The sequence below is a fragment of the Erigeron canadensis genome, chromosome 8 (assembly GCF_010389155.1).
Source record: "Erigeron canadensis isolate Cc75 chromosome 8, C_canadensis_v1, whole genome shotgun sequence".
NCBI lineage: Eukaryota > Viridiplantae > Streptophyta > Magnoliopsida > Asterales > Asteraceae > Erigeron > Erigeron canadensis.
In genome coordinates this window covers 41,214,655-41,489,176 of record NC_057768.1, presented here as the reverse complement: position 1 = coordinate 41,489,176, position 274,522 = coordinate 41,214,655, and the positions used below count along the sequence as shown (strand labels likewise).

Genomic DNA, 274,522 nt, shown 5'->3' with positions numbered 1-274,522 from the left:
TAGGGTAAATATAGAGTCTTCCAAAAACTTTTCTGCCAATGATTATAAAATCACCACAATCACATAACCAATGTTAAACCTAATAAATACAAAGTAACCTCATAGTTCATTTGAACCATCATGCATATATATATACAAAATATATCAAAAGCTTGTTCAAACAATATATTGATGAAATTAAGCGAACAAAATCCTCATAGCTAGAAAATGGTTTATTGTTTTTCTATTTAGCGGCATCTTTGTGACACTATTCCATATCATCGCTAGGAGTAGTAAATAAACAAAATAACAACATTATTGATGAAAACAATGTATTTACCATAAAGTTGACAAACAATATATTGAACGAGTCTAATACTTATACTACCATGCAAATATGGATTTATGGCGGAGCCAGGAATGTGGTTTAGGGGTGGCCAGAATTAATAATGGCTAACAGTTACTACCATAGATGGTAGACCACAAGCTAGACACTTTCCTATCGGTTGTAGTTATCTTATGAACCTTCTTACTCTTCTAAATTCTAATAACTATTTCACACATCTCCATAAAGGAAGGATATACGTATAGCAGAGTATGTTGGTTTAATCTTGATTAGTGGGTCCTTAATGAGTCAGTTTTTTTCCCGCTTAAAACGGTTAGTTTTATACTCATATAAATTAGTAATACACATATATAGCCATGAAAAATTAAGCTTTGGGGGGTGGGCCTTGGCCACCCCTACCCCCCACACAGCTCCGTCGTTAGATTTACCTTGATGTAATTAAGTTTCCCAACCGTCGATATAGTGGCATTCAAATTCTTTTTGAACTTTTGCTCAAGCTGAATTACATATCCCGATTTAAAGCCATTGTCGACTTTATATAATCCACTACTTACCATGTTAACCAAAATCTATACAAGCTTTGCTTCCGAGCTCATAAGTCATAAGACTGTAAGGAGTAGCCCATTAAGGGGCATTCTCCTGCCAAAAAATGATTGGGAACGCTTCCGGGAATGCCCCTCATCGGCCCTCGAGGGCGTTCCGGGGCGTTCCAAATGTAATTTTGCCCCTTGCCCGTTCGTTTATAGAAGGCTTACTCCTTGTACTATATTTGCAGGTCACGTGACATTTATTTGTTGGATGAGGGGCTTTCCCCCCTTTCACTACTCCTCATAGCCTAAGTGACCAACTGACCGGCCATCCCCAGTAGCTTCTAGCTATTTTGATTTGCCACTAAAGTTTCATACATGAAACCATGACTATATATATATATATATTTTATTTATTTATTTATATAGACTTTTCTTATTTTAAGAATTTTTTTTTGCAATAATAATGAAAACTCAAATTATTTATTGGATCACATGTTTTTTTTTCATTCACATGTGATATGATATAAAAGAGTATATTGTAGAAAAGGCTTTTTTTTAAAAACTTTCCAAGTAGCCTTATGTAAGTTTGTGAATGAATATGTTCACGTTTTCGTTCACATGTACACAGACGAATATATATAAGGTTTTGAAAAAAATTTAATATGTTTTTATAACGTTTCAAATGAATGAACAAAAAAAAACATGTGATTCAATACATAATTTAAGAGTTTATAAAAAAAAAATCTCAAAATAAGGGTCCCCTACACACATATTATATATATATATATATGGTGGCTATCAAATGAGAACGAAATTAAAATGAGAACACTTAAAAACTACATTTTGATGCATTAAAAGTCCATAAAACTGACATAGTGCATAACTAATTATTATTATTTAAGTGTTTAATAACACATCGATCCGTCAAAATTGAAAAAATTACGTTTTTTGTTGGATGCATCAATTTGATGAATATGGATCCAAGATGGATGCACATAAAAAAAAACGTGATTTTTTCGATTTTGACGGATCAATGTATTGTGAAACACTTAAATAATGATAATTAGTTAAGCACTATATTAGTTTTATGAACTTTTATTGAATTAAAATGATGTTTTTAAGTGTTGTCACCGAAGTGACCCTATATATATATATATATATCCGATCAATGCACCATTGACTGAATTACATGAGGCGTATAAATGAAACTATGTGGGAATAACTTTTTTTTATATATATAAAAACATATATATAAATTATATTAAATAAGAGAAAAATTAGTTAAGAAAGAAGCTGTAGCCTGTAGGGTATATTGAACATTTTCTACATATATAAAACTTAAGTACGAGTAATATAATACTTAAGTAATTTAATAAGCATTGACAATTTTCCTAAGAGAGTATAGATGTTTACTTAATTTGGATAATAATATAATAGTATTGTATAAAAAATAATGTGAATTTACTAAAACTAAGCTTGTAACAATATATATTATACTACTTACAAAGTAACTAATATAACAAAAATTCAAGACGGTCAAAGGATATTCGAAGTCTAACACATGACAAAATATTCATATCAATGGTACATTCTCTCTACAAATTTCACTATATAACCGCAATTAAATATATTACTTATCCTTGTACGGACTAAAATATGCAGCATGATTCTAAGAAATTTTTTATTTGCTTAGAAACTGTACGTTTGTCTAGTGTGTACTACGTACCTAGAATATTTAGTTATTGACGTACTTTGATTTCTTTGTACATTTCGCGTCATGGGATTTGTAGTTGGTAAGACACCTATATATACCATTATTATCGTCTTTTAGATTATATCTCAACTTCTTGTGCCCTTCTAACAGCTCTAAAGAAACCAACCGCTCTCTTACTACACGTAGTTCCAATTTTGAGGTTACTTTTTTAGTATATTTATGGGCTTACACAAGTTTCCGAGATTCAAGTCACAAAGGCAATGGATGCCGATATATGATTCATCCTTAACGCTTACGAATATACCAAAAGGATATTTCTCCGTGTATGTTGGTGAAAGCAAAAAAAAGAGATTTATGGTTCCATTAGCTTATCTAAAACATCCTTTGTTTCACACCTTGCTACATCTTTCTGAAGAGGAATTTGGTTATACCCATCCTATGGGAGGTTTAACATTCCCGTGCAAAGAAGAGACATTCATTGAAGTGACTCGTGAAATATATATAACATCAGCATCATCATCATGAGATGTTAATAGAAGATGATTTTCCTTAATTTGCATTGTCATCGTAGAAAACTTAGCTAGGAAATTTATCTTTTATTATTAGTAATTGTAAAAGCATCTTTTACAAATCATTATATATATCTCATAGAACAAATGGCTTTTGCCCTTTTGGATATACTAATTAAGAAGCTAGCTTTTTCATTCCATGTCACTATTTATTTTTAATTTTTTCGGTGCAACATATATAAGTAATTACATATGACCGGTGTATACATACACAAGATAATACATGTAAATGATAACGTTGTTGTTCAATGATTATTCAAGGTTACGAAGGACGTCGACCATAAGAGACTTTCATTTTATGTATAAGGTAACACGTACACCTATAAAGCTATGATACAACATCTTAATGCATATATATGATCCACATGCATAAAGTAGATCTGTGTGCAAATAAAATATACTATTGTAATAATGATCAATATTTAACTAAATAAGGAGATGCAAGAAACTACAAATTTAATGTACTTCTATAGTTAACGGATAATTGGGAAAGCCCGTCAAGTCATAATCGGGGTCCTAGAGGAAATGTTTTATGCTTGACAGAATGATAGTCGTTTGCTGTAACATCGCCTCATCCTAAGCTTTGTGTGGATGTGCATGTAGTGAACATGTGCAAATCTATATATATTGTGACCCATTAAATTCTAACCTTCATGAAAGTTAAAACATACAATACGTAAAAAAATATATTAGAAACTGACTTATAACTGACAGGACTGTTAACAAAATTTGCAAAAACAGGCCGGCTAGCAACTTGGCCAAAAATACCTGTTCTGTGGTCCAAACAAAAAAGTCATTTATTATAGGGATTAAAACCGGCTAAAACGTCTTTATTGGGCCCGTAACTTCTTGAAGCTGATGTGTTTCCGGTTATTGCCTACATGGCAGCCATGTGTATTAATTTGTACCTACTTTGACCCCTGTTTATCTATTATATTAAATATTAATATAGAATATAGATATAAATTCATGGAGATATACAAAAGTAAAAAAAATCATTTGGAGACTTGCAAACACATAAGGCTAGACGGAGTGGTTGAGGCACGGACCGGTACCGGGTCGGTACCGGAAGGAACACCGCTCCGACCCCCCGGTACCGGTGGGGAGGGGAGCAGCCTGGGCACAGTGGTGCCGGTTTAGGTACCCAGTTTTGTGACCGTTGCAAAAAAAAAAAAAAACGTGGGGCCCACCTTATTTTTTCTCTTTCTCTTCTCTTTTTCTCTTCTTTTTCTCTTTTCTTCCTCATTTTTCTTTTCTTCTTCTTTCTGGCCGAACATAGCCCCCTCCAACTTTCTTCTTTATTTTTTTTTTTCAACCAAATCATCCATCTAAACCCTCAAAAATGAATAGGGGGAAGAAACCAAAAGAACCCACTTACTCAAATCTACCCAAAAAACGTAGAAACGCGCCACCGCTAAACAATCGCGATATTATGCCACCTCCTCCTTCGCAAAAAAATACGGCCGAAGATGTGTATAGGACACAACGTGTTGAAGATTTCTTGAATAGTATGGATCCATTGTTTTTCGATTCTGTCCCGTCAAGTGTCCAACCGAATACCGGGTTTTCGGGTTTTGCGAATGAAACTCAATCCGGGTTTTCGGGTTTCGCGGGTGGTTCATCATCACACTTCGCGACTCAGCAGGTTCAAGATGAAGAAGAAGAGAAGAAGAAGACGTGGAGGAGGAAGAGGTGGAAGCAATACCCGAGACCCAAGTCTCGGTTAAAGGTAAAAGAGAGTGTCGAAATTGGGGGAAGGATGAAGAGGCGTGTTTGGCAAAAGCTTGGTTAAACGTTTCTGAGGATCCATACGTCGGAAACGCCCAAACGGCGGGTTCGTTTTGGAAGAAGGTGAAGTTTCAGTTGGACTCACACTTGAACCGTGAGTCGGGACGTACCCCTGAAATGTGTCGGTCGAAATGGAAGGATTTGAAGCATAAGGTGTCGGGTTTTTGTGGTATTTACAATGTGAAGAAAAGTAAGATGTCGAGTGGCCAAAGTGACGAGGATGTGTTTAAGGCGACCGTGGCATTGTCTATGCGGAAATACAATAACAAGTCCGGGTTTCCGCATGTAGAGGCGTGGCAGGTTTTGAGGAGAGGACCGAAATGGTCGGAGGTTCTTACTTTGGAGGGGATTTGTGAGGAGTCGGGTAGCAAAAGAGCAAGAACGGAAGGGTCTGTCCATGTACGTTCATCAGGGGAGCCGTCGGTCCATATTAACTTGAATGAGGACCACTTGGAGCAAGAAGAGGAGGGAGGGAACGACATAGATGATGCACCAGTACATCAGGCTAGACCCGTGCCACCCCTCCGTAAAGCTAAGGGTAAGCAGACTACTCCTTCCGCCTCTACTACATCTGAGGAGTTCTTGAAGATGGTCGCGGAGTTGAAATGCGACAATGAGGATAAAAAACGAGCTCGGGAGGAGAAGATGCAGATGCAGAAGGCGATGATGGATAGCTATATGGCGGCGGAGGAGGCTAGGAGGAAACGGGAGGAGGAGATGACACGGATGGTCCAGAGTCAGTAGCAACAGAATGATATGGACTTCGTGATCAGGCCACACGATCACCTCAGCGGGCCGATGTTGGAGATGGTTTTGGCGCAGAAACGCGCCCTTTGTGAGCAGTACGGATGGTCGGCGCCTTAGTTGTATGTTTATGTTGATTAAGTTTTATGATTTACTTGTTTTCGTATTTTTGAATAAGATTATGTGTTTTATTTGTGTTTTTAAGTTGTATTAGTTTTAGTTTATTAAATAAAATGTTTTAGTTTTAAAAATAAATAGAAATGAAATTAAATAGAAAATGGTGGGGAGGGGAGGGGAGAGGTGGTGAAGTGCTCCTAGGTTTCGGGGAGGGGAGGGGAGGAGAAGAAAAATCAGGGAGGGGAGGGGAGGAGCGGGGAAGCTCTCCCTCCACCCTAAATGTCGGATCGAAGATACATTCAAAGTTTCCAACCTAAACTAACATATCAATATTTCAATTCTTCTCTGATTGATAATTTTGTAGTGACAAAAGATCTAGTATTACCATTCTTAACCTTTATCTCTATTCTTCTCCCCCTTTTCTTATACCGGCCACCCTCACTGTCGGGCTGCCGCCCCTACCACGCCGGAAAAATGGAGATACACCTCAAAACGCTACAAAAATAAAGTCCATCATCATCCAAGCAACAAAGGGCAACCATCCAACCCCCAACACCACCGGATGCCACCTCTGCCGCCATCCCCACGTTGGGTCGTCGTCGCCACACCACTTTAAGGTAACCACCAGTCCACCACGCCGTGACAACCCCCAACACCACTCTTTGTTAGTTATTTTCGATTTCTGGAAAAAACCCACAAATATCCATCTTCCTTTTTCCCAACCACCCACATATAATCTTGATTAAAGATTGAATTTTTTATATTTGGTTTGTTGAGTCTTGGATTGATTTTAATGTTAGGTTCAAAAAAATAGAAATTGGTATATTGATAGTTTAATACAGATTTGTGTAATTGTGTTTGGTCCTTTTGTTTTTATGAGATGATATATAGATATAGATCTTGGTGGTGAAAGGTTTGTTCAAAAGAGAGGTGTGGCAGGATTCGTAATGTTGGCCAGAGATGAATTCAGACGAGACGAGGGTGTTGTTGGTTAGCTAACGTTGGCATACACCTAGCAACAATGATATATATCATATTATGTATCATATATATCAAAATCTACATACTGTAAACATAAGTAAAACAAAAAAGAGAAAAATGAGGTGGTAAATACAGATCATTCATTTAGTTAGTAAAAGAAATTCAAAATAAAAAATGACTGGCTACCTTATCACAGACCCAATAAAGACGCTTTAGCCGGTTTTGATCCTCACAATAGAGGACTTTTTTGTTTGAACCCCAAAACAGGTATTTGTGACAAGTTGAGTGCCTTTCTAAACAAATAGCCCATTTAATAATATCATATCCAACATTAACTGAACTACTTTATCATAACTAAGCTTGTTATATTTAGGGGGCTTAGGGGCAATGGTGTAGTCGGCTTGTTTTATCGGCAAAAACAATCGGCAAGTATCGGCTCATCGACTACATTATAGCACATGTATCGGCTAGTTTTGACAAGTTTAATCGGCTAGTTTTGGCTATATATATCGGCATGTTTTGGCCGATCCTTGTGAACGTTGGGAGCGTGTACTTGTGACCGTTTTTTTTTGTGTGTGCCAATCTTTTCGACTCTCGCCGGAAACCTAAATTATTTTTTTTGGGTTTTCGATTTTGAGGCTAAAACTATGTTTTTCTTGGCTTCTATTGTCGGAATACGTGCCAATTAAACTTGCCGAGCCTAACGTTATATCACCCTTTTTCGGTGAGATCTGAAACCCCTTTTGGGGTTTCCGGTCGTTTCCGGCCAAAAATGTTCACTTTTATTACGGCCAAAACTTTGTTTGGCTTGTGCAAGGGTGTAGTTGGCTATTGACTACTTGTTGGTTGGTTTTTCGGTGACCCCTTTTTTGGGGTTTCCGGTTTAATCGATATGGTTAACTGTTGCTTTGTTGGTTCGGTTTTCCGGCGGGCCCTTTCTTGGGTTTCCGGTGAACTGCTAGTGTTGTTGCATGTTGCATCCGTTTTCCGGCAAGCCCTATGTTGGGTTTTCCGGTGAGACTGCTGTTGCTGCTACGACGGTTGTGGTTTTCCAGCGAGCCCTTTCTTGGGTTTATGGTTAACTTTGGTTGTTGTTGCTGCTGCTTACGTCGGTTTGTTTTCCGGCGAACCTTTTCTTGGGTTTTCCGGTTACTGCTGCTTATATGTATATTTATCTTTTTACATTGTCGTTAATTGCATGTTTGTGATTAGCTTGGTAGTGTTAACTTAGCGGCAGTGTTGTCGGATTTTTCCTTGGTAGCGTTGCCGGATTTTGTTCCATTAAAACAATAGGTAGCCGAAAAAAGTAGTTTTTAGTTGATGATAATATCATTGAACAGTTTTAGGTTGCCGGTTAAATGAGCGATGATGATACAAATGTTCGTAAAAATGGGACTCGAATGATCTGAGGCATATCATGACGGGGTAAACCTTCGGGTTAGCAGCCATGACGTCTCCGATTTTCGAAATTTCCGATCCTCAAATTCTTAGCCCAAGTTTTATTTTATATAAAAAAAGTCACTTTTTTATTTTTCCGGCAACTAAGATTATAAATTATGGTTACCTTTTATTTAGTTTTCAAATTGGCAAGTTTTCTTTGCTACACCACTACTTTCTGCTAGTTTTTTGCAACGGCACGCGGCAATTTGTGATTCGTCGATAACTTGTCAAGTTAGCCAATTTGTCAAAATTTTGACACTACACCTTTGTCTCTTATATTGCATTAGTAATTAATATACGATAATTCAAGCCGGCTCAAAGGTATATCCATTATTCAAAGTCTAAGATATATGACAGAATATCCGTATTCATGGTACATTCTCGATCTCTACAATTATTATAATTATATAAGTGAAATTAAATGTAGAACTTATTCTTGTATCGTACCAAAAAATGTCCGATTCACAAATCTCTTGGATGAATATGCCTAAAAATTGTTTATCTCATGTGTAATACCCAAAAATCCAGAATATTTAGTTATTGACTATTTTGTTTCCCTTTGTACATTTCCCTTTATTTATGTAATATTAGTCTAAGTCACTTGATATATATTTGTTACTTTTGATGTCATCGGGAAAGGTTTCATTAATGGTTCACTTGTGACGTCTTTCACTTATATACAAACATAGTCGTAAGTTTGACTAAATAAGATAAATATTAATAAGATATGAGCTAATAGGTATATATTGAATATTTCACATTTATTTATAATACTCCATCCGTCTCATATTAAATGTCTAATTTTGACTTGTCAAGTTTTCTGCTTTAAATTTTGACCGTGAAAATATATGTCTATATTATATAACACTCCATATAATATATATGGATGGATTGGGTTTTCAATGTGCTTTTAATTGATATAACTTTAGTCAACTATTATATAACACAAAAAAATTCATGGTTAAAGTTACAAGCAGAAAATTTGACAAATTAAAATTAGACATTTAATATGGGACGGAGGAAGTACTATATAAGAATTTCCACGCATCATGTTAATAGTTAAAAAAATTTGATATGTAAAATGACCTTTCTACTTCGCATGCAGCTTAAATCTTAATTAGTACTCATAATACTTTATATATATTTAGTCAAACTTTTCATTTCTACAATTAACTCGTTTAATACATTTTACAACAAATACTTATATATTCTAACAACGAATTCTTTCATGACATATCCTCGTATATGTTAACATGATTAACAACGTAATAACCACTTCTTTCAAGACATTACGCGATTACTTCTCTAATAGAATTTAAGTAATTCAATAAGCCTTCGACGGTTTTTACGAGGGAGAATAGATATTTATTGTGCTAGCTAGCTATTTTTCTATTAGATTAGTATTATCATAAATAAAACAAAGTGAACTTTCTCAAACTAAGCTTGTTATACCGTATTAGTTATAGTTATTACAAGTCGGTCAAAGAATATTCGAAGTCGAACATATATGACAAAATATTCATATCAATGGTATATTCTCTCTACAATACGACTATACGAGTATTAACTATGGAAATGCAGTTACATATAAAACTTATTCTTGTACGGACCAAAATTAAATACTTATGATTCATAAATCGATCTCTTTGATAAACTTGCCAACAAATTGTTTGTCTTGTGTGTACAACCTAGAATACTTAGTTTTTGACGTATTTTGTTCCCTTGTACATTTCATTTCATAGGATTTGTAGTTGGTAAGATACCTATATATACCGTTATTGGTTTTTAATTAGATGATCTATCAATTCTCTTGTGTCTTTCTCCAACTACTACAAAGAAACTCATTATTCCTTACTATACATAATTCAAATTTTTAGACTACCTTTCCGCTACAATCATGGGATTACACAAGTTTACGAAAGTGATCAAGTCGCGAAAGCAGTGTTTGCCGACATATGATTCATCCTTAACGCTTATGGATATACCAAAAGGATATTTCTCCGTGTATGTTGGTGAAAGTAGAAAAAAGAGATATATGGTTCCATTGGCTTATCTAAAACACCCTTTGTTTCATGCTTTGCTGCATCAATCTGAAGAGGAGTTTGGCTATGTTCACCCTTTGGGAGGTTTAACATTTCCGTGCAAAGAAGAGACATTCATCAAAGTGGCTCATGAAATATATATATCATCATCAAATTAATGTTCATAGAAGATGAATTTTAGTTGCATTGTATATAAAAAATACAGTAACTAGTTTAAAGATTTCTCTTTTATTGTTAGTAATTCTCAAAGTGCACATCTTTCAAAAATCATTACAGTATATCTCATAGAACATATGGCCATTTAATTTCCCTATATATATAACACTAAAAAGCTTTTTCATTCCATGTCATTACTTTTTTTATTACTATTATATATTTTTGTGGTGCAACATAAGTAATAACATACAATCAGTGTATACTGATAATAGAAGCAAATGATAACGTACTTGTTCAATGATTATTCAGGGTTAAAAAGAATGATCTTACGATACATTTTATGTATACAGTACAACACCTAAAAAGCTACGACACAACATCTCAATAGATACATATATATAATGAACATATGTATAGCTTAACTCTGTGTGCAAATCAGCAAAATTAGTCGATATATGGCTATAATAATGGAGATGAAAACAATCAATAAACTCCAAAATAAATGTAATTTGGTTATCAAATGAGAAATAAGGAAAACCCGTCAAATCATAATCAAGGTCATATATGAAAGATTTTATACTTGATCATATATAGTGTTTTCGTGTACCATCTTGAGGTTTTCGTGGATGTTTTAGTGGTAAAGATGGGCAAATCTATATAGCGACCCACTAAGATCTAGCCTTCATGAAAGTAAATACATACCGTATGTACAAAATTTTAGAATCGAATCATGGCTTACATAAACGGGCGGGGTCACAAATGTTGTAGAAACCGGTTAATTGGTTGGCCAATTGGGCAATAAGCAGAAATGGTTTAGCTAGCTAGGTAGTGTTTGAGGGAGTGTAACTTTTGAGGTATATTATTTTGGTGTAAAAATTGATAATGGCTAATGCAAGTATGCTTGAAGGTCTTCCGGATCTTTCTTTGTCTGTCTCATTTTAGTTGTCCACTGTTGATTTTTCAAAGTTTTTTGCTTCAAATAATGACCATAAATATTTTTTCTTTGTATTATATAATACTTGATGAAAGTCATATCATTGAAAAGTTCGTTTAAAATTAAATTTGTTCATATATTTTATATCAAGTGTTATAAAATATAAACAAAAATATTTGAGGTCAAAGGTGAAACAAAAAGACTTTGAACGGACAACTAAAATGGAACGAAAGGAGTATAATATTTCAAAAAAATATGTGTCTAGGTAGGGGTGTTCAAATAGTTGGGTTTCGGTTTAATAAGGTTAGTCGGTTTCGTTTAATCGAGTCTTAAATAAAATTTTAACCAACCAATACCTAATCCAAAAATGTAAACACCCGATCCAAAACACCCAAAGAACATTCGGTTTAAATGGATTGGGGCCCAATCAATCCGAAAAGGTAAAATGATTCAAAAATTAAACTAACCATATATAACGACTTATCATGGATAGTAAATTAGAATTAAATTTATAACATATCGTAAGTAATTAATTAACTACATAACTTAGTGATGGTGTTGTCTTCATAATATCATACTACAATAATTCTAGAATACTTGCATTTTGTATAAACAGTAGTCAAATTAAGAGTGTAATTGACTACACGATATGATATGACCAAGTTTCATCAAATTTAACTTATCGGGTTTTGGTTTGGGCCCCAAATTTTATTTTTTGTACCCAGAACCAATCCAATACCCGATAATTTTATTCAGTTATAACCAATTAACCAACAAAATCCAAACAACCCAAACCTAATTTACCCAAATCCAGTTGGATTGGGCGGTTTTTCGGACGAAACCAAATAATGAACACTCCTATGTCTAGGTGGGTTTTTTTATATTTATTTTATGGGTCGCAAAGCAACCCATTGGAGCTATTTACTAAAAGTCCAACAACTAAAAATGGCTTTTGGTAATTTTTGAAGGGCCGTAATTGTTTGTATATATTCGTTTGGTAAAAACTGAAAATGTGAAATGAAAGTATAGTTAGATCTTTCAAATGACATAAATTTTGGTAAGAACGAGTGTGTCTTTGTGGTTAAAATGCGAGTCACAAAAAGTGCTCGTTGACGTTGTTTTTCGAAGTTTAAACACTCATAACTTTCAATCCATAACTCCCGTTTTTGATGAAGTTGTCCATGTTGGAATAATTATGATTCGTATCGTAAATATAATGAAAATATGATAATAATAATAATAATACCTGATCCAGTGGACCTTGGAAGAGCAAGAACTATTGCCATTGATGTCGGGTTCCCAAAACGAGATGATTGTTGTTAGATGGGAGAAAGAATTCGGGAGAGAAAATGCACACACAATATAGGTGAAAGATTAGGGTTTAGTATTCTTGTACATGTCTCTCTATTTATAGAGAGAACATTTACAACATTACCCCCTTGGTGTTTAGTATGTGCAATATAAGTCCCTGTAGTTTCAATCATCTAATGGGAAACCCTATAATATGTCTTTTAGAGTAAATACGCCCATCGTATAGTTACTAGACATAGAGATTTCAGTTATCGTCAATTATCATATCACGAATGATAAACGATCAGTGACGGTCACATTTAACGTGGTTCCAACGGTCCACGAAAAGGTGAAGGATCCACTGGTTGTGGTTTTGAAATCTAGATAGACCACTGATGCTATGTCCAGCTTGTCATTTATTGTATTTTGAATAATGAGACCATATCATGTGTATTCAAATAATTTTTTTAATACAAAAAGGTGGTATCAATCGTATACCTAGGTATTATTAGCATAAAGTGTATCACGTGTCGAGTTTGCGACTTAAACCCAAGAATGCACACATCATTATTTGTTTGTTGAGTGCCAGCTGCTCTCTTATGAACTCAAAGCCGCATTATTATATTGGTCACAACTGGGTTCAACCAATTCGGACCCGCTTGAATGTCTCGAAGGGTATCCGATTTGGAAGGATTGCTAAGCTATTTTGGAAACTAAAATCGTTATTATGTGTTAGTAATTAAATAATATTACAATAAGTCAAGCTTGTCAAAGAATATTCGAAGTCTAACATATATATATATGACAAAACCATTCGTATCCATGGTACATTCTGATCTCTACAATATTAGTTATGTAAGTGCAATTTGATATATAACTTATTCTTGTACGGATTAAAATATGTATAATTCGGAGATCTCTTGGATGAACTTTCCTAGAAATCATTTTGTCTGGTGGGTCGTACCCGGCCAGAATATTTAGTTCTTGACGTACTTTGTTTATTTTGTATTATTCGTGTCATGGAACTTGTAGTAGTTGGAAATTATGAGACCTATATATACGATAATCCGTTTTTACATGATCTCTCAACTTAATTAATTCTTGTGTCTTCGATCTCTAACAACTTAAAAATAAACGTACTCATCCTTCCTTACTACACATAGTTCTCTTTGAGGTTACCTTTTCACGATGATCATGGGCCTACACAATTTTCCAAGAATCAAGTCGCAAAAGAAGTGGATGCCGATATATGATTCATCTTCAACGCTTATGGATATACCAAAGGGATATTTCTCCGTGTATGTTGGTGAAAGCAGAAAGAAGAGATATGTAGTTCCATTGGCTTATCTAAAACATCCTTCATTTCATAACTTGTTACGTCTTTCTGAAGAAGAGTTTGGCTATGCTCATCCTATGGGAGGTTTAACTTTCTCGTGCAAAGAAGAGACCTTCATTGAAGTGACTCGTGAAATATATATAACAATCATCAACAAATGTTAATCGAAGATGATTTTCATTTGCAATGTCATTATTGTAGATAACTAGATATGAAAGTAATTAATGTTAGTATTTGTCAAAGCATCTTTTTAAAATCATTATTATATCTTATCCGACTACATATACATATATATTACGCACATGCATATATCAATTTCAGTGTGCAAATCAACAGTACTAATTTAATAGTAAGCGATACTTACCTAGTTACCTAAATAAGAACTTGAAAATGATTAAGAAACTTCAAACTTAATGTAAATTGTTTATCAGATGAGAAACGGGGAAAACCTGTCAAGACATATTCAAGGTCATAGATAAAAACGATAGTCGTTTGTGATAACATCGCATTATACCGATCGAGCTATTTATAGATGTGTAATTAAGTGGTGGACATATATGGGTAGATCGTCTATATATATGGCGACCCATATATATATACTAACATTCACGGAAATCAGGCGGTATCACAAAAAAATATTTAAATGGGACAAAATTAAAAAATCCAAGAAAAATAAATATAAAAGTGGTCAAAATATTTAAAACTTATAGGAAATTATTAAAAAACAATGAAAAAAATTAAAATAAATGAAAAAATCTAAATTTTGAGGGGGATATTTACCCCCTTTGCTCCCCATGTGGTACTGCTACTAACAGTAGTACGTCATAAATATTAGGAACTGACTTATATATTAAAAAAACTGCATCGTTTTAGAAAAATTTATATAACAGATGTCATAAGAACAAAAAATATAAGTACAAATGTATGCTTACTCATGGGGTATTTAATAGCTTAACTATAACAATTAGAGAAAATAGCCTAACTAACCAAAAACAATTTTCAATATACGAAAATACCCAACTTTTTTCGAATTTACTAAAAATACCCATAAAATCGCAAAACCGCAAGGAAGAGATGCGGATCGCAAGAACTCTTTGCGGATTGCAAGGACTCCTTGCGATCCGCAAGCAGTGCTTGCGATTTTGACTTTTTTTTAACTGATCCATAAGTAAAAAAGTCAAGAAAATCTCACAAAAAATCTTAGCCAAAAACCAAAAAAGTCAAAATCACAAGCATTGCTTGCGGATCACAAGGCTTGCTTGAGAATCACAAGGAGTCCTTGCGATCCACAAGCAGTGCTTGCGATCCGCAAGGAATTCTTGCGATCCGCATTTCCGCCTTACGATCTTGCGATTTTATGGGTATTTTTGGTGAATTGGAAAAAAGTTTGGTATTTTCGTATATTAAAAATGATTTTTGGTTATTTAGGCTATTTTCTCTAACAATTATGACTCAACGATTGGAAAAAAGTTGGGTATTTTCTTGGTTTTTGATTATTTAAGCTATTTTGTCTAACAATTTTCTCTAGAAATGGGCGCCACATAATGGAGGCCTTGTGTGGTTACATCACTTGCATACCTTCGAGTACGGCCCTGTAGCTAGCGGCTAGAGGCGTCCATGAATGTTAGTACAAAGACGACACGGCCCAATGGCCCATGTTAGGCTCACTAGTAGGAGCCTAGGAGGCTTTGTTACCCGAACTGAAAACAAAGTTATGGGCGTAATATAGCTCTATGGATTGTCTGTCTATCTGAATAGCTAGAAATTAAATTAAGTTTGTCATGGATGAAAGAAAATTATGGCACTAAGATCTAATATTCATCGAACACTTAATTTGTTATAATAACATGAGCACAAGCGTAAGTATAATTTTGGAAATATCATATGGATTTTGGATCACATACAAAATTTCGTTAAGAAGAATTGGACCATTTTACAGAGTATTATATCATGTATTCTCATATATGATACTAGAACTTAACTTCTTGTTGTAGTACTTAAGAAGGATATGTGAATACGGTAATATTGTACCCGCATAATTTAATAAAGTATCTTGTACTCTCAAACTAACAATAATGTCAAGAAGTTAATTGCTAAGAATTCCATTTGATTCAATGTCAGAGTTATGGGTGTGGCACTATCGTACTAATTATTTTACATGATACACTAAGAAATAGGAATAGTCATAGATAGCATCTATGAAAAAACAAACATTGAAGAATTCATATGATGTTATGTGCGTGGTACTTTTTGTTTGCTATCAAAACTGTACGTGATATCATAGAAAACTTATTCTTGGAACGACCAATATGTATAAGATTCTTGATCTCCTTGATGAGTTCGTTTATCACAACATCATGTTTGGATACCCTGGAAGTATTCGGAATCTATACAACCGGCCTCAAGTATCTTAGTTTCCTTGAAAATTTCACCTTACACATAGAGTATCAACTAGAAAGCTATTTATATCACTTTCCGGTTTTGAATAAGCACTCAACATCTTATAAAACTTACCTCCAAAGTCTCTTAGAACACTTATCTTAACTTTCCTTTACATAATTTCATTTTGAAACTAAGTAAACTTTTTTACTTTGATCATGGGCTTATATAAACTTTCAGTAATGAAGCATGCTATGCAAAAAATGATGAGACATCATTCATCCTCAACACCTATGGATATACCAAAAGGGTATTTAGCCGTATATATAGGTGAAAGTACAAAGAAGAGATTTGTAATCCCACTAGCTTATTTAGATCATCCTTCGTTTCATGAGTTATTGAACTTGTCTGAAGAGGAATTTGGCTATGCTCATCCTATGGGAGGTCTGACAATCCCATGCAAAGAAGAGACTTTCATTGAACTAACACGTAGGATATATCAAACTTCGAGTTTTTTGTAAAATTGGGTCAATTTTACATACGTTTTGCAAAAATGATTTACCTCTAGTATGTATTCTAGAAATAGGTACTTTTAGAATCAATGTATATACAAAATGGTGCACTAAATTTGGTGTAAGTGAGAATCTTTTTATATTAATTTGGTTTCTATTACCATGTATACACCCGATATATATATCACAATATAAGTTAATTTCAAATATTTTGCATAATTAAATATCTATGTTGTAACTTTTTAACATTTTTTCTATATGAATTTAACAATAGATAGCCAACATATAAACCAAAACCAAATATTTTGTTAAATGATTAAAGAATATTAAAATCAAGTGTAGTATTGGGTGTTGCACCAAAAATTTGGTGTAAACTAACAATGGTGATACACTAAAAATTATTGTACAACAAATTTAATGATTTGGTTGGTAATGGATTTTTTGGTTATTTTTTTGTGTTTTTGTGTTCATACATACATTATTGGATTTGGATATGCTCAGCTCTAAGGTCGTGTTTGTTTCACAGAATTTGATGGAATCTGATAGAATTGAAATTGAATTTCATTCCTTAGTACGTTTAGTTGTTCAAAGAAGGAGGAATCTCATTCCGTATGAATATAAACATTCCATCATTTGAGGAATTTCCATTCTTTGGGGATGGGGGAAGAAATTTCGTCACTTGAATTCTCAAAAAATCAAAAACATTCCGTCAAATTCCATTCCTTCATATTCTAATTCCTTCAAAGATTGCATTCCTTCCAAAAACATGTTGTGAACCAAACGCTAAGATGGATCCATACATGGCATAAGTCTAATAGTGCATGCTATTTGTTTTCAAATAATTCAGTTGAGTTTGAGCATTTATATGCTCTTGAGCTTGAGCATTTTCATTATTGAGATACGAGTTAATTACACTTTTGGTCCCTGTCGAGGATTAAAACTTACCGTTTTCATTCTTACCTTTAATATATTACTGTTTTAGTTCAAAAAACTTTGTTGCCTCAACACTTTTGGTCCAAATCGCAAACGAAAGTTAACTTGCTCATCACGTGACATGTACATGATGGGTATTTTAGTCCTTCCCTTAAAACAAGGACCAAAAGCGTAATTATCTAGGCAACAATAGACTTCTCTATTATACTAATAAAAGTTTATCACAATCACCATTATCATCGTCTGATCTTCAAAGGATTTCCAGAACTCATAAACATACAAAAGCTTCCATATTTACAATATATATAATCAAAAACTCTCAGATCAAAATCTTCCATACATATACATACAACAAAAAAACATGAACATATATATATATATATGCAAACAACTTCAATATCTAATAAAAATAGCTACTGGATCCGGCCGAATTCCAACCAATCGAGCCACTTGATCATTCGTAAATCTGGGTTTTGTTTTCTTTCAAATCTATGACACCAATATGTCCCATATATCGAGGATAATCTAAAGGAAAAGGATTCAAAAGTTTCGGCTAGATTCCGACAAGATTCAAAGGATACTCTCTGCCAAAACACAACTACAGCGTCGTATCTTTACTCTGCCGGAAAAATGCAACAAAAATTTGCGGTGATGGCGACGACTTTTTCCGGCGATGAAAAGTGGCGATAGTAGTTAACGGGAACTTGGTGGTTAGCCTCCAATTTTTTTTATTTTTCTTCTTGTTGTTTTCATTGATTTTGGATTTGGTTTTTGTATGACTTGTATATTAGTATATAGATCTTTGGTTATAAAAATGTTGATACATGATATTTTGAAGTTTGGGTTTTGTTCCTGTGAAAGTATGAGAGATATGTATATATATGTGATTATAAAATACAGATATAGATATATATGTAATATATGTATGTAAATTGTGTGTGTATGTTTGGTGATAATATAGATATACATATACATAAATATAAATGTATTAATAATTATATCAGATTTGAGTTATTTACGGGTTTGGTCCTTGTAGTGAAAAAAGACTAAAATACTCATCATGTGCATGTCATGTGATGAGGCGCAAGTTAACTTCCGTTTGCGATTTGGACCAAAAGCGTTGACATGACAAAGTTTTTTGGACCAAAACGGTAATATATGAAAAGTAGGAATGAAAACGGTAATTTTTAACCCTCGACAGGGAACAAAAATGTAATTAACTCTTGAGATAATTATGAGTTCCTTGAGTTATATCATTTCGTTACCTATAATTTAAAATAATATTATCTTCAATTTTATCACCTATCATTTTCTTCAGGTAGAAAATTTGAATTTTTTGTAGCTTGAACATTTTCAATGATATGAGAATTATGATCAGTACCTTCTACCATCATATCAAATTGGATAATGATAAATCTACAACAAATATATTATAGTTTACCGTATACAACGTGTATGGCTAAAATTGACTCGCCTATCAAATTTTTATCCGATTCTTGTATTTTTGTGTTAACCTCCCCGTCTACACCAACAAAAATAAACTTTAGACCTGCTCCCATAAACACGAACTTTTCTGAAAGTAGCACGTACAAATCCAAAGTTGTCTGACTGAGCCTCGCTACATCCAAACTTGATAGGCGTTTCAAAGAAAATTTCAAATAGGCTCCCAAACCACAAGAGAATTTAATTGGATACCAACTTTAATTACACAGCCTCCAACTTTAAGGATAAAATAGTAGTGACTCACCGTTGTACCAATTAATAGATCATTATCATTATAGGATTTATATAATCTACTAATTAAGTATTTACCAAAAGCTCCATAAGCTTTGCTTCCTCCAAGAGAGACCATCCCTGGTCGTTTCTATTTTGATTAGCCATATCTAAGTTTTAGTACAAGAAACAATGACAAAAAAACAATAACAAAAAACAAACGCACATAGTTAATGTTAGTCAAAAATAAAACAACCATACATTAATATAAAGCGTAAACAATACGAGGAGCGCTTGATTTATTCGAATCACTAGCATACTTGTTCCTAAAAAAGCCACTAAATACCATTCACTAAAAACATGAGGCATATATGACACTGAGATGGGGTGGAAACAATATATATCTAAACGGAAAGTTTCACTGTATTAAGATAAATATTAAGTTATATATGATATAAGTTGTAATATTGAATAGTATATTGATGATTTTGCATATAAGTGATTTAAGTAATCTAATAAACCTTAAACAGTTTTTATAAAAGTGTATTAAAATTTAATGTGTTACATTGCTATTAAAATAATAGTATCATATATATATCAAGTCCTTGAGCTTTAACTTAATGATTGTATGACCATTCCCCCTTGCATAAGGTCTTGATCGAGTTCAAGCTTTGGGGAAGATATAGAAATCAAGTCCCTTTATGAGGGCTTGACTTGGGTATACCCAGGTTCAAGTCTGAGAGTGCAGGGTTTACCCCTATTAATCGTCGTGCTTTCAGTTGGATTAGTAGGGGGTTTTCCCCAATCGGGTAGTTGAAATAGATATTTTTACTTCGAGTGAGTTCTCTAACGCGGACCCGGTTAAGACAACGTATGCTAGACCTCCCGCTGTCGAATCGCGACACAAAGTTTTTAACGAAATTCACCTTTCAAAAAACAAATTTGTTTAGTAGTTTATATTACAATAATTCAAGCTGCCCAAAAAGAATATTCGAAGACTAACATATATGAAAAAATATCCGTATCCATGATATATTCTCTCTATAATTTAACTATATAAATGCTATACCACATACAACTTATTCTTCGATGGACCAAAGATACGTATGATTCTAAAATCTCTTTGGATGACCTTGCCTAGAAACTGTTTGTCTAACGTGTCATACCGAGAATATTTAGTTTTTGACGTATTTTGGTTCCCAAGCTTGTACATTTTGCGTCATGGAATTTGTAGTTGGTAAGAGATCAATATATACCATTATTAGTTTATAATGATCTCTCAGGTTCTTGTGCCTTTCTCTAACGAATCTAAAGAAACTCATTGTTCCTTACGTACTACATCAGCTAGTTCCAATTTTAAGATTACCTTTTTCTCTATGATCATGGGCTTACACAAGTTTCCGAGAATTAAGTCGCAGAAGCAATGGATGCCGACATATGATTCATCCTCAACACTTATGGATATACCAAAAGGATATTTCTCTGTGTATGTTGGTGAAAGTAGAAAAAGGAGATTTATAGTTCCATTGGCTTATCTAAAACATCCTTCATTCCAGTCTTTGTTGCAACTTTCAGAAGAGGAGTTCGGCTATGCTCATCCTATGGGAGGCTTGACATTTCCGTGCAAAGAAGAGACTTTTATCGAAGTACCTCGTGAAATATATATAACATCATCATCAAATACTAATATATAAGAGATGATTTTCATTATATTGTAATCATAGATAAATAGCTAGGAAATCTCTCTTTTGCTGTTAGCAATTGCTGAAGCATGCATCTTTCAAAAATCCATATATCTCATAGAACATATATATAGCCTTTTGGTGTTTTTTCGTATCGTACGTGGAAAGCTTTTTGATTATAAGTCACGATTTTTATTTTCAATTGCATGCAACAAGTATTAATTAACATATGATGAGCGTATAGGTACACGATCGAGTTAATTAATATAGTTATATAGTATAATCTTATGATCGACATTTCTTTATTTCATGTATATATACTACCACACCTAGCTATAAAGCTATTATTATACAAATCTAAATGCATACATATCATGCACATGCATGTATTAACTCTGTGTGCAAATCAATGGTAGTACTATAACAGTAGTCCATACATGATCAATAAAGACATGAAAATAGTTAAGAAATGAACTTCATGAAGTATGTTTATCAAATGAGATACATGGAAATCCCATCAAGTCACAATCAGAGTCCTAGATGAAATATCTTACGCTTGTTAGATTGATATATAGTTATTTTAGCTGTAACATCGGCCGCACAGATCTATATTGCGACCCACTAAATTAAATTATTAATTAGGAACCGACTTATATATTGAACCGCAACATATTAGAAACAATTGAGAATAGCTTAGTAAGGCCTGAGTTTTTGGCTATGCCGATACAAAAACTATATAAAAGAGGCTCATAAAACATAGAAAAACAATATAAACGCATTCTTACTAGGGATTAGTTTCCTGGAATGTACTCTTTGACCGAATGTCTATAGTAGGAAAAAACTAAAGTTATGTGTATTGTATGTAAGCAACTTGAAAAAATGTTTATTTTATGTAAGAAAACATATGTGGCAACCATATACAGGTGCCACTTGTCAGATTGTAATTTGTTGAAACGAAATTCTTACATACAATAAACATTATTTCAAATTTGTTTACATATTATACACACAACTTTAGTTATTTCCTACTATAAACATTCGTTCAAAGTTTCTTACATTCGAGGGAACTAATCCCTTCTTACTAGTAGGGCATTTGTACAACCTAACTATCAGAATTGACTCGAAAATTGGAAACAAGGTATTTATATTACATTTAGACTAAGAGGAATAGCCCGTTACATTTTGTTTAATTTGCAAGGCCCGGCTGTTTTTGAACGCGTTACATTTGTTGCTTTTTGGTAAGCACTCTGACCGTTCAGCACTTGCAAGGAAGAAAACTAACCATTTAACCTTTATTTTATTCCCTAAAAACCTTTTATATATACACTTTGCCATATTTTATAATAAAATGAATGCACTTGTAGCATTTCTCCACCCCAAAAGAATGGGGAATGCCTTTTCTAATGATTGGAGGATACATGGCAAGCTTATATTAGATGGAGGGCATTCCCTTAACGGGCTAGACCCAAGAAAATAAAAGACTTGTGTGGTTGCACCACTTTACACACTTTCAAGAACGCCCTGTAATATATATTTTTTATGGCATTTTTTATTTTTGATGTTTGACTCTCCTGGTATAAAAGTTCACGTCATTGCCCTGTAGCTTAGTTGCCAAAGGCATCAAAGAATTATAGAGGTATAAAGACGTTGCCATGTTAATTTAAAGCATCTACAATGGTAGCTTTTTTGATCAATAGTATGTAAGAGTTTTTTTTTGAAAAAACCTTTACTCTCCGATAATAAAAAGTCTTTGAAAACTCAGTTAAATAAAATACATAAGTATAGCACAAAAATATATTTAAGATCAAACCTATAGCTTGATATATCAAGCTTTTTATCATCTCTCTTTTCTTTAAAACTATATTATATTTAATTTCAAGCTTTTAAAAGATTTTTATCATTGGATAAGAAGACTTTTTTGTAAGGAAATGGCATATCTGTTGTTAACAGCAGATCATTTCGACTGCTACATATGAAATTCGGAATATTTAATTACCTCTGGGCATTAGTTACAGTCATGTTACGGTGCATTTAATAAATTCAACGTTCCATTCAAGAGGACCACTGGACCAGCAACGTTCCATAGTGAATCGACCCATTTAAACAGTGGGGGCGTCGGCCATTAGACCACCTTAATTGGTGACCCAAACAAAGAGTTGAAAAACTTTATATAAAATGAAACTAGATTATGGAGTTTGTATATTTTTTTGGATTAAAAAACTTTTAATAGAAAAAAACTATTAGCATCTCAATAGATATTTCATATTTACATACTTTTGAATAACAATTATAATACGATATTTATTGTCAAGTGAAATTGTTAACAAATCATGTTACCAATCATAAAACTAAATTATATACATAAAATATTAAAGATATATTTTAGTTAACACTAAGTTGTAACTATACCCCTATCCTTATCAAGGGTATCATATGTGTTATTTTAATTCATCTATTTAAGTAATCACATCAAAAAACAATGTAATATCAAATTTTTAAAAAAATATTTATAGTGTCGTTGAAATAAAACGTTTTTAATGGAAAAAAATGTACTGCAATTTTTCATAACAATGTAATATTTTTAATGTTACATTGTAGTGAAGTACATCATATAGGTTATCAACAAATAAATAATCATATATTAAATTTATCAAACATTTTTAACAAAACTTATATATCATATTAAATTTATCAACTCATTTTAAATTGAAATTTTGTTAAATATTCAATTATACGACATTATAAATACAAATGTACATTATATAAACTTTTGTGTGCATGAAAATATATATATATATATATATATATATAGGGAAAAGTTAAATTATGGACTCCTTATTTTAGGGACTGTTAGGGACTCCTTCTACCTCCTTCTCCGGCCACCACCACCATCATCTCTAATCACCACCACCGCCACCATGATCATCTCCGACCACCACCATGATCCTCCGGCGACGGCGACCATCTCCGGCGAGACTTACACATACTTACACATGTTTTAATTGTATTTTTTTTAGGTAGATCACTCATCACTGGTCACCCCCTATGACCTATCACCCTCTATGACCTATCACACTATGACCTATCACCCTCAATGACCTATCACCCTCGCCAGCTTTGGTTTATGAATATCGTTAAGGGCGAAGCCCGCTCCGAATCATAATTTTTATTCAACTTACACATGTGTAAGTCTCGCCGGAGATGTCGCCGGAGATGAATATGGTCGGAGATGTCGCCGGAGATGATCAGTGGTGATTACATCTGATGAAAATGGACGGTCTAGATCGAGTCCCTAACATTCCCTAAAATAAGAAGTCCCTAATCTAACTCACCTATATATATATATATATATATATAGGGGAAAAGTGAATATAAGGTTGTCCGGCACCTAAGCTTATGTGTGGAACCCCTCACATACTAATATTTTATTATTTCTTATTTAATGAATAAATGCATGCGCCCCCGTGATTTTTATGGATTATAAAAACAATATGTGAGTGTTCCACACCTAAGTTTAGATGTCCGACAGCCTTATATTCTTATCCCTATATATATATATACACTATATAAATAAATGATTCTTTTATAAGTTATAACATTAAAGAATACATAAAAGTAAATTAGGTAATTTACTAAACTAAAATAAATAAAAGTAAATTGTAATAAGTAAAGTATGAGAACAAAAAATATTATTGACAAATTCTTGGGTCAATGATTATGTCATTAAAAAAATCTAATGATGGAAAATAAAAGATAAAATGTAATCAATAGCTAATACCTTTTCAAATTTAAATTAAGAGTTTTGTTTTAATATATATTAAAGATGATTAATTCCGCTAAATTAATAACTCAAAAAATACTCATTACCATAAAATAATGATAGATGTTAAAATCAAATGATAAGATTATGAAAGAAAATTAATGAAATTTATATTTCATCGTTTTATGATTTTAAAAGGATTTTTATACTTATTTTCAAAATGATTAATATTTTCCTTATAAAAAATCTCATACCTATGTTTAGCTAAAAAAACATTTTACTACTAAAATCATTATTATCATTAATTAAATATATATAGAATGAAGAATCACTCTCTACGTACTCAACACATTGAAAGTTGAAAACTAGTAAAAATACCTATATATTGATACGAGAAAAAGTACCCGCGCGTTGCGGTGGTGAGATGGTGGAGTGATAGGTCATAGAGTATGATAAGTCATATGAGGTGATAGGTTATAGAGTGTTATAGCCAAATGTCTTAGCCCTACAGGCTCCGCCCTCGGATTTAAAACTTTGTATAAAGTATACCGAATGACCTCTCTAATGAAAGAACATGAAATTCTAAGAACACTCATACAACTTTTATAATTTATCGACGTATGATTTTTTAGATAAAATAGTTTGAATGAATTGGAAAATTAAAATGATTTATGAAAAAGAGTACAAAAAAATGAATTGTTGAGATTTGAATGGAGAGAAAAAATGAGTAGTTGAAAAGTTAAAAGTTGAAAAAATTTGACAGAAACAAATAGTTTATAGTATAGTTTGATATATAGGGGTTGTATATTGTAAGACAAATATATTAAAGTAAAACAAATAGAATAAGATCTTAACTCTTATATCATTGTTAAATTGATATACAAAGATTCACGAAGCAATTGATGCACAATGATTTTTATGATGCACGGTGATCTTTAGTTAAAAAAAGTCTATTATTTTATTTGTTTTACTTTAATACTTGTTTTATTTTACTTAAAACTTGGTATATACAGACAAAGCTCCATGTGAAAACTCTAATCTTTTGGGGAAAAAAAAGTAAGAATTTTTAAATTATGCATAACACACAAGATAATAAGTTCATATATAAATTATACATGTGATAAAATCCGTTTATACATGTATAGTCAAATTATACATACATCTAATAATATCTTTATCTATGTTTAGTTTTTCTCTAATTGTTAATTGTTCCGTCATCTCGATTTCATTTTTCTTTTTTCTTCTTTTTTTTTTTTTATTTTTATCAATTGTTTGGATAGAAGGTTTTATCTTCAATTCCTTTTCTTTTAGTACAAATTTATTATGATTAAATGAAAGTAATACGAAGTATAATTTTTCCTGATAAATGATTAATCCTCCTAACAAAATAACTTAAAAATCCTCTTAACTATTGGATTATGACATGTGAAAAAATCGGGGGCAAGATTAGGAAAGAAAACTAGTGGATACCACATGTCATCCTCTTAAAGTGTTAGGAGGATTTTTAGATTATTTTGTTAGGAGTATTAGTTATTTTCTATTTTTCCCACTTATCTATACCACTATATAAAAATTATAACCCCTATTAAAAGTTTACACAAATGGGATATGCGAATTGACCATAATACCCTTAATGAGTTAAATCATCATCTAACTCTTAATATTAAATTACACCATTAGTCTATTATATTATAAAATATCTCTACTAACCCCTTTAAATCAAATACTTTTACGTTTTACCTACACCAATAGATATTGCCACCACTGTTATCACCGGCTCGCCGCCGCATTACGCGGGTACCATGCTCATTTAATTTTAGATACTCGTACTACTTAATGTTTTTTTAAAATAATAATGAAAAAAAAGTGGGAAAAAAAGAAGTTTGTTAATTACATTGAACTCAATAACCGAGTTGCTACATCACTTGACTATGACGCATGTCATGTTTGACTCAAAACTACTGGCTGCTGCCCGTTTTTCCAAACTAAGTACTGTTAATTGTATCAATACAATTATAAACACCTCCCCACGCAAAACACGTATAAACCCTTTTTCTTGTCACAACAGTCGGTCTCTTTCATTTTCATTCATTCCCCATTTACAAAATACAGTAATATAATTTTTATTATAAAAAAAGTGCAAATATTAAACCTCAAAAGATCTTCAAGACTGCTGCTTTATAGCTATGTGAGTGCCTTTTCGCTTCTGGGTCTTTTTCTTTTTACATGTTTATATGTCAAGTTTCAACCTTTTCAGCTTTAATTTTTGATATTGCTGTTTTTTTTATGGAATGAAGTGATATTTGATTTGTGGGTATTTGCTGGATCTACTTTCTAGTGACATGGTTGTGTATGTATTTAGTGTTTGGTTTTGTAAATTTTATCTACTTGTAACTTTGTAAGATGTAAATCTGAGAGATAAAAAAGTGATTTTTTTTTACCTTGATGGGTTTGTAGATAGTGTACAAGACTTTTGTGTTTTGTGAGACGGAATTCAAGAAGCTTTTGGTTTGGTAAAAATTTATCCTCAATTTTGTTTAGTTTGAACTGGAAAAAAATATTACGAGTAAAATTTAAACATAAATGACACACGTAAGAATAGTTTATTTGTGAGTTATATAGTCTTGTAATATTTATTATTAAATTACAACTTTTAATATTAGGTTTGGAAATGTGGTAGTTGGCCAGTTGGAAGAAGAGGGTTGTGTTTTTCTTCATAATTAGATCATCTGGAAAGGCTAATTAAATTTATATGAGAAACTAAAGGAATGCGGTGGATTGTGTCACATACGATGACTGAATTAGTAGATGCTGAAATCGAATTTGGATGTTTACGGTTTGAGTTATTGTGTTTCTGGCCCGGGTTCTGTTTTTGAACCATGGAACTGGAGTCCCAAGATTATCTGATTATGTAAATATAGTTCAAATTGTGTTATTATGTAGGTTTGTAATGATGTTTTTTAAGAGTAGGGCATCCAAAGTTTTTAATAGGATTTAAAGCTTTTTAGATCATTTCGAAATACTTACAGTCGTCTGATTATGTTATTGTGAATATTTGAACTTTGACAATTTTCTCTGCACCGTGTGCTACTAGTTGAAGTTTATACTAGTTGACCATTCATATTAAATTCCACATGCATACTTAACCATTTTGTGTCGGTAAAATTTGGGGTACAGATAATCTAAGTGATTAAGATGTCAAACATAGACATTGAGGGGATCTTGAAGGACCTTCCTAATGACGGGCGTATTCCAAAAACAAAGATTGTATGCACATTGGGCCCTGCTTCTCGCTCTGTGGAGATGTGTGAAAAGCTACTAAGAGCTGGAATGAATGTTGCCCGATTCAACTTTTCACATGGTACCCACGAGTATCATCAAGAGACATTGAATAATCTTCGCATTGCCATGCAAAATACTCAGATCTTGTGCGCGGTTATGCTTGATACAAAGGTGAAAGTTTAAAGTTGTCTTTTGCATATGCGATCAAGATTTTATTTAAATCAGGCCAATCACTTTGTGTGTTTGTTGTTGGACCAGAGTGAATTGTCCTTGTCAACTTGAGTATGAATTGATTACTTTTGCAATACTATAACTTCACTAAATAAGACTACTCCTTTTTGTAATATAGTCTATACCAAAGCTTTGTAAGTAATATGAAGATTTTTAAATTTTTACTCCAATTTGTTGAATAATTTATCTTTTACGAAAGATAGTTTTGTCCTTGATCCAAATCAGGTTTGTGACTAAGATTGGTTAGGACAGAGTTAGAATTGATTTTTGTTTTTTGTTTTCTTCATGCAGGGACCTGAGATTCGAACTGGATTTTTAAAGAATGAGAAACCCATCCAACTCAAGGAAGGGCATGAGATCACTATAAGCACGGATTACACCATTAAAGGGGATGAGGAGACTATATCTATGAGCTACAAGAAATTGCCAGTTGACTTAAAGCCCGGCAACACCATCTTGTGTGCTGATGGCACCATTACCCTAACTGTCCTGTCTTGTGATACGGCATCCGGGACAGTTAGATGCCGGTGTGAGAACACCGCCATGTTAGGTGAGCGGAAAAATGTGAATCTCCCTGGTGTAGTAGTTGATCTTCCAACACTTACGGAAAAGGATCAAGAAGATATTCTTCAATGGGGTGTCCCTAATAATATTGATATGATTGCACTCTCGTTTGTTCGTAAGGGATCTGATCTTGTAAATGTTCGCAAAGTTCTTGGCCCACATGCCAAAAATATTCAGTTGATGTCAAAGGTATCATTTATTTCCTGAGATCAAATTACTTTTAAATTTTTTTATTAATATGAATCAGATGATAAGATTTTAGATGTAAGAAAATAACTAATAAGAGATGGTATTTGAAGTTGTAAAATAGGATATTTGGCTATTTGAGTTTTGAAAATTTAAGAAAGTTATTCCTAGAACGACCGTAGAAAACATACTTGCAGTTACAACCTAACTTGATTATCCGGAACTGAGTAATTGACCCTAAATTTCAAATATTCTGAAGCATAATTTCAAATACCCGGTTTCAAAACAAATATTCAAACACCCCCTCTTAAGTGCACATTTATTTTGGTGGTTACGGATGCTTATCAACCATCAGATATCTTTGGGTTTAGGGGAATTAACTATTCTAAATGGGTATCAAATTTTTTTGCAGGTTGAGAACCAGGAAGGAGTTATAAACTTTGATGAGATTTTGCGCGAGACCGACTCATTCATGGTTGCACGTGGTGATTTAGGAATGGAAATTCCAGTAGAGAAGATCTTCTTGGCACAGAAAATGATGATCTACAAATGTAATCTTGCTGGCAAGCCTGTGGTGACTGCAACACAAATGCTCGAGTCTATGATCAAATCACCTCGACCCACCCGTGCTGAGGCCACCGACGTGGCAAACGCTGTTCTTGATGGCACCGATTGTGTCATGCTTAGTGGAGAAAGTGCAGCTGGTGCATACCCTGAGATTGCGGTCAAGACCATGGCCCGTATCTGCATTGAAGCAGAATCATCTCTTGACTATGGAATCATTTTTAAAGAGATGATAAGGTCAACCCCATTGCCAATGAGCCCGTTAGAGTCGCTTGCATCGTCGGCTGTTAGAACAGCTAACAAAGCTAGAGCCAAACTCATTGTGGTTCTGACCCGGGGTGGAACTACAGCTAAGCTAGTGGCGAAATATCGGCCAGCAGTCCCGATTCTGTCAGTGGTGGTTCCTGTTTTATCGACTGACTCGTTTGACTGGACCTGTAGTGACGAGACTCCAGCTAGACATAGTCTTGTTTACAGAGGATTGATTCCGCTCCTTGCTGAAGGATCTGCTAAGGCAACTGATGCTGAGTCCACTGAGGTGATTTTGGAAGCTGCTTTAAAATCAGCATCTGGGAAAGGGCTGTGCAAGAAAGGTGATGCTGTGGTCGCACTCCACCGTATTGGTGCTGCATCTGTCATCAAGATCTGCGTAGTCAAGTAAGACAATTAAAATTAAGTCAGGTTTCTATGTGTTGCCTAAACCCTGTTTTAAGTTAATTATTCGGATCATATGTGATCATGGACCAGTTAAAATAAGAACTTAATATCAAGTTTTGTAATCAAATGGTAAATTTGACTAACTAGAGTCTGGTATTGACAAGGGTTGTGACTGAACCTTAAATTAAATGCATGGACCTATATGGGCTCACCTTAAGTTAACAAGATTGCTTGAAGTATTGAACTTAAAAGCAGGTTGTTTGCAATGAACAATTTAGATTATTGTTGGTCTAGTGATTTAGGGTATGGCCCAAGCCAATTCAGGATGATTTATTGTCTTATTGTTGATAGAAAGGCTAGAACTATTCATATAGATTATTTATGTGTTTGATCATTTATGATTAGAATCAGTTCTGTAATTCTGTTATGTGTCTTTTAGGCAAGGACAGTCCAAAATGCATGGGTAGATGTTTAGGTCAACTGAGATATTTAAACCAATACGGAACAAAGCTAGCCCATTCAAGATATACCAAAACTGATACACCATATGAGTAAAACTTCCCTCACAATATAGCTGCAATCTACTTTGAAACCTTGTAGTACACCAGTTGGAGTGTTTAGCATTCGTAAATTAGTTTCTGATTTAAACCTAAGATCATGGTTCGGTGTGACGTAGTTAGTTGGGGCAGGCATGGTATAGTATTATTGGTGTTGGTGAGGACCAACGAAACAGCAACCTATAGATGACCTTGGGACATGGTTTTGGTTGAGCTATATATAAATCTTATTGAAGCCAAATACAATCATCTGTATAGTCTCTTTGAGGATGACATCTTTCATATGAGGGTTACCTTATCTAGAAAAACCTACCCAGTCTGTTTAGAAGAGTGCAATTATAAATTTTGTTATACAGAATATGTCTAATTCTTTCATTATATTAGATTTACTATAGTATTAATATAATAAATAATAAGTTATTGGCTGTATTTTTACACAATGTACTGTAACATTGGAAATAATAGCATCAATCATGGAGATGCCCGTAAACCCAATGTTTTGAAACCTGAACCAGCCATTCGGACCGAGAACCGCCAGGGTAACCGTGTCTTAAAGCTTGAATTGGTTCTTCCCGGTAAACACCAGGAGCTGGCCAATTTAAGATTATCGACTAAAACCTACACAAAAATTTCTGTTGAACTTTGAAACTCTTTATCAAACCCGCTGAGTTTACTTTATGTGTTTTCATTTTGTGTGCCACAAAAGAAACTCGTCAACAAGATCTAAAAACCTGCAATCTTTTCCAGCATGATGTGAAAATCCTCTGTTTTTCTGGTCAAAAGGTGGAGATGTCATCCAATTCAATGAATGGTCCAGGTTTCAAAACATCGCTTAAATTCGCTCCCACAGGGTATCTCCGAGGCAAGAAGGCTCAGAAATCTTTATTCACATTCACAACACACGTTAGGGAGATTTAGAGAGGAAAGGTTGTTTCTCCAAAGTAAAAAAAAAAAAAGAAGATTCTAAATATTATTGAATATGTGGACCTGTGGCCATCAACATACTTAAACTAAATCTGCTGAAAGGCAAGTGAAACATTACGTCGCTAAATTTAGTCTAATGACAATTATTGTGAAGATCCTATGGTGAGTCAATTTAATACATGTTACTGAAGCTCCAGACCTTCACAAAACTCTCGTAGTTTAACATACTGGGTAATCAAATGGCGCAAGCGAAACCAAAGTAATTTGGTAAATAGCAATGCTGTAAATACCAGCCTTAAGCCCTTAACCCCGATATATATGTGATATACCTGTTAACAGGGGTCCGCCGTTACGAGATATTCATGGCATTCTGTCAACGGTCTCCGGTTACCGACAGGCTATGCTTTCCCTTAAGCATATAACAACCGGCAAAATGAGTCACAATTCACAAATGGGCACCGTTTCTTCAGGATGTCAACGATTCCTACACTGAACCTGTTTAGAAAATATCCATCGTCTACAATAATCTTTTTCCTGAACGTTGCTTGTGTTCCTTCAACGAAAGGTGACTCGGCATCACTTGATCGTTGATCATTAGCCCACCATGAGTCCCGGTGTCCAGTGACCATTGGCAGTCTGATCAGAAATGATTCTATCAGGTTTCCTTATCATTATCGAATTTATGCAGATATTTGCACAGATAGAAAGTGAGCTTGAACTCCATCAGTAAACACTAAATCACAGCATCTTTATTGAACCATAAGGTCCACTCAGCTCTGTATTGCTTCCCGGATGGATGGGATTTTGCAACATGAGACATATTAGGATCTCTTAACAAATTGGCACATCCAGAAACCAAACCTATTAACCAAACAATGCATTTAGTAGATAGTCATTCTGTCATTCTTATTATCTTATACTCAGAGCATCTCCAACGGGAGAAAATCAAAAGCTTTTTTTTTTTTTTAATCAAAATAAGTCATTAAGTAGCTAAATGTGGTTGCAAACACTTTTTCTTTCCAAGTGCTATTCATACAATTTTCACTTTTACCTCTTAAGGCCGGTCCTTATAGGGTGTCTTCCCCCTGCGTCCGATGCCATCTGATACGTTGGAGAGGGAAGACGCTATTAGCACGGGGTGCGTCCAAGGCGGCGTCTGGTGTTTTTTTCTAAGTTTAGACGCGCATTTAACGTAATGTGAGAGGAAGAATAGAGGGTTATAAGGAGGTGATGTTCTTGGGGTGTTATAGGAAAGAGAAAAGCTGATAAATAATGGAACAAAAGGAATTTCCTTATAAGAGCATCTCCAATGGAACTTGATCAAAAGTTTTTTTGAAGGAAAAAAGTCTTTCAAAAACTTGATATCATTGGGTACAAAAGCTTTTTTTTTGTCAAAAGCTTAATATTGATCAAGCTATTGAGCAAAAGCTTTTTTTCAAATCAAGGTTATTTAATCAAAAAAAGCTTTAGAAAAAGCTATCATTGGAGTAAATGACTTTTTATAAAGCTTGAAGTTAATGGATTGATGAAGTGGCAACAAAAAAAGCTATTAAAAGCTTTTTATCATTGGAGATGTTCTAAGGAGTAGCTTAATAACTTTCATTTGTATTTTTGATTTGTTTTATTTTCATTTTTTACCCTCATTAAAATTGTCTAATTAGTCTACCTTATTAAATATCTAAACTTCTTTTAATTTTATTTTTTTTCCTTTTAAAATTAGATATATAATAATTGAAAAGGCCTCACCAACACGATAGCCTAAAAATATGTTTTTTACTTGAAGAGTCAACAAATGTTCATTTGGTAGTCCATGTAAAGGTACACCTTAGCATCTTATTTTTTTGACATTTTTTTCAACAAGAACTATGGTCAATCTGTAACTCGGGCTAATATTCAGGTTAGCTGGATTTGCTCGACATAATATAACTAGAGAACTGTAAAACGCTTCACCGGAGCTGCAAGATGTGCATAATTCTTGCCGGAAAATCTATCATAAAGAGGAGGTGAATTTTTGGATTAGAATATGTCAACGTCGATTCTTACATGGACTAACACATCACGAAAATTTGCTGACCCATTGATTGGCTCAGAGTTGAAATATAACTCCTTGATTGGCTCAAATTTGTCATGTAACACGTTTCTTTTTCACAATATTTGGTTTACTCTTTTAGAAAAGATAAACTACCTACCTTTTGTTCACAATTTGACTTTTAGATCATAATAAAATTGATGCATGGAATTCACAAAGAACAAGTATATGTATTGATGCACGATGATTTTTATGATGTATGGTGATTTTCAATATAGATAAATTTATTGTTTTGTTTTAATACTCATTTTATTTTACCGAGAACTACAGATGTTCTTCCATCCTTTTCAAGTAACAGAGACTACTAACGTATTGGTTTGGCTGAGAAACAGGACTAGTAAATGACATTGACTATCCACAAACGCTCTCAACTTGACATATATTTCTTTTTTTTAACAGTAGAAGACTCAACTTGACATTACATAACTAACAAGCTAGCTCAGAATAAAACAAGAGAACAATATATTCGAGTAGTATATGAAAATAAGATGAGATGTTGAGATCCAAGATGATGGCTTGGTTGTGGTCATATTATTAGATATATTGTCTGTCTCTTTTATGGACGGATCGAGTGTCATATTCGTGACTATATACAGTTGACATTTTTAATAGAATAAGGTATTGCAGGTTACATTACGTATTATTGTTAGCTTATAGTTTGATTAATTGTATAAGTAAAAAAAAAGAAGAAGTAAACGTGGTGTTTTCTCCAAAGAAACAAACATGATATAGATATGTCTCGCCATATGTTGGCATATTGTGATCGACGAAGAAAGAATTGCTAAAATGCTCGTACTTTGATATAGTTTTGTGAGGGGTTTCCTCATATTTCACCTTCTTCCTTTTCTTGGTACCAAGTACCAACCACCATTATCTTATCCGTTTTTGTGTACGTTAAATAGCACGGGTAACCAAATCATCAGCATAAGACCATTTTCAAGAGTTCATACCGATTACCGAACTCACTTGTTCAAAATGTTTATGTTTGTTGTAGAACATGTACAATAAAGGCCAAAGTTATAATATTCTAGAATTTTAGATCTTTAATTACTCATGTTTCTTAACTTAACAATATTATTACTCTAGATATTTATATAATTCTAGATCTTTAATTACTCATGTCTCTATATCAATGTATAGGAAGTTGCTCTAAATATTATATGTAACCAATCAAAAGACAATTTTGTAGATGTTTCGTATTTTCTTTCCATGAAATTTCATAGAGGATTGATCTATTTCTTATCTAATGTGATATGTCTGATATTGAAGGTGTTGACAAATCCTTACTATTGATAGAGGTTGGCCTAAAATGTCTGTTCCATGCATCCATGACTGCTAAATTTATATGATTATATATATTTTTTTAACTATAAAGACAATTTAATGTCACCATTGATCAACAGGAGAGCTTTTGTACAATTCATTTTGTCGACAAATATAAAATTTTATTTAAATGACTTGACTATTTTGGTTTATTCATTAAAAAATTTTCTTATTAATATAGTAATTTATTTAGAAAACTTTTCGATATTAACCATTGTGGTCTTACCTAGTGATTAGGAAGTTTTCCACTCATATTTTATTTTCGGATTGGTGAAAGTTCGAATCTTGTCAAATGTAAAGTTGATGAGAAGGCTTAGCTACACTATATTCACTAACACTGAGAGAACAAATCATTTATAATGTAATCAGAATTTGATTTTTGAGATGGCTAAAATTGGGGGTGAGCCACTGATCCCTTAGGGGGTGTTTAGTAGGGTGGAATGAAAATGGTAAAAATGGAATGAGAATCACTTCCCTTATTTGGTTACACAAGAGAATGGAAATGAAGAGGTAGAAAGGGGAATCATTTCCATTCTCATGATTCCTCCCAAAATAGTGAAGAATGGAATCAAAGTACCTTTTTTTTCTCATGTATTTAATTATTAATTTTAATTATTTATATTATGATATTATAATTAGTTTTTGTTAAAAAAAAAAATTTCATATTAATTTGTTTATTTTTTATATTTCTCTTATTATGATTCTCTGTTGTTACCTAACAATGTAATTATTCTCTTTCCAAATACTCATTTTCTTTCCTACTATTTTCATTCTTTATTACATTTTCATTCTCAATAATGCTCCTACTAAACGCCCCCTTATACTTTTTTTAAGAAATGATGATATGCTCCATGTCAGTTTATTACTTGGTTATCAAAATAATAATAATACGAGTAATATACATTTAATACCTGGCTACTACAATAATATGATAATAATATAGTCCATGTCCATTTATTACTGGTTGAGATCTTGTTTGGGACTTTGGATCGTGGGAAATGATTCAGATCTTCACGTGATTAAATCCATTGCGCTTCCTTTGAGGCTTCTTCTACCTTTGACTTTTCAGAAGATGCGTTCCTTGCTATATCAGTATGAGTATGAACCCCTGTCTGGCTGCCTGCTTAAAGTTGTTCTTTGGGTGGCATTTTTAGTCAAAAGATTGATGCTCATCCTCTTTAATTTGCTTCATTCTACTAATTTTTTGTGTCATAAACGGGTTAACTGGTGTTATAGATGGGCTAGAATCATTCTAATTTTAACTCATTCAGTTTCTCTTAACGGCCAAAATGAGACAATGTCTAGTCGTGGAGTAAAATGCGAAAAAAAAAAAAAAAATGTCTAACTTTATGAATAAAAATCTAAGTTTTCGACTTTGAAGTGATATCTTTATATATTGTGAGTTCTAGAGACCAAAAATATAAATTTTCAAATTAATATAGAAAAAATAAGGTTAACCCAATTGATAAAACTCTTACTTTTTGACAATACGCAGGACATAGATGATTTTAAAACGGATGGTGTATCTCAACCAAAATTTTTGGTATCTCGACCATATTGCTCCAAAATAGTGTGGGCCCCATGTCTGTAATGGCAAATCAGGTAGAATAAAAGCGGGCCCCCTGTCATTAATAGTCTGGTCGGGTTACCAAAAATATGGTCGAGATACCAGGCGCCTAAAACGGATTTAGAAATACTTTAATAGTGGAACAGATTTACCAAAAAGAAAAGAAAAGAAAAAGAAACAAGTAACATATTGATTTGTTTGATATTTTATTTTAGAAAAATGATAGAATATAGCTCTTAAGATTTTATTTAGAATGTTATACATTTTCATATTAAAAGCTCAGTCTTTAAATTTTATGACAAATATATAATTATTTAATGCTTCTTAATTAAAACCTGTAGAATTTCGTTTAACAATCTTGGTAATATCGACAAGATTCTTGTCGAATCCAAACTCAATCTTTTGTCTTGAAGGGTGAATCCTTAAATTGAGTATTTGAAATTTGAATTCTGCGTTTTCTGTTTCAAAGAATACAACATAAGGATGAACTCTAAGAAATGGCAACACGTGACGCTCGAAACCTACATCATATATACAAACCAAAATGTTATGTGTTTTTATACGTACTAAATTAACTCTACGATGCGTCCAAATATTACCCAGATATTGGGGATAACAACAAAGTTATATCAAATTCAAAGTTATATCGAATCCAAATTAAGACAACAAATGAAGCTTTTATTTCTATACTAAATCTAGCTCCAAAATATGTTCAAAAAAGGGAGAAAATAACACTAATACATCACAAATGATTAATTAAATTCTATACTAATCACGCAGGATAATCAAACGGTAAAGGCAAAACAACTGATGAATCCGACAAATTCCGATGAACGAACCCGTAATTTCGAAGAACTTGATTATCCGCGAAATTTAAAGCCTTGTTCATACCCTCCCTACAACTTTTGCTGGTAAACAACGGATTATGTTTCCCACTACACGGTTGACAACCCGCGAAATGAGTCACAAAAGGCCTTCTCCAGCTTCCAAACTCATTACCCGCGTCCTTTAACGATGGTTCTCGTAACACGCCATACCGTTCGCTCACTTTCTCGGCATGTCGCCTTCGTAACATTCCCGCTCTCGTCTCGATCTCCAGATACCTTTCGGTTATATTTTTTAACGTATCAACTATTAAAACCCAATACCCTTCTAAATAGTAACCGGTTTCGATAAGCATTTTTTTCCCAAAATATTTTTCGTGATCCTTTAATAACAAATAAGCAAGTGCGGTCTGGTCATCGGACTCGTGCTTGAAAACATTTAATAAAGTATCCGCCCATTTATCATAATTTGGTGATCGTGGGCCCATATCAGCCCATGACTCTAAAAAGTCCAAAGACCACTGACAATTCCGGATCAAAAATGATCCGGCGTTTAACCCTAACCAACTCTTTTTCTCATAAACTTCCTTCGGCCAACCATGAACAACAAAATTATAATCCTTATACTTATGAAACGGAATCTTGTATTCCATATCCGTAAATGCAGCATCCTCATCAAGCCACCAAATCCACTCGGCTTCTGGGTGGGCCACCATTGCGGCTCGCACAGTCGCAATCTTGGCCCAACATGAAGGCATTTCCGGGTCTAGTAACACATTGTTATAAAAAATATCGTAACCATGAATACGACAATAATCAACTTTGTTACGATAAAACCGTAACAAGTAATGGTCTCCTGTCGGGCTCCTGCATGGAGTCGACCGTGAGCCCGTTACTATAAATACCCTGTCCTTCGAACTGGGCTCAAAGGACGGGTGCAATTTGAGCCATGTTTTTCTTTTACTGTCCCAATTTTTTATCGGTTTGTTTACGGTGTAACCGAAAGATGGGTCGTCGTAAAAGGTTGTGACTGGTGGGTCGAACTGGAGGTTGGATGCCGGGTCGGGTTGTTTGTTACATTTGCAGGAAACGATTTTGGGGTCGAGAGTTGAGAAGAAGAAAAAGGCCCAAAGAAATATTAAGGCTGAAACAGCCCCGGCGAGAAAGATGGACGGACGGTCAAGTGTCCGAATATTTGGCTTACGCCAATTTGGGTGAGAGAATACAACCATTTTGATACTTTGATATTGATAATAATGATGGTGCACTTTTTTTTGTTTCCAAAGTAAAGGGTGCTTATATACCATGAGAATTTATTTTTATATATTTTATGTTATATACATAGATTATGTACACTAGAATGAACATTTGACATATTTTATTTCCATTTTGAAATTAAAAAAAAAAAATACCATGCTGAATAATTTATGTATTTAAAGTCAATGGTTAATTAGAAAATAATCAATGATGAGTTGGTGTAATGGTTTGAAGTTCTCATGGTAACCTATAGGTCTCATGTTTGAATCTTCATTCTAACAACTTTGAGATGTAGATAGTCCTTCTATGAGGGATTGGTTTGGGTATACCAAGTTCAACTCTGATGGGGCAAGGTTTATCCCTAATAATTGTCGTGCCTCCGGACGGATTAGTAAGGAATTTTTTCTCCATTGGGTATTTAAAATAAGCATTTCTACTTCGAGTGAGTTGAATTTCAAACGAAATTCACCTTTTAAAAAATAGGAAATAAATAAGTGGAGTAACTAACTATGCATCATATATTCATATGCTACTAATAAAATTAATTTTGCGAAGAAGTGTTGATAATGATACTGAACTACTAATTCGCAACCAAAATAAAAATTGGTGTTTCAACACCACGAATTAACAAATATAATTGAAAATTTATCTTTTTTAAAAGAATATATCTTGAGATATAAAAACATGTGTTCAGTGAATATTATCATTTTTTACCCATACTTTTAGACTTCATTTTCTTCTTTTGAAAAAACTTGAAAAAGATGTAGTAACTATGCTCAAGTTTTTCGATGCGAAAGACATTGAAGCATGTGTTGCTGGTAATATATTTAGTAGGATTAGTTTTGTTATAGTTTAAAGAGTGCTGGCCGAATGCTATCTCGAATTACTACTAATTTCTTGTAAATTCTATTAATTTCTAATAGAAGTGATGTTTTAAATACGTAAATAATTAAGTAATAATAACAACAACAATACTACTACTAATAATAATAATAATAACACAGTTTAGTATTAGAAAATAGATTGCTATATACCTCTTCCAGACGTTAATCTAAGGGGCAAGGGTGTAGTGACAATCTTGTGTCTCATTGGCAACTTTTTGCTCTTTTTTAACCAATTATATGCTGCCACATGTACTTGTTAAAAACTTGCCAATTTATACCAAAAGATAGACAAATGTGATGGTGCAATAGCCAAAGATTTGTCAATTTGCCAATTCATGTTCCCAAAGTTCTACCAACTTTTATATTGATTTTTATTATAAAAAAAGTACACTTTCTTTTGCCAAATTTTGCTCCCAACGTTTATTTTGATCGGCAATATTTGGCTGATAAAACTTGTTGATGCTTTTTGCTAAAAAGAGCCAATGGAGGGGTGTAGTAGAGCCGATATGCCGCTACTTGCCGATAAAACTAACCGACTACATCCTTGCCCCTAACAATTCAATTTAAAGAGGTAACGTGACTAGTTGAGCATAAATATTGAGAAGATAATATGGATGAATGACTAAAGAATATAATATTACCCTTATTTAATGGTTACACTCCATGTATATTTAAATTTTAGTCTTAAATGTCCATTTAATGTATGGATTCATTAGATAAACATATTATATGTTTATATTTATCTTTGTAAAATTTTTTCTTTTTTATATTTATACTATTCCATTAAGCAAACGAAATGTACCTTACGTTTTAACACAGTGAAAACTAAATTAACTAGCCGAACTCTCCGTTTTTCCCTAGCTCACGAGTTCGACTCTTCAAAGTAACACGTTACCGATTCATTGTTCAAAAATTTTTGTCACCATTATAAACCATATAGTAACTATTTGATAGTCGAATTTAAAGTTAAAAACTCTTTTTTTACTCATTATTCATCATTGAATTTCGACGAATTAAAACCGGATGTTATAGTCTTAATTTTTCCTGTTGAAATACTATAAATTCCACAAAATGCGTAGATACATTCGATCAACTTTGAGATATAGGTAGTCCTTCTTTGAGGGCTTAGCTTGGGTATACCAAAATTCAAGTCTGAGGGGACAGGGTTTATCCCTATTAATCGTTGTGCCTTCGGGCGGATTAGTAGGAAGTTTTCCCCTCATTGGGTATTTGAAATAGGCATTTCTACTTCGAGAGAGCTCTCTAGCACGGACTCGGTTAAAACAACGTATGCTAGACCTCTTGCTGTCGAATCGCGACATAAAGTTTCAAACGAAATTCACCTTTCAAAAAAACTCATTAGGTGTATCTAACCTTATGATGATAATTTTGTAATTATTGACATGTATCATATTAATCGAAATCGACTGTTAATTATGTTTACCAAGGAAAATGTTATTACCCAAAATTAATGACAGTGAAACATGACTTGTGCTATCTAATAATTTTAAAATTATTACAATTATGTGAGATGTAAGTATTAAAAGTCGTATTAGAAAATAAGTGATATGTGTCATGTAAAAAGCTTTTTACTCATTTTTCAAATGGTAGATTTAAACTTCAAAAATCACCATTATAAACTAGGGAGTAATTTTTTTGAATTCTTGTTACCATTTTCCATCAATGTAAATTTTGGGAAAAAGAAGCAACCTGTGAAACTGACTTGTGCTATCTAATAATTATAAAAGTATTACAATTATGTGAGATGTAAGTATTAAATGTCGTATTAGAAAATAAGTGATATGTGTCATGTAAAAAGCTTTTTACTCATTTTTCAAATGGTAGATTTAAACTTCAAAAATCACCATTATAAACTAGGGAGTAATTTTTTTGAATTCTTGTTACCATTTTCCATCAATGTAAATTTTGGGAAAAAGAAGCAACCTGTGAAACTGACTTGTGCTATCTAATAATTTTAAAAGTATTACAATTATGTGAGATGTAAGTATTAAAAGTCGTATTAGAAAATAAGTGATATGTGTCATGTAAAAAGCTTTTTACTCATTTTTCAAATGGTAGATTTAAACTTCAAAAATCACCATTATAAACTTGGGAGTATTTTTTTAAAATTTTTGTTACCATTTTCCATCAATGTAATTTTTGGGAAAAATATGCAACCTGTGAAACTGATAATTTTTAACGTAAACAACAAAAGAAGTTAAAGTATTGTGATTCTCAAATCACGTGATCCGTCTCTTTTATGATAGAAGATTTGTCTTCCCATATAACGTGTACATTCATATTTGAAAAACTTAAAATACATAATATATTATGATGATACAAAATAATTTAATATACAACATTGTAACGAATATGGTTTAAAAAATGAAAATTTAAATGCATTTTTCCCAAAATTTAGTTAACAATATCTAATGTATTTTTCAAAGTTCCAATTAACAATACTTACTAACTTTTAATTTTGTCGATCATTCAATCGAGATACAACATTAGAAAAATTCCATTGTATAAAGGTGAAGTATTGCATGTACCCTAAACAACAAAATGTTGACCATAAGCCATTACAAGTATCCTGAGAGAAAAACTTAAGGCTTGTCATCCTTAAAGATCGAACTCAAAATATTGGGTAAAATCAAGAGTGTCTCTGACCAGCTAGACTGACCATCACTAACAACTTTCTCATAAATTTGTAACCTTCCAATAATAGGATATTCATTATAATTGATATCGACTTGAAATTTGATTGGGACAGGTATAAAATACTAAGGCTCTGTTCCTTTTTTACTTAATCTACATAATAATTTATAACTTAATTCATTCAGTTAAATTTTATGTTTTTATTTTTTAACTTAATAAAGAAACTAACCGTCAATTATCTATTTTTTAATAACATACAAACATTATTTTTATACATTTAATTATTTAATACATTCAGTACCTAATGAATAAAAATACGCATGTTAAGTCTAAAATAAAGGTATCAAGATTAGTTAATTATTTACGGAGCGTGACTCCACGGCAAATATGGATTAAAGGTCTTGAAAGCAATTGTATACCTGAAAGACATAAAATATGCAAATAAGCCTCCACAATAGACATTAGAACAAAAAAAGATTTATCCTGATTTTGTAAAGCCGTGGAAAATTATGCCACAAATCAAGGAAACATATTTGACCAAAAAGCATGGTTTATTAAGTGTTTCACTTCTATCTTTTGGCCTCGAGTTGATAAAAAAGAACAAGTCGGTTATTGTAGGTGCCAAATTTTGTCGTCATTTTGCACAATTATAAGGAATATCTTTTCTTTAATCTAAGTCTTGCGAAAGAATGATAATTACCCCAAGGGCTATCAGGCTATGAATTACAACATTACCAACTAAATTACCCCCTTTCGATGCATGGTTGCGAAAAAAAAAATCAAACCTAATTATTGTGTAACATCTAATGACCTATATATTAGTATTATATGGGTAAATGTATATAGAAACGAATGGCCAGAAAATATAAAACATGAATAGGCTTAAACGTTTCAAAAGGAAACCGTAGTATAAAAGGTTGGTTATATAGTTGTTCTTAAACAAATGACATATATTTTTAAGAGAAAATATCACAAATGGTCCCTGTGGTTTGTCATATTCTCATTTTGTCCCTTTTGTTTTTTTTCGTTGCAAACGGTCCCTGTATTTTATTTTTTCATTGCTAGGAGTCCCTGACACTAACTTCTGTTAATTTAAACCGTTATCTATGGGCATTTTTGTCTTTTTATATATATAACACCTTACCCTTATTTATCTTCTTCTTCCTTCGTCTAACGACCATCAACAACAATTGAATAAACGTAATCAACCAAGCAATAATAGTAAAATTCTATTAATAAAAATTCTATAAATAATCATAAAATCAAAATCACCAACATGTTGTTAGTTGGGTTCATGCCCCCACCGAAGCAAAAGTAAAAATAAACTATTGGAGGTATATTTGTTTTTGGTGTTGCACAGCTCAAACGAAAATATAAAAGAAATAATGAATTGAAATGTTAAGTGAGGATGGTGGAGATGAGTCGCCGATCAAAAATGCTTCCTTCCTTCATAAGAATATGTACACACGCGCACATACCATTAAAACCACCACCAAGTTTATCACTCTTCACAAACAATCCATCGCCGCCATCATGTCTACCAACACTACCCACCACCACCACCACGACCTCTACCTCTTCATTCTCCTATCCTATTTTCCTTAGCCACAAGTGAGATCAAAAACCCCCAAAGTTTATTCACTATATACTATATATACTATAAGATCACATATTTGATTTCTTAATGTTTTGATTTAGATTTGAGTTTGTTGTTATTGTTGTTGAAAAATAATTCTTGATTTGATTTAATTTGAGTTTTATTTTTGGAGGATGTGAGGATAAATTTTGTGGGTTTTTTTAGATTGCAGGGATAGATTTGATTGGGTTTCTTTGATTTCAATTTCAATGAGTTTGTTGCCAGCTAGTGAATGATTGTGGGGATAGATTTGTATGCATGTATATAAGTGTGCATAGAGAGATATAGATACAGATGCTATATATATATTTATAAATTGATTATTGATTATTATTACAAATAGTCCCCACAGTTGTTAAATAGACGATTATGCCCTTAAGTTATATGCACGTGATGAATTTAAACGTTCAAAACTAACAGAAGTTAGTGTCAGGGACTGTTGACAATGAAAATAGAAAATACAGGGACCATTTGCAATGAAAAAAAAAACACAAGAGACAAAATGCGAATATTACAAACTACAGAGACTAATTGTGACATTTTCTCTATTTTTAATTATTTTTTGTATATAATGGATGTGAATTTGTGACATAAAACACCATGTGAAAAGATAATTTTAATTAAGTTTACAAATAGATAGTTTTAAAAGTAAAAAAAAAATCAACACCTGAAAATTAAAAGCATTAAAATTGAAAACCTAACAGAAAAACATATTTTTACTATTTGTTTTTGTTGAAAAGGTAGTGTAGATAAAAACAACATATAAATTCAGGGTCGTATAACAAATTTTATTAAAATATTCCATGATAACAATAGCTCGATTATATACGGTTTAAAATCCATTATTCAACTCTATTGATATATTTTCAAAATTAAAACATTAAACACCCTAAATTTATTAAACACCTAAAATATAAAAATTAAAACGTAAATTTAATTATTCACTCTTATAAAGTGAGGTTATTTGGATGTTATATTCTGACTAAATGTTCGGGAAAAAAAATCTGATAAAATAACAACTCAGCTATCACATAATATAATGCACCTATGACACATATTATCATTTAGTTATTGATAGAGATTATTATTTATATAAAAATAAGTTTAAAAAGAATGATAAATTTAGCTTCAAGGCTATATTTAAATACATAGATGGTCGTACATTATATTTTATTCCTTAAATATAGAATGCAGTTTAACATACAAATCATTTATTGATAACGTCAAACATAATTTTTATAAAACATATTTGAGTTAATTTAGGAGAATGAGAAAAATAAGTGATGTAATTGTAATAATAGCTGTTAAATTTTTACAAGTCATATTCCATTTTTACCAATCGTTTCAATTTACATAAAAAACGAGACGACTAGATAAGTGACTATTTTTGCTATCGACCTTTTACCAGGCGGAATGTGCGAACTTTAACATAATGCGGCTTGCAAATTTATAATTGTTGTAATTTTTATTTTATTTTTTAATAGTAAATTAGTAGTTAGCATTCGAAATACCACAGTGACATCTAATTAGGTAGTATACGGAGCTCGAATCACGTATACCTAGGAGTTGGTAGTTTGATATTTACGGTTATATATTACATATTATATTATATTGATTATACATTATTTTGTGTATTATATATGTATCGTTGATTATTTTTGTTTGTTTTTATTGATGTATTAAGATAATCAACTTATATTTTGTTTTAAAAATGTTATATATAGTGATTATATAATATTATGTCAGTAATTCCCATTATAGCTCAATGGTTAGGTACCAATTTTTTATGATGGAGGTCTCGAGTTCGAGACATGCAAAAAACATTCCAAAGATTTTTCACAATTAAAGTCCTCCAGTGAAGCTTGTTTGAGTATTGCAGAGGGGGCATCATGATATTACCCCAATTAAATGTCGTGACTCTGGACAGTTTAGTTGGGGGTTTTCCTTCCTACTAGGTATTGAAGGTGAGGGACTCTCTATCGCAGACATGGTTAAGACAATCTAAGTTAGATCTATTGTTGCGAGCAAATGATCCACACTTTTTAAAAAAATATAATATTATATATTTAAAAGTACTATTAAAAGTCAAGTCATGTTTGGGTGTGGAGTGGCTCGCCACCCCTTCCCTCCCCTTTCCGGTTTTTTTCCTCCTCCCCGCCCGCTTCCAAATGTTAGGACTCTTTCACCACCCCTCCCCTATTCACTATTTTATATTTAATTTAAACATATATAGAATAAGAAAGAAATAAAGAAAGAAAGAAGAAGGAAGAAAAGACAAAAGAAGATACGCAAAGAAATTGACAACAGTGTCCCCAAATCCCTCCCCACCCTATCGGTACCGAAGGGTCGGAACGATGTTTAATCCGGTACTGGATGGGTACCGGTTCGGTCTCTAGGGCGCTCGCCTAAATCATGAGTCAAAAATCATAATACGAGTCTCGAGTAAAAGTTACGAGTCACAAGTATTATTGTAATGTTTAGCAAAAAATAGAGATAGAAAAATGTTGGAGTGATAAGGGGCATAAAATCAGGAAGTCACATGTGGGAACCCATGCCCAAGCATTTAGACTCGAGAGTAAATCTCGGGGTGTTTCATTACCCTTTTTCCATTTCCAAGGTGTGCGTGCTTCTTTTCAACTGGTCGTACTTTCCCATCACAACGACTAAAGGACTACTAATTTCAGAATATCCTTTTATCAGTCTTTTTATTCAAAAGAGAAGTATGTATATTTATGTTTGTTATATTATAGTTATATAAATTTGTTTATAAGATTGCCAAATTAATTTGGTAGAATAATCTTTTTGTAAGTAATATTCATATAACAAACATTAATATATATATATATATATATATATATTTACCACACAATATAATTTTTAAAATATAATATATACAAACTAGTAAAACATATCTGTGCTAAAGAAAAATTCAATTATCTAAGGTATTTTAAGCTTATGATGCTCCTTGGGCCTGTACAGGCTCCCATGTAACCCATGAAAAATTTAAATAAATATAGAAAATACATACATCTATAGATATATGACAAAATGATACAATATGTACAATTGTACATGTCTAACCTTGGCTTGTGGAGCTGCCATACTTATTAGCCTAAGAGATGTACTAGGTTTCAAACTCACCTTGGTATATATTTCTTTTAATCAATAAAGTGATAAACTGAAAATCTCTTATTAAATGTTTAAACTTTGCCACTACGGCACTAAGGCACTAACATATGTTAAAATGTTCACCCATTTAGTCGATACTTTCGTTTTCGTATACATGATATCCACATGAAGACAAGAAGCTTCGACATCATCAAATACGTGGTCAGGTTTAATCGTATCCACTAAAAAAAACTGCATGCGTGTATCGTCTAGGATGAAGGCGCATGAGCCCATAAAAAAGGCCCAACTAATCAAATTTTCGAGTTCCAGCAACTGATCTGTTCTGGGCCCAGCTCTGAAGGCCATATCCAAGCCCAAAAATAATTCAATATCAGATTATCAACCCAGCTGAGGAAGTCCTCTCATAGAATTATAGAAATAGAACTTTGGCTAGAACTTTCTTTTCAAACGGACATGTCATCTTTTTTATCTTCTTCTTTTCAATAATATTAACAAAATTTACTACTCGTACATAATATACGTCACATTGTCACTTTATTTCTTTTCTCTTTGGTGTGTTCACAAATGACAAACCAACTATCGTTACACAAGAAGATTGCAATGTAGTGAATATACGATAACAAATCAGCTCCAGCTCTTCAGTTCGTTTAAAATTTTGTAGTCATAACTACTTATCCACAATGTATGTTTAATCTCTTATTTTGTTAACCGAAAATATATAGTAGTAATTTTAATAATGTGAGCAAGTTAATTACTAGAGGTCACATATTTGGAAATACGTATAATTTCTTACACAAACTATTGTACGTAAGCCATAGGATACGAGTTTTTTCAAAAATTTTTTTTTTGATAATCACCAATATAAAAAACATATTTTCAATGATTATAAGTTTCAACCACTCATATGTGTTTTTATGCTACGGTATCACATGGCATGTCACCTAACAAAAGCAAGTAGATTAATTTTAAAAGATATAATATAATAAAGATTAAAAGGAATTCTTGTTTGGCCTACCATGTTAAATGTTGATACACTGGAGGGGCATCCGGGCAATATATATCATCCAACTATCATGTCATGTAATGTCGTAATTAAGTAGCAAATGGATTTGTGGGTTTGGTGGAACAAGCTAGGAATTGACTATACACACCTGAGAAATTTATAGCGATATATATGATGTTGATAGATCATTACCACTGGTTGTTTCTTTTCGATGGAAATTTCTAGAATAACATGCAAATGTTCTAATTTTTTTTCTTTTTCTCCTTATATATGTTCCTAGCTGCCAGCAATCGCATATATATTCTTTAGGAACGTCTATACAGACCGACCAATTCATCATAAACACCGAATATAATATATGTGAATATGCTACTCTTAATTATACCAAAAGTATGCTCGCTTTGACCAGAAAACTCAAAGCAACGTACCATACGGCTATCAACGTATACAGCCCGTATGGGTGTTTAAACACCCATATGGACCTACACGTTGGCATAACCACATGGATTTTGACATCCGATAATTTAACTTGAAATCGATCAGTAATTCTTCTACTGCTTATTTGTAAAATTAATGTTAATTTTATGCTATAGGAAAAAAAATACAGATAAAAATAAATCCTAAAAAAGGAACCTGAATTCACGCCAAACATATTGGCTATCCACTAATTAATCAACTAGGTAGGAATTGATTGGCGAGACAGAGAATTCAGATCATTAGAACGACTAGCTTGACTAAATGCATTCATCTTGAAGATGATTAATTCCTCCTGGTTGGAAGGCCGGCCGGCCCCGGCTAACCAACTTTCATGTCATGTACTACATACATCAAGACTTTATGTCGATGTTGATATATCATTATTACAATTGTTGGTTTCAATATATACAAATATCTAGAGTACACTTGTTCGTATACGTTCATGTCAGGAAGGCAGGAACTTACATATAGTTTGATATATATCGCAAATATATCATTTATTTTTATTAATTGTGTCCGAGTCAAAGCCTTGATTAAAGCGTTTATACATACTTGCTGGGTAGCTACTATACGGGTTTTTGTTAATTTGACAACATGACATGGCAGAGACACAAGATCGAGCATGCATTATATTATACCTCGTAGTACGTTATCCATTAATTAATTAATTAAGCTTTCATGTTTTAATTTCTTGAAAGAACAATATAATCAAACCAAACAACCGATTTAAAGCTTTCATGTTTCACCAAATATAGCGCACCAATTTTCCCTGCCCGGCCATCTATATTTAGGGAACAAGCATATATATATGTGGTCCTAGCTTGACATCACGTACTGTTGGTAACACATATATACACGAATTAAATTCTTTATGGTAATAGATATGTAGACTGTGCATGCAGCAATATTATCACACACACACGAAAAAAAAAAAAAAACACTTTGAAGACATCAAGCCGAAATCTACCACATTTGAGTAAAATTAATGATTATATATATATATACGGTTGTATTTTGTACTACAAAATTCGCAAACGTAAGAATTGTGCAAATTAACCACCACATTACGTGTACTACTTTCATGTAATTTCATTAAGGGGAGTGGGACGGGGTGGACGGCAGCTTCAATTCCCTTCATTCTGCATGCTACACTACCCTCCCGGGCTTCTTCTTGGCAAAAAATCCTTCTAAAACGACTTGTAGTATGTGTTGGAATAAACATGATTCGATTCGAGTGATAAAACATCCCCAATCGTCCTGTGGAACCTGTAAGAGCATAAAGCATAATTGCTGGATTTCGGGTTCCTATAACAAGGTGATTGAGTAATAATGGGATGATAAATTTGGCTGGAACATGATGCACGAATTAGAGAGGAATACTCACACGAATTTTAGGGTTTATTATGTGTTGGGATTATGTGTGTGTGATTAACCTTAACTCAGGGTTAATTACCCATCTATTTATAATGAGAGTAATTACACATTCAACCCTTTAGTATTTACACATTCAACCCTTCTGGTGTTTAATGTGTTTACCATTAGTCCTCTTAGTTACAATCACCTAATGGGAAACCCTATACTACGTCTCTAAGAGTAAATACGTCCATCATATATTTACCTAGACATATGGATTTTAGTTATTGTCAATTATCATATCAGGAATGATACATGATCAGTGACGGTCACACTAACGTGGTTCCAACAGTATGTATATATATATATATAACGCCTTCTTCATCCCCCCGCCCCCTCTCTCTCTCTCCTTTTCTATGTTTTCAAGCAAAATGTCTGCAGATAGCATCTTGTGATGTGATATGACGCCACATGACACAAGTTCCGTCTCTCATCATAGCTCCAAGACGTACACTAAATATGAGTAGTTACTACGTACGAGTATAAAAGTCTAGAAGTTATGTCAATATTATTATACTTTTGTATCATATAGGATAAATTATTGTAGGGTACGTACAATGACTGATGACTCAATATATTCAAATGAGCCTATATATGTATAATGACTCATGACCAACTTATATATAGATACATTTATCTTTTATAGAATTCGATGAAAACCAAATGTACGTACAGCAGATCCCACCAGATCCTACTTTATAGATTGTTTTTTTACTTTAGTTTATTAGCTAGCTAGCTAGGCTGTCAGAGACAAGGGTCACATGAAATTAACTTTCCGGCAGCCCAGGTGTGCAATATGTGGTGTTAAGCTCACTAAGAACTGTAGCATGCAATGAGTTAAATCAAAAGCAAAAGAAAAAGACAAAGATATGGGCTTGGATAGATTTTATGAAAGAAAATTAATCACTTCTTTTTCTTTTCTTAATTACTTATATATGGATATATGGATTACGTATAGTACTTATGACTATCAAACAGTAATTTGATGCTAAAAAAGTTTGACCATCCATAAGCTTAATTAATTAATTTTGTTTAGAAAACTACTTTAGTTAGTTTGATTATATATTATGAAAAAGATCGATAAACCGGCCTTCAAATAGATCGATCAAAAGTAAAGACACCATATATAAGTGAATTAGTACGTGAAGACGCTGACAAAAATAATTAATAGTCAAATGATATTCCTTGATCACGATGTAAACATGCTAGCTAGCTAGCTTATATATATGTCCTATCAAGCCATCTTTAAATTGCACGCGCGCAAGAGTGTTCTGGTTTCATTCAGGGTACGTACGTACATCTAAATTAGAAAAGGCTGCCTAGCTTATTAATTAATTGTCGAATTGAATTATATTCAACAAGCAAAATTTATATCACTTCTCACTAGGCTTTTCAGGATGATATGATGCATGTAGACAGCGTGTAGGATGTTCTAATGCCATGAATACTCTGTCGTCCCAACAATCAAATCGATCGGGCTCGTGCCCAATATCTATTTTGGTGTGACTTCTAGTGTTTAATTAAGATTATTTTAGTCTAAAAGGGTAAACGGGTGGTACCTAGCTTCTGGTCCCATTACTATTTTATCCTTTGCATTATACGTAATTTTACATAAAATAAAATAAAAATGGTACCCGCGCAATGCAGCGGCAGTAGCGGGGAAGGCGGTCTAGTGGTGTCGGTGATATACTATTCGTGGTGGTGACAGTGTTAAGTGGTGTAGGTTGATGCATGTAAGTATTAATTATTAAAATAAAGGTTTAATTCATTAAGGGCTAAAAATAAAAAAGTCAAAGACAATTTTGATAAATCAAAGGTAGAATTACTTAAAATAAAAAAGAGGCTTTTCTCTTTATAAAAGAATATAAACGAGCACAATATATAATAGTATAATACTAAATCATTAAATCATCATAATCACTTCAAATAACCATAACCATTAATCTCCACCATTCATCTTCAAAAACTCCTTACGTATGTTCTATTTTAAAAAAAAAAAAAAATCATTTCACATTTAAAAAAAAAAAAAAAAACTAGATACTTTTAATCGGAATTGTTCCTTTCATCACTTAACAATTAATACTTTCAACCTTTTCACAAACCGATGTAAGTTTTACCGGCTGGTCACTAATTAAATAAAAACAAGATTGTTGGCAAAACAAGTCACGTCCATCATCAAAATTCGTTGTCAACCACGTGCTAATTAAGTTGGCGAAACAAGTCATTAATTTGCGCTAAAAAATATATGTATCAAAGGCTCAAAGCTAAAAAGGATCGACGTACTCTATCTCATGAGTCATGACGGGTTAATTACTAGCTAACAACTTAGCAACGACGTGCATTTTTAATTTCATATGTATAAGTTTTTACTGTAGCATAAAACTGTTGTCAATTCCTTGATCTCTTAACTTGTTTTGTTTGTTTCAAGTACGTTATAATTAACGATGGATGAGTTTCTACAAAGACATATGTGAATCGTGGATAGTAGTGGACTAAGGACAAAGGTGGCTAGATCATATCATAGCAGCATAGGGTAAATATATATATATATATATATATATATATATATATATATATATATATATATGCATGCGCAGCACTCATATACTTCCAAAACATCTACAAGAATTACTTAATTACCAATTTAAAGTGTTCGAATATATTTGACCAAATATATGTCCAACTAAGTTATTTTCTCACTAAAAACAACTACTTGCGTGCAAACTGCATCTAGTCTCGATTGGCAAACTCTTATTAGCAATAGTACGTGAAGGTGCTGGTCGACATTAGTTATGGTGCAAATCTTAAAATAAATATAAACTTGCTCGATCGATCGAACACAACGGACCGGCCACCAGTGTTTGGTTGTTCACTAAGATAAGGCTTTTAACTCAAACACCCGACAAAATCCCTATCTTTTTGACTAATTAAAGATTCCTACCCCATGCATAATACATATACACTTTAAATAATTAAGTTCAAAAATCCACTATATATTAGCTTTGGTTATGGAATAGAAACAGCCATAGTCAAAACAGTGTGCCATTGATATATATACCAAATATCTATTTCTCAAGGTGATGAGATAGATAAGCCTTGATAGTGGTAGGGCATCATATGCCTCTAAAAAGAAAGCCATGCCCATGTGCTTCATTTTGTCTACTCTTTCAATTCATTAGCTATGATTGATTTAATTTAAAATTTCTCATGTGATAAGTCCTAAGGAATTCTATGTCTTTAATTCTTGCTTGCTATTTGAAGAAACCTAGCTACCTAAGATCCCCTTGCTATATAAACCAACGTCTTATAGATTGCATGTTCAGAGTCACTCATCACCATAATAATTAGAAGTCAAATACATACAATTAATCTTCTATATATCCACATTAACTTGATCTCTCCAACATTCATATTTTGGTATACCAATATTATACTAATTATTATGGGTAAAACAATAACCAATATAGTCAATGGGAAACAAAAGCTCAGGCGATCAATTACTCCAAAGAAGAATGGATTCGCAGGTGCTACAGATTCCCCTAAGAAAGGCCATTTTGCTGTTTACGTCGGCGAATCACACAAGAGATATGTCATCCCAATATCTACGTTGGACCACCCTTTGTTCCGGGAGCTTTTACATTGGGTAGAAGAAGAATTTGGTTTTGACAATAACTCAGATGGAGGTCTTAGAATTCCATGCAATGAAGATTATTTTGAAGGTCTCATTTCCCTTATAAGTTCTACTTGATTACTTAATTAGGGTCCACTAGTAGCTAGTCAAAGTCAATTAGAGTTTCATTTTAACCATTTCGATTTCACTCATTCAACAATTTGAAGAGAGAGAGAGTCGAAAGTCCGGCTCATTGTCAAAAAGCTAGCTCAACCGGCCATTTTAGAAGATCATGGAAGCCACGTACGTACACATGCACATGCAGATGAATCAAACTTTCTATATTAACGTCCCTCTATCTATGGAAAATTAACCCGGCCATGATTAATCGTTGGGTGAGACATTTAATTACGAGATTTAAGTTCCTCATGTACGTCTACATTCCAATATTGAGCATTCTTTCAAACTATTCAAACATTTGTAACCAATTAATCATGTTTTCAAACTATTTCAAGTTACTGTGATCATATATTATCCTATATACTTTCTTTGTTACTCCATACAAACATACATGTTCAACAAATACGAGTATATCGATCGTTGTCACATGTTTCAGTTTTGTATATACTTTATGATATTGACTTATGAGTAATGAAGTTTACGTACTATCAGTCTATCACAAGTCAAATTGTACGTATCGACAATTCGTCCAAATCAAATCCCAAAAATTTAAAGAAATTCACAACAATGTTATCACCCAACACAATAGCACAATAACACTGTTGGTTATTTGCTACCCTTCTATCATCACCTTGTACTTATCGGTAGAACTCTGCATTAATATTAATCAAATTATTCAAATGGCGCATATGTTCATTTGTTGATAACTATCGAGTCATCTATACACATAAAACTTATCGAAGCCACATGCTTCTTCCTTTTAATTTGTGAGAAATATGATTTTTTTTTTTTTCTTCTCAAAGTTTGTATACGGATAATGAGTTCAATTCATTGTTAAAAATATGTACTCCGTAAATTATAAACTGATCATCCCTAGTATACAATCACATATAAAGCAGTGCAAAATTCGTATGAGCCTAAAAGATATGATCAGGTGAACCAAAAGTTATGATAAAAAGAAAGTCCAAAAAAACTGAAATGATGCAAAAAAAAGTCTAATAACTTATAAAAATGGTGTTTTTAGGCCCGGAGGTTGACCCGTAAGCAGTTTGTTAAAATATGTTTCGGCGTTTCAACGGTTGTTTTGACCGGTCATATTCTGAAAAAAGAGCACTGCAACTCAAGTTAGGCTTAATTTAGTGCAACCCCTTATTTGATTGGGCCTACAAATATTAAATAGCTTGCTACTCTACACTTAGGCCCGCGTCACTTTTATAATTGTTATATGTAGCCCTAAAGTTAGTTTTATTTATAAACTTATATATATAAATGTTGTTGCTTACAAGTTTATACATGAAGTCATATGCAGAGTCCATTCTGACTTTGTGACTTGTGTGAGTGGCCGATCCATTTTTATTTTTTTTTCCGAAAAATTAATCATGTCAATCCTGATTTTGACCCTTGTTATATTTGGGTCTGAATTGAGTAAAGTGTTTTTTTGTGAACATAGTTCTGAAATTATAGTCATTGGAGAATTAAAATCAACTTAATTATCTTTTTATCTAGCAAATTAATTTGTAATGGCAGATTATTGAAGCTACCAAATCAAGCTCAAATGTTACTCCCAGCGAGCTCTAGTCTGCATTAAGATAACTCATAAATTGCTGCATCAATTTTCAGCATAGCCTGCCATCTATAGTTGATCGAGCCAAACTCAACCATTTCTCGTCTAGTTTAATTTGTATCCGGCCATAAATCTTTTTTTTTTTGTAAGGCTTGTATCCATAAATCTTACACATCTACGTAGTACTCGTATTCAAAAGCCAGAGTTCTGTATCACATGCTTCTTCAAAAGTATTTCAGATATGATCGATTTGGAGCCAAGTATGAATGTACGATCGAGTAGCTAGCTAGTTCATAAATGAAAAATGATCGAGCAAATCAACTCGAATGATTGGGCCAACGGTTACAGCATGGACAACCCTCTTCTTAGTTCTTGAATCCCAATTGTTGTTCTGTTTTTTTTTTTTTTAATCATTTCTGCAGAGAAACAAGTAGGCCTCTATATTCTCAATTACTATATTTAATTTGTCGATAAGAAAATGTATATTATATGAGTAGTAAACAAAACAAAGGCATGTGAGGTGACACATAAGTAGGCCCCTGATAAACTGAACTTCCTATCCTCATTATCAAATTTCCGGGCGACTTGCAAATATATACACACTATAAATACAACTCTCATATTTAGTACTTCCCATATATCCAACTAAATCACTAAATCCATTTTCTTCTCTATCTTTTCATTCCTTCAAGAACAAATTAAGACACATAGTTAATTACCTTTCGTCCGTGCTAATTAATTATTATGGCTATTTTCCGATTGCACTCTTTGGTTGCTAATGCGAAACAAATGATCAAACTGCACCACACTACACATCGAACAGATGTTCCTAAGGGACACTTGGCTGTGTACGTTGGCGAATTACAAAAGAAGAGGTTCGTGGTTCCTTTATCTTACTTGGATCAACCGTTGTTCCAAGATTTGTTACGTAGGTCAGAGGAAGAATACGGGTTCAGCCATCCGATGGGAGGACTTACCATTCCTTGTGAAGAAGAAACCTTTGTCACTCTCACTGCACGATTACACACTTCTTAGTTAGGAGTAATTATTAGATGAGGCCGGGTGAAGCTCCACGAATTTTGACACTATGTATTAGTTAAATTTTGTATGATAATTATATATAGTAGCTAGAGATTGGTTTAAACCAAATCCCATATTCCAAAATTATAAACGGATGGTTAATTTGTACTTCTTTTAACATATTGAATTATTGATTACACTGGCCGGTAATTCTTTGTTTCACTCCTACAATAAACTAGCAAAATTTTACTTATTTAAATTCATCAACATGTGCAACTTTGTTAGTTATTAATTCCAAGAAACATTAAAGTCTAACATACTTTGCCATGGAAATGTTGACACACATTTATGTAAACATTATCCTGTAAGCCTCGCGGAGTTTAGATTTGCCTAATGTGATAATATTACAATTATTCACAAATGATATTACAGTCATTCATACTTTAAGTAACGTGAACACATTATAAAAGTTTGTTATGCTTTTATATGTTAGAAGATTTATTGAACTAAAGTATAAAAATTTATTAACACTAACGTGAACAAATTATAAAAATTTGTTATGCTTTAATATGTATAAAAGATTTATTGAACTAAAATTGTAAAAACTTATTAACATTAGAAAGTGTGAACTCTTAAAATAAGAGGAAAGAAATATGAGGCTGTAGATACACACTCAACTTAGGTAAAAAAGTCATTTATTCAAAATATTAAAAAATTAACATGTAACAAGTTTTCTACTCAATTTAATTGGATGTGTAACAGCTTCATACATAATTTTCTTTTAAAATATCACAAATTTTATTGTGATATTTCATATTTAATTATTTGTCACACCACATTTGTTCACACTAAGTAAAGTAGTTAGTGTGAATAAATGTGATGTGACAAATTAAATATAACGATCCACACTTAAAATTATGGATTTTTAAGGTTGACACTTTTCAATGTGAATATATTTGTTTTACATTTTTAGTTTAATATAGTTTAACACAAATAAAAACGTGAATTTTTTTTTATAATATTAACTAAAAATGTGGATGATTGTGATATTATTTGTAGCGTATTTTGAATATGAGGAATGATAAATGCATGTACCATAAGTTTGATAGATTTACTATACTGCATGTATAAGTGTTACAGCAAATCGTACAATTGAGATCTGATGACAACAGTCGTTAAATGATCACAAAAGTTCATGATGTCTTCTGTCGAGAGCGGATGAAAATGAGCTTCAGTGAATACATATTTATTGTCATCTTCTCAAATCACAGTAGTGACATGCATGATTACAAAGCTAGTAACGTAGAACATGCGCGCTGGATTTCAATCTTACAACGCCTTTTAGATTCTACTTAATTAAAAAAAACTCGTATTCACTTAACAACTTGATTTTGATCAAGTGGGATAGACTGTCTCATCAAACCTTTGTATGCGATCGAACTTTAACTCTGGGGCAAAAAAATGTCGCTCTAATCGTATGTTGTTAAATTGAGACTCAAAATTCTTTTTTTATATAACATTAATTTTTTACCTTTGCCCTTGATAAAGGGAGCATGTAGGATCCTTTCGATCGATTTCTTTCTATACAAGGACAAGTTGATTGATTCGGTTCTTGTGAAATCTTCTTCATTATTTATTTGTCTTAAGAACTTAATAAAAAAAACTTGAAAGGGCTTTGAATAGCTTTATTCAGCTGACCATCCAAAAAAATGTCCCATTTATTCATCGGTAGCAACTGTGAACCCATGATTTAACATTTCTACACCAAAATCATAATATTAAAAGCACAACTACCAAATCATTTTGAAACTTAATTAATTTCAAAATATCGACACTCCACGCCTTCCAATCCAAAATACTGAAATCTCTACCCTTGCCGAAATTCCTATTGAAAATATTTTAGGAATAAATTAATAAGAAATCGATCCCCCGAACCCCATACTATACACAGCTCATATAGATAAAGTTTACTACAAAATTTAGTGTTCCAAAAATCTGTTCATTGAACACGGTATAGCTAGCTAGCTAGCCAAAAGCGTACATTTGCTTTTTCCTTTTGGTAGTTGTACAGTCTACGTAGTACGTATATGCTACTTGGAGTCCAACTTTACATGTATCACATTCACAGCATAGATAGATAGATAGATAAATTCAGATGGAGAGAATAAAATCACTGACGATGGTCCCACTCCATGGGGATGGGCAATATATATATATATATATATATATTGCGAAGAAATGTCAATTAATAGCAATAATTGGCATCTTTGAAATTAAATGCACCTACTATACTTCAAAAACCATGGGCTATGCATAGAAATATTTATTCTGATCACCACATGTGTAGCTAGTCATGCACTTCATCTATATGTATGTATCATCTCTTGCATGTAACCCGCAAACCGTTAAGCAACTAGAAAAACGTACAATTGTAGCTAAAAATATTGTTATTATGGAATATCATTTAATTAGTTCAACATGTGTAACAATTCCTTTGAAATTAATTAGATCTTTCAATAAGTAATAATTAAATCAACTTTCACATGAATTATATATATATATTACTCATCAAATATATATCAATGTGAAATTAGGCTATATATGATAAAAAGATTCTTTTTAATCCACATTTCTTAATTATCATGATTTCGAATAGAACAAGTTGGCCAATTTCTTATATGATGAAGTGAACTGTGTGGATAGAAATCGCACTATTACATGAGTATTGAACTGAGCGAACCCATGTGATATGTACGTGAGGCAAATCATATATATACAGTATGACTAATTAATTAGGCCAGTTATAGAATTTAAACCATCCTGATCATCCATAATAATATGCATTGTCACATTTCCCATTTGTCATGGCTAGTGGCAATTAATTAAGTATACATCAAGCTAGAGACTACTATATATATTAAACATTTATATATAGTACGTACTCTTCAGACTCTTATTAGATTCGTCTATATATATAGCTTCCAAATACAATCCTTAATTCATCAGTCCTTGAATTGGTTTCAAATACTATATATTAATCCTTCATTTATATATATATGGGTGCTTTCCGGGTACATTCCTTGGTTTCAAATTTGAAACAAATGATCAAAATGCAGAACAAGCACCAATCAGATGTTCCTAAAGGACATTTTGCAGTGTACGTTGGAGAAAGCCAAAAGAAGCGGTTTGTTGTGCCTTTATCCTACTTGGACCAACCGTTATTCCAAGATTTGTTACGTAGGTCGGAAGAAGAATATGGATTCAATCATCCAATGGGAGGACTTACGATTCCCTGTCATGAAGATGCTTTTGTGAGTGTTACTGCCCGACTCGATCAGCGTTTCATAGTTTACCATGCATAAAACTAGCTTAATTTCGCCATCTTCTAAAGATTATTTTTGCACCATGATTTTGTTTCTTTTGTCATGTAGAGAATGTTATAGTTATTGTCCTAAACAATGTAAAAAGGGACATTTCTTAAATTCCTTTTCCATTATTTTGTACATATATCAATAGGCAATTTTCTTAAGCAGATTAATTTGATTTGTTTCGCTGCACCAAATGATCACCCCTTAATAACTTAATATACGCATTGGTCTAAGTTTCATCAATATATACATTAAAATACTATCAGATCAATTAGCAAACAAGCCATTGGGGTGTTAGCCCAGTGGTCACACGGTTTTCCACAACGTGGTTTCCTCACGGGGGTCTCAGGTTCGAATCCTGCCACATTCAAATGTGGTGAGGTGGCCTTAACATGCTATACCCATCTAACACATGGGGGCAAACCCTTCAGGGCATTTCCAGGAGCCGAACCGGCATGGGCGCATCCGTGTAGGGGGTGTTAGCCACTTATCCGTTGCTGCCTTTCAAAAAAAAAAAAAAATCAGTTAGCATACAGTCGTAAGTCTCATTAACATGTATTAAGATTCTAAAGATGCCTAAATAGCTCCATGCCTTTGGCGTGGCAGTGCAGTTCGCGCCAGAGACCAATTTAATACTCGTAATGTTAAGTGCAGTCTTTGGAATACCTTGACTGCCTACGGGTTTTGAGAATGAAACAATGGGCTATGAAAACCATCTTTCCACATCTCAAGTTGAGCAGCTCATATGTATATCGTAATTTAAAATCAAATGTAGGTTAGAAGTATTGCAATTTTTAGTGATGATCATGACCTCACAGAAACATATAAGGCCATTTTAGCCATGATCAGGACCTCGCAGAAACATATAGGCCATGCATGTTCTTCGATTGGATGGATAAGAAATACGAGTAATAATATATTTTCTAAAGTTTAATAATCAAGCAAAGACATGTGAAACCACAATGACGTAGGGTCTTTTAGAAATCCATATCCATTAAAATAGTTCCTAATCGGGTTGCTAGCTGCAACTATAGATGGTATAAATATAAGCCAGCTGATACTCGAGACTTCCATAAATTAAAATAAACATCTTCCAATTGAATTCCACCACTTCTACAAATTCCTTTTATTCTTGCATCAGCCTCTAAAAAATATTATCTTCTCTCAAAAAATATGGGTGCCTACCGGTTGCAATCAATAGTTGCTAGTGCAAAGCAACTAATCAAACTGAACAACAAGAACCAAGATGTTCCCAAAGGATATTTGGCCGTGTACGTAGGAGAAGTTCAAAGGAAACGGTTTGTAGTTCCTTTATCTTGCCTGGACCAACCATTGTTCCAAGACATGTTGCGTAAATCAGAGGAAGAATTCGGGTTCAACCATCCTATGGGAGGACTTACCATTCCCTGCCATGAAGAAGCTTTCGTCCGTCTTACTTCCCAATTGCACATTTTGTAATTTGAGGACAAAGATTGCCATCCTCCAAAGATAGTGGATACATAGTTTACTGATTTTTTTTTTTTTTTAAAACTATCATAGAGTAAAAAAACTTATGATGAAAGGGGATTCCCAAATTTTATAATACCATATATATCTATCGGTGAATTCATGTATATATATGTTTATTGCAACAAGTTTGTTATGTGTTTTTGATATTCTAGCATTACTCTCTCGACAACAAGTTTATAGTTCCACCCCTCATACTGAACTGTGGGAGAGGTTTTGATTTCTATATATTATCGGCAATTCACCCATAAAAAGGGGAGCCAGCCAAAAACAAGAATAGGGACTGTACCACCCTTATGTCAAGCCCAAAAAATGAAAAAATAGGAAAAATGTAATATGATGTTAACATTTTGGTGATGCACTCACATCAATTACACACATGTTAAATATCATCTAGTTAAATGATGTTAACATCATATAAGTTATCCCCAAATAAATAAATTAAAATCTCAAGTAAATAAACTCCACCAATAAAAGCCTAAAAAATTTTCTACTTTTTAAAAAGATGATGAATTGTAAAATAAAGACAGGGTTTTTGTGTGAGGTTTACCTTCACAAAGTGACTTGGTAGTCAATTTAAAACATCTGTAGTTTGTTAATCCGATCCAATCCTTACTTCTATGAAGGTACCACCACTTCATGGTTTACACCACCTTTGATGTACCTCCATATGTATCACTGCACCGTGCAAAAAAATTAAAAATAAGATACTCCTTAGTCGGGTTATCCAGATTAACTCGAATTCATATAAATACTACATCCAAATATTACCGACCCATTTACCTGACAGAGATCTTAATTAAAAGTCTAGTTTGATTTCGGGCCAGGTTGCTTATTCGGTTCCTTTTTGTCACAGGATTATATTACATATGTAAATGTAGATTAGCTCACCCTAGCCTTCCCCTTCACCTTTTTAGCAACGCCCGCATCTCATTACCTCTGGAACTTCAGCGAATACCACATATATTGTACCTTAACGTTTTGATCTGCAGCTATTGCATTTTAGTTATTACGTCTCATCCTTTTGCAGTGTCAAACTTAACACTCGATAATCTAGTATGCAAACATCTCTTGGAAAATATCATATCCACCAACTTCATCCGATATTCTATCTGTCCTTTAGTTTAATAACACTAGCCATGTGCTATTTTTGTTGTGGCGGGATTTTATTTTTTAAACTCTGTTGCTTGGGTTGGATACACCATACCCTTGGGACTCCACCCACCATCATCATAAAAACTCTAAAGACGCCTAAATAGCTCCATCCCTTCAGTATATCGGTATAAAAACAATAATTTAGATGTCATAAATGCACGCGTTAAAATACCATGACTGTCAAAAGGTTTTGAGCATGAAACTGTGGGCAATAAACATATTTCCTCATCCCAAGTTGCTCGGCTCATGTGTATATCATAATTCTAAATCAAATGCAGGTTCAAAGTGTTTCACTATAGTCATGATCAATTGATCATGACCTCACAGAAACATATAGGCCAAGTTCTAATATATAGTATTTTGATTGGGTTGATAAGCTGAGCAAAGGCATGTGAAGTAACTCGAGGTAGGCCTTTATCGACATCTATACCCTTTATAATATTTCCCATTTGGCTTTCTAGTTGCAAATATAGATGCTATAAATATAAGCCAACTGAAAGTCGAGAATTCCATCAAAAAAAACATCTTCCAATTGAATTCCACACTTCTGAAAATTTCTTTTATTCTTGCATCAGTCTCTAAAAAACATTTATCTTCTTCTCTCCAAAAACATGGGTGCCTTCCGATTGCAATCGATAGTTGCTAATGCAAAACAACTAGTTAAACTGAACAACAAGAACCAAGATGTTCCCAAAGGATATTTGGCCGTGTATGTAGGGGAAGTTCAAAGGAAACGATGTGTGGTTCCTTTATCTTACCTGGACCAACCATTGTTCCAAGACACGTTGCGTAAATCAGAGGAAGAATTTGGGTTCAATCATCCTATGGGGGGACTTACCATTCCATGCCGTGAAGAAGCTTTTGTCCGTCTTACTTCCCAATTGCACATTTTGTAATTTGAGGACAAAGATTGCCATCGATCCTCCAAAGATATATAGTGGATACATATATAGTTCTCTACTGATTATATTTTATTTGTCTTTAGATCATAGATTAACGAAACTTATGATGAAAGGGAATTCCCAAAATATATAATCATATACATTGGTGAATTCATGAATATATGTTTGCAACAACACCAGGAATGCAGATGTTCAATATTTTTATAATTAATTGGCTTGTGTAGTATTGGCTTGACACAGTTAAAGTACCTAAGTTTACCACTAACAGAACTTATGATCAAAGGTTCTTCCATGCACCAAATCTATTCTAAAAAGCTTGGATAGAACGGATACTGTCCGAGACAAAAGGGGTCAGCTTCCCCTTCAAAAGATTTCATGTCTGTATAAAAAATAAAAAATGTCATTTAAAATTTTTATTTGCCTTTGATATTCTATATAGGATTACCCTATAGACAATAAGTAAAGCCTAAAAATATTCTACGTTATAAAAGATGATGATTTGTATAAATAAAGACAGGGTCTTGGTGTGACTGTGTGAGGTTTAACTTCACATAAATTGGTGATGTATTGATAAAAGTGGTGGTGGGTTATATCACACCACCTTACTGTATGTATCACCGTGGATCGAATTTCACAAAAAAAATAAAATAATCCTTAGATTAACTCGAATTCAAATCATTACATCCAAATAGTACCGACCCATGCCATTTACCTGACAGGGATCTTAATTAAAAGTTTAGCTTGACTCTGGGCAGGTTACTTATTCGGGTAAATGTTGTTATTTTAGTATAATTGGGTTAATTGGTTATTTAGTCATAATAATACATCATATAAGTTTGGTGGTGCGGAGTTGTTACTTATTCAGCTTGGAAACGTCTCAGAAATTTTTTATTTCCGTTATAATTGCTTTGGCAAAAACGTCTCAGAAATTAATTTTCGAAACTTGAGGGACTGATTTTGTCAATCTTGGAAACTCGAATTTAACTGCCATAAAGGCAGTTAACAGACCCTGTTTTCTCATTCTGTTGTTACGAAAATCAGATAAATTTTCTCTCCCGTTTTCTCACAAAACTCAAACACAAATCATACAGAAAATTCTCGAATCACTGATTGTATCCGGTTGAATAATTTGGGGTGAACCACCGAATTGATTCAATCTGAAAGCGTATCGTGCCTTCAGTGATTGTATAATCCTGTTTATTTTCGTTGTTTACAGTATATCCCCAACAGTAAATTCTTTTCTTTCTTTTTTGACAGGATTATATCTCATATGTAAATTAGCTCACCCTAACCTCCCCCTTCACCTTTTTAGTAACACCCACATCTCATTACCTCTGCAACTTCGGCAAATTCCACATTATATCGTGCTTTAACGTTTTGATCTGGAGCTACTGCATTTTAGCTATTACTTCTCATCCTTTTGCAGTGTCTAACACTTAAGAATCTAGTATGCAACCATCTCTAGAAAAATTATCAAGTTCACCAACTTTATCCGATATTGTATTTGTCCTTTAGTTTATTCACACTAGCCATGTGCTATATATTTTGTGGTGGCGGGATTTCATTTTTTAAACTTTGCTACTTGGGTTGAATCTGCCATACCCTGGGGACACCATCCCACCATCATCATAAAACTCTAAAGACGCCTAAATAGCTCCATCTCTTCGGTATATCCGTATAAAAACAATAATTTGATGTCGTTAATGCACGCGTTAAAATACCATGACTGTCAAAAGGTTTTGAGCATGAAACTGTGGGCAATAAACACCGCGTTAGTTCCAAGTTGGACGGGTCATGTATATCATAGATTTAAATCAAATGCGGGTTCAAATTGTTTCTTTATAGTCATGATCATGACTTCACAGAAACATATAGGCCAAGTTCTAATATACACATTATTGATTGGGTGGATAAGCTCAGCAAAGCCATGTGAAGTAACTCGAGGTAGGACCTTATCGAAATCTATAACCCTTATAATATTTACCATTTGGCTTGCTAGTTGCAAATACAGATGCTATAAATATAAGCCAACAGATAGCCGAGACTTCCATCAAAAAAACATATTCCAATTGAATTCCACACTTCTGCAAATTACTTCACTCTTGCATCCACTATAATATACATTATCATCTCTCCAAAAACATGGGTGCCTTCCGATTGCAATCGATAGTTGCTAATGCAAAACAACTAATCAAACTGAACAACAAGAACCAAGATGTTCCCAAAGGATATTTGGCTGTGTACGTAGGGGAAGTTCAAAGGAAACGTTTTGTGGTTCCTTTATCTTACCTGGACCAGCCATTGTTCCAAGACATGTTGCGTAGGTCAGAGGAAGAATTTGGGTTCAACCATCCTATGGGAGGACTTACCATTCCATGCCGTGAAGAGGCTTTCATTCATCTCACTTCCCAAATACGCAACTCATAGTTTAAGGATAAAGAATCGTCATCCATAAAGATTTTGACTGCACTACTATTTTGTACTAGTTCTGTTAGGAGGGTTCCCATTTCTATAACTGTATATAAATTTGTATTTTTCACATGTATATCTGTTAGATTGCTCCATTTTGCAGCCAAGCTTTACCCAATACGAGTATATATAGAAATTCATGACTAGTATTATCATAACACGGCCCAAGTAAAAAGATTATTTCAATGGATTTGTCAATGATTCCAACTTTGTATGACTAATAATGATTCGGGCATAGCTACAACATTGGCTTGTGCAGATGCAAGTCCTTAATCTTCTACTTCCTCTGCCCATGATTAAGTAAAATTACTTGAGTTAGCCTTAATGGTTTAACCTAATATGCTTCACCACATGTTGGGAGTTTAGGATTCATAACAATTTTGGAAAACTAAGTTTCGATTTAATAAGTGTTGGCCAGTGTAGTTGAAGCTTCAAAGTCTTCTACCAAATATGATAAATGCAAGTTTTGGTACATGTCCAAAAATATGGGTGTTTTGGATATACTATCACAGTATCGCTTATTCAGATTGTAACTCTCTAAGGTCTAATGATTCTGTACACAAGCTTTCGTCGTGTCCTGATTAACATTTCATCTGGATTGATTCTCAACCCAGAATTTCTTTAATGGAGAGTTTCATCCCAAATGACTACAATTTTTTAACTTAATATGAAATATCAATGAAGTAGGATGAAATAATGGGCTTGGAATTGAATATCTATTAATAATTTCTTTTAAAGTTGGGAATCTGATCATGACAACATATTATAAAAACAAATTCAAGTTCAAAGTGTTGCCCAATATATAGTACTTAGCTTATTGATCTATCTGACATAAATAGGCCAAGTTATAATATACATTGATTGGAAGGATACCAAAAATAGAATATTTTCCAAGCTTAAAACCTGAGAGAGCCATGTGAAGCTTCACATTGTAGGCCCTAAGGCTGGCAATTGGGTACCTGATCTGTTAAGCAAAAAATGTACAATGTAACTTTTTATTTTTAAAAATAATTGTTTTTAATATTATAAAGTTCAAAATTTAACATTTTTGATACATAAAACGAATAACTGTCATGCTCAAATTAATCATCAAAGGAAAGTGTTAACTGTTAAATGAGTCGTTTTCATGTTTGAAAGCTGAGAGTTTTGTACGCACCGAACCTGTTAAGACACGATTTGCCAGCATAAAAAGCCCATTTGGTTTATAGAAATTCAAATTCCTATTTGGATTGGTATCTGCAAGCATAAAAACTACAAAGTATAAATGTATAGAGATGCTAAATTAGAGTCAAGAACCAAGAGTACATGTAGGGAAATGTGTATGGATATATATTTGAGACAAGAACTTTATGAATATAGAATATGAAAGGTTACACCTCTTGGCGAAAAAGTATCCATGAAAGGTCACACAATTGGCCAAAAAGGTAACCATAAATGATTGCTCATTTCACGAAGAGTTGTGTCTTTTGACGAAAAGACACCAACCAATAAATACAACCTTTTAAATTGCTGATTCTAGTTAGTTTAAACAAGTGTGTACTCCGCACTCGATCTCCTCACTCGTTAAAGGGCTTAACTTGAACCCCCTTGGTCTCAAGTAAACTACAATTAAACTAATTCTTCAAGCACTAAAATCACAAACAATAAAATAAAAATCACTGGAAGTCACTTTATTGTAGTGAATGGAGTTTTTACCGACTGACTAAATAAAAACCATCAGGGAAAACAAATATTGCCAATCTAATTTGTTAGTTTATGCCTTGCGCGCCGGACTGTACACTTTGGAATCCAGCCACGAACATCTAAAGACGCTTGAAATAGCTCCCCTGGGAATTGGGGGCACAATTGAAAGAATATCTACAATCCTTAAGCGCAGTCTTTCATGCATAGTGACTTAAAATGGTATTGATAAACAATGGGCTGTAAACATATAGTCACGTTTCATGTCGGGCAGCGTATATATGGTAACTTGAAAACCGGTGTAGGTCCAAAGTGTTGCTCCATAACCCTGATGATGTAAGACCTCACAGAAACAAGTAAGTCAAGTCTTACTGACATATGAGTAGATGGATAAGAAAAAACTTGTTATTCAAATGAACTCAACAAAGCCATGTGAAGTTTCATTTAAGGTAGGCCCTTACAGAAACCTTGTTACTGGAATACTTCCCCAATTTAGGTAGCTAGTTGCAAGTATAGACACTATATATATAAGCCTAAAATTCGATATTTAGATCAAACTACACCTTTCAATCCAATTTCCATTTCTACTGTAAACTGCTAAGTATATTGTATCACTTCATTCTCTTAGTAAACAATCTTTTTTTTAGATCGTAAAAATATGGGTGTTTTCCGAATGAAATCATTAGTTCTTAATGCAAAACAACTAATTAAATTGAACAGCAAGCATCAGGGAGATGTTCCCAAAGGATATCTGGCTGTGTATGTAGGAGAAGTTCAACGAAAACGATTTGTGGTTCCATTGTCTTACCTGAACCATCCATTGTTCCAAGATTTGTTGCGTAGGTCAGAGGAAGAATTTGGGTTCAACCATCCAATGGGAGGACTTACCATTCCCTGCCATGAAGAAGCTTTCGTCTGTCTTACTTCCCAATTGCACATTTTGTAATTTGAGGACAAAGATTGCCATCCTCCAAAGATAGTGGATACATAGTGTTGTACCTAAATTTTTTTTTTTTTTCCATTCTTTTTAGATCAGAGTATGATAGGTGAAGTTGTAATCTCCTAAATTAGTTCTGATTCCATATAAATTGTTGCAACAACCAAATGATACTTAATTGCATATAAACTGGTGGATTCATGTATACTTGGTTCTGGCAAAACACAAGCCCTTGCAGAAAAGTACTTCGAATTCAATGTGTCAATCTCATGTACATTGTTTCTCTTTTACAGAGAACCCAGTCAATGGAATATTGTTGACTAATAATCAGTCTATAATTATTCTCCCCATAATGTTCCTCCACAAACACAAAGTCATGATGGGTCATTAGATTAAACACGGTCAAATATTTCCATTGATTAGGTCAAAGCAGTTACAGATCAGCAGAAAAAAACCCAACAAAGTCAATGATCAGCACTTCCTGATCAGAAATCACACTCGTCGACCATCTCTCGTTGTCCCTAATTAGCATGTGCTAAACAAATCTGTCTCGGATCAACTAAGTCATTGGCGACTTATTTCCTAAACCCTACTTGGACTGTGTCACTCGAAGTCATATTTCTTGCAATGGATGGAGTTATAATCGAATGGCTGACAACCAATAAAGGAAACGTAATATTATTATCAACATAACTATTAAGTTGTAAGCTATATTGTTGTTTTGCCTTTTCGGTGGGAAAAAAAAAAAGATAAAAAGAAGAACTATTTTGTTGCTTAATTAGCGTTGCACCTTGTGTACACATATGTACGTAGAACACTCGTCATGTCAGATAAAATCTTCTGAGCGATGTTTAGGTTTATTCACTAATGGACATAAATTGTGTATTGTTCAGAAGTTACAGATCTAAAATGATAACAGCTTTAACATAAAGACATATTTGTGTATAAATTACTCTAAAGATGTTTGATATAACTCCCTTGGGTATGGGCAGAACAACTGATACAATATTTATATTCGATAAGCGCAGTCTTCTATATATCGTCACTTCTAAATGGTATTACAGATTTGATATGAAACAATGGGCCGTAAGCCTTCAGATATCTAGTCACGTTCCAAGTTGGGCAATTTCAGTTGTGACTCGAAAACTGAAGTAGGTCCAAAGTGTTTCCCCTTGGTGGCATGGTGCTGATAAATGAAAAATGACAATGTATGATCTCACAGAAACAAGTAGACCGAGTCTTGTATACATATGATCAATTGGATAGATAAGAAAAAAATATTTCTTATTCTAACAACCGAACAAAGCCATGTGAAGTTTCAAACATAGTAGGTCCTCAATTATAGAAGCCGTATGACCAGAAGAATTCCACATTTGGATGGCTAGCTGCAAGTATAGATACTATAAATATAAGGTGAACCTCTAGACCTCAATCAAATTACACATAGCTTCCAATCCAAAATTCCATTTCTGTAAACTACTTAATCATATCACTTCATTTCAAGAAACAGTCTTCTTATAGCTTTTGAAATATGGGTGTGTTCCGGATGCAGTCATTAGCTTATAACGCAAAACAACTCATCAGACTGAACAACAAACATCAAAGAGATGTTCCCAAAGGATATTTGGTTGTATATGTAGGAGAAGTTCAAAGGAAACGGTTTGTGGTTCCTTTATCTTACTTAAACCAGCCATTGTTCCAAGATTTGTTGCATAGGTCAGAGGAAGAATTTGGATTCAACCATCCAATGGGAGGACTTACCATTCCCTGCCATGAAGAAGCTTTCGTCCGCCTTACTTCCCAATTACAGATGTTGTAATTTGCCATCCTCTATAGATAGTGGACGCACGGCTTTCTACTAATTTTTGTATTTAGATCATACAGAATGATAGATGAAATAGTGAATTTTGTAAACAGGGGAATTTTCCCATATTATGAATTGGTGGATTCATTTATGTTGCAACAACACCAGGATAATTAATGCAGATATTGAATGTTTTAGAATTCACTTGTGAGTTGTGTCGTCTTGGTTTGATATGGAAAGAACCATCCATAGTTATTTTTTTTCTTCTTCTTTTTTATAAAAAAAAAGAAGCTGCATCACACAATTTATATAATCCAGTATCAAGTGTATATTTGTGTAACTAGTAAATTTTACATTGTTTCATGATCCAGGTATTTCATAAACACGGAACTGGTACAGTACAGAACAACAAAAGGTTTGGACCGTATTGTAAACCAAATGAAAAAAGGTGTAAAGCTATCAACATATCTGTGTTTCTTACTTTCTTTACTCGTATCTCTCTGTGCAACCGCAAGGCCACAATGGCCTGACCAAAAATGAACCACTGCCAAACGAATATTATGTAATGGTCGATAAAAGAATCTGGGTGACGTGGTAAAAACCTGTATAAAGCTTTTCAAATATCTAATCATCAGGATCCATTTCAACATCTTCTTCCAAGGAAGGTGAAACATTTTTCTGGTTTTCTTCTTCTAAATCTGTCTCTTCTGCATCTACTTCATCATCATCAGGTTCATTCTCACCAAGTACTGAAGTCTCTTGCAGTTTTGATTTGGTAAAGCTGTCTTCAATCCATTTAGGACACAAGTTCTTGCCACCAGTTTTAGAAATAGTACAAGAACATTCCGGGATTGGGTGGGAGAGAAATGACATTGGTTTTGATTGAATTAGTTGTCTCTGTAATCCTTCATCCCCCAAACTATTGTTCAGATGTTTACGTGCTGCCAAAATCCAGCTTCGTTTAGGATAATAAAGATTATCTTGGGTACTGTTAAACAAATTAGCAAGATATTTCCTGCATTGATAAACAGTAAACATTTTAATATATTAGCCCGCATTACAAAAAAATAAATAAATTGAAAACATGAATTTACCTGCCAGGTCGATAAGTTATGGCAGATGCCATCTCATAGAGCCGATGACCCATGACCAAATTTGAAAAATCTGGCAACCCACTACCATCATTATTAAACCCAGGAAAGAAAGCATCTGCTTCAACTGATACAACATAGTCAAGGGCATCCCATAGCAGCCTGTGAGCTTTGTCCCTTAAATCACTTGGCAACGGTTCGGGCTCAGAATCTTTTTCGGCAACCCAACCATACCATCCTTCTTTTTCATGTTTATAGATTGGGCGATCTGGAGGTGGAGGAAGAGGTCGAGGACGTGGGCCAGCCTGATCCCATTCATTCTTCTCTTTCTTGAAAGTTTTAGTAGGGTTAGGGCCGAAAGAGTTTGAGGATAGTGGGTCCTCATTGCCTAAAAGCTTGTATAGTTCATATTTATTGCATAGATTAGAACGATCCACTAAGTTAGGGTACATGGCTCGAAGAGGGATCATGACTCGTTGACCACCAAATGTTTCAGAACCTGCCAGGTAGATTCTCGTTGTTGTTGGATAACCCATAGCTCGGAAGAGAATCCCCACCTGTAAAGCGCACAGTAAATATAGATATATGTATCTATCCAAGGTTGACGTGGTGTAACACATAACCGTAGAGAAAACTTATAATACCTCTTCAGGCATCAGTGGACATGAACCATTTCCTTTCCGCATAAATGAGTCAACAGCTAACTCATCATGAATGATTTTCTGCTTGATCATTTGTGAACGCCGGTATTGTATAAGTTCAGTATGAATATCCTACAAAAAGATGACGTTTGAAAGATTTTGTCATATGTGATCCACCTAAAGCCTCTAAAAGCACTATAACTGTATAAATGAAATAAAATAAAATCTAACCTGGAAAAGCTCAGCACAACCCTGGTGAGCCAAGCTATCTCTTACTAGACCAGGATGATATGCAAGATATGGTTGTCCTGAAGCTCTCAACCTGCATAAGATATACATTTAGATCAGATAATGGATTTAAGAACTGATAAAAATCAAACACTTCAAGGAATGGGTAAGGAGTATATTGTCTCATTTCAGAGAGAGGGGGGATGATGAAACTATACTGCATTCATTACTGTCAATTTCTTAATAACTGAGTAAATTTAAAGGAACAAAGACGATACTCTGACCTTTCCACCATTAGGTGGGCAAGTTCTTGAATCTCAGAACGGAAATGAAGTGCGTGAAATGCTACCCGACATCTGAGCCTTTGATATTCAACCAACTTGGAGGGGAGGATGGGCTGACAAATAAATAGACATTAAAGTCTGTAGCCAACACATTATATCTCTTGAAATAAGATTGTAAATTTCTTTGAGAAGTGGAGGGAAACAGATAGCAATTCAGATTCAGCAGATGATCCTTATTTCTTCTACTAACAAATAAAAAGTGACCAGAGGAGTACTTTATATTTTGTGTAAACCCTCCAATCATGCATGATTACAATTACCTTTTTAATTTCAGATCATCCCAGTTACTACTATCACTGGGCTTGGGGGATCCATAATCAAAGTCTGTATAATAGGTTCTAACCTTAACTTGTTGATGACTAACAATCTGATAATGCTGGTTGACTAATTTGACACAAATCTTTCTTATCATGGATATGCACATAATGTGTTCATTAGTTATTTAGTTGGGATGCATTTCAGAGAGAGAAGTGACAAGTATCTACTTTTTTTCATTCCAATTCAAGTCAAGTAGTTACTTCTATTTTTATTTTTATTTTTTTTTATCAAACACCAGTATAGAAGCACATACATGATTAGAGGAAGGCTCTATGATAAGAGCACTTTCCTAATGTCTAAACTCATTTAGGTTACTAAAACAATAACAGTTTGACATACAACTATACAAGACTTTTTAAAATAAAAAGGCATGAATACACTAGATGGATACCTGTAGACAGCCTCCATCCATAATCACTAATCCAATAACCTTGGCCTTCTTTAACTCTGGCAAGATTTCTCTTATGTAATAATCAGGAGAGGCAGACTGCTTAGGCTTAAAAGAAGGAAACTCTTTGCGTTTCCTGGCTTCCTTCAGCTTAGGGGGCAGACTTTTCACAATTATTACATCATTCTTAAGAGAGGTTATGAATTGTTCTTCATTGTAGATGTAAGAAAAGCTCTTAAACTCCGAGCTGCAGGGTATAATAAACAATACATTAGAAACAGTAAAAGCTTGCAGTAAAATATAATATTACTGGTTATCTTTAACTGTTCCAAACACAGCAATACATACCTGATCCCTTTAGAACTTGTACTTTGTTGAATCTCTGGGATAACCAGAGTAGCATTTAGAAGCCTGGATATGGCAACAAGATCACAAATCTAAAAGAATATCAAGCCCATATAAGCTTTAACCAAAAGACTATCAAATTACACAAAATATTTCAGATCAACATGTACATACCGAAGATCTGATCTTTTCAAATTCACCAAAAATTTTGGCATATATGAAACCAGTACTTTGTTCAACTGGAGCTGCAAGGAAAAAATCATGTAAGCTATAGAGCATTTGCTAGTGCATACAGCAGAGAGCAAGCTGAAGTACTAATCTATCAATCAAAGAAACGGATACTTCTTTCACGATGAAAATTTAGCAAAAAAGAAGAAAATTTAAGTATATCTTTTTACATAAAAAGTATACTAGATATGCAAAAAAATTTAGTACTACAAAGCACATAGCTTGCTGTTAGTGTAATAAAAGGTAAAGAGCATGCTTACTACCAGGATATTTACTTCTGGGGTTTGCATAAGGCTGCAAAACCTCTAAAGGCTTAACCTTTTTCCACAACTTTTTTGATCTAACAGTCTGCAATTACCATAATGAAACCAAAAAACTATCAATACACAAACACCATAATTCTTATCATTACGACTTAACCAAGCTAGCGTATGATCAGCATACAAGCCTTACCTGTTGCCCGACAACACCAACATTCATATCCTCGATAAACTGCGTCATCACAGTATACTGTACTAACTCCCCACTCCTATTTGCAACAAACATGTGCACCAACAAAGACAAAAAAGACAGAACCAGACCCCCAAGGGCAAACCATTTGATCTTCGATCTAATCATCATAACAATCTATATTGTTTTAACACTTATATCGTTATTCGATACAACTTCACCATCCAATGCCGCCACCAAATCATGATTTCAAATACATAAATCTCAGAATATGAGCTAAATCGTTCGAGGAACAACTGAGCTGCAAATTACAAATCTTTCGTCAAACTCATTTCATCAAATGTGCATACACACACAGACATTACAGATGTAGTTACAGTAACAATGTATCTAAGAAATTGAATGACTTTCTACTATTGGATGAAAGGTCAAAAGACATCGAACTTATACGTATAATTTACTAAAATTAAAAATGTATTAACTAACTGTAATTATTTTCATAGAGCTAAAACAGCATTGTGATAACACCTTCTAATTATCAATGATCACTAGAAATTAGCTAATTAATTAACTCAATCCTAAAAATGATTAAATTAAAATATGCAGTAAAATACAATGTAATAGTTAGGTTACATATAAATTTAAATACAGTAATGTCAAAATAAGACCTAATTAAATGATTTTATAATCCTTGAGCAGATCTGGAATGTTCGAAAATATATATATGTATATATATAGATATAAATACAGGGGGAGTGTATGTATATTTCTATATGTGCGTGAACCTGAAATTGAAGGAGAAACGGTTGGTGATGCGTCGGTGATTGGTGGCGCGGTGGCCGGAGATACAGACAGAGATAGAGACTGAGAGACTGTGTGATATATGGAGAAGATTGTGTGTGAGAGATTTGGGTGAGGATTGATATGAATGGGAAAAAGAAGGGGGTGAAAGTGAAACTTACTGATTCAAGGTTTGCGTGTGAAGTTGGGTAGTCAAATAGTAGCAGGCTAGCAGTGCCTCGTTAAACTCGATTGCCCAAATCTTTATAAATGACGGAGTAATTATTTTATTTTATACACTAATAAATCCATACCACTAGCGTAAACTTTACAAAATTGTTGACTTGCCTAAAAGAAAACAAACATTATGTTTTTTTATTGGGAATTTATTTATTTTATAATGTTTTAGAACATGAAATTAAATTTACATCTCGAATTCTGTTATTATGCTAAAAAAAATCAATTTTGTTGCACTTGCATCTTTATTGGCCCTAAAAAATAGTTTAAAAATTAAATTAATACTTACAAGAAAAAATAAAATAAAATTTAACTTTCTAATCATAAATTCCAAAACTCAGTGTGCCTTGTAACTTTTTTCTATAAAGTTTGATTAGTCTATATACTTATTTGCCTACATGCCAGTATGTCACCACACAACAAAATACGTATTTGGAACACATCTATATGAACAATTTAGGCGTTTCATATTCTCGATTGGTGCCCCTTTGCGGCTAGCCTTTCATTAACCTTACACTGTCTTGCCTGTGATAAAACCACTATGATTTTTGTGGTTATGTTACACACAACGTTAAAGCGTTGAAATTTACGTTCAATAAGTTTTCTTCAAATCCTGGTACGAGTTTAATATATAGTTCATTTATCGTTTAAGGAGAATTTTTTGGTTTAGAAAGTCTTAATGTCGAGACGCCGTGGGGCTGCAGTAAACATATGTAGACTAATAAACATTGATCGTCGTGTGAGTATGGTAATTTTGTTTTAGCACTTTTATAAAATTTAACTATATTGGTTCGATATATAGGCTTTATAATACGCTTGCCTATATCTGTATAGGGAACCCGATTGAAATATTGAATCCCCTTCCATTGGATCATGGTTCACACCAAAAGTACCCCTCAAAAATCTAGCCTATATTTAAAATTCACCTGCAATATACTTGTCCTTTGAGTGCATAAGCTCATGACAATCTTACTTCTCAACCAACACCTTCATAATGCTATAAAAAAACCCTTAACATCTCTTCTTTAATCTTTTTGTCAGATTTAGTAAAGATTCTCGGGTTAAACAATAGGGCCCATGTGTCTATATAAACATATCCATGTTAACTTTGCATCTCACCCTCATTACTGAAATCTATCGGTTTATTTGTGCAAAAGAATGACTCGTGAAGAGACGACAATGAAGGCTAGTGATGGAAAAGCTAACATCTTGGCTCTTGGCAAGGCATTTCCTAACCAGCTTGTTATGCAGGATTTGCTTGTTGATGGCTATTTTAAAGACACCAACTGTGATGATCCTGAACTCAAGCGGAAACTGACTCGACTATGTAAACTTCATTTTGTTATATGCATCCTCATTCTTCATGCTGTATATATGTGGCCCGTTTACTCAATTTTCATCTAGAATGTGAATTCTGATATTTTTAATTTGTTGCTTTCATTTAAATCAACAGGTAAAACTACAACAGTGAAAACAAGATATGTGGTTATGTCACAAGAGATACTTAAGAAGTACCCTGAGTTAGCACTTGAAGGCCTGCCAACAGTCACACAACGACTTGACATTTGCAACAAGGCTGTCACACAAATGGCCATTGAAGCCTCAGAAGCTTGCATAAAAAAATGGGGTCGGCCCGTATCTGACATCACCCACTTGGTCTATGTATCCTCTAGTGAAGCCCGTTTCCCAGGAGGTGACATTTACTTAGCCAAAGGGATTGGGCTAAGCCCAGACACTAACCGTGTCATGCTTTACTTCTCGGGCTGCTCAGGAGGAGTAGCTGGGCTTCGTGTTGCTAAAGATATAGCTGAAAACAATCCGGGAAGCAGAGTCTTGTTAGCAACCTCGGAAACCACTATTATTGGGTACAAACCACCGAATGTCAACCGGCCTTATGACTTAGTTGGGGTTGCACTTTTTGGAGATGGCGCTGGTGCAATGATAATCGGGTCAAAACCTACTAGGCTTGAAAGGCCATTGTTTGAGTTGCAAACCGCCATACAAAATTTCTTGCCCGACACTGAAAAAGTCATTGATGGGAGGTTAACTGAAGAAGGAATAAGCTTCAGGTTAGATAGAGAGCTTCCTGAGATCATTGAGAACAATGTGAAGGGATTCTGTGACAAGTTGTTGGGCCATTTTGGGTGTGATGATATTGCCTACAATGACTTCTTTTGGGCCGTGCACCCTGGTGGACCAGCCATATTGAATAGAATAGAGAAAAAGTTTGACTTATGGCCTGAAAAATTAAATGCAAGTAGAAGAGCACTGGCAGATTATGGAAATGCAAGTAGTAATACAATTGTGTATGTGCTGGAATACTTGATAGAAGAAAGTTTGAAGAGGAAGAATGAAGGACAAGACTGTGGGCATGAGTTGGGTCTGATTTTGGCTTTTGGGCCTGGGGTTACATTTGAAGGCATTCTTACAAAGAACCTGATTGTGTGATAGACTTGAGATGGATTTTAATAAGAGACAATATAAACTTTTGATTATAGTTGAACACTTTCATATATTAAGTTGCTCATAATTTTAAGCCTCTCCAGTTTGTGTTTAAAGAATTCATTCAGTAATGAATTTTCATTTGTTTCTTCAAAAGTTACAATATCTCACGAAACAAGTCGCTGCAATATTTGGTATCCAATTTTTTTAGTTACAAGATTTTTCCTTTTGTCAACATTAGACTAGTAACATGGTTTTAGATATCATTTACAAGTTTTGTGCACTCTGCACGTACACTTGGGATATGCAATATACCACAATGGACTTAAGTAGACACTAAAATTGGGTTAGGTTTTTTTTAACAATACCAGCAAATTAACAGCCATCCATCAACTTGAATAGCAATTCTCAATTACTCACCAAAGTGGGAAGGCAAAAAGTCAAAACCTGAACATGTATGTATAAATGCAATTGAAAAAGGAAGTTACGCGTTTCCGAAAACACTATAGTACTAAGAACACCATAGTTCTTGACAAATAACTGTCAACAACCTTTGTGTTCTGCATGACCCATATATAGTTAAGGTAAAACAGAAACTGCTTTAAGATATACACAAATTGCCCAAAATCCTGTTGATAATGTGATGCGATGTTGATGGATAAATGTAAAACTTGTCTGTCAACATAAGTATTGGTAGATCTGATATAACCATCTTTTCCAAACCCGACCCATGACCAGCTATAGTAGTACTAGTGATTAGCTATTGAATGAGTGCGCAGGTCTAACCAAGTCAATGCATTTACTGCCGAAACTTGATGGTTAATAGCTTAATGCTGCCTAAACCAAGTTAATGCTCTTTCTGCCCAAACCCGATTGTTGACTAGTTAATAATGCAACAACCATACTAATTACTATTTACTAATACTTCATAATATATAAAAGGAACGTTACCCATACATTTCATTAATACTTTGGAAAAGAAGTTTCTTTACATGTAAAACATAACCGAATAGATTGAGTAATTAAAATGCTTTGTATCTAATCAATCAATTTGGTTAAAGTGAAACACTTATCGGCATAATGCAAACGTTCTATATAAATACATTATAGTTCTAGCATTAGATAGAGTGTGGATCGTAACTCATTCAGATATTATTATAAATTACATTACAACAAAGATGTTTCCATAAAAAATGGCATGCATTGTTATTATGCTTCTACTGTTCGCATCTGGTTAAATTAAACCATCATTTATCTCCCTTCACTATATTCTTACATTCAGAAACGGAGCTAGTTGAAAACTAAGTTCTAACTAATACAACTTTTTACTCAAGTTTTTATTTAAATATTAACTTTCTTTTTCCTTTTTCTTTTTATTATTATTTTTTTTGCAATCGTCTATCTCAATCAAGCAACCGATCTTTTTAATGTCACAACTGACCTCTGCCACTCTTGATCATCCCTTTATTAACATACAATGTGAAAATAAACAAGGTGATTAATTGTTAATTTATTATTTTTGTGACAGGGTTGAACGTGCCCGTGAAGTCAAAACCTGATAATTACCAGGCTTGTAATGGAATCGTAGACTGTTGGGATGGTTGTAAATATGGTATTCCATTATGCTTGAAAAGTCATTGTTCTTGTATAATGAGGAGTGGAGATATAATACCACTTGTTATCAATGTTACTTCTCCTCCTCTTGTCAAACCATGATATATATATGATTCAAGACAAGATTTACGTACATTATAAATATAGTTAATCTTAATTGCAATACAAGTATACAAGCATCATTACTATTTTCCTTTCGTTCATTAAATCATGTTTTATTTTTTATTTTTATTTTTATTTTTACTTTTAATCAGAAATATATCTATACTTCTTTATAAAATGAATAACACCCTCTCTCTTAAATGTTGAAAGTTACACATGGCAAAATTACCCTTATACCCTCTTTATTCCTCACCCCTTGAACACACGCAACCCACTCGTTGTTAGCATATGCATAGCCTTGCGATTTAAACATGCTCTTCAAGAAAAAAAATAGGTGTACATCCAATATTTTGTGGGGGCAACATAGAATTGAAAGACATGTGGGCAACAAGTTGTGTCATTAATCCGTTTTGTATACTAGAACTAAAACGTTTAAAACTAAATTCATATATCGTAGCGTCATCCGTCATAACATTATTGTGCATCACCCATTGCAACGTCGAAGTAGCTCAACAACCATATTTATCAAATGCAAAAAGTATAAACACGTGTTGATTATCAATACATGTTTTATGGTGTTTGCTACTTTGCATGAAACAATTTTTAAAGCGATATAACCGGTTTTGTATCTTAAGCCGGCCACGATAAGGAAGAACACTATTAAATCCACATGCGCATATTTTTTAAAAAATAATTATGTAAAACACGTACGCCTTTTGCTTTTCACAACTAAAAAATATATTAAAAACTTGTTTTTTTAGTTAAATAGATGTAGTGAGCAAATAGATTGAATTAGTTAAACAAGTATATCAAGCAATTGGTTAAAAATGCAAAATAGACATACGATCATGAAAAATATATTGATATCAACCAAAATAATATATAATAGGTAATGATGTATCTTTTTAACTCATTTTATTGATAATCATTCTAATCACATGGTCAAAATACATGAAAAAAAATCAAAGGATAAAATGTTAAATATAAATTAAATCAACTACACGTGTCATATTTGAAAGAACTAATAAAATTATTAGAAAGATATATTGTTATCTTATAATCTTATATTGATAGATTTTTCTAACTAGTTATTCTAATAATTTTTTTATAATTATATAAGTAAAAGGTATGAAAAAAGTTAAAAACGAACTCTTTAGCGCGGACCCAATTAAGATAACATATGTTATATACCTAGGGATGTGCACGGGTCAAAACCCGGCTCGACCCGGCAAGACCCGTGACCGCGAGAGCATGAAAACGTGACCCATGAAGGTTCGGGTCGGTTCGGGTTTGGGCGGGTCGCGGGTTCATTCACAAATTTTTGGTTTTTGCTTTCACCCGACCCGTCTCGTCCAACCTATGAGCCGCGAATGCACTAAAAACGTGACTCATGACCCGATCCGTTACGGCTTCGGCGGGTCGGTTCGGGCCGGTTCCGAATCTTGCGTGGGTCAGCAAGTCTTTTGCTCATCCCTAGTTATACGTCTCACTGTTGAACTAAGACTAGAATTTTGCGAAATTCACTTTTAAAAATAAAATAAAAAATACATATGTCTAACTTAGTAGAACTAAGAAATTTACCTTTTGTTACCTAAAAAAAAAATAACAAGAAATTTACCTTTGCCTTTCAAAATGAGAAGTGATAACTATACTATAAGTTTTAATGTATTTACCATATTATATATTTTTATAGCATATTGTTCAAGTGTGTAATACTTAATAATAATAAATTTATCAAATTGTGTAGTATGAATATCCTTCCCATTTCAAATACTCCGCTTGACTAAGAACAAAAAAAAAAAGAGTTAAGAAACACTTTGAAAAAAGCCCTAAAATAAATACATTACGACAAAACCTATTGGAGTAGAACAGATATCACAAACCGTCTTCGCTTCCGTCAAAAACCTCCACACCTTTTTTTTTACCGGGAAACACCATATCCTGATTCCTGACAGCGGCATCAGCAGCTGAACAAAGATGTCGGGTATGGGTGACGGGTACGTGGGTACCGCCCAAGACGCTGTTCGGATCCGAAGACTTGAAAAACAAAGAGAAGCTGAAAGAAAAAAGATCCAAGAACTTAAAGCCAAAAACGCTCAAGGCCAATCGGGTCTTCTTCAATTCGGATCCGGTACCTCCGAAGTAAGCCCCCCTATCTATACATACTATACAATCATATATATTTTATTCATATAAGTACCCTAATTTATAGATTATATTAATTAATTAAACTGTATATCCCCAATTTAGTATTTCTGTGCCCTAATTATTGCTATATTAATAATAATAATTAGATACTTGGAATTTTTAATTGTATTACTATTATATAAGTTCATCAATTTAGCTTGATTCAGACTTGATTGTCATTATTTGAGTGTTCAGTAACACTTTGGAGCATTGTAATCAAAGATATCACATATTTTTTAATTTTATATGCATCGGTCTGGGGTGCAACTGCATCAATTTTATGTATCGTTGTTTTTTTGTACGAATGATGAAAATTTACGTGGTTGCGTCCATATATGAGTGTTTGTTTTAGATGCAAATGTATCAGTTTTGTGAAGTTGGTTAATTTGATTAATTTAAGTGTTCTTACCGTTTTGGCGTTCTTATGTGAACACTAGCTTACACACACACACACACATATACATCTTTGAGCTGGTTATTGTATAACAAACCCTATTTGAAAAACAAATGAGAAAACACTAGAGAGTAGAGAGTGTGCATCAAAAGTTGGGCAAGTGTGTGTCACAATTCCAAAGAAAGTGATGCACCTGAGAATCTGAGATGCATATCTGCCGATACACACTAACAGAGAGACGCATATAGGGGGTGGATTATATTTGAAGCTTGACTTTTGGGGGAAGCAGAGTTTCTCTTGGTTTATATATTTACAATCTCAGTGAATACGTCACGAAAAGCTTGACTGTGTTTGCATTATATATATTCTTGATGAGTTTCTTATGAGATATTGGTGCTTTTTGAATAATTTTGATTAGATTCTCGAGACTGCATTCAAGAAGGAAACTGTTGGGTTGGTTACGAGGGAACAGTATGTTGAGAAGGTATATCACTTGTTCAATTACTTTTTACAGGTTTTAACGTAATTTAGAATGTAAATGTGAGTTGTGATATATGTTTTGTATATACAGAGGGTTAATATCAGGACCAAGATTGAAGAAGAAGAGAAAGAGAAGCTTCAAAAGCTACAACAAGAGTTAGTAGCTTTACGTCTGGGGCACTATTTGCTTTTTTTCAGTTATATACTTATTAATTTTGGTGATTATATGGAATATTTTATATGTGTCTTAGGGAGGAGGAGCTTCAATTACAAAAACTAAAGAAGAGGAAAATTAAGGCTAACCCAAAGCTATCTTTTTCTGATGACATCGAGAATGGAGAAGAAGAAGATGGGGAGGATAGTAAGTATTGTAAATTTTTAGTCTTTTTTTGAAGCTCATTGGTGCATATCGTTAACTTAGCATACTGTTATTTTGTGTACATGGGAAATAAAGAATCAAGTAAGTTTGGCCGAAGAGGGTTTGGCAAAGACCCCACAGTTGAAACTAGCTTTTTGCCAGACAGGTGTGGCATCTCTCTTTTCATATATAATTAAAATGGAATTTCACAGAAATTTCCCATTTTTCTAAGCTGATTAGTTGTTACCCTGGTGGTGTGAAGCATACTCGTTCAGTGAGAGGGAGGCAGAAGAGCAAGCTGAGCGTGAAAGGTTGCGGAAGCAGTGGCTACGTGAGCAAGAGCAGATTAAAAGTAACTTAGATTACCAGAACTTAATTTTGTATGTCGTTTTGTAAATTGGTTTTTTTTGAGTCATAATTTTTTTTATTGTTACGTTACAGACGAGGCTCTTGAAATTACCTACAGTTACTGGGATGGAACAGGCCATCGTCGAGTGATGCAGGTATTGTTTAAAAATCTAATTTTGCATTTTTTTTTTTTTTTGCATATTGTTATGACTCATTGTTGATCATTATTAACCCGGTTGAGTTTTCAGGTTCGAAAAGGCGATACTATTGGGGAGTTTCTACGGGCTGTCCAGCAGCAACTTGCACCTGAATTTCGAGAAATAAGAACAACTTCGGTTGAAAACCTTTTATATGTGAAAGAAGATCTTATCATTCCACATGTAAGAAATCTTTACCATGGTTGCTGTTATTATTTACTTGTATGATACTTTTGCTAATTATGGGTAAATTTTAACTTCTTGAATTTTCTTGTTCTAAAATGGTTCTCTATTTTCAGCAACACAGTTTCTATGAGCTGATTGTGAACAAAGCCAGGGGAAAAAGTGGGCCGGTATGTCTAGCTTTCTGTAGTAATGTTTTTTCTTTTTCTTGCACTAAAAAATGAACACTTCTTATATATCTACAGCTTTTCCACTTCGATGTGCATGAGGATGTGCGGACAATTGCAGATGCAACCATAGAGAAGGATGAGGTAATGGTTCCTAGTTAGTTCGTAATCTGTTGGTGTTGCTGATAAATAGAGATTCAACTATCTAAAAATGCAATAAATATGTTTCTTAAACCGTTCCCCTACTCATCTTAGTTTTATAGTTTAGTTGTTTTTTTTACTGATGTTTACTCGTATCTTTTTAACTGAATTTTACGTGTTTCAACTTCTAAAAGTTTTAAAATTTTCTTTTTGTTGAAAAGCTGAATCTCTAGTGATGTTCACTTATTGCCTTTTTGACAGTCACATGCTGGTAAAGTTGTTGAGAGGCACTGGTATGAGAAGAACAAGCACATATTTCCTGCTTCAAGATGGGAGGTACACTCCCTCTTTCGTTATCTATCTTTTTTTTTTGTTGTTGTCTAAATAGTTAAAATGATAAATTGTCATGACTTTTCGACCTGCAATGAGGGTGAAAATATGTTACATATTGTGGAAAATGAAACAATGGTATCATTTGGATCATCTGTCCATACTCGATACTTCCATCAATTATTTTTCTACTATTTTTGGGATACACTTTTCAATCCCTAATCTTGATATCACATCATGGGTAATGATCAATCCTTCTAATTGTGTAGCCTAAAAATCCTCCTAATTAATAGGATCGTGACATGTGCAAAATCAGGGGGTGAGATTAGGAAAGAGAATTAGTGGATTACATGTGTTAACAAGTGGATATATTAGGAGGATTTTTAGGAGGATTGGTTAGGAGGATTTATCATTTTCCATCACGTTATTATCACTTTAATTTGACAAACACGACATAGTTTTCATGTTTGTAAGAATTCAAGTATGCGAGACACAAGAAAAAGTTTGTTCCAATTGAAAAAACAATTGGTATTTAAGTTCAAATATATCATCACTGTCATCCAATGTGTACTTATCAATTTGCTGTCGATTGCAGATATATGACCCAACAAAGAAGTGGGAGAGGTACACTATCCATGGGGATTGATTAAATCAGAACATAATTTCGTGTTTTCTTGGATGTGTAACAGAGCTAAATCATATGTTTTCCAAGGTTTTCTAGTGTCTGTACGTTACTTGTTCACATTTGCTTTTGCGTTCACATTATCCGTATCCAGAAGCAATTTGCTTGCTGTCTTATTAGTATGCAAGAACATAAAGCTTACATACGATGGAACCTAGACATCTGTAAGCTAGTTATTTTGGTAACTTGTTCAGTATCATATGATTTATAGCCTGGATTGCCTCGTTCCAAAACACACACACACACACACACACACACATATATATAGAAGTTTTAAATACAACCCTTATAAATGACACTACAATTACATATTTGAATTTCGTATCAAACATATGACGTTAAAAGTAATGCATATATATGTAAGACTTAACCATCAAGGCATCAACAATGAATACAGTACAACATGGCCTTAGCCTGTGATTCAGGCTGTTTGCCTTGCATACCCCCACCCCTCCATTAGTCTGCCCTAGCAGACGTTGAACCCTGCAACAAAGTGGCTATAATATCTAATGCTCTTTAAAGCTGGTTTTGTAAGAATGTGTGGGTGTGAGTATGAACTGAAAGTGAATCTATTGTTAATTGTTGGATAAAAGGAAATGAATGTGAATTGTCGATGGCATGTCAGGTGAGAGCATATACCATGGTTGTTTTTAAAAAGCTTTTTGCTAAACAATGAGTAAATTGTGGTCAAAGACAAGACGCCTGACCAAATATAGGTACATTGTACTTTGTACTCATACCAAGTTTGTAAGATAACTGTTACATAAACATGTGCCTTCAGGGGCAAGAGTGTAGTGCCAATTTTTGGCTCTTTGACAAGTTTTGGCAAAAAAATAACCAATACCAAGATGCCACATGCTAATAGCCAAGAACTTGCCAATACTAGTCGACCCTTGCCAAATTATATGGTATAGTGCCAAAAACTTGTCAATACTGGCTGATCCTTGCCAAAAAATTAAACACGCTCCCACGTTCACTTTTTTTTGTCAAAACTGGTCACGTGACACTTGCCCAACGTTCACTAGCATCGGCCAAAACTAGCCGATGTAACTTGCCAAAACTTGTCCATACTAGCCGATGCATCTGCTATTGGATTGCCAAAGAGCCGATGATAGCCGATGCTTTTTGTCGATAAAACTTGCCGACTACACCCTTGCCCTAAGAAGTAACTCATCATATCTAGTTTTTATGTGATATCCGATGACTAAATTGTATCAAGTCCAACTCATTTTTTCCCCTTGTAGTTTTTTACATAAGAAGATTTATACAGCCTCATCTAATTATTTCTATGTTGTTTTCAAACCTTTATCTAGCCATATACGAGTAATATTATGAGAGGTAACATTTGTACCATCTTTTTTGATGTATTCATATAATTAATCAATTTGTCAACAATAAAAAAGTAAGTATATACTAATTCTTTTTTCTTTTTTCGATAATCAAAGTTAGATTTAAAGACTGATTTACATCACATTAGTCATCGGTGTTCGACAGAATCAAATGCCATTGCTTTTAACTCTGTCTTTGTGTTAAACCTATTAATTTCATGGGTAGATTTTCTAGTAATTGACATAAACCATGTATAATGAATAAATGATAAAATGGGTTAAGAAAAAGTTAGTAGATATGCCAACCTTTCTGAAAAGATAATGATAAATTAACCTGATTTGTATGTCTAATAATCGACGACATGTGAAAAAATTAAGGGCAAAATTACGAAAGAAAATTAGTGGAATTCACATGTTAAGTTCTTAAGGTTCTAGGTTGATTTATATGTATATGAGTTAGGTTGATAAATATTTAGTCCGTTTCTGGAGACATAAACAAATTCACCTTTTTGTTTCTTTTGCCAAGTCCGTTCCATATTTGCAAATTGCAAGCTCCCAACACGTTTCACTCACTTGGCTCATATAAAACCCATATCAAACTCGATCGTATCGCTTTGTTGAAGACTATTCTACTCATACATAAACATACACACATATATATCTTTCCCATTACCATAATTCTATATACATTTACATTCACATCCGATCATGGCAAATCTTAGGGCTTTTTTCATCTTCACTCTCCTTCTCCTATCATCTTCTTTCTTTTTACAAGGTACCCATCTCAGATCTACATTTATCAATTATTATTATATCATCAAGATCCATTTTTTTTTTATCTAATTTGTAAATTTATCTATACTTATTTGTTTACTATTTGTATATTTTTTTTAAATATTAGATCTGTTAATGTGTAATTTAAATCTTGTTTTCTTGAAAAAGGTGTTGACTTTTTTAGTCTATGCATTGATTTGACTGTTTATGTTTATTGGGTATCTTTAATTTCTTGAATTAATGAGAATAATTAATAATTTCGACTCAATTTATGTTATATATGTGAAGCCCATGTTGTAAAATTTTCAATATATATGCAAAGCTTCAAGCTTTAATGATAATTTGGTGTTTTGTATATAATATGATTTAGGTGATTTTGGTTTGATTATCTTTGTGTCCGTGTTTTTTGCTTTTGTTATGTTGTTTGATTATGATTTTTTTTGTATTGATTTGGGGATTGTTGCAATTGTGATGTAGTTGTTAGATCCCAGTCTGAATCAGATTCGGATACGGAGAATGCTGAACTTGTAGCAGAAACAGTTGAGGAAGGAATTGTTGGTGATGAAACTCAAGACTTTGGTTTTGGGAATTATAACCCGGCTCCTGGTGTTGAAACAGTTTGTGTTTTCCCTAAGAACATTGCCAAATGTAAGTCTAAGTCTACTTACAATCGTTTCTTTTTTAGTAAAGTCAAATTTTGTTTGATTCGTTTATGCATGGAATTTATTGTTTTCAATGTGTTTTTATTTCAATGTTTTCTGCAGTTGTAGTAGCAGGGCAAGAAACTGAAGTTTTGATTGGATTGAAAAATGAGGGTGATGACTTTATGTTATGTTCTTACGGTCGTACGGTTTATTAAATTATGCATTTTCATGCAGATAAATGGTCTTAATTTCTTTTTGTTGATAAGCAGGGGAGCAAAATGTGAAGGTTATTGCAGTTCATGCTAGCGTTCATCTCCCTTATGATCATCGGATGTTGGTCCAAAATCTTTCTACAGTGGTATATATCCTACTTCAAAATCTTTTCTTCTAAATTAAAATTTTTCATATGGATTCTTAAATGGCTGCAAATGATTTAGAATCTTTCAATAGCAGTAAATGGTTATTTGTTGAGTATGTAATTTGGCCATAGTTTGGATTAAAATAGGAAACGAATGTGGCGTAACTTTTGTTTCTTAATGTTTTCAGGCTTTCAACAATGCATCAGTTCCTGCTTCAGTTCAAGCTACTTTTCCCTATATGTTTGCTGTCAGCAAATTCTTACAGGTGCAAGTTTCACATTTCGGAACTTGCTTAAATGATGATCTGTAAATCTGAAATCATATTTTATTTGCTTTTATAATAATGAATCCCAGTTGTAATAACAAAACAGTCAGCATCATTTGATTACTCAAGTTATGATTTTCTTGTTTGTTGCAGGCTGGAACATTTGATCTTGTTGGGACCATAGTGTACGAGATAGACCAAGTCCCATACCAGAATACTTTCTATAACGGCACCATTGAAGTTACCGAAGCCGGTGGCTTTGTTAGTGTTGAGACAGTGTTCCTAGTTTCTCTTGGACTTGCTCTTCTTGTCCTTGCTGGCTTGTGGGTTCGCACTCAATTACAACTCCTTTCTAAGGTAAAATAATAAATATCTTTCGTAACCCTTTTGATATTCTTCAATAAATATAGACATAATTGTATAACAAGCAGGAGTAGCAAATACCAATTCTCCGATACATTTTATTTTTCATTGATTTTTGATGCATATATCATGAGATATTTTATGTTATTGATATCACTTTGTGATGGAGTTTGTCATATCCTTTTGCCATTTATGTTTGCATGGCCTTTTCTTTTCCTTTGCCAATTCTTTTAGGTAATCATTGTTCCTGGTATTGTTGCTAATATATCTTTGTTTTATATGGGTTCAGAAAACCAAGAAGATAACAAAGGTGGAAGTTGGAACTCGAACCGTTGATGCATCCATGGACGAGTGGCTGCAGGTTTGTATTTCCTCTTTACCTTATGTTATCGTTTAATCTCTTTTGTTGGTGTATATTTTCATCACAACTTCTAGCTATCTTTAAACAAGATGGCATGTTATTGATGATTATGTTGGACATGAATTACATTGTTGATGTAAGTAATGTAGGCTGGATTTTGATAACAAACAACTTGTTCTGTCTACAGGGAACTGCTTATACTCAATCCCAGTCGAACAAATTGAAAAAGAAGAAGTAGAGAGAGAATTTTGTAACTGACATTGAGCTAATGAACTCTGTTGTAGAATGAGCAAGAATTCTCGTTTTGTTTGAGTTTTAGCTAGCAATTACGGATTGTTTGTTTTTTAGAGTGTTTTATATTATTTTAATTTTACTTCTGGGGAATTTCAACGAGTGTCATGATATGCCATGAGTTTGAATGCAACCAGTTAACTTCTGTTGTTCCGAACTCAATATACCGGCGAAACGCTTCCTAAGTGTTATTCAGAGAAATTAGAAATATGGAGGGTTTGTCACGAATATGTTATGTCCACAACATACAGGAAAGACTTGAACATATGTTGTCTTTGTCCCATATCCACACATAATCAAATTTAGTGTTTTGTCGTTAAGAACCACTTCAACCAAGACACCAAATTTTATGTTTTTGCAATTATTTTACTTGACAATGGGTTAAGATCCAAATCAATAGAATGTCTCCTCAAACTACCCACAAGAAAGCCAATAAAAAAGGTTGTTTTACTTTCCTATTTGCTAATAAGGTGACAACACAACCTCGCTATCTACAATGTTAAGGACGCCTAAGGGCGTCTTTGAGCTGTCACATCATATCCTTACAAATCCTTATAAATCTTTAAAATCCTATAATTTTATCTCCAACCATACAAACATCCTTACATATGCTTACATATCCTTTAACTCCACTAAAAACAAAAAAAATATAAGTAAGAGCACCTAAAGGCATGCCTTTAGGTAAGAGTATGCATCAAAAAATCTTTAGTTTTGGACAAGCTTCAACCGCAAGGGATATTCAAGGGCACCCAAAGGCGTCCAAAAACATCTCCATTGGAGATAGTCTAAGAGTTTTGGTACAACTTTACAAAAGTGTCACGAATATGTTATGGCCATCGCATGTAGAAGAGGCTTTGACATATTTTGTTGTTAATATCCCATCTCCAATAAATCTGCTGTTTCTCTTAAACTGTCCAAGCAATTATTTTACTTGAAAATGGTTTAGATCTAAATCTCAGTCGGATGTTTCCTCAAACTTGAGTTCAAACCTACAAGAAATAATTGATCGGAATCAATGATGAATGGTGAAATCCAGAAAAGAAATAAATAGAAAAAAAATTAACAAATCCATTATATTGTGGGGTTTACATTTTAATTCTTGTTTTGACTATAAGCATGCACAACCACTATGGTTGCTCATTAACTACGGGGAAAATGTTAAATCTCGATTCGATACTAATTTATTCGAGTGTCCATACACACACATATATATATATATATATATATTTCAATCCTATTAAAAAAACATATATATTTTAGTCTCAAACTTGTATAAATATCAATGTAGTACCAATGTACTATCAGAATATCATTTTGTGACAGAAAGTTGGTTGTAATTTGTAAATATAAAACTTGATCGTTATTTTTTAGTTAATGAATCATCTTAAGTAATTTCCCCAAAGCCACATCTACATATTTCCTGCTGGCAGCAGATTTACTTTGACTATTCAAAGTTCTTTTGCATTGTCAAGTTAGGCATTTATTTATGATCTACAGATGGTCAAAATAGTTGGGCAATGCTGTAACTTTTGCTCATTTCACAATACATCAAAAATATAAGTGGTATTTAAACAGGCAGTGGGCTACACAAAATAATAATTCACACTCTATCCATTTCCTTTAATGCATCACTTCAAGATATCATCTCCCAACTGTTCTGATAAAATGTCTAGCTGGGATTTATAAAGATTCTCCTATAAAGAAGAAATAGGTTGTCAAAATTTATGAAAAACAACCATATTAACATTACTCAACCATATATGGTCCTTGGACATGTAACAAGATTTCATAAGAATGACCTTAATTGATTCTTAAATGAAAAGGCTTATGTACGTGTTCATCTGACATAAGTCGTATCAGTTTTTTGCAAATTTATGTAGCCGCGGATCAGCCTGAATATGCATTACTTTGTAGCTGTCGACAAATTAAATTTACAATTGAATGTTTAAATGGTTAGTTAAAAGGAATCTTAGAATTTACTGTATTTGACTAGCATGTATCTTTCTAATTTTGTGTTCTATCACGAGAAATCAGATGTCTGAAATCTATGCATGGTGATGAGTTTCATGGGTACGTAGTCTAATCGTCTCCCACATTGTTAAAGTGAAACAAGAAAGGAGGATATTAATAATGTGAAACTTTTAGTTAGTAGGTGTAGATTGATGTGACATTCACTTATTTACAGGCTAGCTAAGCTAACTACATAATGCAGTTGAGAGCTCAATCAATGAAAGGTAAAGGAGGCACTTCTTTTTTTAAATAAACTTCTTTTCAAATATACGGGGCCCTTAGTCGACGAGCAACCTGTATAACCAACCGTCTTGAGCATTACTCACTATATATACATGGTAACACTAACTGATTCAGTGCCACCTCAAATATGAGAATTTTGTAGAGTATATCTCAGTTTATACTCAAGTACTATACTTTTTTTTGTGTCTTTGGCTATAAGTTTCAATGCAGATTTACTCGGTCTGTAGGCCTGAAGCCCTTCTGGGATTCTTGCTGATTCTGTTAATTTCAGGGAGTTTGTGTTATGGTGATGATACAGTTGTAGAGGTAGTTGGGATTGGAGAATGTAGTGATTGTAAGGAAAATACTATAAAGAGCAGCCATGCCTTGTCAGGTAATTAACATTGTTGTCAACTTATTGCCTTTTATTACATGATTCTTCTTCAATACCTTTTAGAGTTAAATTTAGAGTACCTGTATTTACCATATCGCCTTTTATGATGTACTAAATGAAGAATGTCAGTTAAACTGATATATATATATATATATATATATATAGGCATAAATGTCAGATCACTTGTTTATTTATAGTCATTCGTTCATGACCAGATGAGTTAGCCCTCATGGATTTGAGTACTGGTCATTTTTTCCTTCTTCATCTTTTTTAACATCGATGTTGTTTCAGGGCTTAAGGTGACAGTTGACTGCAAGCTTGATAATGGGAAGGTTAGAACAAGAGGCATTGGGGAGCTCAATGAGGAAGGGAGCTTCACGATATCTCTTCCTCAAGAAATCTTGAAAGATGGGAAGTTGAAAGAAGAATGTTACGCCCAACTTCACAGTGCAGCAAATGCACCTTGTGCAGTTCTTGATGGCATAGAAGCCACCAAGATCAGTCTGGTGTCAAAGTCGGGACAAAAACACACATTTGGACCGACAGGAAAACTTAAGTTCTCATCGGCTGTGTGCACCTCTGCTTTCTTGTGGCCTTTCTTTAAGTACCCTCCTCTACCAAAACTGCCACATTGGAATAAAAAACATCCATTGTTTGGCCATCATTTTCCTCTCCCTTCACTTCCGCCAAAGGTTTACCCTCCATTTCCATTTCTGCCTAAAATGCCATTCAAAAAGCCATTTTCTCCGCCTGTTTATGATGTACCTGTCGTTGAACCTCCTCCTGTTCCGGTGTATACACCAACACCTAAAACTCCTGTTCCTGTATACAATCCGCCCACAAAGCCACCCGTTGTGGAGCCTACACCAACTCCAGTCTACAAGCCTAAACCAAAGCCACCTGTTTCCAAACCAGCACCAGTTCCTGTCTACAAGCCAAAACCACCTGTTTACAAACCTCCTCATGTTCACAAGTCAAAACCAAAGCCACCAGTCGTTAAGCCAGAGCCAAAGCCAAAGCCACCCGTAGTCAAATCTCCTCCAGCCCCAAAGTGCGACCCAAAACCAAAGCCACCGGTTTATAAGCCTCCTACAGTTCCAGTTTACAAACCAAAGCCAAAGCCACCTGTTTACAAGCCTTCCCCTGTTCCAGTTTACAAACCAAAGCCAAAGCCACCGGTTTATAAGCCTCCTACAGTTCCAGTTTACAAACCAAAGCCAAAGCCACCTGTTTACAAGCCTGCCCCTGTTCCAGTTTACAAACCAAAGCCAAAGCCACCTGTTTTCAAGCCTAAGCCAAAGCCGAAACCACCAGTTTACAAGCCTGCTCCGGTGCCAGTTTACAAGCCTAAGCCGAAGCCACCAATTTACAAACCTGCTCCTGTCCCAGTTTACAAGCCCAAACCAAAGCCAGAGCCCCCAGTCTTCAAGCCTCCTCCTGTCCCAGTTTATAAACCAATACCAAAGCCGCCACTTTTCAAACATCCTGCTGTTCCAATTTACAAGCCAACACCAAAACCGCCTATAGTAAACCTACCGTCTCCAAATGTCTTGCCACCACCCATTCCCATTTACAAGCCTCTTCCACCATTCTACAAGAAACCTTGCCCACCATTCGCTTTCCCCAAGCTTCCGCCTTTTCCCAACTTTCCTCCAAAAGATTTCCATCATCACATTATAAAGGATCTCCCTCCTATCTTCTCTCATCCATAAGATTATTTCACATGCTATCAAGAGACAAAAAAAAAAAAAAAACCCTTCATGATTAGTACTTCAAGGGAACGTACATGTTGCATTTTGCCATTGATTTATAGCTTTAATTATCAAAGAGATAACGGTTTCTTTTGTGCAATGACATGAATGTGTGTCATGTTACAATATTGGATGGAGTTTGTAAAGTTTCAAGTTTGAGTTTACATTAATCGATTTGTTTCAATAAATGTACTTCTAGTTGAAAAAAAGTGGTTCAGTACTCGATTGTGTTCTGAAAATAAACTTATTAAAGTTATAACTCGTGCCCAAATGACTACTCGTATTACGAATAAGCCCCTTGGATATGTTGGAGAATACTAACTCGATGTTAAAAAAAAAATGTGTGTCCCGCTTAAGATGTCATGACCAAATTTAACTTTGAACCGTGTCATCGTTTTTAAAATACAACGATTCGATTATATATGCAAAAATATTATCATGACTTTTTTCATTTACATTTGTAGCTAGATATGAAGATTTTAATTTGAATTATCGGGGCTGCTTTAGTAATCAATTTCAATTTTACGATATCTTACTTATACTTATAAGTGAGGATACGCCATGTCATAGCTATCTTACGTGTCATCATCGCATGGCAACATTGGTAAACACTTGCGAAATCAAAAATCAAATTTCTGGCGAAGTATCGAACCTGCCACATATGGCATGGAACATAAGTACTCTAGCCACTTGGACTAAAGTACATTTAGTTTGTCTTTTTACACCTAATATTCATATAGATAGTTTCTGATTTATTTAATTTAGGAGTAAAGATTTATTTAATTTAGGAGTAAAAAGACTCATAATTAATTGTTTCCTATATTCCAATTCAAGAAGATAAATTTAATTAAATAATTTACATTATGATGATAGATGACAACGATACAAAACTTGAATTTGTGCAAACAAATTAATCATAAGTCTTTCAAATTTATATCGTCCTTTTATTTTTCTAATTTATCATATGAATTTTAAAAAGTTTAAAACAATTTTATGGTTCATTTGTTTTTTCATTTTCAGCGTCTAATTAGTTAATTTCTACATCCCTATCTATATCATCTTCTTTTTTTTTTTTTTAACATTCAAAAAAGATATTTTATTCAACAAATATCTATATCTATATCTTCTATATATTTATATCTATGTTAGTCTTAATAACCCCGAATGATGGTTTTTCTAAACTTAAAACGAGGTCTTAAAATAATATGAGAACAAAATAATGTTTTGTTTTGTTGAATGTGCCATTATTTTTTGTTTAATGCGTTGAATATTTTTTTAATCATATAATATTACAATTTGTAAAAAAATATATATGTGTAATACATGTGACAGCAAGACGATAGAGTGTGGGCACATTAATGTGTAAAATTTGTACGTAAATCCTAATTACATCTTATTCAACCAATAAAATTATGTTTAAGACTTTTAAATTTTAAATTTGATAAACAAATTGACCGTACACATAATGTATTACAACTTGTCAAGGTAACTGTGTATTTGATTTGGTATAATAATTTAAATTTCAATAGGTTTTTCCAAAAAAAATAAAAGTAAACTTCAATAGGTTTTACATATAAACTAGATTTTAGACCCGTATCCAACACTAGACACGGGATTTAGGATATTAATAATATTAGATCTCCATACATTTAAGTCATAAAAGCTTACAATTTCAAAAAAATACGGTTTTAATAATAATAATATTTGGATAATGATTATTATGATTTTTAATTTGTAGTTTATCTAAATGATGACATCAACAAAAGTCAATTTGATGAAATCGAACGATGTGATTGATTAATTAATCATTAGTTCATTAAGATAAGATTAAGATTAAGATGAGGATAAATTCAATTTATAATTTATAAACCATTATGCTTTATTTGTACAAAAGATATAGAATAGTGATGTGATGTTTATCTTCGGATCAAGCTTTTTTTAATTACAAACTGTCTTACTTTTACTTATACACTATTCCAAATGACTATGATCGAACTTATGATTTCCTAATACACCTACCAAAATAATGAGCAACCAACCTAATTTGTATCTAAAACATACTTTTGTTAGTTATTCAACCGACAATATATCTATTCGTTTTGGATCGCAGTCAATTAAAGATATGCTTTATTTGTAAAGGAAATAAGGTTTGTAAAAGCAAGCAAGAGTTTAAGGTTTTTATTTGCGACAATGAAGGTCTCGTTACAAACTAGCCAATACATGTTCTTTATAGATAATTGAGCCGTGCATCGCACAGGTTCTAACCTAGTTTTATATAAGTATCTTCAGAAAACTTATATAAAGTTGTTTAAATGTTTTAGCATATTTAACTTAAACTAGCTGAACAAATATATACTTCATATAAGAGAACGGTACATGCACATTGCGGCAGTGATGCAGGTGGCGTCGGTGATGGCGACGGCAAACGGAGGTGGCGGCGGAGATTGGTGGTGGTGCCGCCAGTGAATAGTGGAAGTTATTGATGTAATGTGACTATGATGTATGGTACATCATGCAATAGAATGTATACATTGTTGAAACTTAAAATCAATATTGAAAATTTAAGTTCAATGTTGAAAATCTAGAGGAAATCTGTTTTATAATATAGTATAGATATAGATATTGATCATGTTATATTAAAAAACTATATTGATCGCCAATGGATTGGTGATTCATTGATCTTAGATCTTGGAGAAATCCACCGGGGTTCGAATCTCACCTCTTATTATGGGGTGGGGTTGGGGTTGGGTGGGTTTGAAACTCATGAGTATATTTTTTTTGAACAAGAATAGGAGTCAATATTATTGACCAAAGACAACCCCTAGCAAGGAGCTAGAGAGAAATCACACCCAAATATTACATACAGAGTATGTCTACACCATTAACAAGCCAACTATTACAATCAACAGTTTCTAGTTATCTACCTTAGCTCTATGTTTTAACCACAAGTATGATATTTCCTTTATTTTGCTTAACAACGTACGTTGCATTTGAGACCATATACGTACGAGTAGTTAAAGACTTTCTCATTCCTCCTTAATTTTCCATATTGCCCAAATAGTTGCATTTGAGACCATATACGTACGAGTAGTTAAAGACTTTCTCATTCCTCCTTAATTTTCCATATTGCCCAAATAGTGGCCATATATAGCAATGCACATAACACCTTTCTGCTTACTTTTGTTCCCTTGTACACTTCCAACAATGTTTTGCAACTCCATGACAGAACTGCATGATTCCATGGCTTCTAATCTTGTCCATTGCCCGACTATTACCCATATACCAATTAATCACCGATTCACAAGCGAATAAAGCATATATGGTTGTTAACTGATTCCGGTAGGTTCCCGCAACACGGACAAATGTCTCCACCATAATCAACTCCACGTTTTAGTAATTCCATTTTTGTTGGAATCCTACTCGACGCGGCTCGCCAAACAAAAATATTAACTTCAGGGGTATCCATTTGCACCATTTCATCAGTACTGGTTGTTGATCGGTTGAATTAGACATCGACATGAAGGGTGCGTTTAGTTCAAGAAAACTCTCATGTTTTCCATTTTCATTTTCCAAGAAAACATGGAAAACAAGAAACGCGTTCAAATTATATTTTTCTAGAAAATGAAAATTCTCTTTTCCAACTTTTGCACTAAAATTAGAAAACTGTTTTTTTCACTTTTTGTTTTCACTTTTCTATTTTTCAAACCTTTTATAAACCTAAAATTGGAAAACAAGTGAATTTGAACATGTTTTCTAGTTTTCTAAAATGGAAAAATGATAACTCCATCTTTTGTTTTGAACACGTTTTCAAAATTTTCAAGGGTTTTTTAGAAATGAAAAACCTTTTTATTTTCTATAAAATTAGAAATGGAAAACTTGAAAACATTTTCTCAAACTAAACGCGCCCTAAATCTTTTTCAGTTTTCCAGCCCCATATATCTTCTCCGATGTAACATCTCAAAGTAAACCAATGAGCTGTAAAAATTCAGACCATCCTTCAAGATCGAGTAACAGGCCGACAGCGCCAGGGCCATTGCTAAACCACGTACATTAGAACCAAACCGGGTGTAATCATCTCCCACAAGCGCTTTTCGATTAATACATATTGGGGAAGGCTTCTCGATCGTAATGAATAAGGTAATAACCAACAATCGTTCCAAAAACTGACTTTATTCCCAAACCCCACGTACTTCTCTATTAAGTTGACATTATACTTCAAAAATTCCTTTTTGACACGTCTTCCAAACACCATTACAAGCTCTTGAGATAGGAACTAGCTAGATCATTGCCGGCCCCTGCCTTTCCCATGGATAGATTTAACAACCTGAGCCCATAACTGATCACTATTCTCTTTAAAACGCCACCCACCATTTTATCAATAAAGCCGCGTTGCCCAGCCCGCCTTTCCTTTTAGAAGACACTAACCTTTCCCATTTAATCCACCTTATTTTTTTCCCCACATTTCCCCTAGAAACTTGAGTTAAAATAATATAAGTAGGTAAGCTACCAAGAAGTACTGATTTAACCATATTGACTACGAGACCGACACTGCCATCCATCGTGATAATCTTGAGTTAAAACGGTCAATAACCGGTTTCCAATTAATTAGCAATCCTATTCATATTGGGCCCCACCTTCAAACCGAGATAACTCATTGGAAAGGATCCAACTGTACAATTTAACGCCCGAGCAACCTCTGATGCATCCTCATCGTTGAGTCCGTTACATGTAGGCATGTACGTAGTTTAAATATGTAAAGTCGGGTTTTACTTGGAGTGCAAAAGTAACCGACTAATATGAAATGTCTAGTTTAAGGTAATAAGTCTGAGTTTGTATTAAACTAGGAAACCTGTTAGGTTAAATAGTGGAGGGTGAGCCGATTATGGTGAGTACTTTGGGTAATAAACAAAAGGGTTCTTTCGGGTCGGTCTAAAGGATCGTATATCTCCTAGTATAGGATTAATATTGTTTCCTAATATTTGTTTCCTTGTTTGTCCCCTGATTTCTAGTTTTTTGCTTGGGCCATAAGATATATGTGGCTATATATTGTATCGTGACTATTCTGAATAAAATAACAAGAACCAAAAACTTAAAACCCAATCACAATTTTCATGGCATCAGAGCCACAATCGTAAACAAAAAAAAAAAAAAAAAAAAAAAACCCTTATATTACGACGTCACAATCCAACTCAAAATTCATTCTGTTTGTTTCATTAATTAAAGTGAATGGTTGATTATTTTATCAAAACTAATCCCATTGGCTGCTTTAGATTGTAGCCGTCAAAAACAAATCAAACAACATAACCCTTTTTGAATATCATAATTTTTTATGGCTGGAGAAAAGTCCAGCAGCAACAACAGTGGCAAATCCCCCGCCATTGATGCAAGCTCGCCGTATTATATACACCCATCCGACCTCCCTAAACAATTACACGTAAACGAAATTCTGAATGACTCGAATTACAACGATTGGTCTAAGGAGATGGCCAATTTCCTGTTCGCAAAAAACAAGATGGGCTTCGTTGACGAAACGATCCCTAAACCAGAAAAGCATCTGAAGACTACATGCCTTGGATGCGTTGTGATGCTATGATCATTGGATGGTTCACAACCGCAATGGACAAAGACATTAGGACGAGTATTCGATATGCTAACACATCCGCTGCGATTTGGAAAGATTTAAAAGAAAGATTCGGCAAAGAGAATGCACCTCGAGCCTATGAATTAAAGCAGTTGCTTTCTTGTTCTCATCAAGATGGATCATCCGTTTCTTCCTACTATACCAAGCTTCGTGGTATATGGGATGAAATAAGTTCAGTGTTGCCGATTCCACAATGCACGTGTGGTCACTGTACGTGTGAGATTGGAAAAAGGTTAGTTGATTTTAAAGAAAATGAGCGTCTATATGAATTTTTGATGGGACTGGACACTGAGTTTTCTACCATAAGAACTCATGTCCTGTCTATGAAAACATCACCAACCCTTGGAGAAGCCTACCGTCTCGCGTCTGAAGAAGAACAACAAAAATAATTGTGTCGACCAAACGAACTGCTGTGGAGCCAGCCGCATTTAAAACACAAGGTTGGCGTGATGGACCTTCTAATTTTGGACGTAATTATAAGGGAAACTCTAGGGATTTCAAACGAAACACGGAAGAGAAAACTGAGAATTGTAGCGAATGCGGGAAAGATGGTCATAAACAAGAAGGTTGTTTTAGAATTATTGGGTATCCTGATTGGTGGCCGGGAAAAGGAAGAATGAGAAGATGAAATCGAAAGCAGCTTACGTAGAGGCCAAACCTGGGCTGGCTGGACTCACTGATGCACAATATCAAGCGCTTATGAAGCATTTCAATGTGAATGAAAAAGGCAGAAGCAGATAACATACGTAAGGCAAACATGGCTGGTAAGATCAATAAACTACCTCGTGATTGGATCGTGGACTCGGGCTCAACTGACCATGTGGTTCACGAGCTCGAATCCCTTGAAAGTAATTCTTCCATTACACAAGAAACACCCATTATGATACCTAATGGTGTTAATGTTCCTGTTCATGCTAAAGGAACTTGCATGTTGAATGGAGAAAACAAAGTCAATGATGTTTTATTTGTTCCAGATTTTAATTGCAATCTACTTTCTGTAAGTAAATTAGCGAAAGAATTACAATGTGTAGTGAGTTTCTTTCCCGATTTTTTTGTAATGCAGGGCTTACGATCGAAGAAGTTGATTGGCACGGGCAAATGCGTGAATGGTCTATATCGGATGGCAATGGTAGCACAAGCAAGGAGAGCCATGGCAAGCAAGGTTGACGCTAAGATTTGGCATTCAAGATTAGGTCATGCTTCCCATTCTAAATTGTCACATATAGATTTTTAAGAGATGTTTCTTTGATTTTGGAGATTATGTTTGTGATTCTTGTGTTAAAGCTAAACACACACGAACCCCCTTTCCTAAAAGTTTTATTAAGACTAATGATTGTTTTGAGTTAATTCATTGTGACATTTGGGGTAAATATCGTAAATCGTCAACCACTAATGCCAATTTTTTCTTGACCATTATTGATGATTATAGTAGAGCTCTTTGGGTTTTCCTTATTAAACATAAAAGTGATGCGAGCGGTTGTTTGATAAATTTTCATAATATGGTCAAAAATCAATTTTCAAAATCCATAAAACGAATTAGAAGTGATAATGGGGGAGAATTCACCTCGAATAGGATGAAAGACTTTTATGCTAGTCAAGGCATTTTGCTTGAAACTAGTTGTCCCCACACCCCACAACAAAATGGGGTTGTGGAACGAAAACACCGACACCTTCTTGAAACCGCCCGAGCTCTAATGTTTCAAGCAAATATTCCGAAACGTTTTTGGGGAGAATGTATAGAAACCGCCACCTATATCATTAATCGCCTCCCATCCAAAGTGATTAAAAATCAAACTCCCTATGAAATAATCTTTGGACGAAAACCAAACTATGATCATATGAGAACGTTGGGGTGTTTGGTCTATTATAGTAGTATTGAAACGGGAGGCGATAAGTTCGAATTCAGGGGGAGACCAGGGATATTTATGGGATATCCGCAAGGTACTAAAGGATATAGAATTTTTGATGTTGAACATGGAAAAATAGCTATTTCTCGTGATGTCAAATTTGTTGAAAATAATCTTCCTTTTTTGCATCTTAAGTCTCATGATAATATGGATGGAATTAGTGACGTTTCGAATTGGACTAAGCATGGTTTTGTTGAAATAGATGAAACAGAGACTACCACCAATGTTCCCATTGAACCAATTCCCATTCAAGATACCCCTCACATTTTAAGTAATAGTCCACCTATTAACAATGAAGAAATCGAACCAACTCATAATGAACCTCCCATACAGAAGGTTATTAGAACTAGGTTTCCTTCCTCAAGGCTGCAGGATTTTGAAGTATCGCTACCACCATCCATCGACCATGCAAAGCCCGTGCATGATCGAACTTCTTCTACGGTACATCCTCTTGCAAATTATGTTTCTTATGATAATTTTTCTACATCTCATAAAGCTTTTTTAGCGGCTATAACTTCGGTTATTGAGCCGAGTTCTTTCAAGGAAGCTATGAAGGATAAAAACTGGCAAGATGCAATGCAACATGAAATTAAGGCTCTCGAAGATAATGAAACCTGGGTGTTGGAAAAATTACCAGAAGGAAAGCATGCAATAGATTCAAAATGGGTTTATAAAATTAAATATAAACCCGATGGAGAAATAGAGAGATACAAGGCTCGACTTGTGGCAAGAGGTTTTACTCAAATAGCAGGTGTCGACTATCACGATACGTTTGCCCCCGTTGCGAAATTGGTAACCGTTCGAACTCTCATTACTGTGGCAGTAAAAGGAATTGGTTGTTACACCAACTCGATGTGAATAATGCGTTTCTTCATGGAGATTTACAAGAAGAAATATACATGAAGATTCCGCAAGGTTTTTCTGACAAGGAAGAAACTAGAGTTTGTCGGTTAAAGAAGTCATTATACGGTTTGAAGCAAGCTTCTCGTACTTGGTACCAAAAGTTTACAGATTCTTTGTTAAGGCTTGGTTTCATACAATCAAAGGCAGATCACTCCCTTTTTACCTACAAAGAAGGTGATAAATTTGTTGCAATTTTGATATATGTTGATGATGTTATTGTTACCGGAAATTATGTGGATTTGGTCGAGAAAACCAAGGCATATCTACATACAAATTTTAGCATCAAGAATCTTGGTCCTTTGACGTATTTCTTGGGGATTGAAGTCGCCTACACGGATGATGGAGTTGTTCTTAGCCAACATAAATACTCCATGGACATTCTTTCTGATTGTGGACAACTTGGATGTCGACCCAGTGCTTTCCCTATGGAGCAAAATTTAAAGCTTGATCAATGTTCTGAAGGTCATAAAGTTGATGCAACCCTTTATCGTCGTCTCATTGGAAGACTACTCTATCTTCAAGCCACGAGACCTGACATTGCTTATGCAGTAAATATTCTCAGTCAATTTGTTTCTGATCCTAGAGAAGATCACATGAATGCAGCGATTCGAGTGCTTCGGTATATAAAGGCTACTCTTGGACAAGGTATATTTATACCGAAAAATGGTGGTTTTGATCTTGTTGCTTTTTGTGATGCGGACTGGTTGGGATGCCCTTACACTCGACGATCCCGGACAGGTTATTTGTTACTTTTAGGAGGCGCTCCTGTGTCTTGGAAAACTAAGAAGCAATCCGTGGTCTCACGTTCTTCCGCAGAAGCGGAATATCGAGCTATGGCCACCACAGTTAGTGAAGTTCTTTGGATGAGGTGGCTGCTCAAAGATTTTGAAATTAATTTAACCGAAGCTACTCCTCTTTATTGTGACAACGAAGCCGCTCGACACATTGCTAACAATCCAGTTTTCCATGAGCGAACCAAGCATGTTGAGATGGACTGTTTTTTGTACGAGAACGAGTTGAGTCTAAGGAAATTTTACCAATATATGTGGCGAGTAAACAACAGGTTGCAGATTTGTTCACTAAGCCTTTGGGAACACAGGTGCTGCGTGATCTACTTGACAAGCTGGGTATTCGCAATCTTCATACTCCAGCTTGAGGGGGAGTAAAGGATCGTATATCTCCTAGTATAGGATTAATATTGTTTCCTAATATTTGTTTCCTTGTTTGTCCTCTGATTTCTAGTTTTTTGCTTGGGCCATAAGATATATGTGACTATATATTGTATCGTGACTTTTCTGAATAAAATAACAAGAACCAAAAACTTAAAACCCAATCACAATTTTCACGGTCTCTCTCTCTCTTTAATATCTTTCGTGTCTTTTGTTTGTGGTCGACAAAACAAAGGGGAATCTTTGGGGTTTGGGTCGATTTAAACACAGAAGCAAGAGGGTACTTGCTCCATCGATTTTGGTACGTGGGCTTCTAGTAATAATCTTGTATACGTTCCTTGGTCAAAAGTCAAAGTAGATATGTATGTGTGCACATTAATTACGTGGTATTTATTTAAGCAGCTCTAAGGTGTTTGGTTTAATTTAGCTTAGTTATGTTCGACATTATTCGGGTGGCACATTATTTTATATAATAAAAATATATATATAATTAAGTATGAGAGAATGTTTTGTGTAATAAATTTGTTTTATCAAATAAAACTGTTATAATAATGCGGTTACCCCTTCCTTTAATATACATGATGTCAATAGAGTAACCTTACCTTTAAGTACTATACGAGCTAGAGTTGACAATATTAATTACATTTCTGTATATTGGCTGAAGCCCAAAACTAAAATATGGTTCTTTAACTTTGTAAATTTGATAAATTTTTTGATTCTTTCTTGTTGTAAGTATCTGATCAGGTAAACAAGAAATTCAGTAGACAAGAAAAATGGACCATGTCAAGAAGAACTTCACCTTAATGGGAATCAGCGCCGTCTTATTAGCAGTGACAGTTACCAGTGCAGTTGTAAATGCTGAAGTACAAAGTGGTTCTAACCAAAAGGCGATTGAGTTCCTAGAAAAGGGCCCAAACGATAATGCATGGTGGGCTACAGATAAGAAGCGGTCAAATCTTAATGTTGATCCAAAAGCATTAAAGCCTAATGTAGTTGTGGCTCAAGATGGTTCAGGAACGTTTAGTACCATCATGGATGCGGTTAGAAGTGTTCCCCAAAATAACAAGCATCGGTTTATCATCTTCATTAAGCAAGGGACATACATGGAGTATGTAGACATACCAGATGGTGTTGATAATGTCGTTTTCATTGGCGAAGGTCCAACCAAAACCAGGATCTCCGGAAGCAGAAGCTACGATGATGTAAATGATACTTACAGGACAGCTACTGTTGGTAAGATATTATATATGCACATTATGTTTAAAACCAGAATGACTAGACCAAAATACCAAATGCCAGTTATGTATTTTAATGTTTGTTACTGATATACAACAGGGGTCAATGGAGCTGGCTTTATGGCGAAAGGAATAGGGTTTGAGAACACGTCGGGCCCACTTAAGCATCAGGCAGTCGCCCTACGTGTCTCTGGTGACAGGGCCATTTTCAACAACTGTGCAATTGATGGATACCAAGACGCCCTTTACGCCGAGTCACAACGCCAGTTTTACCGCCATTGCACCATCAGGGGAACAGTTGATTTTATATTTGGTGACGCACAAGCCGTCTTCCAAGACTGCAAGATAATTGTCCGAAAACCCCTTGAAAACCAAGTTTGTGTGGTTACAGCCCAGGGACGGAGTAATCCCACATCAAAAGGGGCACTAATCATTCAGGGTTGCACCATCACAGCGGAACCAGCCTACATGGCCACCAACCCAATGCCAAAATCCTACCTCGGCCGCCCATGGGGAATTTACTCGACAACCATAATCATGCAGTCGTTTATTGACAGAAACATAGACCCAGAAGGGTGGTCACCATGGGACGAAACAAGAGCCGGGCTTGACACATGTCACTATGCAGAGTTTGATAACAGAGGACCAGGGGCTAACACAGCCCAAAGGGTAAATGGGAAGGGTATCAAGAAAATAAGCCCACAAGAGGCTGATAGTTATACTCCTGGGAAATATATAAATGGAGGTTTATGGATTAAGCCAGCCCGTGTCCCTTATGATCCCGGCATGATGAATGTCTACAAGACCGGCTATCAGGAGCCTTATGGGGTGCAAATAGGCCAGGCCCACAACCATTTAAGGGCCCATAATTTTCTTTATATACTCGTATTTATAGGCTTTTTCAAGATCCAGTAATGAAATAAAACTATGTATTTGCTTTGTTATTTACTACCTGACAAAATAGTGTGTAAATTTTTCGTTTTTATCCAGCAATAGCCGAATCACCATACATTTGTTTAAATATTGGTTTTAGCGTTAACATAGAAATTAGATGATTCCCTTTCATTTGAATACACACATTCGCTTCCAACTTTCCATTCTTTGAATATTGATATATTTATTTATATTTTATTAATTCATTTAATTATGTTTTGTTTAAATACACACGTGTTAAAAGTTTATCAGCATCCCCAATGTACATAATATTGGTTAGTATTGGATTTTAATATGGATGAATATCATTAGGAGTATTATGTATTGGGTTAGTATTGAAAAGTGTATTGGAAAATTATGGTGGTGAATACGGAAGATTAGTTGTTTTGTTTTGTTTTTTTATTTTTTTTCTCTCACATGCTTTAATTTTTATTATTTAAAATGGTGGGTCCTAGATATATATTGGTATGTATTGGATGTATTGGGTATTGGGTGAATTGGGAAAAATGTATTGGAAAGAGGTTTTTCTGATGTGACGCTGATGTAACATTGTATTGGATAGTATTCATCCCACCCATTGGAGATGCTCTTACACGTTTTTAGTGTGAAAACATTTATCATTGTAATATTATGCTATTAATTTGCTATTTTAAAGGTCCGCTTTTTATTCTTGAGTCAGGCCCCAAAATCTTTTTATATTTTCAAAGACGTCACTATTATTATGTCTAATTTTGCATAATTGCTTACCATACACATTATGTTAGTAGTAGTTTTCATGCAATTTGGTATGACAAGTATAATATACTGATCATCATACTATGACACATTAAACATTTTCCTATACATATTGATATAAATTGACTTTTTCATTTTTTTTATTTATATTTTTTTGTAATGGTAAACTGACTAGTTATTTATGCCTTTATGGTGTATATTGGGAAAAAGCAAAATGTACTAAAATCAATATAATGTGTCAGTTCAGTCAGAGACGGAACCAGAATTTTTTTTGCGAGGGGGCAAAATTAAAAGTTATTTGTCATATTTATAACAGTCATATCCGAAAATGAAAAAAAAAACCAAAAAAAGAGTCCTAGCTTGAAAGTAGAAAATGGACCATCAAAAGAATTTGTTATCTACACCAGGTCTAATATTCATATTTAAAAATACTAATTTTTCTTAATAAATAATGACCACACGTATCAAACAAGATTTTATTAAATGAAAACGTATTCAATCATATAATACAAGAAACCCAAAAAATACATTTCTTTAGATATGCTGAAATTAGCTTGTATATATATATATATTCTCTACATTATGATAATTATAATTAATTGTTTATGATAAATATATATAATAAATTAAAAGAAAATACATTTTCTATAAACAATTCCACTATAATATACTACACATTTACATACTCAAACAATGGAAGTTTTTTCTCTAAACTATACTTCATTCTTTATATTAAATGTCAAAACAACTCGGGTTTTTTTAATCTCTTAATGAAAAAATCTATCTTAAAATTAATATTTGATGACCAATGACATACAAATAATAAGTTTATGACAAGTTGACAACGAAGGTAACATTTATATTTATTTCCTACTTATTTTTTTCTTACGTTTACAAGGAAATTACAAATATACCATTTAAATTTTAAAAAATTACATTGTACTAAAATTGGAGTTTGGACAACTGACCCCGCTGCCCTCAAGCTAGAGCCGTCCATGAGTTCAGTACATGAATCATATAGATGGAGGCTAAAAAACCAATAAATATTTGGAGAAGTCCTGAGTTTTTAGAATGTGTTTGCGAAAAATTTGCAAAACATAGTAAATCTGAATTATCTGTATCAGATTTTGCAAAATACCACAGTGGAAAACATAGTAAATTTGAATGAACTGTCCCTAGTACATAATGTAAATTTGAAAATATAGTCCACATATGTTTGGGTTACTGAAAAGTGACAAATTATTCCAAGAAACATGTGTATTGAAAACTTCATTCTTCCATCTTTCCTTCAAATTTTTTCACTAAAACATCTTCCAATTCATCCGTACACATTTTTGAGCTCAGCTCACCCGTATTCAGCCTTTTGCTTTCATGAAATCTAGTATAGACCTGAAAAACTCGAACATACCATAAAGCATCAAAATATATACACATATGTCTCATAATTAAGCATAAAATGACCGAAAACATCATGAGAAATATATATATAGTGAAAAGTTATTTTGAGAACTTTTTTTTTGCGAGAACCATTGAGAACTTTTTAAATCAAGCCCAACCGATGATTATTCTTTACATGAAAATTGTTTTTTTGATTGTTTTCTGAATAACTTATGTATAATTTTGAAGTTTATAATTGTGTGAAGGCATGGATTATCATCCGGTATACAATTATGTGGAGATTTGGATTCTTGATCACATGTGCACGAATATTGCTATGATTACATGTGATCGACTTGCATCTGATCATAGCAATATTAGTGTAAATGTGATCAATAATACAAATCTCCACATAACTGTATAACGGATGATAATCCATGCTCTACACAATTATAAACATCAAAATTACATATAAGTTATTCAGAAAACAATCAAAAAAATAATTTTCATGTAAAGAACAATCATCGGTTGGGTTTGATTTAAAAAGTTCTCAAAGGTTCTCGCAAAAAAATATTTCACAAAATAATCATTAACTTACACTAAGTGTACATATACTAGATAAAGATTGATCATGTTATAGTAGAAAACTATACTGATCATTAAAAAAATTATGGATAACCTGTTTGGAAAATGTTGAAATTTAAAAAAAAATAAAATCAAACATACAGCATTACAAAGTGTTGGACACAACTTGGCTATTGGAAAATGTTATTATGTAGATATAGAAATAATAGTAATATACTTAATATCATATCGTACAATCTCATATCATATGATATCATCCACGACATCATCCCTGCCTTCCATACGATGAAATAATATGATAAGACTCATAAGAGTTAAGACATGATGCAATACTATCAAATATTAACTAATTAATTATACGAGGTCTTAAAACCCGTATGTTGGATGACGGGGATGAAGGAAAGTTGTTTCATGATTGAATTAGTTTGTTTTATCAAAGAATTAACTTATTCATATATAGTAGATGGTTATTTTGTGTACTGACGGGGGTATTAGAATGAAATACACTAAAGACAGTTATAATTGACGACAAACATGTATGAGTAAATGGAGATAGTATAAGCTTTGGAATATAAAGAGAGTAGGTGGTTCAGTGTGACCATGTTCGTACATTTTATTTTGCTATAATTTATATGGTTGTAGAGGATGTTTTAATAACTAATGAATTGAAGCTTGAGTATCTATCATAATTGATGGTGCACTACAAATGTATAGGCATATGCGGGCTGCTAAAAACCCCATTTTAGACCTTATTTTGAGTTTTGCTTTAATATATTTTGAATTTATGTGTGTTGCTAATTTTTTTAGTGATTTATTTATGTGATAGTTCAAAAAAGGACCAAATTATGATTCTGATAGAGGACCTGTAGATGGGAAATTGTAACGATGGGTAGTATGTAAACCATCTATATATATTTCATGTCCATGAACAAACCAAGAAAACCAGGTAACCAAAATTGACGTTCATTTATAACTTTTATAAAGTGATACAAAGTAAAATATAATGTTCATAGGATTATACCAGAATCCTTCAAATGGCACTCGAACACTGTTATGGCTTGGCCTTTCTTCTTACTGCCGTAGGACAACATGCTTGTTTTTAAATCAATGTTTAGAAGGATTTGACAGGGGCAGTTCGGTTCAACCCCCTTTCGACATTTCCCAGGTGTGCAAGTGTAATTGAACCAACCCTTTCTAGTTCTTACATTGGTGATTTCAATCGATCCGTGAAAAGCACCAGCCTGCATATACAACATGAATTAACAAAGGAACACTTATGGAGACATAATAACAGTTAAATATTCATAACACGTAAACACCTCTTTTTTACTTTTTGGTGTGACCCCATTCAGAGCTTGAAGAGTTGTTACGGTAGGGCGAGCCTGCAGTAGAGGCACACCAGTATCTATGATTTCGGAACCACTACAGTCAACAATTATATCACAAACATATAGACCCACATATACCATTGAAGCCAGATGAGATGAAACTATATACTTACTTTATGGCAGTTTTGAATGACTTTATTACAGGAATCTCCTCATCATCAATCAACATTGTAACAGAAGAACTCGAAAGACAGAGGTTACCTACAACACATATAGTGAAAGTTAAAAACATATTCACACATTCGAAGACTGTTTATAACAACCAATATACTACCGAGATACTCCTTTCCACTCATAGGTGTAAGAAGGATCACATAAACACTCAGATGCATTGTTTTCTTCCGAATCATGGAGTCTCCTAGCCCACCCCATAGAGTAACCCTAAGTTGTTGTCCCCTGTATATTAGATAATTCCAAGTTAGGCATCTGCTAACATGGATTGTAAAGTTAGGCATCTGCTAACATGGATTGTATTACCAACAATTATTGTACTAAAACGAAATTACCACTCATTAGTCAAATTAAATTCAACAGTTTGGCTGCCAGTAAATTTTTCGGAGGGCGCTTTAACAATAGTCACATATCCTAGCACGACTAAACATTTAAACATAAAATGAATCAGATTCATAATATTTTATCTAACTTCTTCCCCTAACAAAAAAAATATGTATCAAGCAATTCAATATAACAACAAATAAAGCATTAGATTCTTGATGTGCTACCCATCTTTTTTCCCCGAACCAAACATTAAGCAACTCAACATAACAACATTGGGAAAAAGGTCTACAAAATGCATCATATTCATAATGGTCTATCCAACTTTTTAACCGAAAATTTATTACTGGTTTCCTTATTATCATTTACATATAGGCATAAACTTATATATGACGCACATAAAAAGCTACATACCAACAAAAAATATGTTGTCCGTGGGTATTATCTGCTCAAATGACACCAGCTAAAAAGGATAGTGGTTATACTTCTCAGTATCATCAGTTGTCTTGCTTACAATTGTTGAACACTGAAGCTAAATCACGTATGTAGCATCTTTCATGATCTTAAAACTTTCAGGATTCGGAGCAACAGAGAAATCCTTAAAGATGTATACACTTTCTTTTTCCAGAGTCTGCTTAAATCGAAAGGCATTCCCAGCTTTTACAAAACAATGAAGCACATCCCCCTACCATTAAACTAATACAATTGAGTAAGTAAACCACAGGGAAATAGTATACCATTCAAAATTGATATAAACAAAATTTCCTCATTAAAAACCCTGGCCCGGTTGAACTTTCATCAATCTGGTCTAAGAAAATGAAATCACCGTCTTTCGTTTGTTTTGATGCGGCTTCACGACCCTTTCTTATTTTAGTTGTTATATGTCAAAGCAAAAAGTGATTGAAAAAAAAGAATGCAAAGTGATGATAAACGAAGACTGGTTCGATCTTATATAGCACATCCACTAAGCCCAAGAGCCCATCAAAATTCTAAAACCGTTTCCATTATATATCATCAATCATCAATTATCCTACCAATGAGTATTTACACGTCTCTTGGCAAGCCAAAACCGATTTTTGAGAATTAACTCTATATTAACATTCTATATTAATTTAACTCTGAATAAATAAATAAATAAAATTATATAATACTTATAAAGAATAATACCTGACGATTATATAAGGGATCGATATATATATATATATATCAATATATATAGATAAACTCTTGATAATCCAAAACCTATATATAGATAAACTCTTAGGTAATCCAAAATCTCCATCCCTATACTACATTAAACCAACCTTCAAGAAACAATTCATTCATTTAATTATGCCAATCATTGAATTTACTTATTAAGAAGAGGATTAAGAAAAGAGAGATTTAGTTTTAGGTTTGATTTCATAAACTCACTTTGTATATAATATATAGATATAGATATTAAACATAAAAATATATAAATAACCTCTTGGTATTCCAAAACAGGCTTTTGTATTAACTTTTCATCTCTATATTAACTTCAAAACATTAAACAACATTAAAACCTCTAACAATTAACACACATAATCAATATTAAAGGGAATAAGAAATTCAACTCATAAACCTACTATTAAATACTTATGCTACATATAATTGTAAACTATGTTATTAAACTTATACTAATACTTATGAAGAGAGATTATTTAAGATTTAGAGTTGTTTCAAAACTTAACTTTTATATATTATATAAGGATACTAATACAACACGTACATTACAATGCGATATAGTATGTCACTATATACGACACATTATATTATTATAATAAAATATATATGATACTAAGTATGAGAGAATCACTTATTAGCAACCTGTTTTATGTAATAAATTTGTTACATCAAATGAAACTGTTATAAAAATGGGGTTAAGTTACAATCCACAAATGCGGTTACCCCTTTCTTTTATATACATAAGATGTCAAAAGAGTAACCTTATCATTTAAGTACTATATACGAGCCAGAGTTGACAATATTAATTACATTTCTGTAATATATTGGATGAAGCCCAAAACTGAAATATGGTTCTGAGGAGTCTAACTTTGTACATTTGATACATTTTTTTGATTCTTTCTTGTTATTGGTATCTGATGAGGTAAATAGGAAATTCAATAGACAGAAAAAAATGGACCATGTCAAGAAGAATTTCACCTTGATGGGAATCAGTGTCGTTTTATTAGCAGTGAGAGTGATCGGTGCAGTCGTAGATGTGGAATTACAAAGTGGTTCTAACCAAAAGGATATAGACTTGCTTTGCCAGCACACTGATTACAAGCCAGCATTTCGAAAAAGTATTGCCAATGTAAACAACACAAATAATCCAAGAGAGCTTGTGAAGGAGGCTTTTAAGTCTGTATTACTCGCAATAAAAGAAGTTACAACCCAAGAGGCTCAGCGAACTGGGCGGGTTAGCCATAGGCTTCTAGAAAAGGGCCCAAACGATAATGCATGGTGGGCTACAGATAAGAAGCGGTCAAATCTTAATGTTGATCCAAAAGCATTAAAGCCTAATGTAGTTGTGGCTCAAGATGGTTCAGGAACGTTTAGTACCATCATGGATGCGGTTAGAAGTGTTCCCCAAAATAACAAGCATCGGTTTATCATCTTCATTAAGCAAGGGACATACATGGAGTATGTAGACATACCAGATGGTGTTGATAATGTCGTTTTCATTGGCGAAGGTCCAACCAAAACCAGGATCTCCGGAAGCAGAAGCTACGATGATGTAAATGATACTTACAGGACAGCTACTGTTGGTAAGATATTATATATGCACATTATGTTTAAAACCAGAATGACTAGACCAAAATACCAAATGCCAGTTATGTATTTTAATGTTTGTTACTGATATACAACAGGGGTCAATGGAGCTGGCTTTATGGCGAAAGGCATAGGGTTTGAGAACACGTCGGGGCCACTTAAGCATCAGGCAGTCGCCCTGCGTGTCTCTGGTGACAGGGCCATTTTCTACAGCTGTGCAATGGATGGATACCAAGACACCCTTTATGCTGAGTCACAACGCCAGTTTTACCGCCATTGCACCATCAGGGGAACAGTTGATTTTATTTTTGGTGACGCCCAAGCTGTCTTCCAAGACTGCAAGATAATTGTCCGAAAACCCCTTGAAAACCAAGGTTGTGTGGTTACAGCCCAAGGACGGAAGGACCCCACATCAAAAAGTGCACTAATCATTCAGGGCTGCACCATCACAGCGGAACCAGCCTACATGGCCACCAACCCAATGCCAAAATCCTACCTGGGCCGCCCATGGGAAATGTACTCGAGAACCATAATCATGCAGTCGTTTATTGACAGAAACATAGCCCCAGAAGGGTGGTTACCATGGGACGAAACAAGAGTCGGGCTTGACACATGTCACTATGCAGAGTTTAACAATAAAGGACCAGGGGCTAACACAACCCAAAGGGTAAATTGGAAGGGTGTCAAGAAAATAAGCCCACAAGAGGCTGATAGTTTTACTCCTGGGAAATATATAAATGGAGGTTTATGGATTAAGCCAACCCGTGTCCCTTATGATCCCGGAATGATGAATGTCTAACTTTGCAAAATCGCTTACCATACACATTATGTTAGCAGGTAGTGTTGGTGCGATTTATGACTTGGTATGACAAGTATAATATACTGATCATCATACTATTTAGACACATTAAACATTTTCCTTTTTTTTTGTAAACTGAGTAGTTATTTATGGTGTATATTGGGAAAAAGCAAAATGTACTAAAATCAATGTGTGAGTTCAGTCCATGAATCATATAGAAAACCATGACATATTTGGAGAAGTCCTGAGTTTTTGGAAAGTGTTTGCGAATTGAAACCCGGTGGTCAACAAATCAGTTTGCAAAACATAGTAAATCTGAATTATCTGTATCAGATTTTGCATTATACTAAAGTGAAAAACATAGTAAATTTGAATTAACTGTCCCTACTAAATAATGCAAATTTTGAAATATAGTCCACATATCACATATGTTTGGGTTACCACTGAAAAGTGACAATTTTGTTTTTTGAAAAGTTGAAAAAGTTATTCCAAGAAACACGTGTATTGAAAACTTATCTCTAGCAAAAATTCCAACGCCATGATATATATAAAATGTTAGGAGATAAAATTATTTATATACTACACTAAAAGCCATGATTAGTGTGCAACCCTTTCTTAAAACCTTTTGCTTAAACCTAATTCATATTTTGTTAATCCAAAACGCAGCAGGCCAGCAGCCATTCATTTCCTTTCCTAGATATAAACACGTTCAAATACACAAGATTTCAATAACAACAAAAATTCAAGATGACAATTTCATTTTTTCTTTTTATTCTTCTGCTGTTGCAGAACATATCTAGCATTACTAGCTATGAATTTAACATAAGAGAGGCAACTATCCATGATATTCAAACAGCTTTTAAGCACAACAAACTTACATCCAAGATTTTGGTTGACTTTTATATCCGGGAGATTCAAAAGCTCAATCCGATCTACAAAGCAGTGATTGAGATTAACCCAGATGCAATTCACCAAGCCGAGACGGCTGATCAAGAACGAAAGACTAATTCCACTAAGTCGCGTTCTGGGTTGCACGGTATCCCTGTTTTGATCAAGGACAACATTGCAACTAAAGATAAGCTTAACACGACTGCAGGTTCTTACGCCCTTCTTAACTCCGTGGTGCCTCGTGATGCTGGTGTGGTTAAGAAGTTGAGGGAAGCGGGTGCCATTATACTTGGGAAAGCTAGCTTGAGTGAATGGGCTAATTTTAGAAGTTTCATTGCACCTAGTGGTTGGAATGCTAGAGCTAAACAAGCTGTTGTAAGACCTTAAACTCTGTCCCTTTAATGATAACTAGCTTTATGGTACTACATAAATATTTAAGATTAATATTACAATTTTCAATGTGCATAATACCCAAACAAAACTGATGAAATTTTTGTAGAACCCGTATGTAGCAACAGTTGATCCATGTGGTTCAAGTACCGGATCAGCTATATCAGTTGCAACAAACATGGTTAGTGTATCACTAGGTACAGAAACAGATGGATCGATTCTATGCCCATCAAGTGCTAACTCTGTTGTCGGCATCAAACCTACATTAGGCCTCACGAGTCGAGCAGGAGTCATTCCCATTTCTCCCAGGCAAGACACAGTTGGGTAAGTCTATCTTTAGTATCTGATCTTTTAGCTTTTCATATCCAGTCTCACAAAAACATTTAACTATGCTCCACCTTAAATTTCATGATACCAAATTTCTTTTTTGGTTATAGACCGATATGTAGGACCGTGAAAGATGCTGTATATGTGCTTGATTCCATTGTCGGTTTTGATAAAAATGATGCATTGGCAACTAGAAAAGCTTCAAAGTATATTCCCAAGGGTGGTTATCTGAAGTACTTAAAATCCGATGGTCTAAAAGGAAAAAGATTAGGGATAGTGAAGGATTATCCCCTCTTCGGATTTGCCAATGACACCACGACATTGAATAAGTTTAAGAAACATTTTGATATATTACGGTAAGTATTTGAGATACTTTCACCATTTTTCAGTAGTATAGTACTGATAACATTCATAACATCCTTCGATTTATATTTTTTCTATAAATCTGACATCTAACCTTCTCATGCTACATTTTTTTGTTTAAAACAAGCCGGAATGGTGCTATCCTGATTGAGAATCTTGAAATCATCAAGTTCAATCAGATCATTTCAATGCTCAGCGGTGAAACTATCGCATTATTGTTTGAATTCAAGATAGCCCTGAATGCCTATCTAAAAGAGCTAGTGGCTTCACCCGTGAGATCTTTAGCAGATGTAATATCCTTCAACAAGAAATTTGCAGATTTGGTTAGTAAAGGTCACACCTTCATTATCTCAGATTGCGCCTTAATACATCTTCTGTTGACACACATAAGCATCCCTAATGACTTCTTGTGTTTACTTGAGATGAAAGTTTTGATTTGCATTCGAGTCACTAAAAAGACAGAATTTCTCTTCTGCATTATACGTAACTTTAGGCCCTTGGATCGATATTCATGAAACTCATTGTGAATGGTAAAATAGGAGTTCAAAATAACAAAATATACAACAATTTTCTTCTTCTTTATAAGGATTGACCCAGATAGATCAAATTGTTTGACCCAGATATGTCTAATGGGTCAGTTTATTTGATTGTTTCTTAGGTAAGCAGATCAAACCTTTTAACCTATTGGGTCACAATGTCACATGAACCGGTCAATGTAGATCCAGACCCATTGACATGCCATAACAGTCATATGATCTATAATTCTCACTTAAGTTAACCATCTTAGCAAATCTCGCCATCCTTTCTTTCTAAAAAAGCACTTCATGCAGGAAATGATCAAAAAATACGGACAGGGATTGTTTTTGGAATCTGAGAAGACAAACGGTATAGGCAGGTTAGAGAAAGAAGTATTGATGAATTTAACAAAAGCATCAAAATATGGGTTTGAAAAGCTGATGAAAGAAAACAAATTGGACGCACTGGTGACACCGAATTCAGATGGTTCCCCTGTTCTGGCTATTGGGGGGTATCCTGGAATCAGTATTCCAGCTGGGTATGATACGAATGGCGCTCCTTATGGTATTTGTTTTGGAGGTTTGAAGGGCTCAGAACCAACACTGATAGAGATTGCTTATGGGTTTGAACAAGCAACTAAGTTCAGAAAGCCTCCTCCCATCAAGGAACAACTATGATTGATTATTATATATAGATGTTTAGATGTGCATGCAAAGGTATGTATTTGAGTTTCAATATTTGATCCAGAAGTCCAGTTAGTGGTCCTGGGTGAATCCCATATATGCCAAATATTTAGCTACTAAAAGCCTTGAATATTGACCCTTAATTTTAATACATTTGTTAATAATGTCCTAACATTACCCTAATTCAAATCATGAATCTTTTCTCATACCCCTTACACATATACGCCGCTGTCACCATCACCACCACCACTCCACAATACTCTATCAAATATAATACCCTATTGATCATATTATTACTTAAGGTAAGGGGTGTCCTAACTCCTATCCACATCACGCGGCTTGGCATCTCCACTCTTTGTCAATCGGTACGTGAAACATCAGCGTCAGTAAACTGGGAGCTAATTGGTGGTACTGGTACTGGTACCGATAGAAAGAGACGTCGGTGGTGTTGGGTTTTGTGCTTTGCTTAAAAAGACTGGAACTGGTATAAGTGGCATGGACACTCTTGGTTTTGGTTTGAAAAATGCCGGAGTAACAAATAAATACTTACTAACAAGATTTACAAACCTCGTTACTGGTGAACTTGAAAAAGGAACCCCATTACAAAATGAATAAACCAGGGACTAATCTTGAAATTAACTCGTATATATACGAAAAATTTCTTGAAGTAGTAGTTTTTTATTTTTGTTTTGTCAAAAGAGTTTCGAGGGAAAAAAATTTGTGAAACAAGGTGTTCCGGCAGTGCCACTGCCGGTCTCGCATATCTTAAGCGAAGACGGCGTTGCCACTGCCGATCTCGCCTTTCACGAGCGAGTCCGTGGCTCCCACTGCCGGTCTCGCCTTTCTTAAGCGAAGCCGTGGCTTCCAATGCCGGTCTCGAGTGGTTCAAAGAGGAAACAGAGGGAGCAGAGGAGGCAGAGAAATGACTACTCAATTTCAACTTTGCATAGTCACTTCCAAACTTTGGAGGAGTTACATGAAGTCTTTAATAAACCATATATATATACATGCATTTCTGAAAGATCACATACAACACAAAGCAAAACATACATTATTTTCAAAAGCAAGAACATTTTCATTCATCAAATACCTTATATTTTCAATACGAAATGGCATCTCTTAACGTTACCTGTGTACCAAGAAATCCTGAATTGTTGTGGCGACAAACTCAAGATAACCATCGTGCATACAATATTTTCCATGAACGCCAAGTGAGTGAGCCAAAATGTAGAAAAGGTGACGGAGGAATCATGCTACAACTTGCAAAGATGAAGACAAACAAAACAATATGTGAGAAGGTCATGACCCATATCAGAAATGTTGGGTTTCAGGGTGTTTCAAAATAATCGCTATGCATTTCTTCACTTATAATGATTTCGTTACCCCTTTTCCTTATTTCTTTGATTTTCTTCTTATGTTCTAGTTTCCTTTGTTCCATAAGAAGCTTACAATCATTAGTTTTGTACAAAAGTTCATACCCGTCGTCTATATCCTCTTTACATTGCGCTTTCAATGCATGAAATGTTACCAGGTGATGAAGGATCAGATGACGATGAAGAATCCATTATCTATTTTAGAAAAATGATAAATCGACTTGTATTTACTTAAATGTGGATTTTATTTAAAGTAACACATATGGTTTGAGATATATATACACGAGCAAAATAATTGAGCCTACAGTCAACACCAACCACCTACTACTCTGCTTCTTTTAAGCGAGACCGGCAGTGGGAGCCACGGACTCGCTCGTGAAAGGCGAGACCGGCAGTGGCAATGCCGGCTTCGCTTAAGATATGCAAGACCGGCAGTGGCACTGCCGGAACACCTTGTTTCACAAATTTTTTTCACTTGAAACTCCTTTGACAAAACAAAAATAAAAAACTACTACTTCAAGAAATTTTTCGTATATATACATGTATGTACAGGTAGTAATTATTATAATCTGTTCACAATTTTCAACAATGGAGAAAATAGTTATCTTTGCATGGTTGCTTGTTCTCTTGAGCTCTACCACCCTTGCGGTGAAGGGTAAATATTACTCGAAGAGCCACATAGTTGATGCTCCAACCACCGTAAAAAAAAAAACAATCTCCATTTTTTCATGCACGACATCATTTCAGGCAACAACCCTTCCTCTGTCCTCGTGGCAAAACCAAACAGAACAGTTGTCCAAGAAGGCAGTATGCTTTTGATGACCCACTCACGGTTGGACCTAGCCCGAATTCAGAGGTTATTGGTAATGGACGCGGACTGCAGTACGCTTCAATCAACCATGGATCAGAACCTACTTTGTTAACTGTTCAATGGCGATCTAGAGTTTACGAGTGGTGAGTTCAACGGGAGTTCAATAAACGTGTTTTCAAGAGATCCTTTGGTATTAACAAAAGAGCTTGCGATAGTTGGTGGCATTAGGCAAGTTAATTTCGAATGGCAAATGGTTTTCTTATGGTTAATGCCATTTTCTTAATTGTAACAAATGGTGATGATGCCCATTCGTGAGTTTCATATCACTGCTTTTTACTAATGAAACTATCCTACAGGATTGAGGGAGACTACTCTAATTATATCGTTTGTGGATTACGATAAATAGATATATTGATAAAAACATATCAATTATATTCTATGTTATTATTAACGAGAACGATACCCCGACTGATATGTTTTAATTTTGTAGTTTAATTTTACACTTGTTGATATCATGAAAACTGACATACACATAATGAAAATCCTGACCCTGGCTGCATTTTGACATATAAAAGTTTGACTTTAAGTAACAATAATAATAAATTATGACTGTAAATTGGATTAGTATGCATAGTTAATAGTTACTAGTAATATATAGAGTTAATTATTAGTACATACAAATATGATGTATATATCGATCGGATAATGATAAATCAACTTAATTTGTGTGCTTAAAGTTATGCCTAATTGTAAGATGATGACATGTGGAAAAATCAGAGGGTAAGATTAAGAAAAAAAATTAGTGTATTCCACATATCAAATTCTTAAGGTTTTAGGCATATTTTTAAGCACACCAATTAAGTTGATTAATCATTTTCCATATCAATAACTATATTATTATTTTGTTGTTTTATATATAATTTGTAATTAATTTAGCAATTAATTTCTTAATACTATGATTAATACTATATATATAATTTATTGTTATAATTGTATTTGGTAGTTAATGCCTTTATATATTTTCAAAATTATAAATAAGTTTATTTTTATTAATTTTTTATTTAGTGTGTTTGCTGTTTAGTAGTTAATGTCTTAATAATTTTTTATAATAATAAAAGTAATGTTAATTTTATATAATAATTAATGGTTGGTAATTAATGTCTTAATAAATATTCAAAATTATAGATAAGTTTATTTTTGTTAGTTTTGTAATTAGTGTGTTTACTAGTTATTGTCTTAACATTTTTTATAATAAAAATAATTTTATCTTTATATAATAATTAATGGTTGATTATAAAAGTTGATTTTTTTGTCAAAAATGTTGATCTTAGATGCTAATAGTACTAAATGTTGTGACATTTTAAGTTAATTATGTACTCTCTTATATAATGACAGCTACAATAGTTTGTTATTTAATTTAATTATATATGTGCGTAGATAATGCACGTTCTTTGAAAGATCTGGAAAAAGATGAGGTATAAAGATGAAAAAGAAATAAAGATTGAAATTAAATTATTTGATAGTAGTCGATTAATTGAAAGTGGTTTTATTGTAGAAGTACTAACCCAAATCAACTTTAGAAAATAAATAATTGAGATTAGATTTTAATTTAAAATTCAAGAGTTTTTAAAGTGGATGTAACATGTTTCATCATATGATATATATATAGTCATTTCAAAGTCCGAATTACTTAAAAAGATTTAATTTGTGTTATATAAGAGTAGAGAAATAATTTGTTATTAAATTCCTTAGTAATTAATGTCTTAATAATATTCTCAAGTTATATATAAATTTATTTTTATTAACTTTGCAATCAATGTTATTAGTAATCAATATCTTAAATTATTTATTATATCATAAATTATTTATAAGATATATAAAAGCTAATGTTCAAAAATATAAATAGGGGGCAATATAATAAGAACAGTTTTGAAATAAGAACACGGTGAGAACACTTAGAAACTATATTTTGATGCATTAAAAGACCATAAAACTAACATAGTGTATAACTAATTATCATTATTTAAGTGTTTAACTACATATTGGCCTGTCAAAATCAGAAAAATCATGTTTTTTATTTTGTGCATCAATCTTGGATGCATATTCTTCAAAATGATGCATTCAACAAAAAGCGTGATTTTTTCGATTTTGACGGATCAATATCTTATTAAACACTTAAATAATGATAATTAGTTATGCACTATGTTAGTTTCATGAACTTTTAATGTATCAAAATGATATTTTTAAGTGTTCTCACCATTCTTATTTTAAAAGTGTTCTTACCGGAGTGTTACCATTTTTTTTAAGAAGTATGATAAGTCTTAAATAATATATTTGTTCACATGTTTTTTTTTGTTCATTCACATGTGAAATGATATAAAAAAGTATGTTGTAGAAAAAACTTTTCTAAAAAACCTTCAAAATAACCTTTTGTGAACTTGTGAATGAATATGTTCACGTTTTCGTTCACATGTTAACAAATGGGTATATATAAGGTTTTGAAAAAACTTTCTTCAACAATATGTTTTTTTTAACGTTTTACATGTGAATGAAGAAAAAAAAAACTTATATATATATATATATATATATATATATATAAGTTTATTTGTATGTAATAAGTCATGATTATTATATACCCATGCATATACATATATCATCCAAACTATTCTTATATATATACCATACGAAACTACAAACTGTTTCACAAATGCTAACAATGGAAAAAATAGTTATATGTGCATGGTTGCTTGTGCTTTGCACCGCAATCATACCAGTTGGGAAGGGTAAATAGAAGAGCCACGTAGTTGATTCTCCGACCACGGTTAAAAAAACTAAACTCCATTTCTTCTTGCACGACATCATTTCAGGCAAAAATCCTTCCTCAGTGCTTGTTGCAAAACCAAACGGAACAATTGTCCAAGAAGGCAACATAGTCCCATTTGGGTCAGTTTATGTGTTTGATGACCCACTCACGGTTGGACCTAGCCCGAATTCAGAGGTTATCGGTAATGCACGTGGACTATACGCTTCAATCAGCCGTGGGTCAGACTTGACCTTGTTGTTCAATGGCGATCTAGAGTTTACGAGTGGTGAGTTCAATGGGAGTTCCATAAGCGTCTTTTCAAGAGATCCTTTGGTGTTAACCAAAGAGCTTGCGATAGTTGGTGGCAGAGGCAAGTTTAGAATGGCAAATGGGTTTATTATAAATAATGCCATTTTCTTTAATGTTACAAGTGGTGATGCCATTCTTGAATTTCAAGTCACCGTTTTTCATTAACAAATTATTTATGGTTGTGGATGAGTACTCTAATTATATTGTTTGTGGATTAATAATTAGTAAGTCCTATATTTTATGGATCAATGGAATTATTGTTTTGATTTGAAACTCTTTGTTTTGTTGTTATCTTTTATTTTATGAATATATTCCGAGTGGCCTTCAAATCAAATACTCGTCGTAGTTTATATGTAAAACGAGTTCCTTTTGTAGTTTGGTAAATGTCATGAGTTAATTTTGTAGTTTGGTAAATGTCATGAGTTAATTAAACATATTTAGGATTAATTATGAACTTTAATTAGATCTACTAATTATTACTCGATCTCATGTTATACAAGCTAATTAAACATAATCAGGATTGTAAATGGTAAAATAGGAGTTAACATAGAACAATTTAATTTCTTCTTCTTCATAAGAATATATTGACCTAGATAGATCAAATTGATTGACCCACATATTGATATATGTCTGATCGATGGGTCAGTTTATTTGATTGTTTTGAATTGGGTAAGCAGGTCAAACAACCTTTTAACCTATCGGATCAAATAAATAGGTCATCAATGTACGTAGATAATTATACGAGTTTGAATATATAGATGTTTACATGTAGTGCATGTACAAAGGTATGTACAAAAGTCCAGTTAGGCCTCAAACCGATTCTGGGTTAATCCCATCCCATATATATGCCCAAAATTTATGTACTAAAAGCCCCGTTAATCCTAGCTAAACGATATATAGTAGTAATTTTTTTTATTAGTAATGTAATAATCAATGTTGGATTTTTCTTTTTTAGGGCAGTACGTTGTAGTTAATAGTCACTTATATATACATAGCTAATTCATCTATAATTAGTATCATATCAAGATTTGAAGTTCTAACTGATGAATTTCTGTTAAAAAATTCATCTATAATTAGTATCATATCAAGATTTGAAGTTCTAACTGATGAATTTTTGTTAAAAAAATCATTAAGACGTTTTTTAAATTTCTTTGTTTTTTTTTTTCAAAAATAAAATTAAATATCATATCGTAGTTAAATAGTATTAAATATGGGTTTTTCAATGAGAGAATATGGCAGGTGGATTGGAATGTGAGATGATGACATGTCTTTCTTGGTCAAATTGCAAAGCTATAGGCTGTCCATAATTCTTTTCTTCTCTTTTACGAGTATTTCTTAATATATAATCATCATAAAAAGTAGTAAAACATTAAGCCAATTAATAAATTATTAGTATGTCAACTGTTACATATGTGTATTTCTTAATATAATATATATAAACTAGTCGTACGTGATTAAGCCAATATCCCTAGCTTGTTAAGTACCTGACGTTACTAGCAAAACACCCCACATTGATAAATATGTAATACGTATATTGTTACCAAAACAAAGATCTTGAAATAAAACATCCAATTATTAATTAACACGTACCACGTATATACCAAGTATAGTACTTGCCATTTTGAAATAAAACATCCAAATATTAATGAACATACGTACGGAAATAGAATTAAGGGCCGCCTCTTATATATTTTGGACCCCTCTTGATTTTGCATGGGTCTAATTAAATCTGTGACGGAGCTATGTGGTGATTAAGGGTGGTTATGGCAACCCCACAGTATAATTTTTATAAAACTCTATTTATCTAATAGTACTTTCATGTATTTTTCTATTTTAAATGTAATTAATTGGCAACCTCAGACTGATATAATTTAATTTTGTAGTTTAATTTTACACATGTTATTATCATGAAAACTGTTCGGCGACCCTAAATTGGAATTCCAGACTCCACCACTAGTCCAAATTATCCTTCTCTTGCTGTATCAAATTTAAAAAAGAAGCTCATGCATGCATGAAGTAAAAGTATGTACTGTATCAATTTCTAGCTATTTGTACTTTTGTAGTAGTATATTTTCAACTTGAGCATATTTGAAATTTGATATTAGTTTTCTCATCAGATTGAAACGAGGCATGTCATGTTTTCATACATGAAACAACACTTCTTCGCCCGACACGCACTTCCAAAATCTAAAATGATTAATTCGTTAGCTACGTACGTACCTGCATAAAACTAAATATTACTCGTACTACTGTAATTTTAAACTCGCGTATTTAGAATTCAATTCCGAATGGCTGAGGTTGAGAGAATTACTCAATTAATCAACAAGCTAGCTAGCTATTAGTTTCTCGATCATTAATTAATTTAAGCCAGGCCGGGATTAATTTTTAATTATTGTAGTACATATGTGCGTCAATAAATTTGGAAAAGCGAATGCATGTATTGTATATAAATAAGGACCAAGACCATTCGCCAGGAATAATTAGAGCATCATCGGAATATTAGAGGCAATATTTTATCAAAATTTGAAGATTTCCTACTAATAATTTATCACAAATTAAATTTGAAGATATCTAGAAGTTGACATTGAGAGAGATTTAATAAGTAGTGTGTACGTAACTCATTATACTCGAGGGCAATTTTTATATTATATACTACATTTATAATCAAACGTATGTATTTGCATATGGTTAATTGCTTGAGCGAGCTCTAACTCATCCCCTATATAAACCCATGTATATATCACAAGCTGGGCACACTACAATTTAATTCTTAACAATATTTTATATAAAAATCAATTATGGAGAAAACAATTATCTTTGCATGCTTGCTTTCTGTTCTCTTGATGAGCTCTAGCTCCCCCCCGGCGGTGATGGGTAAATATTACTCCAAGAGCCGCGTGGTTCCTGTTCCGCTTACCCAAAAGAAAACCGAACTCCATTTCTTCATGCATGATATCATTTCAGGCAACACCCCAACGGCTGTCAATATAGCTGCACCAAAAGGAGTAGTTGTCGGAGAAGGCAACATAGGCCCGTTTGGTGCAGTTTACGTGTTTGATGACCCACTCACGGTGACCGCTGACCCAAAATCAGAGGTTGTTGGTAATGGACGTGGGTTTTACACTGTAGTAAGTATTGATGTAAAGAATAGTTGGATGTTGTTGTTCACGGGTGATATTGGGTTTACGAGTGGTAAGTATAATGGGAGTTCCATAAGCGTGTTTTCAAGAGATCCGTTGGTGCAAACCAAAGAGCTTGCGATCGTTGGTGGCAGAGGCCAGTTTCGAATGGCGAAAGGCTTTCTTATTATCAATATGGTTTACTTCAATGCTACAAATGGGGATGCCATTCTTGAATTCAATTGCACGGTTTTTCACCAATAATGATCAAATGTACTTACAGTACGTGCTATCAAAAATAAAATAAAAATAAATTACTATATTGTTTGTGTGGATGTATGTTAGTGTCGATGAAAACATATGACTAGCTTCTACATATGTTCTTATCAATATTGAATGGGTACGTACGTTGGATTTAAAACTTTGTGCTTAATTTTAATTTATCCGTTTATGTATTGTCATGAGTGTCCTTGACTATTATTAATTACTGTTGTCTATAATAAAGCGAGTTTCTTTAATTAATTTTCTGCTGTGTAAAGTGTATGTATGTAAATTTGTTATGGATTGCTACAAATTAAGAATTACGTATCTTTTATGGATGTAGGCTGTACACGGTTCGGTTCGGTTAGCTAAAAATTTTGAACCGTTTTTCGGGTTTCGGTTCGGTTCGGTTAGCTAGAAATTTTGAACCATTAATTTCGGTTGTCCGAAAAAGTCGGTTAATTTCGGTTACCCATTTATTAAAGTTATGTTAATATATAACGTTTAAGTTTTCAATTATAATAATCAATTTAAATTGTATTAATTAGTTTTTCTATGTATAATAGACATTTAACTATATTAATATTTTGTTTTATAAATAAATATACATTACATCTAATTTTGAATTACTTTTTTCTAACCCGTTATATTTATGTAATGCAAGTTTCTATTAAAGAATATCATGATTTACTACTTAAAATGTCTTTTATGTGATATTATTATTATTTTAGATTAATATTTTAAACAAAGTTTACAACGTCTTCTAAAAAGAGTATATGTATAAGAAAATTATTTAGAATACCAAAACTAATCATATATTGTGAAAGAAAGTTAGTAAAATTGTTAATATTTTAGACAACAAATACAAAAATTTAGCTAAATAGATATGTAAATAATGTAATCATGTAATACATATATGTGTAAATATACATATATATGATTTATGTAGGTATATAACAAAATTCGGTTCGGTTCGGTTAACCGCGGGTAATGAATATTGAAAACCGTAACCGAACCGTTACACATCGGTTTTATGGTTTTCGGTTTTTTCGGGTTTCGGTTTCAAATCACGCAGTTCGAACCAGTTTTTCGGTTCATTTCTCGCACCCCTACGTTCATCAGATATGTCATAGGTGTAGTACTATCTGTAATTGGGAATGGGCCGGGCCAAATAAACCATTTAACAATTAAGTATATATATAGATGTTTGCGGCGAAGCCCTAGTTATCTTCCATGGAGCGGTACCACTTTATTAAAATATTTTGGGCTACGTATTTAGCCCACTTAAACTCGGTAACAGAGTAATTCTGCCTACGTTTTTATTCTATTTAGTTATCAGCCCAAACAAGAATATCAAACCAACCAATTGTGTTTCTTCTAATCCAACAATTTCCAAGGAATTGAACTATAAGATCGATATTTAGATATGTAATAGTAAAACAATGCTCATACTAAGAGAAGACTCCAAGTCACGTACAAGTGTACAACATTATATCCCATAATATTCGAATTAGAATCATCATCTTTTATATTGAATTAAAATCTTTTTTTTACTTAGACTTGTACTTTTGTATGAATTTTACTTAAGCACTAGGTTAATATAAAGTCATATTGCCCTTATTAATCGTCGTGCATTCGGGCGAATTAGTAAAAATTTTCCCTTCATCGGGTATTTGAAATAGACATTTCTACTTTGAGGGAGCTCTCTAGCGCGGACCTGGTAAAGACAATGTGAAAGTCCCAAGTTTGCAACGACTGAATGATTAAATAATTAAAGTAAATTATACTATGAATGTAAGACCATAATGTAAACACGTTTAATCATATGTATTAATTAATTAAACAGTGAATATATGGTCGGTTTACAAAAAAGAAAAAGAGAAAAAAAAATACTTGTTAAGTTTTTGAACATACAAAAACTTAACTGTTTTACAATAAATGAAAGAACACACAAAGTGACAATTGTAGAACAAAACCAACAAAGGTTGCGGCTAAGTCAAGTGATTCTTTATATAAGTAGAGTTGAGAATCACATGACAACCCAATCGATGTTGACACATGAAGGTTGTCATGTAACACCCCAACAAGGCGGAATAATGGGATATCACGAGAAAAGCACAGCACGACATGAAAATTAAGTAGAGACAAATCTAGATGCATTAAAAGAATTGGGAATCCATACAAGTTAATCAATTACAAATCTGTGACTATACAAAAATACATAAGGAGCACGACCATCAAACATTTACAAAATATAATACAAAAGATGGTATATGATCCTAAGCATAACCCATAAGCAGGGACAATGAATCACGGACCCACAGTAAAGTCCAAGTCCAATCTTAACATGCAAACAATCAATTATAATCCAACATGTCTTTGATTCACCTGTTCATCTGAAAAGTGTACTAAAATGGGTCAACATAAAGTTGGTGAGTTCGTAGGTTTAAATAATGAAAATCAAGTGTGTGTCGGGATAACAACCGTTAACGATATATGAGGATTAATAAAGTTCAATAACGTGGGCTCAACAACCCATAACGTGGATATAGAGATACCCATAACGTGGATTCAATGATCCATAACGTGAGTATAAAGATACTCGTAACGTGGATATAGAGATACCCATAACGTGGATTCAACAATCCATAACGTGAGCATACATATGTGATAAACGTTTCAATAACAACACGTATCACAAGCAAACAATTAAGTAGTTATCATCTCGTTCAATATCATAATCAATCGTATCAACCGACAATCATTTAACAAGCGAGTACACTTTCCACCACAAATAAAGTAAACGTAGGGGCTACGAAAACTCACCTTTGCCTCGTATCGTCAAGTTATAGTTGATTTATAAGTATTCAACGAGCCACAATTACCCCGAAAGCTTCAATGATCACGGCCTATCATATATATATTCATACGACACGAGTATTAATATAATTACGTACATTTATTTCCATTTTTACTTATATATATTGATTTTATGTAGATATATATATGTATTCACATATATATATACATACATGTATGGATTTATATATACATATATGTATACACTTATGTATATAAGTTGCTTTGTTCGACATTGGAACCCATTACCCAAATGCTTTTGGACGACTAAGAGGCTGAGGAAAGATCACAAAAGAAGCCCGACCCAGTACTAGAGTGTTGGGCCCACGACTAAGTAAAACAGGAAGCGGGAAAAAGAAACAGAATAAATAAGAGAAAAAGGAAAGGGGCAGCGTGCAGGATGGTATAAGGGACCGTGCAAGACGGCCAGCCACAGCCCAACCACCGTGCCAGACGGCAGTGACCACCGTCTCAGACGGTGGTCTGGAAATGGAAGTTTCAGCGTCTCAGGTGGCGTAAAACAGGAGAATGGGGCGTCTGGTTAGCGTGCAGCTTAATTGAGGGTTACAGTGGACCGTCCTGGACGGTATTGCAGGCGTGTGGGACGGTGAAACAGGAGAGGTTGCGTCTTGGACGCTGCTACAGGCGTTGCAGATGGTGGCTAGGAGAAACAAGGATACTGGGCAGAAAGAAAAATGAAGAACATGGAGTTTGACTAAAAAGTCAACTTTGACTACAAGCTTAGAAACCCTAATTCGGTACTAAGGAATCGATTTGTGTTGAAATTGAAACTTGAATTGGTGCTGTGGTGATTGAAATAACATGAACAAATCAAACCCTCGTCCAATATTATCAAGATTTAACAGTTTTATAATTTTTATAATTTATATGTAATTTGACTAAATTTTATTTACTTAGAACCCTAATTTTGGTTTCCATGGCTTTTGAATCAGAATTTTTGGCCAGAGATGATCCAATCAGATTAGAAACATCTTTCCAAGTGTAACCCATTCCATGGATTCGACTCAATCCATTAAACACGTGAAAAACCCGGTTTTGACCCGTTTTACTACATAGAAACCCTAATTTCATTTTAATTGAGTTTAGCCTCAAATTTCTGGTCAAAGCTAGTTTATGTTAAGTCAAGAACATCATTACTACAAAACCCACTCCACTATTTGATCCATAACATCCAACAAAGAGGGAATTCGGTTTTTGACCTGTTTTGTTCATAAAAACCCTAATTCGACCCATTTAACATTTTGACAAGATTTTTGGCTCAACAATGCTTGCATATGGTTAAAAATCAGTTTATAAACATGTAATGATAGTATTGAGTCAAGCTTAACTTACCAAAACTACCGAAGCTAGAAATCCGAAATTAGCTAAAAATCAAGTTTTCTTGCACTTTAAGCTTTCCATTTTTGATATGATTTGATGCTTGTGGTGATGAATTTATGACTAAACTAACTTGAAACACATTAAATGATATAGAGAATTTAGAGAGAAAGAGGATGCAAGTGTTGGTGATGCATTTAGTGTAAGAGAGAGAGATATGGATGAATAGATGAATGAGAGGTGGAAGGTGAGGGTTGGATGAATGAGATAAGGTTGGGTCAAGGGTGATGATTCATGGGTCACGGGTCGACCCATGTATCACCCATTTACGTTTCTAATTCAATTAAACATCATATTACGTCCTAAAACCGATAAATACGTTCACGTTGCTTCGACTAGTATAAATAGACGTTTCTAGTTCATAAATAGAGAATTGAATTATTTAAATCATTTAGAATGATAAATCATTTATCACGTTCAAGTCAACGGGTCGGGAATCAATTAAGCCACAAAATCATGGCATTCAATCAAAATTTAATCACGTTTATACAAGTCAAAAAAATCACGAATGTTACATGTAAACCATCTATTGGGGTTCAGATCTGCAAAGTTCTTCTTTCTTCATCTTGTTTGTTTCCCAAAACGGCATGAGAGAGAAACTCCTTACTACTAAACCGGTACAAGGTCACATGGCTTCATCTTGATCTTGCACCACGTGTCCTTGGGACCATCCTTCTTATCTTCACTTTCCCGCCCATATTTGTCTTACAAAACATGACGGCGAGTCATTGAACTTATCCTTAACTCGAAGATAATATAAGTCGCTGAGAGCTCGCTGATGAAGTCTCTCGCTGAGTCTCTCAGCGAATCCATGACTCAACACAATGTATGCTAGACCTACCACTGCCGAATTGCGACACCAAGTTATCAGCGAAATTCACCTTTCAAAAAAAAATTTGTTTGCAAAATTTGATAAGCGCCGATAATTGCATCCAGAGCATATTTTTTTTTAAAAATAGGCCCTGGTATCATTGAATGTCGATCTGTTTGGTCCGTCATATCTAGGAGTCATGTTAAATCTGTTAGGTTATCTTAGACACAATAAGGCGTTATTGAACATTAATTTATCAATAGTTTTTCTTATATTCGACATACATTGTTGTATATTTACTAAGGGAAAAGGAATTTTAGGTTGTCTAACACTTAAACTTAGGTGTGAAACCTCTTAAGTACTAATATTTTAGTATTTTATATTTAATGAATAAATGTTTGGGTCCCATGAATTTTATGGTTTAAAAAATTAATATGTGAGTGTTTCACACATAAACTTAGATACCCAACAGTCTTATATTACCATCTCCCATTTACTAATTATATTCCTATATTGCCTGCTACACATGGACCGAGATTAAGAGATTGAAATTGTGCATTTTTGTAGAATTAGAGATGTAGACAACTTTTAAAGTATAGAGGCTACTTTCAATATGTGTATACAAGATAAAAAAGAACTTCCAACTTACTAGGCATAGAGATCGAATTTTTGACCCGTGTCTCTAAAAGTAAAAGTTCCAACAAATGTTCCAACTCAGTTGGTATAGTTTGGTTTTGTAAGCATAGTGGTGAAATTGATACCACAAGATAGTAAGATACATTAGTTTGATTTTACCGAGGCTGTAAAATAGTCATCCTCGCTCATTATTGTTTTTAGGTAATAGAAATTATTCAAGTCAAATAGTTTCTTAGGGAAAAAATAATTCACGTGATTAGCTAAATTATATTGCTTATATTAAATTAGTTAAGTTTTTTTGGATTTTCACAAAATAGCCAACAAAATCACAATAAACTGAAAAAATCGTAATGAGATATTCAAAATTTATCGTAATGAGATATTCAAAATCACAATAAGAACATCAAACTCGCAACGAGACTTTGCAGAACCGCTACGAGATTCTACATAATCTCTGAGATTTTGCGATTTTTTTCTACGTTTCGATTTTATTTTTTTTATTACGATTTTAAAAATCCTAATCAAAATCAAAATCACACTCATCTTATTTTGGGACTATTTATTTAGGATATATTTAGATGCAAACGCTGTATTCGTTATCAAAGTTATGTAGTTATCGAAATTTTGAATTTGTCCTGATGGATTTTTTTAATAAGCTTTGTATCGATAAGCTTTGTTATCGACATTTTATTTATAAATTATTGATGGATTGGTAAAATAATCACGTTTTGCAGGGTCTCATTGCAATTTTGAAGTTTTCATTGTGATTTTTAAGATCTCGTTGCGATTTTGTCAATTCATTGTGATTTTATTGGCTATTTTGTGAAAATCCAAAAATATAAAACTTGATCTATTTGGTATAATCGTAATGAAATTTGGCTAATCACGTGACTTTCTTAATTTTAAAAGTAAATGGAAATAAATTATTTCCAACCATATGTATAGATCAGCAACCATTTTTTTTTGTTCCCACTTGAATTAACAACTATTTAATTAGTTTTATTAGAATATATATATATATATATATATAGCAAAATTTACTGAAGTATTATTCTATTATTATTATTATCACGAAGTATGTGTCCGGATAGTCCAAAGTCTCGATAGTTAGCTCTTATATATATATATATATATATACTATTATATAAAAGAAATAGCACTCTCTCTCATCAAATGTTGAAATGTAACCATGCAAATGTACAAGAATGTCCTTCTTTTATTTCAATTAAAATGCATTCCTATTTAAACTATTTTCACAATTTCACTTCAATTGAATATCCACTTATATTGTTAATACGTGTATTTTTTGTTACTGTTGGTTGATATTGAAGTTACGGCATCATCGTGGTTTCTCGCTTAATTAATTGTTCACTGATATTGTTTTTGGTAATCACGACATCGAACGCATTGTCAATGGTATCCGCTGCAACGCACGGGTACCATGCTAGTATATATATATATATATATATTGTACAACCTAATCAAAGTCTTGTGGAAATAGTTCAATATTTATAAATATTTCAACTCTTAGATGTGAGTTTCCTCAATTTGTGCATTTTATCATTATAAGAAAATAGATGTTTGTATATGCCCATTCAAAGTCTTGTTGGTACATAATTTAATACTCCGTAATTATTTGTAAGTCAACTCTTATATACGTGTATTTGTTAATATAATCATAACTATAAGATTAAGCTAATTAGTAATCTATCGGTATGTCAACTCGATCTTAAAGATTGTATTTCTTGATATAAAAATAAGAGATTATTTACATCTTAGTGTAACTAACTACGATATATAACATGACTATGTTATATAACGATCTCGTAAAATGTTTAATGTAATGTAATAAACTTTCAATTCTTGTTTATTAGATGTACCCGGGTATAAGTGTGACAATCATATAAGCTGCCAAATGTAAGTTTTTTATTGGTCAGTTATATCCAATAATCGAGATTTGAAAGTTCATTATATGACATAGACATTTTACAAGATCTTTACATAACATAAACATTTAATTCATAATAGTTAGTTACATCTATAAGTAATAATACCTAAAAAAAACTATAAAATTAAGCCAATTAATAATTATTACTACGTGGTATAGTATGTCAGGCTTTTTTTTAACAAGTTAGTATTAGATCCAAGGCACCACAATAATATCCAATTTAACAGTATGTTGAACCCGAATCATGCATATATGAGATTTGTCGATTAGTAATTACTAAGGCATGTCTACACGATGCGGCCACAGTGTGATGATAGTGGCGGCCCTTAGATGATGTATGAAGTACCGGCCGACCCTTAGATTTTCTTGATACCATGTTGGCCGCCTCCACTAGCTTGGCCTCATAGTTTATATCCGGAGACTTTACAACATTAAAATGTTAATTATGTACGAGGTCACGAGAATATATATATATACATATTATTACAAGTCTATTTTTATTATTTATTTATTTATTACTTAAAACCTCATTATGTAATGCATGATATATGTATAAATGGTATCGTATGTATATATATATATATATATATATATGTAGGTACAAATCACAAACATTTCATATATAGTTGCCGATCGATCGACAATTAATGGGGAAGATAGTTATCTTTGCATGGTTACTTGTGCTTGTCACTGCGACCTTACCGGCAGTGAATAGTAAATATTACTCCAAAACACAAACATTTGACGCACCAGCCACCCTAAAAAAGACCCATCTCCATTTCTTCTTTCATGACACAGTTTATGGCGCCAACAAAAAACCTTCTTCGATCCTTGTAGCGAAACCAAAGAAAGTGGTAGTCCAAGAAGGCAATATAGGCCCATTTGGAGCAGTTTACGTGTTCGATGACCCACTCACGGTGGGACCCGACCCAAAATCAGAAGTTATTGGTAACGGACGTGGGATGTACGCTTCCGTTAGCCGAGGATCAGACCCTACCTTGTTGTTCAATGGTGATTTAGAGTTTACGAGTGGTGAGTTTAATGGGAGTTCCGTAAGTTTGTTTTCGAGGGATCCGATATTTGGGGTGAAAGAGGTGGCAGTCGTTGGCGGCCGAGGCAAGTTCAGGATGGCTAAAGGGTTTGCTTTGCTTAATACCATTTTCTTTAATGTTACAAGTGGTGATGCCATTCTTGAATTCCATGTCACCGTTATATATTACTAGTAAAGTTAAACACTTAAACCTATGAAATGTAATGGGGCTGCAAAATTAACTTTCGTTGTATGTTTGTGTGATCATTCAACCATTAAGTATTGAAAGTTCGGATTTGTTAAAGTAAATTTAAATCAAGGTAATTAAGGTTAAAGGGCCATATATGTACTTAAATAAAGGTTAAAGGTGTCATATGTCAACATCTGAAACTTTGTGTGTCACATTTTCTTTTTCATTTGTATTCAAACTAAGTTTTTAGAGCGTGTGTAAAATTAAATGTAAAATCCTTTGTATTTTTTCGGTTTATATTCGTGTCTGTATACCGTAATTAATTTGTTGATATCAACAATATTGTAATTATATTGTATCTAAGAAAATTGTATTTGCTTTAATTTGCTTTTGATACCATTTTAACTAATTATGATTGTTACAATCGATGATAAAAGGAGTAGCTCCATATTTAATTGTGATCATGTACAACATATTCAAACTAATTAAGTTCCATTTTCTTGCTTCGATTGGCAAAAAGAGATGGTTTAGTATAGAAGCCAAAATATCAAAGCAAACCATGTTTAGATTTCTCCAAATAGTCCAAAATTAAGGCTCCCTTTGAACCACCACAACAAACTGGTTAGTTTTCGGTTTGCTGATTGCCACATTGTCAGTCCAATATTGGATTAGCGACTTGGTTTCCAAATTAAATGCGAAGAGTTTGATATCATCAGCTAGCCTATCGATCCTATCCGAGTTGTCCATTTTGAATTGAAAGCATGTGTTGGCTCTGTTTAAATTAACAAATGATTCATAATGCGGCTTGTATCACCGCATCAGAACAGAGCATATATAAGCCTTTTTCTGAGCTCCCTCACAAAAGATAAACTGCTTAACATTTTTCTGAACCAAATTAATTAACATTAACCACAAAAAAACACTATTTAGCAAACTTCAAATTATAATCCCTCTTCAAAGTTTGAAAGATTTACAAGAAGTTAACAGTGAGAGTAGTATGTAATTAATTAACTATGACTAAATATCTATTTTATATAAGGATTTCATAAAATGTCAATGTCATTTAATTAATGAACGTTCAGATCTCGGTTATCGGATGTACGTGTAGTATATATATATGTAGCAACCGCATAAGCTGACACTTGTAACTTTTTGATTGATCAGGTACATACTTAAAAATATATATTGATGATTTTTGGTAATATATCGAGATTTAGAAGGTTTTATCAACAACAGCAACTTTTAATAAAAGATAGTCTGTTCTAATCATAAATTATACCCGTTGACATGAAAACGTTTATGAAGGTGGCATGTCGACCAACTAGTTCAATTGTATTTTATATACATATGCTCTCTTTATAATTGATATAAATACATGCAGTACATGTATGTCAATGTCAATATCACAAGCTGTGTTAACAATGGAAAGAATAGTTATCTTTGCATGCTTGCTTTCTGTTGTCTTGATGAGCTCTAGCTCCCCCACGGCGGTGATGGGTAATTATTACTCCAAGAGCCGCGTGGTTCCTGTTCCACATACCCAAAAGAAAACCAATCTCCATTTCTTCATGCACGACATCCTTTCAGGCAACAACCCTTCCTCTGTCCTCGTGGCAAAACCAAACGGAACAGTTGTCGGAGAAGGCAACGTGGGCCCGTTTGGAGCAGTTTACGTGTTCGATGACCCACTCACGGTGGGACCCGACCCAAATTCAGAGGTTATTGGTAATGGACGTGGGCTGTACGCTTCAACCAGCCGTGGGTCAGACCCTACCTTGTTGCTCAATGGCGATTTGGGGTTTACGAGTGGTGAGTTTAATGGGAGTTCCATAAGTTTGTTTTCAAGGGATCCGATATTTGGGGTGAAAGAGGTGGCCGTGGTTGGCGGCAGAGGCAAGTTCAGGATGGCTCAAGGGTTTGCTTTGCTTAATGCCGTTTATGCAAATGCTACAACTGGTGATGCCATTCTTGAATTTCATGTCACCATCTTTCACCAATGAATTAATTATTAAGTAATGCTATATATATATATATATATAGGGTCCTGAAAGACTCTAATTCTATTGTTTGTGGATTTACTCTTAATAAATCATATGTCTGTAATTGTTTGTGGGATATGATTACTACTTTTGATAAAAACATATGACTTTTTGCTTAACTACGTTACTATAAATATATATAAAGCGAGTTTTCCTTTACTTTAAGTGTATGTATGTAACGTTGTTATGAATTCGATCATGCTACAAAGAATATAATCTTTTATATATGAATGTTCATCTGATAAGTATATTTAGTGTACTGCGTGTGTATGTAACTGATCGAGATACCATTTCACAATTAAGCTGTTGATAAGTTGTCATCCATGAAGCGGTAACACTTTACCCAAACATGTGGGCTGCTCAGACTCGATCAGTAACAGATTTAGAGGGTATGGGTACGTATGGTAGCCGTAAAGATTTCCCGCGTTGAACCCGGACCGGGCCCAACCCAACCCGGACTGAAACCGGGTAAAGTCAACGGAATCCAAACCGGGTTAATTTGACCAAAACCCAGACCGGTTTCTACCCTTTATTACCAAAATACCCTACTCACCCAACCCGATTTAGGGTCGAGTGTGTTGGATAATCTTGTACACTAATGGGTCTTTATGTTTCTGTTTTTATTAGTAAGAGTCCTGGTCTTTTAATTAGTCTATGTATTGTCATATGTTAGTGTCTAGTAAGTTTAGGTTCTGTATTCAACAGACTATGTGGGTTCACAGCAGGTCTGTTTAGAGTCCAAGAACTAGTTTATTTCGATTATTAGTATCACTATTAGGAGTCTAGTTGGTCAGTTTGTCATGAGATAAAAAAAACTGGGCAGTTGTGTGTTTCACCGAAGCAAAAGGAGAAGTTGGGGAAGTTACCTAGGAGTGGAGTCACATGGGAACAGTTTTTTTTTTATCTCACTATGTACTCTATATATACTAGTCTACCTATGAATCAGAGTATGCATTTTCACTTTTTAATTTACGAAATTCTCTCTGCAAATTCATATCATATATATATTTTATATTTACACAAAACAGAAAACTCATCAAAGGCAGTACCATCAGAGTGGAGACTGGGTCGGGTTGAAACCGGGTACAAAATCGTTTTTTGTATTAAAAAAACACTATATTTTTGTCGTAATTCAATTCTAGCCACATGATTGCTAATGGTTTAAGACTAGACCCCGATATACTCACCAATTGGTAATATCTAGTTAACTAATCCATAAAATTCAAGTTATTATATATAAGTTTAAGTCAAAACTCACTAAAATTTCAATAAAATTCAAGTTATTACATATAAATTTTAGTGGTTCAAGATTAGGCCCCAATATACACCCCAATTAATAATATCTAGTGAAATGATAAAGAAAATTACAAGTAATTGCATATAACTTACTTAAAATTAAGTAAAAAATCACTAAAATTAGTAAAAATTGATTTTTTTTTAAGTTGTAATTCGATTTTTGACCACATGATTGCTAATGAAATTATTTTTACCACCGTTACCTCATTTGAATAACCAACACCGGTGGATTGTGATTGTGAAGCGAAATTAGTAGCCATTTTATTATCGTTTTTTAAAGCAAAAGTGTGTTGTAACTAATCAAAACTTAACATTCCTATTTATACAAGTTTTTGGATGGTAATATGGTGATTTTTGATGAAACTAACTTCCATTAACGTAAACTATAGGTCACTAACGGTTACACAACGTCTAGTAAAAAAAACAAGGTTTACAACCGGTATTTCGTACCCGGTTTCCATCCCGATTTTGAGTACCTAATTTTGTACCCCGGTTGTAACAATGTACATATGCCCAAACCGGGAAAAACCAAACCGTGTAGTGCCATACTGGGTTTTTTTTAGGCTCAGTTTCAGTTTTTTCAAACCGGGTTTGCCCTACCTTGTCTTTTTTGTGCACGAATAGGTCTACCAAACCTAGCTAGTTTAAGCAAGTATGGGTATGGTCCTTTCACCATTTGGACCTCTCCATAGTTGTCAGACTTTATTTGTTGATTGCTTAAGAAAAAAATTTGAACTTTACATCTCGCTTAAGATTCCATTAAGCTCAATCATTGATTTTTTTTTACATGATGATTATTTTCTTTTATTATTATTATTATTATTATTATCATTTTTGAAGTTATTTAGGTACAATTTTGAATTTTACGATTATTTCCGCTTAAGCTTCCCCGGTTTGGGGGATTAATTGATTGGATACCCGATAACCATAAGTGTTATACAATTATGTGGAGACATGGTAACTATGATCATATGTGTATGAATATATAGTGCAATGAGCATATGTATACAAATCGATCATATCTACATAAATATTTTGTAAATAAATTTTTTCATGAGATATGTAGTGATCAAATGAATATTGATAATTATATAAACATATGTAAGTAATTATATAATAATATAAATATGTGTAAACAGTTCCGAGTATATATTAAATAATTTTAGCTTATAGAATTTTTTTAAGGATTATTGCAACTTTTTGAGTTTTCAATACAACCTTTTCCATATATATATATATATTATATCCATATCTATCTATATCTATATATATAATAAAACAGTAGTTATCCTAGCATTCTAAAGTCATCAAACTCAACTTAAAACTATCTTTATACTTTGCCACATAAGATTTTTTCTATATGTCATCTCCATGAATTTTTCCATTTAATATATACTACATTCCTTTTTCGTTACAATATGAATAAAATAAAATAACAATATATTAAATAAAATAGTCAACTTTTTATTTGTTTCCAAATAAATAATTGTTAGCACCTTTTTTCAATATATAAGTTTGTTAATTACTAACCTATAAATACGTCTATATCAATACGTGCTTTGTACAAAGTGTCTAAGTCAGTATATCAAGTTTATTTCACAAAATTGTTATTGCTAAATGTATGTATGTATTCTAATATTTTGTTTTTCCACTTATTAATGTAGTGGATCTGATATTAAGAAAATTTTGAATATTAGATTTTTAAATATTTTCAATTAATTTTATATAATTTTTTATTTAAATGTTGCTTATTAGAAATTTTATTGATTAAATACTAAAAGTTTTGAAAATATAATTCAAGAACCGTGCATCGCACGGGGCAAAAATCCTAGTATTATATATATATATATAGTAAAAAGATAAAATGAGAACCACCAAATTGTCGAGAACCGCGAGAACTAGTTATTAATTAAAAACTATGGGGATAGTTTGGTCATTTAATAAATACAATTATATGAATAACTAAATGGTAACAAAAAACCACATCTAAATCGTTCCCCATCACCCTTTTTTTACGCTTATGTAGTTATCAATTACAAAGATTTCTTCCTTTTTCATCCATGATATAGGCAATACATCAAAGGGATTTACCAGCAAACTCTATAAATTGATTCTCTTCAAAAGAGAGAGAAATCAAGATTCAAAATAATTATAATAATGATATCATAATTCATGAAGTGGATTGTTTAGATTCAATATATGAATCAAATTGTTGGTGTTCAGAGTAGTAGTGTGATGATTTAAGGTTTTTTATTTTTCATTCTTTTTAATTTGTTTTTTGTTACAATAATTTTTATAATTTTTTATATTTACTCGATTGATAATTTTGTATCTTATGAACAAGTGATTTCATTTTACAACCCAAATATGCCACTAATTTAACTCTATTCTAATCTTATTCATGCATCTTTATTGATTATAATTTTATAATCTAGTCCCACAGTGATAGAATCTTAAGCAGACATGTATGTGTAAGTTGTGATTTCTGCTAACAACACAGGTTTAGGAAGAAATAGTTGCAAATTTTTCCGATCTAGGTGATAAGCATTTCAAGAAACGTAAAAGCCTAATGCGTATGTGCAAATATTATAAAGAGATCCAAGATAACCATGACATACAGAAAAAAGACGAAGCCGAAGCCCTAGTTGCAGCAAAATGGGCAAAACAAGGATCAAAGATGCACCTTCAATTTAAGTCACAAATGTTATCCTACTTTATCGTTTTTTCTTTTAGTTCACCAATTTTGTTTCATTCATGGATTTTTTTCATGTTACTCCAAATAAGTGTTGGAGATGCTTGTAATTCTTTACGCCCATTAAAGCTAACCTTATCACTCTTGTTCAAAGTGTGAGAAAGATGTTTAATCCTCCCAAAAAACCAAACATATGTCAAAATACGTGCTCCATTCAGTAATTTATAACCTCTTTGAACCTAACAAACATATGTAAAACAATGAATAAACAGATGTGCACACCGATCCAAACATGTGTGCACATGTGATCGACACATATGAAACCAACACACATGTTCGCAAGGTCAAAAACATATGTTCAGTGCCTCAACTATACTTCTATCATATTTTATATAGTTTACCTGTTAAAAAAAACTAATACTAATATCATGTGTGTATAGAGAATCGAAACATATGTCCAAGAAGACACACATGTTCAAGAAGTCAAAAACATGTGTTCCTGAAGACAAATATGTTCAAAAAAACATAAAAAACATATGTTCACAATCTCGGTCCACAATCCCACTTTGCACTTGCCTAAATAAAAAACGAACAACATAAAATAGATTATTCATATAAATCAGAATTGTTTAAAACGAAAAAAGATTGAGATTTTATATAACCCATTAAATGTGCCGTTTCTTTTGGAGCTAATTTCATATTCCATGTTTACCCTTGTTCATTTTATAAGGATTTGGTTATTTATTTTCACGACTATAATGCGAAATGTATTTATGACCATTGGTTAATCTAATCTAATGGTCTAAATTGGTTCTCGTAGTTCTCGACAAATATTTGGTTCTCGTAATAACTCATATATTTATTAAAAGAGTAGTTATCCTAATATTTTATGACCTCTTTCAATTTAAAGCTATTTTTAAAAATTGACACATAAGCTTTTATCCCATGTGTCATTTTTATAAATTTTTATAATAATTATTTTATTTAAACATATTTAATGAATTCCAAAAATTCTATATATGGCAAAGATATTTTAATAAATTCTCATCAAATATAAATATTAATAAACTATTTTGGGGTTTATGGAATTTGTTATGATCATCGTTTGATTTTGACCAAAAAAAAAAATTTATTTAGATTTTTACATGTATAATCAACTTAATCAGGTTCAATAAAATTATTAACATGTAAGTTTGTTTGTTACTCACACATATAAATTATACTCGGTAATTTATAAATAAATTTTTTATCATTAAACCAATTCTTTGTATTATCTGTGTCAAAATTATTTTCAAACAATAAATTTAATAACCGCATATCGTGCGGGTAAAACACCTAGTAATATATATGTATATATATAATGGTAATTATGTGGCAGGCTAAGAGTTGACATTTTTAACGGAATAAAAATGACTACTTCATGTGGAGAAGGTGGGAAGTTTGTAAGTGATTAGTTGAGGTCAACAACTCAACATTCCAAAAGTAATAAATAATGATACTCGCGCTATCCATTTTTAGATATAAAATAAAATAAAATAAAATAGATAACCTATTTATTATTGACATTTTTCTATAGCAACTTTACAGCCATCATTTGTAACAATATTAACATGTTACTCGCGTTATGTATCACTGATTGTGATGGTGACAATGTAGTGGTGAGTGTGATTATTGGTGGTAGATGAGACGTTAAGTGATGTAAAAAATTGATGTGAAAGTAATTGATTTAAATGGTTAATGGATATATATTTTAAAAAATAAATGATTAATATATAATATAATTTAATTATTAGTGTTAAGGAGTAGTGCAAGTGAAAATTTTTAATAAGTGTTAAGTGAAAATATTACATATTTTTCAACACTTTTAAAAATAAAATGCAATTTTTAAAATATATTATATATTATAGATAACTAAAGAGACAATAGACGGGATTATAACGAAATTATAAATCTAAAAACTTTATCACATGACATATATAATCTACTCATTTCTTTCTAAATTTCACCTTATAATTATGTCAAATGTTAGATTGATTTGTTAAGTTAATTAATCATTTTTATATATGTTCGTTTTTGTCCTACATGAATTTCACGATTAAGCTATGAACGTGGGCTTCCCTGTCTGATTAAGCATTTTTTTTTTCCAACTAAAGTACATTCTTCTTTTTTCTATTTGAAATGATTAAGCTTGTTTATTCTTGTAAAATTAGTTTATATCGTAGACTTCATATCATTAATGAAAGGTGAAGTGTCCATCACCTTGTGTGTATAAAATATAGTCGACGATACTGCTCATAAATGCTCATAAATGCTATAGCCTAGAAATGGAAAAATTAGTAATATGTACATGTACATGGTTGCTTCTTCTTCTTTTCACCGCGACCACAACAACAGTGATGGGTAAATATTACTCGAGGAGCCACGTAGTTGATTCTCCGACCACGGTTAAAAAAACTAAACTCCATTTCTTCTTGCACGACATCATTTCAGGCAAAAATCCTTCCTCAGTGCTTGTTGCAAAACCAAACGGAACAATTGTCCAAGAAGGCAACATAGTCCCATTTGGGTCAGTTTATGTGTTTGATGACCCACTCACGGTTGGACCTAGCCCGAATTCAGAGGTTATCGGTAATGCACGTGGACTATACGCTTCAATCAGCCGTGGGTCAGACTTGACCTTGTTGTTCAATGGCGATCTAGAGTTTACGAGTGGTGAGTTCAATGGGAGTTCCATAAGCGTCTTTTCAAGAGATCCTTTGGTGTTAACCAAAGAGCTTGCGATAGTTGGTGGCAGAGGCAAGTTTAGAATGGCAAATGGGTTTATTATAAATAATGCCATTTTCTTTAATGTTACAAGTGGTGATGCCATTCTTGAATTTCATGTCACCGTTTTTCATTAACAAGTCAGGCTTGAATGGAAATTTTGACTTGAAACTCTTAATTTGGGTTTTTTTTTTATTGGTCTTAAGTACTATATATGTACGTAAAACGATATATCGAGTTCCTTCGATTAAAGTTTATGCAATGTTGTTAATTTTTTATTTATCAAATCTTTGCAATAAAAGAATAAATTATTCTTTTTGTTGTTTTGAATGTTTCGATAGGGCCAAGCTCAGTGTGCAACCTGTTCCATTGAGCAAGGCCTTGTTTTGTAATTGGGGCCCAAAACTTTAGTTCTGTTCATATCTAATAGTCCGTATAAAGATGAATGATTACTAGCCGAGCTAGGGAAGCAGATGTGAGACCTAAAACTGCATTTAAAAGAGCAGATGTAGGTACCTATATATAAGTGTTGATTTAAGAAGGTTTTTTTTTAAGTAAACTTTGCTTATAGTCTCTTTCTTTCCAAAGAAAAAGACGTACGGACAGATCAATCTCATATTTTCATGACATAAAAACAATCCTTATAATTTTTTTTTTAATAATTACTCCTATTTCTTTTAATTTAATTGTTGTATCACATTGATCATCTTCTAACTTTTTATTTTTAATTTTTTTACTATGAAGTTTTCTAAAGTCTAACTAAGTCTAATGTAAAGTAATATTTTTTTTATTCAACCATATGTCATGTCTTATCAAATGCTTCTCACTAAGTCTATTATCATTTTTTTTAACTTATTCATTATCATTTCTTACAATTTAAATATAATTTCAAAAAAACATATGATACATTATAATTTATATCCAATTTATTTTTGTAATCATAACTATGTTTGTTTCGTTATTATTATTTATTAGTATAAGTTCATTAATAACAGTTAGACATGTTTATAGCATACGAAATAATATGTAGAATTATCATTAATCTGGTCAACACTTTTACGTTGGTCATTTTATACATAAAAAAAAATCCAATTATAGCATGTTTACAATCGTATAGTTCTTTATTTTTATTGTCATTTTTTATAAATATGTAACCAGTGTTGTTTTTTATATTTATCTTTTTGTATCTCATAACCTTAATATCTTTAATATATATACCCGGGTATCACCCGGGTTTATAAGCTAGTTAATTGTAAATCTTAATGGGAACATCACAAAAAGGCGTATATTGTAAGTACTACAACACATGGCCTAAAATCTACGAGACGGACCTGGTTTCTATCGTTTATAATTAAGAGAAAACATTTACCAAATGGATTTTGAATTAATGCTATTCAAGTTAATTTATCAAGTTCAACCATTGAAAACGGGAAGCTTCGTTTTTGGATTAAGTAGCTTTATTATTATTAATAATAATAACAACAACAACAATAATAATAATAATAATAATTTTGTTAATGCATGACAACCTTTAGAGATGTCAATAAAAATTATTTTGGTGTATTAAAATTTGTACTTTATCATGCAAAAATTCAGAAGGTGGGTTTTTTTGTATTAAGTATTAATTTTTATTCATGTAATAAGATAATAATGACAATCCTTAGGGTTGTCATTATCATTTTCCTAATACTACTAATAATAAATAAACTCATGCATGTTTAATAATGAGGTGTGGTCCAATTTACACCCACACTCGAACTAAGCTAACCAATTTTTTATATTTCGGATATAATAAAAATAAATAAATATATACAAATAAATATATATTTATGAAAAACTTTGGGAAGGCTTAAGGTGGAAAAACCTTGGAAAGGCTTAAGGTGGAAAAACTTTAGAGTGGAAAGCTAGACAAGTAAGGAAAGAAGGGCTTCCAACCTTAGAGTGGAAGGTTAGACAAGTAAGGAAGGAAAGACTTCCAACCTTAGAGTGGAAGGCTAAGCAAGTAAGGAAGAAAATGCTTCCAACCTTAGAATGGAAGGCTAGACAAGTGAGGAAGGAAAGACTTCCAATCTTAGAGTGGAAGGTTAGACAAGTAAGGAAGGAAAGGCTTCCAACCTTAGAGTGGAAGGCTAGTGGAAGGCTAGACAAGTAAGGAAGAAAAGGCTTCCAACCTCAGAGTGGAAGGTTAGACAAGTAAGGAAGGAAAGACTTCCAACCTTAGAGTGGAAGCTTAAGGCTAGACAAGCAAGGAAGGCAAGGGCTTCCAATTCCAAACCTTGGACTGAAATCCAGGAAAGCTTAAGGATAGACAAAAGAAAGTGTTAAGACAGAGACAAAGATTACAAGTCTAAATGTTAGTACATTTATTATTATGACTGACACCTAATAATCCTTGGATATTCTATACCTCGTACTCTCATTGGAATTTGGGCCAGGGCCTATACTTGGTAAGGCCCAAGGTACAAAGTTGCCCTAATTGGAAGCCTATAAATTCTCATAATCATCGGAGAGGATTCATTCAATTCATACATTTACACACATTCAATATTCATTACATTCATCATCACATAATATTCATATCCTCCAAAGATCGAAACATCTCTTTAGGAAAATCATCATCCACCTTAGGTTCGTCAAGAACTTAGTGGGTTTGCACTCTTATTGAGGAGATCTTGATGATTTTCGTGGTTAAATCCATTTTTGATTGAGCTTAACAATCCATGCTCAAACATTTAAATATTAAACATAGACTAAGGTAAAGGTGTAAAAGAACCAAGTCTAGTTTAAAGTTTAAGCTCGTTGTAAGTCTTATGACTAAGGTTGAAGCTAGCCTGACCCGTGTGTAACTTTTGAGGTTTGAGTGTAATACATTACCGAGTATTTAAGGTTGACTCTTTAGTAATATATATATTCTTTTAATTGCAAAATTTGTCACCATGGTTTGTTCATTTTTGGAGTATATGGAGTTTCTTTTCACATTCACTAGGAATGGGGTCCCTAAATCAAGATATTTTTTCATCCTTAGTCTAAAATTAAAAAAATCGTTAGTGAGGGTCGTTAACTTCATGCAAGATTGGTCCCTCCACGTGAGAGATATGTGGGCATTTGACAGACTCTCACTGATACGAGTAGATCCATTAATTTTGCATTTATATTTTAGATGTATTTGCCATTAGCTCGTTAAGACAACTTTTCCAGCAGGCCGGCCCGGCCCACGAACAAGAAAGAAGTCCGGAAGAGAAAGTTACCAAGCAGGCTAGCACGTACGTTGATATTTGGTTCCCAATTTTAAACCCATCAAATTAATTTTATTGGGATACAAAAAGTAGACATTAATCGAGTGGCTTAATTTGATTGGAACTCAACGTGTGGAGAATGCGTATTTCGGGTTGCCTTCGTTCAGGGTTATCGATCATCAGTCGTTTTTTTTCTTTTTTGAAAATTATCATCCGTCCTTGTTAATATATGGTTCTCCTACTATCATTCTGTCGGGCTTGAACCTAATTAGCCGAACGAAGGCAACCAGAAATACGTACACATTTTAGTCTTCACACGTATACGTTGCGTTCCAATCTAATAAAGCCACTCGATATATAAAATAAAAGGTATTAATAAGAATTGAAAAGTCTATTCAAAGGTCTACTTTTCCAATTAGAATTTGATGGATTTAAAACTAGTGATAACCATGCATCCATATATCCGGTCAAAGAACTGTTCCCATGCGCCCATTTCTGTGCGCGCTGCATATATGCATGGAACCAAACTGCTTAATAAATCAATTTTCAAACATGCATGAGTTTATTTTACAATAAAAATAGTACTGATTGTTACCTAAAAAATACGAGCTAGTAATATAAACTGCTTAATATAATACAACATTTTTTATATACGTATATTTTAATTAGAACCATATATATTAACCTGCTTAATTTATAAGCTTAATTAAAAACTGTATATAATTTACCACAATAATATATATATATATTCAACTACTACTTACTAATTTATGATCCCTCGATCTACGTACGTGTACAAATTCGAAGTTGATATTGAGAGAGATTAATAAGTGTACGTAACTACGTCGTACCCATTATATTTAAGGGTAATATTAATTTGATACCGGCCTAGCCTGATATATATATAGTCAAAACATATGTACGTACTGATTTGTTAATTAGTAAAAAAAGAGGTTCTAAGCTTCCCCTATATAAATGTATGTAAATATCACAAGCTGTATACAATTGTGATCGAACAATTAATTATTAATGATGAAAATTATACTAGTTATCTTTGCATGCTTGCTTCTGCTCTTGAGCTCTTGCTCCCCCGCGGCGGTGAAGGGCAAATATTACTCCAAGAGCCACACAGTTCCTGTTCCACTTACCCATAAAAAAACCAATCTCCATTTCTTCATGCACGACATCATTTCAGGCAACAACCCTTCGTCCGTCCTCGTGGCAGCACCAAAAGGAGTAGTTGTCCAAGAAGGCAACGTAGGCCCGTTTGGAGCAGTTTACGTGTTTGATGACCTGCTCACGGTGGGACCCGACCTAAATTCAGAGGTTATTGGTACTGGACGTGGGTTTTACGCTTCAGTAAGTCGTCAAGTACCAGCGGAGTGGACCTTGCTGTTCAATGCCGATTTGGAGTTTACGAGTGGGGAGTTCAATGGGAGTTCCATATGCCTGTTTTCAAGAGATCTTATGGTGATCGAAACGAAAGAGCTTTCCATAGTTGGTGGCCGGGGCAGGTTTAGGATGGCAAATGGGTTTATTATCGCTAACGTTAATTTCTTTAATGCTACAAATGGTGATGCCATTCTTGAATTTCATGTCACCGTTTTTCACCAATGAAATTAATATATCGATCTAGCTATAGGCCGGGTTGTGGAAGAGTAGCTAGGAAGACGTACGTACTCTAATTATATACTGTATATTGTTTCTGTGGATACATTACGTACTTTAATTACTCGCTACTAATTACGTACGTACGTACTGTAATTAATATTTATACAATAAAGCGATCGAGTTTCTTTTTTCTGCTTATATAAGGTGTATGTAACCTAGCTAATTAATTTGTTATGAATTCTTGGTACAAAGAATAAAATCTACTACTGTAATATGAATGTTTATCCGAAATGTCATGTGTAGTGGATGTTTGTAATCTATCGATACAGACCCCACAGAAACCATTTAACAACGACAGTTAATATTAAAACATCATTTTGGTTTAAGGGAAAATGATCCGTTGACTTTATCTTAGCTTAGGTACTGTCATTTTAAGAAAAATTACAAATTAAACTTTTGAATTTGATAAACATATATAGCCCCATTAATTTTACATAACCTCTCCTGAATTTTACATACACCTATAACATCCTCCCCCGATAGACTTCAGTCCACTCTTGAGGAATAGGTAAATCCCCACTAACTTACAAAGAAAACTACCTGAAAGGGCCTTAAATGTGAGCCTGTTATTCTTTAGCTACCCATTATTGGTGTTTTTAACTAGTCAATCAATGCACTTCTCAACGTCAATATCGTAAGAGAAGAAAGCGAAGCGGGGTGGAGGAATTGGTTAACTCGTCAGTTTCCCCCTGCTTTACCTAAGATAGATATATACTGCATGTTTTACCTAACCTCACTACAAGAAATCTGGTTTTTTGCGATTCGTCGCAAAAAACCCACTAAAGGACAAAAGAAATTACTTTTTGACTTTCGTAGTCAAACTAAAAAATTTGCGACGAAAATTTTACGACGAACCGGTTTATTGCAACGAAATAATTATATTTTTGATTTTTCTAAAAAAATGTTTTTTGCGACGAAAATATTTCGTCGCAATTTATTTTTCTAAACAATTTTTTTTTCCCCGCTGGGGAAAAAAAATTTCCCGCCATGTTTTTTGTGACGAAACCATTTCGACGAAATTGTTTATTGCGACGAAAAAGTTAAATGTTAAACAAATTTTTTTTTCCCACCAGAAATAAATTTTTTCCCGCCATGTTTTTTGCGACGAAACCATTGCGACGAATTTGTTTATTGTGACGAAAAAGTTAAATGTTAAACAATTTTTTTTTCCCCGCCAAAAGAAATAAAAATTTCCCGCCATGAATTTGACGTTCACTCCATATATTTTAACGTTATTTAAAATTATATTTTGTAATTAAACTATTGATACTTATTTTAATTATTTATTTATAATAATTAATTATTATAATTTCAATAATTAATATTTTATTATAAAAAATAATTTAATAATTAATATTTATTTAAAGTTAGTAAATAAGAAAAATACTATATAAATAACTATAAACATAGTAAGTATTAATAAAATAATTCGTTGTTATAATTTCATAAAAAATTATACTATTATTATAAAATTTTATAATTTTTTTAATAAAATAATTATTTATCATTATTTCAACAAATTAATAATTTATACTTATCTAAAGTTAATTGATAACAGATAAAAATTTTATTTAAATATTTATAAAAATAACGAAATATTTATAAGTATCTATATTATTTTTAACATCAATTACTTTTACATTCATTATCATCGTCGCAACCATCACCGTCACAATTGTCATCCCCGCGGTCACCACCACCAACTCCGTCATCACTACCTCTATCGTTGTCGCATTGCGCAGACATATGTCTAGTATAATACATATATGTCGTATACATTATTCATATACATATATGTATATACATACATATATGAAAGCAGTCTCTCTACCTTTGTGTAGAGGTAAGATTGTCTACAACTTAACTCCCCATACCCCACGCAGGGATTGGGTCATGTTGTTGTTGTTGTTGTTGTATATACATACATACCTTATACGTACATAGACTCATAAAAATTCCACAACATTTCTTTATCATAATAACTTCCCAGCACATTGTCATGTACTTAGTAATTTAGTCATACCTAATACATACATACATACATACATACATACATACATACATGTCAGACTTATCTCGTTAGATCCAGATGAATGATTAAGAAACATATTGAGCCCATTGAGTCCATTAAGTATTAAACGTTAACCCAACCGACCTAAAAAACACGAGTTATATATACACTGGCCGATTAGTCCCAAATGAATGATAGAGAAACATATTTGGCCCATTAGGCCCAATGATTAAATGAACATTAAAATAAAGCTTTTGAAAGCCATGAAAGGCATACATATGTCCATACATACATACATTTATACACACATTCATATTAGTCAATTAGGGGTGTTCATTTGGTCGGGTTTTGAGGAAATAGGGTTGTTCGGTTTGGGTTATTCGTTTTTTTAGCCCAATAGAACCATTTACATGAGTTATAAAGATACTTGGCCTTTTAGGCCCAAATGAATGATTAAGAAACATATTGGGCCCATTAGGCCCAAAGCTAAAAGAGACATACATTAATACATACATACATATTGGGCTTATTAGGCCCAGTTATTATATGAACACAATAAACGAAGCTTTTGAAAGCTAAGAGAGACATATATTCATACATACATTCGTTCATATGATCTTGTGAGATAAAAAGTAACCCTTGGTAATCACTTATATATACAGACTTGTCGTGTTGGATCCAAATAAATGATTAAGAATATATTGGGGCCACTAGGCCCATTAAGTATTACATGTTGGCCCAGCGGTCCAAAAATACACGAGCTATATACACACTGGTCGATTAAGCACAAACGAATGATCTGGAAACCTATTGGGCTCATTAGGCCTAATGATTAAACTAACATTAAAATGAAACTTTTGAAAGCGAAGAGAGACATACTATATCCATCCATCCATACATATATACATATATTCATACATATATATACATATTGGGCCTATTTAACCTAATTACTATATGAACACAATAAACAAAGTTTTTGAAAACTAAAAGAGACATACATTTATACGTACATTCATATTGGCCCAAATGAATGATTGAGATACGTAGGCCCAAATGAATAATTGAGATACATACATTCATTCATATAAAGAGATGTCCCGTTAGATCCAGATGAATGATTGAGAAATATGCTCAATGGATTAGACGAATACTATACCATGTCGTACGTGTATTCATGGATTATTTATCTATTATACATTTATGGATTAAAAAATTAACATGTGAGAGGGATTTCGTCCAACTTATGTGTGTGACAACACCAACTTCACTTTTCCCATCTACCAATATATATATATATATACACTTCAAACTAAAAAGTCTAAATACAAATAAAAAAAAGTCTATATATATATATATATTTCAAAATAAAATATAAATACAAAAGTCTAATAGTAAAAAAAAAAATATCTAATTAAAAAAGCCCATAAAAGTCGGCCTAACCTACAAGCCCAAACCTAAAAAAAACCCTAACCTTATAAACACCTAAACCCCTTATTTTTCATTTATCCACTCATAAACAACACACCCACCTACAAATCTACAATCTCTCTCTCCCACTCTCAAAGATTCCGTCCAACCGCCGTCGGAAACGGACTTGAGCCGCCAGAAACCGAAGTTCGCTTCCGGAAACAGCGACATCCACCACCACCCCACCATCTCCATCTTATTTACAAACATATTAACTTTCTCCCTCCACTTCTTTGCAACCTTCGACCACCAACTTACCGGAAAATTCATCCGAGAAAGTCTACTGCCGGAAGAAAGCCCAGCACCGCCGCAAATGTCTTGCCACTGTCGGATATTTCTTTTGTTTTCTTTTCTCTCGATTTTCTTTTTCTTTTTAATTTATTTCGGTTTTGTTTCCATTTTTCTTTGATTTCAGTGTTGTATACACCGCCACTCACCACACCAAACACCGGACGACCACCACTACACCACCGTGCCGGACTAAGTATTCCTTTATTTGTCTTATTTTGATATTTATTATTTTTTTCTTTGTTTTATTTATTAATAATTATAAATATATATCAGATCTGTAAATGTTTTTCAGTTTTAATAATTTTTGAATATTTCAGATGTATTGGAGGAGCAAGAATGTGGGGATTTTATATATATTTCATTGTTGTACAATCTATCATATATGTAATTTGTTCTTAAGTTATTGTTCATGTATTTAGTGTATTGTGAATGTTTGATTTGATGTAAAATATTTGATTGTTTGATTGAAAGATATATTAGATTTGTGGAGTTGTTCATGACTGAAATAAATAAATATATTTTTTTAATAAAGATTTTTGATTTTTCCATTATTTTGGTATTATGATTTAATTTTTTCATTTTCCCTCCTTTGTATTTATTTTCCCTCTAATTTTTTAGGTTAAAATACAAAAAAAAAAAATTGCAAAAAAATAAAATAAAAAATATAATATTCAATTCTGCACATAGTTTTTGCGACAAAATTTTTTGTCGCAAAAAGGAATTTGCGAAGAAAAAATTGGGACCCACAAAACTTTCGTCGCAAAGTTTGTCACAAAATGTTTTTTACGTCGACTTTTTTGCGACGAAAAATTCGTCGCAAATGACTTTTCGCGACGAAAATGGTAGATTTTGCGGCGAAAAATTTCGTCCCAAAAAACCGAAATTCTTGTAGTATTTTCCTCATATTACTAATTAGCCCACTTAAACTCAGTAACAAACTCAGCCTGCGTTTCTATATATCCTATTTAGCTATCAGCCCAAATTAAGTGAAAGCCGAGAACGTACAGTAGTTGATGTAACACATTGACACTTCAAATCTTTATACAATGCAATAATCTTAATTTTATTCCTAAACTTCCTAAACAAACAATTGGTCTATAACCAAATGTTCAAATAATTAGTTAACCTGACAATCAAGAATGTCAAACCAACCAATTGTGTTTCTTCTAATCCAATAATTTCCAGAGAACCCTAAGATATGATTAATAAACGAAACGCGTAACCCGACCAGGGGAAAAGGTGTAACCCGACCACCCACTATTAGCGGCGACGTCGCCGCAAATAGTGGGGCCCCTCTGTCAGTCAGCGTCTGTAAGTAGACCGAATCACGTGGGTGTGGACCCCACTATTAGCGGCGACATCGCCGCAAATAGTGGGTCCCCCCACTGCCGATTGTCGATATAAACCACATTATCTCTTCTTCTCTTCTCCATATTATTCATCTCCTTCTCCTCCGAACTCCTCCTCACTTCCTCCATAATTTCTTTTCTTCTCCATTCGTTTAACTCACAAAATCCGGCCATCTATCCCCTCATCCTCGTTATCAACAATCCTTTTTACACGACTCACGTTTTCCGGCGTCCCGGAGTCCATTTTCAGGTTGGGTTTTAGCGGCGACTTTTTTCCGGCGAAAAAGTTTTCCGCCCAACCAGTTTTGCGGGGAATGTATTTTCCACTGATATATGGCAAACCAGATTTTTTAGTTTTCCGGCGAACACCGGTGCTTTAGTTTTCCGGCGACTACATTTTTTCCGGCCAGCCAGACACCACGTTTTTTGTTGTACTCATTTTTCCGGTAAACTATTATTCAGACGAGGTAACACTCATTTACCTTTTAAATAATTGTTTTTATTTTAATATATGTTAATGTTAACAAATATTTTTTTGTTATTTTAAATAGTCGTAAGCGACCTTAGATCTAAATGGTACTATGGTTGGGTCCACAATTCACATGCTATGCTTGGTCAAACCTTTAACCTGGGTCTAAAATTAATGTACACTTTTAAAATTGCATTGGGATATATTTAAGTTTCACTTTAATAAAAACAATTATATTCATGTATGATAACTAGTATTATATGTAACTATATAATAATAATAATCATAATGATAATATAGTAAATAAATACATGGAGTTTTATTTTAGGGAAAAAAAATATTAATATCAGTTATTAACTACTCTATTTTAGGTAATATATGTTAAAAAACAAGTGTTAGTAAATATATGTTAGAAAGTATTAGTTATAAAAATGTTATAGTAGTATAGTTAGGAAAGATTACTTATGTTATTATAGTTAAGAATGATATGATTTTTAGAAATTCATTAATTTTTAGGAAAACATTTGTAGTTATAATTATTGTTTATTATAGTTCATTAATATAGTTTTTATTAGGTTCGTATTAATGTTAGAAACTAAGGTTTGAAAAAAAGTTGCAGAAATGTGGGCATTTTAGGTATAATAATTTTGAAAAACAATTTTGTGTCCAAAATATGTTAATTTAATTTGCACCTTTTTTATAACATTTATGTTTGTTTGTATTATTTTATAAATTGTGTATAACTGATGTAGGTTAAAATGACTGCACTTCACGGCGGAGATGGTGGCAACGACCCTCCAAATTGGGGGTGGAACCCCGAATGGGGTTGTAGGCGTACAGGTGGTAAGTATATATTAATGTACGTTGCAGATAAATATATGGTATATATGTATATATATATATATATTTGTTATTTTATTTTGTTTTGCAGGTATTAGCACAGGGAGAGCTGCTGCTGCTAACAATGATCTGGAGCGCGAGTTTCAGAATTCGGGACGCCGAATCTCACTTATGTTGAATAACGATCTTAGTAGGTGGCAGACAATCGGGGACCACGCCAAGTGGTACAAGAGCTATTTGGGGACCTATGTCGCTACCGTCCCACATAATTACGAGTCGTGGGATCAGGTGCCCCAGTCCATCAAGGATGGACTTACTGACTGGCTTATGGTATAAAACTATTTTTTTTTTTTTACTATTTAAATATGTCATTTAAAAAATATGGTAGATGCTAACTATTACTACAAAATCGCAGAGACGGTTCTACTTAGAACCATATCTAGGTCACCCAGAAAATCACCCGTTACGAGAGGCCGTGACCAGGATGATTCGTCCGGATGCCCTGAAGATCTACAGGGATAAAAAAGCAAAATTCAAGAAGATTTGGTTCACTAACAGGGGTGGGTCACAGAGGCTGGCAGAACTGGAGGGTCAACCTCCGTATAGGATGCCTCCACAAGTGTGGAGTTATCTACTGGGTTACTGGACCAGCGAGCCCCGGATGATTGCTGCCCAAAGAAACACGACAAACAGGCAGCAACAAAATAATACTGTCAGTACTCACGGTCGGCAGTCATACGCTCAGCGTGAATGGCGTTACGCTGTAAGTTATACGTAATTATTTATATCCACGTATGTAAACATATATCTATATAGAGATACACATACAAATATATAACTTTGATTAATGTATATACAGGAAGATAATGATGAGCGACGTGAGGAGCCGCCTGAGTTTTATTTGCGGACCCACACTAGACGAGATGGGACGGTGCAGGACGCAGTTAGGCCCATTTATGTAAGATCTTGCACAACACTTAAAAAAGATAATTTTTTGGTAATTTTATATTAAGTATAACTAATTTTGAGTTATTTGTTATTTAATTTTCATGTGCTACAGGAGCGGCTTCTTGATACCCACCAAATACTTTCCCAAGTGCCCAATACCCCGCCTACGCAAACATATGTGGACGCTTTAGGGACCCGATCAGGACATACTTGTGTGGTTGGGCGTGTGGTTAGGGGAACACGTGGACTGAATGTCCCCCTCCCGGAGGATATAGAGCAACCCTTCCCAGCCCAGAAGTCACCGTCCTTTAATGTCAGTGATATGTTCGCCCAGGGTAGCCCTTGGAGCCAGCCATCATTCGAGGCCGGGCCTAGCACGTCATCATCCCATGTTGGGCCTAGCTCGTCACGAGCCCCCACACAGCGGTTGGGTAGTGATAGTGATAGTGATAGTGAAAGTGATTAGTTTTCCATTTTTTTATTGTTTGTATTCATCGTTTAACTGAAGTGTGATTTCCTTTTGTAATCTTGATTTGCATGATATAATCATTTGTATTTTTTATGTTTTTATACATTTGTTGATAAAAAAATAATTGGTATCAACTTTAGAAAATTATTATAAAATCAATGTATGTACAATAGAAAAGTATGAAAAATTGTTGATTGAAACTTGTTTTGGAACAACAACAACTGAAATACATAAAAAATATATACAATAAAAAAAGTATACATACAAACAACCTATATAAAACATTGAACGGATTTAATCATTTATTACAATAGGAGGGCCTGGTGGTACTCTTGGTATGTTTGCGTACAACCAATTTTGATACGCATCTTCTTGATTTGCATACGTTAATGCTAGTCGACGTGCAGGATCGGTTGCGTGAAATTCCCGTTCCGGATTCTTGTAAGCCATTGGGTAGTCGCCTGCTAATTTCACTGCAACAAAATGGGTTTTGTCGTTTATCAGAGCAATACTTATCGGTTGTTTGAATAACAGTTGATCTAAGCCGTGATGCATCGGAAATACTGTGCGGGGGTCACGTAGGCTAACGCAGTTGACTATTATACCCAGCTTATTGGCCAGGAGGATATGGAACCACACTTTACTCATCCAATGATCTATGGGTCGGCTTCTTACATAATAAGAGGTTCGCAGCGCCGACAACATTCGGTTGCCCTCTGTTTGCCCAAACATTTGCATGTACCCATCGAGGTCAGATTCATACTCCGCGAGCATCTGCGTACGAACCCACTCTGCACCCATCTCCTCATCTAGCCCCAAAGCTACAGCGGTAGCTCGAAATCCACAGTTACGGTCTCCTTTGACATTTTGTGCGCCTACAACGTACGACCTTAAGTACGGTGGTATCTCACCTAGTACCCAAGCGTAATTTTGGAAAAGACTGGCGTTATACGGTTCCGCAACATACCCAACCCAACTGGCCGATGATTGTGCCTCTGACTCTGGCGTTATACGATGGCATCTTTTGAAATCGATTATTCCTATGCGCTACCATCTTTTGATCCTATCGAACTACATCAAAGAACCATTCCTGATATGTCATAAACCATTCCCGATATGTGATGCCAGAAAAGCGTGACAGACTGACGTGGCAGATGCCACGTCATCACTATTAGCGATGTATATATATATATTTACACATACGTATAATATCTATATCTATATTCATAATACATACATATATATATAAACAATAAGATTGAAAAGGAAAAGATACACAATACCAGCAACTACAAATATGTAATGAAAACGATGATTCCTATGTTTGAATTTTTTTTTCGAAATACACAATGATTCAGTATGAAAACCACGACTTTATGGTATTGCGTATCTTATTACTTGCTGTTTTTTTCAAGTGTACGATATATAGTTGGACATTCCATATATATATAGTGTTGAAAGTATGACATCTTTTGATATCGATGATTCCTATGCGCTACCATGTTTTGATCCTATCGAACTACGTCAAAGAACCATTCCCGATATGTGATGCCAGACAAGCGTGACAGACTGACGTGGCAGATGCCACATCATCACTATTAGCGATGTATGTATATATATATATTTACACATACGTATAATATCTATATCCATATTCAAAATACATATATATATATATATATATAAACAATAAGATTGAAAAGGAAAAGATACACAATACCAGCAACTACAAATATGTAATGAAAACGATGATTCCTATGTTTGAATTTTTTTTTCGAAATACACAATGATTCAGTATGAAAACCACGACTTTATGGTATTGCGTATCTTATTACTTGCTGTTTTTTTCAAGTGTACGATATATAGTTGGACATTCCATATATATATAGTGTTGAAAGTATGACATCTTTTGAAATCGATGATTCCTATGCGCTACCATGTTTTGATCCTATCAAACTACGTCAAAGAACCATTCCCGATATGTCATAAACCATTCCCGATATGTGATGCCAGACAAGCGTGACAGACTGACGTGGCAGATGCCACGTCATCACTATTAGCGATGTGTGTATATATATTTACACATACGTATAATATCTATATCTATATTCATAATACATATATATATATATATAAACAATAAGATTGAAAAGGAAAGGATACACAATACCAGCAACTACAAATATGTAATGAAAACGATGATTCCTATGTTTGAAATTTTTTTTCGAAATACACAATGATTCAGTATGAAAACCACGACTTTATGGTATTGCGTATCTTATTACTTGCTGTTTTTTTCAAGTGTACGATATATAGTTTGACATTCCATATATATATAGTGTTGAAAGTATGACATCTTTTGAAATCGATGATTCCTATGCGCTACCATGTTTTGATCCTATCGAACTACGTCAAAGAACCATTCCCGATATGTCATAAACCATTCCCGATATGTGATGCCAGACAAGCGTGACAGACTGACGTGGCAGATGCCACATCATCACTATTAGCGATGTATATATATATATTTACACATACGTATAATATCTATATCCATATTCAAAATACATATATATATATATATAAACAATAAGATTGAAAAGGAAAGGATACACAATACTGACGTGGCAGATGCCAGACAAGGAGTGGTCTGGGACTTTTCAAAAATGAAGAATAAGAAAAAAAAATAAAAAGAGAAAGAAGATACTGAGCGACGGTTGTATGACTTGTATCTAATTTGTGGTACACCCAAATTTGCCTTTTCAATTATCAAATGGATAACATGTTTACTTTAAAACCTTCTTCTTTTGTTTTGTACATCATTAACCCCTCTTTTGATCTTTTAACTTTCTTTATTTTTAGTTCAATAGGAGTCCTCCTAACATTTATTTACATGAACTTAACATAAAAACTTAATATGTTAATGTCATAATTAAACATTTATTTACATGAACTTAACATAAAAACTTAATATGTTAATGTCATAATTAAACATTTATTTACATGAACTTAACATAAAAACTTAATATGTTAATGTCATAATTAAGATGTATTTTACATATAATTTGAAAAACTATTATTTATACATAAAAAAACTCACTATTTACCGATCCGATTCCGATTTTTTAAAAATCCTGACTCCTCCCTCTCCGATTCGATCTCGATTTCCGAGTTCCGCAACCTTGATTAAAGGTAATCATAAAACAAAGCAGAGAGTTTTTACAGGAGAGAATGAAGAAGATAAAATACTCTATTTTGTCTTGTTGCACTTTATTTACAATTCATCCCTATTATTTAATCATTAATACACTTTTTTCCCCTTTACTTGATAATCTATCTATTTGTGGCTTTTAACCTTTTTAATATTTTATTTAATTAAATCGTTACTCACTATCTTATCACATTATATATGTTTGTTTTGATAAATTCGAAATCATGAATATGGTAATCAAACTTTGCGTTTTGCTATTGAAAAATCTGTGAGACGGTAGTTTAGTAAGACATCTTTTGACGAACTTGTCTTTAGCATCAAAACACTACTCAAAATTAGCATGTATGACTACAAAATTTGCCCCCTCTCAATAGATTATCTGGTTCCGTCTCTGCCTGTCTAGATTAAATCAACTACACATATGACATTTCGGATAAACATGCATATTAATTTGTAGCAAGCTAGAATTCTTAACAAAGCTTACATATATTATATATACACTTTAATTAAACAGTAATTAATTAGTAGTAGCTATACAGAAACAACTAGAAAGCACAAATTAAGTTTCTAATAATCCAACCCATTATTCATTGATAAAAACATAGAAGCTAATTAAAGGATATAATTAGAGAGTATTATTCCTACTCTTCCACAACGTACCCTGTATATATATATCCAATTATCCATAGCACTTTTTCATTGGTGAAAAACGGTTACATGAAATTCAAGAATGACATCACCACTTGTAGCATTAAAGGATATGACATTAGCCATGATAAACCCATTTGCCATCCTAAACTTGCCTCTGCCACCAACTATAGATAACTCTTTCTTTTCCAACACCAAAAGATCTCTTGAAAACAGGCATATGGAACTCCCATTAAACTCCCCACTCGTAAACTCCAAATCGGCATTGAACAGCAAGGTCCACTCCGTCGGTACTTGACGACTTACTGAAGCGTACAACCCACGTCCAGTACCAATAACCTCTGACTTTGGGTCGGAGGTCACCGTGAGTGGGTCATCAAACACGTAAACTGCTCCAAACGGGCCTACGTTGCCTTCTTGGACAACTGTTCCGTTTGGTGCTGCCACGAGGACAGCCGTAGGGTTGTTGCCTGAAAGGATGTCGTGCATGAAGAAATGGAGATTGGTTTTCTTTACGGTGGTTGGAGCATCGACTGTTACGCTCTTGGAGTAATATTTGCCCTTCACCGCCGCGGGGGAGCAAGAGCTCAAAAGCAGAACCAAGCATGCAAAGATAACTAGTATAATTTTTATCATTGTTAATTAGTTCTCAATTGTATATATATACAAATATAGCTAGCTAGCTAGCTTGTGATATTTACATACACATATATATAGGGGAAGTTAGCTTAGTTACTACTCGTACAAATCAGTATATATGTTTTAATTGTCTATCAAGTATCAAATATTGCCGGCCTCAAATATAATGAGTTACGTACACTTAATAGTTAATAGTCTCTCTCAATATCATTTTCTAGAAATCATCTTCAAATTTAATTTGTACTGTACGTAGAGCCGTAGGGGGATTATGATTTGAATTTTGCTAAATATATATAGTTTTTAAGATTATAAAAAAAAATATGTTAATTTGACCCATGGGGTTAGTGGCCTATTGGTAAGGTCTTTGATCCAACCACCAATGTTATTTTACACTTTACAAAGTGATTTTATTTGATTTATTGTTCTACAAAGTGATATTACATTCTTATTTTACACTTTACAGACTATATCTTATTTTTAGATGAACATATTCTAAATATTTCAATTATAATATAACAATGTTATATGTGTTTTCGATCAATTATTTAATATAAATTATTAAATATATAGAAATAAAAAATCTTATAAACTCAAATTAAAAAATATATAAAAAGACAAACTGATATTTAAATGTAAACAATGTACATAAAAGTCAAATAATGTAATTTTGAACAACCTGATATTTTTTAAGATGTGAATACAAATTTTTATGTGTTTCAGTTAAGCAGAATCTTTTAGCAAAACAATCGGAAGATTGATATTTGAATGACTTGATCGAGAAATACCTCTGCACACAAACAAACACAAATTCCGTAACAATTTAAAGCGAACTCGGAAAGATCTTGAAACTTATCCCACTAACAACCACCACAATGACGAGCCTAACCCTCTGATCTCTTGATTATATCTTTTCTACTTTTTTGGTTAATTTTTTTTTTTTTTTGTTAACTGGAGGGATGAGACATACGTTGAAGTTAATTTAAATGATTATCTCAAGAGTGATAAGAAATCTTGCTCATCGTCGCATCCATCTATTTATCTATATACACAAAATTTTATTAAGTATATGTATTGTTATACTTTTAGTGTTTATCCATTGTAATTTGCAAACTCCTTAACATTTCTCATTTGTTTCGAGATAATTATTAACTTGTTTAGATAAGACTTATATTTTCTAAAAAAAAGTTTCGTAAGTTTACATATCTATAAATCTATTAATTATTATTGTTGTTGTTATTATTATTATCAACAAATAATTTAATTTAGTCACATGTTGAATAACTTAATTTAAAGAAATTGAGTGTTTTGATTGGTTAATTAAGGTTTGATCACTTACCTTATAATGATTACGCGGTATATCTTTATTGTTGGTTAACAACTAAATTTAATTAGGTGTCAAATACACATAAGGTTAATAACACTTTTAAAATAAATCAAATTATTATTTAAATGCAAATAAAAAAATATTATAAATTCAAATTTAAAATTTATAAGAAGAAACAAATCAATAATTGTAGGGGAAAGCATACATACTGCCCGTACTACGTATGTTAGGTACTACTGCACTCACATCCCAAGTACTCGATCAGTATATACATTTATTAAAATTCATGGGGTAAAATGAAATTTTTTTCTTCATGAAGTTGTACGCAACATTTTCCCCATGTAAAAATGTAAGGGTCTTCGTCTTCATGCAAGATTGACTATGGTTCGGGTGAAAAAGTAGCAACTACTTTAAGTATATTTAACGTAATTTTTAAAAACATCATTTTGGAATACATATTAATTAGCCCACTTAAACGATTCAGCCTGCGTTTCTATCTTTTTTAGCAATCACAGCCCAAATTAAGTAAAAGCCAAGAACGTACACTTGATGTAAGATTGACACTTCAAATCTTTATACAATAATCTTAATTAAATTCCTAACTTCCTGAAAAACTTTGGTTTATAAACAAAATGTTAAATTAAGTTAAACTGATAAACAAAAATGTCAAACCAACCAATTGTGTTTCTTCTAATCCAATAATTCTTAAAGCACCATAAGATGTGATTAATAAAATGCGTGCATTCGAAGTCACAACATTCTGGGCCGTCTTTGAAGATTTATAGATCCAAGCGAGCGTAAAAATAAGAGTCCATAAGCTAAATGCAACTAATTATTATAATAAATTATAAACTAATCTCTAAAAATGACAATAAATATTAATAAATAAAATCTAAAACCTAAAGACAAATAGAATTTCGATAGGTTTAAACCAACATAAAAAAACCTAAAGAAATGATAAACAACAAACTGTTATGCCATGTTAATGTTTTTTAAGTAATAATATTATAATAATAATTTATATATCATTTGATAATACTATATTATTTCTATATATATATATACATATATAAATATAGTTTTTAAGTGTTCTTATTTTAATTTCATTCTCATTTGAATGTCACCCTATATATATATATATATTATTTACAATAAATAACAAACAAAAATAACTAAGTGCTGTACATGAAAAGTGGAACAATGAAAGATTGAAAAAGATAGCAGGCGCCGCTTCATCAATTCCGAGTTTCCGATAGATGAGAATAACTCTTTTTTTTATCCAATAAAAGGCTATATGTGAGTTTTTTTATAGGTTAAATTATATCTTTTAGTTTTAGATAATGGTTAGAGTTTACAATAGACTTAATTGTTACACATGTATAAACATAACAATAAAAACTAGAAAAAATAAGCCCCTAAAAAACCAGTCTCGGCCCGTCGGCTACTTTGGCCACACTCTACACCGGCCATGACAACATTATATTTTCACTTCTAGTTTTTCAGTCCCGCATGATGAACAAATGGATTCAAAACATATGTCTTATATATTTCGTTTATATATGTTCTGTGATTTATGATAAATTATAGAACTTCACTTAGCTAAATAAACTGATAAGATATAAACAATTATATAATAGCATGTTTAAAAATATTCAATATCAACATACAATGATGAAAAAAATATTACTTGTTATTAAAAAACATTATAAAAAAAAATCAAACAAAATATAATCAATGAATAATATAAAAAAATTTGGTAAATATATAAATGCATGGGCCCCCATGATTAGGTGTGAAACCCTTCACATACTAATATTTTATTATTTCTTGTTTAATGAATAAATGCATTGGCCACCATGATTTTTATGGATTAAAAAAACAATATGTGAGTGTTTCATACCTAATTTACATTTAATCAAACAGTATATATGTATATAAAAAAGCATTAAGTATAAAGCATAATTTAAACTTGTAGCTAAAAGAAAATGTTAAATCAAACTCATATAAATAACTAAAATACTAGTCTTATTATACTACATAAACAAATTAGATCGATAAATAAATTATCATAATGAAAAAACCTTTGTACATGATTAAATATTATATTTAGAAAGCACCTTTAGAAAATAAAAGTTCTAGGTAACAATTTTACCTACGATCTACAACTTACAATGCCAACTAAAAGTTACCACTACAACCGACAACCACTTTATCAAACATAACCATGGTCAGGGTTTAGGCTACAGGCTTGACCCGACCGTTAACATTTCACGCTTTTTACACACTCTTTAGCATAACACTTTGGGCTACTAATTATATATCCACTTAAACAAATGAATAGCCTGCATTTCTATCAAATGTCAGCCCAAATTAAAAGCCTATAAAAAAACATTTTAACTATTAAATCTTCAAAGCTTTAAACTATTATCAAACATCAATTAACAACAAAACGATTAACAAATTTGATATACACGCGAGAATGTCATCATACCATCTGTGTTCTTGAAACTCAATAGCTTACAAAGTAACAAAAATCAGATATTTTGAGCCGTATATTCACTTCAACCTTTTGTTTCTGTCTAATTTAGTGTAAGCTATTGGATTTATATAAAGTCAACTGACACTATATTGAATATTTTGATCCTTTTTTACACTTATTTTTTTGCCCAAAAACACTGATTTAATCCGATGGGGTGCCACTTGTTCTTATCAATCATCTCACGTTGAGTGATAGATAGAACAAAGAGAGAGATTTTCATATAAACCTGTTAAAAAAGAGCATTGTTGTTTGGTTGAACTAACAAAGACAAGATGAAACCAACCTCTCCTTGTATAATACTTACTTATGTGTGTGCGCCTATATTTAATGATGCATCATTTTCAATTTCCCAACAAACATTATTATAAAAGAAATTTCAAGCTAAAGAAAGAGAAGGGAGATTCATATACTATAAATTGCTAAAATAAGGAAGATAGTGTTTTAGCTAAACGAATGAAAAGAATGTCACACCCACCACTCTATATTTATATGCACATAACATAAAATCCATACATAAGAGGAGAAACAAGGCATACACTGCGCACACAAACATACTAAGAGAGATGGTGAACCTTTGCATAGCCTTAACACTAAGCTCAATAATACTCCTAGGAATACCTTTGGTCCATGGAACTGATCAAGATCCTCTAGCCATAGAAGAATGGTTTAAAAGCCTACCCAACATGACCCCAAAAACCACACACCTTCACTTCTATCTACACGACTTACTAAGTGGCTCCAGCCCAACTGCCATGAGAGTCGCCCAATCCAACATTACTGACACCTCTCCAACAAATTTTGGATTCATTGCTATGGCTGACGACAAGCTCACCTCAGGACCCGAACCCAACTCTACAGTTGTGGGTCAGGCACAAGGTATCTATGGCTCTGCGTGTTTAAGTGAGGCCGGCTTACTCATGACCATGAACTTGGTTTTTACGGGAGCGGATTACAATGGTAGTACTCTAAGCCTTTTGGGGCGGAATGCAGTGTTTCATCCGTATCGTGAGATGCCAATTGTTGGTGGCTCTGGGGTTTTTAGGATGGCAAAAGGTATCGCCACTGCAAAAACTTATTATTTCAACCTTACAACTGGTGATGCAGTTGTTGAATATAATGTCATGGTTGTTCATTATTAAGTCGCTTTCGTTGTATTTGAATAACCCATATTTACAGATCTTTGTGTTAGTGTTGCATTTATATATTACTCGTATATATTTGGCATTAGAAGCAATATAATAGTCAGCACACTTATCCAGTTTAGCAAGGTTTATTAATTAAAACACTTGAATCGCTTATCAGGCATGTGCATGTTACAACTCAGGGAAACAAAATGCATTGATCAAATAAGGCAAAAGAGGAGTGTGGCTACCCAAATTGGGGGCGACGACTTGTGCCATGTGGCGCTATGTCACCAAGTGGGTAGCCCCTTAAAAATGGGGGAGTAGGGCTATCTACTTGGGTAAGTGGAATTTCCACAAATAGCTCTAGGTAATTGGTTGGGAAGTGAAATAGTAACAGGGGGAGATAAAGTTGGTAGAGAGGCTTTTGGACGATACATACAAGTCGCCATTTTTGGATTTTTGCCTGGATTGCCGCCTGGGGCAGTGTTTCAGGCGTAGGGATGGTTTTCGGTATGGAACCGTACCAAACTGTACCGATACCAACTAATCCCGAAACCGAAAATAACCCAAAATGAGAACCGAGTACATCGGGTTGGTATCGGTACGGTACCGGTACCGGGTTTTCGGTATCAAAACCGAATAGTACCGAAAATTAAAAAAAACTTTGGAAAAAATGCTGTTGGAAGAAAAATTTCGGTATCTGTATGTATTCCTTTTCATATTTTCATTCCAAAAACTTACACTGGTAGTATCCATTAACAAACTAATTAACAGCCAAACAAAAAACTAGTATGGAACTATGGATGCATAAATATGACATAAAGGTCAGGGGGTGTATGAGTGTATCTCTCGATTATATGGGAAAAATTTTACGTTATGCTTCCAATTTAATATCCATGAAAAAGAAAATTATACAATGTATTTGGTCAACAATGTCTAATACTCTAATGTTTTACTACGTATTGTCTACTAGTACTATATGGTTTGAAAAACTCGGTATTCGTTTTCGGTTTCCCCGTACCGAACCGAATATTACCGAAACCGAACTCAACTCAAATCAAAGACCAATACTGATACCGAATTCCTATCGGTACCGATTTTCGGTACCGATTCGGTTTCGGTTTTTTGGGTTTTTTCTCATCCCTGTCCAGGCGATTTGGGGGTGGGTTCGGCCCACTCCCCTCAGCCTAAACAAGATGAAATATTGTAGAATTAAATGAAGTTAAGATACGCCATTACATCAAAAGTCAAATTTGAGATGCTAGTTAAGTAGTTGGCCCCGTTATTACTGCTTGTTAAGATGAAATCATTAATAACAATTTAACTTTCGGGCAGCCAACAAACAAAACCTTTACGGCTTTAACAGCCTAAACATAGAAGGCTTCTCTTTAGACATTTTAATTACTATGAGATAGTATTCAACGAATCCCACGATCCCTATATTAAATGAAAATAAATGGCACAAATAAACTTCCTTTTTGGCAAAATACAATATATAACAAATAACAGCTAAAACCACTGCCCCAACCCGAACAGGCCCCAATTCACCATAACGTTGTAAGCCAAACAAATTTCGCAAACTACAAAAAGAAGTCCTGTCCACTAAAGGAAATTAAAACCTTGAGTCACATGCTCATTATGGCATTATGTGTATGATACAATAACTAAACTTGGTCGCAACTCTAATCAGAACATCTCTATATCAAGAAGAAAGCAAAGATGAAAATGAAGACGGAAAAAAGGGAACCAGCAGCATGGAAATTTTCTCGAAATCTAGCTCTAGCTACAGTCTGTGCATTTACCAACTTTTTCCATTAGAATGACAAAACATTCCTGCCTTCCTTTTGGCAATTATTTCAAAGATCCGGGCCGATCTGCAAGAAACAGTGTCATGTTAGTATATAAGCAAACTATCAAACAGTGCTAGATAATAAAACAAGTACGTAGCACAAAAAAATCAGCATGCCAATTTAAGGGAAATTTAAGAATTTTTATAAAATATCTAAAATACAACTTTATACAGTCTTTAGATGTCCAAAGCAATATAATCAAATTTTTACAATGACGATAATGAGCAAGGAGTCATTGTAGCCTTACAACTTTTCCCAAAATGAGAGTGTTGCAATATTTGTCAAGGCATCTCAAAATAGAAGTCGGCATCTTTCATAGAACTGCAGTAGATAATGATATTCTCTTTCATACAGGGGATGTAGAACTAGAGAATTATCAGAGCGGGGTAACAACTAACAACAGCTTTAAAAAGCATTGATTTGCAAAACCAGAAAAGAACCAAGGTATTAGCTTCTAAATTTACAAACAAAAAACCTAGGGGATGCAGCCGTTAAAAGCTAAATTTTAATAACAATACATAATGGGATCATGGAAAGCCATGTTCATCCGGCAAAGGCCGCCTATTGGAAAATCCAACAGTAAATATACTATATTAAGATGCAAAATGAAATTCCTACTATCAGGAATCAAAATTAAAAAATCATCTGTAAAAAAAGCTATGCCAGGCTCGCTCAGGTATAATGGAGAATTTCATACAAATAATTTCCAACTTGGCAAAAAGGTTTTATGCCACCTTAATCTAGTACACACCTAGTGTGAATTAATCGTCAGTCTAGGTAAGGATGGAGCTAGAGCATGTCGAGCAGAGTCAGCCGACACCGCTAAATACATATATTTTTTTTAAAAAAAATTTAGTGTCAAACTAGCTTGTGTAAAATTATTACAAGCCCGGGAATATTCCTAACTCCGTCACCGTGTCTAGGTGTGTAACGAAAGAGAAAACAAACTCGACATAAGACTATAAAATAACAAGAACACATTTTACCAAATGCAATTCTGTATTCTTAACCGCCTAAATGGCACTATCTCTACAGTCAAGACTACTAACTACTAAGGTTCTAACCACTTTGTTCATCTAACAACCTCAGTTGCTAGTCCATTACAGATGCTGCATAGTCAAATAAAGAACGGCTTAAAAAAGCCATAAAAGTGGTTACCAAAGCAAGGAAGCTACAATAAATAGACCCGTGCACACAGTAAAATAAAAATAAATAAATTTCTTTGTGAAAAAGAAAACAAATGGCTGAAAGTTTTACTCACATGTTGGTAATCAGCCCGATTGCCCTCCTGAAGCTTATACTACAGAACTTTCTTCAACCCAAAAATATGACATTAATACGTTGTATCCCGGTCCTGATAATAACCCAATAACTTACTCACAAGTGGAACCAAGGCAACTAATGCAATCTGAAGCTGTTCTGAGCTATTCAGCCGCATACTAACTTGTCCAGAACCCTTGTTATTTAGATTAACACGACCAATCAGATTAGTAAATCTGCCAATAGGAATCTGAGACTGTGCATTCCATCCAAGTGCAAGATCTCCATGCCAATCCATAACTGAGAGACCAATAGTTGACAAAAACCGACCCAAAGGATAATCCTTGTCTCTTAATGTAGCCTCCAAGCTGCCCCCATAAGCAACATCACCACGACCAATAACTGCTCCACCTGCCACCACCAACTGTCCCCGTTTATTAATCACTAAGTTATCCTCGAACTTCACACCACCTGTTAACGTATCACCCATGTAAGTAGCCGAAAGACCAGCCGATGCTTTGTTTTTTCTGTAATTAATGAAACGGGTGTCACTGCGTAGAGTATATGACATCTCTTTTCCAACAGTCTGCATATCAAATGCTAATGTGGTTGATTTTGATTTTCCATGCTTCATTGCACTTGATACCTCCATTTGGAGATTAGCATCTTTTTTATCTTTGGTAACCTGACCAGAAAATGATATGGGGATCTTTTCTTTAAGTGCAAGTATGTGTTCCACATTGATTCCTTCATAACCAACATCATGATCCCAACCATGTGGATCAAGTACAGGTCTAATGAGCCATTGGTTGGCAGAGTCAAGAGCCCGGTACCGATGAGTAGGATTATCTGCATCAAATGAAGCAGGCAAATTCATATCCTGAACAGCAACAGGGACAGACGCAGCACTATTACTGTCTTCTTCTACACTATTATCAACAAGATCAGTTGGAAAGTTCTTAGCAGCTTCTGCCATCTTCTTCATCAATTTTCTTCGTTTCTTCTCTTCCTTCAGCTGTTTCTTCATGAAGAGCTTCTCCCTGTATTCCAATTCATCATAATAAGATTTCTTCTGTGCCTTACTAAGCTTTGACAGTTGAGAATTAGTCAACCGTTTAAACGGTGGTAATTCATCATATTCTGACGATTCTTCATCAGATGACTCATCCATGTCATCATCATCACCATCATCATCATCATCGCCAAATTGCTCCTGCGGTAACTTCAGCTGAGGTCTTGATTGTAGAAGATTTGAAAGAATAAACGGCAATGATGGTGCTCGAGTTCTGGCTGCAAACGGCTTTCCAGGTGGTGAGTCTTGCAACTTCAGAAGCATATTAGCCTCCACCAAAATCTTTGAGGCAAATGAAAGTAGCAACAAGTGAGGCTTCCACACTTGACCATTTGGCAAAACACGTTGACCAGCCCGATTTGTTCTACAAGCCGAGTGGTTCTCCACTAATGAAACAGGATTCATGAGCCGCATATCACCAGCAGCCTGCCGAATGGATTGCTGGACCACATGAGACCGTTGGGTGACAAACATGTCATAACTAGTGGCTGTACCATTTGGACCTTCAGGAGGAGCCGATGCAGCATGGGTCAAGACCACAATGGCATTAAACCATATAGATTGACCAAAGATATCGGTTATGGTTCGCAAAAGAGGCATGTCACCTGAATCCCTACTCTGCATGTCCAGCCTGTCAAGATACAAAACAATATCGGGAGGTGATTTTTGAATAAAACGTTTAACTGAGTGAAGAATTTTCTCATTTTTCCTTTGATCGGTCCACGATGGAAGAAGGCCTGGTGTGTCAATAACACGTACTTTAATACCCTGCACAGTTCCAACAACATCCTGAACTTTCTTTGTTCCAACTTGAAACGCATCGGTTCCAAACTTTGTGTCATCAAATATAGAATTTATAGTTGCACTTTTCCCGACCCCCGTTTTCCCAAGAACCATGATGGTGCATGAGAACTCAAGTGGTTCTTGTCCAGCTGCCTCCAACTGCTCAGCCATGGCACTAGCGCGTTCAAAGCTAAATGCAGCAACACGGCCACCGTTTCTGCCTCTAAGTTGTTCAGCCAATCCTAGTCTATACAAGACCTGAGCCACGACAACATTATGAGGAGTCTGACCAAGCCTACGAGCAAGACGCAAAAACTTGACCCGTATCATCTGTAGTTTTTCACGAGTGTCATCATTTTCCTCGGCCTCCCCATTTGTTGGTTCATCGATCACTTGATTTTGAAGAGGGGGGCCATTCCCATTTGCCTGAGGTGCCACCACACGATGAGCCGGCTCCAGTAGCGGTGCGCCACTACCAAGACCAGCAGGGCGAGAAGGGGCTGGAGATGGAGATGGAGATGGAGATGGAGATGGAGCTGGAGTGGGTGCAGTGATAGGTTTAGGATTTGGAATGGGGGTTTGATTAGGTTTTTTATCCTGTTTGGGATTAGCTACAGAAGTGGGAATTGCAGGTTTCTGTGCAGATAATGAAACACCTATAACCTGTCTCGACTCTGGTTCTTTCTTCAGGGGTATATCTTGCTTTACCTCATTTAGTTCCTTCTTTTCAACTTTGGGATTTTCCGTCCTTTCCTCCATAGAAACATGAATGCCATTTTCTGAATTAAGGCTCTCGACATGGTTATTAGGCACATCAATGGCCGAATCTATTACTTGTTCCAGGTTTTCAGCATCTTGATGTGCTGAAGAAGAATCAAAACTTTTATGTTCCCCCTCTTGAATTTGTTCAAGTGTTGACTCGCTTTGCACATTAACTGATTTACTGATTGAAGTTTCAAACTCTTCCACTCTATTCTTACTGTCACCAACTTTACATTCAGCCCCCAAGTTATGTTTTTCATTGACATCTATGTTTTCATCGCCTCCTATCTCACCATCTGGCTGTGTTATGTGACTCGCAGAATCTACATTTAGTCCATCTTCTTGGAGCACTATCTCATCCAGAGCAACACTTTTTGGAGCTCCATTTTCAGAATGTCCTAAAGTTACAGAAGCTGGCTTCTCATTAACATCATGGACATCGTCTAATGTATCTACATTGGATACCTCCCCATCCCCATTTACCCCATTCTCTATAACCACATTATTCTCCAACAGATGTGGCTCGTCTTTGGTTGCATATGTATAAGCATTATGATCATCAGTCACAGCCACCACTTCCGCCTTGAGTTTTCCACCAACCACTGACACATCGGTTTCCAGCTCACCAGAGTGATCCCTTGCAGCATTATCAAAAGTACTTTCCCTATCAGTCCCCTGCACCAAATTAAGAACTTGTTCATCAGACAGACGCACCAATTCTACCTCGTCGTTTCCACCAACCACTGACATATTGGAGTCCAACTCACAAGCCTGACCCCTATCCGCACTATCAGAAATGCTTTCTTTACCGCTTGTCTGCACCAAATTAATCACGTGTTCATCGGCCAAACCCACAACTTCCGCCTTACCTTTTCCACCAACCACCGACACATCCGTTTCCAACTCACTAACTTGATCCATGGTAGTATTAGCAGAACTACTCTCTCCATCAAGCGCATGTGCCAACTTAACCACCTTTTCCTCACTATTATCATCATTTGAAGCCTCGTTAACTTCCAATCCACTAGATTGATTGCTAGAAGTACTTTCTCCACCAACATCATCATTCACGGCCTCATTAGCTTTCAACACAATCAGTTGATCACTAAAAGTATTATCCGACACATTTATCTCCCCATTTAACTCTTCCACAATGGACACTTCCCCCTCATGTTCATCACAATCCACCATCGATTGATCCCTGGTTGCATTCTCAATGGTACTACTTTCCCCATCAATCACCTGCAAAGATCACCAATTAATCAAACAATTATCATAAGTATTTCCCAAACAAAAATAAACAATAAGGTTACCTCAGCCAGATTCATATCAGCCTTTGCCTTGACTGTTTCAAGCTCAGAAGAAGCCTCCGCTGCACCTTTAAACTTCTCAGCTATGTCTACACTCCCATCTAACAATAGCGAATCACCCAAACCGTCACCATTCTCATCACTCAAATCCTTTCTACCATCAACAACTTCCACATTGACCATTTCCGATACACTCTCATCACCAGCATCATCACTTCCACTTCCTCCACCATTTGCCATATCTCCTAAGACATCATCTTTTCCTACTTTCAGCTTCACTTCTTCCACTTTACTCACACCATTTTCCATCACAAAAATCTATCAGATCCCGAAAAACTGGAAGAAAAAAAAATCAAAAATCAAGAACCCTAATTGAACACTTACACATAATAACCAAACAATACTAACACAATCCATCAGGAATCACTACTAACATCAAAAAGATCCAAACTTTAATCTATATTCAATAAACCCACATCAATCTCAAACTATAGAACAAAACCCAGATACCAAAACTAGGGTTTTACACCTTCTAACATATAGATACAAAATATAGCTACAGAAATATATAACACGAATAAAATATTAGCCAATTTCTAATCTATATTTAACAGACCCACGTCCAGTTCAAACTATAAAATATTACCCAGATAGCAAAACTAAGGTTTTACAGAACCTATAGATACAGAAATATATATATAACAATAACAATAATGATAAATAAATAAATGAAAAGGAATACCTGAAAATATGGATTGACGTTGGGGATAAGAAAAGGTGAATGAAGAAGAATTAGGGTGTAGTTCGAGGAAAAGGAGGAGAGAAAGGTCTCACAGAATTCTATCACACTCCTATTTTTAAGCTATATATCCATATATATATGTGTGTATATAATAAAAATGTATAATATTGCTATATCTATTATATCTATCTACTACGCATATACCTAACCAGTTTTGGTTGTGTGTGATCGTACGGTGGAAATTAGTTGATGAGAGTGATCGTTGGTGAGGGGGAGACTCAAGGTGACGCCATATATGAAAAGACAAATGAAAATGTGTTATTTTATCTAACCTATTTTTAAGATAGTAAATTAATCAATAGTGCCACAACTTTTGGGATCTTTACTCCATTTTGATATGTAATTTGTGTAATTATAACTAAATAAGTGTTGATAACTTTTTGTTGTAAGCATTAGTTCAAATATGGATAATTACGTTTAATTAGAAATTTTTTGTTACGTGATCATTATGGTTAACTCAAATTGGGTACAAATTAGTTATGGTAGTGAATAGGTGATGACGGTAGTGATAATTTGGGTGTGTGGTGGTGAAATAGGTTGGTTGAAGGTAGTTTTATTATTATGAGCATTTTGCATATTTTAGAAGTTGAAAACTTAAAAGAAATAAGAGATTTGCTTTATATAGTAACGAGATGGATATCCGCGCAATGCGGCGGCGGTGGCCGCAACGGTTGATGATGGTGGTAGTGGTGGTAAGGATGTGGTTATTAATCTAAAAGTAATTGATGTAAGAGAAAATAGCATAAATAACCAAAAACCTTCAATATACAAAAATACCCAATTTTTTTCCAATTCACCAAAAATACCTATAAAATAGCATGACCGCAAGGAGGAGAAGCGGATCACAAGCACTACTTGTGGATCGCAAGGAATCATTGCGATTCTCAAGCAAGACTTACGATCCGCAAGCAATTCTTGCGATCCACAAACAATGCTTGCAATTTTGACTTTTTTTGGCATATGCATAAATTTTTTGTGAGATTTTCTTGAATTTGTTGACTTATGGATTAGTAAAAAAAAAGTCAAAATCGCAAGCACTACTTGCGGATCGCAAGCCTTGCTTGAGAATCGCAAGAAAAACTTGCAATCCGCAAGCACTGCTTGCGATCCGCAATGAGTTCTTGCGATCCGCATCTCCTCCTTGCGGTTTTACGATTTTATGAGTATTTTTAGTGAATTCGGAAAAGGTTATTTACGTATATTAAATATGGTTTGAATAAATATGGTTGGAAAATATTTTAGGAATATATTAGGTAGATTTAATGTGTGAATTAGATCTGTGTTAAAAATTAAGAGTAGTTTAAAGATATACAATTGAAAAGAAGAAAAAGTAGTTTTTCTATAATAAAGTATATTATAAATTGGGAAGATTAAAAGGTATCAAATGTGAAAATAAAAACAAAGATGAACAATATAATTTTCATTCCTTTATCTCTTGTATTTTTAATGTTTGTTCATTATAAATTGAACAGACCCCGAGTTGTTTGTCATGTGGATATCAAATATCATTGTGGTTGACACTGTGGTTGTTTCATCATTTGCAGCACAAAAAGGATAAAGATAGGTTAATGTTTCAGATTTTACAATTGTAAGTTACAACATCGGTGTCAAGTTATCCGCTTTAAGGTCCGATAATATAAATTTATCCTTATTGTGAAAGTTTTAGATTGTGCTAGCTTTTGATGCGTGTCTAAAATAGCTTCTGTTTGTTTTCATGTATTATATCTTGTAATTATTTTTATATAACTAGTGTCTTGCCTGGCTTCTCAAAAAAATATATATATTCAGGTTACAAGTATATTTTGATTACCGGTAAAATTTAATCAACTATACATGGGCATATGTTGTGTTTGTGAGTGCGAAATTTTACATCAAAAATGTAAACATTTTTAATAAAAACTTTGAGTATATAATCATCATAATTCACATTCCCAAATTTCAGTAATTTTGGTTATACATCACATGAAAAGTTTGTTAAGTCATCTACATTTCATCAATTTCGCTTGATACAATAGGGTGTACTTGTTAATGTTATTAAATAAAAATAATAATAATGTAATAAATGGATATTAACACTATTTTCATATGATTTGATAACAATTATGACTCTTAATTTGAATGAATATATTATAACTATAAACATTAATACACAAAACTAATATATAATAAGGGAGAAAATTATATTTTTTGATGAAGAGATAAAATGAATATTGAATAAAGTTCATTTTGGTTAGGATTTAGGATAATAATATAAAGTTCAAATTGTGTTATATACTTATATTAAATATTTATAGTTATAATGTATAATTATCTTCTTTTAATTTTTGAAAAGTTAATATATAATCTTTATACTTAATAAAACAAAATTGTTTCTATAAGGTTTTTTTTCTTTAAAAATTCCTATGTGACAACATGAGATCCTTTCCTACACAATGTTTTACAAAAGATGACATCATAATTAATTTTTTATTTTTCATTTTTTAATTTGAGTATTAATATATTTTTGTTTATTGGCTTTTAACGCCACTAAATTTTGTTTTATAGAATTATAAAAACAAATTGTGTATTTACTATCTTTTTTAATTTATTTATGTATCGTTATTTTATAATAAGAACAAGATTATAACATTTAAAACTTTATTTTGATGCATTATAAATCTATAAATTAAACAAATTTATAATTATTTTCTTTATATAAGATTTTAGCGATACGTTGATTTGTCAAAACCAAAAACTCACACGTTTTGTTTTATGCATCCAATAATGCATCTGCATCGAATCCATGAATTTTTATTTTTTCTACAATTATTTTGATGCATCCATGTAATATTGTGTATTTGAGAAATAAATACATCATGCAAATGCATCAATTTTATAATAATATAGATAGTATTAGCAATTTTTGTTTAAAATCTCGGGTTGATTAACTAGTTATCTAATCTAATACAATATTATACTATAGAATCAATTACTATCATTAGGATATATATTGGTAGCTATCATTTTGTAATATTTTCTAATAAGATAATATTTATCTTAAAGTTTTGTAATCTTTAATAACCTAATATTTATCATTATGAGGTCGACATTTATACGTGGGTATATTTTAATTTTTATAATAAAAAGTCAATAAATATCAAAATTGATAATTTTAAGAAATCATAAATGTAATTGGTTAATAAGTTATTAGAACTGTCATTTAATATAATAAAAAATACGACATGTTAAATTGAGTTAAATACGAAATTTTGCTAATAAAATTTTACGTCATTTTACTTTATTTTTATAAATCTACCTAATACTATTTACATTTTTAAACTTTAAAGTTTTAATATCTGAAATAACCGCATGATGAACATTGTAAATAATGCATCTAAGTGTGGAAAATGAAAATTTTGGAATGATTTGATGAATATATGACACCAATAACGTACGTATGTTATGGTTGTTAACATTTATCAGGTTTATGATACAAAATATAACTTCACAAATAGTCCTAGACGGCCGTCATGCATAGTCCCTGAGATCAATCGTCGCATCCGACTCGATCGTGTTTTATCCATTTGTTTTGTCTACTAACAAAACTAACTAATCAACCCGGGTTAACTTATACACGCTTTAACAATAAACCGAATTCTATCCGGGTAGCTTTAAAACATGTTATCATGCTAAATTGTATAATTACAACGTTAATATATTCATAAGTTGTGATAAGTTATTATGTAAATGAAACTAAATGAAAACTAAACTTGTGTAGTTGTGGACGCATAGTTGAAACACATACGGGTGGTAAAAACAAAAGAGTAAAACATATCCTAAAAGACACCATAGTTTTCGCCTCATTATAACGAAAAATTAAGGTATACATAAATAATATTGTGAGCATTTAATAAAAGATTATATTAAAGAGGTATATTTAAAAAATGAAAAGATATTTTAAATTTTAAATCGATAAAGTATGATGATGTCATAATTAATTAAAATGATGCATGGGAGTACACAATTTTTAAAAAATCTTATGTAATTACAATTGTTTTTTATTTATATAATAGATAACACGGGTTTACTTTGATAAATATTAATGTTAGCAACTAAAAATCTAATTAAAATCATGTTAAATAATAATTTATAACAGCTCCAATATGACTAAAAGTTCTAATAAAATATAAATATTTACTAACATCTTATAATGTATGAACTTTATATTCTTTTGTAGCATTTTTTAGGAGTGAGCTAAAGTCGAACCGAAAACTGAAAAAACCATGAAAACCGAAAAAACCAAACAAAAAAACCAAAAACCATTGGTTTTGGTTTTCTAAAAACCGAAAATTGTGGTTCGATTTTTGTTTCTAATGAAAAACCGAACCGAACAAAAAATATATTTTTTTATTTTATATTTATATCATTTTATTATTAAATTTTGATAAATATGTTATTATATTTGATTTTTAGGTGTATAAAATAATATCATTTATATCTTGTAAGTGAAAATACACAACAAAATAAATTTGTTTTAATAACTGTATAATTAAACAACGCTTAAAAGATATAAATAGTTATATATAAAATTTGTTTGAAGTTTATACAACTTATTTTTATGAAATTGTTGTCATTGTTGTAGTGTTATTGTTACTAATATTGTTCAGAAAACTTGTTGAAATTAATTAAGGTACAATTATAGGGTATAAACTTATAAACTTTTGAAGGTTTATTTGACCCAAATCACAAGTGGTTAAAAACCGACTAAAATCAAAAATCCGAACCGAAATAGAACCAAACCGAAAAAACCGAAACCGAAAAAACCGAAACCCAATGGTTTTAGTTTTCAAAAACCGAACCGAACCGAACCGTACTCACCCATAGCATTTTTTTTCTCCTTTTTTGTTGTAACAATAATTTGGGATCACCAATGTATTAAACCATCTGTGTCAGTTTTGGTTGTTTTTCCTATAAATATCATAATCAACATGTCATATATGTTTTCCATGCATTCTTCTTACAAACATATTTTAATATCCATCATTTTTACAAATCTCCAAATAATATACATAAAATTATTATATGAGAAAAGTGAGAGTGGGGTTGTCACACACCTAACTTAGGTGAAAACCCATCACATTTACTTTTAAACATTTTTTGTATAATTAATAAATGATAGGGCCTCATAATTTTTATAGAAAAAAAAAATAAGATGTGAAAGGTTTTTTACTTAACTAGGGCGTGTGCCAATTTCACCTTTACTTTCCCTTAATTATATACATACACACACAATCACTCTCACACACACTCTCTCTCTTCATCTTTCACAATCCTTCCCTACAAATACTCATGGATGGACACCCTTCATCACATCACCCACAACAACACTTATGAAACGACTTGACTCAATTTAAGAAAAATGCGATTTTTATTTATTTATTTATTTGTACTGGCCGTAAATTTATGGTTGATGGCCGTAAATTTACGGCTTAGTTACAACTGATCGTAAAAACTAAACCGTAAAATTATGGCTTAAATTATAACTAGCCGTAAAAATGGGTCGTAATTCGCTCTTGGATTTTTTTCTTCTCTGTTTGAAAACAACTCGAAATTACAAGGGCCGTAAATTTATGGCCTAGGGCCGTAAATTTACGTCACATCTAAATCAATGGGCCGTAAAATTATGGTCAGGGCCGTAATTTTATGGTCCGACCTGCACTTTTCCATTTTATCCAAAAATCCATATTTAACATTTTATGGTTCAAATTCTTTAAACCAAAACACCAAAATGAGTAAAATCATTATTACAATATAATGGATAGATCCAAAACCTTAACCATTGAAATATACATTAAAACGATCACACGGGTCAACTATCCAACATGTAACCCTATTTTGCAAAAACATATACAAATGGACATTTTCAAGACTCAAGTAACATATTTGCATATTTTAGACAATCAAAAACACATTTATCTCAAAATCAAAGTATCATTGAACCATGAATTGCAAAGGGACATTCCTACCCAAAATTATCCAAGTTGTCAACTCTATAATGGCAATCCTCAAAATCTTCAAGCTTTACCTCATTTTCTTTGTTACTTGCTTCTCCTATTAAAAGAGTAAACAACTAAAAACATAAGCTTCATGCTTAGTGAATGTATACATATATGATCATAATCTAGCTATGTAATTTTAAAAGCATACAAGCAACTTTGAGTCATTCTTTCAATAGTCAAAACAACAACAAAACAAATCATGATCATGCTAATTCTACTTGGCCAAGGATGTATGCTAGTAGGTATCTCATCATCTACTAGACTTACACATAATATATGATGGTAGGTATCTCATCATTAACTAGTCTTATACACAATATATATATATATATGCTAGTAGGTATCTCATCATCTACTAGTCTTACACACACAATTTATACTAGTAGGTATCTACACATCTACTAGTTTTACACAAAATCAACATACAATTGGGTCATAGGAATTTACCCACCTATGACCTCCATATAGCATAACTATGATCATATACATATACACTCACCTTGGTTCTTGACAAAAAGGCACACTTGACTATTTGACTCACTAGAACAATCTTCTCTACCTATACATTAAGTAAGTCACTATGAGTTATTCTTAACTCAATTCATTCACAAAACTAACCAAACTAAAAATTCAACCATCATATATGGTGATTGGATTTCAAGATCATTTTCCATAAAAAATTTCCCATAATTTTTACAATATAAAAATTTGGCCAAGCACTCTAAAACAATACTTTCACCAACATGGGTTCACCATCAAAACACCATTTCCATCTTCCCAAATTTTCTCATAACAATCTAATTAGGATTCTAACAAATTCCTAAACTTACAAAAATCCCACTTCAAATGAGAAGAACCCTAATTTCAAAAATCAAGAACCCTAATTTTACAATTGAACAAGTAGGGATAATTCTTACCTCAAGGTACAATAAAACAATATAAAACCTCTAATTTTTTTTCTTCCTTTCTTCTTGTAAGATTTCAGCCACCACCTATCCACTATAAACCCTCAATTTGCTTATTTATTATTTGAATTAACTAAGGGAATTTAGATGGAAGAATTTCATATATCACTTTATGTAAATGGAAGATTGTAGAAGAAATTGTGAGAAAATGATTGAGAGGGAGTTGATAGTGAAACCATGATTCATCACAAAATATGGCTGAACTATCTCCCCCTTTGCCACGTTTTCTTTTTAATTAAGTGGGTATTATACCCGCTAGCCACTAAAGTTTCAACTAAAGTAACCCCTTATCTCAAAACAAAATACTATGAATTTAATTTAATGTCAACACTATGATAAATGTTAATTTTCTATTACCTTAAAATATTTGGGTGTTACAACTTACCTTACAAACATCTTCCACTTCAGCATGAATTTCCCACAAACATCCTCATCGTAGATGGTTTTACTATCCCACTGACCGTTATAAATGAGTATAAAACTTCCCGACCTAATATAAAACTTCAATTTTTCAATTTTTTTTGGTCATATGTTGGACTTAAAGCTTATAACTTGCTATAGTTACCACGTGTCCATTTGCTTAGATAGGGTAAGTGGCTTTGCATAACAATGAGAATTGGAATGTTGATGAAACTGAATTGTGCTCTTGGTTAGTATATATAGAGTGACAATCCAAATAGCTGTTCAGAAAATGGAAGTGTAAGTATTTTTTAATTTTTGGTCGTTTGAGGGACTGGAAGTGTTTATCTTTTGAATTTGAATATTGGAGGGACTGAAAGTGTAAATAATTTGATATTTTGAACGTTGGATGAACGTCTTTTACTTTACTTATAAATGCTGGTCTCTTTTATTAAACATTTTTGATCAACTCACAAAACTTTTATACATCTTAAATGGCTTCTTCATCTTCTTCAAATGTTCGTAACCGAAAATGACCAATGACTGTTGATCAAGTGAATGACAGTATCATGGCTGATATTCTCGACCACCAATTGTTCTGAGAGGAATTTGTTGCAGTTATACAAAAGCTAAGTGCGAAGAAGAAATGGTGTGCAGAAGAAATTAGATACATAGAAACGGGGTATTGTAGTGAACTTGAGTGTCAATACTTTACGTATTTGCAGGGAAAGTTCGACAAGATTCAAGTTGCTCTGGAACAACTTGATTGTGCGGTTACCACGTGTCCACGTTGGAGCATTTCATCATAACTGCCAAAATAGTTTATGAGATGAAGAAATAAGTTTTATGTTGCATCTTGTTTTTTTTAAAATTATATTATGTAATGTATTATGCGTGTTTTCTTATTTGAAGTATTGTAATGTTTTTTTAATGTCTGTTTATTTTTTAAATAAATCGTTGGTTGTTTTTATTTTTAATGAAGTGTTTTTAATCTGTGTATGTTTTAGTTTGTTATAATTTTAATGGGTTAAAAGTGTAAAATTTGAATAAATGGGTCAAATTAAATAATTGGTGAGTCCAAGACTAGTCATTGAGGGATGAGTTCATTGGGTGCATTTTAGGGGGGGTTAGTCCTTGAAGTATTTTTTTCTGATATGACGCTGACAGAGACTAGTTCTTGGGGATGAGTCCCTCGCACTGGGTACCCTCTTAGAACAAACCATGTGAAAAACGAGACTCGCTAACTTAATTAGTCAGTTATTGACTTGTGTACATCACTGGTCAGTGATTAACATGACTGTAGGGCTGTAGCCTGTAGGATGGGTTTTGTGGGGCGAAATGGCGAATAGAGGTATTTACTGTACTTTTTAAATTAAATACTTCCATATTGCTATTGTGATTTACTCACGTGGAACTTATGTTCATTGGTCAACAACTTATTTTTTAACGTTTGGATTGGAGTCTACTTTAGCTTGAAGGAATATATTACTTCAATTTTATTATTTTATACTTCTCTATTTCCATATGTATGACTTCGTTAGTATAAAGTTTTTCTTATAAATTTCAGTTAGTTTCGATCCGTGGCGAAACTATGCGATAACCAAGGGTGGTAATGACAACCCTATAATTTTTATAAAACTCTATTTTTCTATTACTATTTTCATGTATTTTTCTAGTTTAAAGGTAATTGGCAACCCAGACTTGTATAATTTAAATTTGTAATTTAATTTTACATATCTTAGTATCATTCGTCGACCCAAAATTGAAAATCCTGACTCCACCACATGTTAGTTTATTACGTAGGGATAGATACTTTTTTTTTTGTTTGAAAGATGTTGCGTCGGGGTAGATATACGTAGTTAGTTCAATTTTAACTTCTTTAATTATCTTTTATTTTGTTGGTTGTATATGCATCAATGTTCATAATGTAAGCCATCTTCCAATAAACTAAAACATGATTGACATATTCTTTAGACGACACATGGTGTAATACTTTATCGACACGTGTCATTTTAATTTATTTATTTTGTTAATTTAGCCTTTTTAGCTGGATATAAATTCAATTTCCTTATTAGACTTGGAATCAAACTCTAACTCTTAAATTATTAATACAAAAAACATTATAACCTTATTTAATTGATCGTTTTCTCATTAATAAATTGTCTTTTTTTCTTTCAAATTCTTCAACTCATATTATTTATATTAATTATTTAAATAAGTTATTAACATAAAGACTTTAAAAATTTAAGTTTACGATCACAAATCACAAGGCTATTTGCCATAACACACTGTGCTTACAATCTATATTCATGTGCACGAATCATGTATAAGGCATATTGAAATTTATTTATGATACAATCTATATAACTACCGTACATCGGACGGGTATTAAGACTAGTTTTAGAAGTACGAAGACTTCTATCGGGTCAATTATTTCATTCCAAATAAAAAGGACATTTCTAAGTCTGGTGTTATAAAACCAATAAATTATTTTTTTTTAATATCTTGTAAAGAGAATTGAATTAAGGCTTTAAGCATATTTTTTTTTTTTCAAAAATGTCTCTTTCAGCATATTTATAATTCCCAAAATGTCACTCTACACAATACAATACTATTTAGTTTATGTATAGATATTATATTGGTTTGTTTTTGCTTTATTATATTAGTTACTATTTTTGTTATAATTTGTTATTGGTTATAATTTAATTAACATTGATCTTTCTATATAGTTTTATAACAATCGGCAAAATCTCATAATTTATATTTTTGACACACTCTGTAACTAATGTATTCATCCAAAATAGTAGTTATAAAATTTCGTCGTAACACACGGGTACTATGCTCGTAAATTACAAAAAAAAGTTACATTTTTCGTTCTTAAACTTGGCACGTTTTGCACTTTCATCATTAAAGTGGAAAAATAGCAAAAAAAAAAAACCCATAAACTTGGTAGTTTTTTCACTTTTTGTCCCTGCGATAACAGTGTTAGTTTTTCTCCGTTAAGGTTGTCAACATTCGTTAGTTTTTTTTGTTCAGTTTTGTCTTTCTCATTTTTTTTTTCCCATTTTGATAATTTCAAAACTGCCAAATGGTTTATAAACCGTAATTGAAAGTAGAGTAAGAAACATATTACAATTGTAGAAAAATAACAAAAGCATTATAGTATACATGTGGGTTGGTTTGATGATTTGTAAAGTTCGGTAATCGAAAATGATAGACAAATAGTTTACGTATATATGTTTAATTAGATATGATCATAATAAATATAATATTAATTTTAATAATACTAATAGTATGAATATTTATTGTTTATTAATAATATTTTTAAGAAATATTTTTTTAATTAAGTTAGCCTAGAAGAGACATACGTCATTTAAATATAGTGTCATGCATCACTTAAAGAAAAACCCTAATCGTATTTTAGTACATTAGTAGAGATGACATATAATGTGTTTGATTTTATTTATTCGTACTGTTAATTATACCTTTATGTAATTGTTTTGTTCAATAAACTGTCACGTGTTCATATATATGTGTGTTTTCTTTGTATTATTTGATACTGATTTTACTCATTCAATAGTTTATTTTAAGACTCGTTGCCTACTTCATTATGATTTCTGCATCGCTGGCAGATTTGACATTTTGTGGGAAAAAAAAAAGACTAAAAGTGAACAAAAAGACTAACGAATGTTGACAACCTTAACAAAGAAAAACTAACACTGTTATCGCGGGGACGGAAATGTGAAAAAAGTACCAAGTCTAAAGATTTTTTTGCTATTTTTTCACTTTAAGGACGAAAAATACAAAACGTGTCAAGTTGAAGGACGAAAAACGTAATTTTCTCTAAATTATAGTATACTATATTATACTCGTATTATATATTATATATCTATATCTATATCTATATTTATACTCGCTAAGAAAAATGATAAATTCTCCTAAAAGTAAACCTAAAAATCTTCCTAAAATAATAAGATTGTGACAAGTGGACTCAATTAATTCTGTTTCCTAGTTTTATCTCTTGATTTTGTCACTTGTCATTAGAAAAAATTTTAGGCTATTTAGTTAGAAAGATTAATTATTTTATCTTTTGATTTTGCCACTTGTCATCATCTTAGGATTAATGTGTCTAAAATATAGGCTTAAAGAATTGACACATGAAAAATATAATGTTAAAAGTTATAAAAAAAAAACATAGTTATTTATCGAGTAAGCATTGTTTATATGTTTGTTTTGTTAAGAAAAACAAAAATATCTTTTTTGGTTGGACAAATCTTCGACTCAAAAATACATAATTTAATGGAGTGGAATTCCCTCAAGTTAAGAAATTCTTGGTCATTTGATTAAAATCAAGGGCCAAGATTCAATAATCATCTTTGAATCTTAGCCTTTGATAATAAATCAAAGGTCATGATCTCTCTAACTTGACCTCTTAAGTTATTTTTAACTGAAAGGAATCTCCATCCCAATTTAACTGGTATCTTTGTTGTCGTCTTGAATATTCTTTATGGACATATAATTACTTTATTTAATTATCAACCTACATTATAATAACTTATATTATATAGTTTACAATTATGAAAAATAACAATGATTTTTCAAAATGTATCGAGTTAATTAACATCTTCTAAATTGTGTGGTGGTACTATGCTATCATTTTCTTACACTAAGTGTTCGGTTTTAATTTAACGTCGTCGTGACATCTCACACGTCGTCCATTAACATACTTAATATCTAACAAACATGATTTGAATATAATATCCTCAATAAAATAAATATATAACATTTATTTTCAATTTCTAAACTAATTACGTTATCATCATTTACGTAAACTATCATTACATTAATAATCTACACTACTTGCCGCCGCCGCCCGTCGCAAATAACACCAACAGTTGCCGCTAACATTATTATCGCCGAATTGCGTAGTTATTTATTTCGTGTGTCGGTGTGTGTTTCTCAAGATAAATGTAACCTTAGATATCAATTTCTACGGTATATCTTCTGGGTTTGCAAAAATCTTGTTACTCTGTCTTTTAACGAATTAGCTGATTATAAGAATTATTGAACCTCACATGATGGTGGGTAGAGATTACCCAAGCGTGTTCCCTAAATGGCTAACACCATGTCCGTACTTATATATGAAAAATGATTTCAACTATATAATACTCGTATCATATTACTATATGTGGTATATATGCATGGTACTCCGTATATTGTATTCCTGAATTGGTATGATACAATAAGTCGATTAACTTTATTTAACTGGGCTTGATATATAATGTTTTTAATACGTAACTTTCGATTTTTGTGTTCGAATCTTGTATGTTTATTTATTTATGTATTTGTTTTATATATCATCTGATGTATTCACTTAATGGTTCAGCTGTTCAAAGGGTAACGCTAATTAAAGTCATGAAACTCAATAAATCAAACTAGCTAGTTCAAAAGCTAGGACAAAAACATTGCAAAGATTAAGGATTATCATGTCCTTTTTAAGTATAAATATCATACGCCACTCAAAGGTTTAAACCACTAAACATATGAAACTTGTATAGTATGTAGGATTAAATTATTCCAAGTAGCTTACAGCGTTAAAATGTCAAAAACTTAACCGATATATCATTTGCATTTCGAATAAACCCTTAACAAAACGATCTTTATTGTTACTAAAAGCCAAGTAGCCAACTTATTACAAGTTTGAGTTTTAGAACATATTTATATGTAAGTATATATATATACTAGTTCTAATACCCGTACGATGTACGGTAGCCATATAGATTGTATCATAAAATTTTTTGAATATTACTCATACATGATTCGTGAGTACAAAATAATTATGGTTAAAGTAAACCGGTGGTCAAAACTAAATTATGAATAAACAGTAACGATAAATATAATATATGTTTAGTTAGAGTTTTTGATTTACCTTAAATTTTTACAATCACTTCAAAATCGGAACTCATAAGCATAGTGGATGACGACAAATAACCTTGTGATTTGGATCTTATTAATAACTTATTATAATTAATACAAGTAATAGAAGTTGAAGAGTTGAGAAAGAAAAAAAAAGGGCAATTTTATTAATAAGAAAATGATCAATCAAATAAGGTTATAATGCGTTTTGTATATATAAGCTAAGAGTTAGAGTCTAATTATAAGTTTAAGAAAATTGAATCTAAGTACAATTAAAATAGATAATTTAATAAAATAAATAAATTAAAAGAACACATGTCGATCAATGATTACGTCACGTGTCGTTTCAAGAAAATCTCAATGTTGTTTTAGTTTATTGGTAGATATGAAGAGGAAAAATTAATCTTTTTTATTTTGTTACTTTCTCATGACTCTCGACTATAAATGATAATATAGTTACGGAATTTTTAATTGAAGCATATATAGAAACATAAAAGAACTACGTTTAATTGAATTGTATAAAAAAAATACTGCCATTAAATAAAACATGGGACCTACTTTTTAATCTAACCATATAAACTTAAACGAAACTCAATTAGCATATGCATCATCATCTGTCTTTTGTATTTATGACGTAGAGTTAGAGTTTAATTATAAGTCTAATAAAAAAATTAAATATATATATATATAATTAAAAAAAGATAATTTAATAAAATAAATAAAAATAAAAGACAAGTGTCGATCAAGGATCACGCCACGTGTCGTTTAAAGAACATCTCAATCTTGTTTTAGTTGATTGATAAATATTTATCATTTTCTTATTGTATGGCGACGCAAAAACAAATTAGAGGATAAATAGCAATAAAGTTTTATGACATGACATTCGTGGCAAAATTCTTTGTTACGTTTCAATTCCATATCCAAACAATATGTATATGGTCTATGAATCTATCACCTTATATATTTTTTTCTTTTTTTTTTTTTTTAATTGTAACCCAGTATTTAAGCCAAAATTTGTCAATTTGGCATGCAAAGAGCTACAATAATAGCTATAATAGTAGTGTATATGTTCATAAAATAATGTAACTGATAGAAAATTATATACAGATCGATTATGTATATATGTGATATGTCAACAAGTAAAGTGTAAAACATTGTTAAGAAAATAAATAATTTTGTCATATGATGAATGCAGCATACGTTAAGTATCCATTTACAATTTTACATAATCTTGTCGAATATTGGACATATATCGTCCTGAAATATAAATGACGTTACATATTAGGCCTGTCTTTGCAAGCAATCGTATCGGAGATCGGTCAATGAGGAAATGGGTATACATCTATGATCCACCCCATTAAAGTGTTAGCTTATATAATAAGCCCAAACCCATATCCAAAAGGCCCAACCCGATACAAAATTCTATCTACTCTACATTTTGTTATTCAATATAGTAAAGATTGTAGTAGACTAGTAGAACGCCATATTTACTTTAAGCTCCGTCCCAATCCGTTGTACACTATTATTCAAGGTCGTAAAACTCTCCCGGGTCGATCGAGCCCCCCAAAATAAACTTCTGACGATGAAGCATGAATTCTCTTACCTCAATAAAGACAAAATGACGATGAAGTATGAATCTATCAATTAATCTTATGTTTAATTATTAAGTTTTGAATTATTATGTTACTGTTTTTAAACAATTATGTTAAAATTTGAAGTTTGGTGATATTTTTAAAGTTATATTACATATGATTTCAAAAATACTTATGTCTGTATATATAAATCCAATCCGACTTCTCCCTGAGTCGAGTACGAGTCTCCAAAAACTTCTGATTCCCTTTCGCGAGTCGAGTCCGAGTCATGAGTTCTTCAACTTTGTTATAATTAGTTTGTTTCACATTTAACGCTGCGTTTTTGAGTTTCTTCTAGGGAAAAAAAAGAGATATAAATGATTTCAAAACAATTTATGTTTTTGAGTTTTTTTAATAGAAAAAAAAAAAGAGAAATGGGTGGATATTTAGTTGATTTTGTTTCTCAAATTTTATTTTTAAATAGGTGATGATTTTTAATGATCTCTTCTCTTACATTATCATCTCATTCATTCATTTCAACTTTTTTAAAAACAAAATTGGAGAACACATAATTTGGATGAAAATTAAGATGTGACATGTTATTTTATCCAATTTAAGGTTGTAAAAAAAAACACATTAAATAAGAAAAAGAAATGGGTGGATATTTAGTGCATAAGACAGCCTCATAAATCATGGTCTTATCTTACAAACTACATATGTGTCTCTATATATATATACCGGGGAAATGTTAAGTTAAATATTCAGTACCTATCTTAGGTAAAGTAAGGGAGGAGATTATGCAAAATTCAATGGGGGTTTATGAAAACTCAGGGAGGTAATGTGTTTATCAAATTCAAAGGTTTAATATGTAACTTTTTTTAATGTGGCAGTACCTAAACTTAAGTAAAATCTGCAGTACGGATCATTTTTTCATATATACAACAAGTACATTTGTTACGGTATATTCTTAAGCTACTTCCAAACAGAGTCTTACATATCAAGACTTTGTACATTGTCGGGCACATCAATATGACAAAGTCATTGTAAGCAAATCTTCGATTGCCTTTCCAAAAAAAAAAAGAGCAAATCTTCGATTTCCACACACTTACAAGAACGAGGAATGGATCACTCAACTTATAATTGGGTTGATCTATATTTTATTTAGATATGTTTAAAGATGTCGAATGTCTGATTATGTATATAAGTTTAAAATGATGCTTTGAAATAACAATCTATCAAACTCTTTATTTTTAATTAAATATTTTTTATTAAATTTAAAAATCTTAAAACATGACAATTGTCATCTACTTAAATATGTAATTATGTCTAAAAAAATGATATATATGTAAATCTTCTCTTTTTTTTTCTAACTAGTCTTAAGTCTCGTCTGATGGACGAGAAATATCAAAAAATGTATATATCAAAGGGAATCAAAATGATAACAAGTGTTAGATGATGATTAACATGTGTTGTATTCAAATTTTCAACATGAACCAACGTTATCTTTTTTTCGTCTAAAAAAAATAACAAAGAATATGCAATATCAAGTAATGTGATTTTATAGTTTGGGGGATTTTTAGAAGAGTCGGTTAAAAAGATTTATGATTTCCAACTTAAAGACCAACAGTTACCCAATATTTTTTTTTTTAGAATGACAAAAAGTTATGTTTTACTAGCACCTTGTTAGTATTCATGTATACTACTTATATAAACAAACTATCCCCTCTCTCATTTAACTATCTACTTTTGAATTACCAAATTTACCCTCTACATTTAGAAGGTGTTTGGGGTTGAGTTTTGAAATGGATTTTTAAATTATTGCGTTTGAAAGTTGTAGATAATCAGTTTATAGTGTTTGGCACAAAGGTTTCAAAAATTGATTATTAGCGTTTAGAAGATCACAAAACGCAAAAACTTAGAAGTAACCCTCACCTTACTGCAGGAAAACGTAGATTCTCTATAGCCACTTTCCTTCCTTTATTTTCACACCAATACTCATGAAAGGCCTTATCTACACTTCAAATAAATTAGTAAATATTATAATAATATTATAAACATATAATATATGTATATAGATAGTCCGCCCTGCAAAGTCTTTATGCTTTTAGTTGATTTTTTCTTCAACGCCAAATACGTAAATGGGTAATGTGATTTAGTTATTATTATTTTTATTTTTCTAATGAATCCTTTATTAAACAACAAATATTTCGGTAAACTAATACTTAGTTTATGATGTTCGATGTGTTTTCCTTTTAACAATATTATTATTGGCATCATGTATTCATGTTTCTTGTTCTTATAGTTTCACCCAGTAAACTTATAGAAAAACTCATAAGAAGTTTAAGACTCGTTAATATATTAGTTACAATTTAACCGCAATTACTTAATGTCCTCTTTTGTCAATTTACCTGTATAGTATTTGAAGTATAGAAATTTACCAAACACTTAAAAAGTTGATTATCTGATTATTGTGATATCAAACAACATAATCAAATCTAAACATTATCTTTCAATGGCATTTATTGATACAGTTGATTATCTGATTCTGATTATTCAAAACGCATAATCTATTTTTAAAAAGTAATCCCAAACACACCTTAAACTATCTTTACACACCTTATCCCTGAAATTCCAATATTACCCTTAATAAAAAAACCCCACAATTACCTAAAACCTTTATTGTTATAAAATCCCCATTAACTCTAAAATTATTGCTGAAGGTATTGTTACGAATAAAAAAAATTTATAACTCACGAAATTATGAACCAATTATGTTCGTTGTATATTCGTATTAAATTTTAATTTTTGACTATTTATTTTTTTAATTGCCTTGGTTTCCTCTCCTACAATTGTAAGTGGTTATTTTTCATGGTTAATGTTTGCACTTTATTATTTTTTGCACCAAATCCGCGACTTAGTTTTAGAATGATATATACGGTTAGATTCTGCATTGACGTATCTCATAAAAGTAAACTGAACGCTATAAACTGTTACGGTATCTAAAGCGTTATAGACCATCGCTGCTGTAACGCGCGGACACCACTCTAGTATATTAATAAAAGTCTGAATGTTAAAAAACAAAAATTAAATAAAGATATAAATTATTTAAATATACAGTATTTATATAAATCGATTAGCTTTTGCCAGCCATACATTAGAGAACACATCTATTGCATCTCCCCACCAATAATGCAATTTCAACACCCACCCCACCCACAATCATAATTTTCATTTCCATTTATTCAAATCGAACATGATTGTACAAGTTTTGATGTATATCTACCAATAAACAGGATTATAAACTTCCTTAATCGACACGTGACGATATATTAAAACGATAATTGTCTTTTTAACCATATTTATTTAGAAAAATATCTATTAAATTCCTTTTTAAATTAGAATTTTTAAAAGTTAATTATTTATTATTTAAATTCGGATACCTGTATTTTATTAATAAAATCTATTGAGAAAATTTAACGTAGGAATACTTTCTTAAAGTTCTTAGAACTTCTACATCCAATGACTTTACGAATCATGCTACCCTCACCGTTTATTTTTTTTCACCTTATGGAACATATGGTAGATAAGCTACTAATCTTTTTTCTTGATTTTTTTTCTTCTTCTTCTTCTTATTATTATTAGTATATTGATTATTATCATTATATTATTATAATATGTTAGGTTAATTGATTGTTATATATGGTTTTGTTTACACGTGAAACTAAAAGAATTAGATTTCAAGTCAGTTATTTGGTCTCAGTTTGGGTCATCTTTACTCCAGTCAAACCATGTGTAAATAAAATCCCTAATTGTGATGTTTAGTTGTTGGCTAAAAAGTTGGCTTTTTGATTATGGTTTATTTATTTTATTAAATTAGTTTTTTTTAATTATATATAGATTCAATTTCTTTATTAGACATGGAATTAAATTATAACTCTTGGCTTATTGATAAACAAAAACACATTATAACCTTATTTCATTGATCATTTTTTCAATAATAAAATTGTCTCTTTTTCTTTTTCAATTCTTCAGCTCCTATTACTTATATTATCTATAATAATATGTTATTAATATGAATACTCCAAAATTTTGAGTTTACGATCCAAAATTACAAGATTATTTGACATTATCCACTATGTTTACAAGTTCTGATTTTGATGTGATTGTAAAAATTTAAGTTAAATTCAAATCTTTAACTAAACATATATTATATTTATCATTACTCATTACTGTTTATTAGTATAACTTAGTCTCGATCATGGGTTTACATTAACCACAATTTATGTCATATTTGCGAATCATATATAAGGCATATTTGTATTTCTTTATGATAAAATTTATATAGCTACCGTACCTCGTACGGGTATTAAGATTAGTATATAGAATATAAGTATCTCGTGTTCGTCCTCCACGTTATAATGATAGCCAAAAACACGATCATCAAACACAACCATATATATCTACAGGTCATGCAATGCTAATCAAAACAAGCCAAATCGCACATGTTATTTTGCATTATTTACAACGTCAATTGTTTGTATATATCGTCGCAAATTTTTAACCCTACCCAAAGGACTTGCGTTAAAGATATTCAGCATAATTATTGATTACTATGAAAAACAAAACAGAAAGAATTCATAAAAAAAAATAAATCTATGGGCGTTTAATGAGACATACAGTATATTTTACTAACAAAATGTACAAGTCTAACTAACATGATGCTTTTTTCAATCAATAGATCAACGAAAAGACATATTATAAAAATATACTCCTAATAAAAATAAATAAAAAGATGGGATTGATATATATATTTGATATAAAATCCACATAACCAATCATGGTCCTTGCTTATCTTTAAAGAAGAAAAAAACACAGCCAGAAAAACAAAAAAATGGGCGCTCAATGGTCTAAACAGATGGAACGCCGGAAAAAGATTTCCGACGAGAAGAAAACATTGCAAGAACTCGAAGAGAGCTCCGGCTGCAACTATCCAGGTTGTGATCACCACCCTAACGATCGTAAAAACTGGATTTCTGGCCTGGGCCCGGAAAAACTTCACCTAAACAAGATTGTTTGGCCCGGAACCCATGATTCCGGAACCAATAAGATTGGGATCAGGATGGTTTCTAGACCATTTGCCCAATGTCAATCTTGTTCTATTTATCGACAACTTGTACTCGGTGCCCGTTTACTCGATATTCGAGTAAACGAGAACCGAAAAGTGTGTCATGGAATTTTAACCACGTATAGTATTGACGTGGTTATTAATGACGTAAAAAAGTTTATTTCAGAAACTGAATCTGAAATAATTATTCTTGAGATACGTACTGAATTCGGGCATAATGATCCACCCGAATTCGAAAAGTACTTGGAGGAACAACTAGGGGAATACTTGATCCATCAGGATGATCAAGTATTCCAAAAAACCGTTGCGGAGATTTTACCCAAACGGATATTATGCGTTTGGAAGCCTCAAAAATCCGCCCAACCAAAAGCGGGCAGCCCGTTTTGGAGTTCGGGTTACTTGAAAGATAACTGGATTGATACCGATTTGCCCCATACGAAATTCGAGAGTAATTTGAAGTATTTGAGCCAACAACAACCTGTGACTTCGCGAAAATACTTTTATAGGGTGGAGAATACGGTGACGCCACAAGCTGATAACCCGGTTTTGTGTGTGAAACCGGTTACAAACCGGATTCATGGGTATGCAAGGTTGTTCATAACGCAATGTTTCTCGAGAAATATTGCGGATCGGTTACAAGTATTTTCGACTGATTTTATTAATGAGGATTTGTTGATGCTTGTGTTGGTCTTACTTGGGCAAGGATTGAAGGGAAAGGTTAATTTTTTACTCCGTCTTACGTTAAAAAGGATCAAATCATGCATCATGCAATATTTCATTTGTGCATATATTGTCAGTGCTTGTATATGTTTTTATCTAAATACCTATTTTGTTCTGGTTTGTATTCATTTCACTTTTGTGTGTAAAAAAGATTATTTCTATATCTGTGAAGGTTATTTAAATTGATTGTGAAAACCGGTTTGTTAATATATGGTTTATATATGGTCCCGTGACAATTGTCTTCGGTTAAAAAGGTTGTACCAACTACCAAGTCATGTGATATATTATAAACTAACAACGACGCTATCTTTAGTTAATTATAAATTTAATTAATACCTTTTAAAGGAATTAACATATCTAGCCTTTTGTTGACTTTCTCTTTTCTAAACAGAAGCTTATTGCAACTTTGATAAATGAACTTGTGCCAATGTAACTATTCCGGTGTAACCGAATGTTGTAAATACCTCTATTAGTCAGTAGCTTGACTGCCTGATGGTATGCATTATAGTTAAAGTACTAATTTAAAAACAAACTGCGAGTATTTTTTTTACTGTTAAAAAAAAGAAGATAATATGAAGGCCAAATCTGTGATAAACAGACAAAAAAAATGCTTTTTATTCCATACATATTTTGGTGATTTGGTCATAAGTCATAACTTTACAAGGTCATTGCAGTTAGACAGAAATTGGCTATATATAGCTTTGGTACACCTGTAACCTGTTACATATAGACTGTCCTTAATATATACTGTCTTTAGGCTATCTCCAATGCTAAGAACGTCCTTAGGTGTCCTTGAGTCGCCATATTATATCATTACAAATTCTTACACATCCTTATAAATCCTTAAAATCCTATAATTTTATCTCTAACCATACAAATATCCTTAGATATCCTTACATATCCTTTAACTCCACTAAAAAAAAAAAATTATATAAGTAAGGGCACCTAAGGGCATGCCCTTGGGTAAGGGCATGCATCAAAAAATCTTTAGTTTCAGACAAGCTTCAACCGCAAAGGATATCCAATGACACCTAAGGACACTCAAGGACGCCCAAAAACATCCTCATTGGAGATAGTCTTAATATACTCTATGATATAACAGTAATAAAAAAACAAAAGTTTATGTCAAACAATCAGTCAAAGTAATATTTAAAGCCCATTAATTAAAACCATAAAACTTAAATCAAGGTTTTAATTGCTGGTTCGACCACAAGTCCAATGAGACACTTTCACCTCCGGATTTGGTTTATTTACCAACCATTGCAATCCCTACAAACATGTTGTTTGTAACCGTCTTTTATGGTTCATTCAAAATCAAAAAATGACACATTAATACACACACATTATTTAATTAAATTAAAATGAAGAAAAAATTCTCAACAAGTAGTAATTATCATAATTTGTATTTAACTTTGATCCTCTGCAAACATCTCCCTCTCTTTTCCGGCCATCTTTACCGCCGTGAGCCGCCGTCGCCACCTTTTTTCATGCATGGTCATTTCTTGAAAAATATACATATACACGCACCCTTTACATTACACCCCAAAAGTCTCTAGCTTTATAATCAAAGATTCGTTGTAACAACATTTTAAGACGTACCCATATCTTTATTTTCAAGAAAGATCAAAATTTGATACCCGACCCACCCGGGTGGTCTGCGGGTGGCAATGGCGGACATTGTGAAACAGATCTTAGCCAGACCTATTCAATTGGCTGACCAGATTATTAAAGAGACTGAATTTGCTCGTTCATATAGACAAGAATGTGCTGAAATCAAAGAAAGAACCGAAAAACTCGTTGGGTTGCTTAGGCAAGCCGCTCGGGCCAGTAATGATCTTTATGAGCGGCCCACTCGTCGAATTATTGATGATACTGAACAGGTTTTAGATAAAGCGCTTATCCTTGTGATCAAATGTCGGGCTAATGGTTTCAGCCGGATCTATACGTTTATCCCAAAAGGCGCGGTTAAGAAACAATCGAATTTGATTGAGAATTCGATTGGGGACGTGTCGTGGCTTCTACGTGTGTCCACTCCTGCAAATGAACGTGATGATGAGTATGTTGGATTACCCCCAATTGCGGCTAATGAGCCAATATTGTGTTTGGTATGGGAACAAATCGCGATACTTTGTTGTGGGACGCTTGAGGATAGGGCGGATGCAGCCGGATCACTTGTATCGTTGGCTCGAGATAATGATAGGTATGGAAAGTTGATTATTGAGGAAGGTGGGGTGCCACCGCTTTTAAAACTAGCGAAAGAGGGAAGAATGGAAGGTCAAGAAAGCGCGGTTAGAGCGATAGGTTTGCTTGGGCTTGACGAGGCGAGCGTGGAGCAGATAGTGAATGCAGGGGCTTGTCCTGTTTTCGCGAAAATATTAAAAGAAGGGCATATGAAGGTGCAAATTGTGGTGGCGTGGGCGGTGGCGCAGTTAGCTAAGGCAAATAAGCAATGTCAAGATCAGTTTTTGAAAAACAACACGATTAGGTTACTCGTGAGTCATTTAGCGTATGAGACGATTGAAGAACATAGTAAGTACGCGATTGTTAGCAAAAACAAAATGGCGTCGATTCATGCTGTTGTTATGGCCAATTCGGATCATGATCATCATAAACACAAGCAAGATGATGATGATCAATGTCATGTGGCGCGTCCTGGTGGTTTAGATGCAGGGGATATACATAGTGTAGTGACCATGAAATCTCCGAGCCAACCACCCCAACAACGACGAGAAAGGAGTAGAAGACGTGTTGCATTGCCCGGGGCAAGCATTAAAGGGAGGGAATTCGAAGATCCGGCTACAAAAAGTGAAATGAAAGCGATGGCAGCACAAGCACTTTTTCGCCTTTGTTGTGATAATTTTGCAATCTGTAAAACCATAACGGAATCTAGAGCACTTTTATGTTTCGCAGTACTCTTGGAAAAGGGAGAAGATGAAGTAAAATACAATTCGGCTAGGGCGCTAATGGAAATAACGGCAGTGGCCGAACGTTATTCTGAGCTAAGACGTTCGGCCTTTAAGCCAACGTCCCCAACCTCACGCGAGGTTGTGGACAAGTTGCTTAAAATAGTTAACAAAGGAGAGTCTGATCTTCTTATTCCAAGTATCCAATCAATTGGAAACTTGGCCCGAACCTTTCGGGCCACTGAAACAAGGATCATTCCTCCTTTAGTGAGGCTACTTGATGAGAGGGAGACTGATGTGTCAGAAGAGGCAGCCGTTGCGTTGATCAAATTCGCGTGCACGGATAATTACTTGCATGTGGACCATTGCAAGGCTATAATAGAGGCTGGAGCGCCTAAACACTTGATTCAACTAACTTATTTTGGGGAAAAAAATGCTCAGTTGCCGAGCTTGATACTCCTTGGCTATCTCGCATTACACGTACCTGATAGTGAAACATTAGCTCAAGAAGACGTGCATATTGTGCTTCAATGGGCGTTGAAACAAGGTCCTTTGATGCAACAAGAAGATTATCCTTTGCTAGAACCACTTGTTTTGGAAGCCAAACAGAGATTGGAGATCTATCAATCTAGGGCCTAATTTTGGATACAATATACACATTTGGTTTTGGCTTTCATATTTTTATTCTCATTGGAACGTAAATATGGTTAGATATACATAATTAATCGTTACTATTCGTTACATTCTTTTATTCGATCACCACAAACCCAACCTGCAATACAGACACAAGTGATAAAAAGCAAGTAAAAATATAATGAACAGGGAACTGTTAGATATAACCCAGATGTAAAACATAACCCATTTGTGATTTATCCCTTTTATTTTCAGCCAACTTTTTGGATCTATCTCGTATTCGTGTTTATCAGCTCAACAAATAGACAGCACAACATGAACCAGCTACAAGCTACTTGACTTCGACTCTTGTATCATAACAAGACATACAAAATAAATCACCTCATTCTATAAGTCAAGCTTATAACGTCTGCGTAACATGTTTTAGTCGTCGCAAAGTAAGAAATCGGCATTAGACCAATTCTCACTAACTTTATTTTCAATCAAAATTTGACGATAAACAAGTTAAATACGTTCCTTAATTGTACCAAACAAATGGTCGTTGCGTTAGATCCCAAATGCCATCTGGGCAACATGGAAATAAAGAAGCCTATCAAGTTGGTTGACTTGCCTCAAATTCTCTATGTATATTGAAATGGAAATATTTAGATTTACTCCGTAATAAATTAGACATCTTATCTCCACATACCCTACATCTGGTATTTTGTAATAAATTTGACATATCATTAAGGTACAGAAGAATTTTATGATACTTGGGTCATGATGCTAGAACTAGAATTATAGGAACCAAAAGAACCAAGAACAAAAAATCCAAAGGGTAACGCTCTTGATTTCGTCTTGTCCAAATTGATATATCTTGATTGGGCACAGATTGCTCTATATCAGCTGGTTTTCGGTCTTCATGTAACAGTCTGATGAAATGTTGTAGTTTAAACATCATACTATACTGAAATACCAAAAATGACTCAATTGTCTGCACAATCCAACCATCCGATTGATAAAAACTTATGATCAACAAGTACACTTCTTTAATTGGTCACCACCTTTTGGATAGCACAATACAACTACTGCCACTGCATTGCAAATCTGGCCACCATCAACTACCATTGTACTACTCCGGCCACCTTTTGGTAGTTGTTTCTTAATGGCTTACAAGCTTGACTATGGGCAAATGAGGCTTAAGCCTAACAAGGACTGGTGATCATATAGAATATGCAGGTTCAATAACACCTTGCAAAGAACAAAAGTGACCATCCAAGGGCAAGCAGGTCACGGTAAGAGCTTACAGCCTCTACTACTATTACTATAGAGCAGCATATCCACTTGAACATTATATACTTGCAAAGAACAGATAATTCAAGTACAATGATTTAATATGACAACGCTCAAGCTGATATACGTTTGCCCAGATTCAAGCTTGTAGGTCATTAAGAAACAACTACCTACACGCACCATTCATACAGAAAAGCATACAAAACCATAACCAAAAGTGAAATCATTCAAGATAATGTGACAGTTACCGACTGTTGTACAAATTAAAAGATCTGAACTAACGGAAGCACGCAATAGATCAAGGTAAACAGAATGACATACCAGAGAATTAAAAGAGGTGTTCAGTAGTAACGTGAGATCCAGTAAACAGACCATGACCATACAACTACAAAAGATGGCAAAAAGTTATCAGACAATTGAGTTTTGAATGTAACATACAAAAATGAGCATGTGGAAAAAAACGCAAGAAATCACGTCATATATATAAACCACCAAGCAAGGCATATCCAACAAATGAGGGTAACATTAATATCAAAATGAGCAGGTGGCAAAAATATAGGAATAATCAGGTCATGGTTTATGTACTAACCTGGTCAGTAGTCACCATGTGCCCACTAAGATCTCAGAAAAGAAAAAGAAAAAAGCATAACTTGACCACTGACTGCAACAGAAATCACATAAGAAACAAAGACCGACTGAAACAGAAATCACATACCAGGGCCTGGGATTATATATTCTCTTTGCAATTGTTATTATTTCTTAAGGCAATACAATATAATCGTCTCATTATCTATAGTCCCCCAACTCTGTTTACAACCAGAAAACCAAAACCAACCAGCAGTGATGAAGATGATGTCGCTCGAACTGAAGAACAGTTTGTACAAATTCAAGCTCAGCAAAAAACTTGATCCAACATCACCACTGCAGCAACATAAGCACAAGCAACCACAAAAAACTGATACAGACACAAAATCATACAAGGCAGTGTAATAACCGGCATTAAAATTATAAGCCTGCAAGAAATCAAAGTATATAGATATAACATCAGATAAGAACCTTAAAAAATTGGGTAGTGAAGCAAGATATCAACCTGGTCATGATCATAAAACCACACAATTAAGTAAGAAGTTACCCAGCTTATAAATTTTGAAAGACACTAGAATAACCATAAAAAAACCGTCATAAAAAAAATTCAACCTGACATCATAACCTTGGTCGATAAGACAAGATATCAAATATAACTATCCAGCTACTATGTACCTATGACCATCCATTCGTCCCTTACTGAGCACACAAAAAATGATCAAAAGACTTTGGATTGTAAATTTTGTAATCCAAAATGAAGTAGAAAAAAAGTGACATTAAATCCAAAAAGTGACTTTGGATTATAAAATCACAGAGTTTCATCACATTCAACAAGCATATAACCTTAATAATATGTAATACCAAGCTTCCTGTAGATATCTAGGAAAAAACACAACATTGTACAAAGATTGGGAACATCTATATATAGTAACAAATAAACATAATAAATCGTTTTAATGTCATCTTAAGAAACATAAATTTGGGTCTGCAAGTATGCAGCTTGCACGTTTCTAGGTGTCCACGCAGTCTGCTGAAAAATTCAGTAGATCTTAGCAAGAGTTAAAACTTACTACAACTTAGGGAAGGAAAAAGTTGATGACCTCAAAAACCTTTTAATGTACTGCAGAGTGCAGGCTCTGCAGCAGCTATTAGATATGAGTAACTGGTCTGCTGAATACTAAATCGATATATAGGAGAAAAACTCCACCATAACCAAGAGCTTGCAATTTGAATTTGAATCAAAATCAACACGGGGTAGAAGATTCAAGCAGAACCTGGAATCTGTTTAGCCTTGGGTACCACAGTTTGCTTAAAACTAGAACATACCAACGAACCAATAACAGTCATAACATGGAAATCTAGTCATCATGCACTTAGTGAAGATATTGATACTCAAACTGGAAAACAATTTGTTCTAAATCAAGATGACAGGCCCCTTAAGTCCTTAACATATGTCAAGGAACAAATAACATAACTTTACCACTGCAACAGCAAAAGCACAACAAAAATACTACGACAAAAGAACCACGGAATCATACAAGCTAGTGTGCAGTTACTACCACCATACAAAATTAAACTCTGAATTCACAGAAGCATTCAAGAGAAATAGAAAGGACACACTGGAAGATGAAGAACCATCAAAAGAACAGAGTTGGGAAGCGACAAACATGAAGTGAACATGGAGCACACTACTCACGCCTCCTGATTTGTATAGCTCTCAGTAATAACGTGACACACAGAATATGAACAGAGAGAAATGATGCAGACTGAGAAACACATTCAAATTCGCAAAATTGTAAGCCTTTCAAAAACTATCAACAAAACAACTAACCAAACCTCACCACTGCTACAGCAAAAGCACAAATACACAACCCTTGGTAAAAGAACCATGGAAAAAAAGATCTGAACACACAATCATTCAAGTACTCAAGCTAAGTAAAAGGAACACGGGAGAATCAAGAATTTTAGAAGAGGACACTATGCTGTACTTTTCTTGATTGTACAGGACATGAACGTAAAGCACACTATACGCCTCCTAAAGTGAAAAGCACTCAGTGATAATGTGACACTCAGAAAACAAACAGGCATCAAACCACAAAAGATAGGGAAGCACTAACACACTCAGGCATTGGAATAATTAAGACACCAAAATAACCAAAGAACCCTGAAATACAAGATATTGAACCTGATATCTTAATTCTTAAATTCCAGGGTTCATGATAACAAGATATCAAGTATTACCATACAGTTAATATGTAACTATAAATCATTGTCCATACGTTTCATAAAAAACAATAGAGCCAAAAAAACACACATAAATGAATTATACTAACCTCTCTGGATTGCAAGCCAAAATAATGAAAGAATCAGCAGATAAGTAGTCCATTCTACCAAAACATACGTAATCAGCTATTAAGCCTGTAACTCTCTGAGATAGGTCTCATGTATAACTGTATATGCAATTAAGCCCTACAAGAAACCCATATTGATATAAATATAAAACTAGAGAAGCCAGCTATATCAAGGAAAGCTTGCTACAGCCTGGGCAGATATAAAAAAGAACTAGAAAATCCTGACTAGGCTACCAAAAATTGCGCATCCGACAGATAAGTGTTACACCATCTAATGCATTCCACAAAAGACAGATACTGATCATGAAATTATATTCACACAGCCACCAGTATCACAATGAAGTAAAAAAGAACTGACAGAAGGTCATGGTTTAGATACCTAAGATCTTGATATACACGATGAAGAAAAAAGAACACCCCTGGTCATCATTGGAAAAAAAAGAATAAACAAAACTTGGCCATGACTCCAACAAGACCCGTGCAAGAAAAAGACCAGGAATAAAACCATGAAACATCTGCTGGAGAAACTGACTCAAATTCTCAAAGTTGTAAGCCCTTTTAGAAGATATCGACAAAACCATCCGGCGAAACTAGCTACTGCAACAACAAAAACAGGGTAAACCATAACCCAGTACTAAAAGAGCCGCAAAATTGAAAGAGCCAAACATACAGAAGAAGGCAAAAGATCAAGGTAAATACAAACGACCTACCAGAGATTCAATAGCTACAGGAGAGGACACTACTATGTACTTTTATCTGGTTGAACAAGCAAGACTTGACGCCTCATACTTTGAGAAGCACCTAATAGGGTGAAACACGGCAAACAAACGAGCAAAAGCCTATCAAGCATTTCCAAAAACCCAAAAATACAAAATACTGAACCTGGCATCATGAAGGCCTTGATTGATGACAGCGAGATATCAGAGATGACCATCCAGCTGCTGTGTAACTATGAACCGATTTCCATTTGTCTTGTAACAAACAACATAACCAAAAATCACACATAATCGACCTAACCACTCTTAATTGTAACCAAAAATAATGAACAAAAGGTAGAAAAAAACAAAAGAGAAACCAAGTATATAGCGTAATTTTTCCAAGTAACATCAACCAAGGCTTAAATATTGCAAAATTTGTGTTCATTATGTTGTGCTTAAGTTTCAGCCAAAAAAACCCTGGAAAACCGCTATAGCACCACCCTTAAGACCGATACTTTGACCTATTTCGTCGCTGATAATAGCAGGACCGATACTTTGACCACTATTCTGGAGGAGCACCAATAACTGCTATCCCGCCTCTATAGACTACACAAATTATAAAAAAGATGAGCATGTGGCAAAAAATAGGAATGGACAGGAGGTCATGGTTTTTGTGCTAAGTAATAACCATACTAATGTAGAGGGGAGCCTGTCATGACAAAACAAGGACAAGCCAGTCACAATTTGCTTTACTAGAACCTCAGAAGAAAAGGGAAAAGACATAACTTGACCAATAACCTCGACAGAAGTCATATTATAGAAATGACCAGTTTTAGAATATGTAGTCAAAATAATAAGCCATATTAAGTTATATTAGAACCTGGGCGCCTGGCCATTAGCATTAACATAGCTTACTCTTCAAGCTAAGCAAGGCTTATGTATTCTCTTTGTAATTGTTATTATTTCTTAAGTCAATAAAATATAACACTGTTTAGAACCGACCAACAAGCAGTGGTGAAGATGATATTGCTCAAACTGAAAAGCAGTTTGTTCAAATTCAAGCAGTGAAACACTTAGACTCTATCAGCAAAAAAACTAAACCCAACATATTCACTGCAGCAACATAAGCACAAACAACCATTATAACTAAAACGAACACATAATCATACAAGGCAGTGTAAGCGTTACTAACTGGCATATAATTTATAAGCCTGCAACAGATCATGGTAAATAGAAATGACACTAGATTTTTAAGAACCATATAGGATTAGGTTGTGAAGCAAGGCATCAACCTGGTCATGATCATAAAACTACAAAATAATGTAAGAGGTTATTCAGCATATGAATTCTGAAAGACACCAGAATAACCATCTGAAACCAGTCATAGAAAAACTTGAACCTGACAATCATAACCTTGGTCAATGATGAAAAGATATCAAATACCATCAAAAGTTGCTATGTAACTATGACCATCCATTCGTCTCATAACTACCAGCAGAACCTGTGAGCACACAAGAAATGACCAAATATCTTCGGATTCTAGTCCAAGGAAATGAAAGGCTGGCAGGAAAGAAATGCCCTTTCAACAACATTTTGGTTCCAATAATAAGGCACATATTCACCAGCAAAGGACTTCTTTCCAAGAGAAACCATTAATCAAAATCCATACTTTGACACCATCAGAGATGATGTTAGCCGCCTATAAGATCCTTGATCCCGCAAAACCTCAACCCTGCCTCTCCGCTACAACTGAACTCAAAACAGGTGGTCAGACTAGTAAGGAAGTCCGGGATTTTGATTCACATCACTGTATCTAAAACAGTGTTCTTCATCCCTTCCTATGGCTTACGGAGAAGCCACCCGAATTGTTGCCTGTACCAGTCTCCCTAAATCGATCAGGGTATCCTCTTATCATCCCTCGATTTCATCGCATTATGATGATTCGGAAGGATGACCGGGCGGACGTTTTAGGTAAGCTCTTAGTTTTACAATAACCAGTATTTTAAAAAGTATGAAGCTACCAGCAGCAGAAGTTAGAACTAGTTACCAAGAATTCCTTGCACAGTTATGAGCCAGCCAACTGATGTATAATGCGGAGAGAATAACCTGGAATCGGTGTTATGAACCAACCTCATAATGAAATCTAGTCATATCTTCAAAAACTTATTGGCCGATAATCTGTCATAGCAAATGGCTTTCATACAACACTGGGTAGGCTAAAACACAGTGTCGTGTGTGTATATAAATATTTATGTCATTCTGGAATACATACAGGATCTGGTAGTCAGATACTTCCAAAAATTTGCTATTTTCTGTTGTCAATTAGGCACAAACGTTGGTCAAATCTTGGATCAGCTAAAATGTACACCCAATCACATCCTTGAACGTCGCTATGACACGCCTTTCATTGAAATTGTGTCTACACAGATCACTGCAACGCCTTACAATTTCTTGTGGTCATTTTGGTAGTGCAAAAACGTAGCGAGAAACTGAAATAAACACACATAAAGTTGAAAACAAGTGAAATTGAATCTCAATAACACCAAAAATTCAGTCCCTCTCATAAAATCACAGATTTTCATCACATTCAAAAAGCATATAACCGTACTAACATGTGATACCAAGCCTCCTTTGATATTTAATACATAACACAATACTGTACAAAGACTGGGAACATCTAAATGCATAAATAAAAAACATAATAGATCGTTTTGATCTCATTTTAAGAACCAGAAATTTGGGTCTGCAAGTATGCAACTTACACGTTTCAATGTGTCCATGCAATCTACTAAAAAATTCAGTAGATATTAACAAGAGTTGAAACTTACTACAACATAGGGAAGGAAGAAGATGATGACAACTTTTTATTGGACTGCAGGCTCTGCAGCAGCTATTAGATGTGAGTAACTGGTCTGCTGGATACATAACCAGATATAAAGCATAATAAATCCACCATAACGCATAGCTTGCAGAATGAATTTAAATTAATACAGTATGAAATTATCAACACAGTTAGAAGATACAAGCTGAAACTGGATTCTGTTTAACCTTAGGTAACACTGTCTGATCATAATTAGAACATACCCACGAACCAATAAAGCTTGCAACCTGATGGGTCCGCTATATATATTGCATAGATCCTTTCTAGTCAAAATGGAAGTCAAACCAATGTATGCTTCGACTAACCTACAGAGAATTACCACAATTCTTTACCCCACTAACATAATGTAATGATTGATATTATAGAAGTTCCCAAAAGAATACTAATCAGCAGCAAGCAACTAAGGCAGACAATAAAATGGAGGAGACAAGATACAACCATTCAGTTAGGAAGGATGTAAAGAACTAAATGCCAAGAGAATCCATAAAAAGGAGATCTGACCAAAGGAGAGCCTGTGTCAGAAAAGAACAGAAAAAACAACGAAACTCAACTCAAGGCTCCAAAAATAATTCATCAAAAAAAGAAAAAAAACAAGCAGTGGTGAAGATGGTGATGCTCAAAACATGAAAACAATTTGTACCGGATCAAGCTGACAGACCCTTAAAATCTGTCAACAATAAAACTAAACATAACTTAACCACTGCAACAGCCGAAGCACAAAAAAATGATGAGAGAACCATAGAATCATACAAGATAGAGTGCAGTTACAGAGTTACTAACCGCCACACAGATTAAAGATCAGAATCCACAGAAGCATTCAAGAAATGACACACTGGAAGATGAAGAGCCAACAAAAGAGAAGAGTTGGGGAGCGGTGCAGTGTATCAGCCAGTCTGTTACTTCATCTGGTTCTGCAAACATTAAGTGAACATAGAGTACACTACTCGCTCCTCCTGATTTACATAGCACTGAGTAATAACATGACACACAGAATGAGCAGAGAAAGATGATGCAGGCTGAGAAACAAGTTTAAATACTCAAACTTGAAAGCCTTTTAGAGACAATCAACAAAACAACTAACCGAGCCTCACCACAGCCTGGGCGAGAGAATATATCAGAACTAGTAAATCCTGACTAATTTACTAAGCCCCCAAAAAATGTGCATCGGACAGATAAGGTGTACATTATCAAAGTACTGTGCATTCGGCAAAACACAACACTAGTCATGAAAGTATATCCATACTGCCACCAATATTTAAAGTAAGTAAAGAAATGACAGAAGGTCATGATTTAGATACTTACCATATTGACAAACAGGGGAGCCTGCGATGAGGGAACAAGAACATCGCCTGGTCATCATGTAAAGAAAAAAACAAACAAAACTTGACCCATGACTCCAACAAGACTCATGCAAAGAAAAGACCAGAAATAAACCAAGAATCATCTGAATGAGAAACTGGTTCAAATTCTCAAACTTTAAGCCTTTTAATATTTATTGACAAAACAATCAGCCGAAACTTGCCACTGCGAAAAGAAAAGCACAGTAAAGCATAACCCAGTAGTACTAGAGGAACCAAAAAACTGAATAATCCAAACATACAAAAGCAAGGCAGGGAAATGTTAGGTAAAGCATGCAGTACCTATCTCAGGGGGGGTTTATGTAAAATTCAGGGGCGTTATGTATGTTTATCAAATTCAAAGGTTTAATCTATAACTTTTTTTAATGTGGCAGTCCCTGTGCTTAGGTATAGTCTGTCGTACGGATCATTTTCCCCGTGTATATATATATACACAGAGAGAGAGAGAGAAATAAAAAAGATATGAAAACACAAGAACCTGGTTTGAAAATAGAATGTTGGGCGATGTGATCCAATTACAAAACCCTAATTCCTTTGATCGCCTTCCGAAACCCTAACTGGACGGAGTATATATGATGCAGAGTAACATTGAAATTATAGAACGCCAATTATTGATCATTGAATAGACAATGATATATAGAAAATACACATGGTTTGATTATATATATACGATAATGATGAATTTCATATATACGTACACTGTGTGTGTATCTATTTTTAGGGTTTACGAATGAATTTGGGGTTTCTGAATGGAATGCGTGTGGGGCTTATGTTAGAGCGGGAAATACCGTGTCGGTTTCTGGATTTGGCTCCAACGCGGGAGTCATGGAGCCAATTAAATTACGATTTATCACTTTTAATTTTCTATCTTTTAATGTTTAGTGGCTCAAAAATATATTTTTTTTATAAAGGTGTCATGTACCATTTGCTTGGAAAATATAATATTTTTTACAGTAAAAAAAGTAAGTAGTGACTAAGATATTATTTTTTAAATCCATATATAAGGTATCAAATATAAAGTTTTTCCATCTCTCAAAAGAAAATATATTAATTTTTTTATGTCATATAAATGAAACAAACTTATTAACCCATAACTAAGAGGTAATTCCATTTATCATATTTATGTCTTGTTATACTTAATAATAAAACAAAAAAGAATGTTTAAACTTTTTTGATTTAAACTATATTTTATATTTTAATTAATTTTTTTAGTATAAAAAGATATTTAATTACTTAAAATGTTTTTTTCTTAAAAAACATTTCTTAACATCGGTCTTGGTTAAGTTTCTTATACGTGATGATTTATCACTCAAATTGATGGAGTATAACTATTCTTCATGTAAAAGACAATATTATTTAAAGTTTCCAATAATCATTGAGTAAATGGGTAAATGTTGGATAGACAGACCTTAGATGGGATGTGTAGATGCTGGATGGGCAGACCTTGGATGGGATGGATCTGATGCTAGATGGGTTGGATGGGCTAATGGTGGGTGGGCTGATGTTAGACAGGTTGGATGAAATAGATGGATTGATGTTATATGGGTTGGATGAAATAAATGGGCTTGATGAGCTAGATGGGGTGATGTTGGGTGGCTTGGATGGGCAGATGGGCTGGATGGGCTGGATGGCCTGATGTTGGATGAGGCGGATGGGCTGTTTGTGGACGGGTTGATGCTGAATGGGCTGGAGCTAATAGGCTGATGCTAGATGGGTTGGATGGTCTGATGTTGGATGAGGTAGATGGGTTGATGCTGGATAAGCTGAATGGACTGATGCTGGATGCATTGGCTGAACTTGAATGAGATATTTGGAGCCACTTGGAGGGGCCTATTTGATTCATGAACTAATCATGATGTATACAAATTTTGAACAAGTTTTAAAAAGGTTTTTGATTCAATATGCGTAAAAAGATAAATATTTATTTGTCATTTTTAATTCAGTAATTTTGAGCTCGACTTAATTAACAGAATATGTCAACAACTTTCATTAATGGCATATAAAGGTAAATACAAATAAACAAACTTTTCTATAAAACAATTGTTTAATATATATTATATTTTAGAGTTTTTATAATATAGTCCAAACAAGATACGTTATCCGCGCGATGCCCCGGGAGACATTATATTTATTGTGATTCGTACTATGTAAAAATTATTACATGCTTTTAGAAACATTATTTAGTTCAAAACCTGAATTGATATTGGTTTTTTAATAGGTAAGCAATTATAAATTAGAAAAAATCGACGATATAATTTTATAACAGATTAATATATTATATAAATTCTAAAAGATAATAAGTATGAAAGTAGAATATTTAAAATAAAATAACAAATTATTAATAAAAACATAATTAAAGCTAATTTCTTAAATCATTGAAAATAAAAAGCTAAAAAAAAATAATCCATAATAATAAAACATCAACCGAAATAACATTGAAACTAATAAGTATAGCAATCAAATTTTTCGGAGATGGTTAGGTGTATATATCCAAAACATACACCCTACTGTTATGTGTATATATACTATGTAATAGTTCATTTGTACTAAGATGAGATAATTTTAAAAATGTTAAAAACTTAAAAAATAATAATATGCAATTAAAATAAGTGATCTTTTGTAAACAAATTGAAAGTAATTTAGAATATCAAAACATAATTTGTCAAGCCTAAAATTAAAAATATAAGATGGGTCCAAAAGAAAATAAAGCGGCCCACTAAGAAAATAAAAATGGGCCCAAAGAAAAAAAAACGGGCAGTTATAGCAATCAAATTTTTCGGAGATGGTTAGGTGTATATATCCAAAACATACACCCTACTGTTATGTGTATATATACTATGTAATAGTTCACTTGTACTAAGATGAGATAATTTTAAAAATGTTAAATATGCAATTAAAATAAGTGATCTTTTGTAAACAAATTGATAGTAATTTAGAATATCAAAACATAATTTGTCAAGCCCAAAATTAAAAATATAAGATGGGTCCAAAAGAAAATAAAGCGGCCCACTAAGAAAATAAAAATGGACCCAAAGAAAAAAACGGTCCGTTACTATTCTTTACACGCATTTCCGTAACTTTGTTTTTAATATATATAGATTTGTAGATAGTGATTAAATATATAGATAAATCTTAAACAATAAAATAATTAATTTACACTTTTTGATTTTCCAACACCAATTTACACTTTAACCTAATTTTAAAATAATTAATTTACACTTTTTAGTTTTTCCATCACCAATATATATTTTCACCCAATTTAAAAATAATTAATTTACATTTCACAAATTTATACTTTCACCCCACTTAAATAGAATTAATATTTTATCGCATAATGTCTATCTAGTATGAAAATATAGCTACAAGTTAGCGATGTTACAACATATGGATTAAAACTAATCTCATTTCGTATATATGCATAAATACACAAGCACACCAAAAAATCATACAGAAGAAGGTACAAACTCGCAATATCTTATGTAATTGTAATCAAACTAATTGTAATGTTATTGTTATTAGTATTTGTAATTGGATTGTAATTAGAATAATTGTTGTTGTTATTAGTAATTGAAATCAAAACTATATTTAGGATATATAGATTCTTCTTATGTAAATAGAACCCTACAAATAAAATCGCAACACATCAAATCATTGAAAACACACGAACCAACTGCTACTTTTATTGTTTTTAAGAACTGTAACATCCCAAACTTTTTATTTAACGGTTGACTTGAGTCGTTAAGTCAACGTAACGTGTCCGTTACGTCCATGTTAAATTTAGAGCTTATATGTAGTTAATGTGTTATGCGTGTGAGACTTGAATGTCTTATTGATTGACGTAGTAATGTGTTCAAGATGTAGTTATATGCCTTTAGAGGTGTTCAAAGTGTTTATTGAGTTGTATATAGTTCATATAGGTGTTTAGGGCTAATAATGTGACGTTTGGAAGCTTAGGGACGAGTTTTGACATAGGGTGAAAGTCAAAAACGGGATTAGGGTCAAAGAGCAGGTCTTTAGCTTCTAATATCCTTTTCTCTTTGAGCCCTAACCATTCCCCATTGCCATAATCAATTCCTTGTTCGATTTCATCTTCGTTTGGTTGATTCGAGAGTGTTTTGATCAAGTTTTTGTATCCTCTTTGTAATCTCCAGGTATTCAAGGTATAATAACATTGATTTTATGTCATTTCAATCATATAATCAGATCCATAACTGGTCTAGGTTATTAGAAGATCAATTGATGTCAAAAACGTGTGTTTTGATCGATTCGGTAACCTAAAACGTTTAATTATGTGATGCAAATCAAGTAAGGATTAATCAATGATTTCATTGCATCATTATCGTCTTAAAATGGTGAATTTTGAGGTACAAAAGTCGTTCATAAGGTTTGGGGTTGTTTGGGGTGTGTTTGGTTAAGTTTTGGAGGTTAAACAATGAGTTTTGTGCAGAACCGGGACTAGCTGCGGCGCAGCTACTAAGCTGCGGCGCAACTGGAAACCAGTGACACATAGCTGCGACGCAACTTGGTAGTTGCGACGCAATAGCGACGGAATTTTCAAATGGCCATAACTTTTGAACCGTAACTCCGTTTTTGACAAATAAGATATCCACGGAATCGTGAGAGAGTCTACTTTCTAATGGAAATGTTTTTGAAAGATGATTGTAATGTCAAGTTTCCAGAAAGGTTAATTTAGTGAGTGTATCCCGAGTTTCGTCGAATTATGTAAGCTTTAAAGTATTAATCGAAGGTCCGATGCATCAAGCATTGTCATGAGTCATGTTTATAGGTATTTAGACGTGAGTCATGACCATAAGTGAGTGGGTATTTATTAGCTCATTATGTCGTTTAATGATTATAGGTAGTCGGGAATACTTGCAAAGATCGGTAACTTACGTTATCATTTGTTGTGTGCTTCTACGAGGTAAGATACACTACTTTGACATACTGAGGGTTCAACAAAAGATGGTTTTCATATAATAATATCCCAAATGGTATCTTGTTTGCTTATGGGTATTCGGGATTATACGGGAGGTAATATGGGCTATGTAGATGCATATAAAAGCCTGAAATGCTACCCCAATGATACGTATTGCTATGAGATGTTATGTATGCTTAATAGATGATATGATATGAAATGATGTACGATCTAAGATGATAAATGTTATGCAATGTTGTAATGATATACGATATGCAATGATATATGACGGTGTACGTGATGTAACAATGTATGCGATGTGATGATATGAAATGAAACGCTATGAAATGTGATGTATGATGATGATATGTGAAATGTGCATGATTACATGGCTTGTTCATCTAGTTCACTAGACTTATTAAATTGCCATGACACGTGCACGTTTAAGGGCCCAAACGTAAAAGATGTATATGTGATGGTTGTTTAGGTTGTGTAAACACCTAAACTATATGTGATGTGAAATCGAGCTCGTAAATTTGATGTGAAAGTGTTAAGCTTAACCCGTACTTGCCCTAGCCCGGTTAAGTGCGTTGATGTGGTTGCTTGGGTGGCTCCTTGCAACATGGTACAACGTGAAGAGTAATACGGGAGGTCTTACCAACCCCATTGTCATTGAACATACGGATTACTCCTGGATTGGCTTGCCATTCCTTAACGACATTGATGTACTACTGAATGGTGGTTCATCTAGTCGGGTGCGACTTATGTCACACTTAACGAGATGCATATGTTATATGAGATGCGTGACTTTTGTCACAATTATAAAGATGTTCAAATGTGATATGTGATGATGCAAAAGATGACTAGGCACATTTAGGATGACCCATCCTAATATGAAAGATGTTGATGCTATGATATGTATGTGAGATGATATGTTGATGATATGTGCCTTAACGACTTAATATGACTTTTATATAATGTTTTAAATGGACAAACGTTTTATAAACCATGTGTTATCTTACTTAGCTAATTCGTTAGCTAACACTTGCTCTTTTAAAATGTGTTGTGCCCTCAGGTCCAACAATAGTGAGCAGGTAGATGTGTGAAGATGTGAGGCATGGGTAGATGATCTTGAAGCTAGCTATAGATTACCCATAGTGGCTGCTCGCTTTAGACATTTGCTTTATGTTTAAATATTAATGACTTGTATTGATAATGTACTCGGTTGTTTAATGTTGGGCAACCGATGGATTTCCATTTAGACTTATTTTGATGATATGGCTAGTAACACCATTCAATGAATAAACCAAACAGATTTTACTGGTTTGGACTTTTAAAGTTAATTCCGCTTCTTTTAACGCCGTTAGGCAAAAGTTTTTGGAAATCCTTATTCTTAAATGTTGGGTGTTACAAGAACCATAGCTAATGAAAACAAAATTACTTTTTTTGCAAGATATCAATGAGAACTAGGTCAATTGTGTAATCAAGATTAAGATATTATTTTTTTTGAAAGAGTTTGTATAAAAGAAACTCCACTACACCATCCAGCCTTGGTTTAGCATTCAATATTTACATTTGAATATCTCAATTTTATTTTTTAAGTATATTTTTACATTTTAAAGTATAAGTATTTTTTTTTATTTCATATTTTAATTTTTATATTGATAATGTTATAAAATTCGTGTATTTGACACCAGTTTAAAATATAGTTTTAATAAAAACGAATTGCATCAAAAAAGTATTATTATTTAAGTTATCGAAATATATGATTTAGACCTATGTAACTGGCGAAAGACGATAGTGAACAATTTAATTATTCCTTTACTAGAAGAATACCCGTGCAATGCGGGAGTGTAGGCGGCGATGTGTCAGTGACGAGTAAGATAGATAATTGATGTAAAAATATTCATGTGATTTAAGGAGTTAATGAAAATAATTTAATAGATAAAATATGTATGTTATAAATGTTTTAAGAAAATAACAGATTTTAAAAGTAGAATACTTAGTTTGTATTATAAGGGGGGTGGGAGTGGATGTGGTGTGAGGTGCAGTGAACCCCGGCCCCGCGTGGGAACACCGCCGCCAGGGGGTCGGGGTGGGGAACTTATGGGCGAAAACAGGGAAGAGAGCCCGAGGAGAGAGAAATCGGAGGTGGGGTCGCGCGCAGGAAATGGACCATTGGTGGCTGGACACGTGGCGAGGGGAGCGGGGTTACTAGCCGTTGCCTTTTTCTTTTTTTCTTTTTTTTTTTCATTTACCTCTTTCTCTCTATATATACACTCTTTTTTCCCCAAAACAACACACAACTACTCTCATTTTCACTACATTTTTATAAAATTCAAACACCCCAACCTTTTCATCACTAATTTCTTACACCCAACACCAAAAAATATGGCTTCCGGTATTTTGGATAATTCGAGCGACTCTCCCGACGAGTCAAACGATAGCTCTATGGAATTCTTTGTTAACGCGTTACACTTTCTTGAAGATACGGCAACTTCTAGTGCTCCTCAAACTCGACGGTATACGGACCGGCGTCGGGAAATTGGTCTTGATACTCTTTTGAACGATTGGTTCGTTCAACAACCAAAATACGAAGACGATTACTTTCGAAAGAAGTTTCGAATTGACAAGACCATGTTTTTAGATATCGTGCGCGACATTGAAGCAAACTTCCCGTATTTCCAAGAACGTTACGATGCAAGAGGAAGAAAAAGTTTTACGGCGATACAGAAATGCACATCCGCCGTTAGGCAACTCGCGACGGGTAATGCACCAGACGAGTATGACGAGTAATTGTGCATGGCAGCCAGAACTGCACGAGAGACCCTTGATTATTTTTGTGACGCCATCATTCGGTTGTATAGCCGAGAGTACCTACGCAGGCCGACGTCACACAACATTGCACGCATCTTCGAGGCCCACGAGCTTCGACATCATATGCCTGGGATGATTGGTAGCATCGATTGCACACATGTCGAGTGGTCGGCATGTCCTAGACGTTTGAGAGGGCAATACACGAGGGGTGACCACAACGGTCTAACTATTATGCTTGAAATCACCGCGTCACAAGATTTGTGGATTTGGCATGCTTTTTTCGGTGTCCCGGGGTCGAACAACGACATCAACGTGTTGAACCAATCCGATTTGTATGTCACAACGCGTAACGGAACGGCTCTGGATTCTTCATTCCACGTGAATGGCAGAGATTATAAACGTGGCTACTATCTTAGTGATGGGATCTACAACAAGTGGTCAACACTTGTTAAAGCATACCCGTATCCAAACGACCCTAAGGAAAAAAGATTCAAGAAATTGCAAGAGGCGGCCAGAAAAGATGTCGAGCGAGCTTTTGGTGTCCTCAAAGGTAAATGGAAAATTCTTCAACGACCTCTTCGACCTCTAACGAAAGACAAAATTGGAAAGTATGTTCATACATGTATTATCTTACACAACATGATCATTAAGAGGGACGGGAGAGCAATCTCATCGGTCCATATAATGGACCCGCCAGTGCAACCGGTGTTCGATGAAAGTGTGTATGCGGAGTTGATTGATGAAGAAGTTCACCATCGCCTTCGATATGATCTTACGGAGCACGTATGGGCTCAAGATTTGGCGTATCTCGATGATTAGTTTTTTTTTTTAGTATTATGTAATGTTTTTTTTAAGTATTATTTAATGTTTATTGTTTTTAAGTATTATGTAATGTTTATTTTTTTTTAAGTATTATGTAATGTTTCTTTGTTTTAATATAATATAAGGGTATGTTTTTAATTTTAATATAATTTGTGATTTTGTTAAGTAAAAATAAATGGAAATAAAAAAGATGATGTGGAAATTGGGGTTGGGGTGAGTGGCGCCACCATTTTAGGATGATTTGGGGTGAATTGGGAAAGTTTGAGGTGGAGAGTTTTTATTGAAAGATGATGATGTGAATATTTGGGAGACTTTGGAGTTGGGGAAACCACTCCCACCCCTCTAAGGGGGTATAGAAGTATATAGATATAATAAAAGGACATTATTGTAATTTAATTTTTGATAGGCTTCATTTTGTCATCTTCTCATTCCCTTTTCTTGTTTCTGTAAACCCCTTTTAACAGTGTTTATCTATTCTTACCTAAAAACCCATCAGTCATCATTTCTCACCATCACCACCGATGGCCGCCATACCTCTCCTCCGTCTATCCCTCTCTCCACCACCGCGTCCCACCTTATCCTACCAACCACTCCGACCCACTACCACCTTCTTACCTCACTTCCGACCAACCCCAATTTCCCTAACTACCACCAAACCCCGTCGCCCCACCACCATCATCTCATCCTCCAACACCACCACCCCAGTAACCGACCGACTAATCTCCGCCGCAGCGTACTTTTTTCCCTTCTTCAACGGCCTTCAATACGGCCGTTACCTCTTTGCCAAATACCCCAACACTCTGGGCCTCCTTCTCGAACCACTGCTCCCATTACTTTCATTTTATCGCTCTGTTCCGTACGCAAGTTACCTCGCTTTCCTCGTACTTTACATTGGTGTTGTTCGAAACACAAATGTTAGCCGTTACGCTCGGTTTAATGCTATGCAAGCTGTTGTTCTTGATGTTTTGTTGGTTTTACCTATGCTGGTTCAGCGGATTTTGAACCCGGGTCCTCATGGAATCAGTGGAAAGATTGTGATGATGAGTCATAATGTTATTTTTGTGTTTGTGTTGATTTGTTTTCTTTATAGTTTTGGATTGTCGGTTTTGGGACGGACTCCTAAGTTGCCGTTTGTCGGTGATGCTGCTGGCAGACAGTTTTGAAGATTGGTGTCTGGGCTGGAAAATAATGTACGTGTTTCGGTTCTCTTTTTGTTTTAGTACTTTAGCTGCATTTCTTGTTTTGGAAATTCAATTAGTGAATAGTGACTGCAAATGTTTGGAGTTTGATTGCCATTATTCTTGTATGCTTATGAGACATTCTTTGCCTTGCTAATTACTAATATTGTAGTTATAAAAACATCTATGTTTTGTAATTAGGAGTTATTTTATACAAAAAGTGTTGGCTTTTGGTTTGAATAACTTGTTCTTTCTTAAAGTTTTTCTATACAAGTTTAGTCATGGTTGAGATAGCTCTAAGTCTAGATGCACTAAACAACAACTGGAAGGAGAAAAATCTGAACCACAAAACTCGTTACTCATTGAACAAATAATAGGCTTAGCGTAAATCATCACTTACAAAATATTATGATAATATTACAAACCTAAAATGATTCAACAAGTATCTGATATGAACAGTCTTTGGATAGACACTGTCGTATGAAAACAAATCATTTTGTTATTGTCCATTGGCAAAGACTTGTGCCTCTCAATGTAGAGGTCACCTATCCTTGGCATAAACCCCTATTGGCCACAGAGGTTCACCCGCTATGACTCCAGGCTTGCAAAGCGAGTTGCTTTGATATTAGTTGGCTTGCAAAGCGAGTGAGATCACCCAAGCTCGCAAGAGGCCAAAAAAAAAAAGAATGAATGTTTGTATAGTATAAGCTATCAGTAATGTATTAGCTTTCATTGATGGAGTTGAACTGGTTGTCCATTTTCCATTCACTTGCTAGATTTTAGACTGCTTTTTCTGATATCATTTGGTATAACTTTCTTCTGCTGCGGTTTAGGACTACTTATAAAGTTATAATAGTGAAAGCTTAAGTTAAGATGTTATATTTAACCCCATCAAGTGCTTCTTGAAGTTGGTTTCATTTCCCCGTGGATTACTACCTGGAATATTTGTATTTCACTTTGGTTGAAAGAATTCTTTTTTTTTTCTCATTAATTAAATAGATAGCACATGTGTAACCTATGGATGGAAAGTTTAATAGCTCTGCTACTATATGGGTGTGTTGAGCCTTGATACCTGACTACTGGGGAAAAAATGATTCTGATCTAGCAGTTTTCTGAGGGTTGTGAGCCTTAATTTTGTAACATAAATATGATGGATAATGCAGACTAATCATTTTACTTTTTGTCAGACATGCCAATGAAGCATGATGGTTTTGCAAACAAAACGGTTTTAACAATTTAGAAAATGTTGATAATAGTTGCTTGGCATTAGGACTGTAAACAATCCGACTGACATGACCGATGAGTCGATGACTGCTCATGTTTAATCATTTAATTTTTGGATGAGCATATAAGCAAAATTTTTTGTATTGTTGTTCGTTTGTGGAATAAGTTTGTTCGTGTTTATCTATGTATTAGTTATGACATAAATGAATGAATAGTACGGATCTTGCATGCTTTCATTAGCAAAAAAAGTAACTTTATGAAAAGATTTAAGGTTAAAGTTATTTATTTCATGTTTTAATGCTTTGGAAGCACTCAAGATCTTTGCTTCTACACGCACAAACCAGTTGCTCACAAACAAAAGTAGAAAAATGCAAATTTGGACTATTCATAATATTGAGATCATTTTTTAAATATCTAAACTTAAGCAAGTTTTGAGACCCAAAATAGATATATCAAGAATTAAGAATAACATCATTATCAGGAAATCATCTTCAAAAGGTAGGGTTTTCCATTATCACAAACTTTGCTCTTGGAGCATCTTTGTGCACTCTTATCTCAATGGATGCAAACAGTGGCTGTTATACCCTTGAAACATATGATGGCACCATTTGCAGGTTTGAGAATTGGAGTGAAAAAAGATGTTTCAAGATTAATTTTGCGATCGTGGAAAATGATCTTTTTTTTATAATTGCCCTACGTGGGTTTTCCATTATTGCCATATGACTGTGGCTGTATGTTTTTTTTGGCGACATAGTTGAGTCTAAGCAGTCTTAATAGAGTTTCTGCTATTGACCAACTTTTCCTGATAGGATGAGGCGAGTTGTATCTAAAAGATATATGTTCAATCCGTCACAGATGCTGCTTCTATAAACTTGAGGCATAAGTTTATGATTTGACCTTTATTTTCCTGTATTTATAGTGTTTGGGATGTAAATAGTTGTACTCTCTTTTCATGCATATAACTATGTGATTCTGGGTTATTTTCCGTGAATGGTTGAAGCATTCAACGATCTCAAGTTTTTCGCCTTTTGATCTGCTTACTCTACACATCTTGTTTCCAGAGACGCCATGTTCATCGGTGAAGTTGCCTTTTCTTGCTTAAAGTTTATGAACAGAAATTGGATTATGGTTGATCAAGCTGTTGCGGTTTTTACAGGAGAAGGCTCAAGTATAGGAGGGTCGGGTCTTGTTCATACTGTTGGGCAAAGGTCTGTTAGTAATGTTTATGATGCAATGCGGACATGTTTGTTCTATATACCTTATCGATTTGGATTTTAAATTAGGTATTAGATTTCTAGGACTTTTGTGTTCATTTGTTCTACCCCTTGTGTTATTGTCATTGGGCACTTGCTTGATGAGAATCGGATTAAGATAGATTGCCATTCTAGATAGAGAGGGTATCATGTTTCTAGTATTATTCGAGTATTTTGAAAGTGCAATGATGGTAACTAAACTATGTTGTGTAACCAATTTTAACCTGGATAAATTGATGACGTTTCTGTTATCTATTGTTCAACATTGTGACCAAGTAGGATATTTGTAGTTGCAGCTACCATGGCCAAGTAACTGAGATTCAATCTACTCGTAGTATCTTTTTTCTTTTCTTTTCGAAGGACCTGTGTACCATTATGACATTTTTATTGCACTGATGTTTTCTATGCTTAAAGTTTCTAGATTAAAAATGTAGTATCTTCATTTGTAGTACGGAATATTATTTGATAAACATACAAAAACTTATATTCCGTATGAGATTACTGGTGACTTCTTTTGTATAAACATGGAAAATCTTAAAACTTCGGTTGACATATTTGATTCCCGATTTTGGTTGAATCGCTATCCGTGGTTACTCTTGAACTTCTTTAAAGTGTATCAATCACTTACCATTATGCCTTCTATTACCTCCTAATATAATTCGATTTATGGGATAACATATCTATATTACTTTACTATTTAATATAATCATTTTTGAAATCAAATTTTAAACTAATTAAAAGCACTAAAAAGAAAATATAACATGTAAATTAAATTTAAATAAAAAATCAACTTTGTAACAAATTATCTCCCTTATAAATTATAACGCCGTCACCTTTCAACTTTTTAACCAATCTATTTTTACTAATCAACCTAAAACATTTCTAGTAAAAATGTTATTGTTATATTTTATTTACCTGATCATTTCCATTTATAGAAATGAAAGTGTTTTTGGCAGGGGATCAGATGAGTACACTTTTATTAAAACAAATCTATAACGATATGTATGTTTCCACTTATCCAACAATTATAAACATATATAATCTCTAATTTACATTGGTACACCTAGATGCTACTATCATTTTCCCTGATTTAAATCAAACAAATGTTGTTTGATCACGTAGATATAATTATAATTTTTGGTGGGAAACAGAAAAAGGAAAGTTGGAGATGAAATCATAATCTGCTTTTCATCTGCCTTTGCCTTTCCCTTCTCTATTTCTTTCTACTTTTATTTATTCAATTCAATTCAGTCCCCCCAAAATCTAAATCCCCAAAATCAAATCATTTAATCAAACAAAATGAAACTACTTCACTTCCATATCATTCTCATTCTATTCGTCACACTCCCTTTTTTTTCAGGTACTTTCTTTTTTATTAATTTTATTTCATATTTATAACAACAAAATATATTTATTTAGTTATTTGCATTTCAATTCATGTAGTTGTCCAAGCGACGTCGTTTAAGATCGTAAACAGGTGCCGCCACACAATCTGGCCGGGAATCCTAACCGGCGCAGACAGAACTATCCTAAACCCAACCGGGTTCACTCTCAAACCGGGTCAATCCAGAACCCTAAAAGCACCCGTTTTCTGGTCGGGTCGGTTATGGGCCCGAACCTATTGCACACCCGACCCATCTGGCAAGCTCACTTGCCTCACAGCCGACTGCGGGTCGGGTAAAATCGAATGCGAAGGCCGTGGGGCCGAACCGCCTGCCACGCTGGCTGAATTTACCTTAAATGGTGATCAGGGTTTGGATTTTTATGACGTCAGCTTAGTTGATGGGTACAACCTTCCAATGCTTGTGATACCGAGGGACGGTACAGGTGGCGGATGCAGTTCAACTGGTTGTTTGGTTGATATAAACCGTGCGTGTCCAACTGCGCTCCGAGTTAAGGGTGGCGGTCGTAGCGGGGTCGTGGCGTGTAAGAGTGCGTGTGAGGCTTATGGTGATCCGAGGTTTTGTTGTAGTGAAGGGTATAGTACCCCGGAAACTTGTCCCCCTACGGAGTTTTCACAGTATTTTAAACATGTTTGTCCGCGGTCGTATAGTTATGCTTATGATGATAAGACGAGTACTTTTACTTGTACGGGTGCTGATTATATCATCATATTTTGCCCATTGCCTTACACAAGGTAATTTTTTTTTTATCAGTTTTTATACTTTCATCGTATTTAAGAAGTGCGACCGATCAATATTTTCAAAATTTTGTAGGTCTTAACGTTTTTATCGGATAGGCATATGGAGACTAGAGTTATAGACTTATGATCGTAGTTGCCTCAAGTTATTAATACTTGCTCTTGTTAATGATAAAAGTTAGATGTTACCCCCCTGTTTATATTTTGTTTGCCTTATTTTAAACCATCAAATACTTTAGGGATTCGCTAACGATTGGCCTTAGGGCATTGATTTAACATTACCTTGTATGAAAAGAAACTGATAAAAACCATTGTCTCTAATTCTCCATATTAATTGGGAATCATGATCTCCAAAAGTCAAGGCTTAAGTTATCCAACACACATAAGGTTTTGTTATATGAATTATGTTGTTTGTAAGAATGAATTTTTGTTGTGGTTGTTGATATGGTATCAATGCTAGCGGTTTAAAATGTTTATACCTTATAATTATTGATATGCTTTTAGTTGTTGTGTCGATTAAAGTACTCGTATTAGTGTATTAAAGTGTGATTATGGAACAGTGAGAAACTGCTGGAAGCAAGGAAGGAAAAGGCGGATTTGCCACTGGTGAACAAAACCATGATGCATATCGGCCACCACAGGCTATAGCGCTTAGGTATTATTCTGTTTGGTTACTGGGTATATATTTTGCAACTTTGCACCATAGTTTTATTATAAAAGTAATAAACTATGATTCGTTTTTGTTCCGGTTTTAGTCTAAATTAGTGGTTTGTATATATGTTTTCAGGGTATCAGGTTTGGAGTTTGAACTAAGGTTTTACTTAACTTGGTAAGATCATGGAAATATGAATGTTTTTGTTGTACATTGGTTAGACTAGATTTGTTTTGGACTTTTACTTTGTGGATTGTTATAGATAGACTTACAAATGGAATATTAGTAGCAGAAATTGACTAAATGACCGTATGTTAATCTTTTATTCACTGGTATAATCTTCATACATAGACATCAAGCTTGAGCTATGTTTTCGTTTGAGTGCGCTTACCATTGACCATCCCTAATCTGCTTTCACCAACTGATATAAAGCAAACTTAACCACACTTCCGGGTTCATTAGACACAAATCTATCTTTCTGTTTGAGTGAGCTTACCATTGACCATCCCTAATTGGCTTTCACCAACTGATATTAAACAATCTTAACAACACTTGCTGGTTCATTAGACACACATGGAGTCTGAGGTCATCTGGTCATTTGTGAAGTATGTTAAATTATAAATGTGTAAGAAAGTACACATATGAGAAGTGCACCAGGTTACAGAAAACATGGACAATCTAACTTACAAGCTCAGTGTAAAACTATATAGGTGTAAGAAAGTACATGTGAGAAGTGCTTTTACACATTTCATATAGAATTTGCAATTTGGTATGATGATCTGCCGTATCAACAATTAGGTCATCAGCTATTAGCAATGAACTAAAAGCTCCTTGCTGAGGGCGTATTCAACAAATCGACCAGGTATGCAATGTCAGCAAATACCTGAATGATGCTACAAGTTAAGCCACGGTGATGATATTACCATATGGCTTATCAGCCATGGTATCTTCAAGTCTAAAAAAATCTTCATAAACTTTATGAAAGACCGGTAGGAGAAAATAAATGAATATCATCTGTTAACATTCTAACTTGTTATCAGTTTTTCAATTTCTTTTGCTTTGGGTTTGCTCTTGTAAAGACCATTTCCGATCGTTGGGTTTCAGGGTTTTGCTTTGAGGAAGGTGATGGTTGGAAGGGGCCAGTGGTGGCCATCACCATGTGAATGAGGGGTATTATCTATAATTACTTATTTATGTTTTAAATTACTTGTATTTTGATTGGGTATCGTAGTAGGGTATTAAAAAATATAAATTTATATAAAATATAAATGTGCTGTCCAATTTGAAATTGGTGAGTTGGGTGAAATTTGAAAGAGGGTGGAGTAGTGACAAGAAGAAGGTGATAGTGATGTGGTAATAGTTTTGGTGATAATGGATTATGAATTGTCCAAGAACAAATCAATGCCCAACATGTTGGAACTAGATTGTCCAATGTCTTAAAATATCAATGTATTTTGCTATAGATTAAATGTAATGAGATGTTGTACATGAATATAGTCCTTCCTAAAAATATATTTCAATTGTCATATACAATATGTTAAGTTATCTTTGCTTATCAAACTCATATCAATTTGGATCTTGGAATTTTGAATTTTGCTGTCACATCACACATGGTTTGTCTGAATTCTAATGGCCTAATATGCCGGAGGATTTTTTATTTATCTATATGAAAAGTCATTTCAATAACTGAAAATGTTTTACAACTGAATGACTGATGCCTATGAATATATGATGGTAGTGAAACTTGGTAGCTAATTATATACATTTTGTTACATATTGCTGGTCAAGCGAGTCATTAAAAGTTGCATTGCAAGTGCTAATTATTGTTCAAAACCATATCAAAAAATGGTCTTGTTAGTTCGAGTAAAACTTGCAACCTTACCTTAAATCATGTATCCATCCATCTTTTTATATGTATCTTGATTTGATTCAACTTTTACTGGAACTTGATTGAAATCATTAGGTAGTGCTATTATACATTTGTAGTAGTACTAAAATGTATAAAAAGGGAATCTGTAAGTCGGATTGGTGACCTATTTGGTAACTTGCAATAACATTTTTTTTTTGTCTCGTATGAATCACATTGTAATGTTTCAAACTTAGAGTATGAAATTTACAATCAAAGTTAAACTTATGTCTATGTGCAAATTGCAAAATCATTCGGAGTGATGCACTTTGAAACTTATCTCATCCCATATGCAAAGGACGGGGAATTGGGGGTATACGAATATTTAGTAGGCAACTCACATCAGCTTGTCATATAACTTATTTGTAAACGGTAAACGGAAAATGTCTTTATATTTAGGATAATTTTTTACTCGAATTTAGCAAGCCAAACGGGTGTTTTTTATTTTTTATATTTGTGGACGGTATTAGTAGTTTCCATGGCCAACCCAATTTAGGGGTGTAAACGATACGATACAGATCGCGAGCTACCCAAAATCGACTCGTAATTTATTCGAAATCGACACGGTTTGAGTCTAGTCGAGCTCGAACTTGAGCTACTCGAGTATGTTTTCGAGCCGAGCTCGAGTATCAATATAACGAGTTCGTGAATCTCGCGAACTTTATCGAGCTTCTTTAATATTACAATTATACCCTTTATATATAAATATTTAATTATAAATATAACTATTATTATTATTTATATAATTATTATATATATATATATATATCTTATCGAGTCGAGTCGAGCGAGCTCGATAGTGTCCTTTACTCGATCGAGCTCGAGTTCGAGCTTGGAAATAGTCGAGTCGAGCTCGAGTCTGACACTGTATCTGTTCGACTCGGCTCGTTTACACCCATATGTGATATGTGGCCCAAACATATTTATTTCGAATAGATTATGAACTAAAAATTTAATGGAATAAAATAACTTCTTATGGTAATTAATCTCTTATACAATTAAATGTACAATATCATTAAACATAAATCGATAATTTAGGACTAAAAAGAAAATGTAGCTATTATGTTTTCTTTTTCTTTTTTAAATAATTATTATTATCGTTATGATTTACGTTAATATGGACGTACTTATTATCAAATAATCATTTGGGTAATAAAAGAAAGAAAGAAAGAAACTGTTCAGTGTCGTCTTCTGCGGATTTTTAGCCCCAATACTTCGACGGTGTACGAGGGAGGTTAAGATGTAAGTATACCTTAACTCTACCTAAGTCGAGAGGTTGATTTCATTTTCTACTTAAATGGTAAAAAAGACCATCCAACTTTTGCATGGGATGAGGATCGAACCTATGAACTCTGTCTCTAGAGGACGAAGTGTTTACCACTGATATCGAGTAATGATAAACATAATTCAATACGTAAAAATCAAAGCTAGTTACATCCAATTTATACTCGTATGTGTAAATAATAAAAATAAAAAACCAAAACGTGTGTTTTAGTGAAGATTGAAGAAGCAAATCTCGATCAGATGGGGTGTGAGTGTGTGACTTGTGAGAGTGAGACCAAATTAATATCTTCCACTCTAGATTTACTAGTACTATGTAATATTTTACCTGGGGGTAATTAAAAATTAAATTAAATTACAGTAAACAAATAAAAAACATCAAAAAGACAAAAAAAGACTGATGAATTTCATCAGTAAGTAAGATCTTGTACTCAGGGAGCGCATATATCGGATGATGATGATCTAAACACTACTACTACTAGTACCACACATTTTTTAAATTCTCAATCATTGTTTTTTTTGTGTGTCGAGTATATTACTTGCTACATATATACAAACTGTTAAATCTATTTGGGGGAATATTGTTTGTTTGAATGAATGTATGAAAAACAAGAATTGGAGATGGGCGGCGGCGGTGGTCATGAGATCTCGAATAATAATCTACCTCGTCCAAGATTCCTTGTTATTTTGTTAATAATTGTTTCGGTTTTCATCTTCCTTGCCTTTTCATCATTCTCTCAACAGGTACTAATCATTTCAATACTTTTTTTCTTTATCTGTTTACCATAGTCTTTGTTTTTTTTTATACTGTGTACATTTTTATATATGCATTATTATACATATGAGTTGGTTAGGCAGAGGTTAAGTAAGTAATAATTTGTGATGACTGATGAGGCTAGTTGTGTAAAGCTTTCAACTTTTTCATTCTAAAAAAATAAATAAATTTGGATTGCTAGTAGTCCAAGTCCGTGCTCTAATGCCAAAAGTACGATTTACCAACAATCGAGAGAATCTAGTTGCTAGAGACTTCCAAATTCGAGTTTGTATAGGGCACCGAAGAACTTTTTGTAAAAGCTGCAGATGGTTACGGGCCTGATGTGTCATAAGTTAGCATATCAGCTTAGTTGAGCAATTATCCATAACACCCACTTACCTGGGTCAGCATCGCACATCACACCTGATCGCCTGATCAGTGATTTCTGTACTTGTTGACTTAATTTTTTTAATCTCTGCTAATCGGGTGCGGGATTTTTGTTGATTTATATGGGTGTCCTCTTCTTATTTCTAAACCTATTTCCAAGTGCAGCTTAAATTCTTCAATAACACTAAAATTTCTAACTTTATATTTTGACATCTTAAAAAGAAAAGGGTAATGGGGGGAACCTTAGCTCTGGTGCCACAATTGGATACCCATTGACTAACGCCCTTCCTTCACATCATGCACATTTGGGCAAACTGGATTGTCCCAGATGTAGAATTAGGAGTCTTTAGTTCCTTGATGTATACTGAAGTTAAAGTTTCACTAGGTTTGTTCTTATTCGCTCAAAAAAGTGCTATAATTTTATCATTTCTCTTAATCTGCTGATGTTGAGAAGTTTGTGATTGGTGTCAACAATTTATAAGTGGTATAGTGAGTAGTTTTTGCTTTTAATAATTGTCATTTGGTTAATCATTGGCCATCGACCTTAGGAACATTATACTTGAGTATCTTGGATCTGGTATTAAGACTTAGACTCATCGTATGCTATTCGCCTAGGTAGTATACTAGTATATCAATGTTACAGGCACTTATGGGTTGTCAAATAACAACCATTTGGTAATTTCTATTAATGCGCTTATGCATCCTTGAAGAATGGAATCTGCTTTCTGTGGTAGATTCAAATAATAACTCTAGTAGAAGATATTATGCATAATATATTGATGGACTGGTGTTTTATGGGTATGTACTGTGTACTAACCTGTTGAAAGTTACCTGATTTTGTGTGTAGGAGGAAAATTCAGTAGAAGAGGTACATGAAATTACACATAGGACATTTCTGGATATTGATATCGATAAGCAAAGATTCGGTATGGTCCTTCAATTTTATGAATGATGTTTACCTTGCATTTTGATCAATATAGAAATTCTTGATCTATCTTATTCTAGAAAGTAAAGTCCACTGTGGCCCATGAAAGTGCTCCAATTTTTTTTATGGCCCTGAAGAATAACTATTCTACTTTAGCCTTGCTTTACCCAAGTTGGTAAACTAGCAAGACTATGCATAATGAAAAAGAGCTTAACAACCTTGGTTATTTGATAGTCTTATAGATCACATGACGTATAATTTCTGCTATTTGAGTATTGTTGTGCACTTTTGTCATTAGCTTGTTATATTTACCTTCTTGTTGTACTGCAGGAAGAATTGTTATTGGATTGTATGGTGAAGTTGTACCTAAAACTGTCGGTAAGTCTTGTATACGGGTATTCTGTTTGGAAATTCTACTATTACCCTGAGCTCATCAAATTAACAAATACCTTATTATTTATGTCTTTGCAGAGAATTTTCGAGCTCTGTGCACAGGTAACTCATGTTCCAGATTCAAGTAGATTTCTTACAGTGTTCTTTATTTCATCTACCTTTCTCTCCCTGGCTCTCAGAAATGGATTAAAATTAGAGATACACATACATGATTGAAATTTATGTTGAGAGCCTAAGTTTTTGGTTCATATGTATTGCATCTAACTTCCTTTTGGGATTAGGCGAATTGGGAAAGGGTGTCAGTGGTAAGCCATTACACTATAAGGGAATACCTTTCCATCGTATCATACCCGGGTTTATGATTCAAGGTGGAGATACTGTATATGGCAACGGGAGAGGAAATGAATCTATTTATGGTGGAGTTTTTCGAGATGAAAATTTCAAGATCAAGCACTCACATGCAGGTTTTTCTCTTCGACCATAGTCCTATGGTTTATTACATGGTTCTAGATGTTTCAGTTCCGGCTGATTCCCTGGAAACTATTGAATGGGTTGATCTGAGTATTGTTTTATCTCAAATGGGTCACTTGGTCGAATCAAGAAAATAGATATGAGGGAAATGGGATAAATGGAATCTATTCTAAAAGCATATGCATATTGTTATATCCAGAGTTTGAGTGTTATTGCAATAATTTATAGTTTGTCATCACAATTAACACATTTTATATAAGTAATGGGCATAAAAAAATTCTGGTCAGCTTGATGAGGTCCATTCTGACACAATCTAAAAATTACCCGTTTGAACCCGAACCCATTTTGACCCATCGACCAACCCGCCCATCTTGCTACCTCTACATGATGAAAGGAATATCCGAAGACTATAAAAAAAAGTAGTTTCGTATTTTCAATTTTTGTACTAAAGCTGCAGCTGTCGCAGGTATGGTGGCCATGGTCAATTCAGGACCAGATTCTAATGGTGCACAGTTTTTCATCACTACAGTTAAGACCTACTGGTAAGTTTTTTGTGCTTATAGCACATTCTGCTATAAACCATTATTTGATGGCTACTCTATCATTAATAAATGCTTAAGTGAGTTGTGCATAAGTTCTAATTGGTCTGCTTGTAACTTCTTTCAGTCATTCATTTGAGTCATTGTGTCTTTGTGCTAATCTGGTCAACTCCTTATATATGAATAAGAAGCTCCCCTGCTGACATGGATTGGTCCTTCTAGTTCTTCAAATGTGATATTTGTGTCATCTAATTATTTCTATGATTCTAAGGGGTTTGCTACACTTTCTTTTTGGGACGCTGTATGAAAAATTTCCTATATCTCCTCATTCTGAAGGTGTAAGCTGAAATTACCTATCGGCGTTACAAATAAATTGCGGATCTTGATTAGTCTTTAAGGGACCTTTATTTGTTCAAAGAATAAAATAAAATAAAATAATTTGTATTTATTGATTGCTAATTTTTAACTGTTTTTTCTTCGTAAATGTCAAGTTTAATGCTGTGATTTTCACGGGATCGTGGATGTATGTAGTTCTTTCATAGGGTTGATGATGATTATGTATTTATGTGCATTATGCATTGTAATTTAGATTCCAGTTGATAAGCTTAGGTGCAAGGTTTACCCAGTCATATGAAAGCGGGATGAGGGCCATTATCTATTGATACCGATGGTTGAACAGGTTAAATGGTTAAAGGTCGCCTCCTTGTTTGATCTTAAGTTTATTATACTATTACTAGAGTAATTTAGTATTGGTAATTACTTGATGCATCTATCATATATAAACTTAAGATGTATGATAAGGACCAACCCAACCAAATGGACCATTTGTTACAACTGACCCATTTGTTACAAGTACTTGAAATCACCCATTTGACCTGGACTGATGTGAACTTGTTAGTGTTACTCAAGTCTCCCATTTTCCATCACTACTTTGTGATGTCCCCTCCTAAGAAAGTTGTTGCTTTTGCTCTTTTGGGAAATTTAGAATCTACATTCATCTGGTCATTATCAGTCTTTCACTCTTTCATGCCTGGTACAAGGGATGTTCCGTTTTATCATCCTCATCAACATCATTACATGTATATACATGTGTGTGTGTGTGTGTTCCAGTAAACTATTACAAAATTGGATTTTTTATTATCAGCTAAATTAGATTGAAGGATACTGTGTGTAGAATAGTGAGACTGCATCAGGTTTTGGTTTATTGATTCCCTCTCCAAGCAGCATATAAATTTGTAAAATTTCCAGGTTGGATGGGGAACATGTTGTTTTTGGAAAAGTGATTGAAGGCATGGATACAGTGTATGCAATTGAAGGGGGAGCTGGTACTTACAGTGGAAAACCCAGAAAAAAGGTTGTGATTGCAGATTCAGGTGAAATTCCTAAGAGTGAGTGGGATGTTGTATTACAAAGTGAAACGGTTGAATCATGACAATATCTTTTCGCATGAATAGCTATAGGTTTTACAAAATCGGTATGTTTCTTTGGACAGTTTGACGATACATTTATTTGTATCTATCTTCTCATCACAGTTATTGTATTAATGATGATTATCATCTTCAGTAAACATTGGTATATACTTGCTTATTTATGATACTTGTACTTTGTATGGCTTGTGGCACCGGTTTAAGTCGATGAAGGAATAGTTTTTAAAACTACATTACTCTACTCTTACAGTCTTGCTCGTATTAGTTAAATTTCTACTAAATGTTCATCTAGATCACTCCGAATAGCAAGTAACTGCTCAGTGCCGCCTTCCGCGGGCTTTGAGCCTCAATACCTCGACGGTGTATGTGGGAGGTTAAGATGTAGATAGACCTTACCTCTACCTAAGTAGAAAGGTTGCTTCAAGTTTCTACTTAAATGGTAGAAAATGTCTTCCAATCTTTGTATGGGATGATGATTGAACTAATGACCTCTGTCTCCAGAGGCAAGGGTGTTTATCACTCCAAATCTTTAACTCAAATATAATCATATAATTGACATTTTTCCGTGATTGTTTGTTGTCTTTTTCATTACCCCTCGTAAAATGATTACCTAGAGACACATGAACATCAAACCTCTTATAGTATTTTTTATTTTTTTTGAACAGATCTATTTTCTATTTTATTAACCCAACATTGTGATCGACTGATCGTTAAATTTTACTTTTTATTTTCAAAATCGAAATAAGGTTTGGTATAGACCAACACATCCCCTCTCTGTTGTTCATCCTTACTTGGTTAGTACAAAGTACAACAAAGAACTTGATCTTGAGTAAAGCACCTCAAGCCAAGTATATGAAACAAGATCCAATCAAACCACATCATTTCCATGTGATCCATCTCACCATGTGGTTAACATGCAAAAACACAACTTTCACCATCACAAACCCAAACCACCTTTATTTCACAAAATTCTCTTTCATATTAATTCCAACCTTGATTCCTCTCTAAAATCATCAAATGTAACAAAGTCCATCAATATTGACTTTCACCACTTCAACATCCACTCCCACACATACACACTCTCACTCCACCGCCATGGACGACTCCACCACCACCACCTTCACCGGCAAATTTTCCGACGACTTTCACCACCACCACTACCACTCCCCACCACCATCAGAATCCGACCCATCTTCATCATCACACTACCCATCAAACATCACCTACAATCACCACTCATCTCGCCCAATTAAAGACCTCCCGTTTCTTCTTCTTTTCCTTCTATTCGTCATCTCAACTTTCGCTTTCGGAATCTTTGCATCGTTTAATAAAAACCCAAATTCCCCTTCTTCCATTTCTTCATCTTTTGTATATGATATACGTACAGATTCTTGTATTAAAACACAACTTAAAGCTTCCAACTTTAACTTTTTACAGTCTGATCACGCTTATATTTTTAAGAATTTGATACTTATACTTGTAGTTACTTTGATTCTAAGCATACCCATTTCACTGTTGTTTCTCTTTTCTCTCAAGCATTTCACCAAACAGTTGGTGTACATCTCACTTCCTTTTTTTATTATAGTACCAATCTTTTTAGATATTTATTGGTTTGTTTTGTGTACGATTAGTCACACCTGTAGCGAAAAATTCCCCATAGGGTATAGAGTTTTAGTGCTTGTTTTTATACTTTTGGTTATTTGTTTGATTTTGTGGATATTTGTTGTGAACTGGAGTAGGATTGAGTTAACTGTGAAGATCATAAAGGTGTCGTCTGATGCGTTATCGAATAATTTAGGGTTGTTCGGGGTGTTACCCGGGTTGACTTTAGGGTTGCTTGCCTATTTTGTGCCTATTGTAGTGTTCTTGGTGTTTGCTAGGTTGAATGGTGAGGTTGTGGCTAGGGAGAAACATGGGAAGATTGTTTGTGTTTGGGAACAAGATAGTTGGGTTCCGGCTTATTATGCATTAGCGATTTTGACAATGTTGTGGTCTGCTACTGCAATGGTGGAAGCTCAGACTTATGTTATCAGTGGAACCATTGCTCAGTGGTATTTCTCTAAAGAGGACTCGAAAGTTACACGGAGTATACGGAGTTCTTTGAGGTATGGTTCTATCTATCAAGTAACTTTTATATATGACTTGAATGTTATAATTTTGATCTTGATTTATCGTTTAGACTGTAAAATGTAATATATACCGAAATGTATAGAAAAACTATATGAAGATACAAAGTGAAAGTTGACATACACATGCACTTTCATGGTGGTCCAATGTACAAGTCCCATTAGGTGTGAACAGTTTCTAGGATCCACACCCATCTTCATAGAAGCCAATATTAAGTCATTAACAAAGGTGAAGTCGAAACAACGGCTTAAAAAGAAGGAAAAAAAAAAGACATATGAATACACATTTTGTGTGAAAACGTACACAGAATTTGCATATAGCTAACTAGTTGCTAAATTTTGACAAGTAAATACTTACAAAAACATAGTAACCTGCTCTTTTGGAAGTTCTATGTGGTACATTATAAGCTGTAGAGAACATAAGATAATGATATCCTGCATGGGCCTACCCTTCTGATCGCTTAAAAAGCTATACTTTTGATTATTGGACTGTATTGGATTTAAAACGAGGAAGCTGAACAGTGGGACACAACAATCATACTACAATTTACAACCAAACAATTCGTGCATTATATATTACTTCTAGTGACTTCTTGCAAGGTCTGAGAAACCTTAGATGTCCTTTAATAAGATGGATAAAGGAAAATTCTGTTCCTTGCATTTTGAAACGGCAAGAAAAACTGGTGAAACAATGGAAAGAGAGAAGTAGTCTTCCCAAACGACATATGAGTAATGACCACAAACCTCAGTATTTAAAAACCTGATTGTTTGATCTTATTGTTATGTTGATATGAAATGAACTATGGACACATGAACAACAGCTGGTATAATTTTGTTGATGACTAGATGTTGATGTTTGACTCTTTGAACAACATGCATTGCTTGCTTAATGTATTTTTGCAAAATTAAAAGATAGTATAAACTTTCTTTATCATATAATTTACATTTATCATCCCTAAATGAACCATCTTTCAGCTATTATCATTTGCGTCACTTTTCACTATCTTCTAGGGTCTTCACAATAGAATTAAAGGCATTGCAGATTGGAGGTTGGGATTTTGTCAAGATAATAACTTTATTTTTAATTGTATACTTGTTCAGAAATGCCTTTGGTCCCTCCTTTGGAACGATATGTTTTTCGGGGCTGTTGGTTGGTGTTGTACGAATAGTGCGTGCCGCAGTTGATAGTGCAGCAAGTGAAGATGCGAGTGGGATGATCAACCTCATTCTTAGATGCTGTGTCAATGCCCTATTATCAGCATTTGAATTCCTTAACAAGTTCACTATAAACTTTGCAGCTATAACTGGTGAAGCCTACTGTGCCTCTGCTAGATTGACTTATGAACTTCTAAGGCGTAATCTTCTTTCAGCTGTCGTTGTTGAGACTGTTTCCACTCGTCTATTGGCTGCAATCATCTTTGTCCTGTCTGCAATATATGCCATTGTGGTCAGTAGCTCTCACATTATTTTCTGAAATTCTGCTTTAAGATTGTAATGGCGAAAACCGCTACTTTACATACTGGCCGAGCTAGCCTAAAACACATTTCGTATAAATTTTTCAACCTTTCCTGAATAGATAGTATGTCAAAGATGATTTACTAGATTTATATCATAATGTTGAGTTTTGTATTTTCTATAAAGTTGATAGATCAATTTTTACTGAAAAAAGATAACAATAACATTATATTCAGTACACGAATGCAGGTGACTTTATGCAGTAATAATTCATTTTGGGGGACTTTTGACCCATTCGGCTGTTTCCCTTTAAGCAAATTTATTATATTAACTATAATCTGCGTCGAGACTTCCTAATAAAATGGGTCATAATTGCCACCTCCAGTACTTAAGCATACATTCTTGTTGCACTTTTAGACAATGGAATAACTCTTGAACTAAACCATGCTCTCCTTTGAATCATTTATTACCCCTGAGTTTTTTATACATGTACTGAAGTTTTAATGACTGTATGCAGGTTTGTGTGATACTACAGGCAGCGAGTAATCTAGGTGTAGATTCGTACTTTGTAGCTGCAATGGCTTTTGCGTTGCTGATTGTGATTCTTGGGTTTTTGGTGAACGTGCTGGACAATGTTATAGACACGGTATATATATGCTACGCTATTGACAGAGACAAAGGGGAGGTATGTAAAGCAGATGTTCATGAGATTTATGTCCATCTCCCGATTAAAAGAAATCACAATCCATCATATCTAAATGCCAGAACTCCACTTCTTGTATAATTATCATTTTTAAATTCCAAGTTTTGTATTATCTGTATAACACACGAATTCTGTGTCTGTTTAATATTATAACCTGGTAGTATTAGTTATCATTCTGCTACCAACACATCACGTTTTGCTCAAGGATTTGAGTGTGGGTGTTTCTATTCATGTTAGTCAATCGGAGATTTTTGTTGCATATGCGTTTGTGGAATGAGGGAATAGTTTCTCTCTCTCTAGGGGATATCTTTTGCTACCATCTTTCCCATCATCCCAAGTCCTATCAAGGCTGATATTCATTTACTTAAGAGTGCTCATTAACCAACACCCACAGTTGTACAAAGGAATTATGTAATTTTGTGACGAGTTTAGAGTGTACATTTTTATCCCCCAAGCCATGTCCATTTGTTTTTACCGGGCTATGAGCCTATGATCACCTTGCATATTTTTGTGACAAGAAATGCCCTTAGCTACGGTTACTGAACTTACTAGCAATGTCTTCGTGATCAAGAGGCTAACTTTTATTGTATCATAGAAAGATCTATTGCTATTCGATGATGTTGACCAACTGCTGTGACTGTTGGAGGGCACTGTCCGGTGGGAGATACATCTTGATTCTTTGACTGTTGGAGGGCATTGTCCGGTGGGATATACATCTTGATTCTTGATACAGTCAAGTTTATTTTGTCAGTTGAAGATAAAGTCATATTATTATTTGCCTGTTTGTAGTAGTAAAGTTATAGAATTTGATGTCAAGAATTTTTGTATGGTTATCGACTCATTAGATATTTAGATAATCTGTACACCACTTATTTTTAGTGATACATCACCGAATGTGCTTTGGGATATTTATCACCACCCATTAAAAAAATTGAATAGCTTGGTTTTCCTTTGAAATAAATCTACATTCATTGGATGATTTTTTGTAATCTGTTTACCGTAAGCATTATCATTGTTTGTTTTGTGTTTTAACAAATATCAAAAGTTACCAATCATCAATAGATGGATTGGTATATGGTAGAACATAATACTGAGAGGTCTTGGGTTCAAATCCTGGTATGACTAAAATGTTCTCACAAACAGAGACAAAAGTTTTCTCAAGAGACATGCTGCCCTAAATTTATCGTTGAAAAAAAAACAAATATCAAAAGTTAATATTAATTAATCCATATTAATTAATCCATTATCTACGGATTGAATTCAAAACAAACACACATTTATAATTTATTGCGTTAAGTCATTTACTTGTTAAGTTATTATTTAAGTTTCAAGCAACACTCTTTGTTAATTCAGCTTGCAAACTTAAACTCATCTTCAATTGTAAACTGTAAACAATAACCATAATGCCTACTTGATATGTCATTTTTTTTTTTTTTATAAAGTTAGTCTCCACCATATAATGGTGAATGACAGACTTGTCACTCATAAGAGTTGAACCCAAAATCTGTGAAAAAACCACAGATGTATCTGTTCGTTGAGCTAACTTCATTTAGTTTTTTTTTTTTTATCTTTGTACTTTTATTTAGAAACATGCCTTACGAGTATTATTAAATTTTATTTTATATTAATCTATGTTCTTCCCCAAAAACTTGGGCTACGCACGTCGACACGGTATCTTTACTCGTCCACTACGCGATTTCAGTCATTTCACATCCTTAATTTACAAGTTTCCAAACATTCATAAACACTTTCACATTCACACCCACTTCATTCATTAATCACACCCCTAAATTGCAACAAAATTAACTTTCCTTTCTTTCCAATAATGGAATCTCAAAGACCCAATTACAGATACAATCAATCTTTATACCCACAAATTCATCAATCAAACCCAAACCCGAATCCGAATTACACACCTTCAGCTCCATCTCTATACCCATCGTTAGATTACGCTAATGATATTCAAAATCTCATCATTAATGATACTAATGATGATCATACTGATCACTCTTTCGAATCATCTGAAGAAATCATAATAAATATCCCAAATTGTATCATCCATTTGATAGATAAACACCAAAGCGTCGAACTTGCTTCCGGCGAGCTACAAATTCTCCAGCTCCGGCAAGGCCCCGCCGTCGTCGCCGTTATTGCACGTATCGGAAACCAAATTCAGTTTCCGTTAACTAAAGACGAAGCAGCTGTTAAACTAGATGGGTCTCATTATTTTTTCACCCTGCGTACTGGGTCGGAGTCAAAATCGGATCTTGAACCCGATAACTTGTTGAACTATGGGTTGACTGTTCCGGGTCATGATTTTGATATGGAGTTTTTTGATGGGATTTTGGATGAATACAGTGTGTTTTCAGTGAAGGATGTGTCGCCGGTGGTGGTGGCGGTTGGGGCGGAGGAAAGTGGTGGTACGGCGGAGGTTAAAGCGGCGGCGTATTGGACGACTTTGGCGCCAAATGTTGAAGATTATAGTGGGTCGGTTGCTAAATTAATTGCTTCCGGGTCGGGTCAGTTGATAAGAGGGATATTGTGGTGTGGGGATGTGACTGTTGATAGGTTGAAATGGGGAAATGAGTTTTTGAAAAAGAGGACTAAATCTGGTAATAAATCTGATGTCAGTCCTCAAGCTTTGAAGAGAATGAAAAGGTATGAATATATCTATCTATATATTGGCCTTTTCTACTTTCTGTTTTGATGTCATTTTTACTAGTCAAAGATAGAGCATAGTTTTTAATGAATTTATATGTGGATGTGTGGTGTAGTAGTTCAGATGACCTAATGTCCTCGGTCACAGGTATCAGGTTCAAACCTTACGATATAACATATTGGGGGTGGTTAGGAAACATGAAAACCTCATCCATTATCGAAAAGCATTTGGGTTCTAGATTTTTTAAGGTAGTAAATAATGAGTGATTTTGGACAGAAGTACTTGGCAGTGTTGTAAACTAGAAACATTACTTTGTTCACTAAAATAATGATAGAGTTCATCTTTCATTTCGGACTTCAGACATTCTATTTGTCAAAGCTAATACCTAATGGATGATTGGATTCTTGAGCATGTCTTATTGTCTGTCTAGATGGATTCTTGAATATTCATACAGTGAAGAAGTGACAAACTTAGTAATCAACAATCGACTCTATTTTAGGGATGAATTGAGCATCTAAAATTAGAATGACTTGGTAGTTCTCCATTGTTTTTAAATCAATGGCAACTTTTTTATTCTGCCGCCAATCACCACACCACCTGTATCATACATACGACATTACACGACGCGAGAGTGATAAGGTCTTCCTCCCACTTAGCAGAAGCCATAGATCTTACCAGGGATGCACCCAACGAGTGGTCATCATAGAATATGGAAGAAAAAAATTACTATTATCATTAATTTTCCCTGATAAAACTTATACAAACAAATAATAGATGTAACTTTAGAGTCTTTGAGTTTATCTTAGGAAGGAAGAAGTATGTTTCCTAGAGTGTACCTTTGGCGATTAATTCTAAATACACCCAATTAAATCACTATGAATCATTGATTTTTAGTGCTTTCAGTCCTCAAGATTCTTGGTATAGACTAATCATCATACTAAATGAGTGTTTCTGTTTTAGACATTTTTTTAGTCCAACATTGCAATTTTCATGTGAAAGTGCTTTCTACACACTCAAGTAATACATACATGTAACATTTGAATTTTGTTTCAGGGCTAAAAGATTGACAAAGATGTCAGAAAGTGTGGCAACTGGGGTTCTTTCTGGTGTTGTGAAGGTATCTGGACTCATCACGGGGTCTATTGTGAATTCGAAACCTGGGAAGAAATTCTTCAACTTTCTACCTGGAGAAATAATTCTTGCATCCTTGGACGGTTTCAGTATGTCTTCCTTCTCCTTATTTCCAAATGAATAAGTAATGATCAAATATATTTCTGTCTGTGATACATGGTCAATCGTGGTATACTATATAGTCATCCTAAACATGGCAGATTCAAACTGGATATTTTATTAATTGGGTTAAGTATCTCGGAGTGTAAGTAACTTTGCAACTTTTTCTATTGTGTGTATGCATCAAAATTTTTGAACATTTTATGTAAGGATATCGCTAAATTGAACGCATAATGTAAAAATGTATACTATATATTAGCTTTCTTTTCACTCAATTATAAGCACTTCATAAATGTGTAAGTTTGTGTAAGAAACTTTTTGGTTGATATGTTTGTTCTGACTTCTCATATGATGTCTTCATGCTGTTTTTACTTTTTACTGCCTCCTTTCACAGTAAATAATATTTAACAAAAAATATATCAAGTTCGAGTCAAAAAACCGGAAGTTGAGTTCTCTGGGGCTAATACATCCCTCCTGCTCGCTTCTAATATTTCTTCTGTTTTAATATGTAGACAAAGTTTGTGATGCCGTTGAAGTAGCTGGGAAAAACGTGATGGGGACAACATCAACTGTCACAACAGATTATGTTTCACACAGGTATGGTAATTAAAATCTCTATTGTATTGTAAAAGATGATTAGAATATAATCCATAAATCGTTTGTGGTGCCTACTAGTGAAATTGTTTTCCAGATAAGGCAAAAACTGATTCAGTATAATTGGTTAGATGAATATGTGGTTAATTTTGTGACACAACTTTTTGTTGATTCAAAATGAATAATTTCTTATAATCATTACTAATTGGTTGATACAGACATGGCGAAGATGCAGCCAAAGTGACACACGAAGGGATGACTGCAGCTGGGCATGCGATAGGGACAGCTTGGGCCGTGTTTAAGATACGCAAGGCATTGAACCCGAAGAGTGCTATTAAGCCTACAACTCTTGTAAAAGCTGCTGCCTCTAAATCGAAATCGAAAGCATCTAAATCCAAATCATAGAACAGTTTATTTAAACATGTTCATATGTTGATGTTTTTATTGTGACAGTTTGATTCATTTTTTTTATTATCGAAATGTTTCTACTGTAGACCCTTATATTCCATAGAAAACACTAATATGTGATTGTGGCTGTATAAATTAAAGACGATCCATAATTAATACTGGGAGAAATATTTTTTGTAACTAGTTTTCATTTGCATATGATGATAATGGAAGTGGTTATATCGCTTGGCTTTTCTTCGAAATCAGCGTCCCATTTACACAGCTTTGGAATTTTTCAAAGAAAATGATTCGAAAGTTAAAGTCTTGCCCCCCACCCAGTATCATCATACTCTATTACTCTTGCATTATTGGGAAAAATTAGCTCCTATGATCACTAAATATGTTAGCCCCACCTCACCACCCATACCATAGTACATATAACGTAGATTACAAGTTTAATGATCCGCCTTTCTTTCAGATAGGAACTTTCTCGATGGGCCACTCATGTTACCGACTAGGAGAAAAGAGTAAGGGCTGAATGAAATTATTGCATGGTTAAAAAAATGCAAAAGGGAAGCATTCTGCTTCAAAATTGATTTTGAAAAAGCCTTTGATTCACTGAATTGGAACTTCATTATTTCAGTCATGCAACAGATGGGCTTCCCTGGAAGATGGCTTAAATGGATTCGACGAATCCTCTCAACTAACTAGATCCGCTGTACTCGTAAACGGATCGCCGACTTCTGAATTTAATTGTGAGCGTGGCGTCCTGCAAGGAAACCCACTTTCTCCCTTTATATTCATCATCGCCATGGAGGTCTTCTCAAGTGTCATCAAACAGGCCTCGATTCTGGGCCTGATTGCAGGCATCAAACTCCTAAATTTCGGGCCCACCATCACACATCTGCTCTATGCAGATGACGCGATTCTAATTGGAACCTGGTCCCAAACTCATCTTGCCAACATTGTGAGAATTATGAGATGCTTCTACCTCACCTCCGATTAAAGATCAACCTCCACAAATCATGTTTTTATGGCATTGGCTTGAAACAACCAGAAATCAACCTATCCACCAACATACTCAATTGCCAAAGCGATCATTTCACCATTACCTATCTCGGTCTTATGGTTGGTACCAACATGAATCGAGCATCTAACTGGTCCACCGTGATCCAAACCTTTGAAATCCGTTTATCCAACTGGAAAGCCGCTACCCTCTCGATTGGCGGGAGAATCACCCTCATCCGTTCGGTGCTTGATAGTCTTCCATCCTATTATTTCTCGTTGTATAAGGCCCCGGTATGTGTACTTGAAAAACTTGAAAAAATCCGTAAATCCTTTTTTTGGGTGGCGCTAGTATGTCAAAAAAGATTTCCTCTTGGCAAAGGGTTATTGCTCCAATTGATTCGGGTGGGCTTGGGTTGGGTAACCTTCGTTACAAAAACTTGGCCTTACTAACAAAATGGTGGTGGCGTTTTAAAACTGAACCACACAACTGGCGACGCACCATCTCTGCAATTCACCACTCAAACCGAGAATGCTCACCTGTTCCGTATAAGTCCAATTTGGTAGGAGCTTGGCAGAATATTGCCAAGTTAAACTCCCACCTCGAATGCTTTGATATTTCTTTGCACAGCTTATTTGCATGTTCTGTTGGGAATGGAGCATCCATCAGATTTTAGATTGACAGATGGATTGGCGACGACCCACTTTGTAACACTTTCCCGGATTTATTCAAGCTTGAAAGAAGGAAGGACTGCTATATTAAAGACCGGTGCACCGGGAATGGCTTGTTCTCACAATGGGAATGGGACTGGACTTCGTCACCAGTAACCCCAACTGAACTACATCAACTCAAAGAGCTGCTCACGCAGATCCAAAGTTGTAGACTCACGGGAACCGACGACACCCGGAGATGGACTTGCAACCCATCAGGAATCTTCACAACCAAGTCCATGAAGAACACCCTCATCAAAGCCACGCATGGACCTAACCACTGGATTTTTCCATGGAATCGCCTCGCCCCGATCAAAATCAATATCTTTGGTTCGAAGCTTGAGATGAACTGCCTACCTACAACCGACCTTCTTCTACAACGCAACATCACAATCCCTAGCTCCACTTGTCTTATTTGCAATGCCGGTGAGGAATCTTCTCAGCACCTCTTCTTGGATTGTCCTTTTGCCGACATGTTATGGAGTTTTCTCCTATCATGGTGCAAGCTGCCACTGCGAAAATCTACCGTGATCAAAGAACTGTTTGAGCTTCATAAAGACCCCGCTATTCCCCTTGATAAAGCCAAACTCATCAACCTAATCATCCTCTCATATTGTTGGACAGTTTGGAAGGCTCGCAACAATCGCGTCTTCTCAAATAAAACCACAACATACCGTCTCGCTACCAAAGAAATCAAGACTACAAGTTTTCGTTGGCTTACCAATAGAACAAATTCCGATCTTGAATGGCAAAAATGGTGTTCTTTCAATTTTTAGCATCACCTTGCTCTCATGTGTATAATTATCAGTGTACTTACTAGATCCTTGCTAGTCTTTTATCCAGTTTAATGAAAGTTGAATGTTCAAAAAAAAAAAAAACAAGTTTAATGTCTATACTTTTGTGATGTGTTTTTCCAACAAGAAGATGTAAGAAACATATCAAAAGTCTTATTTAAGTTCAAACTTTCAATGCAGGATTGTGTAGCGTTTAAGCAATACATGTACATGCTAAATACTAGTAACTAAGAAAACAAACATGTTAGAACTTAGTAGCTAGTCTTGAATGGCTTGTAAGTTTTGAGATCTAAGACTACACCAGCTACTGATCCGATAGCAGCAGCTAAAGAAACCAAGAGGCACCCCAAACTAAGTATCTGAAATCCAATCCATTGCCGTGTCCATCTTTTGATCTTCTTTTGAGACATATACATTTCAATGGGGAAGTAAACGGTCAATGGCCAGAACCCTAAGGCTCCTAGCAATCCAACAACGTCGTTGAAGAAAGGCAGCAACATGGCTATGACTGTGGTAATGATCACAAATGTGGTCCTCCACACCAGGCGGAAAAAATTAACCTGAAAAACTCCATAAAATGGAATTGGGAGGTCGTAATCTGCGGTCACAAAATCACTCTTTGACCATCTTTGTGCACTCCATTTCTCGACAAATGCAAATAATGGTTGGCAAAAAACCTAATTCAATGTTCCCAAGTTAGTATAATTAGTAACAACTAATGTATATTACATTTTTTTGTTAATAATCCTTGCTGCATTTATAGTCAAACTATAGGTATGCAATTGTAATATACAATACCATCCTTGACATGTTTTATACATTGTTTGGCTTGATTCTTGCAATTGTTATTGGTATCTTTATGACTTTTATACATACCGTGACTTGAAATGCATATATATATATATATCGATCATATAGGGCGGTGGTACCTGATAAGCACCAACAAGATGCACTGCAATGGCAATATTGGCTATATCAAGTAGCCAATATGGGTCATAAAACCCAAACCCGGTCAAAAGATTCCCTGGTGCCTCATCCCCGAAAGCAGCATAGCCCATACACCCACAAAGCATATAGAAGATTGTCGTGACAAAAATGCTTAAATAAGTTGCTTTTTTCATCGTCTTGTATTCTGCAGGAGGTGATTTAATTGTATCCTGCAAAGAATTATATAACCTGTATTAAGTATCTATCACTGTATATCATATGGTTTAGTGAACCCTAAAATAAGAGTATATAGTTTTTACCTGAATTTCAATAAGGATGATGGAATAAGAATATGAAAAAGCAATAGCTCCTAAAGCTTGAAAGCTCCTCCATAACTTTTGGGTGGCAGTAACTGTACCAACATGCGTTACCGCTCCTATGCTTATCCCGGTCAAGCTCCCTTTGATTTCCTTGTTTGCTACATATTGAAGTACATATAAGTTTATACTGCTAATTGTGTCTTGAAAGGTTCTTTCTAAATACAGCCTTAAAAGTTGTAGATGCATAAAATAGTTGTACCCACTTATCATAAAATCCAGCAGTGGACTTTTGATATGAAAGGCACAAGTTTTTAATCTACTTTAACTATAAGGTTTAGAGTACAAGTTTTTAATCCACGTTAACTATAATGCTTAGGGTTGTATTTAGCATTTTTCATAAATTAATAGGACATCAATCATTGATCTTGTGATATGTATATACCAAGAAAAAAATATCTTGCTTCTACCAATCTTTTTAATAATGCAAACAGTCCCTTTAATTATAAGGCAATATCATGTGCTTTGACTGGACAAGATAAAGAGAAAATAAAGGCTTATTTTTGTAAGATATATGTTCAAGTGTCAATGTATATGATGAATGGTTAAACTTTTTTAAAGTGATATATGTGGTTTCATGGTCACACACATGTCGTTTCAGCTATTCCGAGTGCTAGACCGATAAAAGAGTAAGTGAATGACATGACAGCAGCGACGATAGAGAGCCACCACACTTGGTTGAAATCTGGGATCTGGGAAAATAGTACTTCCATGATCCCAAATGCTATCATATACCCGTTGCTTGACATATGACACGGGTCTTTTCCATGGGTTCTGTGAAAACAATTTGATCTTTTTATCGCCCTGAAAAAGAAGAAAAAGTATTGACAGTTGCACTATATGATCATATGTATTCAATCATTTTTAGCTTCTTAATTTATTAATTAAACTTTAAAAAAAAAGGAGTACTTTTTAGAGTACATTGAAGGCAGCAGGTAATTAAGTTATGATGGCTTACAACATGCTAACAGAAGCTGCAATTGTGTAGCCAATTGCCACCCCAAATAAATTCAGGTATTGTATCATGCCACATATCTTCACTTTACGCCCCCCTGCAAATAGCGCGCACAAAACAATCAAAATGATTAGCCCATACTCTAACTGTGGCAAGATTAATTGGATATAATTGTTGCTGTAATAAAACATGGTTAAACTTCAATGCATATATTATGAAGTTTCATGGTGATGTAGATGAAAATAAGTACCTAAATGAGCCTTGACAGCATCCATGTAAGTATAGCATCTTGGGCCAGTGACAGGGTCACCGGACCTATAACATTGTGATAGAAGATTAGAAGTGTAAAGAATGACCAAGGAGAACATGATCATAATAGTCGGTCCAGCAACCCAACCGAGTTGTCCTACAGCCCATGACAATGATAAGACTCCCGAACCAATAACTGCTGTGATTATATGAGATGATGCAGTCCATAAGGTACCTTCAAATTTACATACATACAGATCACGATATAATTAGCCCAGCCGGCTTCAAGCAATAAAATGAGTTTTAGATGACTACCCTTTACTACTAATTATAACAATTACCGGTACGCTTTAGACGACCATCATCATCAAAGCTCTTTGAATAGTTGGACTCAACATTCATTGATTGGGACTCGGTATCAACAATATCAGTTCGAGCTCCAACTTGTGAATAGTGCATAATATCTTGTCTTTCTTCAAGCTAGCATGCAAGATTAAATAAATCATGAATAGAGGTCATGAAAACATATAATGTTTTTGAATTAAAAGAAAAGTAGTGCACTCCAAACTTTACTTTTTTTCTTTTTAATTTCCATCAAATTTCACTCACAAAAAGATAATCGTGTCTAACAATATTTACCCATCTAAGCAAGTATACATGTACAAAAGTAAATAGTAATAGAACTTACAACTCCATGATGGATTCTTGAAGGCATGGTTCTACTTCTTGGCAGCATTATTGTAAAGGTGTTATTGCAGTGAGGGATTAATAATGGTGATAAAAACTTATAGAGAATTTAATTAAATCCTGGTGATGTTTTATAGCTAGGAGAAACAGTAGTAGTAAAGTAGTAATGAGTATATATGGATGTCAAGTTAAAGAGGGTGCAAATAGTGACAGGAGCCAAGCAAGTCGGCATTGTTCATGTGTGGACGTGTTGATGGTAGGCATACAATATTAGCTAGAGATCTTTTTGATTAACGGAATACTCGCGTGGTTTATAAAAACTTGAATATGGAGATTATCTAAATCAATTTTACTTTCTGATTTCATTTAGTAATAACTAGTTACTTCGCCCCGGGAGACATTACGTTTTTTTCCAAAACCTTATACACGCAGAAGATACACTCGTTTGTTTTTTTGTTTAAACGCATGTCTGAAAATGTATAATCGTGTACACACATAAAATATAGTAATCATTTACATGATCAATTCTATTAATACTTGAAGGAAAAAAATTGTTAATCATATAACTAACTATATATGTTTAATTGAAAAAAAAATGTGGCAAAACGGGAAAAAAAAGAATGAAAACGCACTAAAACTATGCTATTATATATGTGAAATATGAAAAGAAATGAAAAATATCATATAAATCATTGTAGAAATTGTACAAAATAGAAAGACAGATGAACGCGAATACCATATTAACTTTGTACAATATATTGTAAAAAGCAAAAAACAACTTAAAGAACGAAAACTTTAGTTAAAAGTATAAAGTAAAAGTAAAAACGCAAAACAAAAAAACAAACTACACTCATTTGAGAAAAGACTTAACTCTTAGTTAGAAAAAAGGACCTCATTTCCATCCGTTATTGTTACCCGTTAGAAACTCAAACAGATGTTAACAACCGTTAAAAAAGAGGACTACTGCTACAAGATATTAAACAATAGGGACTAATAATGCTGGAAAATCCGTTAAAAACTCAAACAAAAGTTAATGGCTGTTAAAAAAAGGACTATTGTTGCAAACTATTAAACGGCAGAGACTGATGTTGCTGAAAAAGTGTGGCACACGAAATCGAGCAACTCTATCCCTACATTATATAAATCTCACTTCAAAGTTTGTTAGTTATTGTCTATATGGCATGCTTAAAAATGCAAAAAAGCCCAAAAATATTACAATATTGCTCCTTGGAAGGTCTACGGATTAGTTACTTTTATAAGAAGTTCAAATTTTCAAAAACGGATTAGTTATGCTTTCAAGAAGTTCAGATTTTCAAAAATTTGAATATGTAACCGTTCGTGTATTGCTTGTGGCGGTTACTTCCTTGCATGTCTATGTCTATATAAGGCCAATTCCATTCAGTTTTAAGGCATTTCAAAACGTAAACACATAACAGATCAATTTTAGCATGGCTTCACTAAACCATGTTTCAATTAGAAATTTGCGTTCAAATAATAAGCCATGTACGATAACGGTTAGAATTTGCGGCTATGGAAGCAACCTCTATATGGAGATGTTAATAACATAGGTAGTATTGAGATGATCCTGATGGACGAACATGTAAGTATTCATTGTTTGTGAATTTTATTTTATTTTTGATTAGATTACTTTTTAACATAACTTTCTTTCGAATTTATAACTAGCTTTTTAACATTCTAATGTATAAACATTTTCATTTTGACAGTTTGATAAAGTGGTTGTTGTTGCAACAATCGGTTTTATTCCAACCGACCAGTTATGGTATTCAATGTAATGTGTGAACGGTTCTCAAGAAGTTAAGTTGACCGATCTCTACATAGATGCAGTCGACATTATTGATGCTTTAAGGGACAACAAAATGTGGATTTGTTGTTCATGTAACAAGGAAGGAGTTCTCATCAATCCTAGGTATATATTTATATTTCATATTAAAACTCTATAATCATTAAGTTGTGTGGTAAAATTGTATCTCTGTTTTTTTTTTTTGTAGGTTTAATGTGCAAGTTAGGATTGTAGATGCCACTGGTGCTATTGGAGTTAAAATGAATGATTAACAAATTTCAAATCTTATACAAAGAACAGCCTATCAAATTTGTGATGAAAATTATGAGGTATATTTGGTTTATTTTAGTGCTAAATAAGACTTTTCTATGCATTTTAAGTCATTATTTTTTTTTAAATGGTCATTAGTTGTAATAGGAGTACATTTACTTCGCTACATGCATGCTTGAACTGGTGTTAAAGAAATTATTTAAGGTTATAGCGCATCCACATGGGTCTACATATCAAAGTGGGGGAAAATTCATAATACCTATCACATCCCGGTAACCAACATAATCCTTCTTATATGCGCCTACTATGGGCAATCAATTTTATAATTTCTCTCCGGCGTGCAATGTATGCGTTTTAAGCTCTCGTGTATCATTAATAAATCCCAAGGGTATATCTAGCATCCTTCTTCTTTAAATTAATCAACTCATAAGAATATTTTTATTATGTCCAACTCAGTTATATTTATTTATTGATACAATCTTAAAATAAAGTTTAAGAAAAATTATTTAGGGTTGTCCGTGCATCGCACGGGGTCTAAGCACTAGTTTATATATATGTATAGAATTCAGTTTCTTTTATAAGTTCTCTTTAGATTAACTGGGATCATATGGTATCATTCTTCCATAAACGTCTTGTCGGGTGACATACTACGAAGGACTTAAATTATGTTGTTGTTCTCAACTTCATAAAATAGTCCATGCCCAAAGACAGCGTTCTTATGTTTGTTCAATTAAAACCAATGGACCACAGGGTTAGGATTTCTACGCCGATCATTTTCCTATAAGATGTATAGTTTCTTTTTCAATCATAGTACTAATTCGTGGTGTGTTATATATTGGCCTTTGCTCACTGTATCCTTTAGGGTTACTGTTATGCTTATATAAGTTTTCGAAAGTGTCTACTAGCTAATTAAACTTTACATCAACTTTGAGATACAAGTAGTCCTTCTATGAGGGTTTGGCTTGGGTATCCCCAGATTCAAGTCTGAAAAGGTAGGTTACCCCTATTAATCGTCGTGCTTTCGGACAAATTAGTATGGGGTTTTCCCCCATTAGGTATTTGAAATAGGCATTTCTACTTCGAGTGAACTCTCTATCGTGGACCCGTTTAGGAAAAACATATGCTAAACCTCTCGTTGTCGAATCGCGACACGAAGTTTCTAGCGAAATTCACCTTTCCAAAGAAAAAGAAGCTAATTAAACTTTACCTTAACATTTTTATGTTAATCATTGAGTTAATTAATTCCATATGTCAAAATGTTTAAATTGTAAGTTATAGTTCGCAAGGTGTTAATGACTCGTTGCATCTCACCAAATTATAAGCATTTGGATCTTTTCATCTATCCATTAGAAGACATTCAATATCATCCCACGTCAAGATATCATAGAAAGAAACTAATGTGTAACAATCTTATTAGGTCACTCCTTATAGGAGCTACTTCTTACTCACTTCTTCCACTATTCATCAGTTTTCTCTTTCTAAGAACACCCCCTCCTTATACTACCTACTTCTTCCCCACTTCTTTACTATTTATTCACTATTTTATTATTTCATTTAGGTAGAAACTGGAAGCAGCCTTTCTACTTAGGTAGAGGTAAGGTCTGCCTACATCTTAACCTCCCCCATACAGCGTCGAGGTATTGGGGCTCAAAACCCGCGGAAGGCGGCACCGAGCAGTTACTTACTTACTTACTTTTTATTATTTCATTTTACACAAAATTAAAAAAAAACACATTTTATTATAATTAAACAGACATAACATTACTTAAAATAAAAGACAATACAATAATAAAAAAGATAGTACTGGAAAAAAATACACGAAAAAAATAATAATGATACGATTACTCTTCATCGTCATCATCTTTGATTGACATTTTTCCTAATCCACGGTAAGCCATTTCATTGACCCATCACTTGTCGTGCTGTGTCCTACGTTAAATATTTTGAATTTTGAACGTTGGAGGAGCGTCTTTTACTTCAGCTATAAATACTGCCGAAATTAGCAGATATTTCATTTCAAAAATCAAACTTTTATACATCTGCAATGGCTTCTTCATCAAATGCCCCTTGCCGAAAACGACCAATGACTGTCGATCAAATGAATGACAGTATCATGACTGATATCCTCGACCACTGAATGTTCAAAGACCAACTTGTTGAAATTGGTCTAAAACTTCAAGCGAGAGAAAAATGATGTCAAGAAAAAATCAATTATATACAAATGGGGCATTGTACTGAGCTTGAGTGTCAATACTTTACTTATTTGCAGGGAAAGTTTGACAAGATTTAAAAAACTGTGGAAGAAATTGCTTGTGTGGTCATGACCTTGAATGAGTTCATCAACGCTGCCAAAGCAGTTAATATCCAAAAGAAATAAGTAGTCTTTTTTAATATTATGTTGTATGTATGTTGTATGTTTTTCTTTATTAAGTTTGTAATGTTTTTAAAATTATAAATAAACTTATGTTCTTAAATTAAACTTATTTTATTAAAATACTTAAAAACATTACAATAGTAAAAGACAACACACAATTCAAACTGCTAAAACAAACTTTAAAAAAAAACTAAAGCACACTTAATCAAACTAGAAAGTCTATTTCATAATCTAGAACAACTAAAAATGAACAAAGATAAGCTGCCTGAAGTAGTGCTCGTATCTGAATCCCCTGCAATGCTTCTCCCGATATATCTGATGTGCCGTTGCATAATATTGCTCATCATCATCATCATCGTCGGGCCTCTCCTGTGCATTCAACTGCGAGCAAATTGCCTCAAACTGTTTGCATTCCTTCCGAACCCTACTCCAGTGACCTTGAGTTGAGCCTTGCTTTGTGGTCCTCTAGTGGTCTCTGTGTTGAACATTGCAGTAACGTCGTCCCAAAAGGATACGCCGGGATTACTCATTTCACACCTACCCATAACATGATTCGGTCTCCTCAACACCCAACACCTCGACAAACAAAGATCTTTTGATTGAGTCCACACACTTCTAGACATTGTCAATGGAATGGTTTGTGAAAAATGGTTCATGAAATGGTTTGAGGAAGATAAAATAGTTTGAAATGGTAGTGTGGAAGTGGTATAAATAGAAATAGAAAAAAAAAAGGCACAAAGCCGTTTTGTTTAAAAATTAGGGTTCAAAAACGTTTTTTTTAATTTTCCAATGGCTACCAAAAAATCGGGCCCCACTACACTCAAAGACGAACGTCTACAAATAAGAGAAACGGATTGGATGCGGGCCAAGACGCGGCCGTGCTAATGGCGTCTAGTGGTGATGGTGCGTCGGACGTCGGGCGACGCGTCTATAAGGACCGGCCTTAGAGCCACATATATATGATATTTTATATTGCTATCCTGTCCTTAAAATGGAGTATCATTCATGCTCAATCCAAACACTTTTCCTTAAAAAGAATAAGATATTGCTATCTTTAGTGAATTAGATACACGCATCAAACCATTTACATACTTCACTGTTTTTTGTTCTTTGTTTCTTTAAATTGATATATATCCTCTAAAAATCTTCCTATTAATCCTAATGCCCTGAATTCATGAGAAAGATAGACGTATTGTAATTCACTAATGATCTCTTCTAATCACAAATTTTACTTTTACAAATGTCGTGATTATAAAATTAGAATAATTACTAAGAGGTTTTTTCCATAGAATTAAATATTTCGTTGTTTTTTTTTTCACTTCACAAAAACAATGTATCTATCACTAGTTACTAGTTAGCATTCACGGGTTCTATTTAATTTGTAAATTGTACAATAATGAGACATAATGACATATCATTATTATGGAAAATTAAAAGGTCTTTTAAATACGTTGGTGGGTCGTGCTAAAGTCGGCCCTTTCGATAATTGAAACCCAACCGAATTGCCAGCCTTACATTCCGTTATATGTGAATATATGTAACGTCCCGAACGTTTTATTAAACGGTTGACTTGAGTCGTTAAGTCAACAATACGTGTCTGTTAAGCCTTTAAATAATTTAATGACTATATGTGTTTAATGTGTTATACGTGTAAAGCTTTAGTGCCTTAATAATTGATGTGTTAAATTGTTTAAGATATGTTTTATATGCCTTTTGACGTGCTTGAAGTGTTTAATGGGTTGTAAGTATTCTCCATAAGTGTTTTGAGCTAAAAATGAGTCGTTTGAAAGCTTAGGGACTAGTTTTGACTTAGGGTTAAACTCAAAAACGGGTTAAGGGTCTTGTAACCTATCATTAGACTCATAATACAGAGATTATACTCTTCCTTTGAAGCCCTAGTTGTCCCCTTGGTTCCATAGCATTCTATTGTTCGATTTCATCGTTATTCGGTTGATTCGAGAGTGTTTTGATCAAGTTTTTGCATCCTCTTTGTAATCTCCAGGTATCCAAGGTATAATAACATTGATTTTATGTCCTTTCAATCATATAATCAGATCCATAACTGGTCTAGGTTATTGGAAGATCAATTGATGTCAAAAACGTGTGTTTTGATCGATTCGGTAACCTAAAACGTTTGTTATTGTGATGCAAATCAAGAAAGGATTAATCAATGATTTCATTGCATCATTATGGTCTTAAAAGGTGAATTTTGAGGTGCAAAAGTCATTCATAAGGTTTGGGATCGTTTGGGGTGTGTTTGGTTAAGTTTTGGAGGTTAAACAATAAGGTTAAACAAGAAAGGATTAATCAATGATTTCATTGCTACTAAGCTGTTGCGCAACTAGAAAACAGTGACATATAACTGCGACGCAACTTGGTAATATAGCGACAGAATTTTCAAATGGCCATAACTTTTGAACCGTAACTCCGTTTTTGACAAATAAGTTATCCACGGAATCGTGAGAGAGTCTACTTTCTAATGGTAATGCTTTTAAAAGATGATGATGATGTCAAGTTTCCAGAAAGGTTAATTTAGTGAGTGAATGTCGAGTTCCGTCGAGTTATATAAGCCCTTAAGTATTAAATGAACCTCTGATGCATCAAGCATTGTCATGAGTCATGTTTATAGGTATTTGGACTTGAGTCATGACCATAAGTAAGTGAGTACTTGTTAGCTCATTATGTTGTCTAATGATTATAGGTAGTCGGAAATACTTGCAAAGCTCGGTAACTTACGTTATCATTTGTTGTACGCTTCTACGAGGTAAGATACATGACCTTTCTCACGCTGGAGGCACAACAAAATGTGGTTTTCTATAAGTAACCTCTTAATCAGATTATCTTATATGTGTTGGGTTTTCCGGGTTATGCGGGAGGTTATGTGGTAATATATGCATGTTGAAATGATTTATGTTGATATGATGACGTTTAAAGTAGAAGTATATATGTGCATATGAAGTATGATGCTTATAATGACGTTGCTATGATATGTTTAAGATATGTGTTGTTGATAATGTCGTTGATATGCCTGAATGTTGATATGTGATGTCTTGTATGTGGGACTTAAGTATGACATGTCTAGTTCACTAGATACACGTGGGAATTGCTATGAGTTGTGCACGTTAGTGGGATTAAACATTAAAGTAGATATGGGATTACTTAGGTAATGAATATACCTAATGTTAAAGTAAAGTGTGAAATGTGGGAAATTGTTCTAGCCTTAGTTTTAGTGCTTAAAAGTAAGAAAGATAAATACGTGGAAAATGCTATAGCTAAATACGTGAGATTGACGTGGGAAGTGTTAAGCTTAACCCGTACTAGTTGTAATGCTAGTGCGTAAGACGTGGGAAATCGTGCTAGATGTAATGCTAGTGCGTAAGACGTGAGAAATCGTGCTAGATGTAATGCTAGTGCGTAAGACGTGGGAAATCGTGCTAGTTGTAATGATAGTGCGTAACACGTGGGAAATCGTGCTAGTTGTAATGCTAGTGTGTAAGACGTGGGAAATCGTGCTAGTTGTAAAGCTAGTGCGTAATATGTAATGATGTAAAACGTGAGAATAAGTCGATTAAGATAGATATATGAATATGTGAGAAAGATGTACATGTAATTTAAGACGTGGGATTACAAGGTGATGTGAGATTTAATAAGATGTGTTGAGACGTGTGATAAGAACGATGCATACGCACAATTAGGAGTATATGTCCTACATGTGCTATGCATATATGTGCGATATGGTTATGTGTGATATGTAAGACGTAAGATGAAGTCGAATAAGCTGATTAAGATGATAACAAGATATGTGTGGAAGAAGTATATGTGCCTTACGTTGTGAGACCACCATGTGACGTGAGAATATGTGCTAATATGAATACGTGTGACAAGTTTATGCGTGATATGCCAAGATATAATATGAAGTTACGTTTAAGTGGTAAGTCTATGTTGATAGGATATAAGATACTCATTAAGATGTGGGTATATGATAATATGATGTATATGTTGATATGAAATGAAATGTGATGCAATGTGGGAAAAGGGAAGTATGGGTTGATCTATGATAATTGTGAATGAAGTGTAATGTGATCATGTTTTGATAAGTAAAATATGACGAAGTTTTATGAAAGTAAAATGAAGAACGTTTTATCAAAATGTGTGTATCTTACTTAGCTAACTTTATTAGCTAACACTTGCTTTTATGAAAATGTTGTGTCCTTCAGGGTAAGCAGGTTTGAGCTAGGAAAGGATTAGCTCGGTGAGATGGGTAGATGCAATAAAGAAGACTAGCATAGTTTGTTGAATGCTTAGACTTCCCCTTTTAGCCTTATGTCTTGGCTACTTTCGTTCATGATTTATGAACATGTATTAATGATGGCATTTATGTTTATGCCATAACTTGGATTTCATTTATATTGTTTTGATGATGCACGTTAGTAACACCATTTTATAAAGGTACCATCCGGTTACAGATGGAGCAATTTTAAAGTGATCCTTTTCCGCTACTTTTTAAACGCGGTTTGGCAAAGTTTTTGAAATCCATGTTCTTAAAACAACGGGTGTTACAATATATGGCCGAACTAGTGAAATGTTTGTTTCTCGCATGTTTAGTCTACAAGATCCTAGCTAGCTAGCCACCAGCTAATTTCAGATCTCGACTCTAATCCATAAGGACCATAAGTCCATAACTATTCTAATTAAGGTATGTTTGTCATCATTCTAAAAGGAACCAACAAGAAGAAAATTATATAGTCATAGATACCTTGAAAACAAAACTTGCTTGATATAGAAAGTGGAGGTCAACGTATTGATGGAAAAAGACATTTCAACAGAGAGGCCGGTCTTCGACTAGCTTGTTTTAATTGAGTATATATTGGCCATCTTTTTACAAGTGCTCTGGTGACTAAGCACATCATTATTAATACAATCAAATATCAATCGGATCGCTATAGTCATGGTGTCTCACACAGCCTACCATCTGCCTACCTTTCTTTACAATTATCCTATACACACGACTCTTTAATAACGAATCAAATTGGCATTTTCTAGTTTGGTTTAATTTGTCATCCGAAAATAAACATTAGTACATAATACACTAACTTTATCATTTACTTGTCAAGATAAGTTTCCAAAAATTTAATTTTAAGAATCAAGATGAAAAAAAACTCGCATAAATATAGTCATCTTACTAGCTATTGCACGATACAGTGACTAACTCTCATATCAATCCTCCTATATATGAAGGAATAATCGGCACTACAATTGTTTGTTATTAAAGAGAAATATTTGAATGAGTACGAGAGCATGTACCCGCGCAACGCGGCGCTAAAATGATGACGGTGATAGGTCATAAAGTGTGATAGGTCATCGGAGGTTATATGTCATAGAGTGTCATATCCAAATGCCTTAGTCGTACGGGTTCCACCTCGGATTTAAAAATTCGTCGAAAGTATATCGAATGACATCTCTAATGAAAGAGCATGAAATTTTAAGAATACTCATATAATTTTTATAATTTATCAATGTACGGTTTTTGAGATAAAATATTTTGAAAAAATTAGAGGAATAAAATAATTTATGGAGTAGAGAGAAAGTTGTATGCATTGAAGTATGGTACATCATGCATTAATATGTGTATATTGTTGAAATTAAATGTTAAAAATTGAAAAGTAGATTTACTTTATAATATAGTATAGATAAACATTTCAATTCTCTTTTAATTCGTTCGAAGGTTACAAATGGGTTATTAAAGAGAAACATGATCATATTTCACATACCTTGACAAATGGGATTAAGTAATTTTCTATCACAACAAATTCAATATTAATTTTGACAATAATAAATATGTCATTGAAAAAACAAATCCAAATATTTAGTTAGATTAGTTTTATTTCTTTCTTTGTGAACATGATTGCAAATTCTATGGAATCGTTTACGGGGTTGAACCGCTACAAATAACCAAAATTGTAATTATCTATTATACCGTTCAGTTAAACCCTATATTATAATGGCCTACAAGTTTGCTTTCCTGGGCCAATTAATTAACATGGGCTAATGACCGTGAACAATGGACTTAGTGGACTCCCAACTCTCGGTTAATTTAATAATCTAACATTGAGAATTTTGTGTATAATAATAACTTTTGAATAAAGTTTAATACTTTAAACCTTTTTAAGAACTCTGATACTATAAGAATTCTGGCTAACATATAAATATAATTCTGATCAATTCTTTTCATTCTTAGATATTTCATTAAATACAAATAAAAAAAAAAAACCCATTTGGATACATCCTTAAATAAACTCAAAACCGGAGATCGGCTAAATCAATTGTCGGTCATCTTTACCTCTAGCTGTATGTACTAACTGAAGTTCATAAATCTTATTTTTAGAGTATGATTTACGCCAAAAAGTTGAATGTTTTTAAAAAATTATCAATCAATAGCGCATGTAGTATCCTGGCCAAAAAGTTTAATGTTTTTGAAAAAATTATCAATCAATAGCGCATGTAGTATTCTGGTACGTAATAAAAAATTTGATATCTAACTAAATTATTTATTCATTTTGTACTCTTTATATCTATTCAATTCCACCTTAAACTTAAATCTCTGTGTATATATATATATATATATATATATATCTGAGGATGGGAATATAAGGTTGTCGGGTATCTAAGCTTAGGTGTGGAACACTCACATATTGTTTTTTTAATCCATAAAAATCATGGGGCCCATGCATTTATTCATTAAACATAAAATAATAAAATATTAGTATGTGACGGGTTCCACACCTAAGCTTAGGTGTCAGACAATCTTATATTCTCTTTTCCCTATATATATATATATATATATTACCATAAAGTTGAACATCTTGGTTGCTTTTTATTCTAGTTGGACTTGTGTGTTTCCTCTCATTATGATATATCCAATTAGCCATATATAAACCACCCGACAAAATTAGAAATTTTGAATTGGACTATCCGCCTTTACAAGTATACATTTCACATATTTCACATATTGGCTTATTTCTTGCATGTACCATCCTACCATCCATCCGAATCCAATTTAATTATTTACGATCCATCAGTTACAAACACTAATTACACAACCAAACATCAAGTCTTAAACACGCTAAAAAAATGTTCATCAAGTGTTTTACATATTTCCAGACAATATATATTTATAATATAAATTATAAAGAACCTAGCTTGCATCAATATAGTTGGGTTCCTGATGGTTGTGACTTGATGAATGTATATAATTTTATATTTAGTACCTCTTTCCGCACATCCAAGCTAAATAAAAAGTCTTTCATACAAACTACATATAATTATCAGTATATATAGTCATTTGTTTAGAGGTTCAATCTACCAATAAAACTTTTAGCACAAATCTAGCCTAGAATAAGGCTAAAAGGAGTGAGGTATATTTAGGAGTGCGGGATATCCGCTATGTGGCGTCACATAAGCAAGAAAATTTTGGTGGGAAAAGAGGGGAGTGAGGCATATTTAGGATGGGGGATAAATGCCATGTGACATCCATGTTTCACCTAGCATTTTATTTTTTTTTTACTTTTTACATATTATTTTTAACTTTTTTACTTCAAAACATATAACACATCCATATTAAACAAACATTCCACATAATTTAAAAATAAAGTTCATTACATAACAATTTTTAAACAACTTAAACAAACTAAAATTAAACATAATAAAGTTTAATACTTAAACAAACTAAAATTAAACATAATAAAGTCCAATACTTGAACAAATTAAACAAACTAAAATTAAACAAACTAACGATACTTCTCCCTATATTCTTCTTTCGCTTTCTCCATGATTGATCTATCTTCTTCATTAAGATAACCGTAGTCGGTGCTCAACACTTTTTATATAACCGAAAAATATAAAAAGTTACCAAAAAATGAACTTGGCGTGTTTTCTGGTGACGTAATCTCACCAAAACCGTAAAAACCCTTTTGTCGTGGCGCATAGAATGGTGTAAACCCGGCATTTGTGGTGGCGTAGAACCCATTTGTTGGATCAATTGGAACGACATCGCGTTTGATAACATATTAGGATCGTTGACGTCTTGTTGATTTTGATTAGGACGGATATAACGATTATTATTATTGTTAAAAGGGTTATTATTATTATTAAAAGGGTTATTATTATTAAAGTTATTATTATTATTATTAGGAAACATTGTTAAAAAAGAAAAATGAAGAAGAAAATAAAGAACGAAAGAAAGAAAGAGACAAGAACAAATCAAATGGTGTAGTGGGTATATGTATATATATGGTAAATAATTTTGAAAGGTAAAAAAAATGTTTTTTTTAAACAAACTAGCCGTTCCAACGGGTCAATTTCTTGGCGGAAACAAAGTTTGGGGTGAGATATATTTTCCGCCCAAAAGGACTTAGGGGCTTAAATGTTTGGGAGGGGTGGTGTTCATGGCAAGAAAAGGGGCGAGATTCCCCCCTTCCGCCCACTCCGTTTAGTCTAATAACATGTAGCGTGAATTTTGAATTATATATCTATGCTTGCGTAGTTAGATGAAAGCACATGGTTTATATGTACGTATAGGAAGTGTAGTTGACCTCATAGACCATTAGTAAAAGAGTATTAACATATGTAACTAATTTATAAGTAATTTATATACTGTGGTTGACACTTGACACATGAATTTTATTTTATTTTTTTAATTTTAATTAAGCTCTGATATGTAGTGTGTTAACATCAGATTTTTTTGACATATTTATATTTACCAAATTAGTCACATATATCATCTTTTATTAGTAAAAACATGGAAATTTTGTATGCATCCATCAAGACCATCCCCATGAGTATTAAAATTCCAGGCCCTTATACTAGTTATGCATTTATATCGTTTTAAAAAAAAATCTTTAAATGAATAGAATATGATACTCCATATGAAAAAATAAATATAAAAAAATGTATAACTTGAGAGAAGAGGTTGTGTTATACATTTTTTTACAACTTTTCATCCCTATTCTTCATAAACTTTCATTTTATACCTTAAGTGGTATAACTTATCAATTCCCCTAAATTAAGATTTACCATTTCTTTTAATCCTATATATACTCATTTTGTATTTTTATAAAAAATCTTGTCTGTCAGTTAATTTAGTCTTTAATGCTCAACTTTAATTGCTTTTTGGAATATACAAAAATACAATCCTGCAACGAAGCACAAAGAAATATTACTTACAGTAGAAATAATTCATATCCTTAAAAGTAATGTCATAGGTCTACAAGATTGCATTAAAAATGGACAGACATGTTGGTTTTATACAATGTGCACTAGTACAGATTTTTACCATAGAGACCAGATATTTAGGCTATAAATACCGGTAAAACAACTGGTCTCTAGGACTATTGGTCTCTTTTATAGAGACCGGTTGACAACCGGTCTCTATACTAAGTATAAAGACCGGTTCCATTCAAAATAATTGGTCTCTATTATTTATTCCTGCCTTGATCATATATTCCCTCTAAAAACATAGAGACCTCTTTGTTAGTAATTGGTCGGTCTCTATTTTTTTTATTTATAAAAAAAATTACAGCCCAATAATACCTGTTGCTCAACCATCAAAACCAAATCCAACTAAAATATAGCTATATAAATTTTAAGAAAAATTAAAAGAATACTTTAATTGGCCAAAATATAAATTTACAATTAAAATATATGTACAAATAATCCTCCACTAATACTAATAAACTATGAATACAAATAAGAAATAATATACATTGCTAAGCCTCGTCTAATCTTATCTTTTATTCGTATTTGTATACAAGCCGTAACTTTTCTTGAATTTTTCATCCCTTCAATGTAGTGCAACATATAGAAGATAAAACAAAGACAAAATGTTCAAATAAATATGAATAAATTTAGGAAAAGGATACATAAATATCATAGATCTAAAACAAGAAAGAAACAAAGTGGGTAGTAGTTTTACAGTGTAAGTGTGTAACAATGCAGATCCGTCATTGGTGAATCGTTTTCGAATTTATCTAGCGAACCGGAGATCCGCCTTAGATCTGTAAAAAAATAAAAAATCATAAGATCTGACAAAAAAATTTATATGAAATCCATTAAATCTAGATCTAAATATGCAATGGCCACGTTTTAAATGTGACTCTTGTAGTCTTGTTTGCTTGAAACTTAAAAGATGAAAGAAAAACGGTTGGGCTTGATGGTAGATTGAATGGTGTTTTGTGTGTGATTTTAGAGTTTGGTTAGAGAAGGCTGCAAAAAATATGAGAAAGGGTTAAAAGTGAAAGAGAAAACACAAATGAGAGAAAGTGTGGCTACCATAAAAATTGAAAACAGGTTATGGACCGTTGGATGTGCTAATTTGGCAATCCAAGTGATCTTTATTTCCTTAATGCCGTCCGATTATGGCCCGACTACTCACATGTCACATTACCTAACATCATTTTTAGCTTTTATTTTTTACATGGATTATTATTTAAGTACTTAACCTATATTATCATTATTATACTTAGAAATTCATTATCAGATAAAATTTTTCTTGAACTCTACTTATAGGTAATTTTATGCATAATATTAGGATTTTTAATTATAATTGACTAGGCATATTATTGGATAATCAATATATTACTCCGTATTATTTAGAGATTAATATCACTAGCTTTTAAATGATACATATAAACATTATATTAAATCAATACACTGTACGAGGCTGACTGCGAATGTAAATTAAAAATAATTTACAGTTACAGTATTATTCTTAAGGGAAAATTTCATATATATCTTATTTTAAAGACATAATTACATATATGCTTTAGGTGCAAGTTTTTAATACATAAATACAATGCTTTTAAAGCATGTTTTTGACATATATGTAGTTATGTCTTTAAAATATGACATATATGAAAATCTCCCTATTCTTAATCATAAACATCATTTTTTTCATTGAATTTGTTATATTTATGTTACCATGTATCATCTTAATCATCAATTCTAATTCTAATCATTTTTATTTATTTTTTTTAATTTTCTATATGAGTATAAAGATGTTTAAATACATTATATTATGTTTATTAATTCAATGAAAATTATTTTTTTTTCAAATGAGATTGTTTATAGTTTGAAAAGAATTTATTATACTATATTTTTAAATATATATCATAAAAATGGCTTTTAAGACTTATAAATATTTATGTTTTATTAGTCATGGCTTAACACAATTGAAGTATATATTATATTATTGATAAACTATAAATTTTATTGTTTGCATCAGTCGTAATCTGACAATTTTTTTTAATTATCATAAAACATGAACAATAATGTAACTATCAATTATTATATTTTTTAGGATTTAGTGTGCCGAAATGTAACTAACTATGCCCAAAAAGTTATAGTGTGCACGAACTAACGTGTTTTTTATTGTATGCATAAACTTAATAAAAAAGTTTAAATCATGTAACTTTTTGTGACCGACCCATAAAAACGTTAAACGTGGCCTGTTCAAAAAAAATTTATAAATAATGAAACATAATATTTATAAATTATGAAAAATAACTTATGATCTATATTTTCTAAACATAATATAATAAATAATCTCAAATTAAAGATGATAATTATCATTGAATTAATTAATAAAACACATTATTCAAAATATATAAACATCTATGTGCTCATAGTAAGACATAATCATCGAAGTAGAATTAGAATTAGGTTAATTGAAAATATTCTTGCATGTTCAAAACAACTTTGCCTATACTTTTTATTTTAACCAAGTGTTTTTTATTACTCGGTGACGACAACGAGTGGTGGAAGCGGCATTAGCGATAACAACGTGGTTATTATTATAAAAGTAATTGATGTAAAATGAGTCAATTTATTCAGAGAATATCTTCGATTTCAAGATATTAGCTGATAAGCATCTTGGTACTCAGGATATAGGTGTTGAGAATTTCACCCATAAAAGTAACCAAGTTCTTTATCAACTAAGAGAATATATAGTTGATCATATGTGGCACTCTCCTTTGCTCGCCATATCAGTTTTTATTCTACGTATCAGTTTCATATGATTTTGTATTTATAGTTTACCATCTCAAACGCTATTTTATCCTCAGATGTCACCTCATACGCCTACGTGTCATAATATAGCTAAGGTTTTCACTTGCAATAAGAAAAAATCTTGCAGCCTTAAGGATTGAATCAAAGTCTGTTGTATCAAATGAAATACAAAACAAGCCATCTATATAATTGGTTAAGTTTCTTTGATTTTTTATTCCATATATTATATTAATATAAATGGTTATTAATTTATTAACTGGTTATTAATCTATTAAATCTATTAATTAAAGGGTTTAAGAAATTTTGTGATTTCATTAACTTATTAATTTATTAAGTTGTGTTGAAGAGTTAAGAATACTAAAAGTTTGAAAGTTTTGTTATTATCAATTTTGATAACTAATGTTTACTTTAATGATTTTATTATTGAACTTTTTATTTTTGTTGCAGTTCTTTTTAATCGGTTTTAATTGGATACTTATGAAGTTAAAACAATTTATCATTTCTAATTCGAATGAATTTTATTGTGTGAATATTGTTAAAGCTTTTATATTAAGATATATATTGATTATTAAATCTTATTTTCAATTATAATTATTATAATTATCACCTTTTAAAACTTTAATCTAGTATATCTTTACTCCCTTATAAAGGAAATGACCTCATTTTATTTTAGATAATTCTACCTTTGATTTACCAGAATTACCCTTGATTTTTTATGTTTTGCCATTAATGAATTATAATTTACACTATAAACCTTTATTAAATTTTTTTTTTAGAACGGCAAAGTAATTAATTAAAAGACATCTAGCAAAATACTAAATGCCAAAATACAAAGTGAATTATACTAAACCTTTATTTTAATAATTAACACTTTAAGCTCTTATCTTCTAGATTTTCCACTATCACGATTACATCAACCTACACCACTTGACACCGCCACGACGCCACCACCAACAATAGTACCATCACCGACATCACTAGACCGCTTTCCCCACTACCACTCCCGCATTGCGCGGGTATCATCCTCGTTATATATAGACGTAATATATTTAATGTCACATTAAATATATACTCTTACTAATAAAATTAATTTTCAAACTAAAGTATAGAGAGCGGTTGGATGCAAAAAAACTGATCTATATATGTTTAAAGTATAGACTAGTTTTTATGTAGCTGAGTGGTCTCTATATTTGGTGTGTAAGTAGACAACCGGTTTCTATACTTAATTTATGATGGGTCTATTTTATGCTTTAATATAGAGACCTGTTGTAATGTTTAGAAACCACTTTATTAGTAATCAATTGGTCTCTATGCTAATAACTGGTCTCTATGTCAAAAATTTATAGCAGTGGTGCTGATTATCTTATATTATATATGAGTCATCGTTTATTTGCAAATTAGCAAATTTACCACCAAAACAGAAAATGCCTAATTTGACCAACCACAATTCCACTCACCCAACTTCCTTTATGCCAAATCCCATGCAAATCACGTTTAAATTCACGTTTTGTTTTTTTGAAAGGCAGCAATGGATAAATTGCTAACATCCCTCGTGCGTATGTGTCTACGCCGGTTCGACTTATGACAATGTCTTAAAGGGTTTGCTTCTCATTTGTTAGATGAATATAGCATTACTAAGGTCTCCTCACATCATTTGCATGTGTCACGATTCGAACTTGAAACTCCCCAAGAGGAAACCACATTGTGGAAACCCCCTAATCACTGGGCTAACACCCCAATGGCTAAATTCACGTTTTGTTGAGTCAAGATATATAACTAAGGTTCGAAGTTGCAACTTGCAAGTGACTTTCGTTAATAGACTTAGTTTTATTAGGTTATTTCACTATATGGCCCAAGTGTAAAGGGTTTGGGCCCAATCGTTAACTGTTTGTGTACCCAAAACTAGAACACATGGATAATATATATGGTTGATTAAACACAACGTCAAAGACCCTTTTCACACAACTTTAAATCCTTCATTATTCTTGGAAAAAATCATCAAAGTAATTTATATTTTAAATCACAGAAACAAAGAATATTGATAGTATATGGTTATATTTATTTTATTTTTTTGACTTATATTGTTTATTGAGCTGCTCGGAATGATGAAAGAAATATATATCTTCAGTATATTACTTGTCAAAAAAATGCCAATACTAATTAAGTGGTCTATATTTTCGTTTAGTGGTAGTTTGGAACTCATCAGTGATGAACTAATATAATATCAATCAAGAGAGTCAAATTATTACAATCGTATTGTAGTTACTAGCAATACAAAATTTGTTGAGTCAAGGCATCGTAACAATTAGATAATAGAGTATAGATTTAATATAAAAAAATCGTATTATAATCGCCAGTAATACAAAATATAGTTGAGTTAACACATCATAACAATTAGGTAATGAGATTGACTTGAATGCACTTTCTTACCTAGTGGAGATCTATTTAATTAACCATACAAACAAGGAGCTAGTAGAGAGATTAAAGGGTGTTTAATTTCCTCCATCAAACGCAACTTTTTTTAATTTTAAAGGTCAACTTAACATTACTTAACTCAATCGGCCCCTCCTAATCAAATAATTAGTCCCTATATATAAATAGTAAATTCTAGTTCTGCCTTTGACATTAACCAATTATGTCAACCGATTGGCTTATATCAACCTTCTGGTCTAACTCAAGCCTTTGTTACTTCATGATCCGAATTTTGTCAAACACAAATATTACTTAGAGTAATTATTAGATAAATACTAAAGTTAGTTTTTTTTTTTTTAACAAAACTCAAAGTTGTTTTCATATAATTAGGCATATTACTCATTATCCTCTTCGTAAATAGGATATTAGGAAACCAACGCTACAATAATTAAAATGAAGAACGAAAGTTCTATATCATAGACACCATTTACATACTTAACTCTTAAGATCAACAAATCATCTCTAATGGTATGGTATAAATTTTTATCATAATCAAAAAGTAATTATTTTGTTTTTTTTTTTAATGGCAAAAATCATTTTGGGCATCAATCATCATAGTATAGTAGAAAAAAAAATACATACATGGAAAAGTCATTTATATAGAAAGATAAGATAGAAATGAAAGAAAGTTCACTAGCTAATTACTAGTAATTGATAAGGATTAATAAAGTAAGAAGAGTTGGAGGCTGAGATGGCTCATGTGAACCTTTACTTGTAATGATAAGGTTTCAATTAATTTGTGTGTGATTTTTCTTTTCGTTTTATATCATTGGACCCACGTTGGTGGGGTCCTACGCCGCAACTGAGCACATGATCTGACGTAGGCGGCTGCCAACCACCACCCCAAAAGCATAAAAGACAGGAGTCAGTAGTACGTGTTTTGGATTTCGACGTTTTTTCTTCCCCACTATTTCCCCCTTCTTTTTCGACACTTTTAACAACCTTGCCATGTTATTTTGTTTGTGAAGTCGAGAAACTGTCGCTTGAGAAATTCGAATATATCTTTAAAGTTACAGCAAATTATGTCATGTTATTAAGTTAAAAGGAGTCAGGATTCTTTGTGTGATTTATGTGTCATGTTACATTTAAAGTTGTTATTTTAAAATGAAAGGGTAAAAACAACTTATATGTGTAGGAGACTTTAGACATGTTTCAAAATGTTATTGCTTGAAAGTATAATGAAGATAAAAAAATGACGAAGAAGGAGAGAGTAGGGGCGTTCTCATGTGGTCGTCCTAGCTAAGGGGCAGTGTGCCCGGTGATCCAATGACGACTTCCCTTTCACCCCACTTTTTTTAGCCCTATATATATGAGAAAAAAAAAAAAAACAAAACAAAACAAAAAAAAACTTGAGTATGTGTATTGCCTCATTACTCATGAACTTAAATTATGTAATGTTTGTAAATGATACGTTGATATTTCTCCTTTAAAAAGAAAAAAGATAACTTGTTAACCACTTGTCCCATTCGGATATAATAAAGAAAAAAAAGAAACTACAGTTCTCTTTACTTTCATTCCACAAAATTGATTTGGTTGATCGATTAGATTATGTATCTGTTTTACTATACCTTTTGAAACTTTGAAAATATTCTCAATATCATGTAAATTACGAGCAACAATACACTTCTTTTCTTTTATTTTTAATAAAGACGAGAGCAAGTACTCGCGCGTTGCGGCGGTGAGATGGTGGGGTTGATAGGTCATAGAGTGTGATAGCCAAATACCTTAGCCGTATGGGCTCCGCCCTCGGATTTAAAAATTCATCGAAAGTATATCGAATGACATCTCTAATGAAAGAGTATGAAATTTTAAGAACACTCATATAATTTTTATAATTTATTGATATATGATTTTTTGAGATAAAAATTTTTGAATAAATTGGAAGAATAAATGATTTATGGGGAGAGAGAGAAAAAATGATTGGTTGAGATTTGAGGAGAGAAAAAAGATGTTAGGTAAATATATAATTGATATATGGACGTTTTAAAAAAATAAATGTTTGAAACTTAAAATGTAAATAGGTAAGATTTGCTTTATAATATTTTATTAATAAAGATATGCATCATGCAAGTATCAAACTTAAAAGTAGTACAAAATCACTCCTCGAAATGGGGGTAAGTTTTGTGAAAGAAAAGAAATATCCCAACTAATTATATTGTGATCGATGTGGAATTGTGGAGGAAAAGAAATCAGCAACTTGATTGTATTCTAGCTTAACCAATGTTCTTTTTAAGTCTTTAACCACGAACGTTTGTTGCTTGTCGAGCTAGCTAACTTAATTTCATACTCCCCGTTATTTAATCACTATATATATTTCTACTTTTGGTGAACGGATAGATAGATGATGATGATCAAGAAAAGATTAAGCACGGTTATTTTTAATTTTAGTAAAACCATCGAAGTAGTATAACGTGGGACCCAACAAGGGGATATGCAGCATAAACATGTGATGTCTGATGTGGGTGGTAGTTGGGCAAAACCAATATAATATTACTTTAACGTCACAAACAACTTTCTTATCCTTTTTTCCCCCTTTATGTACATACTTCAAAATTATAGCGATAATCGTATATTTATGTTGTTCAGCATATATGTGCCATCTTTGATTTGTTATATGTTTGATTTGTATATGTCATGTAACATTGTAACACGTCTCATTTTCTGCCAGTTTGCAAGTCATATCTAGTTATTTTTTCGTTATTTCTAAAAAAGCTTTATGCTAAACATGAGCTTTGGGTGCAACCTCTTTCAACCCCACTCTTGATTAAATATTACTGTATAAAAATATATATTAACATAAACAATTCATGGAGTACTAAACTAGTGTATCTATATATGTATGTATAATGGAAGGTTCGAATGCGTGAGTACCTAACACCACTGAAGCATACCAAACGCAAATGAGTGAATCTTGAAAAACGACCCTTTCACTTTAAAGTAATGAAGGGACAGTAAAGACGTTTAACTATATATCTTTTTTTTATTATTATATGTGACATTCTGACCCCACACCCACAGGCCACATTCCTAGGTGTTCAAATAAACGTACAGATGATTTATAAGTCAAAAGTATAAACCTATAAATATTTTTGACTATACAGCTAAGGTATTTGGCTATCACACTTTATGATCAATCAATCCCACCATCTCATCGTCGCAACGCGTGGATACTTGCTCTCGTCTTTATTAAAAATAAAAGAAAAGAAGTGTATTATTACTCGTAATTTAAATGATCGATATTGAGAATATTTTCGATTTATAGGTCATAGAGCATCAATAATCGAAAAAAGCTTTCAGTAGCTTTTTTATTTTGCCACCTCAATAATCCATTAGTTTTAACCTATAAAAAAGTTATACACTCAAATGAAATGTTTTTATAAAGTTTTTCTTCTCTCTTAAACCAAAAAAAGCTTTTGGTGAAAGGGTTGAGAATCTTCAACTTTTACCTCAAAAAAGTCATTCTTTTCAATAATAAAAACCTTTTAATAGACTTTTTTACTCAAAAAAAGCTTTTGTTCAACCTCCATTAGAGATGTCCTAAGTTGATTAACGATATAAGTAGTATATATTTACTTATATAAAGTAATAGGCAAACATATATTTATATATATCTTTAATCCACTTAATACATTACTCGTCTTATCATCTATACTATTTTGTAAAAACAATATAGCTCATATGTAGAAAATGTCTAAAATATCTTTAATAATTACATTACAATAATATCAGTTATTTATCTTTTAAAATATTTTCATTAACTTTTACATCAATTATCTACATCACTCGACACCACATCTACCACCAACAATCGTCCCTCATCACCACACCGTCATCGCCACGAACATCGTCACATCGCACGGATACCTGGCTAGTTTTCTTTTATTCTTTTTACTCTCAAATTTGGCTTACTCGTTAATCAATCTGTAAATATTTCAAGTCATTAGTTTAAAAATATTTTTCTGATTCTAATACTTACTTTTTCTAAAAATAAATATTGTTGATTTACTTATTATGTGTATAGAGCTATATGTTATCTTTTCTTGTTCTTTTAGATACAATTTGTTGATTATGTTATCTATTATATTATCTCTTCGATTGAAGTGTGTAGTGGAGTGGGGTTGTATTGAAATGGAAGTCGTCGTATGTATCGTATAAAATTGATTAGTGGGCACAAGCGCAACTTGTGTCTATGTCATTATCTCAGTTCTTTTTGTACTCGTATCTCAATTGATATTTTCAATTTTAATTTATATTGGTAAAATAATGAAGAGTGTTCACCCGATAAGCTTTTCGTAATGATACAAATGGAGACCATTTTTAAGTGAGGTTTAACACTAATATCGTTATCTTCTAGAAGGTTGACAACAATGGTTCATAAATAAAGGAAAGAAAAGTTCACAACCATAATACTCAATTCCATATATAGCGGAAACAGTATACACCTAACTTTATATTTGTTCTTTTGACCACAACCCACTTTGATATCTTATTCGAAAATATATACTCGTAAAAAAATAATATAAGTTAGCTATTTACTTAAAATGTTGTTATAAAAATATTATATCTTTCATATTAAAAATTTATCTTTTATATTTTATGGTAAAGATACAATTATTATATATACACGTTAATTAATAATGACTCATAGAGGGTAATAAAAATAAGTATATTTTGTTTGATCACTTTGTTAAATGTTCAATTTATTTTCTATCAGCCGAATATATTTTCCTTAGATTCATCTGAGCTGATTTATTATAATGGAAAATGATAATGACAGCCCTAAGTGCTGTTACTAACAACATATTACATGCTTAAAAACTTATACATTATATATTAAAAATCGTCCCCTGATTTTTCTAACAGCAAGGTACAAGTTTTAATGCACCCAATTAGTTTTTACTGACAACTCTAAGGATTGTCATTAACAAAACCTAATTAAGGATCAAATTAGACACATGCATGAAATGCCCGTATTTTATGGCTCGATCCTCACTATTTATCGGGTGCATGTCTATAGAAAGAAACTTCAAAACTTTTCACTTTTTATGATGTGCAAAAGATAAGGATATGCAGTGGCGGTTTAAGGTTTTTGGAGGTTTTAAACGAAATTATCATATAAATTAAAGTAAAAAAAAAACTCGTTGACTAATGAGAGCCTAGTTCATTATCATATAAATTAAAGTAAAAAAAAAACTCGACTTTTGTTATTGGACTGTTAATAATAAAAAAAATGCACACGTTGATGCAAAAACCAAAAAGATGTTACTGCAATGCAAATTATATAATATTCCCTCCGTCTCATTTTAATTGTCATGTTGACTAACTTTGACCGTAAATAACTTTGTTTGTACTATAAAAAAAAAAAATTATTGAGACATTAGAATTTTAAAGTCCTGTAGCGATCGCTTAGTCTCATAGTACTACTGTTGAGCCGCCTCTTGATGCAACTAACTATTTTGATTTTTTAAAATATGCTACGTAATCCACTCTTATGATAATAAAATTGTTAAATGCGAACTCATGTGTCGCATTGATAATTGAGAGAACCAAATGTACGTCTTCTTATTAGCTAAAACAGCCTGGTTACTCCCTCTCTATCTCCAATTGATATAAAGTCAAAGCTAAACCCCATCGAGTCATATGTGTTGACATTATTATGCATGTTGGGATAAATCGTCGATCGATTGGCGTGGCGCGAAAATGCAATGGTCCAGTTATACAATGGTATAGAATGAAGTTGGATTAGACGGATTATTATTTTTAATTAGGAAGGAGAGTTAACGAACTCCCATTTGAGGGGATGAGTGCGGGTGTAATCCATGTTTTTCAATGGTAGTTGTACGTTAATTAGAAGTAGGGGTGTTCATGGACCGATTTGGTCCGGTTTTGACTAAATTTCAAACCAAACCGATAATTACGGTTTTAACATCTATCAAACCAAACCAAGTATATTGTCTGACCAAACCATGTAAGCCGGTCTAGTTTGGACAGTTTGTGTAACACCCCAATAATTTTAAGATAAATAAACTAACCCCTTTTTATAGTTTTGACTTTAAATTAGTTTCCTAGTATTTTATTTTTGGATATGGGGTTAATTTAGTTGGAACTTTAACGGATAGCGGGTAAAAATACCCACAAAAGTTAGTCAAGGGCGTGGCACTCATAGGTAGTGCCAGCCATTTCCTTTTTCCACTTCTCACATTTTCACTCTTGTTCATCATCATTCCTCCATGCAACTTCATCTCAATTCTTCCGAAATCAAAGACTAATTCTTTTAATCCAAGAATAAAAATCATAATAATAATTATCACCATCAAATAATCTCCATTCAAGAATTGAAAAACTAGGGCTTGCGGGTTTTGTGGTGGTGGCCAAAATTGCTAGAGAAAAGAAAGGAAGAAGAATTTTCCAACTTAAGTCTAAGCATTAACCTATTGTTTGTTGAGGTATTAAATTCTCCTAATTTAGTTTTTATCTTTCTTTTTGAATTTAGGGTTCATGGATAAACCAAATTGGGGGTTTTTGCTAGAAAATTAATTATGGTTAATTTCTCCCAATTCCTTAGTTAACCTAGTTGTCATTGAGTTATATGATGTGTTTGATTATGAAATTGATAAGTTCTAAGTAATATTCTGAGTTTGCAAGAAAAGATGAAATTTTTGCTAGTTATTGAAATGTGGTTGAAAAAGGTAAGATGAACTACCTAATTTTGTTGTTAAAGGTGGAAGTAACTTAATGACAAATGGGTTGAGTTTTGGGTTTGGAAAAGGCTAGTGAATGAGAATTTGGTAATTTTGAGCAACTAGATGAAATGGCCACATGTTGGTGGTAAAATGAGATTTTTAGCAAAATGATAGATTATTGAGATTGATGAGTTAGAAAGATTGAGCTTTGTTAAGTGAAACTTGATTTTAAGCCAACTCAAGGAAATTGAGTTTGGGTGAATAGGAATGCTAGTGAATCGTTAGTTTGGCTAAGTGAGTTAGCCAAGATTGTGAATAAAGTCTTATGTGTATATTGTATTGAATTGATAGGTTGAAAGCTTTGCACTTGTTGTTGCATTGTTGATTGTTGATAGTCGCGGATGAGGTGAGTACTCTTGCATACCTTTATGTATACGTTGGGTCAATCGACCACATCATGTTGAAGTTTATTTATCCATGTGTGGTGATTGATTCGGCGTAGGCCCATATGGGGCATAGTGTTTATGAGGCCTAAGAACCTCCGGGGCCTAAGAATCCCGATAGTTAATCATGTTGATGATTGTTTAGCGTATGTGGATCCATGTATGTTTTGTTAGCGCAAAAGTGAGTATGCAAGTGATGATATGACGGTATCATTGGCTACATGCGATAGTCTTTTGTGTTTTTGCCCTCCTTCGTATGTATAATTGTATGCAAGTATATTCACTAAGTCTTTGCTTATATTTTAGTTGTTTACCATTTTATAGGTGGTTCCGGAAGAAGGAACTAGGTATTGTTGATTTGAAGTGTTGATTTTTTGAGTGCTAGTTGACTCGAAGGTATTTTTGGCCATTCACGGAAGAATGGTATTCTTTGGTTAGAGACTTAGTGCATCCCACCTCATATGGCTCTTGGTACAATCTTCGCATTTTGAATCTTATGGATATGTAAATTGTACATTGTGGTGTTTGTAACTAGTCTTAATAAATTGAAGTCAAAATGGTGTTTTGGATAATGTGACAAATTGGGTAAAGTACCCATGAGTTGTTATCTTTGTACGTTCTGTTGAATGAAGTTTGTAAGGATATTACTTTACCTTTTAAGTTCAAATTGTGTCCATAATCAGTGTTTGAAAGCTTGAAAATGAGTCTTAAAGATTGCAAGTTGAGTCAAGTGTTATAAAGGGTCATCTTGTTGTTCAGCGAAAATATGTGACACGTACAGAAAAGGTATGTGGCACAGTTTTGGTTCTGTTTGGATTTTGGTCATTTGTGTGGCACATACAATTTGGATGTGGCACATGGAAAACTTGAAGTCAGGATATGTGGCATATGAAATACAGCATGTGGCACATATTTGTCTCAAAAATGTGGCACATGTATATAGCATGTGGCACACCTGGGCGTATTAAAAAAAAAGAATAAAAAAATATATATATATTAGTTTTTCTTTAATCGAGTCGTGCCGTTTCAGTTTGACGGTTTTTCAAGTTTATTTTTTCTTTCTTTTATTCTCATATAATTCTATATATAATTGTCAAGATTTGTGTTAAGATCCATAACAAACACTTAAAATTAGAAGTGTACATATTAAAAGAATTACTAGCGGGTCAAACTATTTGTTTTAATTTATCCGAACCTTATGTTAAACTTTATTCATATGTTAATAGCAAGTATAACACCCACCAATTGAAAAAGTTTTTGTATATATTAGAAATGTATAACTAATTATATATTTAAAATAAAAGTTTGTTTGTTTTTATAATGAAACTCTAAGGAATTTGGAGTATAAAAGTGTTTATTTTCGTAAAATGTTTAAACTTTATAACTTTAGATAAAGTAATTTTCTTCTCGAGTTATGAAAGTATAAAGTATGGTCCGGTCCGGTTTACGCGTTTTTTTTTTTGCTCAAATTGTAACCGGACCAAATAACCCGGTTTTTCAAAACTTAAATCACCGGACCAGACTTTAACAATTCAATCCGACTAAACCAAACCAAATAGCACGGTTTGGTCCGGATTAAGCAGTTTGACGGTTCGATGAACACCCTTAATTAGAAGGTTACTTTTTGTATCACATATTTGATTTTAAAATGAAATGCCAATAAAATTACATATACTGCGGGCTATATATAGATCCTAACAAACAATTCCTCATTAACGTTTTTGGAGTGTTAATTTGAGTATCTAAAATGTTTATAATGCATGTGGATGGTTTTGTAGTGTGTTCGAAATTGTGGATGACACGGAGATGAATGACACTATATATTTAAGTATTGTTAGAATCACGAACGATATCTATTATCAAAAGTTAGTAAGTTTGATGCCGGCTACTTTTGAAAATATAAAGGTGATCATATTTAGTATGCAACAAAATGTTTGGTAAACCATGATAAAATTGTTGATAAAGTTAGTTTGGTTGAAAAATTGAAAAGGGTAAATGAGGAAAATATGGTAAGGATAATTTTAAGTAAATGGGTCAATAATTGAGAAGTGTGCTTGCTGGTTGGTTGGCTCATGGCCAGATAATAATTGTTGGGTTGGTAGAGATCTGGAAATATATTGGTACCTTGGGAGGTTCTTCATGTCTTCACTCGATCACGATCACTACTCACTGTTCTTTATCTTATTAAAATTAATTTTTTTTCACATGAACAAACTTTAGATATTGTTACACTATAATTTTAATAATATATTCTATATCAATCTAACTTCTTAGTTTTCTTAAGTTTTTATATTCTTTTCCGTTCTTCAACCCGATAATATTATTTCAACGTAGGCATTTAATCCAATCTTCTTTTTCTTGAAAAGAAATGGTGTTTATAGTTACAATAGTATTATAAACAGTATTTCTTTTGGTTTGAATATTTAAAAAAAATTTTTTACACGTGAATTTTACCTCAGACGCGTATGATGTGTGTTAATCGCACAATGAAAGGGTCCCGCACTAAACGGATCTTAAATATCATTTCTCATCACACCACCTCCTTAATTGAAAAATACCGTCAAAGAGAACCTACCAAGGCTTGAACTCGAGATCTTGAAGTAAACTCCCCCGGAGCCCCGCATAACAGGTTTAATATTTTAATTAATTTCAAATAACCAATCGGTACTAGATATGCAAGTCCAATATGGCATTTATAAAACAATTATGGTCTTTTATATATGAAGAGTGATATTTGTACCACAACAAATGATAAATCTACCACATATACGTATTACTCGTATGCTGTAAAACATGTACATTGTGGTAAATTAAGTAAAGATTGTGATACTATTATCCTTTCCCTTTATATATTTGTTGACGTGTTGTACAGTGTAGTATAAAGTATAAACTAGTAAATGAAGTCGGATGAGATGTTGAACGAAGAACCTGATATGCATGGAAAACCTAACGACGTCTCGAAGGGGTCACGGGAGTTTTCGTTTCCCATGCAAAACCTAACGACGTCTCGAAGGGGTCACGGGAGTTTTCGTTTCCCATGCAGCATAATACTTTTTCCAAACAAAATGATGAGGGGGTGGACCCCACTGGAGTTCTTTTCGCTTCTGCTCCCCCATTAGTTAAAAACAGAAAAGAGAAATGTAAATTAAAGAAAAAAAGGAGATTTTTCAAATATTTGGGCCAACAAGTTCGGTGACCCAAGTGGCAGGCCCAAAAAAAGAATTAGAGAATGGGACACTTGTGGACCAGACGATTCGGTAGACTGTTCTTTTGACCCGTTGTTTAAGTTAGTAGTACCCAACACCCCGGTTTCTAACCCCCAAATACAAAAAGTGGACCTAAATAATTGCCCTAATTCCATGGCCTCTCATAACCTCAGTGAAAGTGACTCAAAAGATGAAAATATGGCAAAGGAAGAGATTGAGCTCGATGAAACAAGGGAAGACAAAGACCAGGCTGAGGCTGTTCTCGGGAAGTCAGGGGAAGACAAGAATGCACTCACGGAGTTAGAATAAGAGGTTATTGAAACAATTAATATGGGAAATGTTGTTAGAGCCAAGCTTAAAAAGCATACAGACAAGGTTCGGGAGTCTATCGTTATCGAAGGTATTAATGTTGTCCATCAATGAATTGTCTTTCTATAAATATCAGGGGATTAGGGGGTTTTGGGAAGGCAGAGTGGGTTCGTGATATTAAAAGCAAAGAAAAGGTAGCTTTTT

The 274,522-nt window shown here is 33.4% G+C and overlaps 39 protein-coding genes, 5 long non-coding RNA genes and 1 pseudogene across 47 annotated transcripts; 37 read left to right on the top strand and 8 right to left on the bottom strand.

Annotated features, from left to right (window-relative positions):
* Window positions 1-5,043: 5,043 nt before the first annotated feature.
* LOC122610867 (glutathione S-transferase T3-like) lies at window positions 5,044-5,670 on the top strand. The gene has a single exon (XM_043783824.1). It carries the CDS (start codon window positions 5,044-5,046, stop codon window positions 5,668-5,670), a length of 627 nt encoding a protein of 208 aa, XP_043639759.1.
* A 21,322-nt stretch (window positions 5,671-26,992) lies between these two features.
* On the top strand, window positions 26,993-30,572 carry LOC122611290 (pyruvate kinase, cytosolic isozyme). Its single transcript, XM_043784294.1, has 4 exons — window positions 26,993-27,133; window positions 28,123-28,398; window positions 28,750-29,211; window positions 29,621-30,572. Exons 2-4 carry the CDS (start codon window positions 28,141-28,143, stop codon window positions 30,431-30,433), a joined length of 1,533 nt encoding a protein of 510 aa, XP_043640229.1. The 5' UTR covers window positions 26,993-27,133; window positions 28,123-28,140; the 3' UTR covers window positions 30,434-30,572.
* A 2,962-nt stretch (window positions 30,573-33,534) lies between these two features.
* On the top strand, window positions 33,535-34,222 carry LOC122609674. The gene is made up of 2 exons (XR_006325366.1): window positions 33,535-33,728; window positions 33,808-34,222. It is a non-coding gene; the product is annotated as an uncharacterized LOC122609674 (long non-coding RNA).
* Window positions 34,223-37,513: 3,291 nt separating this feature from the next.
* Window positions 37,514-38,969, bottom strand: LOC122579733 (putative glycosyltransferase 7). Its single transcript, XM_043751960.1, has one exon. The coding sequence runs from the start codon at window positions 38,943-38,945 to the stop codon at window positions 37,662-37,664; it is 1,284 nt and encodes a 427-aa protein (XP_043607895.1). The 5' UTR covers window positions 38,946-38,969; the 3' UTR covers window positions 37,514-37,661.
* A 17,199-nt stretch (window positions 38,970-56,168) lies between these two features.
* On the top strand, window positions 56,169-56,751 carry LOC122579200 (auxin-responsive protein SAUR23-like). The gene has a single exon (XM_043751314.1). The coding sequence runs from the start codon at window positions 56,266-56,268 to the stop codon at window positions 56,554-56,556; it is 291 nt and encodes a 96-aa protein (XP_043607249.1). The 5' UTR covers window positions 56,169-56,265; the 3' UTR covers window positions 56,557-56,751.
* A 2,788-nt stretch (window positions 56,752-59,539) lies between these two features.
* LOC122579199 (auxin-responsive protein SAUR22-like) lies at window positions 59,540-60,007 on the top strand. Its single transcript, XM_043751312.1, has one exon. It carries the CDS (start codon window positions 59,598-59,600, stop codon window positions 59,901-59,903), a length of 306 nt encoding a protein of 101 aa, XP_043607247.1. The 5' UTR covers window positions 59,540-59,597; the 3' UTR covers window positions 59,904-60,007.
* A 943-nt stretch (window positions 60,008-60,950) lies between these two features.
* LOC122579431 (auxin-responsive protein SAUR22-like) lies at window positions 60,951-61,572 on the top strand. The gene has a single exon (XM_043751607.1). It carries the CDS (start codon window positions 61,083-61,085, stop codon window positions 61,365-61,367), a length of 285 nt encoding a protein of 94 aa, XP_043607542.1. The 5' UTR covers window positions 60,951-61,082; the 3' UTR covers window positions 61,368-61,572.
* Window positions 61,573-65,506: 3,934 nt separating this feature from the next.
* Window positions 65,507-66,036, top strand: LOC122579089 (auxin-responsive protein SAUR21-like). Its single transcript, XM_043751187.1, has one exon. The coding sequence runs from the start codon at window positions 65,615-65,617 to the stop codon at window positions 65,897-65,899; it is 285 nt and encodes a 94-aa protein (XP_043607122.1). The 5' UTR covers window positions 65,507-65,614; the 3' UTR covers window positions 65,900-66,036.
* Window positions 66,037-68,192: 2,156 nt separating this feature from the next.
* On the top strand, window positions 68,193-68,747 carry LOC122579088 (auxin-responsive protein SAUR22-like). The gene has a single exon (XM_043751186.1). The coding sequence runs from the start codon at window positions 68,280-68,282 to the stop codon at window positions 68,565-68,567; it is 288 nt and encodes a 95-aa protein (XP_043607121.1). The 5' UTR covers window positions 68,193-68,279; the 3' UTR covers window positions 68,568-68,747.
* A 1,242-nt stretch (window positions 68,748-69,989) lies between these two features.
* On the top strand, window positions 69,990-70,521 carry LOC122610052 (auxin-responsive protein SAUR22-like). The gene has a single exon (XM_043783035.1). The coding sequence runs from the start codon at window positions 70,090-70,092 to the stop codon at window positions 70,375-70,377; it is 288 nt and encodes a 95-aa protein (XP_043638970.1). The 5' UTR covers window positions 69,990-70,089; the 3' UTR covers window positions 70,378-70,521.
* Window positions 70,522-70,666: 145 nt separating this feature from the next.
* Window positions 70,667-75,317, bottom strand: LOC122610049 (protein EMBRYO SAC DEVELOPMENT ARREST 30). 2 transcript variants are annotated; one of them, XM_043783031.1, is made up of 11 exons: window positions 75,181-75,317; window positions 74,399-74,696; window positions 74,209-74,293; window positions 73,892-73,962; window positions 73,721-73,809; window positions 73,376-73,619; window positions 72,607-72,719; window positions 72,326-72,416; window positions 72,098-72,226; window positions 71,457-72,010; window positions 70,667-71,377 (listed from the first exon to the last, which is right to left on the bottom strand). In XM_043783031.1, the coding sequence occupies exons 2-11, from the start codon at window positions 74,564-74,566 to the stop codon at window positions 70,987-70,989; spliced, it is 1,935 nt and encodes a 644-aa protein (XP_043638966.1). In that variant the 5' UTR covers window positions 74,567-74,696; window positions 75,181-75,317; the 3' UTR covers window positions 70,667-70,986. The 2 variants fall into 2 exon arrangements, with proteins under 2 accessions (XP_043638966.1, XP_043638967.1); XM_043783032.1 differs by lacking the exon at window positions 75,181-75,317 and having other exon boundaries at window positions 73,721-73,783; window positions 74,399-74,489.
* Window positions 75,169-77,860, top strand: LOC122610050 (type III polyketide synthase B). 2 transcript variants are annotated; one of them, XM_043783034.1, is made up of 3 exons: window positions 75,169-75,204; window positions 76,598-76,739; window positions 76,866-77,860. In XM_043783034.1, exons 1-3 carry the CDS (start codon window positions 75,169-75,171, stop codon window positions 77,858-77,860), a joined length of 1,173 nt encoding a protein of 390 aa, XP_043638969.1. The 2 variants fall into 2 exon arrangements, with proteins under 2 accessions (XP_043638969.1, XP_043638968.1); XM_043783033.1 differs by lacking the exon at window positions 75,169-75,204 and having other exon boundaries at window positions 76,571-76,739.
* A 3,526-nt stretch (window positions 77,861-81,386) lies between these two features.
* On the top strand, window positions 81,387-85,250 carry LOC122578452 (protein XAP5 CIRCADIAN TIMEKEEPER). Its single transcript, XM_043750423.1, has 12 exons — window positions 81,387-81,712; window positions 82,570-82,635; window positions 82,723-82,787; window positions 82,883-82,992; window positions 83,086-83,155; window positions 83,265-83,341; window positions 83,431-83,492; window positions 83,586-83,717; window positions 83,834-83,887; window positions 83,963-84,028; window positions 84,287-84,361; window positions 84,951-85,250. Exons 1-12 carry the CDS (start codon window positions 81,548-81,550, stop codon window positions 84,999-85,001), a joined length of 993 nt encoding a protein of 330 aa, XP_043606358.1. The 5' UTR covers window positions 81,387-81,547; the 3' UTR covers window positions 85,002-85,250.
* A 1,724-nt stretch (window positions 85,251-86,974) lies between these two features.
* LOC122611370 (translocon-associated protein subunit alpha-like) lies at window positions 86,975-89,478 on the top strand. The gene is made up of 8 exons (XM_043784393.1): window positions 86,975-87,140; window positions 87,617-87,787; window positions 87,904-87,954; window positions 88,053-88,141; window positions 88,330-88,407; window positions 88,561-88,764; window positions 89,060-89,131; window positions 89,319-89,478. Exons 1-8 carry the CDS (start codon window positions 87,074-87,076, stop codon window positions 89,367-89,369), a joined length of 783 nt encoding a protein of 260 aa, XP_043640328.1. The 5' UTR covers window positions 86,975-87,073; the 3' UTR covers window positions 89,370-89,478.
* Window positions 89,479-91,740: 2,262 nt separating this feature from the next.
* Window positions 91,741-94,058, top strand: LOC122611102 (repetitive proline-rich cell wall protein 2-like). Of its 2 annotated transcripts, XM_043784071.1 has the most exons (3): window positions 91,741-92,048; window positions 92,340-93,143; window positions 93,246-94,058. In XM_043784071.1, exons 1-3 carry the CDS (start codon window positions 91,880-91,882, stop codon window positions 93,758-93,760), a joined length of 1,488 nt encoding a protein of 495 aa, XP_043640006.1. In that variant the 5' UTR covers window positions 91,741-91,879; the 3' UTR covers window positions 93,761-94,058. The 2 variants fall into 2 exon arrangements, with proteins under 2 accessions (XP_043640006.1, XP_043640005.1); XM_043784070.1 differs by having other exon boundaries at window positions 91,748-92,048; window positions 92,340-94,058.
* A 5,306-nt stretch (window positions 94,059-99,364) lies between these two features.
* Window positions 99,365-99,829, top strand: LOC122610866. Its single transcript, XM_043783823.1, has one exon. The coding sequence runs from the start codon at window positions 99,365-99,367 to the stop codon at window positions 99,827-99,829; it is 465 nt and encodes a 154-aa protein (XP_043639758.1).
* A 2,417-nt stretch (window positions 99,830-102,246) lies between these two features.
* On the top strand, window positions 102,247-103,416 carry LOC122610865 (uncharacterized mitochondrial protein AtMg00810-like). The gene has a single exon (XM_043783821.1). It carries the CDS (start codon window positions 102,247-102,249, stop codon window positions 103,414-103,416), a length of 1,170 nt encoding a protein of 389 aa, XP_043639756.1.
* Window positions 103,417-104,192: 776 nt separating this feature from the next.
* On the top strand, window positions 104,193-105,569 carry LOC122610864 (pectinesterase-like). Its single transcript, XM_043783820.1, has 2 exons — window positions 104,193-104,652; window positions 104,755-105,569. The coding sequence occupies exons 1-2, from the start codon at window positions 104,193-104,195 to the stop codon at window positions 105,567-105,569; spliced, it is 1,275 nt and encodes a 424-aa protein (XP_043639755.1).
* Window positions 105,570-112,325: 6,756 nt separating this feature from the next.
* Window positions 112,326-113,759, top strand: LOC122610863 (pectinesterase-like). The gene is made up of 2 exons (XM_043783819.1): window positions 112,326-112,956; window positions 113,059-113,759. The coding sequence occupies exons 1-2, from the start codon at window positions 112,326-112,328 to the stop codon at window positions 113,757-113,759; spliced, it is 1,332 nt and encodes a 443-aa protein (XP_043639754.1).
* Window positions 113,760-114,481: 722 nt separating this feature from the next.
* On the top strand, window positions 114,482-117,115 carry LOC122611172 (probable amidase At4g34880). Its single transcript, XM_043784148.1, has 5 exons — window positions 114,482-115,022; window positions 115,147-115,361; window positions 115,475-115,720; window positions 115,855-116,050; window positions 116,558-117,115. Exons 1-5 carry the CDS (start codon window positions 114,507-114,509, stop codon window positions 116,918-116,920), a joined length of 1,536 nt encoding a protein of 511 aa, XP_043640083.1. The 5' UTR covers window positions 114,482-114,506; the 3' UTR covers window positions 116,921-117,115.
* Window positions 117,116-117,215: 100 nt separating this feature from the next.
* LOC122611173 lies at window positions 117,216-119,490 on the top strand (annotated as a pseudogene).
* Window positions 119,491-120,537: 1,047 nt separating this feature from the next.
* On the top strand, window positions 120,538-122,458 carry LOC122610861 (dirigent protein 4-like). Its single transcript, XM_043783818.1, has 2 exons — window positions 120,538-120,585; window positions 121,902-122,458. The coding sequence occupies exons 1-2, from the start codon at window positions 120,538-120,540 to the stop codon at window positions 122,385-122,387; spliced, it is 534 nt and encodes a 177-aa protein (XP_043639753.1). The 3' UTR covers window positions 122,388-122,458.
* A 2,562-nt stretch (window positions 122,459-125,020) lies between these two features.
* On the top strand, window positions 125,021-125,605 carry LOC122610860 (dirigent protein 4-like). Its single transcript, XM_043783817.1, has one exon. The coding sequence runs from the start codon at window positions 125,021-125,023 to the stop codon at window positions 125,603-125,605; it is 585 nt and encodes a 194-aa protein (XP_043639752.1).
* Window positions 125,606-127,736: 2,131 nt separating this feature from the next.
* LOC122580623 lies at window positions 127,737-130,013 on the bottom strand. Its single transcript, XR_006320832.1, has 3 exons — window positions 129,815-130,013; window positions 128,429-128,511; window positions 127,737-127,998 (listed from the first exon to the last, which is right to left on the bottom strand). It is a non-coding gene; the product is annotated as an uncharacterized LOC122580623 (long non-coding RNA).
* Window positions 130,014-133,901: 3,888 nt separating this feature from the next.
* Window positions 133,902-134,477, top strand: LOC122610859 (dirigent protein 4-like). The gene has a single exon (XM_043783816.1). The coding sequence runs from the start codon at window positions 133,902-133,904 to the stop codon at window positions 134,475-134,477; it is 576 nt and encodes a 191-aa protein (XP_043639751.1).
* Window positions 134,478-135,895: 1,418 nt separating this feature from the next.
* On the top strand, window positions 135,896-136,474 carry LOC122610858 (dirigent protein 4-like). Its single transcript, XM_043783815.1, has one exon. It carries the CDS (start codon window positions 135,896-135,898, stop codon window positions 136,472-136,474), a length of 579 nt encoding a protein of 192 aa, XP_043639750.1.
* A 6,351-nt stretch (window positions 136,475-142,825) lies between these two features.
* Window positions 142,826-143,401, top strand: LOC122610857 (dirigent protein 4-like). The gene has a single exon (XM_043783814.1). The coding sequence runs from the start codon at window positions 142,826-142,828 to the stop codon at window positions 143,399-143,401; it is 576 nt and encodes a 191-aa protein (XP_043639749.1).
* A 4,131-nt stretch (window positions 143,402-147,532) lies between these two features.
* Window positions 147,533-148,117, top strand: LOC122610856 (dirigent protein 4-like). The gene has a single exon (XM_043783813.1). It carries the CDS (start codon window positions 147,533-147,535, stop codon window positions 148,115-148,117), a length of 585 nt encoding a protein of 194 aa, XP_043639748.1.
* A 3,477-nt stretch (window positions 148,118-151,594) lies between these two features.
* Window positions 151,595-152,474, top strand: LOC122579367. Its single transcript, XR_006320628.1, has 2 exons — window positions 151,595-151,978; window positions 152,068-152,474. It is a non-coding gene; the product is annotated as an uncharacterized LOC122579367 (long non-coding RNA).
* A 2,734-nt stretch (window positions 152,475-155,208) lies between these two features.
* LOC122610855 lies at window positions 155,209-156,062 on the top strand. Its single transcript, XM_043783812.1, has 4 exons — window positions 155,209-155,364; window positions 155,461-155,559; window positions 155,662-155,980; window positions 156,058-156,062. Exons 1-4 carry the CDS (start codon window positions 155,209-155,211, stop codon window positions 156,060-156,062), a joined length of 579 nt encoding a protein of 192 aa, XP_043639747.1.
* A 3,726-nt stretch (window positions 156,063-159,788) lies between these two features.
* Window positions 159,789-160,634, bottom strand: LOC122579846 (dirigent protein 4-like). Its single transcript, XM_043752096.1, has one exon. It carries the CDS (start codon window positions 160,511-160,513, stop codon window positions 159,926-159,928), a length of 588 nt encoding a protein of 195 aa, XP_043608031.1. The 5' UTR covers window positions 160,514-160,634; the 3' UTR covers window positions 159,789-159,925.
* A 4,308-nt stretch (window positions 160,635-164,942) lies between these two features.
* Window positions 164,943-165,518, top strand: LOC122580650 (dirigent protein 22-like). Its single transcript, XM_043752918.1, has one exon. The coding sequence runs from the start codon at window positions 164,943-164,945 to the stop codon at window positions 165,516-165,518; it is 576 nt and encodes a 191-aa protein (XP_043608853.1).
* A 1,442-nt stretch (window positions 165,519-166,960) lies between these two features.
* On the bottom strand, window positions 166,961-173,387 carry LOC122609938 (translocase of chloroplast 120, chloroplastic). The gene is made up of 4 exons (XM_043782891.1): window positions 173,283-173,387; window positions 172,544-172,876; window positions 168,615-172,472; window positions 166,961-167,377 (listed from the first exon to the last, which is right to left on the bottom strand). Exons 2-3 carry the CDS (start codon window positions 172,847-172,849, stop codon window positions 168,687-168,689), a joined length of 4,092 nt encoding a protein of 1,363 aa, XP_043638826.1. The 5' UTR covers window positions 172,850-172,876; window positions 173,283-173,387; the 3' UTR covers window positions 166,961-167,377; window positions 168,615-168,686.
* Window positions 173,388-193,041: 19,654 nt separating this feature from the next.
* On the top strand, window positions 193,042-194,271 carry LOC122578523. The gene is given in 2 exon segments (XM_043750497.1): window positions 193,042-194,020; window positions 194,023-194,271. Coding segments are annotated over 2 exon segments (954 nt in total). The 5' UTR covers window positions 193,042-193,122; the 3' UTR covers window positions 194,079-194,271.
* A 1,336-nt stretch (window positions 194,272-195,607) lies between these two features.
* On the top strand, window positions 195,608-197,623 carry LOC122580345. The gene has a single exon (XM_043752617.1). It carries the CDS (start codon window positions 195,744-195,746, stop codon window positions 197,616-197,618), a length of 1,875 nt encoding a protein of 624 aa, XP_043608552.1. The 5' UTR covers window positions 195,608-195,743; the 3' UTR covers window positions 197,619-197,623.
* Window positions 197,624-198,313: 690 nt separating this feature from the next.
* LOC122579839 lies at window positions 198,314-200,423 on the bottom strand. The gene is made up of 2 exons (XR_006320706.1): window positions 199,474-200,423; window positions 198,314-199,269 (listed from the first exon to the last, which is right to left on the bottom strand). It is a non-coding gene; the product is annotated as an uncharacterized LOC122579839 (long non-coding RNA).
* A 4,573-nt stretch (window positions 200,424-204,996) lies between these two features.
* Window positions 204,997-207,309, bottom strand: LOC122580451. The gene is made up of 3 exons (XR_006320795.1): window positions 207,236-207,309; window positions 205,347-205,399; window positions 204,997-205,007 (listed from the first exon to the last, which is right to left on the bottom strand). It is a non-coding gene; the product is annotated as an uncharacterized LOC122580451 (long non-coding RNA).
* A 6,754-nt stretch (window positions 207,310-214,063) lies between these two features.
* Window positions 214,064-214,468, top strand: LOC122610854. Its single transcript, XM_043783810.1, has one exon. The coding sequence runs from the start codon at window positions 214,064-214,066 to the stop codon at window positions 214,466-214,468; it is 405 nt and encodes a 134-aa protein (XP_043639745.1).
* Window positions 214,469-214,474: 6 nt separating this feature from the next.
* LOC122610853 (protein ALP1-like) lies at window positions 214,475-215,308 on the top strand. The gene has a single exon (XM_043783809.1). The coding sequence runs from the start codon at window positions 214,475-214,477 to the stop codon at window positions 215,306-215,308; it is 834 nt and encodes a 277-aa protein (XP_043639744.1).
* Window positions 215,309-215,748: 440 nt separating this feature from the next.
* On the top strand, window positions 215,749-219,217 carry LOC122578236 (protein TIC 20-II, chloroplastic). Its single transcript, XM_043750145.1, has 2 exons — window positions 215,749-216,501; window positions 218,775-219,217. The coding sequence occupies exon 1, from the start codon at window positions 215,833-215,835 to the stop codon at window positions 216,472-216,474; it is 642 nt and encodes a 213-aa protein (XP_043606080.1). The 5' UTR covers window positions 215,749-215,832; the 3' UTR covers window positions 216,475-216,501; window positions 218,775-219,217.
* A 765-nt stretch (window positions 219,218-219,982) lies between these two features.
* LOC122578610 (thaumatin-like protein 1b) lies at window positions 219,983-222,087 on the top strand. Its single transcript, XM_043750604.1, has 4 exons — window positions 219,983-220,326; window positions 220,410-221,103; window positions 221,667-221,761; window positions 221,894-222,087. The coding sequence occupies exons 1-3, from the start codon at window positions 220,266-220,268 to the stop codon at window positions 221,752-221,754; spliced, it is 843 nt and encodes a 280-aa protein (XP_043606539.1). The 5' UTR covers window positions 219,983-220,265; the 3' UTR covers window positions 221,755-221,761; window positions 221,894-222,087.
* Window positions 222,088-225,343: 3,256 nt separating this feature from the next.
* LOC122579006 (peptidyl-prolyl cis-trans isomerase CYP21-1-like) lies at window positions 225,344-230,010 on the top strand. The gene is made up of 7 exons (XM_043751085.1): window positions 225,344-225,689; window positions 226,934-227,012; window positions 227,342-227,389; window positions 227,483-227,506; window positions 227,686-227,868; window positions 228,342-228,417; window positions 229,663-230,010. Exons 1-7 carry the CDS (start codon window positions 225,543-225,545, stop codon window positions 229,844-229,846), a joined length of 741 nt encoding a protein of 246 aa, XP_043607020.1. The 5' UTR covers window positions 225,344-225,542; the 3' UTR covers window positions 229,847-230,010.
* A 724-nt stretch (window positions 230,011-230,734) lies between these two features.
* LOC122578339 (CTL-like protein DDB_G0288717) lies at window positions 230,735-234,329 on the top strand. Its single transcript, XM_043750283.1, has 3 exons — window positions 230,735-231,946; window positions 233,069-233,414; window positions 233,940-234,329. Exons 1-3 carry the CDS (start codon window positions 230,937-230,939, stop codon window positions 234,204-234,206), a joined length of 1,623 nt encoding a protein of 540 aa, XP_043606218.1. The 5' UTR covers window positions 230,735-230,936; the 3' UTR covers window positions 234,207-234,329.
* Window positions 234,330-235,782: 1,453 nt separating this feature from the next.
* LOC122580282 (senescence/dehydration-associated protein At3g51250-like) lies at window positions 235,783-239,199 on the top strand. The gene is made up of 4 exons (XM_043752559.1): window positions 235,783-236,783; window positions 237,838-238,004; window positions 238,527-238,611; window positions 238,827-239,199. The coding sequence occupies exons 1-4, from the start codon at window positions 235,951-235,953 to the stop codon at window positions 239,011-239,013; spliced, it is 1,272 nt and encodes a 423-aa protein (XP_043608494.1). The 5' UTR covers window positions 235,783-235,950; the 3' UTR covers window positions 239,014-239,199.
* A 2,437-nt stretch (window positions 239,200-241,636) lies between these two features.
* Window positions 241,637-244,915, bottom strand: LOC122578506 (amino acid permease 4-like). The gene is made up of 8 exons (XM_043750480.1): window positions 244,702-244,915; window positions 244,355-244,493; window positions 244,015-244,248; window positions 243,768-243,861; window positions 243,399-243,613; window positions 242,753-242,910; window positions 242,435-242,662; window positions 241,637-242,182 (listed from the first exon to the last, which is right to left on the bottom strand). Exons 1-8 carry the CDS (start codon window positions 244,747-244,749, stop codon window positions 241,757-241,759), a joined length of 1,542 nt encoding a protein of 513 aa, XP_043606415.1. The 5' UTR covers window positions 244,750-244,915; the 3' UTR covers window positions 241,637-241,756.
* Window positions 244,916-274,522: the final 29,607 nt, after the last annotated feature.

Bases quoted from the DNA above. Each gene is read 5' to 3' on its own strand.
- LOC122610867 (XM_043783824.1), top strand. From the start codon at position 5,044: ATGTGTCGGTCGAAATGGAAGGATTTGAAGCATAAGGTGTCGGGTTTT.
- LOC122611290 (XM_043784294.1), top strand. From the start codon at position 28,141: ATGTCAAACATAGACATTGAGGGGATCTTGAAGGACCTTCCTAATGAC. The intron at 28,399-28,749 runs GTGAAAGTTTAA...TTCTTCATGCAG, and splicing joins CGGTTATGCTTGATACAAAG to GGACCTGAGATTCGAACTGG. The intron at 29,212-29,620 runs GTATCATTTATT...ATTTTTTTGCAG, and splicing joins ATATTCAGTTGATGTCAAAG to GTTGAGAACCAGGAAGGAGT.
- LOC122579733 (XM_043751960.1), bottom strand. From the start codon at position 38,945: ATGGTTGTATTCTCTCACCCAAATTGGCGTAAGCCAAATATTCGGACA.
- LOC122579200 (XM_043751314.1), top strand. From the start codon at position 56,266: ATGGCTATTTTCCGATTGCACTCTTTGGTTGCTAATGCGAAACAAATG.
- LOC122579199 (XM_043751312.1), top strand. From the start codon at position 59,598: ATGGGTGCTTTCCGGGTACATTCCTTGGTTTCAAATTTGAAACAAATG.
- LOC122579431 (XM_043751607.1), top strand. From the start codon at position 61,083: ATGGGTGCCTACCGGTTGCAATCAATAGTTGCTAGTGCAAAGCAACTA.
- LOC122579089 (XM_043751187.1), top strand. From the start codon at position 65,615: ATGGGTGCCTTCCGATTGCAATCGATAGTTGCTAATGCAAAACAACTA.
- LOC122579088 (XM_043751186.1), top strand. From the start codon at position 68,280: ATGGGTGTTTTCCGAATGAAATCATTAGTTCTTAATGCAAAACAACTA.
- LOC122610052 (XM_043783035.1), top strand. From the start codon at position 70,090: ATGGGTGTGTTCCGGATGCAGTCATTAGCTTATAACGCAAAACAACTC.
- LOC122610049 (XM_043783031.1), bottom strand. From the start codon at position 74,566: ATGATGATTAGATCGAAGATCAAATGGTTTGCCCTTGGGGGTCTGGTT. The intron at 72,720-73,375 runs GTATCCATCTAG...TTTATTTGTCAG, and splicing joins TGGATGGAGGCTGTCTACAG to CCCATCCTCCCCTCCAAGTT. The intron at 71,378-71,456 runs GTAAATTCATGT...TTATCAATGCAG, and splicing joins ATAACTTATCGACCTGGCAG to GAAATATCTTGCTAATTTGT.
- LOC122610050 (XM_043783034.1), top strand. From the start codon at position 75,169: ATGTGCGTGAACCTGAAATTGAAGGAGAAACGGTTG. The intron at 75,205-76,597 runs GTGATGCGTCGG...ACGACAATGAAG, and splicing joins AATTGAAGGAGAAACGGTTG to GCTAGTGATGGAAAAGCTAA. The intron at 76,740-76,865 runs GTAAACTTCATT...TTAAATCAACAG, and splicing joins GCGGAAACTGACTCGACTAT to GTAAAACTACAACAGTGAAA.
- LOC122578452 (XM_043750423.1), top strand. From the start codon at position 81,548: ATGTCGGGTATGGGTGACGGGTACGTGGGTACCGCCCAAGACGCTGTT. The intron at 83,156-83,264 runs GTGTGGCATCTC...ATACTCGTTCAG, and splicing joins ACTAGCTTTTTGCCAGACAG to TGAGAGGGAGGCAGAAGAGC. The intron at 84,029-84,286 runs GTAATGGTTCCT...CCTTTTTGACAG, and splicing joins CAACCATAGAGAAGGATGAG to TCACATGCTGGTAAAGTTGT.
- LOC122611370 (XM_043784393.1), top strand. From the start codon at position 87,074: ATGGCAAATCTTAGGGCTTTTTTCATCTTCACTCTCCTTCTCCTATCA. The intron at 87,141-87,616 runs GTACCCATCTCA...ATTGTGATGTAG, and splicing joins ATCTTCTTTCTTTTTACAAG to TTGTTAGATCCCAGTCTGAA. The intron at 87,788-87,903 runs GTAAGTCTAAGT...TGTTTTCTGCAG, and splicing joins CCCTAAGAACATTGCCAAAT to TTGTAGTAGCAGGGCAAGAA.
- LOC122611102 (XM_043784070.1), top strand. From the start codon at position 91,880: ATGCAGATTTACTCGGTCTGTAGGCCTGAAGCCCTTCTGGGATTCTTG. The intron at 92,049-92,339 runs GTAATTAACATT...ATGTTGTTTCAG, and splicing joins GAGCAGCCATGCCTTGTCAG to GGCTTAAGGTGACAGTTGAC.
- LOC122610866 (XM_043783823.1), top strand. From the start codon at position 99,365: ATGCCTTGGATGCGTTGTGATGCTATGATCATTGGATGGTTCACAACC.
- LOC122610865 (XM_043783821.1), top strand. From the start codon at position 102,247: ATGAAGATTCCGCAAGGTTTTTCTGACAAGGAAGAAACTAGAGTTTGT.
- LOC122610864 (XM_043783820.1), top strand. From the start codon at position 104,193: ATGGACCATGTCAAGAAGAACTTCACCTTAATGGGAATCAGCGCCGTC. The intron at 104,653-104,754 runs GTAAGATATTAT...GATATACAACAG, and splicing joins TTACAGGACAGCTACTGTTG to GGGTCAATGGAGCTGGCTTT.
- LOC122610863 (XM_043783819.1), top strand. From the start codon at position 112,326: ATGGACCATGTCAAGAAGAATTTCACCTTGATGGGAATCAGTGTCGTT. The intron at 112,957-113,058 runs GTAAGATATTAT...GATATACAACAG, and splicing joins TTACAGGACAGCTACTGTTG to GGGTCAATGGAGCTGGCTTT.
- LOC122611172 (XM_043784148.1), top strand. From the start codon at position 114,507: ATGACAATTTCATTTTTTCTTTTTATTCTTCTGCTGTTGCAGAACATA. The intron at 115,362-115,474 runs GTAAGTCTATCT...TTTTGGTTATAG, and splicing joins CCCAGGCAAGACACAGTTGG to ACCGATATGTAGGACCGTGA. The intron at 115,721-115,854 runs GTAAGTATTTGA...GTTTAAAACAAG, and splicing joins AAACATTTTGATATATTACG to CCGGAATGGTGCTATCCTGA.
- LOC122610861 (XM_043783818.1), top strand. From the start codon at position 120,538: ATGTGCGTAGATAATGCACGTTCTTTGAAAGATCTGGAAAAAGATGAG. The intron at 120,586-121,901 runs GTATAAAGATGA...AAGGGTAAATAG, and splicing joins AAGATCTGGAAAAAGATGAG to AAGAGCCACGTAGTTGATTC.
- LOC122610860 (XM_043783817.1), top strand. From the start codon at position 125,021: ATGGAGAAAACAATTATCTTTGCATGCTTGCTTTCTGTTCTCTTGATG.
- LOC122610859 (XM_043783816.1), top strand. From the start codon at position 133,902: ATGGGGAAGATAGTTATCTTTGCATGGTTACTTGTGCTTGTCACTGCG.
- LOC122610858 (XM_043783815.1), top strand. From the start codon at position 135,896: ATGGAAAGAATAGTTATCTTTGCATGCTTGCTTTCTGTTGTCTTGATG.
- LOC122610857 (XM_043783814.1), top strand. From the start codon at position 142,826: ATGGAAAAATTAGTAATATGTACATGTACATGGTTGCTTCTTCTTCTT.
- LOC122610856 (XM_043783813.1), top strand. From the start codon at position 147,533: ATGAAAATTATACTAGTTATCTTTGCATGCTTGCTTCTGCTCTTGAGC.
- LOC122610855 (XM_043783812.1), top strand. From the start codon at position 155,209: ATGCCTCCACAAGTGTGGAGTTATCTACTGGGTTACTGGACCAGCGAG. The intron at 155,365-155,460 runs GTAAGTTATACG...ATGTATATACAG, and splicing joins AGCGTGAATGGCGTTACGCT to GAAGATAATGATGAGCGACG. The intron at 155,560-155,661 runs GTAAGATCTTGC...CATGTGCTACAG, and splicing joins ACGCAGTTAGGCCCATTTAT to GAGCGGCTTCTTGATACCCA.
- LOC122579846 (XM_043752096.1), bottom strand. From the start codon at position 160,513: ATGATAAAAATTATACTAGTTATCTTTGCATGCTTGGTTCTGCTTTTG.
- LOC122580650 (XM_043752918.1), top strand. From the start codon at position 164,943: ATGGTGAACCTTTGCATAGCCTTAACACTAAGCTCAATAATACTCCTA.
- LOC122609938 (XM_043782891.1), bottom strand. From the start codon at position 172,849: ATGGAAAATGGTGTGAGTAAAGTGGAAGAAGTGAAGCTGAAAGTAGGA. The intron at 172,473-172,543 runs GTAACCTTATTG...TGATCTTTGCAG, and splicing joins CTGATATGAATCTGGCTGAG to GTGATTGATGGGGAAAGTAG.
- LOC122580345 (XM_043752617.1), top strand. From the start codon at position 195,744: ATGGCGGACATTGTGAAACAGATCTTAGCCAGACCTATTCAATTGGCT.
- LOC122610854 (XM_043783810.1), top strand. From the start codon at position 214,064: ATGGCTTCCGGTATTTTGGATAATTCGAGCGACTCTCCCGACGAGTCA.
- LOC122610853 (XM_043783809.1), top strand. From the start codon at position 214,475: ATGGCAGCCAGAACTGCACGAGAGACCCTTGATTATTTTTGTGACGCC.
- LOC122578236 (XM_043750145.1), top strand. From the start codon at position 215,833: ATGGCCGCCATACCTCTCCTCCGTCTATCCCTCTCTCCACCACCGCGT.
- LOC122578610 (XM_043750604.1), top strand. From the start codon at position 220,266: ATGAAACTACTTCACTTCCATATCATTCTCATTCTATTCGTCACACTC. The intron at 220,327-220,409 runs GTACTTTCTTTT...CAATTCATGTAG, and splicing joins CACACTCCCTTTTTTTTCAG to TTGTCCAAGCGACGTCGTTT. The intron at 221,104-221,666 runs GTAATTTTTTTT...ATTATGGAACAG, and splicing joins TGCCCATTGCCTTACACAAG to TGAGAAACTGCTGGAAGCAA.
- LOC122579006 (XM_043751085.1), top strand. From the start codon at position 225,543: ATGTATGAAAAACAAGAATTGGAGATGGGCGGCGGCGGTGGTCATGAG. The intron at 227,013-227,341 runs GTATGGTCCTTC...GTTGTACTGCAG, and splicing joins TATCGATAAGCAAAGATTCG to GAAGAATTGTTATTGGATTG. The intron at 227,390-227,482 runs GTAAGTCTTGTA...ATGTCTTTGCAG, and splicing joins AGTTGTACCTAAAACTGTCG to AGAATTTTCGAGCTCTGTGC.
- LOC122578339 (XM_043750283.1), top strand. From the start codon at position 230,937: ATGGACGACTCCACCACCACCACCTTCACCGGCAAATTTTCCGACGAC. The intron at 231,947-233,068 runs GTATGGTTCTAT...ATACTTGTTCAG, and splicing joins AGTATACGGAGTTCTTTGAG to AAATGCCTTTGGTCCCTCCT. The intron at 233,415-233,939 runs GTCAGTAGCTCT...GACTGTATGCAG, and splicing joins CTGCAATATATGCCATTGTG to GTTTGTGTGATACTACAGGC.
- LOC122580282 (XM_043752559.1), top strand. From the start codon at position 235,951: ATGGAATCTCAAAGACCCAATTACAGATACAATCAATCTTTATACCCA. The intron at 238,005-238,526 runs GTATGTCTTCCT...TTTAATATGTAG, and splicing joins TGCATCCTTGGACGGTTTCA to ACAAAGTTTGTGATGCCGTT. The intron at 238,612-238,826 runs GTATGGTAATTA...TGGTTGATACAG, and splicing joins ACAGATTATGTTTCACACAG to ACATGGCGAAGATGCAGCCA.
- LOC122578506 (XM_043750480.1), bottom strand. From the start codon at position 244,749: ATGCTGCCAAGAAGTAGAACCATGCCTTCAAGAATCCATCATGGAGTT. The intron at 244,494-244,701 runs GTAAGTTCTATT...CTTGCATGCTAG, and splicing joins CAAGAATCCATCATGGAGTT to CTTGAAGAAAGACAAGATAT. The intron at 243,862-244,014 runs GTACTTATTTTC...CGCTATTTGCAG, and splicing joins TGCTGTCAAGGCTCATTTAG to GGGGGCGTAAAGTGAAGATA.